Raw genomic sequence first — 264,081 nt, 5'->3', positions numbered from 1 at the left:
TCCTTTATGTAAGCACTAAACTGATCATTTTGAACAAGGCATACTAGAGCAAAATCACCTTATAAATAACATATAGATACTAACAGAAAACCTGATTTTCATTCTGTTTATATGTGTTTTGTAACATTGTCTTGAGACTCCATTCCATGAATTTATTTCAACTTCCAAACAGCATATAAACTTGGTATATAAATCTGCCAGCATACCACAAATACAACTGCTGATAATGTCATTCAGGAACTATTATAATATTTCAAGAGAGATAACTTGTTCTATAACTTTCCAATATATTCAAGAGTTGTGTCTCTTGAACAATTGCTGCTTGAACCAATATAGTATGATGAAAATAATATGTTCAGTATAAAAACTCGAAGAAATTCGTGGAATTGAAAGGTTCAGTCATAGAAAAGGTGATACATGAGGAGAAATTCATGGAATTGAAAGGTTCAGTCATAGAAAAGGTGATACATCAGGAGAAATTCGTGGAATTGAAAGGTTCAGTCATAGAAAAGGTGATACATGAGGAGAAATTCAAGGAATTGAAAGGTTCAGTCATAGAAAAGGTGATACATGAGGAGAAATTCATGGAATTGAAAGGTTCATTCATAGAAAAGGTGACACATGAGGAGAAATTCTCATCCTATAATCAGTCATATGATTATATAATAGAATATTTTTATATAGGGAGAGAAATGCCCTCTTCAAAGAACCATACATACATTAACAAGAAAGAAGTGATATGTGATAAGAAAATGCCATCAGTGATAATTGAAGCAATTATATTAAAAAAACGAAATATAAGCAATAGGAAAATGGTCTATCTTGTAACAAATGATTAAGCCAGTTAACCAATTTTCATCCACTATAAACTGAATTTCGAAAGTAAATATATGACCACCTGCCATATTTTATATTTGATAAACTCCAGGCTCTCCCACCCCAACCATCGCTGTCTAATCCTCCAAATTTTCATGGAAAAACCCTTGGCTATGTATGTGCAAAGATTTTATGAAGTAAGGAAGAGAAAAATACTGGTTTTGTGAAATTTATAAATGTACGAAAAATCCTGGGCTATTGGTGATCAAAAAAATTATCATTAATAAAACTGATCACTGATCATAAAATTTATGAATTATCCTGGGTCACTGACATTCAAAAGTCTATGAAAGAAAACCTGGGCCACTGATATTCATAAAAATGTATGTAAAATCTCTGGGCTGCTTGTATTCAAAATTGTTTGAAAAGGTAATTGGCAACTGGTCTTCAAACTTTTATTTTAAAATTTTGGGCCACTAGTCTACCATAATTGTTTGAAAAAGTCAGGGCCACTAATCTTCACAATAGTGTGAAGTAAAACAACACCTGAGTTATTAGTCTTCAAACTTTTCTGAAAACACCTGGGCCAAAGATTTTCAAAATTGAATCACCCCACCCACTGACATTCAAATTTCTATGAAAAACTACAGGGAACCCACATCTAATGTACAAAAAAAACAGTTCATATCCCCCCCCAGATATTTTTCTTCAGTTTTGTAAATCCAAACAACTTTGACAATTTTGATATTAAAGAAACTTAGAGACTTCAGATTTCAAAAATTAACAACCATGCTCTAGTCGTGCAACACAGCATAACAAATTTAATTCCACACAATTTGTATTTAATGAGATATTTAACACAGAAAATGACTATTTTGAATCCATACACAAAATTGTTTACCAGTATCTTTTAAGACTTGACAGTGATGATTCATTGAAAAAATATATAGCATGGTGTGATATGGAATTTTGTAAAATTCACTTAAAAAGTGGACAGTACGGATGTTAACATTTTAATGTGGAATACCTAATCAGATGACAGTATATCAGACAAACAACAGTGCAAAACTGTTGTTTGTCAGTTTTTATTTTATATTATTTCCCTGACCAAAATGATCTTTTTTATCCATCTCCTTTGAAAAGACTGTTATTTGTCATGTGATTTGTAACTTAGATATATATAGATATGTAACTTGGATATATATATAGATATGTTCCTACAGATACTAATTAGATATATATTAGTGCAAACATTAATGTCTTATTAACAAAGGACCTATAAAAAGTAAATCGATCCATGAAGATTTAGGAGAACCTACACCAGTTGCTGTTATGTTCTTACAAACAACATAATAAGTACGTAACTTGAATGGTTTAATAATGAAAGAAAATGACAGTTGAAGACATCAGTAAAATGCTAATAATAATGGTAACAGTCTGTAAACAATTGGATGGAATTCCTTTAGCAAAGGACATAGAAATGAATAAACAGTGAACCTAAATTGTGGAATTTTTATATCTTTTGGGTGCTCAAGTATTAATTAAAATAAAGTGTATGTAACCTCATTCTTCTGTTCAAGATTTAGGGGACAATTTATTTTAGGTGAGAAAAGGTATGACTCAGTTGAAAACATTATAACAGGATTATATTTCACATTCTAACCTGAGGTTAAATTTTGCAATTGGTGTTAATGGCATCTTTTTATAACCCAGTGACATGGTGATGAAAATAAGTAGTTGTTGTTGTTGGTATAGGGTTTGACACCATTTTTCAGCACAGGATAGATTATACACGGTGGCCAGTATAAATGGTGGTGGAGGAAGAACCAGGGAAAACCTTGGAATGAATCATCGACCCATGAGAAGCTAATGGCAAGCTTTCTCACATACCCACATTGGCCAAGCCTATGAAAATATGCAGCATAGCACATTAAAATAACAATTGTACAAAGTCACCAGATTAATTTGTACTATGAATACATTCTGCTATCAATAACAACATGGTACAAACAGCTGATAATTAAACAGTCTGAATAATACCTCAGAAAATTGATTACATAGCAGCCAGAATCAGTCAGAAAAGGGTTAGTATTAATTATACACTCACAATAAAGGAATAAAACTGTCGACATTGTGTACTTACAGTATCACCTACAGCTAATGTATTATTATTTTTTAAAGAATCTTATGCAACAAATAAACAAGCTTTAACAATTATGCCTGTGGTCACATGAAATGGTGTAACTTACTTTTTTAAATAAATGAACCAGCAAGTTTGTAGGTAGACACCAACTAATGAATTTGTTATTCTTTTTTGTTACCAAAAATAAACCATTTAGTACAATTACAAATATGGTAATCTTTTTAAGAATACTAATATGGCATTAGTTTATTACATTATCAATTAGTTTATTACATTATCAATTATGCTAACAATTTTTCTTTCTGCTTTATTCTTGGGATAACTTAAACAGTCAGAAATATGTTTCATACTGATTTAAGTTTGCCAATTAATGAAAATCATCATTGCCCCTAACTTCAACATAGATACCGCCACTGCCACTGCAATTTTCTACTGCTCAGTATTTGCTATAGGTACAGAATCTAATTGTAATAACGGTACCAATTATTACACTTTTCTTTAAGCAGGAGTTTTAACCTAATGCCAACTTTTCTTTAATGTTGAGATTTATATTATTAATAGTTTTTGTAATGTTCATTTCTATATGTGTTATTTCTCATACTATTTGTACTCTGATGACTTTACTTTTTGAAAAGGTTTTTGCAATTTAATATTTGTTCTGGATTTTTGTCTTTAGCAATATAAGTTTTATATCTGCTATCTCTTTGTCAAGGAATTGAAAGTCTATTTCAATTGATTTAAGTTTTAAAGCAACCCCTTTCACTGCATTAAATTTTATTTCCTTTTCTTCTTTTGGTTTAAATTTTCTAGAAGATTGATTGCTATCAATTCTTCCATGATATTCATCAATTACAGTTGTTGATTCTGATTGGTGCAAAAATACTTATATTTCCATATCCTCAGGAGGCTGTCTGATTGTAACTTCCTAATGTAGACGATATCTGGTTGTAATTGTCGCCTCAATAGGATGTTCTTTAGCTTCATGTATTGCTATAGGAGTATCTCTTTCTGGTAAATACCAGTTACATGTATCTCTTTTTGTTAAACCAAAAAATTTTAACAAAAGTCACTTCCTTATTTTAGTGCTGCTGTAGGTCCAGGTGCTAACATTCTTTTTGAATTGAAAATTTTAAATAAAATATTGCATATCATGTTTCCATTTTTTTTTCATGAGTGCAATGTACTGTTCAAGTTTTAACATTTATTTTATTTTTAATTAGTTGATATTGAGAATCTTTTCGTTTGGTTCATCTATGTTTGCTTTTTTCATTTATCAATAAAATCTTCTTTAACAGTAGTTGAGGTTTTAAATCCCTCATTTGATAAATTATAAACATCATCAGGTAAAAGAGTAATTAAAATGACCAGCATAATTTTCATCTTCTCCAAAATCCTCTTTGTGTGTAGAACTTTGAAACGTTTGACCAAAACCACCTGCCACCATTTGACTTTATTCAAATGACTCAAAAACAACTTGAAAAAGAATTAGGTGTTATAGAATCCGAACAAGATGTTGGAGACAGTATTATGATTGAGGACAAAATAGTTGACACATTACAAACTGGACATAGAAGAGTAGCAAGCATGGAAAGAAAAAGCTGGTAAACAGTTAATTGTTAAGGAGGTGAATACGGTGGTTTTTGAAGAAAAAAAACACAAAAAACAAGTAAGCATGAAAGTTTTGCAAATGCTAGTTCCGCTAGATAACAGAGTCATTGTTAGATGCAATAATACTTGGAATAGCATAATATTTTTCTTCCAGGTCATAACTTTAATGAACCACAGAAAAAGATGAAATAAAGAACAAATGTGGTTATGCTTACATGTGTACATAAATAAAAGTTAAACATGACTTAAATAATTAGGAAAATTATACCTTTGTTGCAACATAGATTGAAAGGTGTTTTAAAAGTGTTGCAAAGCATGAATTAAGGTGATTAAAAGGTTGATAGATCAACAGAAGATAACTTGAATATGACTTTAGTAACTGTTAAGTAAAACTTTAGTTTCGTTGTTAAATAAACCAAACTTTGGTAAAACTAAGAAGGTTACTTCACAAGGAATAAAAGATCCAAGGAAAGTTAAATTTGGAAAAACAAGTTGCAAAACTTTCGCAAGAACATAAAGTCTCAGTATGACTACTGAGAGAACCGAAGGCCTTGGTATGTAACATTTATTAATAGTGTCTTAGTTGTAGCAATATGAATAGGAGTTACGATTGGCTATATAATGCTACAAGGCAAAATAATTAAGTAAACTTATTTGGTTAATCTAATCAAAGCCTAGTTAACACCTTTGAATGGTAGATAAATTACACAAGGACCCTGGAGTTAATTTTAGGCTGATGAAAATTAATAAAATAAATAATTGTGTAGTTAAATATATTATTTAATTTAATTTTTTTTTACAGATGTGTAAGAAAAGAGAATAAAGCGAACAAGTATCAAGCAACATATAAAATTGTTCATAACTTTGTAGAGTTTTGCATGGCACGTGCTTCCAGTGGAATGGGTATTGCAGCTGTTAATTTATGAGTTACAGGTAGCATGTTATTTATTATACTTCTCCCTTTCACAGGATATGGTGCAACTTGTCCAGGTTATGTTGCTAAAGCTTTAAAAGGTAAACCTGTATGGAATACAATTTTAAATCATGGATTTATTGTATAATTTGCCACAGGCAAGTTGAATGCTATCGATAAACTGGGGAGTAAAGCAATAAACAATGATAAAATAGATCAGTATGAAATTAATGAGATTTACTGAATACAATAAATCATGGTTACAAGGACGTGAGGACTGTTTCATATGAGATAACGGTAGTAATGCCCGAGTTTGCAATTTAACTGCTTCGCACAACTATTTCATATGACGAAGCGACAAATAGTCATCCATGATATTTCTTGTAGCTTATATATCTAACTCATTTTTGAAAATACCAAATCCTAACTACATTATTGTGTAAGGACAGTCTGAGATAGAAATATGTATCTCAAATCCAGTCGATAACAGAGATGGTAAATTCTTCATTTCATTTCAAAGAATAGATATTGCGATTTTCCGAATTATCAAAATATAATACATTCTACTGTAATACAAATTGGAATGACATAAGAACAAGATAAGAATGAAAAAAATGGTTTCTATTATATTGATTTATAGTTGAAAGAGTCAACGACAAGGGTGTTCAGTTTACTTTTATCACAGTAGCCATCATTTCTAATTTCATTGATTTAATATTCATGATTTTGCTTTGGAGTACTTGTTAGATCACATGACTGACCCATAACCAATATTCCTTTTCTGATTTCTGATTCAATCATTAAAAACTAATGACAACATCACAATTCCAATTGTATATTTATACAGAGATAGTTTTTAATTTGTTTAATGCAGCGTGGTAAGTCCCTGTATGAATGTCCTCGTATAGGTCTATTAACATGTGAAGTTAGATAATTTTTCTAATTTGTTGGGTTTTTTATATATAAAACACTAAACACAACAAAAACTGCGAATTCTGGGGAAAAGGTTTGTATAAATGAAACATTTCTTCAACTTCACTTTCCGTTTTATTTTATTTTCATTATATTTTTAGCTGATGTCCCATAATGCCACTCAACATAATGATAATGATATATTACAACTTCAGCTATTTCCATTATTATGAATTGAATTCGCAAATTTAGATGATTTTTAAACAACCTAAAATCGCATTTTTCTGCCTATCAGTAAGTGTAATTCGGCTTCTCTAAAAATATTTTTATAATCATAATTTTTTTGTTGCTCCAGCTTGAAATCTAAGTTCATTGAAAAGCTTACTAGACCAGTATTGTAGTTTGTTTTGCTACAAATGTTTGTATATTGATTAAAAGAATTCTTTTGAGTTTTCTTCTAGTAGGAAGCCAAATTAAAAGAGACTTTTACTTCCTTCTTTTAGATTTTTGTATCAAGCAAGTTAGGTGCCATTCACATATCATTAATTGCATATAATTAAAACTTTTATAATATTTTTCGTCTCTTTAGAATGGTCTGTGATTTTCCATTTATAAAATTGGTGCATGATGTACCTTTTTATTCTAAAATAATGAACGTCTTTTTTTAATAACTTTTCCACATTGACAAGTAATTATTGCTTGGTTACATTCTCCGATTTTAAATACCCTTGATATTTTGTTATATTTGCACAATGTTTACATGGTGTATATTTTAAATACCCTTGATATTTTATTATATTTGCACAATGTTTACATGGTGTTTGTTTTAACTCTCCATTTCATTCATAGACTTCATTTTGTAACAAATATAGCACGTTTCTATAAAGTTATTATATATGAATGATGTAAAATAGTACCTATATTAGGGTACAGCGGCAAGCTTCCTTCAATATGATTTCCATTAAATCCCCTAATTATATTTAAATCACCTAATTACAGGGTCTCCTAAAATTACTTCTTTTAAAACACAAAGCTTTTTCGTGAAATTTGGAAGAGAGAAAAGCAAAAATAGACATATATTAAGAGATCATTGCATTATTATCTATTTATAGTTTGGCATTCCATACACATCTGTTGTAAATAGCTGAATAGGCTGGTCCATGCTTTTGGCTTTACTAGCTCAGTTTGGCGACATATTTATAGATCTTTGATAGGATACGTTGTAACCATTAAAAAGGTGATAATATGTTTACCCATTTCTGGTTCTATTTGCAGGAAAATACTTCACATTCTAGTTTTAAGAGTTCAATTACATTTTTCCACTACAGATTATATTTTTATCGGAGTGGAAAAGTATTCCACATTTCCATTCTCCGACAATTCCTTGACTTTTGCGTCATAATATCATTTCTTTCATTGAAGTGTAATGTTTTTGGTCTTCTTTCATTGAATAGTTCTATTTATTAAAAAAAAACAACCTGTTGTATCATTTTCCGTTTGTGTTTACCCCGACGTATTTTTAAAAGACACATATCACTGTCACTCTCCTCTGTCAACGTAGGTTCAAGTCAAGGGCCCGGCTAATGTGTGCATGCGTCAAAGCTGCCAGTAACTTCCCGTGGGTCAGTGGGTCATACCGGGGTTTTCCCGGGTTCTTCCTCCAACAGTTATACTGACTGCCATGTCTAGCCTATCTTACGCTGAGAAAAATGGCGTTAAACCCGAAACAACAACAAATCAATGTCACAATCTAACAGCATTTATGGTTACATTTGTTCATAAGCACTCATATCAGCAAATGTTTGCATGGAAGAGCTCGTATTAGTTACTAACATCAAACCTCGTATATCTGAATTATTTGTTTCTGTTTGTGAAATGTATAAGTAGACTGTTTAATCAGCCAATCTTTAAATTCATATTTTATACAAAGCAAAGATTGATTTGCCATATACTTCTTGTTCACTTTAATACGCCTTCATAATTGATTAATAATTTGGAAAACAACCGGATTTTTATGATAGCAATATAAGACCCTGATAAAGATTTCAGTTAATTGTTATTTATTATATAGATGTTATGATCTTATTAACATGTTTGCCGTCTAAAAATATATGGCTAATTTTGGGGTTATGTGCGATATTAAGTGTGAAGCTTTATCGATCAGTGAATTAAAGATGTGCTAATCGCTTATTACAATCAAGCATGAAAATAAAAAGAATTTTGTATACAACAGATTAAAAGTGAGAACGGTTTGAGTCACAAAATAAAAATTAAATTGTGCCAAAATTAATTCTTGATGTTACCATTTGGCCTACAAATGAATTTCACACCGAAGGAAAGTGAACGATTCTTACAAGGTTGAAATACTATACATGTATCGTCAAAATAATTGCTGCATAGCGTAGACGTTTGAATCGCCCACAACGTCAACCTTGTCGTACAGATCTCACGCCGTTTACTTGACTTGGTGCCCAGCAAGGCGTCACTGCAACGATAATTCTCTCTCTCTCTCTCTCTCATCGAAATTTATTTAGGCCTATTATCTGTGAAATTTGTTGTTTCAGTGTATATCCCAAATTTATGTAATGAGAGAATGCAGCAAGAATATCCAACTTTATGACCTATTTCAACCGTGTTAATATTTGTCCCACCCGTGGATTAAGTGCAATGATGGAACGTTTCTACTATTTTTGTGCTTTGAAGCTAAAAATGGCATTTTTCTTGTTTGTACCAAACTTTTACCTGAACTCAATGAATAAGGTGCGATGTCCGACAAAAGTTAAAATAAGCACATGTTGTGGTTGACCCGGTCAAATAAAGGTGAAATACCCTATTGTTCATTGTAGAGGTTCTCGCGATTTGAAAGATTCAGTTTGATGTTAAATTCATAAACTGGATACATACTTCTGGGGATTGCACCACACTGCTGCATATGAACCTTTCAATAGAACTATTCCCTTTCGTAAATAACCCCAGAGTTAAATGTAGCTTGAAATTATGAATTCACTGCAGAGTGAACCAACTTGGTGAATAATTACAATTTGTTCAAAGTTACTCATTTAGTGAAGATAACTGTAAAAAAATAAATAAGTGGATATTATGAACTTATGACCTATTCTCTCGAGAATCCGCTGAACTTTAACAGGGGAGAATTAACTTTAATGAGCTTTATTTTGAACTAACGCTGATAGCATCTAAATACTTTCATCAAGCATCATCTTTCTGAGTGTAAATACGCAACCTGCTGAAACCGATAGAAAACATGAAAAACGTAGACGATTAGTTATATTAGCCCAGCTGTTATTAGCATTTATTAGCCCAGCTGTTATTAGCATTTATTAGCCCAGCTGTTATTAGCATTTATTAGCCCAGCCGTTATAAGCATTTATTAGCCCAGCTATTATTAGCATTTATTAGCCCAGCTGTTATTAGCATTTATTAGCCCAGCTATTATTAGCATATTATAATCACATAAAAGTCGATAATATAGTGTCAGATAAAATATAAAAAAACGCGTTTAACTGGCACAAGATTTTCTCCCAAAAAATCGCCTATATGTTTCCGTTCATTTGACGACAGATAGGCATCGTTTTAAAAAATCACAAGTCATTCATGTTGAGCGATTTTTGAGAAATTATTTAAATGATATTCTAATTTTTTGTTGTTGTAATATTGGCAAACTGACATCATTTGTAAAAAAAAAAAAAAACGAGAAAAAAGCCCTAATGGCGTAACGTCAGAGGTGGCGTTAGGAGCACGCGGGGCCTAGGGCCGACCATGACCACGCGGGGTCACAGTATCGGTATCTCGATTGGTATGCTACTGAAAAACACTGATTATGTCTCGACTAGATCATCTTTCGCGATTTGCGTGCATTACGTGCAGCCTGTATCAGCGTTTCCAATTTACCGGAGAATATAGCTTGACAAACTCATAAGGATGACCTTAGGCCTAAAGCGCGGGGCCTCCTCAAAAGTGGGGCCTTGGGCAACGCCGGTCCTGCGTAACGTTTTCCTTCAAATATTGCTGAGCAATTTCTAAGTAGTAGTTTCAAGTTTTTCTACGTGTGACAACGTTATCCATTTCTGATGGCGGATGTGGCATCATTAGCATAAAATTTAAAGCACTCTATCCCAGGATGCTTCATATCAAATTTTGTCAAATCGGTTGACAAATTTTTGAGAAGAATTCATTAAAAATATTTTCCTGGGTGTTTTGTAGACATATCTAATGGCCGACAGCACTATTTGTATCAACCGTTAGGCTTTGTAAAATTCATTGAAATTATGTTTAAGAGGTCTTGAGAAGTTTCGTCAGCATTATCTGTTATTAATAACTGGTAATATTTGATGGTGCAACCCATCATGACATCTATGACAGAATATTAAGTATAGTTTAGTAATGACATCCATATTGGAAAACAGATTTGCCATCACTCAAGAAAATTCAAAAAGCCTTTTTATCAGAATGTTTTCTACCAAATTTGTTAAAATTTTGTTAACCTGGTTCTTTCAAGGTTGATCTATTTTCAGTAACAACGACCATATTGAGTAATGGATTGGCAAACTTGTAATTAACTTGTTCCACCATGCCTATGTCTATTTTACACAAATTCCGTTCAGCAGTATTTCAAGAAAGTTATTTTTCAATACATTTTTAGTAATATGACCAAATTTTATCACAAATCGACATCATTTGAAAACCCCAGAAACCATTTTTACCATGATGCATCTTTTCACAAACTCAGTTCAACACCTTTGTAAGTTGTTTTAACTGTTTTCTATTTTACTTAACAGTGGGGGGGGGGGGGCACGACTGGCCGAGTGGTCTAAAGCGCTCACCGTTCCGGATCACTGCCATCTCACCTGTCTGCGTGGGTTCGAGTCCAAGGCTCGGCTAGCGTGGGTACGTGGGAAAGCCTGCCAGTAGCTTCTCGTGGGTCGGTGGTTCTTCCCTGGGTTTTCCAGGTTTCTTCCTCCACCAGTTATACTGGCCGCCATGTATAGCCTATTTAGTGCTGAAAAATGGCGTTAAACCCGACAAAAACTACTTAACAGTGGCGATATTTCATAGTACATCAGCATCACGTATACAAACTCAAAAGATTTAATGATAGAATTATTAATTGACAAATTTATTCAGTGACATCTGAAAGTTTTTCAGAAGCTTTCTATTCTTAAAAATACTGCGTGATGTCTACAAATTGCCAAATGTCTTGACGCAATTAGTTAAATTATTACGTTTTGGAGCTGTAGAATAGCAATTGAAAGATTTTCTAATTTTAGTAACGGTGACTATATCTAATTTTGGATTGTATTATTTGCTCGATAATAAAATTAATTATATCAGGATAACTATCCATAGTTAGGACAAATGACCTGGATCATTTTACCCAAATTTGTAAAGGATGCCCCATCAGTATACACTTGTCACATGATTATGATAAGATCACACAACTTGCATATCCCCTCGATATTCCGCCACCAATTTCTTTTTAAATTATCTTCCGACTTATTAAAACTTTTGGTCCGTAAATGAGGGCTATACATTTTTATGTTCTATGATTTAATTCACAATACTAGAGTCTTTTGAATTTTCACTTTGTATCGTAGGCAAAAAAAATATTCATTTTTTTACACTTGTTGGTTTCGCTTTTCGTTCCATAATTTAAGATCATAAAAGTCGTGACAGATATTGAAAATCGATTCTAATTCTGAATTTTCTTTAAAATATTTCAGAAATATAAAAAATTGCTTATAAAATTAAATGACAATGTTTTGGAAGTTTCATCGTCCCTGGTAAAGATTTTAATTTCAGACGTTTGAAAAATCTTTGGTGAAACTAAGCAAGCATTCACAAAATCATATAATGTAGTGCATGTTTGAAGTCCTACCCAGGGAGGACCATGAAAAGGAGGAATTACTTGAGCTTTCCAGACATCATGATTTTTCGGAAGCGAAAGCAACTTTAACAAAACTGGAGATAAAGAATATTTTGATTCAGTATTTTGGTGTGGAATGAAATTATGGAATCGGAAATAAGAAAACCTCCTTTAGACAGAAAAAAATAATAATAGGGAAACACTTCAGTTCTGGTACGTAGTTCAAGACCAAAGAGTTCTAGCAATGCTATCATAAATTGTCGGTTTATACACATTATTCAAGAAAAAGACGTTGATACATTTTCCTATACTTTGATAAACTTGCTGAAAACTTTAAATGGCCAGGAGAGCATTTGAAAGTGATATTATTGGCACACCTCATGATATCTACCATTTCACTGTCAGTACAAAAGTGATAGTATTGGCACACATCGTGATATCTACATTTCACTGTCAGTACAATAGTGATATTATTGGCACACCACGTGATATCTACATTTCACTCTCAGTACCAAAGTGATATTATTGGCACACCTCGTGATATCTTCATTTCACTCTCAGTACCAAAGTGATATTATTGGCACACCTCGTGATATCTTCATTTCACTCTCAGTACCAAAGTGATATTATTGGCACACCTCGTGATATCTTCAGCTCACTCTCAGTACCAAAGTGATATTATTGGCACACCTCGTGATATCTTCAGTTCACTCTCAGTACAAACGTGATATTATTGGCACACCTCGTGATATCACATTTCATGGTCAGTACAAAAGAGTGCTAATTGTGATGTGGTTAAGGAATATATCTTGAATGATCATGAATTGGTACCCAATGCATGTCAAGAAAGCTTTTGCAATTCTAGAAAACAAACCAATGCCGAATTTGCAAGGGAAAAAGGAAACATTTTTATACGCGGTGCTCAGCCAATAAGGTTGAAAGATTGCGATCAGCTCATGTTAATAAACAAAATTCAAGAATTGCATCGATAGCGATGCCACGACCCATCACCTCAGTCTCACACGAGTACTTCCAAATCTCGATCTAGCAAAACTTTTAGAAATCAAACTTTCTTCCTGCATGTAATCAAGTATAAACCGCACTTCATTTCTGTTTGCTGCAGGTTGAAAAATAAGTAACAGAAGAGAGACAGTGCTATTCAAAATGTTCTTATTAAATAGGTCATGTTCATGTATTGATAGCAATACAATGATTATATCAGATAAAACCCCAGCTGATTTTATTATGGAGAATTGTGAACCATTCATGTCGGAACGTTTTACGTCACTTACTGGTGACTCTACCAATCGTATTTCTATTTTAATATTAAGGGAGAGGAAATTCTCCGGTTTTTGTTTTGTTATCAGATACTTTCCCTGTGCATGAAAAATCCTCTTCTTGTTGTTGCTGTTAGGTTTAACGCCATTTCCAGCACATTACAGACTATACATGGTGGCCAGTATAAATGGTGGAGGAAGAACCAGGGAAACCCCAGAAAGAACCACTAACCCACGAGAAGCAACCGTCAAGTTCTCACATACCCACACTGGCCAAGCCCCGAGACTCGAACCCACGCAGACAGGTGAGATGGCAGCGATCCGTAACGGCGAGCGCTTTAGACCACTCGGGGCCGCTTAGTCTTTTTCCAGGTTCTTATTCAGAAAGAAGATTGCGGCTATGTTAATGTTTCTCTCCACTGTGTCAATTTAGCGTCAGGCTGTTTCAGGATCCGTGACAGATTGAGCCCTAATTTACCTATCACGGGTATTCGTTTATTACTAGGCAATGGCCTAGCAGGAGATAATCATTCTAGCACTGGGGTATCAAGCCGTATACATTTAGAATCATGTCCCACCCAGTCACATTACCCTGACACCAGGCCAACCAGTCCTAACACCAACATCCTAATGCTGAACACATAGCGAGGCAGCTGGTAGTACTATTACAAGTCTTTAGCATGACTCCGCCAAATGTTTAACCCTCGATCTACAGCATCCGATGAGGACGCTCTAACCTCTAGGCCACTGGAGTGGCAACATTATCCTGACACCAGGTCGACCAGTCCTAACACGAACCTCTTAATGCTGAGCGTATAGCGAGGCAGCTGGTGGTACCATTTATACAAGTGTTTGGTATGACTCGGCCAAATTTCTAACCCTCGACTTCCCACTTCAGAGAAGGACGCTCTAACAACTAGGCCACTGGAGCGGCAACGGTTGGGAATATGAGTGCGTGATTTCATTTTTTAACGTAGCTTTAACAATTTTTCAGTCATATCGCTAGGATATCTGCAGTGTGGCAGTTTATAGTGCTGTCTAGCACTGGGGCATCATGCCACAGACAAGTAGCATGATGTTCCAGCCAGTCACATTATCCTAACACCAGGCCGACCAGTCCTAACACTAACCTCTTATGGTTGCACGCCAAGCGAGGCAGCTGTTATGGCTAATTTTTTCAAGTCTTTGGTACGACTCAGCCAAATTTCTAACCCTCGACCTCCCGCATCCTAAGACGACGCTCTAACCATTAGTCCACTGGAGCGGTAACGGTTGTGAATGTAACCCGTTTTTTTTTTTTTGCAGTTACCTGAGCTATGGCAAAACACAGGGGTCGTATCGTTGCTTACAATTGACTTGTCATACATGTACTACAAGGGAGGACACTTGTCGCCTTGCTCGCGCGATCTATTTAAGAATAAACGCTGATATTTCAAGCTATGCATTTCGTAGCTTAATACATTTGGTACCGATATTTAGCTCAGACATTCGACTGAGTATCCCTATCAAAAGTTTGACTTAATATCATACCTTTAACGAATGCCAAATCATTTTGCCACGCTACCGATAGACATGGCCCTGATCGTGCCCGCGTACTATGCAAGTGAGATCCGGCTGAATTGAATAATGTCCTCTCCTTAGTTAAAAGAAATCGACGTCCTGTATTTATTTATAACTTTTTTTAGTTGGCCAATGAGAAGGTAGTATTCCATTCAGCGCGTTGTTTTTGCATATTAAGCTGGCGCGATGAGGGCCATGTGTAAAACAAAGCTATATTGTATAATCTTTTTCTTTACAAAGAGAGGTCTTATATGTACCTGTATTGTGTGCTTTAGTTTGCAAGTTAGGGGTAGCATTATTGACTACCTTACGTCTGTCACGAGTCTACTGGTAAACAACACCTTTACTTAAATATTAGTTCAAAGCCAAACCTTATTCACGAACTTTGAATGAAATGGAAGCTAACTTTTCGAAATTTGATGCAATTTTTCCATTAGAAATTAATGGTTTTCCAGAATATTCAGTTGCACCCATATGTCAGGTTAGTCTGTATATAAAAGAACGTTTGGTAAACAACAATTCATTCCCGTTTTAAGATCAGTCTGTGGAATTATTTTGTGTCCAGATAAAATTTCAATTATACATTGGAATTAGCATAGTGCAGTCTGAATTCCTGAGCTGAAACACTACTTTGGGATATTGAGAATTCATTCAAAGACATTCTGGATTATATCAATGTGGTCCATTAATGATTTCTGGAAGAATATTTTTATAACCCTGCATTCCAATCTGCCTGGTGCTGTGGACGTTCAATCAACAGATTGTGTACTTGGATGCCAATTTCAATAAAATGCTGACAGTATATTGGAAAAACGCAAGGCATAACATTCAGTAAACGGAAATTGTTGCTTCATTGTGACAAATGTGAGCACAAAATAGTTTCTCGTGAGAATCACTTTAAAATCACGTATTTTCCAAATCTTTCTTGGGTATGGTGATTATAGTTCCAACATCCTGTTGCTACAAATCATGTGACAGTTACAGGTCACATAAGTCAGCTCTGGCTCCACACATGGTCTTAACCATATGTGTTATGACAACATTAGCACAAGAAACTGATGTGCACGTTTTCCTTTGGGAGAGTTGTAATCTAGCCATTAAAACATTGCGGTGTCAATTTATCTACTGGCAAAGATTTTTAGACCAAACCTTTGTTTTTTGTTAATGAGTAAAATGCAACATTCGGGTGCGTCAATTTATGTACCGACAACTATTTTTGTGCACCAAATCAGAAAATTATGTATTTGATGCATGGGTAGATAAAACTGTGTGTGTGTGTGTGTGTATATATATATATATATAATTGTACATGATAGGGCACTACACTGGAAAATACTTAAACTGGATTATTGTATAATATTATCCTAGTTAAAATCAAAGATCCTTTTGGCCGCTAGAATTTACTTTATACTGAGTAAGCCTAAGGATATGCTGGATTTTTGTTATATACAACAAATGGTGGCCATATGAGATGGTGGATTGAAATAATTTGTGCAAACATGAAAGAACTTCATTCCAAGATTCTTTTAGTTTGAAATGGTGTATGTTAATGTACACTTTGCCATGCTACTAGAGTTTGCTCTGCCTTGTGAACTGGGGGGGGGGGGGGGGGGGGGGGAGGAGGAGGAGGGAGCAGCAAATAAATATTAAATTTAACATTTATAAAACAATATTTTCACATCATCATCTTAGATTGGACTTAATTCCCATTCTTAAAAGAAAACAAGTCTCAATCTTCTTTTCTTTTAACAACTGGACTCAAAATCAAAGTATATTGCTTAACTTGGCAACAGAAACAATGGAATACATTTGTATCATGCTTATATATATATTTTTTATTGAGATTAAGTTAACAGAGGCTACCATTGCCTTGCATGATTAGTTGGATTTAGTCATGTAACCCAGCCAGGTTTCATCATGCTGAGTGGTTGTGGAGGCCCGAAGCCAACAATACTGTGGTACTAAGGTATCATGCTTTGCCTATTACCCATAATGCTTTTGCTTTGGGACAGAATTTACATCATCAAAGTAGAATGTGCATTTTGTTTTTGTAAAACGAGCTTAAATTAAACAAGGTGTTTTCCACACAAAGCTAAAAGATGATACATTTGTAAGATCGGAAATTACATTTTCTGACTAATAACAGACTCATTGCTACATGAAATAAGTATGGCAATTTACTACATACAGTATCTGCAATTTTACAGCTTAAAGGTTATCATGACAAATTTTTTCACTTCAATGTACTGGAAATAGCTGGAAAAACAAAGCTGGCTTAACAAACAAAGCTCATTTTCTCAGATGACGAGAGGATGCCTGCATCCAACTTTTTATGTACGATAACACAAAAACATTTACAGAAAAATACCCAAATTCAGTAACTACAAATTACAAGTAATTTAAAATTGTGCTTGATACGCAAGATGAACAGGTACAACCCTAAAGCCAAAGAAATCTCTTTTTAAAAAATCCATAATATCAGCAAACACTCAAGCAGGTACATTTTCTACACAAAGCAGGTACATTTTCTGATGAATGGTACAATTTCTGTATGCCAACAATTGTAAAGTGTCATTCAGTATTTGATATTGAGCTTTGATAAACTTAGGGGCTGGTAAAAAAAAAACCACAAAAAAACACACCCCTTCACTCGAAAACCTAAATGGACCTAACGTTACTAGCCATACTGACATCTGCTTAACGATCAAATGCAAAGTTGGAGATTTGGGGCACGTGGGATCCTTGATCCGTAATTCCTCAATGCTGTCAAGTGCCGGTTATAAAAACAACCAAATTAAATGTTTCTCGTTTTGAATTCTCAACCAGCATCACTTTTAAGACTTCTATGCCAAGATGTTTCCTGTTCAACTTATCTGAATTCAGCTAAACCGTTCTAAAACTGGTGAAAGTTTTCTCTACTGTCAGCAACAGCATCCATACTTGATAACAGATTGACATCATTTGTGCAAATCTGAAAGGTTTTCATGCTAGGATAATTGATTTCAGTCGAATTGCATCTTTTGGAAGTAACCAACAACTTGTTTTTGAAAGAAGACCAGCCACCATTCTGGGAAGATTGACAAATTCTGCACAACCAGACATCCCCCCTCCAAGTCATTTAAGGGAATTTTGATGACTAATATTGGCAACTATATCTGATGACAAACTGGCAACATTGGTACACATGTGGTCAGATTCCATTTACCAGTTTCAGAGCTGTTAAACTATTTATAGTAATGCTAGCCACATCTGTTGGCAGATTGGCACAATTGTAAATGCTGCTGAGCTTGGCTGAATTCTGCTCAGTGCTCTTTATTTAAATGTTGGTCTATATTTAGTAGTAGTGGCCACATTTGAAATCAGACTATCATTTGCAAAAATGCCACATGCTGGGATGATTTCTCTCTAATCTGTCAGATTTTCTTCAGTGGTTTTTGGGAAGTACTATGAAGGTTTGTCCACTGCATGTGTCTGGCTATACCCGATGGGAAATCAGCACAATTTGTACAAGGACTACAATGCCAGGATGCTTTCCCTCAAATTTGGTAAAATTTTTGTCGTCTTTCTTAAAATTCTTTTCATATTTTAACAGTGGCCAGATTTGATAGATCTAAATTTCAACCTAAATTTCAACAAAGCTGCTGAAATATCTTCATGCTAAAATGCTGTCAAGTATTAAGAAATTTTTTAAAAGTTGTTTCAATTTACCAGAGACAAACATCTAACTGAAAATCAGCAGGATATCAGTAAGGATTATCGACTTTCATGTTTTGCTTCATTTCAAAGCTGGTCACATTTTGCCAAGCAACTTTTCATTGGATGTTCAAAGGTTTTGTGATTTTTTTTGGTAACTCTAGCCAAAATGAATAAAGGACCCTACATTCATGGAACAAATCTGAAAGATGTTGATAAAAAATGATGTATGCAAATTCTTCTCAACTAGTCAAGCAGTATAAACAATGTAGATAAAAAATGTAAACGATGGCAGATGACAGGCAATACCTTAAATTCATATGACCCGATATATTTGTACCATTATTCCAAGTTTAAAAACAATTAAGATCTAAAACAATATCACAAGCTTAGCAATTTCATTCATTTTAGAAGTTTTAACCCCAGGATGACAATAATCAGATTAGTTGATAAATTCAAATCTGAAATTATAAAGATTTGTGCATTTTGTAATTTTATTTTCAAAATTGTTCATGTGCATGTACAAACTGGTAAGGGGGAGGTGTAATACTATACATGGGGTCTTTTTAACACTGAATTCATTTTCATACATATAAATTTTCAGGCTTTTGCAAAATCGGTCATTTCTGGGACATCTATTTTTGGGTTTAGAGACGAGGGATATTATTGTAAGTTTTGCAGAATCACAGATTCTTGGGATTAAATTTGAGGTTTGTATGAACCTATTATGTACTCAGAAAATTTAGAGTAAACTTTCATTTTATGTGAATGTCACTGTTCAGCTAAATTTAGAGTACACTTTCATTTTATGTGAATGTCACTGTTCAGCTAATCCACTTTTTGTAATGCATGTAATTGTTCATACCCATAATTTTTCATGCAGTGCTAAGCTATACAATTCCTTTTTTTAAATAAGTTTAAGGTGGGGGATTTAACTTTTTATGATCCAAAAAATAAAAAAATGTGTATTGAAAGTTAGCATACAAATATTGTACAAAAATGATTTTTGTTGTTCTTGTTGCAGAATGTAATGCCATTTTCCAGCACAAGATAGGCTATACATGGCGGAAAGTATCAATGGTGGAGTAAGAAAAACCCGGAAAAAAACCAATGACCCACGAGAAACTATTGGCAAGCTTTCTCATGTAAACATTTTGGCCGAGTGAGACTCGAACCCATGCAGAGGTGATAAGGCAGTAATCTGTAATGGTGAGCTCTTTAGATCGCTTGGCTACTCGGGGGCCCCAAAGATTAAGAAATAAAGCAGATGTTTAATTACTTTTTCATCTATAGATAAAACAAGATCAAGTTCATCTGGTATTGATCTTACCAACTAGATTTTTTCTTCATCAAGCTAAAGTTTGAAAAGTTATGATAAAAATTTAATCCTTGCAAATTCCAAAGCAAATCTTAATGAAATCGTTTCCATCATTATCATCGTTTTTCAGACTTCTCAATATGACAATTTTGTAATCACAAACTCCCTTACCACATGAACTACCTTGCATCATGGTTCCCACGCTTTTCTAAATATAAATTTCCAGGTTTTATCCAGGATGAAATTAATTTTTTCAAGGTTAACATATTACCATTACTGAATGGAATTAAAGAACATTTTGGATTATAAAACATGCATTTTCCAAATCTGAAGATGTTTCTCTTTCAAGACTCTCCAAAACATGTTGGAAACAACTATCTTGTACAAAACCACAAAATGAGTCACATGAAACAAATTTGACTATATTCCCATAAATTGGCATTTAAAGCCATTTCAATGCACAGAATACAAATTCTAACTTTACTTTGCTGACTTGCATTATGTTGCTACATGGAAACAACATAATGAGCATAAATTATTTTGTTTCCTTTCAAACTTTTATTTCCAATGAATTCTAGAGCATTATGTGTGCATGTAATACAAAGTAAACATTTTCTATCATAGTATGAAAAAAAAAAAACCCCCAACAAATGCTAAGTTTAGAATCTTATTGCAAAAAACATTTAACCCTAAAATTATTTGTGCCAATAAAATTTCAAACAAGATTATTTTTCAAACAACCTAAACTATTTAAGACGATTTGGTTAAAAAGTTAATCATTTAAAGACATTTACAAAAGGGTTGATTTAAATTTTTACAATAGACCTTCAAAATTATATACTGTTGTATAAACAAGGACTGAATTTTCTCCAAAATCAATTCATCTTCTTGTAGTTCAATAACCGGTCCCCAAACCTGTATTGACACATGGGCTCTTATCGTTTCCCATTTCTTCTGCGTTCTATTTAAGAGTCAAAACCAATGCTTCAAGCTACATGTCAATATGTAATAGTTCCACACCAAAGTTCAGCTCAGAGATTCAAAATTTTTCTAATCCAGGTTTCCGCAGAACATTCCAACCCATTTTAACATTTGGCAATTACATATAAAAAAATTTGGAATCTGCTGCCACCTTAAGATAGATTACCAGCAAGCCAAGCAAATTTAAACTAGGTTATATCAACTTATACCTGCATGACTGATAAGAAAATTATTTATTTTCTCAAAAATGCCAAGTATTATAATCATTATGTCTTTAATCTACTAACAGACTAGACGAAACTCAGCACAGATGAAACCAGACACCGGTACTTGCCATTTGCATTAATAGTCACATTACTTCACAAATCTCAAACGACAACATCGAAGACCAATAGTCACATATCAACAAATTCCTTTTTAATGTTGTACAAAATTTCAATTACATTAAATGAAAGTCTGATACCTTCTGTAAAAACCAGAAAGAACATAATTCTCAACATATTTATTTCAAGAACTTCTAAAAGAAACTTGGCCAGTCTTGATTCAAAAAGCATAGAAAAATCTGGTTCCTGGCTTCTTATGTTCCCTACGCACAAGAGCAGATGTCAACGTGGTAGTCAAGTGATAAAACAAAACTCAATAGTTGGTCTTGGAATAAATAGAGAATTTTGTGCTCTTTCATTTATGTATTTTTATTACAACCAGTATATGACTTTCATTTAATATTTTTTCTACAATATTTGAAAATGACAGTTGTGAAATTATGTGTGCTCGTGTGACAAGCTATCGAAATTGCTAGTACCAGCTCAAATTTCATCAATGCATTAGTTTCATCATCTTTCAGCAGATTAAAGACATAATGATATTAATACTCACACAATTTCTAAGAAAATAAATTATTTTCATATCAATTTCATGCAGGTATAACTCGATTTAACAACGTTTAAGCTTGCTAGCCCATCCGCTAAGCAGCTATGCTTTAATGCCACCATGTTGGCCTCTTGTCATGCTAGACTGGTTTTCATAACTTCCATTAAAAAAATAAATACGGATATCGAGCGGTCTGTGAAACAAAAATTCAACTAGATGAATCTAATCCACAGAGCATTTGAATTGTCTCAGCAAATATATTTATGGTAAGCACCCAAATGATCCATACTACAGCCTCATAATATTCTGGTTTGAACTTGATAAATTTAACTCATGATCAGTTCAGTTATGACTCAATTACATAATTGTTTCAGACATCACGCTGTGGAGGAAAATTCACAGGTTTTTCCAGGCTTTCATCATTATTTGCAAAATTCAAGGACTTTTCCCAGCTGGGAAAAAAGTATCATTTCTCCCGACTTTTCCTGATTGTGTGGGAACCCTGTTGCATGTTCCTTTGATCTGGCAGTTTTTTTTGGGTACAATCAGTAACACCTCTGTATTTGCAGTGTAAAATCTTGGATTACCAAATAACTATGCTCGCCATAAGAAAATGTGAGACCCAACGCTACATGCCTAATTGAGGGCTACGCATATATTTCAATTCCTCTGAAAACTATGCTTTGTTACAGTGATCTAATTTTACAACATGTATGATCCTTGTTGGCATTTCAATTTAATGAAACAAATATAGATATTTTAAAACTAAAATGTAATTTTTTAAACTAAAATTTTCATTTAATAATGTTCCTTTTTCATAGAAGCTTCAGGTAAATGAGGATATTTTAAACATACCTAGTCTTATATTCTCTGAGGCCCAAGACACCACAATGACATGTGCCCCCCACCCCTCCTAGGAGTTACTATACCATGTCAAGCTTTTTTTGTCAGCTGGAGCGCAGGTCTCAAGGCAAATTTCTTGGCTACCTTGTGATATGGATGGTCCACATTTCATGCATGGTACATCGAGAAAAATGATGTGACAAATGGCTGAAACATTTCTGTCCTCTTTACAAAAAGCATATAACATACATCCCATTTGTTTGGGAGGCAGGCATACACCCTGGAATGATTTGGCTCACAATAATGTGCATGTCAGTGTGTGAAAAATAAAATACGAACTATGGCATAAAGCTTTTATCACAATTATATTTGATGCATGCCAATTTTGAATAAAATAGCACTTCCCCAAATGGATAAAAAGTTCTGCCAATTATTTTTCAAGTCATGAAAAACTATTTTATATATATATGTTGCACGAAAAACGGTAACCTGTAACCTCATGTAACCTGGGCCAATGTGTGGATAAGTGAGAAAGCATACCTGCAGCTTCTCATGAATAAGTGGTTCTTACTGGGGCTTTTCCCCCGTTATACTGGCTGCAATGTACAGCCTATCATGTTCTGAAAAATGGCATTAAACCCACAAGATTAGCATCCATCTAGGTCACCAAGCAACAAGTACACTTTGTTCTTTGATAAAATGAATAAATCGTTTTGCTATCTTCAAATTTCACTTTTGTCAAAATGTCTCATGTACACAGTCTTTAAAAAAAAATTGTTTACCGTAAACAAATTTGAGTTCAAGTACATTTCTCTATCAGACCATAGGGAGTGTCCCAAATTCCAAAAATGTATACCACACCCACCCCCAAAATGTGCCAGGGACTTGTATCTTTTCAACTGTTTTCTGTAAGTAGCAATGGGGGTCTTGGTACCAAAATCTCAAGAAAACAAATAACATGAAGATTTCATCCCCATAGAATTGTAGCAGTCTGTATAAATGGTAATACACAAAACGGTATGGACATACCCAAAAATGAGGTTTTCCTGAAACAAAGTACTCAGCAAAGTTCACAATAGCTTCAACTTCAGTTGCATACAACAGTTAAATATTCCGTATCCAACATGGGGATAAAAAGGCTCAAATAATGCCAACCTAAAATAAAATATTACCTAATTTTGTCTCTATCACATTTTTTTTAATAAAGTGTCTTTTCAGAGTCTTCCTGTAACGAAATATACTGGACTCGATTCAAGCTCACAGACTATGACAACATAAAATAGCACTGCAATGGTATGTAGATGATACACCTAGATACCTAAGTCTAATTAATTTCATAGTTAAAAGTCACAATTTAATCACAGATTTTTTGTTTTGTTTTAGTTCATCCCACATAAACTGTCTTTATATAGTCTAAATACTGTATGCAGTCTGAAAATGGGTCAGTGATGGACTATTATTTCTTTCCTCAACACAAATTCCAATTGAATTTTCACAGTAGTCATGAATCTACATATACATGGTCACATAATCTTCCTCCATTACAAGGTGTCCAGTTACCAACAGTAATTTGCAGGAATGTTGTCTTTTTGTCAAATTTCCTCCCCACAAAAAAATATGTTGCATTAGTACACGTCATGACAACCAGATGTGTTTTTGATATGCTGTTGTGTTTCCTTTGTTTCAGTCGTGGTCATAGATTTTGGACCATATTTCCACCTCAGTGGGCATGCTATGCTCCTTTCCACATGATTAATACCATACACGCTTTCCTGATGAAATGCTGGGCTTTTCTGACTGAAATCAAACAAACTGTCACAAGACACAATGGCTAAAAGAATTTCCTCACTGCATTTGATTGGTAGAGAAATTAAAAGAATAATCAATATAAAAAAGCAGAAACTTTTTCTTCCATCTGAACTTTGCTGAATCATAAATCTCCCAAATTGATGACGAAAATGGTTCCTTCTCCTGAAGAACTTTTTGCAGAAACAGAATAGAGTACATTGGACACTTGATGGATGATGCTGTAAAACCGAACTGGCATATCGTACATAAAATCACACACTTTTTGGAACTTTTTGTTTTAACCATCCTTTAACCTATGGTGGAGTCAAGTGTTTCTAAATGCACTATTTCTAATTTTTTTAAAAAAAAAAAAAACATGCTCCATTGACTTTCTATACCTGGTCTATCATGCAATTATAGAAAATATTCCACTGCGAGATGCAACAAGTTTATATTGTTTTTAAAGGTCAATAGAAGTTCAACAATTAATTTCAACAATAAAAGTAATATATAAGGTCTGTATCACTATGCTAGAAGTCACATACACGTCTTTATCAAAGTAATTATTGGTTCTTGGATTCTAGTCAATGAAGTGAAGTAATATAGTTTGCTGAAGAAAAAAAAACACGTTGACCACTGAAATATTCTACAACAGTCAATGCATCAGTCTTCAAGTCCTAATTCTGCCGAGCTCTTCCATCCTGAAAAAAAGCAACAGAACAGTTAATAAAGAAATGTTCCCTTTGAAACATTTACGATAAGAATGTCTTTAAAATACCTGCATACACCAAACCCGAAGGTACTTCATTTGTTTTAAACAAGCAATATTCTAATATGAAATCAAAAGCACAATACCAGACCTGCCAACCCAAACAAGATGTTCTCATTAATTCTTTTCTGAAAGTTCTCACAAAATATCATCTACTACTATTATGATGAAAAATGCGCACTATTAAACATAAGCATGATTTGAAACTGATGCAACATCAGTAAACACGATGTTCAATTAAACAATTTGCAATGTACTCTTTGACCTTAATTACCTTCAGTACTGTTTCAAAACCTACAGTTCCAAAACCCCATGAACTTAATGACTTCTTGATACGGGTAAGAAAACGATTCATTATAAAGCAATTACGCTTACAGTGCAATAGCAGCATGGTTCCCTTTTTTAAATTTAAGGTGACCTCTCTCTTTAGCATCCTTAATACTTGCTCTCATAAAAGCTCATTATTTGTATCCCTAGCAGATTATATGATTAAGAGATTAGTTACAACTAATGAAATTGACATTTCAATGCCCATTTTCTATGGGGAAGTTTTTCAAAATATTTTTCAACACAATCCCACGTATATTGTGATGTTTTCTTCTGGTCCCCGGGCATGACGTTATAATGTTTTACCTGTAGCTATTAACACATGGCCATTTATCTTTTTTTTTTAAACATGACGACGGGAATCTGTTCCAACATAAGAAGGCTCAAATGAACACCTGATTGTCCTATAAACATAACAGTTGCCCTCCTGCATCCACCCAACCCTGAATCTGAATAAAGCTGTTATGATACCCTATCCAACTCCACTGAACCTAAAGTCAAACCTGGATCCAAATTAAATACAGATAAGCCAGTATCCGGATTTTACCTCAATCCTTCTGTAATTTTTTTCCTTCTTTTATTCTGCATGTCCTTATTTAAAGAGTATAAGACTTGCAGTCAAGTTGTAAGGATTGGCAGTTCTGAGATAAACATTTGCATTGAAACTGACATTTATGCAGCAATGGACAAAAGATGTGCCATTTTAGCATTGCAGTGTCAGCAAAATTTTTTTGAGGAAAAAGTGTAAATTGGCAAGCTTCACTTAAAACAGTGGACAAATGTACATATCATGGATAGAACTGACCAAACAAGGGCCCAAGCTCATTCACACAAGTGACATCTGCATACAAATGAAATGCACTAGCAACTGTCAAATATATGTTAGCCAATCGGTTATTTCCTGTTCAAATTTCTCCAGTGCTACTTATACCATGTTACAAGACCAAGGTTTTATCAAGTTTCTCTTATCAGCATTCATTTACACAGGAGCATCGTTAATCCAACACTGAATCACCATCAGTTATACAAATTTTGAAAGTTCTTCAAACCTGTATGTTTATTGTTTAATCTGAATAAATTTGAATTGTGGGCTTTGGAGACTGAGGCCATATGTTATGGAAGATAAGCATCATTGACAAATTTTAAGGAATACAATTCCTCTGAGACAAGTTGACCTGAAATTGGTCATGAGATTTTTGAGGAGTCAAAGGTGCCAATTATTGACAAATCACGTGCAGGTTTTTAAAATTAAATCTTGGCAGCCCTATCTGACAGTGGATGGTTTCCTGCCTCCATCATTCCCATGCTTTTCGAAAGATAAATTTCCAGCGTTTTTCCAGGATGAAATTCTTTTCAAGGCTCACATATGGCCATTACTGAATGGAATTAAAGAACAATTTATAAAACATACATTTTCTAAATCTAAAATGGTTCACTTTCAAGACTCTCCAAAACATCTAAGCCAGAAAAGATGATCATGTACAAATTTATCACACAAAACAAGTTTTATCATATTCCTATAAATAGGCATGCAAAGTCATTTCGATGTACAAAATAAAAATTCTAACTTTATTTTGCTGACCTGTATTACGTCAACAATTTGGACAACAAATTTGGTTTAAAACGAATAGAAATCAGTTTTCTAATCCAGGTTCCCTCCTAATATTCCAACCCCATTTTTCCCTATTTGGACATTTAGGTTGGGGTCTTTGCAAATGCATAACGAAAATTTGGAATTTGCCGGCACCATGCAGTAGCGACATATGGTAGTCGCTTATCAGCAGTCCTAGAAAATTTAAACTTATACTGACTTATACCTGCACGAAATCAGTAGGAAATTATTTATTATCTCAGAAATGACAAATTCCAGCGGTTTTCCAGACTTTCATCAATATTTGCAAATTCAAGTACTTTTCACAGTACCATTTTTTTAAAAAATAATTTCTCCAGACCCCCCCCCACCCAATTTCTTGATAGCGTGGGAACCCTGTGCCTGGAATTTGTTTTAAAGGATAAAATCTAATCTGATTTAATGTTTTCTGCACAAGTCACTATATAAAAACTTCGATATCTTAAGTAATTTTGGCCATACTTGATGGCAGGTCTCCAGCAGTATTTACTTAAAATGACATTTTTGAAGGGGCCCCGAGTGGCCGAGTGGTCTTAAGCGCTGACCATTCCGGATCACTGCCATCTCACCTCTGTCTGCGTGGGTTCGAGTCCAAGGCTCGTCTAACGTGGGTACGTGGGAAAGCCTGCCAGTAGCTTCTCATGGGTCGGTGGTTCTTAGCTGGGTTTTCCAGGTTCTTCCTCCACCAGTTATACTGGCCGCCACGTATAGCCTATCTTGTGCTGAAAAATGGCGTTAAACCCTACAACAACAACAACAACAACAACAACTTTTTTGAAGTAATACTTCATTGTCAGGTTTCTTAAAAATCTGATGGATATCATTCATTGACCATACCACAAGCTCTCTTAGAAGTGCGACTAGGCCAACTAATGACAGTGCAAATTGTCGCTATGTTAATTTATTTCATCTTTTCCTTGGACATTTCACGTAATTGTAAATTTTATCAAGTGCTCAAGTTATCTTCAAAAACATTAGAATGTCTGAATATCTGGTTAACCTGAAATTACATGCACTAAGAATTTTTTTAAGTTCTTGAACTTCTCATTTAAATTATTACATTTTATTCTCATTTTTGTTTCAATTTCCTTTTCTTTTCAAATTAAGAATTTAATGATCAAATGACAACTTGTGTATTTGCATGAACTTTTCCCCTTTCATCTTGAATTCAATTGGAAATTAACTTGATGAGAACTGCCAACCCTCCAGACTCGCAATTATGAAAAGAGGGATAAAATTAGACAATTCTGAACACAGTTTGGGACAATTATATCATGACAATAACGCCATCTACTGTAATGGTCAGTATGCATTACATGAAAATCCCAAAATAAAACTAATGCACATTATTTATTCCAATGTCATGTAAAACTTTATTTGCAGCTGAATTTACTGATACAAACTTCACGTTCATTGTCCCAATATGATGTTGATGCAGACTTGTACTTCCTCAATTGGGCTATGGTAAATTTAAAACGGTTACTCGCCTAGTTTTTGATCTTTGTGACTAAAACTCACAAAGGAAAATATTCTTTCGCTGTCACTGATTTCCAACAAAGGCAGGTCATGTCCAACAAGAAAACTCACAATGTTACAGCACTGGTAGCTTGCATGTCTTCTATCAAAGACTTATAGTATTCTAGAGCTGAAATCTCTTGGGTGCTCTAGATTTTCCCAAAATGTGTTTTTTGTTTGTAGTGTGCTTTTTCACGTCATTTGTAACATGCCCACAGGGACTTGTATTGTCGCTTACAATTTATCTGTCATACATGTAATATATAATAATATTATGTAGTACATGTATGACAATTACATTTTATGTAATAAAACAAGACCAAGCGCCCATTCCTAAATTCCTAATTCTAAAATTAGCAGACAACTGCAAAAAGCATAATGTACACTGATGTCCAATTTTTTACTGATCCAAATCTATACTACACATTTTCCTTGGAGGTGAAAACAATTCAACTGTAGCATAGCTGAATTATGAATCAGTATTAATCCAGATAATAAGACAATAAACCGATAATTAGTGGTGTCAGTGCATGACTGGAAAAATAGGAACTCTGGCATATTATATGCTCATCGTTCAATATCTCAAAAGTCATGGACATTTGCCATTTAAAGAAATATTCCAACTGGGCCCCCGTTTTATTGACAAGTATCTGTACTTCTGTTCTAAATATAGATTAACATACTTTAAAATGCTTGCTACATGGCATCTACCAATATCACAACTAGCAGTGCAGGACTGTTATTGGCATCTGTGACCACTGCTGATTATCGTGGCTAGCACTGAACAGGATAAAAGTTGTGCCTTCAGCCACATAAATGTGCTCCACTAGTGGAGAGATTTACAATGCCACAAATTTGGTAGAATTTGATCACCATGTATCAGTTTTTAAAAGGGACATCATCTGTCATCGTAGTTTTTATGCCACCTTTGGCAGCTCTGGCTAATGCGTAGCATTAAACATGGATGTAGTTGGACATGCATTATAGACAAATGGGATTATATTTCAATTTTGTTCATAATAAAAAGATGTCCAGAGTTTGTGCACAAGGGTCAAACAGGACAGCGCAGGAAACACAATCTTTTTTTTAAGGAGTAATACTGTCATATATATATATATATATATATATCATCATGAAATCATATCTCAAGTGATAACCACATCCAGATAGTCATTTACATTTGAATTGCCTCCCTTTGCATCCACAAGTATGCTATTATACTTCACCACTAGTTATGTAAAGATCATGAAGTCTCTTACTATTACTAACATTACAAACCAAGTTTGGTAAAGGGGAATGGACACTGGCTACTGGCAGGGAGTGATCAAAATCCCCATCAGTAAAAACAAAACTACAATGTTTACCTTTATAATCCTTTCCAAAATGTCATTATAAAGGATATTTACAGACAAGTACTTCACAGCTAGACTATGGTGAAAATAATATATGTGGATCTGCATTTCAACTGACCACATCCAAAGATCCTGTTGATACCAAATCTTACTATTACCTGTTCAGAGATAGGGTCTTCTAGTGTGCTCACAAAACTTAAACAATCCGACGCAAAATCACCTCAATAATTGTTGATCTGAATCATAATCAAGCTCGTCCAATACCAGGATGAAAATTCTCAAACCATTGCTGATCAAAATGGGATCAAAAATATGTTCTTGTGTTCACAAGTACATACAATCAGATAAAAATCTCAATAGGAACATATAATCACTTGGGTGAACATATCCAAGATCAAAATACATGCCCACATTGGATAAGCAAGACCTCATGATTGTTTTCAAGTTCAACCAATCAGATGCAAGATGACTTGATTAATATGTATAGATATGAATACTGATTAAAGTATACAAGATCTCAAGGACAAAAGTATTGATACAAAATATGATGGGAGCTAAGGTATTTATAGCATTAGCCATGCAGTAGCAACCACCCAAGCGGCCACCATAACTAAGTGGCAATAAGCTGTTAATCGTCTGCCAGATTACCTCTTCAATATCCATTGATTTTGCTCATTAATTAATCCCAAAAGCATGATGATATGAAAGTTTGATCAAGACAGGTTCTAAAATGTGTAATGCGAATTGCAATAATCTCGGCCAATTATATAAAAGTTCACCTCATTAATGTGAGGATCTCCTTTGCAAATTTGTATAAAAGCCTTATCAAATATAATCTAAGTCAGACTGAAATTAGATTAACAGTAATAAAATTGGCTAATCAAATGAAAGATGTTATTAATGTGTGTGTATCCTGTTCAATATTGAGAGGCATCAAGCAATTCTTCTTGAAGGTAACATGGCAGTCGATGCACAATAGTTGAAAGACAATAGCGTTAGTTATCTTGGGCTCCATCAGTTGAGATAATTGACCCCACTCCCAAAATTTCCACGATATCCCATGGAAATCATTGCAATATTAAGATAGATCTATAGCTTACTCCACTCTTGTATGCACAAAACCCACATCTTTCAATAGTAAAGTGCAATAATTTGAACATCTTGTTCGTTAAATGATTCATTTATTGACCAGAATTCAAATATAAAATCTTGAAAACAGTTTTAAACCGGTCTCCCCGTCTTTTTCTTCTTTCTTTTCATGTATGCATGTGAAACCAAAACAGTATGAAGAATAAATAAAAAAAAAAGAATAAGAAGGTCCACACTAACGTTTGTTTTTACCTTTTTGTACCTAGCTCCCGTTTCCAATGTGAAGTTACTGATTCAGTGGTGGAAAATGACACGGCCAGTTTTAGTTGTATATGCAAATGATAAAATAATATAGTGTTGGAGCCATAAAATCTATAAAAAACCAATAGTCACATATTTGGGTCGGTGGAGTGGTGGTGGGTTCTGCTTTACGAGATTCACATGTGATCTAGTTTATAAAAATTATGTCACAGAAGAAAGATTATGGACAGAAAATTAACAGCATCTGTGGTAAATATTAGAACTGGTTTGCTTCTTAGCCTTACACAACATACTCTGCCTTACGACAGGCATATACATATGTAGATAGCTGTGCCAACAACTACACTGTCAAGTGACACCTATGTCTCACCTAAGCTTTGCAAAACAAAAACAAACCAAACAAAATTTTTCAAAAAGGCTGAAGTCCTACTAGCCAAAACGAATTTCTAGGAATCCACAATACGCTCAGTGTTGAACCACCTCTGATATTCTGGACTATCTCCAATATACCAAATCTGGTAAAAACTACTTTATATCATTGAAGTTAACATGTTCACAAAGTACCTGTAAGTGCAGTACAAATTTCTGTGTCATGGTCTTTGATCTTGAACCTGAAATCATGGACAGAAGATAAGTGAACTTGCCTTGACAATGTCATGATATAACCACATGCTAAGATTTCTGTAAAAACAATAATTAACAGTTATTAAGAATAAAAATTAAAAAAAACAGGAAGTTGACTTGTTATGAACTAAGGTTATCCTTAGATACATCCATACTCCGAGTTAAAAAAAATTGACTCGAGTCATACCTGTTCATCGTTAATGTACTCACAAAGCAGCACATCTAAATATAAAATCAAGATGTTTTACCGTAATCCAATGTCAACTTGCTAACCATTGGAATGCAAACAGACACAATCTCCAGCCAAAATTCACTTGACAAGTCACTCAATTATGGGAGAAAAAAATGCCAACAATACCTTTTGACTTGACCCCAATGTTTAAAAAACAAAACTAGCTGAATTGGGTTACTGGTCTGATCTGTACCATGTGCATTGAGAACCAATTAAATACTCTAAATGTGTTGGTAAAAACACAAGCCAAGCATTACGTAAGAGGAATAATTACCAGAGGATTTTTCAGATGGACACTATGGTATCATGTTTCAGGTCAGATGAGCAGAATTGTCTTTCTCAACCAATGACTGTTATGGAACAATGGTGTTGTGAGGAAAACCCCATGCCAGTATGTCCTTTACAAGTAGCCAAATAAAGATTTTCCAGATGGCAGCCAAGGTAGCCATTTTCAAAACTATTCATACTGGAAAGAAGTGGTTCATAAACAAACAAAAAATGATCTGGTCAGCAACAGTTTTGTGCAGGACTGAACACATACCACAAGATGTCTTCAACTGCCAACACTTACTACCACTGTCCATTCAAGAGAACAACAAGATAGTCACCATGGTCGTCAAATTAATGGTCTGATCAGCACTGTTCAAATAGGTCTTGCGGCCGATTTTAATGGCACTTTGGTTGTGTTACCGACTATACTATTCTGCGGAAATGGTAAACTAAGTATCTTTTTCCAAGTACACATATCAAACCCATGACCCTCTCATTACATGTCATATGCTCTGCCAACTAAGCTACAGCAACTCGATTCAATCAGGAATACCTAGTCTTTTAAAACAACAATCCACATCTATATGGCCCAGTTAAGTAGGAATACCAATATTTTTATGAATGATACCATACCTGAGGTCTAAATGGCAGTTTTCATTAGAAGTCTGTCTTTTAGTGAAAACTCCATGTCACTATAAACAAGTGCATGAGAAGTACATCTGAGATCAGATCAGAATTTTCCTTCAGTATCCAGCCAACATCTGTTGCTAAAAACTCAATGTTGCCAGAAACATCCATTCAGAGGTAGTAACAAAATTTTCAAGATGACCATAATGGATGTCTGATCCGCACCATTTTCATTTAGGACAAAATAAGTCCTTGCGGAGAATCTCGTGTCAATTTGAGCATCAGTGACTAGATTTTCAAGATGCTGACGTGGTAGTCATGTTGGATGTCCTGTGGCACCCTTCTTTTAGCACCAACAATGAAAACACATGACCCATTCTGGAGAAGCAGGGATAAGATTATCAAAATGCTTCTTGCATATATCAGCATCATTTTCATTTATGAAAAATCTTGCCAACTATCCCAGGTGGACCTGACAGGAGTAATGACAAGATGTTCAAGATGAAGGTTTTGCAAATGCACACCATGTCATGCATAATGTGTACATGCCCTACTTGTGTATTTTATATCCCTTTCCCCATATTTACAAAAGGTCTTCCTCAAACCGGTTTCTGAAAAGTGTGAGAGTTTTTCCCTTAAATATTGAGATCTATTTTGCACTTGGAACAGAAGGGCAGTTTGGAAACCTGTAAAACAACCTGAACACTGAAACAACCTTGACACAGCAAAATGTGTCTAAACAAGGTGATATTTTTAAAATAATTGTACTCTCTATATTACCAGACCTACATATCGTGGGTACATCATAAAAGGTCCCACTCACTGCAATTTTCTACCGATGACTTTAAGTGGAGCAACTTGTGCTGGAATACCAAAGTTGATTTATAGAAATACAGAGCAGACCTGCCAACCCTGAAGAGGCCGTCTCAGTAGGGAAGTTGATCTTTTCCCTTAAGTCTGATCAGTTTTCAGTAATGTGTAAAAAAAAAAAAAAAACAACCGGCCATTATAAAGCTGCAAAACAAAATTAAAAGTTCGGTATTTGAAACATGCAGCGAAGATAACATTATGTTCAACTGAGAAGTTTGTAATGTATGACTAGACTTTATTTACCATTAGTACAGTTGCACAAACTTTAGTTCCAAACCATATTCAGCTAAATGGCTTGTTGCTATCTCTCAATTTGATATAATTCTTGCAAATTTGTTTTCCAATTCACCTATACGATGGCAATTGTAACTTCAATAGTAATACTCAAATTGGGATGTGACGTCCAATAAACGTAATCGAGTCCCTTCCAGCCTTTATTCACAAGAATCTGAATATTCCATTTTATTCTTCTGTGTTGATTAATTACACTTTTCAAGAGGGTTTTTTCCCCTTTCGTCTTAAAATTGCATTTCTTGCCTGACACAACTTTAACAAATTCTATAATCAACAGATTGATCCATCACAATTCGCGTGAACAAAAAGATGCAGCTTAATGTATCTTAGTTGCTGCTCAAAAGTTATTCTGGTTCCCTAACTAATTTCACTAATTCTAATAAGTAACCCAGATCTAAATGATACATGGATGAACAAATCAATGTTTTCCGTAGTTTTTTGTTCCATGTCGCAATTTTCGTAAGACTTGCAGCAAAATCATAAGGGTTGGCAGGTCTGACAGAAGCTCACTACACACAGCAACAGCTTCGAGCATTTATCCTAAGTACCAGCGCATATGAAATTTATCAGCTACTAGCCATAATTGTGTCCAAAAATGAAGGTCCGAGACAAGCCCAATAAATTTCACATTAAGATCTCTGAAAAAAAAATGCTATGATCATTAATGCATGAGAATATATTGCAGTTACATGCAAAGTTCCAGGCAATTACTATTAAATTTACTTCTAGAGCAAGATCTCTAACCAAATTGGAATCATTACTCATAAAACACCCATCTAGGTCTACACGCCAAATTGCATCAGGGTATACTCAATGGTTCCTGATTTATTTTGGTTTTCAAGATCTGTACAGACAATACTTGTGACAGAAAACTTCAACAATTCCAACAAAGCTGGACATGAAAAGACAATCCTTTAAAGACACTTCTCTACGTTACATACTAAAAACGGTTACCAATTACATACAAGTGTTGCAAAGTTTTTGTGGTTAAAAGAATTGCAAACAGATCAACAAATGGACTAATGTAAAATTTCTGAACTTAATAAAGACATGGATGGACAGCCAACTTACCCGTAAAGTTTTGCTTATGCTTTCATGCATTTATCAGCTACATGCAACGAACAAAGACTTCAATAATTAAGGCCATTCATCAAACAATTTCATGACTTTTATAGTAAAATGCTAATGTGAAAGCATGAAAAGAGAGACATCAGAGCACAGGAGATCAACTCCACTTCCAGCAACCATTTTTGGTACACTGTTTTGGACAAATGAGAAGGGTCCCTTTTAACTGCTGCCTAGGCATAAATCAAGAGTGTCAGCCCTTGACAAGGAAGATTTGTATATCCCTGGTTATAAATAATAATAAATTCAGATATTTGTCTAATTTCGTAAAAAAGTCAGGAGGACATTATTTTGGCACTTTTTTTTTAAAAACCCCAAGGCATGCTTAGAAATCAAAATTCATGGATGATTCTAGGTGCATTAAGTAATGCATTGTAATACAAACCCTGCCACTCCCCTGTTTGGTTTGATCTTCCTCCTGACGTTTCTCGTAGTGACCAAAGTCATCAAAGATGGAGGTCGTATGACGATAGTTGTGAATTATCTTCAGAACCTGCTTTCCTTTCTCTGGCGGAACTTCCTGAGTGTCCCGCGAGTTTGTAACTGGTTTGTTTTCATTGTTTTCCAAACGAATATGGCGCAACTGGCTGTTTGGAACGTCCTTCACGTAGATCCATTTCACTTCAAACTGACCTTTCCACTTGTCCTGGGCCCATACGCCGGGTGTGGATGAGTAATCAACACCAGTCATCATTTGGGCCATCCCACAAAAGTGGCCACTGCCATTGACGGAATACAAAAGGTAAACAGGGCCCTTTCCTTCGCGCTCCCTATAAGCAGCATCCAGTCTCTTGTTACCATGTTCAGTGCTGCACCAGATGCTATACTTAATTGAACGATGAATATCGTCCTCCGAGTAACTCTTGATGATGAAGAACCTAGCTCCTTTTGGATTAAGATTGAAATCTTTGGGATTGTACTGGTTAACAGATTGTAGTTTTTCCAACACTTGGATGGTTTCTTGAGGCTCCTTCCCAGCTGAAGGTGATGGAGGAGAACCGATCTCCGCCAGTCCAGCATTCCCATAAGAATTTGCAGGTGTACTGTTGCCATTATTAGATGCACTACCACGATCACTGTACGAAGTCATTGCACGTCGTGGAGCACTCCAGTTCCTTGGCTGTTGACCAGACCCTTGCCTGTTCCCTACATTGTTTTTGCTGTCCCATGTTCCAATGTCCAAATTCTGCTTGTTAGGATTCAAGGGAGGGCGTGGGATGGGTCTTAGCTTTGGTGGCTGAGGTCTTGCAGGTTGACTTGCAATGGCTGCCCATGATGTTTTTTTGGGGATTTGAGATGACCCTACACTTTGTACATTACCAGTTACTGACACAGGGTCCATTGCTACTGGATGTCCAACATCACTTACAACTTGGCTGTCAACTTTTTTATCCATAGATATGTTCATCCCTTTAAGTCCCTGCTCCACACTATTCATTCCAGGGTCTCTATCTAGTTCTCCATTCATAGAATATGGATCTGCAGGAATCATTCCATCTTGGCGATAATATTCTTCATAACCTCGAGCATCTTTCCTACCTTGTCCCGCAGCTTGGGCTGTGTTGCCCCAGTACTCACTTGGTTGATATTCACCCCAGAACTGTGGATATCCAAATCCAGAAAACATGCCATTGTACTCATATCCACCCACAGAGAACATTGAAGTGTCACTTCCATTAGACCATGCACCATCACCAAGTCCTTGTCCCAAATATGGGAAAGACATCGAGGGATTGTAGTAGTTAGGCATAAATGGATCCGACACTGGGCTAGACATTGGGGCTGCTCCGTATCCCTGCAAAATAGAAATCTGTTGTTCATGATTGTTATCCATATTACAAAACTGAAAGGCTCTTAACATTTAAAAAATGCTCCTTCGTCTCCAAAAACTGACAGAATTGAATGAAGATCTAATAAAACCCATACAGATATGTAAACCAAACTTAAAGTGAATTCAGTTGACCATGTTAACGGTTTTTCCATCAAGGGTGTTATCCACTTAATTTAAAAATTTGGAAGAATTTAACAAGTACCATGGATACCCCTTCCAATATAATATATTTACATGGTTGATGAGATTTGTGACCAACAGTTAACAATGATATGTATGTGGCAGACATGCCAACCCTCATGATTTTTGCGGGAGACTCCCTGAATTCAATAACAAAAAATGGGGGGAAAATTCATTTCGTTTAACAAAAAATGTTTTGGAAATTTTCCAGTGTGTAAGACCGGAAGTGTGCAGAAATTCTTTGAATAGCTTGCAAACTGTAATCCATTATGTTTGGTAATCTCTTCTACAATGTCTAAAAGAAAGTTATATGAGGTATGATAGGATTTTGATTTTTAACGTAGGTTTAACAATTTTTTAGTCATATCGCTACGAGGTCTGCAATGTGCCAGTTTATATTGAGTCTAAAAGAAAGGGAGATTTGGTTAAAGTTGGAAAGTCAAACAAATATAAAACTTCTTTCCAAGCTTCTTATAGCCTAAAATTTCCATGCCTGACTCGTGGTAGTGATAAACATATAGCGCTCTGCAATATGTCATAGACATCTCCAGTCACAAAAGTAAGTTTTAAATCGTACTGTTTATTTGTATGGCCTTAATTATATGCCGCAAATTGTAATTTGACTGCCAGCATTAAAATTATGATTATCTTTAGTGAAATTAGGATACACTAATAAATCGGTTAAATCAGGTCCAGTTCAACAAATGACAATTGAATTGATACATCTGCAGATAATACAAATACTAAGACTTCATTATTATTTAGCCATAAGGGGCAGTCCATTTAGTACATATGCGTGTGGGGAGGGGGGTAACCCAAATGCATATGTGCATGGGGGAACCTCAATAATAATGTGTAACCTGTTCGACTGGATTATTTGACATTTTAATTTTTGTGAACACTAGACAAATGCAGCTTATTTCTTTCATGCAGCCAGATATTCAATGTCAGCTGACTACTGGGAGGTGCCAAGATTCGTCAGATTTTTTCCTACATACTAAATGGATGGCACATAAACCCGAAATGTACTATATATTTTGTTGTCTTTTGTCTCAGAGTCAGGACTTTAATTCCATGTACTTTATTTCACAGGCATTTAACAAATGCACATACAAAGAGAAACACCCTGGATGTGTCGCATTTTTTTCAAACTTGTGGATTCATCCCTTGAAGCTGTTACCAAAGCTGAAGCACTTTTTACTGGGTTTCATTGTTAAGTTTTGTTCAGTTCATTATTTATATATTGTTTATTATCTAAAAATAAACCATTTTAGAACTGAACTAGTATGTTTATTTCAAAATCATTCACTTTTTGTAAACATGTTTCTCACTTGACGAAATCATCCCTGAAATAACTGAAATCTCCCATAACATTTTTCAAAATCTCCCTCATCTCTCGTTGGGGTTGGCAGGTCTCGTATGTGGTACTGAAGTAAACATTATTCTGTCATTAGAGTTGACCACAACTTCTGACCCTTAGACCCCAGAATGTAAAAGTTTATTACCAATTCGACAGTAATACGAAATTTTCCTATCTGAATCAGTAATACCAAATTTTCCTATCTGAATTGTTGTTTAATGTGTTCAAAAAAGGATTCAAATATTTATCAATTAATTCTTTACCTTCTGCAAGTACTTACTGTCCTGCCTACAAAGACTGATATGCAGCCTGCCTTCTACCTGCTGTTTGTAGGCTGAACCCAAGAGCATCATAATGGCTGCCTGAGCGAGAGCTTCTAGAGTTAGTCCCATGCAGACTATGTAATTTAATGAAAACTAAAATTTCAAACACTTACCAAAGTTTTGTGCCACTCATTTCCATCAACAAGTATATATAATCCTCAGGAATCAATGTTTATATTCACATATTAAAAAAATAAATATACAAGACCTCACTTGTGTTTATGTATATCATACCACTACTTTTTTCACCACTATTTTTTGCACAACTGGAATATTTCTTCAAAGAAAAAAACTAAAAAGAAATCTATCTCCCTTGCATTTCATCTGAAATAAATGCTGGCCCTGAATCTACTGTAAAGTCGTCTAAATGTAATGGTCCCACATGTTCCGACCAAAAAAGATCGCAACAAGTTTCATTCTCAGATTCTGATAAAACTGGATTGTAATATGAAACGTGTTTATGCATCTCTGGGGTTTCCCAACTCTTGGTCGTTCAAGCATGTATGAGCCAGCCAGGAAAGAGAGACTTATTAGCAGTTTGTATACGGGTCTCTGGGGTTACAGGGCAATACTGGCGCCATGTATGTCTCAGCAGAAGGTAAAGAGTTCATAAAGGTATCACAACCACCATCTTTTCACATACTTTGGTATTTACTGACATCCATTACCCGCAGCAAGGGCCCATGTGAACAAGGTCATTTAAATCTTGTTAGGATGACGTTATAAGGGTATAAAATAACAAGCTTTAAATGTAAATTCAAAGTGTGGATTCTATTCTCTTTGTTTAATTCAGAACACACACAATCGTGCGTTTAGTGCAGACAACAAACCGTAATGTACAAAATAGAAAAATAACCAGCTGAGTTGCATTGAAAACATTGAACCAATTCATATACTTATTACTGGGATCTTAAGCACAACTTTTTCTGGATTCAATTGAAAAATCAAATGATAGCAGGTGCTATTCTCCAGTTTCATCCTCAAACTCTGTACAAACAAAATCTTTTATTTTGTGCCAAAGATGGACCATAAAAGGCAACTAAGTACCTGTGAACTGCAAAGAACAGTCTCAAATATTTCTCTTGGAATTTGTTAACAATCAATATCACAGACAATTTTTTACATGGAGATGGGAGGTCTCCAGAATCTGGTATTAGTAAATGCACTACATTTCCACATGAACTTTTTTTTAAAACGAACTTTAAAATGACTAAATCAGATGTTGGAAATAACCATTTTACTGCAAACCACACAGAAGTATTGATATCATGTATATTGCTATAGGTGCAAAATGGTCGTGTGGCTTCTGTAAACAATATAATGTAACCTCCACCTGGGCTAAGTACAGGAGAACAAGTTCTCTCTTCAACAAAGTCTAGCAGTAGACATTTCAATTTCCTGAGTAAGGAGGAATTCCCAAACAACAATCAAGTCCAACAAGACAAGAAAGAAACTGGGAAATAATCCCTGCACACACTGCAATATATGCTCCGAACTAAGACTACATATAAAATGCAAAGCAAAAGCAGACAGAACCAGGATTCACTGCTTCAGCAAACTCCTACGACTTAAACAAGCCTGTCCCCATGTCAACTGGCCCATGGACATGATACTGGTATGACAATGATATCTATATTATTGAATTTTAAGGAAACAATGCGATTATGTCTGATTTAAAGCATAGTAGCCATTCCACACAAGTGTAATTTCTATGAAACTTGAATAGAAGACCAAACAGAACTGTAGTAAAGTCAACTCAACAAGGTACAATATTCAGTGATGTGAAAACTAAAGTTTGCAAGACTGGTAAACTCCATTTCAATTTTTCAGCATAATTTTATTACCCCCAACTGGTGGTGACTGGTTAAGGCTGAACAAATGCATGACTTGGATATGAACTCATACCTTGCTTCCCATCAACTTGCTGTATACATGGCATATTTTTTAAGAGTATAATGAAAAGAAATGGCAATGATGATGGGAATGTGACTCCTTAGAATGCACTAGTTTAGATTTCATTTGATTTAGCAGGTTTACACTAATTCTAAGTGGCAAAGGTTAAATTTCAATGGTATGTTTCTTTAACAAAATGCTGCCAATGTTGCAAGGTAAACAAATATTTTTAATTTGAACATTCACCAAAACCTTGTAATTCAAATCTCTAGATATTCTTTATGGATCTAACGGCATCTTGTGACCTAAGTGCTTGCTTCTGACAAAGTCTAGCCCAGACAATTAACGCAGAACTGTTACTGCATAGACCTCTTGGTGACCTAGTGGTTTGAGTATCTGCCTTAGACAAATGGAGGCCACTGCTTGCAACCCAGGCCAAGTCATAACAAAGACTTATAAAAATGGTACTAAAAGCTGCCTCACAAGGCACACGGCATTAAGATGTTAGCGTTAAGGATTAGCGTCAGATAATGTGAACAGGTGGTACATAATGCTACATGTCTGCGGCATGATGCCCCAGTGCTACACTGTAGACATCATCATAGTGATATGACTTGAATTTTTTTTTTAACTACAGTAAAAAGCCAAATACAACACATGCAGTTCAAGCCATCCCCTGTTCTGTAACTGTAAATGGTGGGCAACCAGCGTTAATGTGCAGAAAATAAAATAACAGGCGACTTCATAGAATATAACTGGCACAAAGTAGCTGCAAAAATAATTACTCTGAAGTTAACAAAAGTGCCTGAACTGATACAAAAATATCTTTCTTTTAAACAGGTATATGAGATTCGTTTGTGCAAACTGCCATAACGTTACCATTTATTCTGTGGCCTAGATATGCTAGCAGACATGCACCTCACCTCAACTTTAAGAACATTTCTACATCACGATATACAAGCAAACTTGTGTCTTTAACTTCATTTTAATTTTTCAGCATAATATTATTACTCCTGAATATTTTAAAGTACATTTTAATTGGTTTTATAAACTGTATTCAAACCTATGAATTCCCAATTTAAGCTCTTAACACAACAATAATATAAGAAAATGACTTTAATTAAATCCCCCCAGACCAAGAAATTTCTAAAATTTTATTAGTAAACCCTGTTACTGTGCAATATTTCTTAGCATCATTTTTCCAGCATATCCTTCTGAAAACTTCTCAAAATTTTTTTCCATGTAAAGTCTAAACAGTGTTTTGACTAGGATACCAAGTGTAGTGTGTAGTTGTTGTTGTAGGACTTAATGCCATTTTTCGGCACACAATAGGCTATACATGGCAGCCAGTATTAATGGTGGAAGAAGAATCCGGGAAATCCCCGGAAAGAACCAGCGACCCTCGAAAAGCTACTGGCAAGCTTTCTCACATACCCACATTGGCTGAATCTGAGACTCGAACACACGCAGACAGAGGTGAGATGTCAGTGATCCGTAACAGAGAGTGCTTTAGACCACTCGGGGCCCCTGATACCTAGTGTAGAGGACATTGTGCCCCATCAACCAAATATGCGAGACAGAATAGGAAGGACAGGAATACAAAGTTCTTAATACACTTGCGGTGGTTATCAAAACAAGATAATCTAGTTTGCCTTGATATTTTTGTAACTATGGCTCATGCTTATGTACTAGTTATCTTTTCCTTGGACACATTACCAGGGTTTCCTGAAGTACTCATATAACCAACAGACTGTGACCTGTTTGAATATCTGGTTCACTGGAAAAGAGCTGCATCAAGGAAATTTTCAACTATGGATCTTGCTCATTAAACATGTTCCGTCATTCATTAGCAATTAGTGTTTTCACTATAATCTCTTTAAATTAATAATTCAATGAATAAATGCCATAATTTGCATTAATGCAAATTCAACACCACAGAGAAGGAGCCCCATTTGCTATTTATTCTACCTCAAAAATGTTACAACAGCAGCTGTCAGTGATTATGAACTGCAACAAAAAGAGATATTACCATCTCCAAAGTTGGTGAATACCAGAAAGGTTTTAAAATCTAAACTGCCATTTTGAAGTACAGGCCACTGCTGAAGCCAACAAAGAAATGCCCATATATGCAGTGAAGAAACAAACTAGGCTGAGAGGCTGGGTGTGTATGTTGTGTGTTGGTTGGTTGTCAAGGTTTGGGTTATACTGAAGAAAACTAGTAGGCAGATTTTCCATTTCAAACATAGGTGGGGGATGGGGAGAGCTAGGAGAGAAGCAAACACATTAGTCAAGATGTGGACTACACTAAGAAAAAATAAATTGTTGGCAACACTGCTTCAATGCATCTTCTGGAAAGAGAAAACTTAACTGTATGCTAGTCATCGACCCACTTTATGCTGTAACATGGGGATCGAGAATTCACTGCAAGGGTTCTTAATGACATTTTTCAGCACAAGATAGGCTACATATGGCAAACAGTATAAATGTGTAGAAGAACCTTGGGAGAAAAAAAACCCCAAAACCACTGACCCATGAAAAGCTACTGGCAAGCTTTCTCACTACCCACATTGGCAGAGACCAATGATGGTGAGCACTTTAGTCCACTCTGCCACTCATGGACCCAATTTTGGGGTTTAATTATGCTCCAGAGTTTGAACTTTGAATCTGCCATAAAGGAACATCTGAAAATAACCTGCTTCAAAAAGTGCAAGTGATAAGAGTTAGGAAGCTAGAAACAGCATACATGTTAGAATTCGAAAGATGTTTGTATCTCAATAAAAAATTCACAAGTCTAGGAATGGGGGCCTGAAACCTTAATTGTTGAAATGGTCCCTGCATACACAGTTTTTATTTAAAAAAGGTGTGAGAAACAATGATATCTGCTTGTCACAGCTCAATGTTATCCAGTAGTGGCTAGTCTTTTAAAACTTTGTAACAAATAAGACAATACTGCTTGCAGCTTAGAACACAAAATGTGGTGGTTAGACACTGATGGATGAACTAAATCCTACACAGTTCAATAATACATTACCTGATGAGGTGGCTGAAGATAGGTTTCAAACTCTTCGTCCTTCACGGTTTCCTTAACAGCGCCATTGTTCACTGAAAATGCACAACAACTATCATCAACAGTCACACTTTAAGTTTTCAGCAACAAGTGTCAATCAGAACTTGTCACCTTTGTAGATTCCCAGTTTCATATATTTACTTCCGAAAACTAGTTTAAATATAAATATAATTCTCAAAACAATTGTGGACAAAATAATTGAGATGAGTAGTTTTTTCTTCTGTGGTTTTAACATCACTTGTAAAAAGTTACTTGCTAGAGTATATAGAGAAAATGGGAACCAAATGGTGCAATTATGACCACAGTAAATGAAATCGTGACTAAACACTGGGTATGCCTCTCCATTTGCATTTCAAAGCTCTCTGTGAAACAGATGGGGAAAACCCATAAAGTAAATTTATATTCAGTCAATAGGACCAAAAGTAACACTTCACTGGGAAATAGATTTCCTCCAGCTTTCCTACCTCATTTGAGACATTTTGACATTTCTGTCATCAAAATGTAGATAAAGGGATGGGAAAAGTCAGTTTACCTGACAGACTGCTCAACCTCAGCTGAAAGTTGCCTTGGGCCTCGGAGTATGCCAAGTGTCACATTTTCTTTGAAGAAAGCAGTCAGTATGCAACAGTCACGTCAGGACGTAAATAAGTTCTGGTCCCTCCAATATCATAAATAACAATCAGCTTTGTAAGGGATCAGGGAATCAGGATCTCGACAACTGAGAGGGAAATGTTTAATTTACTGCAAAAAATGTTCTTGTACAAGAACTATGCTCTTTGTTTCATGTGCTGTCAGCAAGTAGAAAAATTGAACAGAACTTTCAAAGAGGCACTTGAATGATTGGCTAACTGGGTAAGCCTTACAATTTGGAAAAACCAATGATATCTGGTCATCATACTTATCCAATCGTCTTTTTCCATAAACCTTTGAAGTCTATATACATTTATTTTTTATGATAATTTCCACTGTAAGACATTTAACATGCTTATTTATTCTCAGTCCAACAATCAGAAACCCATCACTGTCGCAACAACTTTGACAAACATTCATCAAATATAGAGCCTATGTCAAACATGTGACAACACAACCATCGTTAACATTTGCTCTATTTTTGATGACTTTTACTTTCAGAACTGCTCGGACAGCAACATTATTTTAGATTAAAGAAATATGTTGACAATTGGGTCTTTTCCTTCTTTTACAAACAAATGTTATGTTCATTTATTATGGGTTTACTGTTGATATCTTTTGACTACTGAACCTCTCGTGTGAGATTCATTTAAGTCATTCGACTAGCTGTGCAAATGGCACGCACCAGGTCAAGTTTCATTGATGCTGCAGTTTCACCGTGTCTGACAGCAGACTAAAGACAAAGCTAGAATTACCCTTACTACATTTCAGAAGCTAAATCATCTTTACATCGTAGATATGGCTCAGTGTAATGTTATTTAAGTGTGCAAGGTCCCATAGGAAGCAACTACCATATGCTTACACAGCATTGTCTGCAAATTTCAACTTTATGATGGGCAAAGGCCACTAACCCAAACATAAATGTCCCAATAAAGAGAGGGATGGGAAGGACAAGATGTGACCACTTTCAGTCAACTCTTTCAAGGAATAAAAATGCATGTTTTCTTCAATTTATAGCCATAAAAAAGATATATTAAGGGTCTGATGCTAGTGCCAAGTACATGACAAAGCAATGGCTAAGCAAACATTGGTCCTGGACCTCAAATTGCTGCAATTTTCTGGCGTGAATAGGGAAATATACCATTGAAATGAAATGGCTAGTTACTGCATTACTAATATCAATTTGCATGTTAATTTACACATACACTTTTATTAATAAACATGTAGTTAAAGCCATTCACACGTGCAAATGACACTGCCTTTTATTATTAGCTGCAGTTCTTTTTTTTGTCAAAAGCAATTACATGTATATGCATGTAGAAATATAAATAAATGGTCTTGTATTCACTTTCGCATGACAATGTACCAAGAGAGTTGCAGTCTTAAAAATCCTATTGATGTGAGATGGATTCAGGTCAGAAAGGACTGGTACAGAAAAGGCCCTGGTTAAAAGGACTGCTTTAAGGGCTTCCATAATAATAATTTTACAATTTCAAAACTGCTTGGTCCTCGTTTTAAACTTCTAATCACATTTTCTTTTCTTTTTCTGAACTGTAATATATATTTGCAATTGCTAATCAGTCATTTGCCCTATCTTCTTCCAACAATTCCATATCCCATTTTTGTAGACACAATGACAACTTTTCTGCAATACCTCTATTGAGACATTTTTTAATACATATATTGCTAAAACTTTAACAGTAAAAGATGAGCACTGGTTAGAGAGAATTAAAATGGGGAGTAAACTATCAAGTGCAAACAGCAGACCCTAATCGCTCTGGTTTGAGCATTAGTGTGGATGCAGGAGTGGTGAGGGTTTGAACTCGCCTGTGCCAGTCATACCAAAGACCTATCTTTAAAAAAATAGTACCAACAGGTGCACTGCTAGGCGCTCAGCTTTATGAAGTTAGAATTGGTTAGCCTGGTGTCAGGATAATGTGACTGGGTGGGTCATCATGCTACATGTCCAGAGTTCATACAGAATTCTGAATGATAAATTTGAAGACTTTTACCAAACTTTCAAAGACCAAAGAGGTTTCCAAGACCTATTTTGGCTAACATTTTGTATACAAGTTACGTTATATGAGAAAACAATGAATGCAGAATGCCATAATATTGTTTAATGATAAAATGAAACTGAACTGGTCATCAAAAAAAGAAAAACCAGGAAAACTCAACTACATCCGAATCTAAGAACCTTGGACAGTTTTATCTGTGATTATGGAAAGAAATTAAAATGTGTTTACGTCAATTGTCAAAGACTTTTAAGACCTCGGTCATCTGCTAAATTTTCTCAAACTTTCAAGACCTTGAAAATGCGACCTCATGTTTCCCAAACTAAGACTGTATGAACGATGTAGACATCACTATAAACTGTCACACTGCAGAGATTGTAATATGACCAAAAAAATTAGGCTTCGTTAAAAATCCAAATTTTAATCAGCAGACCGGTGCAGATTATACAGATTAGAGTATCACTATCATCAAACAATCAATCATATTCATCGCAACATTCTACTGCAAGTTAGTTTACATCTATTACTATATTACCTATTGTCGACATTGTGTGATGTGTTTTGGATTTTTTTACATAGCTTTTAACAGTTTTTCAGTCATATCGCTACAATGTCTGCAGTGTGGCAGTTTTTAGTGATGTCTAGCACTGAGGCATCATGCCGCAGACATGTGGCATAATGTCACACCCCGTCACATTATCCTGACACAGCGCCGACCAGTCCAACACTAACCTCTTAATGCTGAGCGCCAAGCATGGCAGCTGTTAGTACCATTTTTGTCAAGTCTTTGGTTTGACTCGGCCGAGGATCGAACCCATGACCTCCAGCATCCAAGGCAAACGCTCTAACCACTAGGCCACCGAAGCGGTCGAATAATACATTGTTGCACAGTATTCATAGACATTTCTAGTCGCGTAGTGCTAAATAAAGTGAGAGCAAAATAAATAAGTGAGGGAATGAAATAAAGTGTGTGAACATGCGTTATTCAGATGGTGAAACAATTGTGAGTACAAAAAAGCAAGGGAACTATAGTTCATACAATATCACACTCCTGGATATTTACAATAGAAAGGATTTTTATATCTATGTAATACTTATTTTTATTAGTATACATGATAGTAATAATTAGTGATGCATACAGAAATGGGCCTTTTTGGATCAGTCCTTTTATTTTTTTTGCGACAGTCGTTTTTTCATGGAAGTCTGCCTTTACCCTATACCATCCTAGATGAGCACAACTCTGGCCTGACAAGTCAAAATTTAACACAAAAATGCAGCAAAGTATTTACCTTGTGCAGTTCACTGCTTCTCGTGTGTCTTACTTCCATTAAAATGAAAAAGATTAATACAGTGTCACTGCAGAATGTGAGTGCATTTAAGAATCCGAAAGCAAAATGTGAAACTTCAACTTTAGAGGAACAAGCATCCTTTCCTATAATTTTACCAAAGAGGACATATTGGGTTGAAAAGCACAAACTTCTTTCCAGATGTATTATTTTTATGCCTCTTACCATTCTAATATAAAATTTGTTATCAGGTACTTGTGCACTGAAACTATACACTTCTATTTACAATGTGTGATAATAAAACAGTATCCGCTGGAATCCTGCCGACTTCCTAGTTCTCTTCTTGGAAGGCTATAGTTTTAATAAAATATATTTTCGATATCTAAATGCATGTTTGGTGGTCAAAATACTACCATCTTTTAAAGATTACTTTGTCCTTTGAATAGTCTCATGAAAGGGATAAATTTGCAAACTCGAATTAAACTGAAGCGTTTTGGCTTTTCATCCCAAGAGGCTTGATGGGACTGTAATTTTAATTGTAATCTTCGTAACCTCTGTTCAAGTGCGAAAACAGTGCCCTAATTCTCCCACGGTACGCGTGTCATTCGACGATTCGACCACTTTTGCAATTTTATACTCAGTTGTCGACTTTATAACCTTACCTTGGCTTGGCTGTCCTTTTCCTCTCTGAAGTAGCATTGCACATGAAAAAGAAAGGAAAAAAATGTTGATTAGGCCAAAATCTAACTGCCCCGGACTCGACAGATTCCAAAATATATTCACACGACCGTAACGATTCCCATGAAAAACGTTAACTCGACCAATGGCAATGGCCTACCTGATCTACACTTGCAGACATTACACCTTTTCCACGTAGTTAAGGTCCTTTAGAATGAAATTTAAAGTCCTACAAAGTCAATAAAGGTGCAATAAAACAAAATGTCGTTGTTTAGTCACAATCAGGAATGGGTTTGGGGTCGAAAAACAACAAAAAATCCAAGTACGATCCTTCCTCGTCCGAAGAACAATGGCGGTGGCCAAGCATGTGCCTCGCTCCCGCGTCCAGTCACGTGACAAGTCTGCTGACGTCATCAATCCTGTTCGTACTTAACATGATCAAGGTGTGAACATTAATGTTATTAAGAAGAAAATAATTTCTTTTCTCCGTTGAACCAATGATAAAATAATGTACTAAATATCTAAATAATAAAATTTGGAATTTTGTGTTGTTTTATTTGAATCACAGATCTCAGTTTTCGTCTCCGTTGAACCAATGATAAAATAATGTACTAAATATCTAAATAATACAATTTGGAATTTTGTGTTGTTTTATTTGAATCACAGATCTCAGTTTTCGTCGACAAAGTTATATCAGCGTGGAAGTCGAGCATATGCTTTATGACACAGGTTCGACTCACACCAAGCGAACTACCTTTCCATTTTTGTATTAAAAAAAAATACTTTTGCACACTTTTCTTAAGATGCAACCAATTTAATACTACATTTTTTATTATTATTGTTTTACTTATTTGTTGGTGTGCATCAGCGACCCACAAGGATTGTATGGTTTGGTTGGGCGTAAACCCACCAAGTTATCTTCCTTAAATACAGATTTCCTTATTTGTTGTTGTTGTTGTTTTTGTTGTAGGATTTAACGCCATTTTTCAGCACACGATAGGCTATACATGGCGGCCAGTATCCTGACACCAGGCCGGCCAGTATTTAATGGAGGAAGAACCCGGGAAAACCCAGGAAAGAACCACCGACCCACAAGAAGCTACTGGCAGGCTTTCTCACATACCCACATTGGCCGAATCCGAGACTCGAACCCACGGAGACAGAGGTGAGATGGCAGTGATTCGTAACATAGAGCGCTTTAGACCACTCGGGACCCCTCCTTGTGTGTGTGTGTGTGTGTGTGTGTGTGTGTGTGTGTGTGTGATTTAGATTTTTAACGTAGCTTTAACAATTTTTCAGTCATATGGCTACGATGTCTGCAGTGGGACAGTTTATAGTGGTCTAGCACTGGGACATCATGCCGCAGACATGTAGCATGATGTCCCACCCAGTCACATTATCCTGACACCAGGCCGACCAGTCATAACACTAACCTCTTAATGCTGAGCGCAAAGCGAGGCAGCTGTTAGTATCTGTCTGTAGGGCCTGAAAAAGACCTTTATAGTTTTGGGGACGTTTTTATATATATGATAATACCTTTTCTTTTAAAATTTCACATATACTATTTTATATATTTTACAAAATTGTAACCTCTTTATGTTTTCTATTTTTATCTTGTGGAAAGGCTTTATCGTCTGTGCAATTCACTTACCGTTTCGTTGGGACTACTTCGTCAATAATGTGCTATAAAACACACACGTTATTGTTGTAGGGTTTAACGCCATTTTTTTTTAGCACAGGATAGGCTATACATGGCGGCCAGTATTAATGGTGGAGGAAGAACTTGGGAAAGCCCCGTAAAGAACCACCGATCAACGAGAAGCTACTGGCAAGCTTTTTCACATATCCACATTGGCCGAATCCGAAACTCGAACCCAAGCCGATAGAGGCGAGATGGCAGTGATCCGTAACGGTGAGTGCTTTAGACCACTCGGCCACTCGGAGCCCCAAACACATACATACAAAGTGGGTCCCATCTCTCTCTCTCTCTCTCTCTCTCTCTGTTTGTGCATATAATATATTACAAATCGACCCCGTTTATTTCTCCTCGAGCGCGAAAAACGATTTGAGCGCGGAGCACTGTATCACTTGTAATGTGGCTGTGCCTCGTGATTCATGATCAATGTTGCCTAGTAAATGAAACTCAAGAAATGTGTATGTAAACATGGCGATGTGAGAAGACTGCTGGTTTTATAAATTAACAACAGCGTTTTATGAACAGCATATAATGATTACATGCAAATGAATACATTGATGATAGTTTTTAGATCTTAGTCGGTTCAATCATCTCTGGTGACAACGTATTAGGATAACTAATGCGAGTCTTTCTTCACTATTTTTAACGCTGGTTTTTCGCTACTGTTTGGATCAAACTTCATATGCTAGTCCACAGATTGAGGAGCAACCTTTGAATTCGTGGGGTGGGGAAATGGCGGCTTTAAATCAGGGAAAGGATTTTTTTATTAAGCCAAATCCCCCATTCCCGTCAAAACAAAAATGAAGTGCATGATCCCATAAGCTCAGGGCCGGCGCCAGACCTGGCCAGACTATCTGGCGCCCTAGGCAAGGTTAGATTCTTCCCCCCCCCCTCCGGGAAAATATCAATTTCAAAATTTATAAACAATAAAAAAATTAAAATATGCGCCCCCGAAATCAGCGCCCTAGGCGGCGGCCTAGTTTGCCTATATGGTAGCGCCGGTGTAGTGTTACATTTTCACCCTCGTTGAATTCTGACCCTCCGGGTCTGCTTTTAACGTTGAAAGTTGACCCAGGGTCAGTTCTTAACGTTGAATTTTGATTTTCACGGTCGTTGAAAGCTGATCGCAGCGTTGAATTTTGATCAGATTTCCGGGTCATTTTTTAACGGATATTGTTTTAAGTTATGCATACATGGGTTTATGAATCGTCAATAAGGAAATGCTTAGTATGTATAAAATCAACAAAGGCAATGTAATGCAGTACATGTAGCAATGAAATTATGAATATAGTTATCTTCCATATTTGAAATGGATATAATGTAATTTTGTTTGTACTTCGCCTGCTGCGTTCCATCAAACAATCAATGACCCTCTTCGAGCCTTAACGAAACAAAATCAACCATGAGAATGGAGTGAAAAACGATAAAGCGTTTGAAAATCTCAAACAGAATATAATAAAATAACGCAATAATAGCGTAATTCGATCCTAATAAGGAAACGCAATTACTTGTACATGCAATTCCTGTCGGTCTAGGCACATTATTAACTAATAATAGAATGATTATTGCCTACGCCTGTAGAACACTTTCAGATGTAGACCAACATTTAAAGAAAGACATCAGAGTAGTAGAGTGGGACGATAGTAGTGAATGGGGGCACTAGAGCCTCAATGGGAATTAGCGTTAAAAACACCCCCTGGGCAAATATAGCCTCAAGGGAAATTTAACATGGAGAAAAATCGTGGGCAAATATAGCCTCAAGGGGAATTGAACATGGAGAAAAAATGAAATTGTGATTTCCACTGTTGGAAGTCATTAGGCCATTGATGGATACTACGTTTCCTAGCTTGAGACAAAAGATAAGCATAATGGTCACAAAACCATCGATCTACTTTCACATCGTTTCTAGAAGAAGAACGAGGATCAAAATGAGTCACTAAATGTTCTAAGGAATAGCCCAGGCTGCGATGATGCAGAAAATACACACAGTACTGTCCACACACCAAGGAATCTGTGCCTTGTAATTTCACATTATTGAATCGGGTGGTCTGAGCATTTCTTCTCATAAAGTCAATGATATCGTCTTCCAAAGGGGGCAATCCGTACGAATCGAAATATTCCACACATCCTTCTTGAGGAAAGTAGACGGCTACTCAGTGGGTTCCTGGGAGATGACTGTCGTCCGTGTTGATGACATAAACTTGATGGTCTTGAGGTTTGCGATGAGGGAGTTCATCTTTAGCACAGACGACAGGATTCCAAGAAGCCGTGTACGAACTGTGGTTCAAAAGGTAATAAAGTTCCCAGGTATCCATTGTTTTGTGTGTGTTTTTTTTTCTTCTTCTTCACAGGTAATAATAAGTCATCAATTCGATCCTGACTTTTTGCTTGAAAATGTCTGACGAATAACCGTTTCTTCGTTTCGTCTCCTCACTCTGATTCAGGAGAGCTTCGATACGATGGATCTCTTGAGTGGTTAATGGTGGACAAGAATGTTCACGCAAGTCTTTATACCACTGGTGCCACACGTCTTCGTCCGAGATGAGACTCCAAGCTTCGTCCAGATACTCGTCCAATTTTTCTTCTTGACATAACATCAGGCATTTATCGTGTTGAATTTGACTGGGATGATCGTTTTGACATCCATAGCAATTTTTCTTGATCAATTCCGTCATTTTTTCGGCCAAGTGTTTGGCAAAACAGCAGACTAAATGGGCTTCTTGTTCTGGCCATCTCGACTTCATCATGATCACTTCTTCTTCTTCCACAGTCTCCTCACATTTCATGTCCAAAGTTTCTCCACTAGGTAAAGAGGGATAACAGTCTTCCATGACTTCTAATAGTCTAGAATGACTTCTCTCAAATTGTTGATTTCTATCGTATTATCGAATTCTGCATACAGGATGACGTTCACCGTTACATCAGGGTCTCGGTTTGCAAACTGAATTTCCACACGAATCTGGCCAGATTTTATAGGCTGGAAATGTCCCTCGTCGCTGCCTTGGTCTGGAGTGAAATCGAAAGCCCACAAAGCATAGCCTTTTGCATAATCGTCGTACGTAATGCCGTGACTGGTGTTGGTTCCTAACTGTCCGGTGGCTTCGTACAGGGACAAGTACGATCTCAAGTAATTCATTTTATTGGGAGAAAAGTCAGGTTCGAAAGGTCGGGTACACAAGGTCTTGCCATCGCGACTGACTTCAATCTTGGACACGCCAAAGTGTCGAAAGTAGAAAGGATTTTTAGCCAAAGCTCCGTTGAAGGCTTCATTCTCGACGATACCAACGATCAAACGTTTGGGTAGCTGTCCTTGGAACAGATGATCTTTGATCATGGATCGCTGTCCCTTGGGAATGGTGAAGGTTTTCACTTCCACGCGTCGTATGGGATACTTGGCGGTCGTTCTGCTCAACGTCTGACTGATGTCGTTTCCCACTTTAGGTAACACTTCCACGCGTCGTACGTAGAGCCTGGCTTCCTCGATGACAGTTTTGCAAGCGGCAGTACCTATCAAATGGAAAGCGGCACTGCTACGATTCAGTCTCAGGCGAACATTCACCCCGTTTAGCAAATATTTCTCTTGCAACCACATGTCCAAATGCAAACGATCCATCAGTTCTAAACTTCTTTTGGCTTCTATGATTCTGTTTCTTCGTTCTGCAAATCCGTCATTGTTTGTACTCTTTGGATTAGTTTCGACATTTTCAAACTGCTCAGCTTCGTCAGCTTCCCATAGCACGCAGGCATTGAGATGAGTGTTCTTGGCGTCTATTTCGTACGTCAAGAGATTTTCCAGGTACGCTCGATAAGGGTAAGTATCCATGCTGCTGCTGACCAGTTTGTTGTTCAAGTACAAGTCCACTCCACTGAACAAGGAATGCATGAAATTGTTGACGGGAGCTATTACCTCATCGCCATCTAGGGGCGAATTGTCCTCATCGACAACTTTGACTTTCCAGTACAAGTAACTGCTCATCAGATCGATGTAATCTTCGGGCTGTCCTTTGATTTCAAACTCGATGCGAGCTGAGGCTGTCAATGAGGAGACGGGGTGAAATTCCACCCACTGCGATTCTTGCATCGTCATCATGGTGGGCGGCATGGCAAACAGATCCAGTTCCGACTTGGAACAAGCGCATGACTCTCGGTGCATCATTTTTTTTCTGTGTTTCAATAATCGAAAACGTCTAAGTCTCGAACGGTTCTTCTTTTCTTGGCCTTTCTAGCTTGAAGTCTGGTGAAAGGGTGTTTTCTTCGTCGTCTCTTTCTGCCTTGTCCTTGCTGAATGCTTGACTCGGTAGCCTGCAGGGCATTTATAGGTGTGTCTCGTCGGCCCAAAAGGTCTTTGCCCGTTTGCAGCAAGACATTTTTGCCTGCCCTCATGAAGGCTTCTTTAGGGTTTTGTTTGTCGATGATGACATTTTGGAGAAATTCTTTACCTTGTGTCAGTGCCGCATCTTTCAAGGCGTGCAATCCGCGTGTCACCATCGGTTTCAATACTGGGGCCACCGAACGAAAGGCCGATTTTAACATGTCTCCTAAACCGTGTCCTCGCTGTCGAGCAACCCCTCGGTACACTGGATACATGACTTACTTACGAGTCGTGAGAGAACCGTTTTCGAAAATGGAGTTTCACCGTGACTTTTCCTTTGGTGAATGGAATATTTTGTCCCAAATCTCCTTTCATAGCAATGTTGACCGTGTCCAAATAAGACTTGCTGGCCGGCAAATAGTGAGGATGGACAAATTCGCGGTGGACGTGGTAAGTGTTTCCACCTTCCTGGTCACTGGTTGTGGTACTATCCACTTTGAAAGGAATGACACGCAGTAACGGCACAGAAGTGTGTCCCACCACGTTGTACTCCACCACATCGGAGTACACAAACATCAAATTCAGTCCTTGGTTCAGTTCTACCGGTTTTCCAAAAGCTTTGTAAAAATCCATATTATTGTTGATCTTGGGGCTCCAATTGTTTGCGACCATTTCTGCATGTCCACCCAAAATTTCAAACAAACTACCATTGAACCTGAAGGACAACATTTGGGAATCCTGAAATTTCATCAGTAAGCGAAGAGCCACTTTATGGTACTCCAGGGTGACACGTTTATTTACTTTGTTCAGGGCTTTGCCAAAGGCTAACTCGAACCTGTCCGCAATAGTGTCCACCAAATGTTCACCACTAAAATAAAATCCTGCCGGAAATTTCAAGGTGTAGATTTTGAAGGCTGGATTGCTGGCTTGTGTTGTGATCCCTAAAAACCCGCCGATTTCATTTATGGTCTTTTGTAATTTTTCGTTCATGATTTCAACCTCAAAAAAGTTTTGCTTTTCAGTGATGTTTTGGATTTGTGTAGGGTGAATCATTTCCACTAAAGCCACTTCCCAATGGGCTTCGTGATCTAAGGGGATGGCTTGAGGTAATTTGGCCGTGTAACAGCACAACGTGTTCTTGGGAAACATCTCCATGGAACTGTCACTGGGTAAGATTAAGTAAAATTGGTTTTGGTGACTCATAATTCCAGAGTTCTGTGGCTGTCCGAGGGGTTATTACTGGACGTCAGAGGCGTGTCTCCGCCCAAAATGGGATTCTGGTTGTGGTTGGACTGGTGACTGGCACTGACACTGGCACTGGACACAAGGTTCCCGTGGTTCCCGTTGGATGAGAATTTCAGGGAGGGATTAGGAAGCAGGTAACCGATGCAACTGCTCAATAAAATGGTCCACAATTGTTTGTCTCCTTGTTGCAAACTCAAATTGGCAATGGCTGCCCCAGTGACACTATACACCACGAAGATTTGGCAGAAAAAGACGATTTGCGTTTTAGGCACACGTTCTCCACACCACACCCACAAGGGTTGTTTTTGTAAATCTTGCACAGAAGAACTAGGTGAAGGAGGTGTGGTCGACGTAGCTGCGTCTGTTTGAAAGGGCATGATGGTCACTTCTTTTTATAGTCGATGACTTGCGAAGCGTCGATCCAAGAATCAAAACTGGGTGGATATCCTTTCCAACGTACTTTGACTTCTTTGACACGTCGTTTGCCCACTTTACGGGTTCTGCGTTCGAGAATGCTTTCGATGTCGTACACGTCGTCTTCTTTTTTGGTGACACGTTGTAACTCGGGCAAATAAAACGTTCCTTTGAGCACTTCTCCGTTCATGTCTTCCAATTTATAGACGGCAGGATGACGGCCATGCACTCGTCCAGTGACGCGAAACAATTCGGTCGTCCAGTTAGGTAAGTAACCTTTGTCGAAAGTGCGTTTGGTTTTGCCAATGCGCACCCAATCTCCTACGGCCAACTCTCCACTTTTCTTGGGGACAGCCCTCGTCGGGGACGTACCGAACAGGCGCTCAAACACCAACACTTCGTTGTCGGGAGTCACGTCTTGCGGGGCACGTCCGATGCTTCGATGGTAAGATTGGTTGTACGCTTGCACCAGGTGCGATAAGATGTCGATGTACTTCAGAGTGTGGTGATGCGTAAAATATTTCCACATGCGTTCTTTCAAAGTGCGTTGAAAACGTTCCACGATGCTGGCTTTGGTTTCGGGATTCTCGGTGGTAAAAAAATGAATGTCACGTTTCTTTAATTCTTTTTGGAAAGCTTGGTTCAGAAATTCGGTACCTTTGTCCGTTTGCCATCGAAGAGGGTGACGACCACTTTGTTTCAGCACCCGTTGCAGGGCTCGCACTAACTCGCTGCTCGATTTGGAAGTCAAGGGCACGACCCAGGCAAATTTGGAAAAGACGTCGATGACACAAAACAAATATTTGTAGCCACGATTGTAGCTGGCCAAATGAGAGACATCGGCTAAATCGGCTTGCCATTGATGATCGATGCCTTCCACTCGGGTGCGACTTCTGGCAAACTTGCGTCGAATGGGTTTGTGTAAAGTGTAGGTAGCTTGTTCTTGTAACCATCGTTGCACTTGAGGTAAACGGAGACTTTTCAGTCGAGTTTTGGCAGCACGATACAATTTTTGAACTCCTGCGTAACCTGCAGGATGTGAGGGATCGTAGTAAATGCTGGCTAAGACTTTTTCCATTTTTTATTTTTTGTGTTGGTTGGTGTGTTAATAAGGCACCCACTCTTGGAAGAGGCTACTCTTTTTCTCTTGGGGTATTTTCTTGGATTACAATGCTTTGCGTGTGCGACCGGCAATAGGTGTCGAAGAGGAGGATGTCTGAGCGGGGGATATCGGTTCTTGTTTCACTTCTGTCTTCACTTTCTTTTTCTCTTGTGATGAAGAAGGGGTGGCCATCATCTTTTTAATCCATCCAATTCTGGAGGTAGGTGTTGTTGTTAACTTGTGTACTTTTTCTGGTGGAGTTTGAAACCCTTCTTCTTCTTCTTCTTTTCCTTTTTCTGTCTTGGTCACTGGTTGTGGTGGGACTGGTACTGGTACTGGTGATGGTGCTGGACTTTTCATCAAGGTCTTAAAATCTTTCAGAGTGGGTAGAGCTGTTTCGTCTAAAGCTTTCTGGTGAAAAAGTTGCAGTCGTTGCAAAAGTTGACCGTACTTTTGCGATTTTTCTGTTTCGGACAAAAATTGGCGATCCATCAAGGACTGCAATTCGTGTTGTAACTGGGACATCTCGCTCAAATTGGGATTGGGAGGTAAATGCGGGGTGCGTTGTTCTTGCCACCGATGGTATTCCATCCATCGTTTGTAAGGCACTAAAGCTAGTTTTCGTCCTTCGATGGGGTTGTCAGTGGTCGATTCTGAGATCTTGGGACTTCCGAAGCCCTTTTTATCTTGCTCCCACCAGTCCTCCCAACATGGTTCCCAAGACTCCTTTCAGTATGGGGCCTAACAAGAGAGGCAAAATGCCTCCACGTTGGACCAACATCTTCTTTTTTTGACGAATGGGAATTTTCTTTTGAACCATTTGGCGAAGAACGTGACGATGTTTGCTTAAGCATTGTTTCTGGTGTTTGGACAAAGGGATCGTGCCTTTCAAGACGTTCAAACAACATTCGCACACGGTATCGATGACCTCTTTGGAGGCCGTTTGAATGAGTTTTTTTCGTAAAGGTGGAGAAGCTTTGGACAGGACAGATAACATGTCCCCATGTTTGACTAAACGTGGTGGTAGTCCTTTCCTTTTCTTTCCTTGGGGTTTTCTGGAGGGTGACATCTTTGAGTTTTCAGGAGCACCAAAAAAAAACCACTGATACCCCCGACTTGGTCACACACCTTTTTTATACTGGAACGCGTCGCCACTGATTGTCTTTACGTCGTATCAGTTTGAGGACAGGCATGACACGTCGTGGAGGGGTACGCAACGGACTAAATCGAGCCAGTTCTTGCTTGGACAAATCCAGTAAACTTTGTAACATGCCCGATCTTTCATGGACTTTGATTTTGGGAGAAGGTACTTTGTGAGAAGCAGCCACTGCCGCTAAATTGGAGGGTCCTGCCACTGGGGAAGTTCTTTTTGGGGTCATCAACGGAGATGTTCTTGGTGTGATCAACGTCTCCAAGTACTCTTCAGTTCTTGGTGTCATTAATGGAGAAGTGGATGAACGTGAGACTGCCGGTGACCGTGTCACTGCCGTGGCAGGTCGTGGTTTGCGACTGTAAGGTTGCGTCCTGGCCGAAGAAGAAGTACCTCTCTTGCGACTAGTTTTCTTCTGTGGACTTTTCTTTTTCTAGGGGCTTCTTTTCTTTTTCCGGGGTGGTGTCTCGTCAGAGGAGGGTCCCGCCACTGGAGAAGTTCTTCTTCTCTTTGGGGACCTGGTCTTTTTCTTTTTCTTCTTGGGGCTTCGTTGGACTTTTTTCTTGGGAATAACTTTGGGGGCATTAGGATCCCATCTTAAGAGTGAGCGAATGATGACCCCTCCTAGAGTACCGCTCCCTCCAGGTTTCAAAATGATTTGTTTTTTGGTTTGAGTGTCGATGCGGGGATCGGCCAGTTGGACCAAAGCGACTTTGTTTCGATCGAAAAAGCGTTTGGTTTGATGAGGAATCTGAATGATTCCTTGGAGTATTTGACGTGCCGTCACCGTGAACCATCGTAAGACTTCTTTGAGGCTAGCTTCTAAGACACGAGCTCGTATTTGTGGATTTTTTTCTCGACTGATGCCATACAAGGCACGAATCAATTTGACGGGAAGATGCGACTGAAGGGACGTCATGTTCACACTGTGTGTGAGACAGACGAAAAGGGTCTGAGGTTTTTATAGATTTTTTTATGTGGAGTGAAGTTAAGTCGAGGACGGAGACGTGTACAGGACAGGACCTCCGTCTTGGCACCAGTGGTGAAACAAGTGGGTACGAAATCGCAAATCCTCGGGGGTTGTCGGTTTCAAGTCGACGAGTAAATAGGCGTGTGGCGTTTGAGTGGCATCGTCGTAGGCCTGAATCAGCCAAGGCGTTCCTAACTGTTTGGCTAAGACTTGCACTTGCGATTTATCTCGAGGGCTTTTAAACAAGACCACGTAATGCGCATTGAGACTGATGGTGCGATGGGCTTTACTTTGTTGAAACAAATTTTGGGTGATGTAAACGACACTGGCATTACGGTGATGCCCTTTGCGCGTGAACCACAGTTTAATTTCTTCTTCGTCTTCTCCTAACATGTCGTCGAAAATGACCAAATGGGTTTGACGGGAGTCAGAGACGATGCCGTCGTCTTCTTTAGGAATGCCTTCCACAAACACGATGGAATCGCCTTGACTTTCTCGCAAGAGGCTGTACGCCGATTGCCACTCTTTGTAACACCACACGATCCGTTGAGGGGGTCGATCGATCAAATGATGTTTATGTTCGATCAAACGTTTGACGAATTCGGTTTTGCCTGAACCGCTAGGTCCAGCAATGAGCATGTTAAAGGGATGGCGAAGATACAAAGCCTCCCAACTGGCACGATCTAAGTGTTCGTCGATGACTTTGACAGTAGAGGAAGAGGGAGCAGAGACAGCAGAAGTAGTCATAGTGTGAGAAATGTCACTTGTGACACGAAAACAAACAAGACGAGAGTTTATATACTTTTTTCAGAACACGTTTATTGAATGTTTTAAACATGAATACGAAAGACAAAAATACATAAAAGCCAAAGGCTTAAGTACAAGAATAAAAGGCACATGATAACCATTAACGTGGAATAAACACAAGTGTCTGTACAACAACATGTTTTGGGTAATCTTCTAACCAGTTCTATAGTAGGGGGTAAGGTCACACAAGTGTCCTCCCAAAGGGTCTTTCAGGCCTGTCCACGACAGTCCCGTCCTGGGTGACGGGTTCTTCTGGCACCGTCACTAACACGGGTTGAAAAGTAACTTTTTTCCTTGAACAACTCTCGTGCATACTGGGCCACTTCTTGGGTCCAAGCCTCAAAATCCCATTCTTTCCAGGCACGGACAACTGTCCAATGGGGATGCAAGTCACAAGCTACACACACATCGTCATACACGTCTTGGGTAGCTAAAAGTTGACGAATCTTTTTTTCCTGTTGAGGTCGAGAAGTATCCAGATAAAAACGCAAGGCTTTGAGCAAAAGGAGTTTTTCGTGACCATTTAAGGCCATTGAGGTGGTAAGTACTGATCGTAAAGAGTCCACAAAGAATCGGCTGGTAAACGAAATCCCAGAAAACAAGTCACTAAGACACACACCACTTGTCGACCCAAATTGAATGGATACAGTTCTTGTAATAATCGATGGTAATGATCCACGGTTTGAATATGGTCATTGAGTTCCTTCCACGGAATCTGTTGGATTACATGCGATAAAAGTCGTGGCATGGCAGCCTGTTTTTATAGTCTCTTTGTTTCGGAAACAATACACGTACTTTCTAGCCAGACATCTTCGTTCTCCAGTGGGGAATTTAAATGTTGCATACTGTAACCGAAACGTCAGACTTCGTTTAGAAGTTTCCTCTTCCGCTAAGTAGATTCCACGTAAAATATGTCGGTAATCCTTTACCTTGTCTTCCTCAATGTGTTGTACTAGGTGAATCTCGAAGTAACCAAAATGATCAACACGTGGATCATCGGGGGCCTGGAAGTATTGAACAAGGTCTGACCACTGAAACAATTTTTGACGAATCAGTTCTCTTATACCATTCAGGTACCAGTGGTTAAAAATCTGGTGACGTAACGGATGCAATTGTTCTTTACGTTTCACTTGTATTTTCACCAGCTCTCGGTAAAACCTTTCTCTCAACTCCACAGGCAAGGCACGAATGTTCTCTAGCAAAGTATCCATGAATAGGTCATACTAAATCCTCTTTGGTCTGACACAAGACATGTACTGTTTGCACAGACATGGTTTCAATTCATTGTCGAATCTAAATCGTTTAGTTACTAATTTACACGTTACAATTCGTTCAGAAGTTTCCTCTTTCACCAAGTTGACATTGTGTTCAAGATGTTGGTAATTCGTTAACTCTTCCTCTGGAATTCGATGCAGTACGTTTACAATGTAGTAGATAGAATCGTCAATACCAAACCATTCCTTTTTAAAACCAGGGTGTCGTTGATCAATGTCTGTCCAATGGAACACTTTCAACTCAATCAGTCCTTGTATAGCATTCAGGTACCAGTGGTTCAAACACCGGTGACGTAACGGATGCAATTGTTCTTTACGTTTCACTTGTATTTTGACCAGCTCTCGGTAAATGCGTTCTCTCAACTCCACAGGCAAAGCACGAATGTTCTCTTGTAAAGTATCCATGAACAGATTATGGTAAGTTACTTCAATGTCTCGGTCCCACTAAGGGTAAGTAATGACAATTCGGTGACCATCGAGCATGTTCTACGTAGGCCGAATCTTGCGGTTCCCAGTAATGAAGTGACACACCGCAACTGAAGCACTTGACTTTATCTCCTTCGCCCAAGTAGAAAAATCCGGCTCTGGCTAATTCTTCGGGGGTCGGTCCTCCCAGATACTTAGGCCATTTTCCTTTGAACGATTGAAGACGATTTTCAAAGTCGCAGTATTCCGACAAACGTACAGGAAACGAATATTCGTCTTTCACAGGTTCGTTTCGATGAGGGTTGGGTGACATGAACAGGAGTTTGCTCAGGGCTGGATGACATCCGTAGGGGGGTAGACGTGAAGGTGAACATTCCCCTTTAAAACGAAACCCAGTAAAATGTCCAAGAGGACGAGCGGCATCACTTTCGCATCCCTCAGGTTGGACACGCACAGCATCCCTTTCCATAATAGGGGTAGTGACACTAAAGTTCCCATGATGCTTTACGGCATCGCTAAGGTCACAACGTACAGCATCGTACCCATCGCAAGGCTCACAATCGCATTCCACTTCCGAAGCCTCACACTTGAATTGTGCCTTTCTAAACAACTTGTTTTGTGTTTCTCTGAAAGTATTCATCTTGTTCGCTCGGTCTTGGTAGTCCCAATGAACTATCGATCTTGCCTAGGGTACCTTTTTTATATACAGGCCAATACCGACGTGTCCATACGGTAAGGTGAAATGATTGGGAAGTCGCACTCGCTTCTGGTACAGGACTTGATAGACTTTTTCCAGGGGTCGACTGACGATGTGGTGAGTGGGTAAACGTACAATCTTGTTCGGTTGATAGGTGGTCACTTTAAAGTGTTCATCCTCTCCCGATTGCAAGGCTTCTTTCAATACCCCAAAGTTCACCACACGACTGGTACGATAATTCAGAGTCAGTCCTTTCACTTTGCACGTCGTGTGCACTTCTCCTTGTTTGTCACGGTATTCGTAGCCGTAATTTTTGGGACCGCCACTGACGAAACTTAGAATCTTGTCGTCGGGATGCTCGTCTGTCCAGGCTCCTAAACGGTCTCCTTCGATGTTAGGGTGCTGTTGACTCGGGTGATGGATGTAAATGCAACTGTCCGTGTCAAAGTACAGGACGCGTTCCCCTAACAGTTCTAAAGCTTCGTACAATTTTAAGCGAGCATGGGCTGTCACGTAAGCCGCAATGATGACATTTCCAAAAGGGTCGTCTTGTACAAAGTCCAGATCTTCTTCGTAATTGACCAAGATCAAATCCTCGCGAACGACGTCCACGTGTTTCATGTATTTGGTTTTGTCGTGAATCATCTGGAAATAGCGGGAAGGTTCTGTCAAATATTCCGTCTTGGGTAAACACGGTCGTTGTGCCATTTTACCCCACAAGCAATTTAACATCACTTTGGCAAACGATCGCCTGCCTTCGTTTTTCTCGATGTGGTCTAAAGTGATGCCTTCTTGTTCATAGTATTTCTCTTTGAATTGTATTTGGTCTTCGGGAGTGTGACACCAGGACGGATAGCCGCTGGCTTCTTGTTTCAGTTTCAAAAAGGCATCCACGTAGTCGGCGAAAATGACTTTCTGACTGGGATCACCCTTGTGGTATTGTTGTGTCTTGGGAAAGTGGCAAATTTCGTACACTTCTAACAGTTGGTATCCCATGTCCAAAGCTTTGAACAATTCTACGCTGACCCAGGTTCCCGTCAAGGCCCGTTCTTCCTGGGTGTGCTGACAAGGTTGGTCTTGGTTGCACGTTTCGGCACAAGTACGGCACAATGGAAACATCAGTTTGCCTTGACAGTGGTGAGGTAAGACGGGATGGTATAGGTTCGTGGGAGGCAAAACTTTACACTTGATCAAGCCTTCGTATTGTCGAATGTTTTTCAGGTCGATGTGTTCCGTTAACAATTGCGGGTGCCCTACAGGAAAGTGACAGTATTTGCACACGTAGGGATACAGCGAAAACACGTCCAAGTATTTGATTTCTTCTACTTTCTCTTCGTCGGCTTGGTACAGCAAACAGGTGGCATTGGTCCTTCCTCCGTACAAACTATCCCTCGGGTTCAGCGGGTCCATGAACTGGTAACTTTCCACGAGGCGTTTAAACTCGGGATCGGTTTTTCATACGGTGATCGTACTCGTGTTCCCACATTTCCACCACTTGGTATCCTTCCTGTTCCAACTTTAGGCGTTGCTGACAAGTGTCCTGGTACAAGTCTTCCATGGTTCGTTGCAAAAACTGATTTTTAGTGCTACGGTCAGGGAAACAGACGGGACATCCGTGAAATAAGCAACCGTTAAACTCGTACACGATCTTGGGGTTTTCTAAGTCCCAGCCATCGACCGAATACGTTCCGATGGTCTTTTCACCCCCTCCGTTGCGGGCATGCTGAATCCATTTGTCTTCCTTGTCGCACAAGTAATGTAACCAACGTAGGGCTTTGACCGAGTATTGACGTTTGACAAAGTTGGTCGTTTGAGGACTCATGACAGCCACGGTGTTTTCAGGCATGAATCGTTGTCGATACACTAAGGAGCACGCTTTGGCAATGGTGCAAGCTTCTTTCAAATGATCGACCCCTCCGTGTTCCATGAACAGTTCTCGAAATTTTCCACAGCAACTCCGTAAAATGTCCACGTCGGAACGACAATACTTTAGCATTTCTTCCTGAAAGTCGAAAGGGTCCGAGGCGTGAGCCTGGTACCAAGCGTAGAAAGCTTCTCGTTGTTCGGTACGCATGTTGTCGGGGTCGTAATAGTGAGCCTCAGGTAAATGGGGTAGAACGGCGTGTTGATTGGCTTCCGTATTGAAAAAGTGTGGAAAGTACCCTTTAGCCATTTCTGTCATTCCAAACGTTTTAGGCATTCGGCTCAAAGGCATGGCCAAATAGCTCATCGAATCTTTAAACTGTACTTGTCCCACTTGCATGAAAATGATTTTGGCTCCGTTGAAAGTCACTTTAGGACGCTCGGTGCCTTGTTCCGTATAGTATCTCAAAAGAAACTGTCCATCGTATCCGGAGAAATTGTGAGCCATCACCGTGGCATGACGATGACAATCTCCGTAACGTTCGATGTCCTCTTGGCTCCACGTCTTGTCGATGGGGTCTAAGACCCATTGGGCAAAACCGGCTAACGTGTTCGGTCCCCGAAAGATTTTTTCACGCCCTCCAGGAACCTTGCTGCAGTGAGGGCAATGGCTGAAGATAGGTTCTTGAATGCACTTCTCGCACGCTCGATGAGCCACGCAGAAATTAGGAATGTGAATGCCGGTCTCTTGCATGCATTCGAAATCGAAAAAGATGAAATTGCCTTTCTTCTTGTGACCGTCCTCTTTCTCTGGTGGGGGTTGGTATTTTTGCACGTAGCATTGGTGTTCCAAGTCCACGATGTGGTGACAAATGTGACATTTTTTCTTTCCTCGACATACGTGTGCCTTGGTACTATTGGTACGTATGCCTTGTCCACACGTAGGGCACAATCTCAGCAGTTGACAAGCACATTTCTTCTGTGAACCTTGCGTCTTCAAATGTTGTTGGTAACAGGTAGGGCTGACAAACGTGCGCAGACAAGTTGAACAAGGCACTGGTCCTTCGCTCAGACAGGGTGAAGAGGCCAAACATCCTGAGCATTTCAATCCACAATGCTTGTGTTGCTCTCGATTATTATAACCACGGTCACATTTCTCACAGTAATAACTGTATCCCAGGAATCCAGTGATACTGGTAATGGTATCGAAATGGTCATCGTGATAATATACATGAATGTATTTTCCGTCCTTAAAGTCTTGGCCTCGAAACAACAGAGGTCCGCGCACTTCTTGAGGGTGCACTTTCAAGGTGTAGCGTGGAGCTAGGGCATCTTGCAATTTTTGCATCTCAGGAATGCCACAGGGTGTGTCTTTGGACAGTCCGGCTTGTTGTAACAGGAGTTCTGCTTCGTTTCGTTGTTTGGCTCGGTCCGATTGTCGAATAGTTTTCCAGGCTCTTTTCCATTCTGTCGTGTCGTTCTTGTTGGCATAGGTTCGTCCCACCACGATGGCTCGAGCTAAGCACATCTGGTCTTGAGGGTTGTGAATTTGGACGAGGCTACGCTTAATGCTACGAAGCTCGTTCACCAATAACATCTTTTTGCGTCCGGTCCCTTGAGGAGGAGAGACGTGGGTCATGTCCTGTGTGGCTTTTCCATCGGTGATGTCAAACTGGTCATTAGATTGTTGCACGTGTTGAATCTTGTCCGTGACTTTGGAAGCGGTCAATTCTGCAGGGGTGCTAAACTCGATCCAAACAGGGGATTTCAAACCGTCGTGTTGTATGGAAAGTCTCAAGCGATCGTCTTCTTTGGGTTGACATTGTCGCTTGAGCACGGTGAGCAAAGAATCCCACACCCCCGTGATGAACACTTCTGCTTTCTCTAACGGTACTTCAGCCTTGAAATCTTTAAACTTCACTGTGTATTTGTAAGCCGTGGTTCTAAATTTTCTAGAGGAGCGCTTTTCCGTCTCTCGAATGGAATAGTATTTTTCAGGGTTGACTAAGGGTGGTGAACTTGGTTTAGAGGGTTCGGATTCTGGTTCACTCATGTCCTCTTCAAAATCACTGGCATGAATTTGTGCCAAGACTTCAGCTCTGGTACGAGGGGATAGATCACGTTTCTGCCTCTTACTTTCTTCTTCTTCTTTCTTCTCGAATGAATAGGATCGTTTCATCTTGAGTGCAAAACGTCAAATGACTCAAGTTTAAACACCATAGACTAATTTATAGTCATGGCAGACCAGCGTATATAAAAGGGTGTGTGTGTCTTGTCCTTTCACTATTCATTTCACTTTCAAGCCGAGCACAACGATGGAAGAGACTAGCCAAATCGAACGTTTCGTCAGAGCTTTGCGAGGGGTCATTAGAAAATTCTCTTCAGACCAGCCCACGGACTACTCTCCTTCCTTTCGAGATAAAAGTCAAGATACTTGCTATATCTGTCAGAAGAAAGGTCATTGGTCTTCAGAGTGCCCAGACCGTCAAAAAAGAAAAAAAAACAGGGGCTAAAAAAGACAAAAGTCAAGATACCTGTTATTATTGTAAAGAAAAAGGACATTGGTCTCCAGATTGCCCAAAAAAGAAACAAGAGGAGTCAGAAGAAAAAAGGGATTCTTCAGAAGAAGAGAGGGATTCTTCAGAGGAAGAGAGGGATTTTTCAGATGAAGAAAGGAGACAGGTGAAGAAAAAGAAACAGGAGAAGAAATGAAGAAGGTAAGAAAGTGAGGAGGAAGAAGAGGAAAAGAGTGTGAGGGTGAAGAAATTTAAAAAACAGAGACACTAAACAAGGAGACAGAAGAAGTCAATGAACTTAAAATTAAAGTGTTCTGTTGTGAATTGTGAATTGGATTGTAACAATGGATAAGAGAATAAATTAATGATATAAGGTAAGTGTCTTTGAATTTTGATTTTAAAATAAGAACGTACACTCACGCACTCATTCACAGACACGTACTATAGGGGTAAAATGTTTTTTTTTTTTTTTTTTTTTGAGTTATTGGCAAATTGAAAGGCTATCTCCTTTCGAGAGACGTGGGTGGCCCTGAAAAGGGTCTTTTCTGGTGTAGGGGTGAGTTTAAGCAATCAACTTTAACTGCCTTAAGCCTTTGCCACGGCCAAGGCCTACTTCTGATGATGATGATTTGGTTGAAATCACTAAGGGTGGTACGGTAGGCTTAGTCGCAGGGTTGGCGTGTTTAGCTCGGAAAGGTCGTATTCTCTTCGGTCGTAATAAAGAAGTCTGATACATTTGTTTCAGACTTCTTAACTCCGCTAAAATGTCCAACAGTACCGTGACCGTTTGATTTTCACCCTCTTGTTTCTTTGCTGCTACTTCTTCTTGTTGTTGTTTTTTTCTTACCTCTTCTTCTTGCTGCTGTTGCTGTAGGAGAAAAGCTTGTTCCGCTTCCTTTTGTCGTTGTATAAATTTCTCCAATTCTTCTTTCTGTCTCTGTCTAAAATTCTCCATTGCGGTAATGAAGAAGGTAACGAAGGTTCCGGAACAAATTCTTGCGAGCTAAGAAAATCCACAAAATCCCAATTTACCTCTTCTGAAATTAAGTCCGGGTTCCCTTGGGTGGTCTCCACTGCTGGTGCACCCCAATGAATCGTTTTCTGAGTTTCCGTCATGTTGAATCACTGTCACATAGATTGACTACACACAGGCGCTAGCAAATCTATATAGACCAAGTGACGTCACAGACTGCTCTCTTCGGATTGGATGCGGGCTGACTGAATTTTGTCACGCGTGTTCGGATTGGTGAATGAACTCAATCCGTTTCAATCCTTCCTCTACCTATAAATAAGCGCAGTTAATTGCATTGATTCACCTGTTCTCGTCGCTTCAAGATGTGGACCACAGTCGAATCATCCACCCTTGTGTCTTCCATGATGTTTAGGACGGACATGCTCATGTATGTCCGGTCTAAGTGGACCGTTGTCGACAAGTCAGACACCAGTCTGTGGATATGAAGAGTATACGTAGAAAGACAAGGTTGCCTCAAGAGGACACTGATTTATGGCCCTCGAGTAAGACGCAGCTTGAGGACAAGAAGATACCGCAGATGCCTGGCATATTACAGGTACATCTGGAGTTCCAACAGTTTGCTACTCATTCTCCACTGATGTCTCGTCGACAATGGATAGCCAGACTGACGAGTGTTTCCGTATATACTTAACGCACGGACGTGAAGGAAAACATACCCTAAGACCCAAATCTTACATTACCTATATGATTACAAAAAAAAAAAAAAAAAAAAAAAAAAAACGCTCGGACCTAAAAGAAACACTCAGTTTTTTTTCTACTAATAATTACTTATTCAACATTCCAAAAGGAAATCAGACAGGAACCTCATAGCGGTATTCATAGACTTTGAAAAGGCATTCGACCTAGTGTGGACTAAATGCTTATTAGCGAAATTAAATCACTACGCCATAACAGGACGAATGTACAACTTCATCGAATACTTCCTAACGAACCGCAAGATAATAACCAGAGTCGGTGACACTCACTCTGATTTACAACCCTTAGAAAACGGAACTCCACAAGGGAGTGTACTCAGTCCCACTCTGTTCAACCTCATGATCAATGACCTAGATAAGAACTTGGCATCTGACCTAACTGAAATATCGCAATTTCCGGACGATAGTGGAATATGGAGAGCGGGAAACCTCTCCAACCACAATATAATTAAAGACTTACAAGATAGCTTAAACAACATAGGAAAGTGGGCTGACAAACGGGGTTTCAAACTAGCACACGAAAAAACTATAGCCGTAATATTTACCCTAAAACGTAAAATAAACAAACATCTCCCTACACTGACAATACAAAATCATGAAATTAAGTACGAAAAATCTGCACGATTCCTGGGAATGTATTACGATGAGCACTTAAGCTGGGGACACCACATCAAAGAATTAATTAAAAGATGTAATAGGGACCTCAACCTCCTCAAAAACCTTAAAGGGACCGACTGGGGATCAAATCAAGAAACACCGCTAACCCTATACAGGGCACTGATTAGATCCAAACTAGACTACGCATGCCAAATATACAACTCAGCACCTAAACAGCATCTTATAAAAACTAGACAATATACAAAGAAAAGCCCTCATTACAATCACTGGCGCGCTACCATTAACATCTCTAGCAGAACTCCTAGTACTAACCGGAGAATTCCCGCTCTGTCTCCGACGACAAGAACTGATTGTATGATACGCAGCCAGATTAACATCCCACTCAAATTCCCACCCCACTAGAATAGCGATAGAACAATGTGACAAACCATTTTTCAATAAACTGCAACACCTAACCCCTACAGGGAAATTAGTGAACGAACTTATAGAACAACTTTACATTGGAAACCTCAAACATAAAACAAACAAGCACTTCGGAACCGAACCTTGGACCAACAAAGAGCCAAAAATCAATATCTCCCTCACCAAATATGACAATAAAAAGGATTAAGAACATCAATTACACACCATCGCAACAGAAGAAATTAACACCACCTACGCAAATTTCCTTAAGATATACAATGATGGATCAAAACCTAAAGGACCAGACAAAACGGCAGCCGCATTTGTCATCCCTGAATTAAACATCAAAGTAGGACATAGACTACCCGACCACTGCTCACTATATACGGCAGAATTCTGGGCCATAAAAGAAGCACTTAAATGGGTCGAGACTAACAACACTCCGATGACAGTAATTATATGCGACTCACTTAGCGTCATCTCCTCAATACTTAACAACAATACCAAATACGGAGAAAATGTTCTGAAACAAACCAACTTAACGCTAAAAAGCTTAAACAACAATAAACAGCACATAGAATTCCTATGGATTCCAGTCCATATAAATATACCAGGCAATGACCTAGCAGATTCAATAGCTAAACAAAAACTTAACGAACCTAGCCACGTCCAATTAGACTACAGTGTTAGCGAAATATACAGCCTAATAACATCATTAACGACAAAAAAAAAATATCAGCAAAAAAATGGAATGACAGTACCCAAGGTAGGAAACTTTACAACATCATTAATGAAGTCAAAAGAAACAGGAAACCACCCGTACTCCAAAGTAAAGATCAAAAGATAGTTAATAGAATATATACAGGTCAAACCAAACTGGCTACCAGTTATGACAAGCACATAGGACCATTCCCACACAATCCTGATTGCTATTATTGCCGGGTGCCTGAGGACCTACCGCACATATTCAATGTATGCCTTAAATTTAAAAAAGAAAGGGGATATGCAAAACAGATCAAAATAAAATAGGATCCCCAGTTACCTTCCCAGAAATCCTAAACAAATCCAACCCTAACCTGAATAGTACCTATGCAAATATAATAGCCTACTTACGTAAAACAGGTTTAGATAAATAAAATATCAATATCAGTAAAATAAGGAAAACTCAATAGGGACCAACCAGATTAGATGTCCTTGAAACCTCTTAGAAGGTTCGAGTAATCGACAAGGATATCTATCTGGGACTAAAATAATTCTGATCAATTAACTTCCCATAGGGCACAATTAAACTATATATCAAAACCTATTTTTTTTAAATAAAAAAAACACAATGTTATCATACAAAAATACTATAAAAATGCTATATAAAAAAATTAATAACTATTCATATCCATTGACATAACAATACAAAATAAAATAAAGAAAACGCAATAGGGACCAACCAGATCAGATGTCCTTGATCCCTCTTAGAAGGTTCGAGTAATCGACAAGGATAACTATCTGGGACTAAAAGTAATCTGACCAATTAACCACAAACAGGGAAAACACATATTAATATCTAAAAATAAAAACATCATAATAATGAACAACATAAATAGGAATCAGGACAAATAGATAGAGGCTACCCAGATTTAAAGATAGGGAACCAACTTTTATATATATATATATATACATATATATATATATATATATATATATATATATATATATATATATATATATATATATATATATATATATATATATATATATATATATATTATCACGTTGAAAAATTACCGACCGGGTCAGAATTCAACGAGGGTCAAAATGTGATACTACATCTGGGTCGTTATTTAACAGGACATTTAAAAAAGGGTCAGATTTTAACGTGAAATTTTGATCACGGTCGTTCAAAAATGACCCGACGGGTCAGAATTCAACGAGGGTCAAAATTTAACACTACACCGATCCTGCATAAGCTGTTGACACGAGCGTAAACAACCCCCACCACCACCCACCATCCCACGCACATGTGCAATTCGATACTTGTCTCAGTGATAAATTGGACATCGAATTACGTCAAATTTGTTTATCCTATTTTCTGTATGAATCAATTCTGTGAAGCTCCTGATGATGATGATGACGACGACGATGATGATAACTAAACCCCTTTCTTTCAATTATAACAATTTCAACATAATGACAACATGTATGACTTTCCGTGTTATGCGGAATTTTCATCATGGTTGAGGATGTCCTGACTGATAATCCAGGAGTACATATTTTTTTTTTAGAGAATCGAAATTACGTCGTTATAATTACCATTTCTTCCCATATCGCGTATCTAAACAAGTTTACTGAAAACACATTTCATAATTTTGAAAATATGGCATGTTGTGGATTGAGTTACGGGGAAAATACCACGAGAGTTAATATATAATATATGAACGATCTCTTAAAACAATGTTAAACATCCTCGTACGCCAATAACATACCTAAATGAATTACAAATTTATGAAATACTCGAACGGTAAATATCCCTGTAAATCATATGTGAAAATGTTTTTTTTTAATATATATATATATATATATATATATATATATATATATATATATATATATATATATATATATATACCACACAAAAAAAAGAAAAAAAAAAAACAAGCGAGATACCATACATAAAAAATAATTTGAGGTTCAAGATTCTAATTGGCAATCTAGGCCACTGACTCATACTCTAATAATATTTACTAAGACAAAACATGTCATCAGAAGCACACCCATACCTACTGTGTTTATATTAAACAGTGTATGTATTTTCTTGTCGACCCAGCGCACGGAATATAAATAATGCAAGGCTGTGAATAACAAAGGATTTTGAATTAACATAAAGCCATACAATGCTTTTTTTAGAGATGGAATACAAAAGTTCTTCGTTTATATCTTGTCAATGTATACATATGAAAATTCCATTATATTCATCTTGTACTAAAGCAAAATTACTGTGATAAAAAATTACACAAGCGATGTGATGTAGAAACACCATCTTGTCTACCAAGCGCTATTGAAAATGTATGTCTTAAAGAGCTGAATCTCGAAAGAGCTTTACGGGCATAAATAGACGAGCCAATAGAAAGATGTTTCTCTGCATTTAAAAATGTCTTATAAATTTGATGCTGAATACATTTTGACAACTGCGCGATTTATCGTACCAGTTTGACTAGCACAATAATTAACTCTTTGAGAATACTGTTACAAATACACTAACATTTCCAACACTTTGCGATATCCATACAAGCCATACCCAGAGCTAAATAACGTCTCACCACGTGATGCCCATGTAACATGTCCATTATCATCGAATGATTTAAGCAGTTTGTAGCATTCTGCTGTATATCTGCTCCTGTACATATGTAATAATTTACAGTGATATTTAACACACCTAGAATAATATGTAACACACAACTGTATTATGCCACATTCTTCAAGGGCAACATAATGACTTACATTACACGATATACATAGATATTGTTTGAGTAGCGGCTTTGAACACTCTCAATACAGTCTAAATACATGTCCCCAAATTTAATAATCATAATATAATATAGATTTTTACCATAGTTTTAAGTATTTTAAAGCCATCTACACAATTCAAGGACCCACATTTCCTTTGGTAATAAAAGATAAGCGATTAGATACTACAAGCTACTGACGTAATTTTCTGCCGGAAGTGGTTGATGTGAAAGCGGCTTTGATGAAGATACTCGATAGATAGTGGAATATCTTTTTTTTTATATTATGGCTGGAATTTATTCGTCAGTTTTTCAAATATCGATGAGTCAGTTAAAACTTAGACACGTTTGTGCAAGGCGTGAAGTGTCACGTGTATTGACTGGGGGATCAAAAATAGATGACGATTTAAATCGCCAAGAAAAAACATGAAAAGAGGTTCCAGATACGTTTGAATGAGATTGTCACAGGAAACAAGGATTTACTTCTTGAACTCGATTCAAGTGAAAATAATAAAATTTGGATCGAAAATAGACAAGCAGAGGCCACAAATCGTTCATCTTAGTCTGTGCCTGACAAGACATCTGTATGCCTTCAAAGTGTTGTCATTGTTTGGAACACTACGGAACAACTTGTCCACGCACAGGAATCGAGGTATCATTCTAATACATGACAATGCAACGGGGCAGAGATTAACCGTGTTGACAGACTTCTTGAAGGAGCACAACTTCCAAACTTTGCCACATCCTCCATACAACCCTGAGTTAGCTACAGGTAATATTTGGCTGAATTCTGTTTTGCAAAATTTCGCTGAGGAACAAATGGTTTGAAAACCGTCATGCTGTTGTAAGTGCAGTTCTTCTGTATATGGCAAGGATCCTTGCTAGGGAAGGACGAGTGTACAGATGACACAAACATACAGCCTGTTAGAGTAATTGTCCAGATGACACAAACATACAGCCTGTTAGAGTAATTGTACAGATGACACAAACATACAGCCTGTTAGAGTAATTGTACAGATGACACAAACATACAGCCTGTTAGAGTAATTGTACAGATGACACAAATATACAGCCCGTTAGTATACTTGTAAGACAGACATATTGACATGTTGATCATATTCGCTTCGAGCGGTACCCAAAACTGCAAAGATGGAAAGTACCATTATGTTGAAATAATTTATCTGTTCAGATTGTTATCATCGCAGAAAATAGGCACAACGGATAGAAATATAGCAGGAAAAAGAATGTTGAATGTTGTCAATGCATCAGAAATATTAATAAATCTCTAAAGATTGTTACACTGTAGATATTTTAGTCGATAAGATGCATGAATATGGATCCGTAGTGAACTTGATTGATTGATTAAAGAATTCGTTTTCAGGTAGTTGTTGTTGTTGTTGTAGGGTTTAACGCCATTTTTCAGCACTCGATAGGCTATACATGGCGGCCAGTATTAACGGTGAAGGAAGAACCCGGGAAAACCCCAGAAAGAACCACCGACCCACGAGAAGCTACTGGCAAGCTTTCTCACATAGCCGAATCCGAGACTCGAACCAACTCAGACAGAGGTGAGATGGCAATGATCCGTAACGGAGAGCGCTTTAGACCACTCTGCCACTCGGGGCCCCTGTTTTCAGGTAGAACACTGACTGTAATTGCTTGACTTACAATGTATGCACACTGTTTATATATATATATATATATATATATATATATATATATATATATATATATATATATATATATATATATATATATCGTCCTTCGTTGCTATGGTTTTCATTTTATATCGTTTTCCTATTTTTTTAATCTCTTTGTATATGTTATATTCTTTGATGATCAAAATGAACTCCTGACGCTTGATATAGCTGTTACTTGATTATCATATCATAATGTCCATCTGATGGCAAGTATTTTGTTCTTAAACTATGTTTACGAATTATCTTATCAATGAAATTCTTTGAAACAGTTCCCATTACTAAAAGAACGGTAAAGGCTAGTTGAAACACTTTCCATTACTAATGTGCTAAAAAGAACGGCAAAACCTAGTTGAAACAGTTACCATTACTAATGTGCTAAAAAGACGTTCGTTAAAGGCTCGTTGAAAAAGTTACCAATACTACTGTGCTGAAAAGAACGGTAAAGGCTAGTTGAAACACTTTCCATTACTAATGTGCTAAAAAGAACGGCAAAGCCTAGTTGAAACAGTTCCCATTGCTAATGTGCACGGTCTCAAAGCTCCTCTTAAGGAATGCTTACACTGGAGTTAAATGTAAACAAACTGATGATGTTTTTTTTTTGTTTTTTTTTAAGGGAGAAATGAACTTTGTTCAGGCTCTTGAGTTGTGCTATTTCTCGTCGGTGATTTCTAAATTCATGATGTTGTACAGCAGTATATTCAAATCTGTGTCTAAATTCGTGATGTTTTACAGCAATATATTGAAATATATGTCTAAATTCGTGATGGTGTACAGCAATATATTGAAATCTATGTCTAAATTCATAATGTTGTACAGCAATATATTGAAATCTGTCTAAATTCATTATGTTGTACAGCAATGTATTGAAATCTGTCTAAATTCATGCTGTTGTACAGCAATATATTGAAATATATGTCTAAATTCGTGATGTTTACAGCAATATATTAAAATCTATGTCTAAATTCATGATGTTGTACAGCAATATATTAAAATCTATGAAGGAAATTAAATGAATATGTTGCTTAAAGAAACCACGCCACAACTTATATGTTCAATATATTCGACTTTTCAATAGTTTGGCTTTTGTGAATTGTTTGAACTCCGATCATGTTGTCAGCCATTTTTCAATTCTCTGTGGATCTTTGGAACTTGATAAAGCTACATATTCGGTTTTGTTGTATGCCTTTATTTAATTTTGAGCACAAAAAGGCTGGAAAACTAACAAAATACAAATTAAAACGTAAAAAGGCAATTGAAAACTTAAAAATGTAATTAATTAAATGAATTTTAAGACATTCAAAATGTGGCGAAGATAAACATGTAAATTAGTTTGATAAAACTTTGATATAAAGAGTACCGTGCAGAACTGGCTGATCAAGCAGATAAATCATAAAAGAGCAAGGTATGGAGTGAAGAAAATGTAGAACGCTCTCATGAATACAAGTGAAGTAGACACAACAATGAGGAAAAATATACCGCATTTAAAAATACAAGAATTATTCTAGCATTAAAGAAATGGTGAATAAGGCACGGCATTGTGCTCAGTCAGTTGAGTTTTGTCAAAGATGGTTAAACACACTAAGGATATATATATATATATATATATATATATATATATATATATATATATATACATACATACATACATACATATATATATATATATATATATATATATATATATATATATATATATATATATATATATATATATATATGGTTAATGTCATCATTTATCACGTTTTTCTCATCGTCGTACATTAGACTAATGCTATTTTGAAGAAAAGTGTTTGCTTTTTGGTTGCGTTCTCCTTTTTATGTGCAAAAGAGCCAAAGACTTTATATTATCTACTGAAAGTGGCGTCCGTTATTCAGTAGTACAAGATCAATCATGAGTATAACAATGAAGTTGGTATACTGATTTAACTAACTCTCATGAAGTGACGCGAATTAATCACACAACCCGATGCCGTCTTCTTGACAAGTTTATTAGAGTTTGATCTACTCTCATGACACGCTGCGATCCCCATCTTTTCCAAGAACCATCACTTTTACAGTTTAAAGATGGTTGACCAAACTTTGTAATGGCTTGTATGTAAAAAAAAATGCGTTTCAATAAGGCAAACTTTTCTCGTTCAATGCACATTGATTAAGATGAGTTAATGGATTAACCCGAGTGTTATGTTTTTATTGGAAGTTGTTTTTTTGTGTGTTTTTTTTGCAATCCTTTTCTTCCTTTTTTAATATTTGTTGAAACTAGATCGGTTCCTAATTCGCTCTTTAAATTAAAAACATTCCTGACACGAACAATGTTTATCATAACATCGTTTAAGAAATTGTTTATTCTCAAGAAAATATCATGACATTCACACGCATTTATCATCTCATTTTTCTATCTGTTCACTTCCTAAATTGCAATACCAAATTAATACGTGGCGTAGTTGTCATCGTTCCGTACTCTAGACCGAAAGGGTGTATGATCGATGCCGACTGGAACCAGCCTGGGTCAGCTACCGTAGTCTTTAATTGGGCAAGGCACTTTATCCCAACTGACTCGGCACTAAAGAACCTACTTGTCATCCTGTATCGTAAAGCACCAGATCTAACCAAACCAAACCAATATATTTTCTTTGTACAGTATTTGCATCACTACTAGTACTCTGTATTTCGTTTTTCCATGTCCTCTGTCAATTGTTCTCTGTAGGATTCGTAACATTCTGCAACAACGATCTTACTTTCCGACGGTAAAACAGGAAACAGCCCTCTGAGTTTGATTGTACCATTTGTTTCTGTACTTTATTTTCAATTATTTTTAGAAGATAATTATGTGAAAGCCCCCAAATCCGAAAACCCTTGGGATCCAATTTTTCGGTTTTGAGAAATTTTCAGTTTACTGATTATTTTGCAGATGGGGAAAAAAATCTTTTCTAAGCGCTTATGCGAAGAACAAACATGAGAGAGAGAGAGAGAGAGAGAGAGAGAGAGAGAGAGTAATGATGAGAGCGGCATTGTCTGTAAGTGTAATGTACACAATATTAAGAAAACCGTTAGTTTTTTAGTACATGTATATAATGCAGAATTAGCTGAACAATATACGTTCATTTCGAAAATTGCATCCAATCAAATAAATGAATACAGCTGTTCCACATAGAAATACAGACCTTGTCACAAGAAACATCAATGGAATGAGATACTATTGCACCTTTACGTTAAGTCCGTTCATGTCACAAATTTAGCAACTAAAGTATATTTAATTTTTGTTTTTAGGGTAAAATTTAATTTTAGGACCGAATATTGTCTCTGCATTTGGAGGGGTTTCGGTATTCTTAGGAAAAATGATGATATTACAGAGGGACAAATTCGGGACTAAACCAAAATTTCTAGAGGGGTATCTGGTGTTCTGGTTTAAAGTGTATGGGAATACATTATTACCGATGAGACTACTATAGCTTTCTACGGAAAGTGAAAGTATCGGGCCTATATAGCTTTACACGGAATTTCAGTACTGTGTAACTACTGTAGTTCCCAACTAGAATTTAACATTACAGATGCGGCTAAAGGTAGTACGACGTAAATTAAACATTGTAGATCGGTATGGCCTTCTGTGCGAATTTAACATTATGGGACAGATAGGGATGGACGGAAATTTTATGTGGGAATAGAACATGATGAAAAGTCAGATAAAATACACATATAATGACAGACAATGGCTTCCACTTACAATTCAACAAGCATTCTTACATACACAAATAAGTAATATCTGTTCAAACAAGAAAAAATGACGAGAGTCAAAATGGCGATATGGTTTAATTCAGGGTGCCATAACATGTTCCCATTTGCCCACTTCCCTATTGTTTGTAACAATGTATGTTTGTTCAAAAGAGTTATTTATCCACGTAGGGCCGACAAGAGGGGAGCGCAACCCTGTACATACCCCCCCCCCCCATGCCGTACAAGGGACCGGGACCGAACACATTTTAATTTTACAAAAGATTTTTTTTAATAAACAAGAACAAGGAGAGGCCCGAGTGTTTCTTACCACATCGCTCGTGATCACTCTCTACTGCCCTGTATACAAGCATAATTTGTCATATATTGTTGTAGGGTTTAACGCCATTTTTCAGCACACGATAGGCTATACATGGCGGCCAGTATTAATGGTGGGGGAAGAATCCGGTGAAAACCCCAGAAAGAACCACCGACCTACGAGAAGCTACTGACAAGCTTTCTCACATACCCACATTGGCTGAATCCGAGACTCGAACCCACGCAGTCAGAGGTGAGATGGCAGTGATCCGTAACGGAGAGCGCTTTAGACCACTCGGCCACTCGGGGTCCCAGTTTTAGTGCTGTAGTAACCCGTGGGAACGGCGTTCCCTTACTTTTTTGGGCGCGTTCCCTTAAATTTTGCGCTACGTTTGTCATTCACCCCACCCCCGCCCTCCAGCCATCTGAGTAACATGCGTTCTCTCACTTCTTTACTTAGCACTACAGCACGGCTATATACTATTTTCCCACACGAAAAAAATAGGAAGAAACCAGAGAGAAAAAAAAACAACAACAAAACAAATAGCAATCGTTGATTATTAGTTAGTATATCCTCAACAATGTCTACAACATAACTCCGTACATGTGGTCCGTCTGTGGCAGATAAGTAACAACTTAATTACACATTTACCTAGAAAATCTGTATTCCAGTATTCAGGATCGGAACGCAATTCCACCGGAAGTTTCCTGAAGAAAATTTTCTTTACAGTTAGATGATTATAAATTACGTCCTGTGCATGGTTAAAATGCATAAGCGTTCAGTCCCCATCACAAATTTTGTTTCACATACCACTCGCCTACGTTCTGCTCTTATTCCCTATTGCACCATTAATACCGGCCGCCATATATAGCCTATCTTGTGCTGAAAAATGGCGTTAAACCCCATAACAACAACAACAACAACAACAACATTCCCTATTGATTTTGTTTTATATGGATCCGTCCTTGATATCTGAACAACTCCCTCCAAAATAACAGACATAATTGATCAACATGTATTGTGCGTGTTCATAAGTAAACGTTCAGACATACAAAGTGAGTTATATTAGTAGGAACATTAATATCAAATAATGGAATAAATTCTATACACGCTTTAAAAGTACAGTATAGCGTATTAGTGTGGAGATTCTTGTACTATGACCAAAGGGAAGTAACCCAGCATTTTTTCTTAGATGATCAAAGGTAACTACTTCCATCGGCATCAGTAAAAGTTTGTAACTAAATTATTAATGTCTGCGCCAATTTTCAAGTACATTTTCCTCCATGGATTTCAAAGAACAGTTGGCTGGAATGGATAAAACATACAATCGACATTAGAAAGCAGCTTTTGAGTATGGTTTCATAAACAAACTTCTAAATATCACTTGGCTGTTGGTTGGTTGGTTGCTTCATAACGGCTCTCAACACATCATCAGTCATATCAAGCTGAGGTTCTAAGAAGTGTTAGGAATATGCGACATTCTTCTTCTGTTCGTCCGTCCGTAATTTTTGTTGGTCCTTTTAAGGTAAGCGCAAATTTAATAAAAGGCACGAAACTAGCTAACACGACCAAAATACATCACGAATAAATAATGTATTCATTAGATAAAAGGTTTTACCGGGACCAGTGATAACTGGTAGGCCACAGTTCATCGAGTCTAGCGCCACCTTTCTACTAGGGCTTAAGAATGATGAATCATGGTCCAAATATTGACGGTGACACAGCGGATGCACTGTGTATACGTGATAAACATTTTGTTTTCTCGGGTGTAACTTTCATCATTTAAATATAACCTTCGGCAACTATCGATATCATTTTATAAAAGGTTAATAACTACTTTCATCTTTCTGTTGTTTAAATGTCTGATTTATGTTTAAGTGAATACCAGCATTTCTCATCCCCTCACACTAAGTTAAAAAGAATGAATAAAAAGAGAATTGTCACTTAGTAATGCAATAAGTTACTTTAAAGTTAGTTCTTCTTATGAGTTACTATTAAGGTTTGCTTAGTAACTATCTAATCTTTCTACCCACGTATTCCAGCCACACCATGTTTAATGTTTTATAGAAAGGGATCAAGATAGATATGCTTCCTTATATACTTTGCTTCTAGGGGTATTGATATAACCGGTGTACTTCCAATACCCCTCCCCCCAAACAAAACAACAACAAACAACAACAACAACAACAACAACAACAAAACAAGCAACACCACCAGTACATACTATAATTGCGTCTCAATTAAATTGGTTGTACTAAAATTTCATGACATTCAAACCATTTTAAGGAACATGACATTATAAAGAAATTGCTCAGAAACTGTTTTACTCCGATTAGAAATTAATTACTTAAAACATATTTTAAGATCACCGTTGAGAAAGAAAGACTGAGCAGTGTAAAGCTACATAATGATTAAGTCCCATTATCCCCAAATTTACCATGAAAACACTGTATACAATAATCTGAAAATAAAAGGTAAAGTGTTTCGAAAACACTGGGGAGACCTAACTAGATCAAAATAAATATTCTTTTGAAACGTGAATTTGATTACTTATCTATCAATGGGCAACATTTGATAGTGAACACGACATATTTAAATAACAGACAGCTGAAACATTTCTGGCTTTATTACTTGAATAGATTGTAACTATCGATGTGTGTGTGTGTGTGTGTGTGTGTGTGTGTGATTTGGATTTTTAACGTAGCTTTAACAATTTTTCATTCATATCGCTACGATGTCTGCAGTGTGACAGTTTATAGTGATATCCAGCACTGAGGCTTAAGGTCTACCCAGTCACATTATCCTGACATCAGGCCGACCAGTCCTAACAATAACCTCTTAATGCTGAGCGCCAAGCGAGGCAGCTGTTAGTGTCAATTTTATCAGTCTTTGACTCGGCCGGGGATCGAATTCACAACTTCCCGCATCCGAGGCGGACGCTCTAGCCACTAGGTCACCGGAGCGGTAACTATCGAAGTATACATACATACATACATAGATACATACATACATACCACGCCCAACTTGTAAGACACGGATACCAAGACAGGATTTTTAAGTGATGTGGAATAAAAGCTGGAAAGTAGGTCACTGCCGGTTGACTGCTTTATGTTCATCCCAAAATGAACATTTTACGATTTTATCGGCAATACGTGAATAGCTGAATAGGTATAGGAATTTGGGCCCAAACACTGACTTTAAAATTAAAAAAAACCAACAACAATGTTAACTAATATAAGAAAAAGCAGATCACACACAAACACACGCACCATTGTAGCCATTGCGAGCTGAAATAAACCTCATTTGCAAATAACTGAAACACCTTATCTTCACACAGCGACACAAAAATCGGGGTATAGGTTTTCCATATTAACTTGCATTCAGTGGCCGCCATCAGCGTGTCATCGGTCTGTTTAAACCTATGAGCAATTCCCGAATGCAATGTGTGACGTCATCGCTCTATTGTGTGATAACATGTAACGGTTTGCTACCACTACGCATTTTATCACATACCCGTTTAACCTGACAAGGCTGATCAGAATTATATCACCCAGACCGGGAGGACTAAAGACTGTAAAATCGAGTCCATATACAGACAAAGTGAAGCATACATACCTCCAACTTTTAAATATGGAGGACATAATCAGATGTGTTTCCTATTTGACAAAATGTAAACGAACCGACTCAAAAACATACATGCGTATAATACATGTAAACAAATACTTATCCCGAATACATGTACGATAGATAGTACCTATCCGATCGATAACAGAAATACAACGAGAATCGTCTTTATCTTTATGACAAACATCTTTGTTTAAAATAATTCAAATGAAAGAGCTCAGCCATAAAGTAAACACCGTTTTACTGAATACTGTATGCATTGTACCCGAATAAAATAGAAATACAACACGAGCCATATTCATTATATCCAGAACAAATATTACCGTTTAACTTGGATGTGTATTTTATCAATAGAGTCATGTATTCTTTCAAAATGATGTACTCAATGAAATAAAAAGAAACCTCAAAACAGGCCCAAGTGGCTGCGACAATGTTCACCTGATTGAGTTCTGCCTAATAGCCAAATATAAGAGCAGCTTGTACAGAAATACGGGTCAAAATGTTTCTGAGTAACTCTTGTCCAGTGCTGTCCAGTGCTGTTGACTGCATGTTATGAAAACGATCGTGTCCAGTTTTACATTTGTACTAAAAATCTTAGTACGTCAACATTGAAAAGCCTTATTACAAGGTTGATCTGTCATGGTTGATCTGATGGTATAAGTGTTTTATTTTTATAAAAAAATGAAATTGTCTAAACGTTTTAAGTTCCAATTACGGACAGTCATGTCTAATGGCGGATTAGCATGATTTTTTTTAAATATCAAATCGAAGGTTCGACAAAATATGATGTTCTTTATAAAACATGGTTTTATTCTCTTCAAGTTTATGAAAATAAGATGGTCATTGTTTTTCTGTGTTTAGCAATAGAATACAATTTTTATTGCGGATAAGCACTATTTGTACAGATTCAAACGCCTTTTACGGCTAGCAACTTTCTGTCAAATTTATCCAAATTTTGTTCAGTTGTTGCTGAGAATAAGTCGTTTATAATTTATTAATAATTTTTTTTTTTGTAACAGTGGTCATATTTTATGGCAGATCAGCATGACTTGCACAAATCTGCAAGGCCTTTAACAGGGATGCATTCTGTCAATATTGCTTAAATTCTGTTGATCGTTTCTTTGGCTTCATTTTTTCAACAGGAAGCGGTCAAAGGTTCCGTATTGTAATTAACAGTGTTCATATTTGAAGGCGAATCACCATCATATACATCAGTTTCAAAGTAGTTAAAATTAAAATACTTTAGGCCAATTTGGCTAGCATTTTCTATTTAACATTTGCTCATAAGTAGTTTGAACATTTTTATGTTTTTAATAACAGCGTTCATATGCAAAGGAATCTTCTGTACAAATTCCAATTCCTTTTATGCCAGGACCCTTTCTGAAAACTTGTCAAATCCTGTTGAGCAGCTTTTGAGAATTAGCCGTTACAATGTTGTCCTATTTTCAATAACCATGACAATATTCAAGCGTCGATCGGCATTATTTGCTAAATTTTGAAAGCCCTTACGGCAAGGACGCTTCCGTTCAGTTTGGTCCGATTCTGTACAGTTTGGTCAAATTTTATACAGTGGATTGAATAATAAATCCTTTAAGGTTCGTGTCAGGTTAGCAGCACTAACCCTATTTGATGGCGGATCGGCATCAATTTGTACTAAGCATAAAGTTCATCATGTCAGGATGCTTTCTACCCCACGCCTACCCCCGGTAAAATTGAGTTAAGCAGTTTTTGCGAAGGATTCGTTTAAAGGCTATTCTATATTTCTTAGTGGCTGACGTATATTTAAAGGCGGTTCAGCATTATTTCAAAATACATTAAAGAACTTTATGAGTAGTGAATGGGGATGGTATAGGGTCTATGGGACTTATCATTAAAAATACCCTTGGGAACATATAGGGTCTATGTAAATTTAACATGGAGAAAAATCGTGGGAACATATAGGGTCTATGGGAATTAACATGGCCAAAAACCCTGGGACAATATAGGGTCTATGTAAATTTAACATGGCCAAAAAACCCCTGGGACTGTATAGGGTCTATGTAAAATTGAAATAGGGAGGGTCTCTATTTTTTTTTTTAAAAAAAATAAAAAATAAAATAAAAAAAGGGGTAGGCAATTCAAAGGCTATCTCTTTTCGAGAAATATGGGGGCCCTGAAAAGGGCCTTTGGGTTTTCTTCTTCTTCTTCTAATTTCTTCTTTTTCTCCACCAAGTTCTTATTTTATCTCCTACACTCTTCTTCCCTTTCTTTTTTTTCTTCTCCTCCTCTTCTTTCTTCTTCTCTTCCTCCTCTTCTTTATTCCTCTTTTCATTTTCTTCTTCTTTTTCAATTTTCTCGTTCCATTTGCGTATTCTTATTCTTTCCTCTTCATCCTCCTTCTCCTCCTTTATCTCTTTCATGACACCACTAATCTTGTCCTTTGCTTTTCTTAAGTTATTAATTTCCATCTGTACACGATGGGGACTATAGGAACAATGGTCTTCAACGAGTCTTATTAGCATCTGTTCCATTATTCCTAAGTTGTCTAAAACGTCTTGCAAGGTTTGTATTTTGTCCATTTGGTTTGACGCCATCTTCTTTTTATTCTTTGCAGAATGGTTTGAACAACGAACACTGTGGGTTCTTATAGTGAAAGCGCGGACGTGAAGGAAAACATCCCCCTAATAACATAAAATTGATCTTACCTAGATCATGACCTAACATCGCGCGTACGTGAAGGAAAACATCCCCCTACTTTCTCATTTCATATAACCACAACTATACTCTCTACATACGCTAAGAATCAATAAATAAACCCATAATCTACTATTCACACAAACTTACTTCACCATTTACAAACACAAACTTACTTCAACATTTACAAACACAACAAACACACACACAATCACATACACTTTCACTGTTAAAAAAGAGTTAGTGTTTATTTTCACACTACTCTACCTACACACATTGGCAAATCGATCGTTATTTCTTTTCTAGAGTATTGGGTAGCCCTGAAAAGGGCTGTTGGTTTTTTTTAAACTCCAGATGCACCTATCTAATGATTGCACCTTCCTGGCCTTGCGCCACACACGCATCTTCTTCCCCAGTCTTCTTTCACCTTTCTTCTGGGGAGCGCAGAGGGAGGATGATTCGCTTCAACACCCCAATCCTCTGTCTCGGGAATATTGAACGACATCCTCTCTTCTCTTTTCTTTTCCTCTTCTTCCCTCTCTCTTCTCTCCTCCTCTTCTTTCTTCATTCTTGCTTCTTCTACGATAGCCTCCGCTGATAGTTCGTTTACTATGCGCCTGGCATATTCCAGGTGCATCTGGAGTTCTAACAGTTTCACTATTCTGCTATTCATTCTTGTGTTGATCAATCAACAAGGGTAGCTGGACTGCCGAGCGAGTTTCAATTTATACTGAAAGCGCGGACGTGATGGAAAACATCCGCCTAAAAACATAAAATTCATCTTACCTAGATCATGACCAAAAAAAACAACAACAACGCGCGGACCTAAAAGAAACACTCACTCACTTTTTATGCTACCCATCACTATTTTAAAATTTTTTATAAATCACTTCAATAGACTATTTACATACGCAAAGCAATCCAATTTAACCCCAAATATACACCTCAAACACCAAAAAAGACATTATTTTAATCTACTATCCATACCAACTTACTTAATTACTTACAAACACAAACACACAAACACATACCCTGACATTTTTTTTAAAAAAGAGTTAGTGTTTATTTTCACACTACTCTACCTACACACATTGGCAAATGGATCGTTATTTCTTTTCTAGAGTATTGGGTAGCCCTGAAAAGGGCTGGTTTTTTTTGTTTTGCTATGGCATTCTGTTTTAGTTTCTAAGAATGCGATGTCCTCTGAGGATAGACTTTCTGGCGATAGGTCTGCTTCTTCGGAAAGAGAAGAAGAACTCTTTGGTGTCGATACGGCAATCGACAAAGCCTCTGTCAGCTTCAGGTTGCTGCTGTTGTTGCTGTTGCTGCTGTCTCTGAAGTCTGTACTTCTCTGTCCATTCTTCTTTCTCCCTGTTCATTTCTTCTCTGAAGAGCTCTTCTATCAGGTCTTCAGTGATTTTTAACATTCTCACATTCTCTATTTCTTCTGGCTTCGGTATCAGACTGTGTCTGACCCTATGCAAATTCACGTAGGCTTCGTTGAGCTTAGCTAGTTTGGAGCACATCTTCGTAGGAGGATGAGTCGACAATGGATGGTTAGACTGGGAACAAACCGGTTCTTAAAGTCAAAGCGCGGACGTGAAGGAAAACATCCCCCACACGGTTTTTCGAGCCGCAACGTTCATGAGAGGGATAGTAAGAAATGAAAGAGCATCAATCCAACATTCTTATAGCTAAACAAAAGACAAAAGCATTTTTTCAAAACACAACATTTTTTATTCAAAAATCACTTAACACTAAACAACAACTCTAACATTTTTAACAATAATCCAACACTATAACATCAAACAATTTTTTCAAATCACAAACATTTTTTTCTCATTTTACAACCTACTTTAAACAGGGCTGACAACGTTGTGAATGAAATTGTGATTTCCACTGTTGGAAATCATTAGGCCATTGATGGACACTACGTTTCCTAGCTTGAGACAAAAGATAAGCATAATGGTCACAAAACCATCGATCTACTTTCACATCGTTTCTAGCAGAAGAACGAGGATCGAAATGAGTCACTAAATGTTCTAAGGAATAGCCCAGGCTGCGATGATGCAGAAAATACACACAGTACTGTCCACACACCAAGGAATCTGTGCCTTGTAATTTCACATTATTGAATCGGGTGGTTTGAGCATTTCTTCTCATAAAGTCGATGATATCGTCTTCCAAAGGGGGCAATCCGTACGAATCGAAATATTCCACACATCCTTCTTGAGGAAAGTAGACGGCTACCCAGTGGGTTCCTGGGAGATGACTGTCGTCCGTGTTGATCACGTAAGCTTGATGGTCTTTAGGTTTGCGATGAGGGAGTTTATCTTTAGCACAGACGACAGGATTCCAAGAAGCCGTATACGAACTGTGGTTCAAAAGGTAATAAAGTTCCCAGGTATCCATTGTTTTGTGTTTTCTTCTTCACAGGTAATAATAAGTCGTCAATTCGATCCTGACTTTTTGCTTGAAAATGTCTGACGAATAAACGGTTATTCGTTCTGTTTCCTCACTCTGATTCAGGAGAGCTTCGATACGATGGATCTCTTGAGTGGTTAATGGTGGACAAGAATGTTCACGCAAGTCTTTATACCACTGGTGCAACACGTCTTTGTTCGAGATGAGACTCCAAGCTTCGTCCAGATACTCGTCCAATTTTTCTTCTTGACTTAACGTTAGGCATTTATCGTGTTGAATTTGACTGGGATGATCGTTTTGACATCCATAGCAATTTTTCTTGATCAATTCCGTCATTTTATCGACCAAGTGTTTGGCAAAACAGGAGACTAAATGGGCTTCTTGTTCTGGCCATCTCGACTTCATTATGATCACTTCTTCTTCTTCCACAGTCTCCTCACATTTCATGTCCAAAGTTTCTCCACTAGGTAAAGAGGGATAACAGTCTTCCATGACTTCTAGTAATCTAGAATGACTTCTCTCAAACTGTTGATTTCTATGGTATTGTCAAATTCTGCATACAAGATGACGTTCACTGTGTGATCTGGAGGTGGATTTGCAAACTGAAGTTCCACACGAATCTGGCCTGATTTTATAGGGTGGAAATGTCCCTCATCGCTGCCTTGGTCTGGAGTGAAATCAAAACCCCACAAAGCATAGCCTCCTGCATAATCGTCGTACGAAATACCGTGACTGGTGTTGGTTCCTAACTGTCCCGTGGCTTCGTACAGGGACAAGTACGATCTCAAATAATTCTTTGCGACACCAAAGTTGGGCTCAAAGGGTCGGGTACACAAGGTCTTGCCGTCGCGACTGACTTCGATCTTGGACACATTGTAATGTTGAAACTCAAAAGGATTTTGATCGTGGGTTCCGTTGAAGGCTGAATTCCTGACGATACCAACAATCAAACGTTTGGGTAACTGTCCTTGGAACAGATGATCTTCGATCATAGATCGCTGTCCAGCAGGAATGGTGAACGTTTTCACTTCTACGCGTCGTATCGGATACTTGGCAGTCGTTCTGCTCAACGTCTGACTGACGTCGTTTCCCACTTTAGGTAACACTTCCACACGACGCACGTAAAGTCAGGCTTCTTGAATGATAGTTTTGTATTCGTTGGCATGGGCCATCAAATGGAAAGTGGCACTGCTACGATTCAGTCTCAGACGGATATCCACCCCGTTGAGCAAATACTTTTCTTGTAACCACATGTCCAAATGCAAACGATCCATCAGTTCTAAACTTCGCCCTTGCAGAATTTTCTTACGACGGTCGTTAAACCCCACATTGTGAGGATTGTCATCTTCTGTCAGGACTGTGTCGCGAAACGTGCCTACACCTGCTGTGTCAGGTTTCCATACCACGCAAGCATCCAGATGAGTATTCTTGGCTTCTTTTCCGTACGTCAAGAGATTTTCCAAGTAGGCACGATATGGGTAAGTATCCATGCTGCTGCTGACCAGTTTGTTATTCAAGTACAAGTCCACTTCGCTAAATAAGGAATGCATGAAATTGTTGACAGGAGCTACTCTAGCATCGCCTCCTGGATTGGTGTTGTCCGTTTTGATCACTTTCACTTTCAAATACAGGTAACTGCTATTCAGATCGATGTAATCTTCGGGTTGTCCTTTGATTTCAAACTCGATGGGAGCTGATTCCGTCAAAGAGGAGACGGGATGAAATTCCACCCACTGGGATTCTTGCATGGTCATCATGGTGGGGGGCATGGCAAACAGGTCCAGTTCCGTCTTGGAACAAGCGCAAGACTCTCGGTGCATCATTTTTTTCTCTTTCTCAATAATCGAAAACGTCTAAGTCTCGAACGGTTCTTCTTTTCTTGGCCTTTCTCGCTTGAAGTCTGGTGAAAGGGTGTTTTCTTCGTCGTCTCTTTCTGCCTTGTCCTTGCTGAATGCCTGACTCGGTAGCGTGCAGGGCATTTATAGGTGTGTCTCGTCGGCCCAAAATGTCTTTACCCGTTTGCAGTAAGACATTTTTGCCTGCCCTCATGAAGGCTTCTTTAGGGTTTTGTTTGTCGATGATAACATTTTGGAGAAATTCTTTGCCTTGCGTCAGTGCCGCATCTTTCAAGGCGTGCAATCCGCGTGTCACCATCGGTTTCAACACCGGGGCCACCGAACGAAAGGCCGATTTCAGCATGTCTCCTAAACCGTGTCCTCGCTGTCGAGCAACCCCTCGGTACACTGGATACATGACTTACTTACGAATCGTGAGAGAACCGTTTTCGAAAATGGAGTTTCACCGTGACTTTTCCTTTGGTGAATGAAATATTTTGTCCCAAATCTCCTTTTATAGTAATGTTGACCGTGTCCAAATACGACTTGCTGACAGGCAAATAGTGAGGATGGACAAATTCGCGGTGGACGTGATAAGTGTTTCCACCTTCCTCGTCAGCGTTCGTGGCAGAATCCACTTTGAAAGGAATGACACGCAGTAACGGTACAGAGGTGTGTCCCACCACGTTATACTCCACCACATCGGAGTACACAAACATCAAATTCATTCCTTGGTTCAGTTCTACCGGGGCACGAAATAACTTGCTAAAAGACTCGTTGTCGTAAACGATGGGTGATTCGTTTTTCTTCATCATGGCCATTCTCATGTCCATGTCTCCGCCCAACATGTCAAACAATTCAGGACAAAATAAAATGGACAGGATTTTACTCCCGTCAAATTTCATCAAGAAGCGACGAGCTGTTTTGTGGTATTCCATGGTGACACTTTTTTGACACTTTCCAAAGCTTTCAGAAACACGACATTAAACCTGGAGGTAATGGTGCTCACCAAATGTTGACCACTAAAATAATACCCTGGGGGAATGAACAAGTGATAGGTGGTGTACTTTTGATTTTTTGTGCCAGGGTTTTCTTGTCATATTTGCCATAGGTATCCAAGTACTGTTGCAATTGTTCGTCATGAACTTCCACATCAAAAACATTTTGATTGGGAAGGACATTGAGGACTTGGGTCGGGTGAATCATTTCCACTAAAGCCACTTCCCAATGGGCTTCGTGATCTAAGGGGATGGTCTGAGGTAATTTGGCCGTGTAACAGCACAACGTGTTGTGGGGAAACACCTCCATGGAACTGTCACTGGGTAAGGTTAAGTAAAATTGGTTTTGGTGACTCATAATTCCAGAGTTCTGTGGCTGTCCGAGGGGTTATTAATGGACGTCAGAGGCGTGTCTCCGCCCAAAATGGGGTTCTGATTGTGGTTGGAGTGGTGACTGGCACTGGCACTGGACACAACGTTCCCGTTCGAGGAGAATTTCAGGGAGGGATTGGGAAGCAGGTAACCGATGCAACTGCTCAATAAAATGGTCCACAATTGTTTGTCTCCTTGTTGCAAACTCAAATTGGCAATGGCTGCCCCGATGACACAATACACCACGAAGATTTGGCAGAAAAAGACGATTTGCGTTTTAGGCACACGTTCTCCACACCACACCCACAAGGGTTGTTTTTGTAAATCTTGCACAGAAGAACTGGGTGAAGAAGGACTGGTCGACGTAGCTGCGTCTGCTGTGTGAAAGGGCATGATGGTCACTTCTTCTTTTTATAGTCGATGACTTGCGAAGCGTCGATCCAAGAATCGAAACTGGGTGGATATCCTTTCCAACGTACTTTGACTTCTTTGACACGTCGTTTGCCCACTTTACAGGTTCTGCGTTCGAGAATGCTTTCGATGTCGTACACGTCGTCTTCTTTTTTGGTCACACGTTGTAACTCGGGCAAATAAAACGTTCCTTTGAGCACTTCTCCGTTCATGTCTTCCAATTTATAGACGGCAGGATGACGGCCATGCACTCGTCCAGTGACGCGAAACAATTCGGTCGTCCAGTTAGGTAAGTAACCTTTGTCGAAAGTGCGTTTGGTTTTGCCAATGCGCACCCAATCTCCTACGGCCAACACTCCACTTTTCTTGGGGACAGCCCTCGTCGGGGACGTACCAAACAGACGCTCAAACACCAGCACTTCGTTGTCGGGAGTCACGTCTTGCGGGGCACGTCCGATGCTTCGATGGTAAGATTGGTTGTACGCTTGCACCAGGTGCGGTAAGATGTCGATGTACTTCAGAGTGTGGTGATGCGTAAAATATTTCCACATGCGTTCTTTCAAAGTGCGTTGAAAACGTTCCACGATGCTGGCTTTGGTTTCGGGATTCTCGGTGGTAAAAAAATGAATGTCACGTTTCTTTAATTCTTTTTGGAAAGCTTGGTTCAGAAATTCGGTGCCTTTGTCCGTTTGCCATCGAAAAGGGTGACGACCGCTTTGTTTCAACACCCGTTGCAGGGCTCGCACTAACTCGCTGCTCGATTTGGAAGTCAAGGGTACGACCCAGGCAAATTTGGAAAAGACGTCGATGACACAAAACAAATATTTGTAACCACGATTGTAGCTGGCCAAGTGAGAGACATCGGCTAAATCGGCTTGCCATTGATGATCGATGCCTTCCACTCGAGTGCGACTTCTGGCAAACTTGCGTCGAATGGGTTTGTGTAAAGTGTAGGTAGCTTGTTCTTGTAACCATCGTTGCACTTGAGGTAAACGGAGACTTTTCAGTCGAGTTTTGGCAGCACGATACAATTTTTGAACTCCTGCGTAACCTGCAGGATGTGAGGGATCGTAGTAAATGCTGGCTAAGACTTTTTCCATTTTTTGTGTTGGTTGGTGTGTTAATAAGACACCCACTCTTGGAGGATGCTACTCTTTTTCTCTTGGGGTACTTTCTTGGATTGCAATGCTTTGCGTGTGCGGCCGGAAATAGGTGTCGAAGAGGAGAAGGATGTTTGAGCGGGGGATATCGGTTCTTGTTTCACTTCTGTCTTCACTTCTGTCTTCACTTTCTTTTTCTCTTGTGAGGAAGAAGGGGTGGCCATCATCTTTTTAATCCATCCAATTCTGGAGGTAGGTGGTGTTGTTAACTTGCGTACTTTTTCTGGTGGAGTTTGAAACCCTTCCTCTTCTTCTCCTTTTTCTGTCTTGGTCACGGGTACTGGTGGTACTGGTGCTGGTACTGGTGATGGTGCTGGACTTTTCATCAAGGTCTTAAAATCTTTCAAAGTGAGTAGAGCTGTTTCGTCTAAAGCTTTCTGGTGAAAGAGTTGCAGTCGTTGCAAGAGTTGACCGTACTTTTGCGATTTTTCTGTTTCGGACAAATCTTGGCGATCCATCAAGGATTGCAATTCGTGTTGTAACTGGGACATCTCGCTCAAATTGGGATTGGGAGGTAAATGCGGGGTGCGTTGTTCTTACCACCGATGGTATTCCATCCATCGTTTGTAAGGCACTAAAGCTAGTTTTCGTCCTTCCATGGGGTTGTCAGCGGTCGATTCTGAGATCTTGGGACTTTCGAAGGCCTTTTTATCTTGCTCCCACCAGTCCTCCCAACATGGTTCCCAAGACTCCTTTCAGTATGGGGCCTAGCAAGAGAGGCAAAATGCCTCCACGTTGCACTAACATCTTCTTTTTTTGACGAATGGGAATTTTCTTTTGAACCATTTGGCGAAGAACGTGACGATGTTTGCTTAAGCATTGTTTCTGGTGTCTGGACAAAGGGATCGTGCCTTTCAAAACGTTCAAACAACATTCGCACACGGTATCGATGACCTCTTTGGAGGCCGTTTGAATGAGTCTTTTTTGTAGGGGTGGAGAAGCGTTGGACAGGACAGATAACAGGTCCCCATGTTTGGCTAAACGTGGTGGCAGTCCTTTCCTTTTCTTTCCTTGGGGTTTTCTGGAGGGTGACATCTTTGAGTCTTTAGGAGCACCTAAAAAACACTGATACCCTACTCGGTCACAGGCCTTTTTTATACTGGAACGCGTCGCCACTGATTGTCTTTACGGCGTATCAGTTTGAGGACAGGCATGACACGTCGTGCAGGGGTACGTAACGGACTAAATCGAGCCAGTTCTTGCTTGGACAAATCCAGTAAACTTTGTAACATGCCCGATCTTTCATGGACTTTGATTTTGGGAGAAGGTACTTTGTGAGCAGCAGCCACTGCCACTAAATTGGAGGGTCCTGCCACTGGGGAAGTTCTTTTGGGGGTCATCAACGGAGAAGTTCTTGGTGTGATCAACGTCTCCAAGTACTCTTCAGTTCCTGGTGACATCAACGGAGAAGTGGATAAACGTGAGGCTGCCGGAGACGCAGTCACCGCTGTGGCAGGTCGTGGTTTGCGAGTGTAAGGTTGCGTCCTGGCCGAAGTGCCTCTCTTGCGACTAGTTTTCTTCTGTGGACTTTTCTTTAACTGAGGACTTTTTCTCTGTTTCTTTTTCTGGGGTCTTCTTTTCTTTTTCCTGAGTGGTGGTGTCTGGTAAGAGGAGGGTCCTGCCACTGGAGAAGTTATTCTTCTTGGGGACCTGGTCTTTTTCTTTTTCTTCTTGGGGCTTCGTTGGACTTTTGTCTTGGGGATAACTTTGGGGGCATTAGGATCCCATCTTAAGAGTGAGCGAATGATGACCCCTCCTAGAGTACCGCTCCCTCCAGGTTTCAAAATGATTTGTTTTTTGGTTTGAGTGTCGATGCGGGGATCAGCCAGTTGGACCAAAGCGACTTTGTTTCGATCGAAATAGCGTTTGGTTTGATGAGGAATCTGAATGATTCCTTGGAGTAATTGACGTGCCGTCACCGTGAACCATCGTAAGACTTCTTTGAGACTAGCTTCTAAGACACGAGCTCGTGTTTGTGGATCTTTTTCTCGACTGATGCCATACAAGGCACGAATCAATTTGACGGGAAGATGCGACTGAAGGGACGTCATGTTCACACTGTGTGAGACAGACGAAAAAGGGTCTGAGGTTTTTATAGATTTTTTTATGGGGAGTGAAATGAAGTCGAGGACGGAGACGTGTACAGGACAGGCCCTCCGTCTTGGCACCAGTGGTGAAACAAGTGGGTACGAAATCGCAAATCCTCGGGGGTCGTAGGTTTCAAATCGACGAGTAAATAGGCGTGTGGTGTTTGAGTGACATCGTCGTACGCCTGAGTCAGCCAAGGCGTTCCTAACTGTTTGGCTAAGACTTGCACTTGCGATTTATCTCGAGGGCTTTTAAACAAGACCACGTAATGAGCATTGAGACTGATGGTGCGATGGGCTTTACTTTGTTGAAACAAATTTTGGGTGATGTAAACGACACTGGCATTACGGTGATGCCCTTTGCGCGTGAACCACAATTTAATTTCTTCTTCGTCTTCTCCTAACATGTCGTCGAAAATGACCAAATGGGTTTGACGGGAGTCAGAGACGATGCCGTCGTCTTCTTCAGGAATGCCTTCCACAAACACGATGGAATCGCCTTGACTTTCTCGCAAGAGGTTGTACGCCGATTGCCACTCTTTGTAACACCACACGATCCGTTGAGGTGGCCGATCGATCAAATGATGTTTATGTTCGATCAAACGTTTGACGAATTCGGTTTTGCCTGAACCGCTAGGTCCAGCAATGAGCATGTTAAAGGGATGGCGAAGATACAAAGCCTCCCAACTGGCACGATCTAAGTGTTCGTCGATGACTTTGACAGTAGAGGAAGAGGGAGCAGAGACAGCAGAGGTAGCCATGGTGTGAGAAATGTCACTTGTGACACAAAAACAAACAAGACAAGAGTTTATATACTTTTTCAGAACACGTTTATTGAATGTTTTTTTTTAAACATGAATACGAAAGACAAAAATACATAAAACCCAAAGGCTTAAGTACAACAATAAAAGGCACATGATAACTATGAACGTGGAATAAACACAAGTGTCTGTACAACATGTTTTGGGTAATGTTCTAACCAGTTCTATAGTAGGGGGTAAGGTCACACAAGTGTCCTCCCGAAAGAGTCTTTCAGGTCTGTCCACGACAGTCCTGTCCTGAGTGACGGGTTCTTCTGGCACCGTCACTAACACGGGTTGAAAAGTAACTTTTTTCCTTGAACAACTCTCGTGCATACTGGGCCACTTCTTGGGTCCAAGCCTCAAAACCCCATTCTTTCCAGGCACGGACATCTGTCCAATGGGGATGTAAGTCACAAGCTACACACACATCGTCATACACGTCTTGGGTAGCTAAAAGTTGACGAATCTTTTTTTCCTGTTGAGGTCGAGAAGTATCCAGATGAAACCGCAAGGCTTTGAGCAAAAGGAGTTTTTCGTGACCATTTAAGGCCATGGAGGTGGTAAGTACTGATCGTAAAGAGTCCACAAAGAATCGGCTGGTAAACGAAATCCCAGAAAACAAGTCACTAAGACACACACCACTTGTCGTCCCAAATTGAATGGATACAGTTCTTGTAATAATTGATGGTAATGATCCACGGTTTGAATATGGTCATTGAGTTCCTTCCACGGAATCTGTTGGATGACATGTGACATAAACCGTGGCATGGCAGCCTGTTTTTATATTCTCTTTTTTTTGGATGCAATACACGTACTTTCTAGCCAGAGATCTTCGTTCTCCAGTAGGGAATCTAAATCTTGCATACTGTAACCGAAACGTCAGAGTTCGTTTAGGTGTTTCCTCTTCCGCTAAGCAGATTCCACGTAAAATATGTTTGTAATCCTTTAACTTGTTTTCCTCAATGCGTTGCACTAGGTGAGTCTCGAAGTAACCATAATCATGAACATGTCGATCATTAGCGACCTCAAAGTTTTGAACAATGTCTGACCATTGAAAGAATTTCTGACGAATCAGTTCTCTTATACCATTCAGGTACCAGTGGTTAAAGATCTGGTGACGTATCGGATGCAATTGTTCTTTACGTTTGACTTGTATTTTGACCAGCTCTCGGTAAATGCATTCTCTCAATTCCACAGGCAAGGCACGAATGTTCTCTAGCAAAGTATCCATTAATAGGTCATACTAAATCCTCCTTGGTCTGACACAAGAAATGTACTGTTTGCACAAACATGGTTTTAATTCATTGTCGAATCTAAATCGTTTCACCACTAATTTACACATTACAATTCGTTCAGAAGTTTCCTCTTTCACCAAGTTGACATTGCGTGAAAGATGTTGGTAATTCGTTAACTCTTCCTCTGGAATTCGATGCAGTACGTTTACAATGTAGTAGATAGAATCGTCAATACCAAACCATTCCTTTTTATAACCAGGAGGTCGTTGATCAATGTCTGTCCAATGGAACACTTTCAACTCAATCAGTCCTTGTATAGCCTGAAGGTACCAGTGGTTCAAACACCGGTGACGTAACGGATGCAATTGTTCTTTACGTTTCACTTGTATTTTGACCAGCTCTCGGTAAATGCGTTCTCTCAACTCCACAGGCAAAGCACGAATGTTCTCTTGTAAAGTATCCATGAACAGATTATGGTAAGTTACTTCAATGTCTCGGTCCCACTAAGGGTAAGTAATGACAATTCGGTGACCATCGAGCATGTTCTACGTAGGCCGAATCTTGCGGTTCCCAGTAATAAAGTGACACACCGCAACTGAAGCACTTGACTTTATCTCCTTCACCCAAGTAGAAAAATCCGGCTCTGGCTAATTCTTCGGGGGTCGGTCCTCCCAGATATTTAGGCCATTTTCCTTTGAACGATTGAAGACGATTTTCAAAGTCGCAGTATTCCGACAAACGCAAAGGAAACGAATATTCGTTTTTCGCAGGTTCGTTTCGATGAGGGTTGGGTGACAGGAACAGGAGTTTGCTCAGGGCTGGATGACATCCGTAGGGGGGTAGACGTGAAGGTTAACATTCCCCTTTAAACCCGGTAAAATGTCTAAGAGGACGAGCGGCATCGCTTTCGCATCCCTCAGGTTTGACACGCACAGCATCACTTTCCATGACAGGGGTAGTGAGAACAAAGTTCCCATGATGCTTTACGGCATCGCTCAGGTCACAACGTACAGCATCGTACCCATCGCAAGGCTCACAATCGCACTCGTCTGCAAACTCCGTTACGCAATTACAATGGTAACCACATGGACAATCGCAGTTTCCTTCCGGACATTTTCCGTCGCAATGCATGGGTCTTATCCATCCAATATTAGTCACACTAGAGGAAGATACAACTTTTTTACAATCCCCAAACTGGAACGATGCCTCTTTCAAAGTATTCATCTTGTTCGCTCGGTCTTGGTAGTCACAATGAACTATCGATCTTGCCTAGGGTTCCTTTTTTATATACAGACCAATACCGACGTGACCGTACGGTAAGGTGAAATGATTGGGAAGTCGAACTCGCTTCTGGTATACAATTTGATAGACTTTTTCCAAGGGTCGACTGACGATGTGGTGAGTGGGTAAACGTACAATCTTGTTCGGTTGATAGGTGGTCACTTTAAAGTTTCCATCCTCTCCCGATTGCAAGGCTTCTTTCAATACCCCAAAGTTGACCACACGACTGGTACGATAATTCAGAGTCAGTCCTTTCACTTTGCACGTCGTGTGCACTTCTCCTTGTTTGTCACGGTATTCGTAGCCGTAATTTTTGGGACCGCCACTGACGAAACTTAGAATCTTGTCGTCGGGATGCTCGTCTGTCCAGGCTCCTAAACGGTCTCCTTCGATGTTAGGGTGATGTTGAATCGGGTGATGGATGTAAATGCAACTGTCCGTGTCAAAGTACAGGACGCGTTCCCCTAACAGTTCTAAAGCTTCGTACAATTTTAAGCGAGCATGGGCTGTCACGTAAGCCGCAATGATGACATTTCCAAAAGGGTCGTCTTGTACAAAGTCCAGATCTTCTTCGTAATTGACCAAGATCAAATTCTCTCGAACGACGTCCACGTGTTTCATGTATTTGGTTTTGTCGTGAATCATCTGGAAGTAGCGGGAAGGTTCTGTCAAATATTCCGTCTTGGGTAAACACGGTCGTTGTGCCATTTTACTCCACAAGCAATTTAACATCACTTTGGCAAACGATCGCCTGCCTTCGTTTTTCTCGATGTGGTCTAAAGTGATGCCTTCTTGTTCGTAGTATTTCTCTTTGAATTTTATTTGGTCTTCGGGAGTGTTACACCAGGAAGGATAGCCGCTGGCTTCTTGCTTCAGTTTCAAAAAGGCATCCACGTAGTCGGCGAAAATGCCTTTCTGCGTGGGGTCACCCTTGTGGTATTGTTGTGTCTTGGGAAAGTGGCAAATTTCGTACACTTCTAACAGTTGGTATCCCATGTCCAGAGCTTTGAACAATTCTACGCTGACCCAGGTTCCCGTCAAGGCACGTTCTTCCTGGCTGTGATGGCAAGGTTGGTCTTGGTTGCACGTTTCGGCACAAGTACGGCACAAGGGAAACATCAGTTTGCCTTGACAATGGTGAGGTAAGACGGGATGGTATAGGTTCGTGGGAGGCAAAACTTTACACTTGATCAAGCCTTCGTATTGTCGAATGTTTTTCAGGTCGATGTGTTCCGTCAGCAATTGCGGGTGCCCTACGGGAAAGCGACAATATTTGCACACGTAGGGATACAGCGAACACACGTCCAAGTATTTGATTTCTTCTCCTTTCTCTTCGTCGGCTTGGTACAGCAAACAGGTGGCATTGGTCCTTCCTCCGTACAAACTATCCCTCGGGTTCAGCGGGTCCATGAACTGGTAACTTTCCACGAGGCGTTTAAACTCGGGATCGGTTTTCATACGGTGATCGTACTCGTGTTCCCACATTTCCACCACTTGGTATCCTTGCTGTTCTAACTTTAGGCGCCGCTGACAAGTGTCCTGGTACAAGTCTTCCATGGTTCGTTGCAAAAACTGATTTTTAGTGCCACGGTCAGGGTAACAGACGGGACATCCGTGAAATAAGCAACCGTTAAACTCGTACACGATCTTGGGGTTTTCTAAGTCCCAACCATCGACCGAATACGTTCCGATGGTCTTTTCGCCCCCTCCGTTGCGGGCATGCTGAATCCACTTGTCTTCCTTGTCGCACAAGTAATGTAACCAACGTAGGGCTTTGACCGAGTATTGACGTTTGACAAAGTGGGTCGTTTGAGGACTGATGACAGCCACGGTGTTTTCAGGCATGAATCGTTGTCGATACACTAAGGAACACGCTTTGGCAATGGTGCAAGCTTCTTTCAAAGGATCGACCCCTCCGTGTTCCATGAACAGTTCTCGAAATTTTCCACAGCAACGTCGTAAAATGTCCACGTCGGAACGACAATACTTTAACATTTCTTCCTGAAAGTCAAAAGGGTCCGAGGCGTGAGCCTGGTACCAAGCGTAGAAAGCTTCTCGTTGTTCGGTACGCATGTTGTCGGGGTCGTAATAGTGAGGCTCGGGTAAATGGGTTAGAACGGCGTGTTGATTGGCTTCCGTATTGAAAAAGTGTGGAAAGTACCCTTTAGCCATTTCTGTCATTCCAAACGTTTTAGGCATTCGACTCAAAGGCATGGCCAAATAGCTCATCGAATCTTTAAACTGTACTTGTCCCACTTGCATGAAAATGATTTTGGCTCCGTTCAAAGTCACTTTAGGACGTTCGGTGCCTTGTTCCGTATAGTACCTCAAAAGAAACTGTCCATCGTATCCGGAGAAATTGTGAGCCATCACTGTGGCATGGCGATGACAATCTCCGTAACGTTCGATGTCCTCTTGGCTCCACGTCTTGTCGATGGGGTCTAAGACCCATTGGGCAAAATCGGCTAACGTGTTCGGTCCCCGAAAGATTTTTTCACGCCCTCCAGGAATCTTGCTGCAGTGAGGGCAATGACTGAAGATAGGTTCTTGAATGCACTTCTCGCACGCTCGATGAGCCACGCAGAAATTAGGAATGTGAATGCCAGTCTCTTGCATGCATTCGAAATCGAAAAAGATGAAATTGCCTTTCTTCTTGTGACCGTCCTCTTTCTCTGGTGGGGGTTGGTATTTTTGCACGTAACATTGGTGTTCCAAGTCCACGATGTGGTGACAAATGTGACATTTTTTCTTTCCTCGACATACGTGTGCCTTGGTACTATTGGTACGTATGACTTGTTCACACGTAGGGCACAATCTCAGGAGTTGACAAGCACATTTCTTCTGTGAACCTTGCGTTTTCAGATGTTGTTGGTAGCAGGTAGGGCTGACAAACGTGCGCAGACAAGTTGAACAAGGCACTGGTTCTTCGCTCAGATAGGGTGAAGAGGCCAAACATCCTGAGCATTTCCATCCACAATGCTTGTGTTGCTCTCGATTATTATAACCATAGTCACATTTCTCACAGTAATAACCGTATCCCAGGAATCCAGTGATATTGGTAATGGTATCGAAATGTTCATCGTGATGATAAACATGAATGTATTTTCCGTCCTTAAAGTCTTGCCCTCGAAACAACAAAGACCCGCGCACTTCTTGAGGGTGCACTTTCAAGGTGTATCGTGGAGCTAGGGCATCTTGCAATTTTTGCATCTCAGGAATGCCACAGGGTGTGTCTTTGGACAGTCCAGCTTGTCGTAACAGGAGTTCTGCTTCACTTCGTTGTTTGGCTCGGTCCGATTGTCGAATGTTCTCCCAGTCTCTTTTCCATTCTACCGTGTCGTTCTTGTTGGCATAGGTTCGTCCCACCACGATGGCACGGGCTAAACACATCTGGTCATGAGGATTGTGAATTCGGACAAGGCTACGCTTAATGCTGCGAAGGTCGTTCACCAATAACATCTTTTTGCGTCCGGTCCTTTGAGGAGGAGAGACGTGGGTCATGTCCAATGTGGCTTTTCCATCGGTGATGTCAAACTGGTCATTAGATTGTTGCACGTGTTGAATCTTGTCCATGACTTTGGAAGCGGTCAATTCTGCAGGGGTGCTAAACTCGATCCAAACAGGGGATTTCAAACCGTCGTGTTGTATGGAAAGTCTCAAGCGATCGTCTTCTTTGGGTTGACATTGTCGCTTGAGTGCAGTGAGCAGAGAATCCCACACTCCGGTGATGAACCCTTCTGCTTTCTCTAACGGTACTTCGGACTTGAAATCTTTAAACTTCACCGTGTATTTGTAAGCCGTGGTTCTAAATTTTCTAGAGGAGCGCTTTTCCGTCTCTCGAATGGAATAGTATTTTTCAGGGTTGACTAAGGGTGGTGAACTTGGTTTAGAGGTTTCAAATTCTGGTTCACTCATGTCCTCTTCAAAATCACTGGCATGAATTTGTGCCAAGATTTCAGCCCTGGTTCGAGGCGATAGATCACGTTTCTGCCTCTTACTTTTTTCTTCTTCTTTCTTCTCGAATGAATGGGATCGTTTCATCTTGAAAGCAAAAAGTCAAATGACTCAAGTTCAAACACCATGAGCTACTTTATAGTCATAGCAGACCAGCGTATATAAAAGGGTGTGTGTCTTATCCTTTCACTATTCATTTCACTCTCAAGCCGAGTACAACGATGGAAGAGACTAACCAGATGGAACGTTTCGTCAGAGCTTTGCGAGGGGTCATTAGAAAATTCTCTTCAGACCAGCCTACGGACTACTCTCCTTCCTTTCGAGATAAAAGTCAAGATACTTGCTATATCTGTCAGAAGAAAGGGCATTGGTCTTCAGAGTGTCCAGACCGTCAAAAAAGCACAAAAACAGGGACTAAAAAAGACAAAAGTCAAGATACCTGTTATTATTGTAAAGAAAAAGGACATTGGTCTCCAGATTGCCCAAAAAAGAAACAAGAGGAGTCAGAAGAAAAGAAGGATTCTTCAGAAGAAGAGAGGGATTCTTCAGAGGAAGAAGAGGAAGAAAAAAGACAATTCTATTTACAAGAGGCAAAGAAACAGGAGAAGAAGAAAAGAAGAAGGGAAGAAAATGAGGAAAAGACGGTGAAGAAATTCAAAAAACAGAGAGACTAAACAAGGAGAAAGAAGAAGTCAATGAACTTTTTATTAAAGTGTTGTGTTGTGAATTGTGAATTGGATTGTAAAAAATGGATAAAAGAATAAATTAATGATATAAGGTAAGTGTCTTTGAGTTTTGATTTTAAAATAAGAACGTACACTCACGCACTCATACACAGACACGTACTATAAGGGTAAAATGGGTGGGGTTTATTTTTGAGTTATTGGCAAATTGAAATTGTATTTCTTTTCGAGAAATGTGGGTGGCCCTGAAAAGGGCCTTTTTCTCTTTATGATGTAGGGGTGAGTTTAAGCAATCAACTTTAACTGCCTTATGCCTTTGCCACGGCCAAGGCCTACTTCTGGACTGCGTAATGTTGATGATGATGATAATGATTGGGTTGAAATCACTAAGGGTGGTACGGTAGGCTTAGTCACAGGGTTGACGTGTTTAGCTCGGGAAGGTCGTATTCTCTTCGGTCGTGATAAAGAAGTCTGATACATTTGTTTCAGACTTCTTAACTCCGCTAAAATGTCCAACAGTACCGTGACCGTTTGATTTTCACCCTCTTGTTTCTTTGCTGCTGCTACTTCTTCTTGCTGTTGCTGTTGTTGTTTTTTTCTTACCTCTTCTTCTTGCTGTTGCTGTAGGAGAAAAGCCTGTTCCGCTTCCTTTTGTCGTTGTATAAATTTCTCCAATTCTTCTTTCTGTCTCTGTCTAAAATTCTCCACTTGCGGTAATGAAGAAGGTAACGAAGGTTCCGGAACAAATTCTTGCGAGGTAAGAAAATCCACAAAATCCCAATTCACCTCTTCTGAAAGTAAGTCCGAGTTCCCTTGGGCAGTCTCCCCTGCTGGTGCACCCCAATGGATCGTTTTCTGAGTTTCCGTCATGTTGAATCACTGTTGCATAGATTGACTGCACACAAGCGCTAGCGAATCTATATAGACTACGTGACGTCACAGACTGCTATCTTCGGATTGGATGCGAGCTGACTGAATTCTGTAACGCGTGTTCGGATTGGTAAATGAACTCAATCCGTTTCAATCCTTCCTGTACCTATAAATAAGCGCCGTTCAATGCATTGATTCACCTGTTCTCGTCGCTTCAAGATGTGGACTACAGTTGAGTCATCCACCCTTGTGTCTTCCATGATGTTTCGGACAGACTTGCTCATGTATGTCCGATCGAAGTGGACCGTTGTCCACAGGACAAACACCAGCCTGTGGATACGTAGGATCTACGTCGAAAGACAAGGATGCCTGAAAAGAGTGCTGATGTACGGACCAACAGTAAGACGCAGCCTAAGGACAAGAAGAAGACCAATGCGGTGCCCTTTATGTTTATGAATACATTAACATAAACCCAAAGGCCCTTTTCAGGGCCCCCATATTTCTCGAAAAGAGATAGCCTTTGAATTGCCTACCCCTTTTTTTATTTTATTTTTTATTTTATTTTTTATTTTTTTTTTTAAAAAAAATAGAGACCCTCCATATTTCAATTTTACATAGACCCTATACAGTCCCAGGTTTTTTTTGGCCATGTTAAATTTACATAGACCCTATATTGTCCCAGGGTTTTTGGCCATGTTAATTCCCATAGACCCTATATGTTCCCACGATTTTTCTCCATGTTAAATTTACATAGACCCTATATGTTCCCAAGGGTATTTTTAATGATAAGTCCCATAGACCCTATACCATCCCCATTCACTACTTTTATGCCAGTATGTCTCCTGCTATGTTTAGCGAAAGCTGGTTTGGTGTTTTATTGAGAAGTTAAATCACGAGTCCCTCGAAGGGAATGGAGATCTACTCTCCGAAAAGAACGAATCTAAGACAAGACCATATTCTCTTTTTAACTGCTGATTGCCGAAACTATCTATGATATTCCGGAACGATAACACTATTTTCAAACTGGCCGCAAAGGCAGTCATATCTGATGTCAGATCGGCACAATTTTCATCTGCGACCAACCAGACATTATTATAAGTCTTTTGGTGAAAGCCAAAACCAATCTGTCCATCCATTCTTCCGGAGAGGTGAAACTATAAATTGTCAAACTGGCCGTAGTATCAGCTCTATTGGATGTAAGATTGACAACATTTCATTTAGGACCAAAGTAATTTCAGAAAAAGACTTGGTAAAAACAAAGTCGATAATGTCGTCGATCGAGAAGTATCAAGAATGAGATTTTCATAATGGCCAACATGGTTGCCATAGTGGATGTCAGATCGACATCATTTTCACTTAAGAACAACCAAACACCATAATAATTCTTCTGCTGGAGAAACCCTCATCTCGAAAGTACTGTCCGTTTAGAAAGATCAATGATAACACGATTTTTCAGACACTTGCTAGGAGTAAACTCGGCAGCATTCTCACTTGCAACCAATTGGACACGTTCCAGATAACGGATATGTTGGCCCTGTTTGAGATCAGATTAGCTACAGTTTCATTCAGGATCCAATATACGTCATAAGAAGTGTCCGTTTCACTATCCATCGAGAATAATCAGCGATAACAAGACGACCATGATGGTGACTACATACGAGACCAGAGCAGCAAAATTTTCATTCAATATCAATCAGAAATCTTACGAAGTCTTCTGGTTACTACACACGAGACCAGACCAGCAAAAGTTTCATTCAATACCAATCAGAAATCTTGCGAAGTCTTCTGGTGAAAACCCCATTTCGATATGACTCTATTCAAGAGGATGGCTGTTGTGGTGATCATACTGGATGTTAGCCAGCACTATTTTAATTTAGGGCCAACTAGACCGCGGATGACCATGTCCGTAAAGGTTTATGATTAGGCTAATGGCTGACGGATGACAGAAAACAAGCCATCCCATTAGCTCTTCTAGTCTATTATGAATAGACGTAAAATGCAGTTATTGCGGTCTTGAGGCGGACGATGCACAACGGACTAAAGGCTATACGCACTGACACGGGGTCATAACATAAGCCTTCAATTGCCTTATGCTGTTGTTGTTGTACAACAGGGTTAACGCCATTTTCAGCACAGGATATGCTATACATGGTGACCAATATAAATGGTGGACGAAGAACTCGGGGAAAACCCCCAGACAGAACCACCGACCCACGAGAAGCTACTGGCAAAATTTCTCGCGTACCCACATTGGCCGAGCACGATACTCCACCCCATACAGACAGAGATGAGATGGCAGTGATCCGTAATGGTGAGTGATTTAGAACACTCGGCCACTAAGCACCCCACCCCCGGGCCTTATGACCAGGTGAACTAAAAAGTAGCACAAAATGTAAGTGTAACACCATGTAATGATTCAAATACAGTGTTTGTAATGACAACGGAATGGCGAGGTATGTTTACTTATGAACACTTCTACTTCATATGTGAAATTGATTGATGTCACTCGGGTCCTAAACTGTACGTATATATATATATATATATATATATATATATATATATATATATATATATATATCCCACACCTAAATGCAAAGTAGACCCAGATGTGCCACTGTAGATTGTCCCGAATCCTATACCTAAGCACAGCGTAGATCCAGATGTGTCACTGCATAATGTGCTGGCATCTCAATGTCTATAATGTCTGCTTAGAATGAACAGTAAAGGCTCTGATCTTCCTCTGCTTTATACCACAGTACATCTTGCATCATCATATTCACAGCTGTGTGTGTGCATTATTTGCATGGAAATCAAGCTTTAACCTTACATAAGCTTTATGAAATTAGATATAATTAGCCCTTTTCTGTTCTTGTCTGGGTGTAATATGAAGGCTTGATAATAATAATAATAATAATAATATCATTATTTATTATTATTATTATTAGTAGTAGTAGTAGTATTAGTAGTAGTAGTAGTGTTAAGACTGAAACTAAAATTATACAGTCTTTGCATTTACATATTTGTGTGTGTTTAATGTAAATATATTAAATCAAGATCTACTGTGCCACAATGTACCAGCAGATCAGGCTCCAGACAGTTCATTCATATATCATATCATGGCACCAATAGTATAGACTTTGATCTGATATTGTAGTATACAAAGGCAGGTCTGGATCAATGATGTTCATTCCTGAGTTGTCAGACCAACAACATAAACTCTGGAGTGAAAGCACATGATGTAATGCTAGGTTTAGGTATGCCACACACACATTAACATGATAATACAGGTATGGCACATAGTAATGACAAACACACACACATCAGGGAAGTATGAATGTTAATATGAAACTGTACTCCACATTTTCGCTGATGTGTGACATCTTAGAACTATTCTGAAATAAATCTATGGATTCATTCAACTACACAACAATAAACTTGACTCTGTTGATAATGTCATAGATTTAACAGTGTCACATAACAAATGGATAAATACACTGATAAATACATTCTTCTAGTTATATTTGTCTCAAGCAAGACCATCCCCCACCTGCAGAAAGAAAAGAAGCATATTACAGTAAAACATGTCTTGAGAAAGCACCCCCCTCCCCCTGTAAAAACAAGTACATTAGGGTAAGTCTTGTCTTAACCAAGACCAAGCCCCCCAAAACAAACAAGAACATTACAGCAAGACCAAGCCCCCCCCAAAACAAACAAGTACATTACATCAAGACCTGCCTTGATCAAGACCAAGCCCCAAAAAGGACTGAATATTTATGCTGCAAAACAAATATGCCTTTAATGCAGGTATACAGACCAAAACAGTGAAGCCAAAAAATAAATAAAACATTTAGAAAAGTTAGAAATACTGCTATAATTGCATTTAAATTTAGTCAGTTTCTTTTACATATGCATACTAACATGCATGCTAAACTTACATTTATTTGTCTATGTTAGGCAAATTTCCGCCTTATTCTTATAACATTTTATCATTAAAAACTTCATATCCAAAAAGTACAAAACTCTATTAAAAAATGAAAAACAAATATAATGATCTGAAAATCTAATCAGGTCATCTACATGTTGAGAAAATATGCCTAACAAACTTAATTTTTTACTTAACAGTATGAGCAAGGTTTTCTACTTTACTAGCAAAATTTTTAACTTAACAGTGGAAATAACTGTGGAAAAAAATGAAATTACTGTGGGAAAAAAATAAACAAAACTACTGAGGAAAATATGAAACAATCATCAATAAAAAGGAATGAAACTGCCATGGAAAAAATGCTGATTTCAGCTAATCTGAAACATATACAGACATATACATCAAGTCAATAAATGTAAATACATACTGAAAAAAGAGGATATTGCAAACTTTCATAAAACCAATTTTAGAAAAGCCCAAGTGTGTGTAAGTCAAGATTACACAAATATAAGCATGGACCAGACATACTGGTAAATGCATATAAACTGTATGACTTTTTGATCAGACATACTGGTAATGCATATAAACTGTATGACTTTTTGATCAGACATTCTGGTAATGCATATAAACTGTATGACTTTTTGACCAGACATACTGGTAATGCATATAAACTGTATGACTTTTTGATCAGACATTCTGGTAATGCATATAAACTGTATGACTTTTTGACCAGACATACTGGTAAATGCATATAAACTGTATGACTTTTTGATCAGACATACTGGTAATGCATATAAACTGTATGACTTTTTGATCAGACATTCTGGTAATGCATATAAACTGTATGACTTTTTGATCAGACATACTGGTAATGCATATAAACTGTATGACTTTTTGATCAGACATTCTGGTAATGCATATAAACTGTATGACTTTTTGACCAGACATACTGGTAAATGCATATAAACTGTATGACATTTTGATCAGCCATACTGGTAATGCATATAAACTGTATGACTTTTTGATCAGACATTCTGGTAATGCATATAAACTGTATGACTTTTTGACCAGACATACTGGTAAATGCATATAAACTGTATGACTTTTTGATCAGACATACTGGTAATGCATATAAACTGTATGACTTTTTGACCAGACATACTGGTAATGCATATAAACTGTATGACTTTTTGATCAGACATTCTGGTAATGCATATAAACTGTATGACTTTTTGACCAGACATACTGGTAAATGCATATAAACAACTGCATGACTTTTTGATCAGACATACTGGTAAATGCATATTAACAACTGCATGACTTTTTGATCAGACACACTGGTAAATGCATATAAACAACTGTATGACTTTTTGATCAGACATACTGGTAAATGTATATAAACATTGTATGACTTTTTACCAGACATACTGGTAAATGTATATAAACATTGTATGACTTTTTACCAGACATACTGGTAAATGCATATAAACATTGTTATGACTTTTTACCAGACATACTGGTAAATGCATATAAACAATTGTATGATTTTTTTACCAGACATACTGGTAAATGCATATAAATATTGTATGACTTTTTTTACCAGACATACTGGTAAATGCATATAAACATTGTTATGACTTTTTACCAGACATACTGGTAAATGTATATAAACACTGTATGACTTTTTACCAGACATACTGGTAAATGCATATAAATATTGTATGATTTTTTTTACCAGACATACTGGTAAATGCATATAAACAATTGCATGATTTTTTTACCAGACATACTGGTAAATGCATATAAACATTGTTATGACTTTTTACCAGACATACTGGTAAATGCATATAAATATTGTATGACTTTTTTTACCAGACATACTGGTAAATGCATATAAATACTGTAGGACTTTCTGACCTGACATCATATTAAGAATAGTATATCAACAACTCAGCTAGAAATGAGTACTGTTTTATGCATGTGTAATTCCTGCCCAACAGTAATCTGTTAGATTAAATAGTGTTGTCCATTGTAAATAATGGCAGTGAATGCACCCTGTCTTCAGTGATATACACCCTGCCATCAGCGACATACACCTTACCATTAGTGATATGTACCTTGTCATCAGTGATATGCATCCTGTCCTCAGTGATACGCACCCTGTCATCAGGGATATGTACCCTGTCCTCAGTGATATGCATACTGTCATCAAGGACATACACTCTACTATTAGTGATATGCACCCTGCCCTCAGTGATATGCACCCTGCCATCAGGGATATGCACCCTGCCTTCAGGAATATGTACCTTGTCCTCAGTGATATGCACCCTGCCATCAGGGACATGTAGCCTGTCCTCAGTGATATGCACCCTGCCAACAGGGATATGCACCCTGCCATCAGTGATATGTACCCTGCCATCAGCGATATGTACCTTGTCCTCAGTGATATGCACCCTGCCATCAGAGACATACACTCTACTATTAGTGATATGCACCCTGCCATCAGGGATATGCACCCTACCATCAGGGACATACACCCTATATGCATCCTGCCCTCTTTACAGTACATATGTTGCCTTAATAATGAAAGCACTCATTTGTAAGTTAAACTAAAAGATATTGGGTTGACTTTCAATAGACACAAAACAGCATCACATTGATATCAACTGCTTTCTTACCACATCAAATGTTTCTGTTTTATGGGTGGAATTTATGAATTCATAATTGATCCATGGCCAAAAAATACTCAAGAAGAAACAACAACAGTGTTGTGCAAATACAATGTGTTAGCACATACTTATAAGTCAATTCCAGCTACAAACTGCATGGACCCAGTTCTTCCATTGCATAATGCACTAGCAGATGTGGATCTATGCAATTTGTTATGAGTAAACAGTACAACAGGCAACACAGGGTGTGATCTGGAGGCCCATTATGTGATGGCAGATCAGGGTCTATGTTCCTGGTAGGTGGACCTTACTTACAAGCGAGTATATACAGAATTCATATCAAAGTGCCCTATATGGAAGCCACATTCTGCCTTACTTGATGGTCCTACCTTAAATGATGGTCAAAGGATCAAAGCAGGGATAACACTGTTCTACACCCTACCTTATCTGATGGTGAAGGAAGAGACAACACTATTCTGCACATTGCCTTAAATGATAGTCAAGGGAGGGACAACACTGTTGTACACCCTGCCGTATTTGATGGTGAAGGGATGGACAACACTGTTCTGCATCCTACTTTAAATGATGGTCAAAGAAGGAACAACAATGCTCTTTACCCTGCTTTGATTTGCCATTGTACAATGTGACAGTAGAATGGGCATGAAAATAATGAAGTGCTTGAACATGTGTTTAGCTTGAGATTTTGTACTAACCAATCATGACAGGTTTTAGTTTTGTAAAGCAATTTTTCATTGGCTGGGAGTAAATATTTTTGTTCCAAGTTTTATGATTTACAGACCTTACAGGGATGATACAAAATCTTGAATCCATGTCTGAGCTTCAGATTTTGGTTTCAACCAATCACAAATGATGATCCTGTTGAACGTGTGATGCTGATTGAGTGAGAGTGTTTGAAATTCTAAGCAGAAGGGACAGATCTACTGGTACAATTATGTAATGATAGAATAAACCAACTGTTTACAGCTAGAAATGCATTATACATGAGCCAATACACAAACTGGAAGGACTTCTGAGATTTTTTGTAAAACAAAATGTATCTGTGAAACAAGTACATAATAGAGTAATCTGTTACCTACATATAAAGCACCTTTATAGACTTTTGAAACTGAACACTCGAAGTCAATCAGTTTGTATGTAATACATATACAAATTAAAATCATCCTAATGTATTCAATACACAATACAATAATGATATTACATTTCCAGTAGGGACTAGGGGTTAGAGTGTCTGTCTCTGGTGTGGAAGGTCACTAGTTGTAACTACAGCCGAGTCATACCAACTTACAAAAATGGTATTAACAGCTGCCTCGCTAGGTGCTCAGTATTAAGAGGTTAGTGTTAGGACTGATCAGCCTGGTGTCAGGATAATATGAATGAGTGAGACATCATGCTACATGTCTGCAGCAAGATGCCCCAGTATTAGACATCACTATAAACTGCCAATCTGCAGACATCATAGCAATGTGACTGGGAAATTATTAAAGCTATGTTAAAAATCACACACACACACACACACACACACACACACAAGTCCAGTTAGAGAATCACTAACTTTTTCAATGAATATAAAATATTAACTATCCATCATAGGTGCAAAGAGGAAACACTGTAAGGCTAAAAACAAATTTTTAGCCTGAATATCAAAATTTGACATGTAAAAACATCACACAATTAGGAAGGAAGGAATAATGTTCCAAAGAATGGAAAGCTAATGAGTTCTATAGGTTATACGGAGTAAGTGTTATTAACATTTATATTAAAGTTTAACAACAAAATCTGCAACAAGAAAAAAAGCAATGCATAAGTAAGTTTTGCTTCTTGGATATGTTAAATCAACAAAACACTCATTTCATTTCTGAAGAAACAAACTGTACTTAACTTAAACAACCTGGAAGTACATAAGTCGGAAGTACTCTATCGCTGCAAGACAGAAACTAATACACCAAGGATTGTTCACTAGTATTTTATACTGGAAAGGTGTGAATCATATGTATGTACCTGTCATTATATATTCACTATAAAAATATAATTAGATTGCCATTTTTTGGGGTGAATTGTGTTTGTTTACTAAATCTTGTACTAATTGTTATGGGAATATTAGTCACAGGATTTAAAAAAAACAACACTTAAATTTTATATCAGCTGAGATAATAATTAGGAGGTAAGATTCCTACTTATCTTGATTCAATCTGAACAGAGTGAACATGGCTGATCATTATTTTGCAATCAAATTATTCATTTAACTCCCTTTAAAAAGCGTTACTTCCTTTGATCCATCCTGAGCAGGATCAATTTGGCTGATTACTTTTTTGTGTCGAAATGTTCACACAACTCCTATTAGGAAGAGTTACTTCCCTTGATCCATTTTGAGCAGTTAAACCTGGCTCATCATTTGTTTTAAATCTGGTCATCATGATAATTTTTTTCTCCAATTAAAAATGCAGTGTTCCTTTCACAAGTTAATAACAATGTCAAAACGAAATCTCCATTTATTGTTACAAATCAGTACCATTTTATTTATCTTATCAAAATCCCATTACACAATGGCATAAAACAAACTGAAGAAATGAAAACATTTTAATTAACATGAACTGTTTAGAGAAACCATTAAAGAGTATCAAAACCCTAACATAAAAGCAAAATAATGTTTTGTACTAAAATAACATCGTATTGTACAATATACCTTAATTGCCTTGTGAATACAGAAATGACAAGTTTAGTTCATAAAAAGCATTATTGGAAATGATGGTCTCATTCCCTTGGTATTTTGTACCACTCAATTTTTTTCTATCAAATTGGCCACAAAAATGTCTGAGCACAACAATCAAACTAACAATCAAATCTCTACAATTGATAATCAGAAATATATGCAGTCCTTCAATATCACTGAATTCTGTCAGGTACATAAATCTGTGAACATCATCAAATTGCTCAAACGTATGTTTTGCTAATCTTTCTATGAGAAAACCTATGGAGCACTCATGTTACAAAATATAAACATGAGCAGTGTTTGTACTCATGCATTTTCATGACTAAAGGGAAACTCCATTTTTGCCAAGGTAACGTCATTTTTCTTTAAGGATTAATGTGAAATGACCGTACATATTTTAATGAAATTCAATTTTTTTCAAATTCTAATGATGATTTATAAGACCTTTTTGTAATAAAGAAACAATAGGAAATCCTACATTTATAATCACATAATGATTACTGATAAGTGCCTTCACATAAACCAGTGTTTACTCATTTTAATACCATTCACAGTATAACTGTACAATGTATTAGTAAAGTTTTCCTCATAATGGGGTACAATTTTTATAGTAATACTATAGCATCATGTAATTTGATCAATGACCACACCATCTAACGCAAAGGACATTATACCGAGGTGCTTTTCACTGAGTGAATAACTGGGACCTATCCTTACAACATGAGATGCACATCATTTTACTGCAGTGCTTTACAATAAGGGAGCAAATGGGATCCATGAACATAACATTTAATGAATGGGGCATTTATACAGAGGTGCTTTATAATGAAGGAACAACATCATACCCTCTAATGTAATTGACAGTGACAAACTGATGTGTTTTACAATGAGAGAGCAAATGGGATCCATGATCACATCATATAATGTAACGGGAATCAATTTACAGGGTGATTTACAATGAGGGAACTGGGATCTAGTATCATACCCTCAGATGTAAGTGACAGCATCAAAATTATGCAGTTTCCATTGAGGGAGCAAATGGGATCCATCATCATACCATGTACTGTAAGCGACAGAATATGATGTGGTTTACAAGGAGGGTACAAATGGGATCCATTATACCATATATTGCAAGGAATAGCATCATATGTACTTTACAATTAGGGAACAATTGGAATCCATGATCCCACCAATTTAATGCAATGGATAACATTATACTGAGTTGCTTTATAATGAGGTAACAATTATTATGGTTCATTGCTGTTGCATGCAAGACATTTCTAAGTAGTACACAAATCAAAATAATTTGTAATGAGAAGTAATTAGGCATTGTCAACATTACAAAAGTGTACCCCATCAATTAAATAACGGTCTCACTCCTGATTAGTTACCAAACTTAAAGACAGATCTCAACAGTCATGAATGAATATTTGATGGACACAAATAATAGCTTATGTTCTGTTGACCTTGCCTTTATTACAAATAATAACTCTTACTGATGTGAAATACAAGTTACAACGCATCATCTGATGGACTATGAAACGTAAGCAGACTGGGATTTCAAAGGTCACTAACACATTAACTTTTGTTGTTGTCCATCAGATATCCACACAGGACTTTGAAAATCTGATTTCAATCAGACTGCAGCATTAATTCTGGATTAAAACAACAGAAAAGGTCACAGTAATATGTCTGTTTATATCATGACATTCATTTCATCAAACTACCAGGCATATGAATGCTGCACAATAAAAATACCGTATCTAAAATTGGCAGAAAGTCTGGGATACTGTTTATTTTGGTAAATGTTCACTGCATGTAATGATTAATAACAGTCTGAAATCAGTCTAAGACTTAAACCGAATCCTACTGATATACTTCCCAAAGTTTACAAGAATAAAACAAGGGACTCCCCTTTTTTGGAATATACATTTTATTTAGCTAAAAATGACATACATAAAATTTAAAAACATTAACATTGTGAACAGATATATGAGCAGACATGAACATGGATGCCAAAGTGATCTAAATCATCAGTTTCCACTAAGTCAAACTTGACAATTCTATAAATGAAAATATTGTCATGCAATTTCTATTTAGAAGTCTTTAAATGTGGAGATAGAAAAATACAAAATTCACAGATATATATTTTATATTACTATATTTTTAACAGTTTAGAGCAGTAGTTCCCAAAGTGGGCAGTACTGTCCGCTGTGGGGTGGTGGGATTACAGAGGGGTGTGCTAATAGGCAATGGGGTGAAGGGGGCACATTTACTGGGTAAGGTAGGGGGCGCTGAGGATGACTTCATGGAACAAAGGGGAGGGGGGACTGAAATAGTTTGGGAACCACTGGTTTAGAGAAATGCTTAAGATCTATTCTGTGTGAAATCTAAACCATGTATACACAATTGATAAAATTCAAGGGGAAAAAATCTGAATTAATTTAAACTGATCCTTTTTTTTCTACTGACATATTGCCAACATGCAAGTAGAGCATTGTTATGATCAGGATTTTCGCTGTTTTAGTTTTTGAAAATTATAAATAGCAATCAAATACATGGTTATAATATTTTGTTCACGAACAGACAAACTTGCGTGATATAACTAGGATGAGATCAACCCTTATGTAATGTAAAATACACATTATATAAAATGTACATATCTTGTACAGTGTTATAACATTTGAAACATAAATACTTTACCAATAACAAATAAATGCTTACTTCTATGCCCCAAAAGGCATGAATGCTGCTTGTATAAACAAAGATCTTTCTTAAATATAAATATTGTATAATACCGTTACATGATAAATATGATGATGATGATGATGATGATGACAAAGATGATAATGATAAAAAGTATGACTACAATGACTACCAATATGACAAAATAATGCGGATAATGATGAAAACAATGTATGAATGTTCCAAAATGTAAGCAGGGGTGGGCCAGGGAATTGGAAATTGCTAACTTCAAACTAATGGTGATGGGACTCATTGAGATTCTTCTAAGAGTTCCATACTGACCAGACCAAAGTCCCACTGGTGGTGGAGTCTTTCAGAATGATCCCAATCCTTGGGGAAAATACTTCAATCCCACCCACTTCCCTTTTTAATTTTGGAACAGCATTAAATGCACTTGAACAGATCTTTAACAGATAAGAAAAATAAAACGTTTTGTACTATACCATGTCACTCCAATTGTATTGCACAAAACTAATGTAATGGAACACAAAGAAGGCAAGAAATTGAAAATAATAGATTATAATTAAAATCATACACCAGAAACTTATGCAAAATGCTGTTAATAACAAAATATAAAATGATATAAAACAATTAAGAGGGAAAACTTATAAAACCCTCAAATATAAATTACACAGATTACTTCCAATTAGTCCAATACAAACTAAATCAATATCAATTCAAAAATTGACAATAATATTTCTGAAAATGCATTTCTGTTGAAACTGACATTCCATTGGTTGAGATTTCATAAAGAAGCTGGTAGCAGTGACCTAATTATATGCTGATTTACAATTCATTCTTATACACAGTAGAATAAATCGCTGAGAAAATATATAATGTGGCAAACAATGAGATCTATCCTTGAGCACCAAAATTAATATTGTAGCTCAACAAAGGTGACTTAGCAACATTTCATTTGAACCCTTTACCTCATACAGCAAAGTTACCCAGTGCAGTACACTATAAATAGAACACATGTTACTTATTCGACTCTTAGCAATGTAGTGCATGTTACGTTTAACAGCAATTTTAACCATTTTACATTTTCGGTACACATCAATTTTGTGTGGAAAAATTTAAGAGTAAAGTCCGATCGCTATAGCTATGTAATTATTTTTCATGGAAGAATTTTTTATATGCTTTAAAATCTTGAGAGAACTTGTTCACCATCAAGTCAGTGAAGCCGCATGACCAACCGTAGCTGCCATTTCTTATACTCATAATTTACAAGTCTACATTCACTAAATCATCTGAATTTGATAATTTATCAAAACTAAGGTGGCGCTATGAAAACCCGCTTAAAATGGCTGCTGTTAACAGCAGGCATCAAAAGGCGCTTGCATGCGAACGGAGTAGAGGCGTCAAAAGACACTTGCATGCGAATGGAGTAGAGGCATCAAAAGGCACCTGCATGCGAATGGAGTAGAGGCATCAAAAGGAGCTTGCATGAGGTAAAGGGTTAAAAGAATTTGTGGTTTGGTATTTGCATAATTAGTGATATTTAAAGAATGAAATGCACACGCAGCTTGAGTACACATATTTTCATGTTTTAAAATTTAATTGTAACAGTATTTGGATGCAATTTATGCAGTACGGTGTTGACAATAAAATAATAACAGGGATAAACATTTGCACTCTGTATGACCCCTGTAATAAAAAAACATGCAAAAACTTGTGAATGCCCATTCTACCCATTTACTGAATTAAAGATAAAACTGCCAGATCAGTTGGATTAATCTAGACATAAGCACCTGAGCTAAAACAACATATAGCAATAAAATCGAGTATTAATATTTACTAGTATCTAGACCAGTAACCTAGTGAATTCACATTAAACTGCTTTAATCTATTGTTGAAACAGATTCTGACCATACCATATGTAAACTATTTGGTGATATGATAAAGTAAAACCTTTCTTGAAAGACCACTGCTATGAGAGACCACCTGTCTTGGGAGACCAAATTCTCAATGTCTTGATATATTCATTATATAGTGTTATGACCTGTCATGAGATACCACCTGTCTTGGGAGACTATTATCATTTGGTCTTTCAAGACAGGTTCTCCTGATCTTAAAAACAGATGGATTTCAGAGTCAAATTAATCAAGTATGCCAAACCTAGAATGCAAATGTCTTGAAAAAATCTAAAATTAACTGATTACTAAAATTACGTCAATAAAGTTATTTATTACTAATGTCAAAACGGGGGTCTATTCTATGTATGAAAATTCAGTAGTGAAATTCTCAACAACATTTGTTAATAAAGGTGATCTTTCTGAATACTGGAATAACTGAATAAAGAAATAATGGCAGGTTTGAAAATATCAAACATCTGGTTGAGTTTATGGCACGATTTTTAACAAATTGACATCAATACCACAACTACATGTCCCACTATGGACCCTGACTAAAAATGTACAAGAATATAAATCAAACGCTTCTGAATTATTTAAACTTCAAACTGTTCATAATGCGTTCACAAGCTACATATTGTGTGAGAATACATTAAGTAAAACTCAAAATCCAGTATTACCCACTTATGTCGACATAAATGCAAAAGTACCAAGTCCCAGTCCCGTGGTCTATTATTACAACCAAATATGTTATGCTTATGTCGACATAAATGCAAAAGTACCAAGTCCCAGTCCCGTGGTCTATTATTACAACCAAATACGTTATGCTTATGTTGACATCAAGACAAAAAATATACATGTTGACAGAAGCCCTCGGTCCAAACTTGAACAAAATCTTTGTTTTCTTATCGTTTATGTTAAAAAGCCAGCAGCTATCTGATTTGCCACCATACTTTAATTCTGCCATTGCTGCAGTTTGTGTTTGCACCCTTCATCGAAACAAGCCAGTTACAATCTTGTATAAAACATTGCACTCTTCATCAAAATAAGCCAGCTAAAATCTTTTATAAAAAGAATGCACCATTCAATAAATAAAGTTGTTACCAAATTTATATAAAGGTAGTGAAATCTGATCAATTGTTGCATTTTTGAAGGACATCAGAGACTGGAATAAATTAACTGTCATGCAAGTATCATTTTCTGCTGGAAACTTTATGCTTATGATGGTTAACTGTGAAAGAAATTGAAGGTGGGGCATCTCGCAAAGATGTGTGAAATTTTTTCACTGAAACACAATGCTGTTTGAATGGCTGAATGCTACCGAGTCAGCCCAAAAAAACAGACTATACTGAAGGCAACTGCTAAATTTGAAGACGCGGCAAAATGGTTTCATGAAACATGCATTGCAAATTCTACCAACCCCTTAGATTATGACATAATTTTTGAAAAAGTGGTTGGTTCCATCACTATAAAGATCGTCACAAGATTGCTTACAATAGGATTTGTGGCGAATCCAAGTCAACAGACACATCACAGCTTGGAACCTGGAAGGCCAAACTTTAAAATATCATTCAGAATTATAAATCTGAGGATATATACAATGCAGATGAAACAGCTTTCTTTTTTAAGTGCACTCCAGACAAGACTTACTGCATCAAGGTCATCCATGCACTGGTGGGAAGCAGCAAAAAGACCACATCTCCAATCTCATCACATCCAGCATGACTGGCAATGACAAAATGCTTGTTATTGTTATCGGCAAGTCTAAGATTCCTTGCTGTTTTAAAATGTACACCATCTTCTGTGAATTACAGTGCAAACACGAAAGCTTAGATGATGTCTGATACTTTTATGGAGTGGATAAGGAAACTCGACAGAAAGATGAAAGTACAAGGAAGAAAGACTGCCTCGCTTGTAATTGTTCAGCACATCCACATGTGGACGACCTCCATGTCCAGATAAATTTTCTCCCGCTTAATACCATGTCACTCATGCAACCCATGGAATCATCCATAACCTGAAACCAAACTATCGAAAACTTCTTGCCCACAAAAAGCTGTCAGCGATTGATCAGCAAGAAGAATTTAAGGAAGATTTGCTTGGGACTCTGTACAACTTAATGAAAGCTTGCGGATTATTGAAACTGTACAAAATTACTTTATGTATGCCTTCTTTCCTGAATTTCATGAATTTTCCCCATCTGATATCCTGTGTAGTTTTGATAAAGAGGATTTATATGAAGCTACTGGAACTCATAAAGATGTGTTCGTTTGGATGGCTGTTGAAACAGATGATATGGAACAGTGCAGAGCATCTCCAGCAGATGAGATTATTGCTTTGGTTGAAATGAAATTCAACAGAAGATGAGGAAGACAACATATTGGAGAGCAATGCTGTTGGTAAGTTTGAAACAATGCCTTTTCCATGTGTTTCATGCAGAGAGATGTTTTCATTGTGCAATGGTTTGACCAGATTTTTTCACAATCAAGCACATCGGCAATATTAAAAAAAAACACATGGACATTTGGAAAAGTTATAGTGTCTCATACAGAGAGAACAACTATCAAGGCTAAAAAAAACCAGAAGCTTGCATAAAATTCAGAACAATCATTATTCCCCATTTCTGCCTGTTATGCTAAAATAATCTAATTTTAAATACCCTAAATTTTAATTAAATTCCATTTTAATTGAATTTAATGAATATGCTATAATCTTAATTACATGCATTATTAATTCAAAACTTTGTGACATTTTTCTTTTCATTGCGCTCTGAGTAACCTCTTTCCTTTGGCAGCTATATTAAGTTTACCTTTGTTGTCTCAGGCAACCCAAAAATCTAAGTCAATTTATGTACATGCAACCATGTGCTGCTGGCATGTTGTTTGACAGTGGATTGATTGTACAGTATAACACAAACATAATACAAACGCAAGTTGTCAGTATACAAGTGTTTTTCAAACTGGTTTTGGCTTTTGCCTTCATTTAATTAAATTTTCAATTGTTTATTTTCACAAAGCTTAGATTTTACAAACTCATGAAAAGTTACTATGTACTAAATAATTTCACTTACATGTGCTAAATGTAAACCCCCCACCATATAACACTTATCTCAACAGCCAATTATGTCGATAGCATTACAGCAGACCCGAGGATGTCGAGATAAATGGGTAGTACTGTATAAGATTAGACACATAATCAGTGACAGAGCCATGAAATCAAATCACCGTGAAATTATATAACATTTTACAAAGTATGAAATATAAAAGCTGCAAAGATGTAACCCGACTACATATGTTACAGAATGGTATTATATGTGTATATCACTATAGCTTTGTTGTAAGTATTTTATTAACACTTAGATAGTAACAGATAGCCATGACAGGATTTTGATGTGGCCATGCCACTGACATAAACATATAGTCAACACGAGATAGATTGTCAGGTGCAAACAGTTTGAACTTTTCTAACATATTTTTGAACTTTTCTAATATCTGTTATTTAATACCATTTCTGACAAAAAATATTTTGCCAGTGAATCTGAAATACAAGAAGAAAAATAGGCTTCTTCATTTAAATGCATCTTATGGTGAAAGACATAAATTAATCAGAGGATCACTTAATTTTTAAAAAGTAACCCTGTGGAATTACATCCCATCATCAGGCAAATTCTCAAAAAAGAAAATCACACTGATCCAACTCTTACATTGTTGTAGATGGGTTCTTTCTTCAAAATCAATGGATATATTTCAAAGGAATGATTGATGCTGGAATGCTGCAAGTTGAGAATGATATGTTAAAAAGGAATCTTGTACAAAGTGTACCAAAAGTAAATCACAATAATTGTTATCCTAACTTAAACATGAACAGCCCATCAAATTTAATATAGGTCATAATGTGTAATCTTAATAGTATTTTTACCATATAGTTATTGAGATGTAAACTTTTCTCCACATTTTTTTCATTTTTTTTCTTTAGGGTTTGCACAAAATAGACCCCATTTAGTTTAAATGAAAATCAAATTTTCCCAAAAATAAATAATCATTATATGTACAAATATTTCACAAACAGAAAAAGAGATTTCAGTGACTTCTTCAAAATTATATATGATTGTACTCTACAATTTCAATTTATACTCTATGAAATCAAAATACAGTTAGCATCATGCAGTACTTGCTATGCCAGGTGATGCTGAAGTTCCCTTTGCATGTCTCTGATTGGACACTTGAAAACTCTGGGCAATTAATGCTGATAAGACATACGATGGTAAAAAATTGGAGTTGTTTGATTCTTCATATCAAGCAATGAATGCTGATAAGGCTTGTGATTGGTCAAAAATTGGCATAGTTATAATGCTTCATTACATTGTCTGAGGAACAAACGGGAAATGGTGTTGAATTGGCGCAGTCCAAGCTGTTCAAGAAGGAATCATTATCAAGGGACACCAAATCATCAACATTATCCTGAAATGAAAATATATATTTTTATAAAATTATTAAAGTTATGTAAAACATTTTTCATATCAATATATTATCACTTAATAAAATGACTTGTTGAAAGTTCCTATCATCAACCACATTACATGTTGTCATTACTGCCCACAAACCTGATAAATGGTAAAAAGACAAGAATGACTAAAACAACTACAATCTCTCACCATCATAACCCCCCCTCCCATTTCTAATGCATATTCCATCGATCCTCATTATCCCACCCAGGACAAAGACTCAGGAGTCAACATGCAAATTCTTTCCCAATGTGATGCTTCTACCTGCTATAGCTGCAAACATTATGTTTCATCATAAAATATTTGAAACTGGCATTGTCATTGGATGGGTGAATGGGCAAACAAAATATGACAATGTCACAAATGCTTTGAAGAAAAACATGGAAATAATGAATTTACCCACCTGTGATAAAGACATTCTTACAGTTCTCACTACAAAGAATAACGAATTGACCCGCCAGTGATACAGACATTCTCAGTTCTTTTTTCACTACAAAGAATAATGAATTGACCCACTAATGATAAAGACACTCTCAGTTTTCACTACAAAGAATAATGAATTAACCCACCAGTGATACAGACATTCTCACAGTATTCACTACAAATAATAATGAATTGACCCACTAGTGAGACAGACATTCTCACAGTTTTCATTACAAAGAATAATGAATTAACCCACCAGTGATAAAGACATTTTTACAGGAATCACTACAAAGAATAATGAATTGACCCACCAGTGATACAGATTTTCTCAGTTTTCACTACAAAGAATAATGAATTGACCCACCAGTGATAAAGACATTCTCGCAGTTTTCACTACAAAGAATAATGAATTGACCCATCAGTGATAAAGAGGTTCTTATAGTTTTCAGTACAAAAGTCATAGAAGTTTGTCATATGGAATATAATTTGACTTCTGTGCTCTATTTGTGACACTCTATTCACATGAAATTTGTGACACTCTTAAGTGGTTTCAATGTTAGCATCAAGTCTAAAAATAACTATCCAATTCTTTCCATAAATTTTATATGAAATATTCACCTATGTAAGCTCATGGATGAATATTCATCTTTATGTGCACAAAATTCCAATAATAAATTTGGATTTTTCTGAAGTGGATGGGAATGGAGCCAGGACCTATCATACCAGGAGCAAAATTTAAGAAGTAAATGATTCGGAAATTATGTAAGATCTCTGAGTTAGTATTTATTAGGACATGAGGTCTATATTAGGCCCTTGGGATCCCATACAAAAACTTCGGAATAAACCTTGGTGATAAGCCAATGTGAATTATGTGTGTGTGTGTGTGTGTGTGTGTGTGTGTAAACTGATGTCAATGATATGCTCTGTAGTATAGATTGTTTGATCCTGTGGATGAGAGCTTGTTTCACTACATCTAAAATATTCCAGTATGTTTTCAATCACATGATTACAAGGCAATCCAGACATATTCAGTGTCTGCCAAATGTCATTTTCATACTGAACTGCCAGAGTAGGGTCTATGTTGTTTACTCTATAGATCACTCTTAACATAACAGATCCAGATAAGGTGGCAACAACAATGGATTTGTACAGGGTGGCAACATCAGTGGATTTGTACAGGGTGGCAACATCAATGGATTTGTACAGTTTACACATGGACTCGACTTATAAACATTGTAGTACAATTTTGGAAGTTTGACAGGATTTATTTTCATGATCTCACTATGAGACTGCAAAACTGCTAACATTACCTGCTAGATGATAATATTTCTTGATCAAGTTGCCAATACACTGCACTCAGATTCAAATAGCATCGGAATGGAACCAAATTCATCAGTGACATTAGTAGCAATTTCTTAAAAAAGGCAAAATTGACTTTTCTGGGTAAACCAGTGACACTGACATTACAATCTGAATGATTGTTAAGTTTCCTTTTAAATTGGTGATGCAAAGGGAGACAACTATTGAGGCAAGAGCACAACAGAGGAAACCCCACTATAATGAAGTAGCAGAGGCCCATAACTATGATGTTATGTTCATGTACCCATATATCCAGAATAATGGAAATATTCAAAATTGTGTGTATTGGTATTGGGGGAGGGGGTAGAAACAGGGAATAAATGAGGGGTGTGTGTAGGAAGTAGGAATAAATAAAATGCCAATCAAAGCAGAGTAATACATTTTATCCCTGCCAATTTATATACATACCGATAATAAAAGGGACCCAAACTCAATGTATATCAAAATAGGATATAAAGTAAAATAAAATATAAAATAATTAAAAATCATAAAGTAAAAATATACTATAAACTGCATTCCAATCTCCATCAAGGTTCTTGATTGAGAATACACAAAAAACTTCTGTCTCAAGTTTTAAAGTTTATAACAGTACAAGAAAGTGTTTATACACACTATAAGAATGTGCTTATACATGCTACAATAATGTGTTTACACATTACAAGAATGTGTTTATACATGCTACAAGAATGTGTTTAACATACTACAAGAATGTGTTTAACATACTACAAGAATGTGTTTATACATGCTACAAGAATGTGCTTATACACGCTACAAGAATGTTTAACATACTACAAGAATGTGTTTATACATGCTACAAGAATGTGTTTAACATACTACAAGAATGTGCTTATACACGCCACAAGAATGTGTTTGTACATGCTACAAGAATGTGTTTCACTTTCAGTGGATACTAACAGCAGAGTGGTGTGCAGGAAGTATACAGGAGTCAAATATTTTCAAAATGACCACCTTGGTTGCCATATTGAGGGTCAGTTTTATATTTTGACCAGCTGGACACAGCAAGAACTCTTCAGATGAAAACCCTATGTCAAAATTACTTTTTTATTAAAGAGGATTAACAATAACAAGAATTTCAACATCCAAATATGACATCAGATCAGCCCCTTTTTAATCTAGGACCAACAAGACATCTTAAGAAATCTTCTGATGACAACCCCAGGCTGATAAGAATTTTCATTTCAGAGTAAAAATAACTAGATTTTCAAGATGGCTGCCATTTACTGCTCTGGTGGCCTAGTGGTTAGAGTGTCCATCTCCTATATGGGAGGTCATGGGTTCGATCCTCAGCCGAGTCATACCAAAGACTTATAAAAATGGTACTAACTTAGACTAACAGCTACTAGGTTAGTGTTAGGACTGGTCGGCCTGGTGTAAGGATAATGTGACTGGGTGGATCATGCTACATGTCTGTGGTATGATGCTCCAGTGCTAGACATCACTATGAACTGCCACATTGCAGATATCATAGCGATATGACTGAAGAATTGTTAAAGCTACATCAAAAATCCAAATCACAACAACAACAACAACCATTTCCATTTAGGACCAAGACATCACAAGAAGTCTTTTGCTGAAGTCATATGTCGATACAATAAGAGAAAACATTTAAAAGATCTTTAACATAGCAATTGAAATGTCCATAGTGTAAGTCATTTTTATTTATGACTGGCAAGTAGATATCATAGAAAAGTCTTTCAGTGAAAACCCCATGCTGATTTGACCATTCATTCTGAAGAAGTAGTGACACAATTTTAACAATGGCTACTATGGAGGCCATCTTAGATGTCCAAGTGGTACCATTCTTATTTAGAACCCAACTAGACATGATAAGATGTCTTTTGGTGAAAACCCCCATGTCAATATGACTTTCATTCAGGTGTGTGTGTGTGTGTGATTTGGAGTTTTTAGACAGCATTAAAAACAATTCAGTATAATCACTATGATGTCTGCAATGTGACAACTTATAGTGATGTCTAGCACTGGGACATCATGCCGCAGACATGTAACATGTTGTACCACCCAGTCACATTATCCTGACACCAGGCTGACCAGTCCTAACAATAACCTCTTAATGCTTAGCACCTTAAGTGGCAGCCATTAGAACAATTTAGTAAGTCTTTGCTACGACTCAATCAAGGTTTGAACTTGCAACCTCCTGCATATGAGACAAATCCTCTAACCACTAGGCCACCAGAGTGCTCATTCAGGATGAATAGCAATAAGAAGATTTTAATTATAGCCATTTTTGTGTCCATACTGGACATCAGACTGGTACCATTTTCATTTACACCCAACCAGACATCAAGATAAGTCATTTAGTGAAAACCCAATGTTGATATGACTATGCATTTAGGAATAGTGATAAAAAGTTAAAAATGATAAAAGGTCTTATTATGAAAACTCCATGTCGATATGACCATAAATTCATTAGAAGATTCAACAAGTGGATTTTCAAGTTGGCCACTGTGGCAAAGACAGTGAATGTCCCAGCTGCACCATTTTCATTCAAGAAACAACTAGACCATGAGATGAATGTGTGCATAAAGTTTCAAGGCAATCCTGCAAGTAGCTTACGAAGAGTAGCAGTAACAAACATGTGCTAATGGATGGAAGGACAACTGATGACGGATGCTCGATGGAAGACAAACAACAAACCATCCCAAAAGCTACCTAATCTATGACAGTTAAAATTGAGAGGATTTGTTGTGATTTCTTGAACTGTCAAAGTGAAAACATTATTATGGTGTGTGTGTGTGTGTGTGTGTGTTTGCATGCGTGTATGTGTGTGTGTGTGCGCGTGCATGTCTTAATGACCTAGGTAATGAATTTGAAAGAAAACTACAATAAAAAAAGACATTTGAAAAACTAAAACTAAATACTCAATATTTTACATTTCACAACTTCAAATTCACATTTTTTAAATTTACAGAATTCATGTCAATGCATTCTCACCTTTGTCAGATCAAAGTTGCTATCTGCAATGTAGCTTAGAGTCAAGTTATCTTCCCATGGAGCTTTCCTCTTTTGGAAACATTTCTTCCTAATGAAGAAAACTATGGCAATGACTGAAACAGAAATGGGATTATGTACATTCTAACGAATAGTATCTCATGCATGCAAATAAATTTGCATTCACTCATCTAGGGCTTCATTCATGCCATGAGCCCAGGGGCAACCAAAATGCTGGGTCGTGGATACAAAATAACTGAAACAGGTAGACCAGGGAGCTAATATGTATTAATATGGATTGAGTTTCTTTTTGTTTTGAAAACATCCTACAAAATATATGAGGATCAGAATAAGAGAGAAGGTAAAAGAAGTTCTGTAAACCTCTTTTTCATAAATGGAAAGAAATTCTGAATGTGTCCTTTATGCTGATACATGTTATCAGAAGTTAAGTGTACCGATTGGATAAAATAATCATCAAGGAATTGGCAGAATTGAGATGTGGGGGCAAAGTTTGAGTTAGCTACATGTACCTCATGTTTCTCAATTTGTAAAAGTAGGCTTTGTCAATAGGCTTTGCTCAGTGACGTAAATGAGCGCCTGTGCCTACGACATCTATCTCCGGTGAATTCTCAATTCAATGAATAAAACAGTAAACAATTACAACTGAAAAGTTTGTTTCCTTGCTCTGGAAAATTCTTGATTATTTTCCTTGCTCAGAACATAAATAATCTTAAGAGTCTGAAATTTTTGGCAATATCACACGTCCTTCATTAGTCGCTGAAAATTTCAAACTGTTTTAGATATTTATGTTCTGAGCATGGGAAATTACTAATTGTCAGAAAACAAATAAGATGTATTAATGACTGTTGAATATCAAAATGACTTGCAATAGGGTATTCTAGCTTTATACTGTTTCTCCACCTCTTGTACCATTTTATATCGATTCTCCACCTCTTGTATCATTTTATATCGATTCTCCATCTTTTGTATCTATATGTGTATTTCTAAGGTGCAAGTATGCATTGATATGTCAATGAATTATTTCACCCCAAGTTAGAATGTAAACTCAACTAAAAGCAAAGTCACCTGTACTTTCTCTGTGTATTGGGGTGAAATGACTAGAAATGGGATGTCTATCTCACCCAAATATACCATTCCCACTAGTAAAGAACCCTGGCTAAAATTAAGTAAAACTCTGTTGACAAAAACTTCAGTGGAACAGAGAATGTCAATAATTTATGGTTCTTATTGTTTTGGTTTGTTGTTTTGTTGATTTTAGGTTTAATGACAGCATATGATAGGCTATACATGGTGGTCAGCATAACTGGTGATGGAAGAACCATCAAACCATGGGAGGTTACTGACAAGCTTTTTCACATACCCAGAGGCAGTATGAGGTAAAAAGCAAGCGCTTTAGATTACTTTACCGCCTGGGACCCCCATTTTGTTTTGATTGGGTGCTTTAAACAGAAAGACAAGAAGGTAATTTAGTGCCACGGCAATTAGGGTAAAGGACACACCACAGGGGACGACGAAGGCTGGTCCAATACTAAGATTTAAACCTGCACTCTTTTGGTTACTAGTCTAGCATTTTCAGCCAATGCAGCTCTGCTTTTTTAATTAATTTATAGATTAAATGTACACATTTATTTACGGCACAGTGATGAAAGCATACATATTTCACCATCGATAAGCCTAGTTAGAAAATATCTGGAGAGTTAGAATTACATTTATAAAAAAAACAAATGATAGTTTTCTTGCTAGGATCCATTCTGGACTCAAATGTTAGGTCTCAAATGACTTCTTGACCATTTCAAAACAGGGAACAAGGAAACATGGTGGGAAAACATGAAGGGATGTGATGTAATTTTTATTTTTAATGTAGCTTTAACAATTTTTCAGTAATTTAACTATGATGTCTGCAATGTGACAGTTTATAGTGATGTCTAGCACTGGGGCATCATAACGCAGACATGTAGCATGCTGTCCCACCCAGTCACATTATCCTGACACCAGGTAGACCAGTCCTAACACTAACCTCTTAATGCTGAACGCCAAATTAGGCAGCTGTTAGTACCATTTTTTAAGTCTCTGGTATGACTCGGCCGGGGATCGAAACCATGACCTCCCGCATCATAAACATGAAGTAAGTGGTCAAAATTTATCATTTTACAATAGACACTTTAGATGGTTTTTAGACTTTTTGTAAATGCGCATATTATAAAGAAATATACAATAAATGGCACACTGTATGTATACCCTTTGTTTCAAGTTCCCTAGATAAGCAATTAACATACTAAATTTAATGTCCAAAACCCACTATGGTCTTATTATGTTTACCATGACTGTGACCTTTGATTTATTTACCCAAGAACAGTAACATTTCTTTATTGACCTAAATGCATAGCCATCCACAAATTAAAATGACGGAAATTAATGATGAACAAAAAGGTGGCTGAGAAAAGGGCCAAAAATCTTGCCTGAATGGCCTGTCATGTATTTAATTTGCTTGACCTTTGCATATGATTAGTGTTTTGTTGCATACCTCCTATGTCTTGTTAGTACACTATATATAGGATGTTTACTTGGGTTTGAGTTCAAGGCCCAGCATTAGTCATGACCTGAAGATTCTAGACACAAATTTGTATAGTTTTTGAATGAGCTTTTCAATATGCAAGCAGTTAAGTCAGACTTACAAGAACTTGAATCAGCTTTTCAATATATAAGCCTTTAAGTCAGGCTTTCAGTGTACAGGAATTTAAGTCAGACTTTCAGTATACAGGCATTTAAGTTATCCTTTCAATATACAAGCATTTAAGTCAGCATTTCAATGTACAAAAATTTGGATAGTTTAGGATTTCAAGAGTTTTTCAGAAAAGGTTACTGCAACAAACGGGTATGCATAGAAGTGTGAAAGCAATAAGATTGCTCATTCTTCTTTTTAATGTTAGTCTGGAATCATTTACTACTGTGTTCAAATTTTAATTTGAGAGGATTCATTTACATGTACTTAAATTATTCATTAAAATTGCATGCTTGGACTTAAATCCTTTTATGGGATTATTGTGAGCTCATTCAAAGACATTCTGGATTATGTCAATTTGATACATCAAGACTATTATTATATCAGCATATTAAAAACTACTGGTACATCAGTACAGTACAGTCAACTATCCGATGCTAGTGGTAGTTGAAAAGAAGCTGTGAGAAGCATTTCAGACTTGAACTGCTCATAAATATTAAATATGTGCATGCGCTACTGTGATAATAAAGACAGTTTTGACATAAAATATGTGTTATTTAACAATTAATTTCCTGTAATTCTAATCATCCCACTTTGCATGTGATACATCTGTCCGACTGGTTACGTGATGATCAATGACTTGCCCTGTCATAATACTTTCAGTAAATGAAATAGTGGAGTCATTTTATATTGCTTTTGAATTAAAATAACTTGAATACTTTAATTTATATATTCAACATTTGACAAATTTACTAATTTATAGACAAACTATCTGCCGTCCATGTTATGTGAGTAGAATGTTGGTTTCTATTTTTACTGAAAACCAAAACACAATGCTAAAAGAGTCTGATACCCCAATGCACATTGGCCCGTCTAATTTCAGATCAGATCCCTTCTGTAGTCTAAGTCAGGTGCCAATCAGTCTTGTTGTTTTATCTGAGAAGACTCAATCACACTGATGCAATGTGAAATTTATTTTCAAGATGCTGACCTGCCATAACGGCTTGCCATACTAAAAACACAATATTTACTCCCAAAACCCTTCGACACAGATGTGTTTTCAAAAACAAGCTTTTCAGTGATCTTTGAAAATAGAACCAAAAACCCCTTCCAGTATATGTACCTGTTAAAAGTAGCATGTATAATGGTAAATAGTCATGACTAGAGCTGATATAAAAACTATCCTTTGGGTAGTTTAAATACAGGCAAATTGAAAGCAAAGCAGTCAGGCATAAATCAACATTTCGTGATTTACTTAATTGTCAAGTGTTTTAAAACTGCAGTGGGTGTACCCACTAATTTGCATCGGTAAAAATATGATGAAGTGGGTCAACCCAATATTGGTAAATGAAATAGATGCTAGATGATTGTAGACAAACAAAAGTTATTACATATCAATGCCTCAAATGAGAATGTTTAAGTCATCTGTACTAAAGGTTACTGGCAGGCTAGTTGTTGTTGTTGGGTTTAACGCCATTTTTCAGCAAACAATAGGCTATACATGGCAGCCAGTATTAATGATGTAGGAAGAACCAGGGAAAACCCCGGAAAGAAACCCCAACCCACGAGAAGCTACTAGCAAGCTTTTTCACATACTCACATTGGCCAAATCTGAAACTCAAACCCATGCAGACAGAGGTGAGATGGCAGTGATCCATAACGGATTGCACTTTAGACCACTTGGGCAAGTTAGTGAACAGCAGCAATGCATCTTTGATGTTGGATTTTACCTCATATAAAACTGGATGTGTGATTACTTCATGTTATAACTGTGTTCAAGTGGTATTCATTTTTGAAGGCGATTTAGGAAGCAAAGCAAGCAAAACTAAATTTCAGAACTCTTGGTTGACAGAGTTTTACTTTGTGAAGTTTGCCAGCAAGAAATAAATTGGGGTGGGTGGGCATTTAATTATCTGCATATACGGCAACAACATATTGACATACACCATTCTCATGTGTAACACGTCTGTCGAAACAGGAACACAACATATATGTAACATATCTGACACACTGATTTGTGTGGATAAAGCGTTACCACCTGCACTGGACAGAGGTTTTTAATTGCAGTGCCTATGAAAATGATGCAACAAAATATAAATTTACATACATGTGCTAATACATTACAGACCCAACACACTAAATCATTAATACACTGTACATAACAATTTCTGCTTTTAGATTACATCAGAATTACAATTGCTGGCCAAATCTGCCAATAAAGTTAGCAAATAAATGGCCATTGAAGAAAGTGAATACAAAATATTATCAACAATAGCTACTTCCAGCACCAAACCTGTCAACTGCTGCTCCCATATATTTTATGAATTTTAAATAGAGATATAAAATTTTGTTTTTCTGTCCTTGTTACATAAGATATATTTTCCATGCTAATAAAGTAATGATACCAACTCAATGAAACATGAAACGATGCAAATTTCGTTGTCTTGAGCTAACTGCAAATGGTCACCAACATCTCAAAAATATTAAGAAACTTTTCATATGAGAATATTTGTAAGTTCCTAGTGTAATGCCTGAAGTTGTTACTGACGAATACATGATAAATGGACACATTTTATATGCATCTCAACCATGCAGATGCTGCCTGTATTCATGTTTATTACTCAGCAGAACATCCAGCAGGAATACACCTCAATTTGCCATGTTATTTATGTAATTTATATCCACATAATCCACAGACCTAATAATGTTTCCTACCTTAAATATTTTAGCATGTTTTTTATGTTTTCTAATTTCATGGTGTTTTTAAAAAAATCATATCATATGTTTTTTTTATCTTATAGGTGTTGTCTAATGTTATTAAACGCTTCGAGCTTCTAAAAATTAGGCACTATACAAAGTCCTCATTATTATTATCATTATTATTATTATTATTATTATAATAAAAGAAACAATCAGTTAAATATCTAATCTGTCCATCCTGTTACAATTTAATGACAACAATGCTCTGACAAGTGATAGTTGGAAAGAAAAACTAACAGTTATCTCCCAAAAGTTATTTTATTGAAAATGTGTGTGTGTGAGTGTGATTTGGATATGTAACGTAGCTTTAAAAAATGTTCAGTCATATCACTATGATGTCTGCACTGTAACAGTTTATAGTGATGTCTAGCACTGGGACATCATGCAGCAGACATGTAGCATCATGTCCCACCCAGTCACATTATATTGACACCGGGACGACCAGTCATAACACTAACCTCTTAATGCTGAGCGCCAAGCGAGGCAGCTGTTAGTATCATTTTCATACGTCTTTGGCATGACTCGGCTAAGGATCGAACCCATGACCTCCAGCATCCTAGGCTACAGACGATGTAATACTAGACCACTGATTACTAACAAATTTGATGGGAAAATGAAGCATTTAAAATTTTGGGCATCTGTCCCACAGGATTGGCTGAAATGCATATTGTTAGTCTGAACTGTTAGGATTATTTGGGATTTAATTCATAATACTGTAAATTTCCTTAAATTTTCACTTATATGGAAATAAACTATTTCTTGGATTTACTTAATTTGTTATTTTTCTTGCTATGTTACTTAGTTTACAATTACAGAGTCATAACAGGTCCCTATAGCATGGACTCTGTCTTACACTTTTGCAATAGGGGATATCATAAAGTATGGGCTTATAGTAGTAAATAATATTAGAAATACAGGGCAGATCCCCAAAAGGACCTAGTCTTACCTAGAATAATGATGGCAAAGCCCGAGCTAACTGCGATGGCAGCTGTTACACCAGTGCTAAGCTCTGCATTCTGTGTGAAACTGTGTTGGACTGTCCCCAAATGTGATACATTGTTAAAGGCATCTGAGGCATCCAGTATTGTTTTGTTCAGCTTTTCTAGCAGTTGGGTTGATGGGCTTGTGGCCACATCAGTATCTATGCTGATATTCTTGAAAAATGGTGCCTGTGTTCCCATGGTAACATCATGAACTTTACTTTCATTTACAAGCAAATGCTGGTCCCTCTCACTGAACTGCTGCACATTTACATGGAAACATTGGATATATCTGAAGTGAATAAACAACTTGTTATAAGAACATACAATACTCCCTCAATATAGTGCTCCATAAAACGTGCATTGCATTACTAGTGAAGTTGCTTAAAATTTGTTATTTTACACATATAAAGGAATGAAATGAAGTCCATGAACCATACCTCCCTTGACTCATTGCTAATATAAACATCACAATAATATCATGTCAGTTTCAGAATTGTAACGATATAACAATATCTTAAATTGTGCTGATATCACAATGTCATAAATTGTGCTGATATCACAATGTCATGAATGTGCTGATATCACAACATCATGTGTTGATATCACAACATCATAACATGTGCTGATATCACAACATCATAACATGTGCTGATATCACAACATCATAACATGTGCTGATATCACAACATCATAACATGTACTGATATCACTACATCATAAAATGTGCTGATATTACAATATTATCTCAACAATTTCATAAAATGTGCCAATATCAGAAAAATGTGCTGACAGCAATATTATCATGACAATATCATTAAATATTCTGATATCATATTAGGTTCATTACAATATCACTATTTTCTGATATTATAAAGAAAAACTGTTCAGTGACAAATTGAATGGTAGATGACCAGCAAACTTGAATTATCAACTTGCACCAGAGTTCAACAACCACTGGACTGATATATGCTTGATTCCGACAGGGACTACTGATAAACCATGAATTTATGTAAACATTCACATTCAGTGTAATATATCTACAAAAAAAGAATGCTGATAAAACACAAGTCTATGTAAACATTCATTGCTATATATCAACAGAATGGGAGTGCTGATAAAACACAAGTCTATGTAAACATTCAGTGTAATATATCAACAAAAAGGGAATGCTAATAAAGCACAAGTCTATAGAAACATTTACAGTTATATATCAACAGAATGGGAATGCTGGTAAAGCACAAGTCTATGTAAACATTCAGTGTTATAAATCAGCAGAAAGGGAATATTGATCAATCACAAGTCTATGTAACCATTCATTTCCAATTGTAGCTGAATAAGTAGTGCATGTGGGTTTAAAATCAAGACATGTTGAGAGTTAGAAAAATGCTCTTTGCCAATCTGGACACGGATTTTGGGGTTAAACAACAAACTGATGAAGACTGTAATAAAATTGAGAAGAGTGCTAAAGTTGCTAGAAATGATAGTTCACATGGAACACTAGCCAAATGTAAGCAAGTGAGTGATGCCTAGGTTAGTGTTTATAATAAGACCTTTCCTTGGCCTGGCAAGATTCTATCTTATGCCTAGGTTAGTGTTTATAATAAGACCTTTCCTTGGCCTGGCAAGATTCTATCTTACTCTAATGGACAAACAAGAGCTGTATGTCAGTGGGGAAAATTAGTTATAATAAATACATTAATTATTAGCGAGTGGTCCAATAATCAACTAGATCATAATGCTGATGCTCTAGCACAAACTGTACCAAGCACCATTGGTCTCTGCCACCAGCAATATCAGGAAAAAAGGGTAGATAACAATCTGTCAGTCTAGGGCCACCGAAATCCAGAGACCATTCTCCATTGAATCCAGTGCCATACAGTTTGTCTCCATCACAATCAGTAATATCATAATACATTTAAAAAACAGCATAACAAGTAGTCTACACAGTCCTCTAAATACAGGGAGGCCATTGATGGAACTCAAGTATACCAGACAGCCTCTTGCACACTTGGAAAAATGATCACGTTAATCAGGGAACAGGCCAGCTTAAAACCAGAAAGTCTGGGATAAAACTGGACAAATGGTCACTCTCTGTAAATATCAGACAACTGGGACGAGTATAATCCAGACCAATCTGAAATGAAATCATAAAATGTTGACAGTCCATCACTCCGAACTTTTCATAACGGTTTGACAGATCAGACCCCACAATAGCTCATTAAAAATACAAAATTAAAATTATCCACATTAAAATTATACTTAATTTTTACAAAAATGTTTCACTGTAACATCAATATCAGTGAGAATTAATGGGAGAAGGAAACTGCGATTTCCCCTGTATCTCGGCTGTATACCTTCTGTCTTGGTTCTTCACTCTCAAGCTAATATGTTTTGGTAATTTTAATCTATTTCAGTGTCTAGCTTGTGTACTGTATCCATCTTCCTCCGTCGTTTTTAATGAATGTATGAGCTACACAAGTGCCTTGCATCCTTAAATATCAAATATGTCCACAAAATAAAACAAGGTGTGTACAGTGCAGACCTATAACTGTAACATAGGACACGAAGTCCTGAGTAATAGCTAAAAATAGTAAAGCATTATGGTGCATTACGCTTAAAATAAAATTGCAGTGTAATTTTTATCAGCATTTACTATGCTTTTTTCAACAGATACTCGTACTAATCACCAAAGATATAATTAGCCTTTTCCCATTAACTTGCCTTATGTCAGAAGTCACGCATGTCACATATGAGGAAATTAAAAATAAGTTGTAAGGGAAATATCTGAGGATGCCGAATGTTGTTATTAATAACAGCTCGGACACAATTAGTCTGGTACCCTGTCATCCTATATCTCAATATCATTCGAAAATACTTGAATGGATTGGCCGTGCGATGATCTAATCGCCAGGCTCACTTACGATATTCCACTATCGGAACATCGTTCGACCATTTCCATCAGAACTATATTCTGAATTACTTTCGTTCACATGGAATAAGAAGACAACGCAAGAAGATAAAATCACAACCGGAAAGTTCTCGGCTTTTGCTGTTGTAATAATAATAATAATAATAATGAGGACTGTGTATAGCGCCTAATCTTTATAAGCTCTAAAGGCTTTACAACATTTGACAACACCTAAAAGATAAAAAAAAACATATATGATTACAAAAAACAAACACCACGAAATCAGAAAACATTAAAAAAAAACATGCTGTGAATATTTAAGGTAGGAAACATTATTAGTCGAAATAAGTGAGTTCTGATAGCCCTCTTGAATGTGATCACTATGTCTCTGCGTCTAAGTTCAGTGGTCAATTCATTCCACACTGCTGGGCCCTGGTATGCAAAAGAACGCAGTCCACATGACTTTGTTTTTATAGTGGGAATAATGAGTATACGATTGTCAGAAGAGGAGCGTAAGTATCTTGCTGGTGTATACACATGGGTGAATTCAGATAGGTATTTTGGATTAGAGTCCGACAGTGAAACGTGGCACAGAGAACAAATTTTGGGTTTGATTCTGGATCGAATGGATAGCAAGTGTATGGTACAGAGCAGCGGGGAGGTGTGCTCTGATCGTGGTACTCTAAGTATGATCCGAGAAGCTGTATTTTGAACAGTTTGAAGTTTCTGGAGCAGATATTGAGATGAAACAGAAGAACTGAGTTACAATAGTGCAGTCTTGAAAGTACTAATGAACAAACAAGTGTTTTAGTGGCATCAGCTGAAAGATATTTGCGAACTGAGCTGATGCGTCTCAGCTCAAGATATGCAGCCTTGCATATGTTCGTGACATGTTGGTGCAATGTGAGAGTACTATCCAGAGTAACACCTAGGTTTCGTACTGATTGTGTGAATTTAATGTTGGCGTTGCTGATATTTATTGTTTGAGATAAAGGATGTGAATGAGAAAGTCTTTATGTTGTGATCAGAATGGCCTCAGTTTTATCATTATTCATCTGCAGCTTCTTACATGTTATCCATGATTTCACATCAGAAATGCACCTCTCTACACCTTGGATGGTAGCATCAACTTCAGTTGGCTGGCTAGATTTGCATATTTGGGTGTCATCATCGTACAGTTGGTGAGCCACTGGATGATGATATATGGCACTTGAGAGCGACTGAGTGTACAGAATGAAGAGAACAGGACCAAGAACAGACCCCCGTGGAACACCACAACTGGGCTGGAGTCCATTCCATTTGCAGATACAATTTGTGTCCTGTTGACCAAGTATGACTTAAACCACATTAAGGCTGTATCATGAATGCCAAATACATGCTGGAGACGGTGAAGTAATATATCGTGGTCTATTGTGTCAAATGCTGCAGACAAACCAAGGAGGGTGAGGACTGTAATCTTTCCGCTATCCAACGCATAGAGAATGTCATTAACTACTTTTAGATCAGTAGTTTCAGTACTGTGGCAAGGGCGAAATGCAGAATGTACATTGCTAAAAAGACTGTTTGAATTTAGATGAGATACAGGCTGGGATAGAACAACATTTTCTAAGATATTTGATATGAATGGGAGATTAGAAACTGGGCGGTAGTTCTTTAAATCGTTATGGGCTAGTGTTGGTTTCTTCAGCAGAGGCTTTACAATGGCAGTTTTGAAAAATGATGGGAATTCCCCGGATGAGAGAGAGATATTAATAACATCAGTTAGTGAAGACAACACTGGACCTAAGCACTCAGGCAACAGTGATGTTGGAATTGGATCAAGTTCACATGACTTTGGTGCACTCTTAGTCACGATTGTACGTACGAAATCCATAGAGACAGGTTCAAATGCTGCTAATGTTTGCCGCTCAAATTCTTTATCCCAACTGTATGGTGACGACGTGTCAATTGAAATTGAGGTGTCAAGCTTATCTCTAATGGTTTGTACTTTGTCACGGAAGAAATCTGCAAACATGTCCGGAAGGTCGACTAGACAGAAAGTAGTTGGAAGTGGTGTAGATTTGTTCCTTGACATTAGCTTGTTAGTAATCTCGAAGAGCTCTTTGCAGCTGGAACTTTCCATGATCTTAGTAGTGTAGTGGGCTGATTTCGCTGCATGGACTATATTTGTGACATTCTTCTTAGCGGCTTCATATATTCGCTTATGAATAGTGAGTCTGGTGGAAAGCCAGAGCCTCTCAGCTTTGCGGCGGTCTCTTTTAGCAATGCGAAGCTGGTCCCTAACACTGCGATACCATGGAGAACACTTTTGAATTGATACTCTGCACTTGGTAGCTGGGGCATGTTTGTCAAGCAATGAACGCAGGCAGTTATCGAGTTGTTCTGCGGTAGGAGGTAAGGAAGTTGTTAGGTTAGCTTGGATGTCGTGCATTAGTTTGGTTCTATTTATCATACGGAGTGTTATCGTAGTAGTAGATGAAGGTGGAGAGTTAGGGACTGATACGTTACGATGGCATATAATGCAGAGGTGATCTGATGCAAGGTCATGGGATACCAGGGAGGACCGTAGAGTGTTATCATCAGGTCTATGAAGAATCCAGTCTAAAATGTAACCATGTTTATGAGTGGGTTGGTTAACTGACTGTTTGAGGTTGAAACATTAATGGAATCGATGAGTTTTGATGTATATCGAATTTTCATAGTCCAGGAGTTCGGAAACTGCTCCAAGAGAGAGAGAGAGAGAGAGAGAGAGAGAGAGAGAGAGAGTCAGCCAGATTGCTTTTTCTACTCGGAGGAGGGCGGTATAGGCAGAAAAAATGGACTGACCTTTGCTCCAGTGTGAGTGTGGTTTGGACGAGTTCAAACATTGTGTTGTCGAAATTGAATGTTGTGGTGTGGTTAAGACGTTTTATCATGGAGTTCTTTGTGATGATAGCAATTCCACCTCCGCGAGAATTACGGGGGAACGACTTGATGAAGTAACCAGTGGGTGTTAGATCCGCACTATATATAATCCACTCTCACGAAACACAGCAAATTGGTGTGTATTCCTACAACTGCTTCCGAGGTTATTTAAGGATCTGACTGAAATAGCCGAGCGATTTTCCTGTCGGATGTTGTACTGAGTAATATTCATTCGTTACAAGCGAGTAGGAGATGATTTAGTATGAAAGAGTCACGGTACTAATTCAGTTCCCATAGTAAACTTATGCAAACACCATGCTATTAAAAATTTAATAACTTAAAATTTTTGAGTGCTCATGATCAAACCTATATTTATTAGTATATAGAAAACCTGGATCTCAGCTTCTGTGTAGAGGAAAGGATATGAGCCGCGTCATTTTCTGGACCTGCGTGTGTTTGAAACACGTGCTTTCAATTCCGCACCAAAGAGTCAGGTGCTAATTTTAGCAATGAGTGTTCCAAACTCAAGACTGTTAAAGTTTGAAATTCCATCAATAAAGCAATGTCTCTAAAAACAAATCACTTACAACTAGGATAAGCTCTCAAAAATTTATTTTTCCTACAACATAACTTACATTATTAACAAGTCCTGGTCAGCCAAACCCATATATACTCTATTTTAGGTTCACTCATTTCCAGGCTGCTTCCCATTTTTCCATACTTTTAGTATTGTGTGTCCTGAAGCGAATGGCACAGTTATTGTAGTGCAACAGCCCTCACCCCCCACATACCCCCCAACAGGTTGGCAGATCGCAATGCATTGCGGAACTGGGTGGATGGGGTGGGGGTGGGTTGGGTTTAAAATTGCTCCAAGACCTCCGACCGCTTTAATCTTTTATTCCATACTCCAGGTTTTGAACTACTGAGTGAGAGTTATAAAATAAGCATAACAAGAATTATATTTTTGGGAATAACAGTCGAGAGCAACCCTATACAATAGCCAATAATCAGTAATCTTGTTACATACAGTTTTGTGTTCTTTGTTGTTATACGCACATAACTGAAGGTAAACATATAATAATAACAAGAGGAAGAAGAGAAACAGCAATAATAACAAGGACTTAGTACAGCGTCTAATCATTAAAAGCTTTGAGCGCTTTACAATATAAAGGGCACACACACACACACAATATATATATATATATATATATATATATATATATATATATATATATATATATATATATATATATATATATATAATACTAGAAAGATAAACACCGTGGTTGAGATAAGATTTTTTAAAAATATTTGTCGGCACGATTTAAAACAATTATCAAACATGACATAACATGATCTTTTTTACTGACATTACATAAAAAGCAACAAAACCCCCCCCCAAAAAAAACAAAACAACGCAATATGCAAGACATGCAATCATAAAATAATGCAAAAATACAATTCAACAAAAACATATCGCATGACATGACAAATGGAATCAAAGCATTTTTAAAAAAAAGCAGTAATAAAAAGTGAATATAATATTTAGACAACCAAAGAAAACATGGCTTAGGATAATCCAAAGATTAAGACTAAAATAATGATAAGATGCAGATTATGCCTTGCTTAAAAATAGAACAGAAGGGAGTTTGATGGTACATAAGACAAACACAGTAAAACAAAACAAGTTTTTAGTCTGTTCTTGCAGTCAAATTGGGTGAGTTTTAAGAGCACTCTTGAATTAGATCACAGTGTCATTGCATCTAAGTTCAAAATGGCGATTCGTTCCAGGTCGCTGCGCTCTTTTACGCAAAAGAACGATGGCCATACGACATGGTTTTCGTAGTAGAATAATGAGAAAAGTACGTGTTGGAAGAGGACTATAATCACCTAGCAGAGGTGTGCACATTGGTGAAATTAGATAGGTGTTTCGGACATTTAACATACAACACATATTTTTAGTTTGTTTTAGGATCAAGCAGTGGAAGGTACACAGCAGGGAGAGGGGGTACTCGTTTCTTGGTACTCTTATGATCCGATTCGTTGTGTTTTTAAATTTTTGAAGTTTCTGTTGCAGGTATGGAAATTAACTATACAGACGCCAACTACAATATTCAAGTCTAGAAACTACTAAGTGATATCCAAGCGTGGCATCAACGTAGAAAATTGCTAATGGAGCTGAAGAGGCCATGTTTGTGTAATGAGTACTGTCGAAAGTGACACCTATGTTTCGTGCTGGCTGTGTGAATTTAATGTTGGTGTTGCTGATAGTTCTTGTTTTGAGGTAAAGGATATAAAAGAGAAATTCTTTGTGTGGTGATCAGAATATCTTCAGATTTATCATCATTCATCAACAGTTCGTTACATGTTATCCATGACTTCTCACCGAGAACGCACCGCTCTTGGCATCGGATGTAAACGTCAAATTTAGTTGGATGACTAAATTTCTATACGTGGGCGCTAGCAGCGTACAGTCATTGAGACACCGGATGACGATATATGACCCTTGAGTGGGGCGCAGTGTATAAGATGTAGAGAATTGTTGTAGGGTTTAACGCCATTTTTCAGCACAAGATAGGCTATACATGGCGGCCAGTATTAATGGTGGAAGAAGAACACAGGAAATCCCCGGAAAGAACCACCGACCCTCGAGAAGCTACTGGCAAGCTTTCTCACATACCCACATTGGCCGAATGCTAGACTCGAACCTACGCAGACAGAGGTGAGATGGCAGTGATCCGTAACGGAAAGCGCTTTAGACCACTCGGGGCCGCAGATGTAGAGAACGAGCCCAAGAACAAAACCCCATGGAAAACCAAAATATATAAACTGGGCTAGAATGTTTTCCACTTATTGCAGCAATTTCTGTCCTTTCGGCTACGTATGACTTGCATTATTGTAAGGCTGAATGACAATTACATGCCGAGGTCTATTGCGTCAAATACTACAGACAAGTCAAGCAGGTTCATGACTAATATTTCCACTATTAAAAACAAAGAAAAGGACATTTACTACTCTTAGAGGGACAGTTTCAGTACCGTGGAGACGGCTATATAAAGACTCATCATTGCTAAGAAAGCTATTTAAATTCAGAAGTGATTCAATTTGGGACAAAACAACTTTTACTAATTTTTTCACATAAAATGTAAGTTAATAATAGGACAGTGGTAATAATTCGTTAGGGTAAAGCGGCTTTTCAATGGCATATTTTGAACAAATGAAGGGAATTCACCAGATGAGAGGAAAGTAATAATAAAACTAGTTAATGAAGGCAATATGTAATCTAAACACTCAGTATGCATTGAATCGGATCAAGTTCACATGCCGTTTGGGCACTTTACATTATGACTGTACACAAGAAATCCGAAGTAACTGGCTCAAATTCAGTTAAAGGTTACCTTTGAAATACTGGATCACAGATGTGTGTCGACGATGAGTCGAGTGAAAATGTGTTGCCAAGTTGATCTCGAATGGTTTTTACTTTTTCACGGAAGTTATTTGCAAACAGGCCCGGAATGTCGATCAGAGAGAAGGTCGCTTGAAGTAGAGTGCATTTCTTCCTTGACAAACACCTCGTTAGTATTATTGAAGAGCTCTAGAAAATGTTATTCGAATGTTCATTTATTTACCTGGCTAGGTTTGGCAGTATTTTGTAAAAGAAACAAACAGGATGAAATGCAAGCGTCACAAAGGGAAATTAATGCAGGAAGAACATAAAATCTGCTAAATCACCTGAAAACGAAACTTAGTTGCTAGGTAAACTATATCAAAATTCTGAATGGCCACATTGCTCGTAACACTGCCGTTTCTATCCATTATGCTATTGAAAAATAACGTCGATTATGGTAAGTTTATGAAGAACATGGTGCTGAATGAAGTCATACCAAACTACGTCACACTCATCCAGAGGTCTGATAACCTATGAACTGATGTCGAACTTTCCTTCCCTCAGGAACAGAGGTAGTCAGTTCCACAACTCATTGCTACACAGATAGTTAACTCTGCTCTCTTCCGAATTTGGTCGTTTATTTGAACTTTAAATACATTAAAGTCCAGACAGGGTACCTGGTGCCTGCCCATAGTAGAGGTTACATTATTTTGTTTTCAAAAGCTACGTGATCATTTTACAACTATTGCAATGTACATCGTACATATTTGAGATAATGTGAAAAGAAGAACTTGGGTTTCAGGTTGATTTTAAGGTCAATCCAGTTAGTGATGTCCGGCATATATTAGTAAGACATCAGTTCCAAGGACTTGCAATAAACATACCCAAATTTAATTCATTTAAATTTATAGATGTTCTTGGAATACTCATTGTCAATGAAGCAATACCCAGAAAAATCACAAAGATACTCACCGCATTTAAGTAAACATTTAATCTAGTTTTCTGCCCTTCTTTATCGTCCATTTTCTGCACTAAGGAAATGTGTCTGGTTTTTAGTCAGTTGAAGGTAACTGGTGAACATAGCACATAAATCCTTCAAGAATGGCAATCATTAGATTTTGAGATTTTAGTCCGTGGAGTATTCACAAGAATGTCACTCATTAGATGCAGAGAATTTAGTCCATGGAGTGTTCACAAGGATGTCACTCATTAGATTTAGTAGCAACAGGGGACGCCGCTAGAGGGCACTGGCGATCAAGATTAACGTTTTCTCAAAATGTCAGTCTCATTACACCTGGTACTTTCTCCGCTTTAATATGCAAAAAGCCGACATTATTGCATCAGACTGTATTCATGGTTGAAAGGTCAATTGTCTATATTTAGTGTATATGACACTGGGCCATTTTCAGCGGACCCCCCCCCCCCGAAAAAACAACAAATCTTTCAAAACGCTGAAAAACTAAATAAACGAACATATACGCTCACCTACGCCTACTTTTTAAATACTTTGGAGTTATTTTTATGAGAATAATGATAAAATGTGTGCGAAAATTTGCGGAAAACCCACGAATTAGGTCTTTTTCAAAGGTCACCCATGACAGCAAGAACGGTAACTCTTCTCGGCACATGGGTACGTACAAAATGTAAACAATGACAACAATATGGCATAATTTGGGTTCAGAAACACACGAAAACTTAACTGTGTGAAAAGGCAGACGTTTATAGCAAGGAATCGGATATTAGAGACGTACTCTCATTCATTATACCAAACTTTTGTTGTGTAATATATTTTCGAGGTAAGAGACTCGACGGGAGTATCACTCACCGACTCAGTGATACTAGACGTATTGATAATATGTATGTGATTGTGATCACTGAGATTTTATCAATGTCAGGTCATCTGTTCTAAGTACGATTCTTATCTAGAGACACTGGTATTAAAATTAAAATGTTCATATTTAGTAAGGACGGAAAAGAGGTAAAAATTCAACTATTTTTCAGATGTTTGAAGAATGAAAACATATTCATTTAAAATTATCATGCCATTGTTTGTGAATATCAATATGAATATTGTCGTCATAAGCCAAGAACCGATCTGTAGTATTTCTCCATTTAAACAAATACGTAATTATAAATATTTCCTCAGAACCAACTCAGTGCCGATTTCTTCTCTATCTTTGATACCACAGTTGTATTTAATTCATGAACTAGGTAATATTGCTCAAAACAATGGTCAGAATTATAATGAAAATATCGCAAAGTTAGGACATCCAAAATTTAATGTTGCACCATCCTAAGCTGAAACTATAGAAATCCTGACTTACTATATTGAAAACTTAATGGAAAACCTTTTGTCATTGATTTTATTTTATAGATATGAAAACTGACCAATATATCTTATGATAACTAAATTCTAAAATAGCAATTGTTATTTACTAAATTGTGATTTCAGATAAATGTGTATATGTACAAGAACACTGTAATGAATATGCACTATTGGTTTTAAGAGTAACATACAGTTTCAACTTGGTATGACTAAAAAATATACTATTTCAAGCAAAAACGTGGTGGTGGGGGGTGTGATAAAAAGGCACGGGGGGGGGGGGGGGCTCCTGAATTACCTGGAACATACAAAAGTCAATTTATTCTTAAAGCTGAATGTTCACAAAACATTTCTATATAAAATATATGTAAGAAATATGAAAATTTCAACTTGAAATAACATGAGGTCAAGAATTTTCAAAAATTGCCAAAGACCAATATTAAAAATGGTGGACGGTACATGTGTTTGAATGCTTCCTGTGAATTTATTTGAAAATATATCATAAAGATTGGTTCAGTTTTGAAATCTGTACACTCAAATTATGCAGAAAACATTCCATTTTTATATTTTCTCTAATTATGAAAAAATCATCCCCTGTTGCTAGATTTAGAGATTTTAGTCCGTGGAGTATTCACAAGAATGTCACTCATTAGATGTAGAGAATTTAGTCCGAGGAGTGTTCACAAGACTGTCAATCCTTAGATGTAGAGAATTTAGTCCGTGGAGTGTTCACAAAAGTGGCAATCATTAGATTTAGAGAATTTAGTCCGTGGAGTATTCACATGAATGGCAATCATTAGATTTAGAGAATTTAGTCCGTGGAGTATTCACAAGAATGGCAATCATTAGATTTAGAGAATTTAGTCCGTGGAGTATTCACAAGAATGGCAATCATTAGATTTAGAGAATTTAGTCCGTGGAGTATTCACAAGAATGGCAGTCATTAGATGTAGAGAATTTAGTCCGTGGAGTATTCACAAGAATGGCAATCATTAGATTTAGAGAATTTAGTCCGTGGAGTATTCACAAGAATGTCACTCATTAGATTTAGAGAATTTAGTCCGTGGAGTGTTCACAAGAATGGCAATCATTAGATATAGAGAATTTAGTCCGTGGAGTGTTCACAAGAATGTCACTCATTAGATTTAGAGAATTTAGTTCATGGAGTGTTCACAAGAATGGCACTCATTAGATTTAGAGAATTTAGTCAGTGGAGTGTTCACAAGAATGGCAATCATTAGATGTAGAGAATTTAGTTCGTGGATTATTCACAAGAATGGCAATCATTAGATTTAGAGAATTTAGTCCGTGGAGTGTTCACAAGAATGGCAATCATTAGATTTAGAGAATTTAGTCCGTGGAGTATTCACAAGAATGGCAATCATTAGATTTAGAGAATTTAGTCCGTGGAGTATTCACAAGAGTGGCAATCATTAAATTTAGAGAATTTAGTCCGTGGAGTATTCACAAGAGTGGCAATCATTACATGTAGAGAATTTAGTCCGTGGAGTATTCACAAGAATGTCACTCATTATATGTAGAGATTTTAGTCCATGGAGTATTTACAAGAATGTCACTCATTAGATGCATAGATTTTAGTCCATGGAGTGTTCACAAGAATGGCACTCATTAGATGTAGAGATTTTAGTCCATAGATGTAGAGAAGTTAGTCCGTGAAGTGTTCACAGAAGGCGTTGATAACAAGGTACCGTAACAGAGGTAGAAAATAGAATGGATTGTATACCTTTTCTAACATTGAATCCTATTCGAATATTTTCAACGAATATTTGAATAGGAAAAGTTGGCATTTCTTTGATTTCTAGTCACCAAGGGAAACAACTCTATTGAGACTACAACATAGTCCACTATACTGAGACCAATTTGCAATGCATGTGACATTCCTTTCCTTCTTGTTCTTGTTGTTGGTTTAATGCCATTTTCAGCACACTGTAATATCCTAACACGAAAGAGTAAAACTCAGGAACCACTGCAATAACCTTTATTGTATGTAAAGGTGGAAGTTATTCATTTATTCATATATATATATATATATATATATATATATATATATATATATATATATATATATATATATATCACATGAAGATTCATTTTCTCTCTTTAAAATGATACCATTCTAATACCACCTTTTGCAAGGAATATAACGTTTCAGAAAATATCAAAGTTAAAGATGGATCCATTTATGTTATCTGAAACATACGATAACAGATGAAGGCATAATTTGAACGTCGACCTTTTCCAGGTTTTCTTTTTTTCTCTCTCCATATCTTTCGTTAAATGGTGGGATGAAAAATATAACGTTGATTGATTTGAATTTATTAAAATGCAAAGAAAATGCAATAAAGAGAAAAGTATTAAATTATCTGATTTAATTACCATCTACGACAAAGCGTAGGTACAGTTGGGTGTGTTGCACTGTGGACTGTTTGCACTGAATCTGCTAAAAGATTTGAGAGAGAGAGAGAGAGAGAGAGAGAGAGAGATATTAGGATAATGCAAGTCGAAACGTAAAGTTCCTGACGGCATGTGCACACTGCATTTATTTGGAATTGCCTAGTTCAATTATGCCTGCATCGATTAATGTTTGCTCTATCCTTCATCTTTCCGACATAGTATGGCTTTAGTTACGTCTGAAGAGTCTGGCTTTTGATAACATACAAACATGTTTCCATTGTTTTCCAGAAAAGAAATACACAAAAGTAAAAGAAAGAAACTTTTTTCTTTATTGGTTAAGTAAGTACATGTTTATTGATTGTAAGAGTGATTTACTTATTAACATATTAAATACGTATATTCTTTATGACTTGCATTAAGATGAGACCATTATTAACCACAGCGCGCAGTTTTAAAGAGTTAGCTGTACCCTTATTCCCTTAAACATGCTGATATGATTTGACAGCAGGGTATGCAGTTTTGAAGGAAAAAAAACCAGACTGACCTAGTTCCTGACTGGCTTTCTGTTAAAGTACTGGGCCTTGTTTACTTGTATGAGTGCACTGGAAATCCTCTTTCTGTTTTAATAATTACGTCTTAGCTTTCTATATAAGATATGATTTACTGAAAGTGTTTTATTCCTAGTATTAACATCAGTCTTAGAAGACATTCATTTGTGCTTCTGGATATTTTAAAAATACTTAATTCAGGTATTCATTAGAATTACAAAGTGCTCAGATATATGGATTTAGTGGCTGTCCCAGAATTAATGTAAATTCATTTAAAGACATTTCGGATTATACGATTGTGATTCATTCTGTCTAGCGGCACGTCATCACTATAGTTTGAACATCATTTTGCAATACCACTGGAACTCATTTGGATTACTTGATAATTTTGGGTTTGTGATATTACATTTATGACTATTTAGCATTTCATTCACTATACCGTAAGTTTATTAGTTTATTTTCGTTCTTTATTGTTACTTAGTTTAACACCATAGAGTCGTAACATTATCGATAAATGACCAAGGAAACATAAACTAAATGTCAAATTATTCCAAAATAAAAATGTTCTCGTTTCTCAGTCATGTTCCCGGTGCGTTAAACGAGTATTTACGATAATATAATTGTTTTAGATAATGTTAGTGTATCTGATCAATTCACGCACCTGGGCAGCAAGGTCGCCACGGATGGAGATTGCACAAGGGAAGTCACCACAAGAATCAGCAAGGCCAACCAGGCCTTTGCAATGCTGAAGCCCATCTGGAGGCCAACAAACCTCAGCGCCCACACGACGATCCGCAAGCACCATCGCTGAGACCATTGCAACTCGTCGATGGAGATGGCTCGGTCATGTCTGCAGAATGCCCCCTGACACACTACCAAGGATGGCACTGAGATGGACTCCACAGGGGAAAAGAAACCGTGGCAGACCCAAAGAGACCTGGCGCCGAACCGTGGAGCGAGAACTCAAAACCTGGGGCCTCACCCTGCAGACCGCCTCCCCCCCCCATAACAGCAGCCGACAGACGAAAATGGTGCTCCCTTGCTGTCGCCTCAAGCACCAGACGGCGCAGAAAGGATTGATTGATTGATCTGATCAATGGCTATCCGTATTTTAAATGTTCAGTTTAAAATACGGACCGAAGGAAATGAAAATACACCATTTATTTGTTAGGAAATTTAGCGTATCCTACAGTGGATTTACCCAGTCATAAGAAGAGTCGTAAGAATATGTCCTCTATTGTATATTTGTTTATTTAAGCATGGGCTACTATCTTCATACATCTGTATTGATGATGATTGACTGTGATACGTACCTCGATTCATGGGCAATGAGTGACCGAATATTCTTAAACGCTCGCCTTTACCAACCACTCTGCCATCTCACTTCCGCTCGCATTGGTTCGAGTCTCAGGTCGGGCCCAGCTAATGTGGGTATGTATGTAAGAGTGCTTGCCAGTAGCTTGCCGTCGGTAGTTCTTGCTGGCATTTTCCCCAGGTGCATCTTCCATCATTTATACTTGCTGCCACGTATAACCTATCATGCGTTGAAATATGCCATTAAACCCAACAAAACAACATCCTTGATACATCATGGCTGGCGATGGCTAGTTCTAAATGTCATGTAATCTTCATATAAATAAACTGATATTTACGGAACATTTTTTACCCAAAGGCTTGTACAATGACCTCATTATTAACAAAATGAAATATTTACTCGTTCTCCATATTTGCTTTTTTCGGCTTTCATAAAAGCTCAGTGTGTCTGTGTGTGTGTGTATGCTATAGTGGTACGGGGTCCTCATGCCTTCAAAATTTTTTCGTGAACTATCTACTGCTTCGTCTTGAGAGATTTTGAAATAAGTAGTATACTTGCTAATAGTTCTGGGCCATTGTAAAGTTTTATACAACTGCGTGTTTCCACACGCCAAGTAAAAAGACACAAGAAAGCCAAATGTACAACCTAGCAACAACTATTACATGCTGCACAAGGTTTAGGTTTTGTATAATTTTAATTGTCTAAGACACCCATCACCACACATAGAATGAATATCATTGACCATGCATCATTAAACAGTTTTATTAGTTACATCTTATATATCGATACCAACATTGGTTGGCTATGGATTATTATCACCTTCTAAAATGTATATGGAACAGACATTTGATAGCCATAAATAAGGACCACATTCTAAAATAGAGATTGAAGAAACAATATTAGACCTTTGGCAATGAAGACCACGTTCTAAATTACCTAAGGACCACCTTAAAAAGGCCACATACCCAACCACTCAAGTAAATATCACCATGCATCATTGCATGAATAAAATTGTCCTTAAAGACATCAGGCATCGTGTGTTTTGTTCTAATGCCTTTTTATTTATGTGACCTTTATTGCCATAGACGTGACGATTACTGTTTCGAAAAATCTATATTATATTACATTTCATGTGGGTCTTTACTGTTTTAAAGCCTCTACTATATTGCATTTCATGTTGCACTTTACTGTTTTAAAGACTGTTCTGTATGACATTTCATGTTGCACTTTACTGTTTTGAAGTCTGTACTATATTACATTTCATGTTGCATTTTATGGTTTTAAAGACCGTTCTGTATGACATTTCATGTTGCATTTTACTGTTTTGAAGTCTGTACTATATTACATTTCATGTTGCATTTTACTGTTTTAAAGACTGTACTGTATTACATTTCATGATACATTATAGTGATGTGAGCTTTTTTTCTATTAATTTTGTGATTGTGTTTGATGCTGCCAAAAGAAACAATTGAAGTTTCGTCCATATTATTATAAAAGATGTATATTTATTTGTGCAACCTATCCAGTAAGACCATTCAAGTGAGTTCAAATAACAATCTTATCCAATGAGACCATTCAAGTGAGTTCAAATAGCAATCTTATCCAATGAGACCATTCAAGTGAGTTCACATAGCAATCCTATCCAGTAAGACCATTCAAGTGAGTTCAAATAGAAATCCTATCCAGTAAGACCATTCAGGTGAGTTCAAATAGCAATCTTATCCAATGAGACCATTCAAGTGAGTTCAAATAGCAATCATATCCAATAAGACCATTCAAGTGAGTTCAAACAGCAATCCTAACCAGTAAAACCATTTAAGTCAGTTCAAACAGCAATCCTATCCAGTAAGACCATTCAAGTTAGTTCAAATAGGAATTCTATCGAGTAAGACCGTTCAGGCGAATACAATTAGCAATTCATACCCTCAGCCAGATAAAAGTGCTCAGTGTTTTGTAATGATGAAGGTCTTTAATTATGGTTCAAAATCATTAATACCGTCATGGATATCATGGTTTTTGCCTCTGTAGAATCGGTATAATCTGTACAATTTTGTTACGATTCTATTTCAGTTATGCACATTCACTCACCACAATTCTTTTCCAGTTTGAACATGGATTATGAGGGATTGTAATTTGTTTCTTACCTGTTTGATATTGGGTTATTTAAGGTAAATTTAGTGTTTTTGATTTTAACGTAGCTTTAACAATTTTCCAGTCACATTGCTACGAGTGCTGCAGTGTGACAGTTTATAGTGATGTCTAGCACTGGGGCATCATGCTGCAGACATGTAGAATGATGTCTATCCCAGTCATATTATTCTGACCCCAGGCCAACCAGTTCTAACACTAAGCTGTTAATGCTAAGCACCAAGAAAGGCAGCTGCTAGTACCATTTTTGTAAGTCAATGGTATGACTTAGTGGGGGTTTGAACCCGTGACCTACAACCACTTAGGCCACGAGAGAGAGAGAGAGAGAGAGAGAGAGAGAGAGAGAGAGAAATAATGGATAACAGGACTGGATGATGGATTGCAAATATATTTATTGATTAGAAGTTTTCAGATGATATGTTAGGGTTAAATGATACAAAGAAAAAAAAGAAGCTGAAATACTTTTTTGTTTTTGGGATGAGGAGAAACCTGTCCATATTTAGAAACCTTACTTTTGATAAAATCATTGTTTTTGCCACTAATATATAAAGATGAAGTAAAAAGCAATTTTGAAATTACTTGCAGCTTTGATATTGTATGTATGTGTGTGTGTGTGTGTGTGTGTGTTTGTGCATGGATGTGTGTGTATATGTGTGTCTGTACATATGTGTGTACGTACGTGCATATGTATGTGTGCAGTACTGTTTCACTGCACAACAGTACAAAAGCAACCAGATGGTACCAACTAAATAAAAATGTTCCACAGATGTAAAAATAAATTGCATAAAACCTGTAGGAAGATAAACCATACTAACTAAACGTAAACATAAAATACAACAATAATAAATGGAAAAAGTAAAAAAGATTACAATTATGTGAAACGTATATAAAACAGAAGACAAATTGATAAAGGTAACATTTACATTCTGTAAAACATCTAGTCAAAACCTGTTCAATAAATCACATTCCATGAAAACGTTTAAGATTTTCTTGGGTCTTCATTTGGATTAAATAAAAAACAAAAAGGCAAAAAGAGATACAATTATAACCTCATGTTCATACTTTGATTCACTATACAAAGTTTACCTGGATTACTTGACCCTATTGCAAATGAGGAAGGAAATAGTAGAACAATAATTCTATGAAACTTTAGAAGCACACATTCGTCAAAATTACGCCAGTGGGATGAGAGGGAGGCATTTGACAATAGCAAGGGGTAAGTAATACACCATACAAATTAGTTTTATTCCCCTCCCAAAGGCTAAATATTAACAGCAGCAATAACCTACCCATTGCTATTTATGTAGATGAATTTGTCAGGCGAGAAGGCTGATGTGCCAAACTGATCAAAAAGAGACAAAAATGGAAGATACTCACCACAAGTGGGAGAGCTCTATTTATAGGTCTATGGGACACAGGTTGTTCTATAACTATGGGTCTACAGATAAAAATGCCTGTGCTTTTGCTATGTACCAAGCAGTGGTATAAAGAGAGGAAGATAGTATGGGATTGCCAAAATCCTGCATTAATGATGTCCTTAAAGGAAGAATGATGGGCCAATGAGGCATAAACAATCTGAAACCAACGGGCTTCTTGTTTCATAAAAAACAGGTCAAAATGAGTAAGGTGATGATAAACTCGTTTGATTGTGGTGCCAATCCACAATGAGATAAGAAAGGCCAAAATATCAATGGAACCCTTAAAAACAAAGTAAGAGACTTTTTAATCTTTCGATTTGTCTTTCAATGCACTGAGAGATGTTGCTTTTAACTGGACATAAAAGCATATCCTAATCATCTCCAGCAAACATTTGAAACAGGGAATCTCTATAGGTAATGGAACCACCGAAGATCAAATATTTTTGGCTAAATATCATGGTCGACAAAGGATGGAATCAGATTTGTAATTCCCATCAATCTAAAGACAGCCAGTATCAGCAGACAATGCACGAATCTTGCTGTGTCTTCTCACAAATGCCAAAGTGACACAGTCTTGAGTCTGAGGTCATTAAAGTACGTCTAACTCAAAGGTTTACATAGTTTGAGTTAAAGACCATAAAACATAAGATAGATTCCGTCTGAGAATTAAAGAATGGGCGACAGGACAGGTAGCAGCGGCTCAAAATACCTAATGAGATCTGCAAGGTACAGATCTGAACCGATTGCTGAACAGAGAATTTTAAAGTGTTGGAAATGATAACTCTACAACTTTTGTAATCTAACACTGAATATATTTTGTTCTTGAAAGAACTAAATGAAATCAGCAACGGAAGTTAGAGAGGGACAGCTAATTTCAACGTATTTCCTATTGCATCAATCATAAAAGATTCTCCACCTGGCCTCACAGACACTGGATGTTGTAGTATGATACAACTGGAAACCATCCTCAAACACGTGTTATTGTGGATAGATCACCCAAGATGAGTTAAGAAGGTGGAGAATGTGCGGAATACTGTGTAGGAGGAAGACCGCATTGTGACAGAAGATCCCTACTGTGAGCTATAGACCTCAGTTGATCTATCAAGAAGTCTATAAATAGCTGAACAATGACTGCTGAACAACGGAGATTATGTAAATGATGTTATCTGCGGACGTTCGGGCATTTTGTGAGAAATTGAGGAAGCATTCAGAACAGTGGGAATACGTATGTGAACAGATGATCCCAATGGAAGCTGAATGCATCCACTGTCCATGCTCTCTGGTTCAGGACTGGAGAAACACAGAAAGGGTAGCTGTTGTAGACACAGAAAGGGTACTTGTGACAAACATGTCCAGCAGAGGCTTTTCCCACAGTGAAAAAAGGACTCTTGCCGAGTGGTAAGCGACCAATCTGGTGGACTGTTTTGCCTATCCTGGACAGACTGTCTGCTAATAGGTTCTTCTTCCCTCAAATGCGGCTGAAAAATGAGTCCACTTATAGTGGGCGCATTAGGCCTCTGTGAGAAAAAAATCCATTTTTTCTAGTGAAATGTGTCTGCAGTAATACTTGCCTAATAATAATACTTATGGGGAAATATTACAATCTTGCAAATAAAGCTAACAGTTATCTCCCCACATTGGTGATCTCCCCTTGGTACATGGATTGGCGCCAAATCCTTGTGGTGAATACTTGTGACAAGTGCCCTAACTTAGGGAGCCGACATGCATAGCAAATTCATTTGAGGTCTAGAAGACAGCTGAACCATGATTGTTGCACCACAAAGTGCTATGAGAATGATGTGCTATGTGAGCACTAATACTTGTGGAAGCAGTCGGAATAATGGGAAGGTATATGCAAACATACAAACCCACTGGAAGCTGAATGCATCCACTGCCCATGCCCTCTGCTCTGGGACTGGAGTAACAGAATGAGAGTCTAATGTTGAGCCTGGTAGCAAAAAGGTCCAACACAGACTGGTTCCTATTGAGAAAATGACTCTTAAGAAGCGGTCAAGAGACTATTCTGTGAGGCCTTCTTTGCCTGTCCTGGACAGACTGTCTGTTAATAGCTTCAGGTCCCACTAGATCAAACTGAGCATTTTAGGAAAAAAGATCTCGTGATAAAAGCTAGAGAAGTGGACTCGGATTTCCATTCCATGGCACATGTATCATTTAAAGAAGTTTCACTCAGATACAGTACTTGTGGTGACTGCCCTAACTTAGTGAGCAGATATGTGTAGCACATTATTTGATCTGGGGTAATTTTCCTGTATGCGGAATGAATAACCCACTTTACCCAGGACAATATGCTAATATATTATCCTTTTCCTCATAAATGCAATGTGTATTTAAACGTAAAATCTGTCAATCTACCGTAACAGCTATGTCAGCAAGGGTTTCTCTGAGAATCTAATTAAGTGCCGTGTTTTGATAACTGACTTGCGGAAGTGAATGTTGTATGGTTGCACTGCACTAAAAGATGGCCTCCTTTGTATTATCACCTTAATTATGTATTTGGAATCAAAATAAAGGAAGTGGAATAATATAACTATTAAAAGGCATGCAAATCCTACATACTTAAAACCTAGCAGCCCTGGTTGTATGTCAGGTGAAGTCACTTCAGTTGATCAACTGAACAATGTTATAAAAGTTACTGTGTATGTAACATAATTAAACTACCTTAAATTAACCGACTCACATAAATGTGATCAAAGATACCAAGGCAACCAAGCGAAAACGAATATTTCATAAAATAGCTTAGTTTCACATAATTATATGGGCCATTGTGGGCAAGCAAGTTTAAAAGAATTCCTGAACTGACAGAGATATCCTCAAGGATGGTAAAAAGTTTCACTATTACTTCCAAGGAAATACTGCACTAGTTTCAATGTAGACAATTTTCTCAGGAAATAAATGTTACTAATTTTTTTTTTCAGAGGAAAAAAAGGAATCTTGTTTGGTGGTGTATCAAAAGTTAGTGTAATATCCTGCTACCTTTACTCCCAGTTTAGCATTATACTATTAAATCCCACTCTGGGATCCAGACTAATCAACAAAACAAAAAGCAGTGACGTAATACACAGATATTTTCACATACATGTGATGGTCGTTGAAACCAGCTGGAACGATCTTTCACATGCTGGACATTTTGAAAATAAATGGTATCTATACAGAAAAAGCAACAACTTCATTAAAAAGGTGAGTTATTAACAATTATTATTGATGTGATTGTAAAATGAGGATTCAGTCATTAAACAGCCCAGTCCCCTACCCCCCCACGGCTTTCTGTGCTCAAGAGGATTGTTTCAATTTTTAGAGGTCTCTCGGTAACTCGCGCCCTCGCATATAGTGCAGTCTGTGTTTGTGGACCTCGCTGTGTCCGAGTTATCAAGGGAGAGGTGTATGAGCAGGAGTAGTAACTTAATTATCGAATCTGGCAACAATCCCTGTATCAAGGAGATCACTTTACCTCACTGCAACCTAGGTGGGTAAATAACATTAGGCTGGATTTGCAAGGTAGTAATGGTTCTACTATTATGATTAGGTAATGTATTTGAAGATGAAACCTGAAAATTCAGATGATGGGGGGGGGGGGGATTAACATTTTCTCTACATGCTGAGTAGAAGTTGGCTAGATTCCAGATTACACGAGTCCTCGCTGTGGAAAAAGTAGAATTATTCTTACATTCACACCCTGAACATACAAGGCATTCCAGGTGAGTGACCTTTCTGTAGCCATACTTTCCCACAGACTGTCTCGACATCAAACTGATGTTTATCGCTTGTTCTGTTGAATGAATATGAATTCCTATTAAATTGAGGTACGACCCATGTTGTGTTATAGCTTAATACACATTACTTACCTTCAACCAATCGTATTCTAAAAATAAGAGTTTACACCAACACTAAAAGTTGGGATATGATATAGTAATGTTGAGGACCTTTACTGAACTAATTTCCTAAAAGGGACAGGGGTTACTGCTATATAAAGAGAAGATATAATGAATGAATTGTAACACGCACTAGTTATAAATATGTTGAAGGGTGAACCACTAATAAGATTTGAACTTGCAACAAGCAATACTTTCTGGTCATGTTATGTACAACATATCCATTAACATGGATTCCTTGAAAAAGACTTCTGCAAATGGGTCAGGTGCCCGAGTGAACTGTGTCTGACTGACAATTCTTCACTCAGTGACTTTAAGTTCCTGCTGTTACAAAACAATATTTTGAAATTAAAGAGATGATAATGTTATGTAGCTTTTCTATCTTCAGTTTAGAAATAATACACCATGGAATAAATGAGTTAGTGTTCTAGTAATGAAGTATTGCTGTTAGAAACGATAGACCACTCCTGGTTGTGCTCTATGACTGTAGCATTTTAGTTTTGAAATGATAGACCACTGCCGACAGTGCTCTATAATTATATCTTTTCCATTTAGAAATCATAAATCACTCCAGGATGTGTTCTCTAACTAAAGCATTTATATTTAGAAATGATAGGCTACTTCTGAATGTGTTCTATAACTGACATATATATTTAGAAATGATAGACAATTCCTGACACAGATCCGTAACTGCAGCATTTCAATTTAAAACTATAAAACACTCCGTCATTGCACTGTACCATTTCTAATTAGAAATGATATACCACTCCTGTGCATGCTATGTAACTGTAGCATTAATATTTAGGATTGATATACCACTCCTGAGTGTGCTATATAACTGTAGCATTAATATTTAGGATTGATATACCACTCCTGAGTGTGCTATATAACTGTAGCATTTCTATTTAAAACAATAAATGATAAACATTTCCTGGCAGTGCCATACATGCCAACCCGTGGCGAAGAAAAAGTGCAACCCAATTGGACAAAAAGAGTAATTCGAGCTGAAAAAGGTTGATCAACATATAACATGATGAAAATTCAATGAGCATATGTACCAAGTGATTTTTGTATCCCTCTAGACTTTTAACATCAATTACTGCTTCAAGTTTTCGTAAATAACACTTTGAGCTTTATAAAGCAAGAGACTGTCATATTGCATTTCAAAACACTTTGTACAAGCTGAGACTATGAATGTTTTGCACACCAGTAAAGTACTAAGTGATGGGTTACAGAGCCTTGATCTGCATTCAGTTGTTTTTTTTTTTTTGTAACAATGCTGAACAATCTCTCAAGTCAGCATTATAATGGTAAGGAATTAATATTTCTTTCATAACCTGACAAAGAAGCGGAAATTTAGATCTTCCAGTTACTTGTTCTTTAAGCTGGGAAATAAGATGAAAAAATTCAATTCTGTCCAAATGAAGTACATTGTCAGGTAGAGTGCCAACTTGATACTTCAGGAGTTCTCTTTTTAGTTTATCAGCAGCCTTTCCTGCAGCATGGTGCATCATGACAGAGACAAACTGATATGAACAACAATGGAGACATTTTTCAAAATATAGAATGCAACCCCTTTATGAATTCCAGTCATCACTGATGCAGTATCAGCTGAAAACCCCACACATTTCTGCCTATTTATATTTATTCAAAGAATTATCATGCAAATAAAAAATGTTTTCTCCGGTGAAATCTACTGTTAAATCTGGTAATGAAAAAGAGCACTCTGACTTTGCCCTTTTCGTTGTCAAAGTCTCTTACACAGACTGGGTACAACGATTTGTCATCATAATCACTACTCCTGTTTGTTGCAATACTAAACGGCCGAATTGTCATGGCTTATGCAATTTTAAGTGAAGTGTCGTCTGCTAACCACCTAACTCTATTAGATGAATGTTCTTGCACATGCATATTTTCTGCAATTTCGGAATCACGACACGTCCTTTTGAACAAAGGTCCAATGTAATCTCTGCCGCTTAGGGGCAGTCCATGTTCTATTAAGAACATGGTACATAATACCGCTGCATTTATAAAATTTTTGTTCACAGTTTAGTTCTGCTGTACAAAAGAAGTTATCTTAGTATTGGAGTTAGCAAAATGAGCCAATTCAAGGTTTCTTTGTTTTACCACCATGACCAATATTAAAATCCTTTCCACACAGTCTGCAAGGGGCGTGAAGCTGCCCTAAAATGGAATGCTGTATTGTGTGATTCATGTATTCATTTCTGAATTGATTGTTTGTCTTTTCATAATCCATTTGTGAAATTATTTGAAAACATTTTTGCTCTAACACACGCATAGACTAGAAGAATTCAGAATTGACTTTTAGCGCCAAATACTTACAGACTGGTTCTGTACTAGATATTAATTCAACAAAGAATCTGCGAGCAAAGATTACAAGTTAAAAAAACAGTTTGTTCTCTCCTAACTAAGCCATACAGCTGCTATAACCAGAAACTGAGGTCAGAGGTTTGAAAGCAGAACCATCACATATCTTGGAAATAGGGCAGCTGCTATAAAAAGAACATAATAATGTTAGGAAAGGCTTGCAAGCCTATGGACAAGCGTACTCGTATGTAATAGTTACATATAATCCGTGCTTTCTAGAATATGTTCTGCGAGACTAATGAGATGTTAATACAAATGACAAAACAAATTATTTTTTTTGGAGGGGGATATACTGAAAATGCATAATCCGAATACATTTATGTGTACGGAATAATTTAGTGAACAAATCGTAATGATTAAGTCAAAAGCGTAATGGTTGACATGTATGCAGTGCGCTACTACAATAAATAAGAACTAAAAATAATATACAAAATAACAAGTTTTTTAATATTTCTAAGGTATCATACCACTGCAATAAATTGTATATTTGTATAAGTTAATAAACAACTAACAATTAATTAGGAAACAACATTCAAGTTACTTTTGAATAACAGGTGCCATTGCTAAATACAGCTCCTAATATATAATATATTTAAACAAGAACCCCTTTAGGAGTAAAATAAAACTTTCCTAAAAATTACCAACTCATGAGAGATTTTGTTTACTTGGGATGGCGTGATTTACATGGAATAACTGTATTCATTTTGTGTGATGATCAGGTTAAAATTATAGAATAATTATATGTTACTTGCTAAAATCATGATCATAAAGTGTACAGCGATGCACAGTGACGTTTACTCATCATCCCATAATAAGTCCCAATACTTTACCTAGTTACCTGGTTCATGTCAGTGAGTCTTATAGATACAGGTACAGATAAAACTCTTGCTGCCCAAGGCAATCCCTGCACCAATATGCAATGGATAACCTAGATACTTGATTCCTCAACCGGTATTCTATAGGGTGATAATACTTACTTGGTCTCTTGCTTCCCTGGGTGATCCCTATATCTTTATGTTGTTGAGGAATACCTGGTTCCTTGCTTTTCAAAGAGATTCATTTACCTATATGTTGTAGGGAATACCTGGTTCCTTGTTCATCAAAGTGACCCTTCTACCTGTATGCTTTATGCTGAAGCGAAGTTACTTCGTTCATGAGATAATGAGTTAATACATAAATTTATCATTGATAAGATGTGTTGGTATTTATACTACAACTATGGAATGCATTAATTTGATTCATGGATATTTACAGCACTATTATGGAATATACAGTGAATGTGTATTTACAATACAACTATGGAATCCATTAATATGATGTATGTGTATTTACACTGCTATATAATACATTAATACAGGGCTGCCAAATTTTTAATATTCACATACCTCTTTTGGGACATTGTTCTTATTGTCATACCCATTCTTCCAGTGTCACAGTGTTTTTCTAAGTGCAAAACTAAGTGATCTGCCGCATACCCAGTGAAACCTTTGCACGTACCAAACTTTGGAAAACACTGAATTATTAGGATGCATGGGTATTTACACTGCTTATATGGAATGCATTAAAGCCCCAATGCCACTATTACATGCAAAAAGTCATATAGACCAAATCATCTGAATAATATTGAATCATGAAAGATATTGATCCTACACATAACTGGGTGCCATTATAACTTGATAATATCGATGTTTCATCACATTATGAGCTTTGTGATTTCTCCCTTGAATTGAGAAACTCTGCCATGTTTCGCATGTGGACGAATTAATCTGATGTTGATCGGCATCGTCGTTGGGTCAAATAATTTCAGCCAAAAGCTGGAACAGAAGATTTGATGATCTCAACATAGTAAACATAAGCTAACACCATGCCATGTTCAACACAGTAGGTGATCCTCATGTTATACATTATTCTCATTTCGCATCTGATATGATGCAGTACTTGACCTAGCAATTACGAGATTCTGTTCTTCAAAGGCATAACTGACATACATTATCTTTTGCAAGACTAGGTTGTATTCTTACCAATTAAAATGGAAATCCACAACAGCTGGGATTGTTTTCAGACTAAAGTTCACCCATCAAAGTATTAAAGAACCCCAGCTGATCACCAATATTCACCCTGGTCCTATTTTTATCTAATACGTGCATTTTCATCTGAAAACCACTCCAAAATGGCTGGCCTGTGTCTCTTGATTTCCTCTACAATCAATCTGTCCATCACATTCAAATGTTTTTGTATTATATTAATAATTAACATAATTTGCTGAATGTATCAAATCATTTCTTTTGGAACACTTCCAAACAATAACAGAATTACGACCTACCTTGGGGACTGAATTGAGAGGTGACACATCTTATTTCCACACTAAATATTTGAACGTGGTTTACACCTAGCATCTTGATTATTTCAAAGACCAGTTAATGTCGGATAACGTTTTGTTTTACAAATCATTTCTTCCTTCAAAGCTTAAAGTTAGATTGGAACAATGATGAAATTTATGAAACCGGCGGCATTGGGGCTTTGACGCAATGCATGGGTATTTATACTATTACTATCAGACCATGGAATGTATCGATTTACAAATCAATATTTACTTTAAAAGATCTCAGACTTTTAGACCAATTAACCATAATGTCACATTATGTTATGCCATTTTAAGGTTACGTTTCCTTTGATTTGAATTGATGTACTAATAATTTCACACACTGTAATGAACTTTTCTTTCTTTCATCCTGTTGAATCGTGTCTTCAGTATGTAATGAAGTAGGATCTGGTCTGGATGTGTTGAAATGTCCGTCAGTTGAATCAAGTTTCCACTTCAGTGAGTTACAATACGGTCAGAATCGCCGAAACGTCAGTCAGGTGAATCAAGGTTCCACTTCAGTGACGTACAATCTGGTCAAAAGTACTGAAACTAATGATGGCCGAAGTTACTTCCATATTTAAAGCAAACTCAAAAACACTGCAAGTTCCAGAATTTGGCTTAATCTGTCTAGAGCTATTATGACACAGTTATAAATGAAGCAAATTGTTTGATACATGTACTTTTATAGGTTTAAGAGCTGTAATGCATAGTCTAGTGGTCCTACAGTACAACACTCATGGACTACTGATTTCCCACTCATTTGCTTCATCCATTGTGGATTATGACGGCTCTATTTCAAAGTTTAATGTTCTACAGTACAGGCATCATCCATAACTGATTTTCCACTCAACTGTTAAATTAAGTACACATTCTGCTTTATAACAGCTGTAATGCATAAAATAATGGACCTTATGAAATGCTATTGTTCGCTACTGAGACACTCATGTCCTTATGAAATGCTATTGTTCACTACTGAGACACTCATGTCCTTATGAAATGCTATTGTTCACTACTGAGATTATAAAGTCCTTGTTAAATGCTGTTGATCACTACTGAGACACTCATGTACTTATCAAGTGATTACCACTGAAACTCATGTTCTTATCAAGTGATTGCCATATCAAGTGATTACCTCCGAGACTTTCATGTCCTTATGAAATGCTATTGGTCACTACTGAGACACCTATGTCCTTATCAAGTCATTACCACTGAAACTTTTATGTTCTTATCAAGTGATTACCTCTGAGACTCATGTCCTTATCAAATGCTATTAATCACTGTTGAGACACTTATGACCTTATCAAGTGATTAAACCTGAAACTCTCATGCTCTTATCCAATGCTATTGATCCCCACTGAGACTCGTATGTCCTTATTGAATGCTATCGATCACCAATCAAACGGTAATGTCCTTATCGAATGTTACTGATCACCACTGAGACTGTCATGCCCTTATCAAATACTATTGATCACCATCGAAATGGTCATGTCCTTATCCAATGCTATTGTGTGATATGTCATGACTTTGACCTCGAGAGACTTCAACGTTTAAGCATTTGCTGCTTCAGCAAGGGCATCCAGGTCTGACACAAGCTTTTCTTTTACAGCTGGAAAAGAAAGAAAAAAATCATGTAAACAAGAATGTGTACATACATAAAATGATTACCGAGTACAACTAAAGATATAAAAACAAATGTAATCTCAACGTCATCGTACACCACTTTCATATGCAAGAAGCATAATTGACGTGAATGACACTCCAAACCTTATAGCCACGTGTGATAAGCAAATTTCCTATCAACTTCACCTGATACCTCATAATCACGCTAGAAGCAAATTTGTTATCAGCTTCACCGCATACCTCATACTCACATGTGATAATCAAAGTTTCTATAATTCATCTTGTGCATCATACTTACAGGCAAAAAAGCGAATTTCCATTCATTTTACATACCATGTCTGATACTCGGGTATGAGAAGCAAATTTCCATTCATTTTACATACCATGTCTGATACTCAGGTATGAGAAGCAAATTTCCATTCATTTTACATACCATGTCTGATACTCAGGTATGAGAAGAAATTTCCATTCATTTTACATACCATGTCTGATACTCAGGTATGAGAAGCAAATTTCCATTCATTTCACATACCATGTCTGATACTCAGGTATGAGAAGCAAATTTCCATTCATTTTACATACCATGTCTGATACTCAGGTATGAGAAGAAATTTCCATTCATTTTACATACCATGTCTGATACTCGGGTATGAGAAGCAAATTTCCATTCATTTTACATACCATGTCTGATACTCAGGTATGAGAAGCAAATTTCCATTCATTTCACATACCATGTCTGATACTCAGGTATGAGAAGCAAATTTCCATTCATTTTACATACCATGTCTGATACTCAGGTATGAGAAGAAATTTCCATTCATTTTACATACCATGTCTGATACTCAGGTATGAGAAGCAAATTTACTTTCAACCTGAACTGACACATCATACTCATATGCATGAAAAACAAGAGTTTTGTGGAAGATCATTATCTCTTACTTTCACAAAGAAATCTCCACAGTTCCATGTCTGACTTGCCAAAATGCTAATTTAACAAAATCTGAAAACTGATGCATACATTGTTAAGCCAGCAATGATATACATAATGACAAGAAGTGCCCTTATCCCTGTAAGACATTTCTGCTTGAAGCATTTCTGATGTGTCATGCTTAAAGCAACTGAATCTAACATCAGATACCAGTATTAATATAAAACTGCCAAAACGTGATTGGAATAAGCATCTTGAAATAATAATATTGTTTTAAAATAAAATACCTGTCCAAAGTACTACACCTATAACAGAAAGAAAATGCCGAATGATAACTGAACTGGACCAATGACATAGTGTAAGCTCCGGAGACTATTTTAAGTTATGTTTCTTATCTATTGTATGTCATGGATTCCACTGTATGTCGTACATTCCACTGTATGGCATGGCCTTTTATATGTCACGGATTCTATTGTGTGTCATGAATTCTATTATCTGTCATAGAATCTATGTATCCTCATTTTGCAATGTTATACAGGATCTAACTCTTCCATGCTTCTTTTATCTATGTGTCCTTAAATTATGCACTAGATTATGATTAATTTAATTTCAGTTTTATTATTTTCCATGAAACCAATGGACAACTACAATGTATATGTCACTAATACAATACGTGCAAGGGATCTGAGACATGGACTTGCTACTGACAATGTGTAATCACATCTGCTACAGGGATCAATGAGTCCTTTGTACTACCAACTTGGCTATATCAGCTCTAAATGAGACAGGAATCAATGAGTCCAGTGAACTGCCAATTTGGGTACTACAGCTATAATTGATAGAGGAATAAACGAGTCCTGTATCCTACCAACTTGGCTACTTCATCTCTAAATGATACATGGATCAATGAGTCTCAAGCACTACCAACATTGCTAACGAAGAAACAAATTCAGGAGCACACATCAGTTTTCTCTAATGAATTCTCAACTCAAGTTACCAAAAACAAATGATTAATAATTATTCATGATTGTTGAAGATTAGGCAACTAGTAAAATTTTGTAAAATTGTGTTCGTAAATTTAAATTCTTATTTATTCATTAAGCAGAATAATGCAGTGTAGTTTCATATGCTGAAAGGTCATGCCTAGAAGGAAAAAGTGGTAAATATAAGCTATCTTACCCTTTATATATTCAATAATTTTCTTTCTTTTTTCACGGGCTTCATGTGGTGTAATAACCTGAGTCCTACGCTTCTCCAACTCTCCCTGGTAACCATGGTCACCAATTATGGTTTCGATGTCACATAGCACATTATCAATTAGATTCCAGTAATCTGCAAACTTTTGCTGATTTATCTTTCCATCGGCAGAATGGCCACTAATGCTATTCCTGTACAAACGAATTCTCTCCACGCTAGCCCCAAGAGTTGTGTCCCTTGGGTTATCGGTTGGCGGGCTTCCCCAGAATGGTGTTGGAGGAGAAACACTGCTGACATTTCTTATCAAAGTATACAGCAAAGTAATGTCATATTGATCAACTGCTCCAATATACCGACCCTTGGGATCTGGGAAGACCAGCTGACTTTGATCCTGGTTCAGTAGAGCTTTTTGCTTTTTCCCTCCCTTGGTTCCCCCTTTGGTTAAGATGGCTTGACTGGCCAGGAGTGCTTGGCAGATGTTTGTGTGTGGTGCAGGAAATTGAGTGCGTAGGATTTCCCTCAGAGCATCAGCACAAACAGTTGTCAGTGCATTACACAGGCGAAAATGGTTGATATGCTCCTGGGTAATGGGGTCATCAGGAACTACCGAACTTTCGTCTCCATCTTCTTCTTGAACCTAATCAGAAAGAAGGACAATGTCATAAAATATTTTGGCTATAACAAAGTAAAAGCCATGTTAAAAATAAAAATCATACTCGCACACAAAATACACTTAAAATTTAATTTGTATGCATGTTACATACATTACATACATGTACATATTAGAGACATATATTACACATCATAAAAATATTCTTGCTATCACAAAATACATGTAAATATTACATACATATACATATTACATACATGTGTAATGCACATGTATGTCCACCCCATATATTAAATTTATATTGTGAGGATGACTTTTGTTATTGATTGTGGGCTGCAGATTAAATCTTTTGCCTATCTGACTTTATCTATAAAGATTTTGTCTACCTGACTTTTGTCATGGTTGTAAGTTTTAAACAAAATGTGTATCAGAATTTGAGTTCAAAGCCTTGAATTGTTTATGAGGTAAAATTCCAGAACATGCTATTGTGTCATAGAACAAGTGTGGATGTGCATACATTATGGAGTTGATAAACAAATGTTTTGTTTCTGTTATTGAGTTGTCACTGGAAATCTATTAAACTTATAGTTATGTTGCTAGAGTCAAAAGCATCTGACAGGAATTATTATTTAACTCATTTATTTGAATTACTAAACTGACTTTTCAGATTAATACATTACTTTGAATTTATGTGAATTCATTTAAACACATTCTGGACTGCATCATTGTTACATCAGGATATTCACAATCATCATTGCCATTGAAGGCTATTAGTACATGATATGGATATTCACAATTATTGGTATATAATATGAATATTCAAGACTATTTAATTAATTCAAGAGATTCCAAATTTTTTATTTTATCATAGGACATTTAGGGTTATTTGGAGTTTGATTCACTATATAGTCTTTTGATGTAAATCCCACATGAATATGGCCATCCATTTGGAAAAGAAACGTACCAATAATTTCAAGATGGCTACCATAGAGGCCATATTTACCGGACAGTTTGTACTATTTTCTTTTGAGAACAACTGGACACCATAAGAATTCTTCTGGTGAAAATCCCATCACACAATGACTTTCCATTTAAAAGGTGCATCCCTATGAAGAATTTCATGGATGGCTGCCATAGGTGCCATACTGGATGCCAGATAAGCACTGTTTAAATTCAGGATCATCAAAAGTAGACTTCTGTTAAAATTGATATGATCATATGACATTTTGGTTTGGAGGAATTATGATCAAACAATTTAAAGATGGCTGACATGTTGGCCGTATTGGACAGCAGATTAGTACCATGACCATTCAGGACCAATTTGACATTTAAGAAAGAAGCACTCCAAAGAACAAACTGTTTCTTACCTCTGCTTCAAACCAGAACTTGAGGACCTCACTGGACTTTATCAAATGATCGTCACCATGGGAATCGCAGAGAACATCTACACGACTCTGAAGGTCAGCAACAGGGATCAGGTTGTTTATACTGTATCCATCAGATTTTGGGCACCGTATAAACAACTCAAATTGCAAACTCTGTTCCAGGTTTCCAATAATATCGGACAGAATCAAAGTGATGAACTCCTTCACTTCAATGCACAGTGTGGAAGATGGAGTCTTCTCAGTAGTTCCCATTCTCGTCACTCTTACAAATATGACATGTCCCCTAAAGAACATCGTCAATCTGTGATTAAGGTCAAGCTTAAAGACACAACAACCACAGTAGATCAAGGTTTTTGAATTCTTCTCGACAACTGGCCAGCGGGCCACACAGGCAGCAAGCAGGCGATGGAATATGGGAGAAGGCAGGAACTTTTCTACAAAGACGTAGCATAGTACTGATGAGCTCTCCAAGTCAGACAGTGGTTTAGGGGAGATAACCTCCTCTGGTGCTGTTTCGCTAAGCATACACGGGGCAAGGAAGTAATTTTCCTCCTAAAAATAAAAATAGAATTATTAAGTTTGTAATTGTAATTTGCAAATTCCATTATTTAATGGCTAACTGAAATAAGAACCTGATTAACGTTACCTTATGAAAAATTAATGGGGCAATTAGCAGATCTAATCCTCTGGTTCATATTATAGTACACGTCACATAGTTCATGTACACGGTCAGAGTCACTTTTTGCAGCTATAGGTGTCATTTTGGCGAATTTGATTACACATACCTTTATATGGTGTTCATTTACTTCATTTTGCACCTTGTTCATAAAAATTCCATTGAAGATTATTGCATACATTTGTTGAAATATGCTTAATGGCAAATTCATTGATAGCGCTCTTCGACGTTTTTAGGTACAGTCAAGCAAGCAGAGTGATCTTGTTTCAGCCGGTTTTGTCACAGGCTATAATGTAAGAGGGAATGTGCCTGCAGTTGGGAAGAAGTTATACTACAAACATAAATAGAGACATGGCAATGTTGTCATTTATAAACAAAGCCTGGGAAAACACTGGCAGAAAAAAAAGGCACACAAGTCCAAAAAATTGGAGGCAATTATGTAACTTCATATAATCTTCTGCACGGTATGTCATGTCTTTTATTTCTATTCATACATAATACCAATTTTCCCATATAAAATCTGTTCTTTCATATATGTAAAGACTAGAAACAATGCTGTTAATTTTGACCTTAAAGAAATGTCATATGTACTATCAAAGGATAAAACTTATTGTATGCTACGTCTTTAAACATTCTTACTAGAACATCCTTACTGGAGATGAAAAAAGATGCGCACTACTTCCTGTTCACAAGATGGTACCTTGATTTCTCCCTGCACTGATAGTAGTTCAGTCTAATATTAACTTTCCTGACCCAGTGTAATGATGAACTGCCATTGTAAAAGTTCACTGCAATCGATAATTTTCATCTGAAATTTTGGTATGACAATTAATGTGTAGATCTCTCAAACATTACGACTGAATAAACTTTGTTAACACAATATTACAACTAAATTTTAAAAATAAATTATTTTTTAATATTTATTTGAGTGAATGAGCTACATGACCCCAGGGACTTGTACCTTACCTGATGAAGAATTCATGTTGCAATTATCAAATATAATCGTCTGAGTACCTGATTAGCATTACGTGATGAAGTATTAATTGGGCAATTATCAAATCTAGTCCTCTGGGGACCTCCCAAACCAAAACTGCAAGCTTGTTTTAAAGCTTGCAGCAAGCTTGCCACAAGCTAATTTATAAAGCTTGCAGTAAGCTTGTATTTGGAACATTGCAGCAAGCTTGCACATGCTTATTTTTGCAAGCTTGCGCAAGCTTATTTAACAAGATAGTGTCATAAGAATGCACAAGCTTGTTATTTATTTACCTAGTACAATAAGTATACACAAGCTTGCGCAAGCTTGTTACTTGCTTACACAAGCTTGTTACTAGCTTGCACAAGCTTGTTACTAGCTTGTGCAAGCTTGTTGCTAGCTTGTGGCAAGCTTGCACAGATTTCTTGCTACAAGCATCTGGGCTTTCAAAAATCAGACATGATTGTGGTTCCTCTCCTTCCAAAATAAACCCCTGAAAATGTGAAAGGGGCTCTAGGAGTCCGTAAGCCCCTGTCCAAAAATGCATTTTAGACTCAACTGCTCCTGGTGGACCATATTATCATAATATATTGCAAAGTTTTACTTCATTCCAACAAAATAATCTGCATCAATCAATTTTAGTTTTGTGGTTTAGCTGAAGAAACATAACTTTCCACACAAAGGAAAGCTTAATGTTTCTGCGTCTCCTGTGTTGATAGTCGGCGAAATTCTTTTGTTTTGCGACATAAGTACAGGCCAGTTAATCATGAAAATCCTGAAACTGGCTTGTGATAAGAGGGAACTTTGACCGGTAAATATAACAGTACATTAAAATGTAACTGTCTTTTATTACTTGATATTAGTACGATTACCGTAGTTTTGTAAAACAGGGTCTTGGACAGACCTATGAACTTTTCAAAAACCAAGTAGGGAGACTGAATAAAAGAAATAGAGATTGGGACCTAAACTCGGGAGGTTTTTTGTGGCATTTTTTAAGCTTTGTTTTCACAAAATATTGATAGATCTTACTGGTCCAATATGTGTGAAATTTGCAAAAAGACTCATCATTTCTCCCTGTGATGTGTCCTATTTTTCCCCAGGATGTGCTGTGTTCTCATATTTTGGTCAGCTGTTAGTAAAACTGCACAATAGCTAAAGATTAGTCTTAAATAAACAAGCAAGAAAGCCAGCACGACTAATTAAAAGTTAATCCTTATCCATGCAATTATTTTGTGAAAATGATTGGCACTCAGCCGTAATTGAAAGAAACCATGTTCTACACTACTGTGTGTTATGCAAGCACCAGCAATTGATTGGCAAATAAAGGATTCCCAATTTTGTTGAACTAAAGGTACCAAAATAGCTTGCCTTATAGTACTGTACATGTGGCAACTCCCCCTCTTAGTTTATCCGACCATATTCCCTTATTGTCGACTCGTAAAGCATTTAGTATTGTTTATTATAAAACATGTATTCTGAATTAGTTTTTTGAAGACACATTAGCTGCATGGTGTGTATTTTCATTCCTTCTTTTAATTTAACGATGGTAATTATCTTTGGTATATATGGTATAAAAATGCCAAGTGTTCATTCGTGCAAGTTTCTTTCTTGGCAATGGCGTTATAGCAGATGGAGTTTACAGCATTCGAACTGGTAATTTATGGGATTGAAATTAAATGAGGATTTTATTGTTGTGGTTTACTTTTTTGGTTCTTTTTTATTTTTGTATTAATTGTTGAGGTAAAAAAATCATTAATTTACGTGAATAATGTTCAAACCTAACATTCTATTTAATGAAGAACTGAATTCTTTATAGTAAAGTAATTATTTCGTCACAATAATAATTTACAGGTGATACAACAGAACATGTAGGACTTTTCTTGTTTAGAAGAAACGAAAATTGAAGTCATATTGTAATAATCAGGAGTTCTCTGTAAAAATTGGAAGATATTAAAAAATTGGGATATAGGCGTGGAGCGACCCCAAAAATCAGGTTTTTTCTCCTCCCAGCATACAAATTGACAGGAATACTGTAAGTTCGCTTACATCAAAGCAAACTACAACTCAGTTTTTATGGTATTAGCATCATATTGTTCGTTCGTTGTGTTGTCATGCTGGGATTACATTTTAATGAGTTAGGTATTTACAATTTCAAACAAAGTGAAAACATAATTACCGGTGCACTGATATACAATGCCCAATGCAATAATGCATAAACTAACAATAATGAAGTCAAAAGGGAGAGGTAGTGTTACAGCAACTGGCAAATGCTAAACTCTTGTCATCGTTCGATCAAGTTATACACAAATCTAAATTAGGCAGAAACAATCAAGAAAACAGAAAATTAAAAAAATTACTTTTCAAACAAGTTTATACCATTTCTTTTTCATGCACACCAGCCTCAAGATAAGTATACACATATTTTAAAAAAGATATATGTCTTTACCTAAATAAATGCATTTAGAACTTACCTTGTGCATCTTGAGATGTCTCGGAGTTGTAGGTCACCTTATATGTGGGTCACGCACTTTTTATTGTTTATAGCTGTTCAGTTTGGGGGTTGGCTTTTATGTGAATGGGCTTATACACAAGTATATATGGTAATTTTTTCACACTAAACAATTTAAACAAATTAGTTACTTTTAGATGCATTCAATAATGCTAACTTGAACATTTGCTGCATTACAGATGACATATTTTCTAGATGAAATTAACTAAAGGTACAGAATTATCTATGAACCGACAGGAAATACAGGCAAACCTGATGATGTTGTTGTTACCATTGTTGTTATGGCTTTAAGGACGTCTTTTAGCATATGGTAAGCTGTGCATGCTGACTAATATATTTGTGAAGAATGGACCCAGATAGAACTATCAAGCCATGAGAAGCTACTGGCATGTTTTCTGAGCTGAAGACTTGAACCCCCATGGACAGAGGTGAGATATCAGTGATCTGCAAAACTGAGTGCCATAGACAACACATATATCCAGAGTTCGAAAAACTGGATGAATGAAGATCATAAATAATTAACGCATGTTCTCTAGAATAGGGTGGAGACATTACAAGAACTTTTTTAAACAGACCTTGACTTCCTTTCCATCCTGATCACATGTCCTTGACCTGGCAATAATATTTGACTTCTCCATCACAAGTATGATGTGGTCCTTGTTATCATGGAATTCCGGATTTTCCTCCTTTGACCAGATTGCATCTAGAAATCAATAGCATCCGATGATTAAATGGACAGAACTAAGAATGTCAAATAGGTATATATTTAAATCAATAACATTAGATTATGATAATAACAGTAATAATAATGTCAAGTGTATTTATAATAAACTTTATTTGATTTCCACCTGAAAATCAAATAGCTACATATTATGAGTACATATTTGCTGGCATGAGTCAAGTTAACAAAACAAGAAACATTAAAAGCATCAATGGTGTAAAAATTATTTTTTCTCTGACTCCTTACTAAAATATACTTTCACATTAACAGGAAACTGTAAGCAATTACATGTCTTTTATGTAATGAGACAGTACTGTTTACATCTTACACTGTCATAGTGTACACCATTCTAAAGGTAGATTTCTCTAACAAGAAAGTCAGTGATAATCTGTCTCGATATTCTGTGGCAATAATAAGTCAGTTATAATTTGTCTCAATTTTCTGTGTGAATGTTCAGTCAAATAAGTGTGTGTCATTTGGAATTTTAAAGAAGCTTTTTCAGTCATATTGCTAAGATGTCTGCAGTGTGGCAGTTTATAGTGACGCCTAGCACTGGGTCATCATGTCGCAGACATGTAGCATGATGTACCACCCAGTCACATTATCCTGACAACAGGCCGACCAGTCCTAACACAAACCTCTTAATGCTGAGAGCCAAGCGAGGCAGCTCTTAATACCATTTTTGTAAGTCTTTGGTATGACTCGGCCGGGGATTGAACCCACGACCTCCCGCATCTGAGTTGGACGCTCTAACCACTAGGTCACCAGAGATGTCATCAAATAAGTGTTTAGGAGTGATAATATCTGTGTGTTTATTATTGTTGACCATTAAGTGTAACATTCATCAGTAATATACAGATCTGCACAATGACTCCAGTTAACATTATATATCTGTATTAGTTTTCACTTGGTATCCAAGGTATCTATTAGCTTAGAATCAGCTTATCAATGCAGTTAATTTGCTAACAGGATTATGTTTTTGTTTAATCCTAAATGACTTGCTACTTTAGATTTATAATTAACAAATCTGACTTCACTGGCACAAGTACATATGATGAAGATTAAGCTGTGTTACATCAGGAATTCAGGTTGTATAACAGAACACAGTAGTAAGCAAACAACCCTTGAAGAGACTGGCACTCTATTGGGTGTAAAGAATCTCTACGAATTCAATAAAGGCCATTCCTTCATTTTAACAGCTGAGTGTTGAAACCATCTCTGATATTTTTTAAGTATAAACAAGATTTTCAGAGTAGCTACTTGGCACTGTTTGTTTTCATTTAGGACACAGTAAATATCATTAGAATATTGTGGTGAAAACCCCATCTTATCTGATGGTTCATTTAAGTGGAGTAGTAGCAATAATCGTTTCATATTCATATTCAGTTTGGTGCAAATCGGTACCACTAATTATTTACTGTTCGATGTTTCATCTTCTGGATTAATAACATTTCTTTATTAAGCTAAAATATACTTAATTTTCTTCATCTCCATGGAAAACGATATGCATTTCAAAATAGTGATGCAAAGATTGGAGCAAACCAAAAATTGGTCTTGCACTCAGCCATGAAACATCGATAGACGTTATGCTTTTCGCATATTAGTGTGCTGCGAATTTTAGAATTGCGAATGTGCACAGGGGATAATACCGTTGTTTACAATTTACCTGTCATACATGTACTATATAATAATAGTATTATATAGTACATATATTCCAGATAAATTGTAAGCAAAGATACATGCCTACGTGGGCATGTGGCAGAATAATAGGAAAAAGCACACCATTAGTAAAAAATCATATAGATTTTGGAAACAATAAGAGCAACCCCAGCAGATTTCAGCTCTGGGGCACTTTAAACCACCTACTCAAGTTCTGTAAGCTACAAATGCTGAATCATTGTGTGTTTTCTTGTTGACTATAACCTGTCATTCTCAGCTGGAGATCAACAACAGTGATAGTAAAAGAGTATTTCCTATTGTGAGGAAAAATAAGAAAACATAAGTGCCTCCTTAGGTGCAGAACATTTGCAACAATTTTAGTCACCAGGATTAACCAGCAGGCAAGAAGCCTGAACTATATGAAAACAAATTTACCATAGCCCAGTTGAGGAAGTTCAAAACTCCCATAGCATCATATCATGACATATTATGTGAAGTTTGTGTATATCAGTAAATCTGGCTGCAAATAAATTTGTACATATAATCAGCGTAAATAATATGTTTCATTTTTATTATGGGATTTTCATATAATGCAAGATGGATTGAGCTAGTGTCATGGTATAATTTTTCAATCATTGTGTTAAAAATTAACCAATATGTATCCCTCTTTTCACTAATTGCGAGTCTCAAGGGTTGGCAGCTCTGGATCAGCATCACTTTCGCGTAGGATTGACTAGAAATTATAATACAAGAAGTAGTCTGATGAAAACACCATGTCAATAACACTTTTGATTCAGGAGGTTTAGTGATAACAAGATTTTCTAGATGACTGCAGTGGTAGCCACATTGGATGTCATTTTTATTTAGGACCAATTAGACAACCTCACATCTGTACTATTTTCATTTAGGACCAAACAGGCACAATATGAAGTGTTTTAGTGAAAACCGCATGTCAATTTGACTTTGCGTTACAGTGATTCAAAAGTACAAACCTATCAGTTCATGAGTAAGTTTTCCACTCCCTTTGAAGTCACGCCACTTCCTAAAGATGGCAGGGTTTTTCTTGATGAATGCCGCAGCGGTAATGAGAGACTTCTGAGCATCAATCAGCCACTGCGGGTCCAGCAAAATCTTCTATCTCAGTCCTTCAATGTTGAAAATTATGCACAGAATAAGAATTTGGCAGAGATTTAACAATATTTTCCATGTTCCTTTTAAGTCAAAATCTATTGATAAATATATTTGTATTGAGTAGTACATACTTTGCAACTGTATCAAACATAGGTAGGGTGGCCGAGTGGTCTAAAGCGCTCTCCATTATGGATCACTGCCATCTCACCTCTGTCTGCGTGGGTTCGAATCTTGGATTCGCTAATGTGGGTATGTGAGAAAGCTTGCCAGTAGCTTCTCGTGGGTCGGTGGTTCTTTCCGGGGTTTTCCCGGGTTCTTCCTCCACCATTAAATACTGGGGGCCATGTATAGCCTATCGTGTGCTTAAAAAAGGCGTTAAACCCTACAATAACAACAACAACATCAAACACAGGTAAATCTTTGTACATAATTCTTAAAGAAATGTACAATTCGTTTAATGTCAAAATGCATTTCTGAGACCACAAACAACCAATTACATGATACAAATGCAAATGATGTACAAATCAATGTAGATTTGGCAGCATTACTCATTTTCAGATATGTAGCACATTGCATATAATAGTATCCTGCATTATTTGTCCCTAGTTTTCACTTGCATTGAACAGATCACCTTGCATATACAATTGGAGTGGAGAAAATGACATCTTTTTTTCAAAAGAATGATCCTATAAGAGACTTTATGTACACCTTTGGTGTGTATACAGATGACTTCTTCCTAAATCGGAAGCCACACTTAATAGACTTTAGCATACTCCACTGATGTAGATAAAATTGCACTTTTTCTTCAAGCAAGTTACCCTAGAGGAGAATTTACCATGCCCTAATAAGGTGCATAAAAATGCAATTTTTCTTAAAGGCAGTGATCACAGAAGACTTTATACATGCAAAATTAAAGTGCATAAATGCCATTGTTCTTAAAGTGAGTGACCCCAGAGAGTTTACCATAACACCATTAAAGTGCATCACAATGCATTGTTTCTTGGCGAGAGTTTCTCAGGAAGAGACTTTACCGTGCCTCACTGAAATGCATAATAATGCCCTGTTTATTGGTGAGTGTGACCCCAGAAGTGACTTTACCATGCTTAAAATGCCCTGAAAATTAACAAGCATCCTGCCTTCACCATACCAGTATTAATCTTGGTACAACAGTGAGTTATCAATTCTTATTTAAGATAGTCTTATGTGTTCATAAAATAATATCCAACTTAACAAATTGATCAAGAGTACATCAAAAAGATTGACACACTATTGGGTGAAAGATTTTTCCAGAAAATCACCAAAGACCATTTCTTCCTTTTAACTGTTGAGTACTGAAACTATCTCTGATGTTCATGAGCAATAACAAGAGGCAACATATGCTTCTAAGACAAAGTGTACACCATGCAGTAGACTTCGATGCAACAGATGAAAGGATGCCTTACTGTTTTCCACATCTACAGAGGACCCCTGATCAAAGGTTTGGCTTGCAGTTAGGAAGCTGTGCTGGCTCAATGGGTAGCATGTTAGAACTCACAAACAAATGGGTGTGGGATTGAATCCTATCATCAGACCATTCTGGTCCATATACCACAGTGTGTCTTTTGGCAAGGCACTTTACTCTAATTACATTGTCACTAAATAATCTATGTCTGTTGCCGTGCCATCAAGTACCAAACCAAATCAAACCAATTGACCTGGTCATGATATGACACAAGTGGCTCGATGGCTTCATCATATCTGATGACCACAAAACAAAACCTGCACAAAATTTGCTCAGCAACTTGCATTGACTGTATGGTGTTGAGACTGACTTGTCTTGAAAGCCAGTGTAGGTGGCTGGTGAACATCTCTTCATTGTGGTGAGAATGATTCAGTCTGAAACCCAGAGTATGTGGCTGATGAATATCTCTACATGATGGTTGAGACTGGCTCAGACAGAAATCCAGTGTATGTGGCCGATGAATATCTCTCCATCCTGGTTGAGAATGGCTTGGACATAAAGCCAGTGCAGGTGGTTGATGAATATCTTTAAATGGTGGCTGAGACTGATTCAGTCTGAACACCAGTGCAGTTAGCCCGCTAAGATGGAAATGCAGTTCTTGTGATGCCTGATTTTGCTCCACTATATTAAACCACTAAATTAAATGTCATGTCAGTGGGTACAGACCAGACAGCCAAGGATTGATGCAACTTTAGTGTGGAAGAGTTTAGACAGGTATCTCATCTTACTAGATCCAGATTTGTTGAAGGGATCAGGTGTTAGCAATCATGTGGTGTATATCCTTGTTAATAATCTTAGCAAACCATCTGTGGACATCCATGCATTTTTACTAAATGACTGAGTCAACCTGCAGTCAGTCAGCATGTGGCATGGCTCACATGAATGATAGACTCATGGACAGTCATCAACCAGTACGGCTAGATGGATCGCTGGTCTAGTGGTGTATAGACAGATGGAAAAATAGAAATGTACTAATAAAGCTGCAAGCAGTCATGGAATAATTGTGACAGATGATGGAGCACAAATTCACCCAGGCCCATATATAATAGAACTTATCGATGAGAAAGATGGACCTTCTGTCTTTTCATGAATGCTGGATTCAAGATGCAAGTGCTGCTGCTCTCCTAACATTAACTATATTGGCGAATGAACTGAAGGAAGAAATAATCCAAATCTCACCTGAAGTAGAGGATTGTTCCCATCTCATGTTGGAATCTAAGGAACAGATCCAGTTCATCTCTGTCTTCAATACTAACAGATCCCGATCTATTTATCTCTTCCACAAGACTGAGGGGCGCAACCTAATGAAAAAAAAAGAAGCAAAACAACACAGTGTAACAACAAATATTATAAATCCCAATATCATGAAAGCAGTTGATGTTACAATGAACACATCAAACTTGATACCTCCTGCTTATATTACTTGGAACTCTAATGGCAAAATACATGCATTTAATAATGAACTGGAATATATGATATTTTTACATCATTCATCATTTTGTTGGATAGAAAACAGAATATATATATATATATATATATATATATATATATATATATATATATATATATATATATATATATATATATATATATGTGTGTGTGTGTGTGTGTGTGTGTGTGTGTGTGTGTGTGCGTGGTTAGAATTTAGATTCAACAACTGTCTTTTAAACGTCTGATTTATGTGTGATGATACTTCCTGTAAAACTGTACCTTGACACCAGAAGCTTTTAGTGTCATAATTGCTTGTTCAAGAGGGAGCCAACGGGCTGGTTTTTCTTCTCCCCAATGTGGCTGCTGCTGTGCCAGTTCAAAAATCCTTAGTTTCAGCTCCTCCAGTCTGGGATCATCCTGGGTATTGTCAACTTCAATATAATCCATCAGGTGCAAGAAAATTAGCTTGTCGCACAACATTTCACGAATTTTCATGAAGTACTCATCGATGACTCTTTGCCGGCAGTTCTGTATAGCGAATGCAAAAACCAATGTCAGGATCACATGCAGTTTTTATGAGACATATTTACCTCAAGAATCATTAGTAATTGAAGGGGGTGGGGGCAATTTTCAAATTCACTTTAAACAATATTAATGCAGTACAAGAAGCTATCAATCACCACCGAGTTAAATTACAAATCTGAAAAGGGTTGTGATAAAATGTTACTATTTATAAAACACTGAGGACAATTTCATAGTGGACATAGATACAAATGTGTATCAAGCTAGTCCATGGTGCAAGCCCTGTAAAAATAAAGTTTAAATGAACAAATGATATATTTTGAGCAACCGCGTCTTGATGCCAAGCAATATTTATGATTTGCATGTGCATAATGCAAATGGATATAGAGACACAGAAAGTGATGCAATGTGATTGCTTAACAAGCTTGTCCTATTGTGTAAGCATGGGAAAAACAAAGTATATATGAACTAATCACATAGTTTGAGCAACCATGTCTTGATAAACATGTTTTTATGATCTGTATCAGTGTATGTGTATGATGTCACCAACAATCTTCAGAAATATACATCTTAATATATATACATATCTATATTCATTACAAGCACTGTGAATATTGGGTGCATGCATGCTAAATTTTACAAAGAGACATTAAATGTTTCGTACTAAATTCTGCTCAAAGTGGTCCAGTGAGTTCAAAGATGTCAAAAACTGGAATAATTGATATAAGGGCCTGAAAATGATGCAAGCAAGTCTACCAAATAATTTATGTCTATGTCAAGTGATTGTGCTTAATCATGTTACAAGTATTTGTTCTAAAATGTCAAACTCCCCAAAATTTCAATAACCATTACAAAAGTTAATAATTTTTAATACAGATCATCTACATCTAAATATAAATACGCATACCAATTCTTTTTATTTGTCTACATCAAGGAATGTATATACATTTTATTTGTCTGCATCGAGTAACCTTTGTTTAAACATGCTTGCAAGTTTTTCGTCAACCACAGATGGGAGATAGACACAAGTAGTATACAAAATCTATCACATTTAAACAATGGTATACTAACTATATTAACCATGACCATTGAACGTATGATTTCAAAATCGATAGGGTTCTTCCATAGCCCATGTGCAAGCCACCCAGAAAGCCCAGTAACCATAAATGAGAACTGAATTTATTGTGTAGAATTCATATTTCATCTTCGCTCAGTGATCTTGATGTTTGATCTTTTAAGCTCATTATTGACTGGTTTCTTCCGTACACCAAGTGCAAGCCAACCACAAAGTCTGGTAACTCAGATTATAGTGAAACCACTTTTATTTTTCTAGTCAGTTACGTTGATATTTGACCTTTATAACAAAAACTTTTGTTCAGGTATGTGATGCAGATTGACCTATCGTTTCATGCAGAAACCAAGTGTTTGTCTTTGACTAAAAGTAAACGAGACCTATGAACTTTATATCCCAAAATCAATTTGGTTTTTCCTTACCCCCAGGTGCAAGCAATATGCATAGTCAGGTTACTACAGTTGGTGGACAACTGGATGTTTCATGAGGAAATGAAGCAGGTAACAAACGGATGGATGAACAAAGAGCATCATATCATAAGACACTCCATCTGACCCGCATATAAAAACATTCTCACCGCTACCACAACATGTATAGAAATTTCTAACAAATCTGACTGGTCGTTTTGGAGTTTTAGGCTTGCATGCAAACTGACAATGCTGCTACTGCTAACATTAGCACAGACATGTCATGTATTTTGCTCCAAAATGAACGAAACAAAAATAGACAGCCAAGTTGGTCTAAATATAGACAATGGAAAAATAATCAGTTAATTGCATCAATACCTAATCTTCCATCTTTGTTTGCTACTAAGAGAAACCTCTGTATAATAAAACCGCCTTTGGTAAGCTAGTATTTTGCAGATAAAATTGTCATCTGAAGATGAGTCACGGAAGGAATCAGCAGTTTAGGTTTTCTCTAGGTAGCTTGTATTTTAGGCATGCATTTGTAAATCTTTAATACAGGAATAAAATTATGACACCAATCAAATTTAGTCTAACAAACATTCATAGCAAGCAGAAGAATAGACATGTGTAAGCATTTGCCTACCTGAGAGTATGTAGTGACAAGCATTATGATACCTATAGTAATGTGACTTATGTCATGACAAGCACTTTAAAAGTGAATGTTTAAATAAACATTGTATACAGTACTTCAACAAGTATGTTTTCATAAGCACAACTCCCAACTAATATGCAGGGGTTCCCATGCATCACTGTTCTCCAAGTGAGAAAAATCTGTACAAATTTTACACGATTCACATAATCACACACCCTGGCAGGATCTATAAGTATTTTACAGATCAATTAATGACCACTTTTGCACAAACTTTCTCTGCTGCTTTGCCGATACTGCCTGTTTGTCATGCAGGGAATAAGCAACATTAAGTTCTAATTTGTGGTTATTGTTGCATTCTTACCGTAAGAAGCAATGGCCACACCAGATTACAAAAGCACATCAGTTCGTGTTTATTTGTAGGAGGAGAGTGAGTATCAACACTCATTTTCCTTTTTTAACAACAAAAAATGTGTGCCTATGCCTGCAACTGCTGTTTCTGATGAATTCTCAATTTCAAGAATAAATAGGTAAATGACTAATAATTCCCTTAGATTGCTGAAGAAAATAATTTGTATTTGTAAATACTGTTTTGTACTGATTCTCCATTTATATGTTTATCTGTATAGCAAAAGTATTGATGCATCACTATATCAATTAAATGTTTCACCCATAGTCAAGAGGACATAATTCTGTCCACAAATGAAGATCATTGAAGTCCAGCTGATTTTTGTTTGGGCATTTATTCTTAATTAGTGTTAATTAAAATTGAAAAACGCTTAGAGCTTCTTAAAAAGATAAAGCACTATATTAAGACTTCATTACTATTATCGTATTACTGTTGTTATACAAAAAGCTTTTTCTTGTGGTATTCCATCTTGAAAGCATGAAGAAGCAGCGGTTGATTTAACTGCATAAGGATTCTTATTCTGTACTATGCATAACTTGCCAATTAAACATTTGGATTTTGAACACTTTTAGCCATTTATGCGTTTTTTAGGTGCAGCACATGAATCAAACATTTTACTCACTCATGGACCCCTATTACCTCTGTAACAAGTTCTTCAAAAGACTCCGATTGTATTAGCAAATTTATGGCCATAGTCGGTAATTAATTTAACCATTAATCAAAGCTCAAGTATCTTCACTCATTCACAAGAAAATAATTATTGCTATATGAAGTAATGAATTTGCTACACTTTCAAGACATGTCCCATCCACACATACCTCTGGAATCTTATCCACGTGTGTTCCCACCAAAATCACATGAGGAAGGCCAGGTTTAGAGGATGTTGCACAGGAATGTATAGAGTTCATCCAGATCTCAATCAGGTCTAAATACAGAAAAGAAGCCTACTTTACATATATCTGCATATGATACTCCTACTAATACTACTGATAATAACATACATGTATTGACATCAGAATATTTAGTTAACAAGGGCTCATTATACGCCAACAGAGTATTTTTAAGAGTATGAAGGCATTAGTAGGGCAAGGTTTACTGAGGAGATTAGTGACCAATCAGTCTCAGTGACAGGTTACTGACCTGTGAGTCTCAATGACACAGACTTTTCATCAAGGTATGCAGTCTTGCTCGATCTAGTTTGTTACTGAAATTATCCAAGTTGTTGAAATGTTCATCTGGGTTAAGGTCTTGGCTAGACTAATGTGGTGATGTCAAAAAAACATGCCAGTAGCTTCCCATGGGTTGACAATTCGTCGTGCAGTCTGGTTTCTTCTACCATATAACCTATCATGTGTTTAAAAATGGCATTAAAATCACACAATCACAAATCAAGTTTGATCCAAATAATATTAGAAAAATGGCTTTCTAAGTGGTAACAACCTCTGCCAATCAGATGGTAAATTGCTTCATTAACATCCTTGAAACTTGAACATCGAACCCATTCAAGTTTCAATGTTAAAATCCATATTTCAAGTCCGATTAAATCTGATCAGACACCTGTCAGAGTGGAAACAAGCTCTGTAAATTACATTAGACCACCTTAATAGTTAGCTACCTATAAATCAATGTCAAAATTATCCAAGATCTTGATGAAATAAGCATGCATACCAAATTCTATCCAAACTGGATCTGAAATATGGGCTCTATACTGGCAACAATTTCACTCAATGAAGAGTAAGTTTATTACTATATAGGGATGAAACTCATTCTTACACCCATATAAAATCTTGATGATTTAAGCCCATGTTTCAAGTTTGATCAAAATCAGACAATAACTATGACTTGCAGAGTGGTAACTTAGGACTGAACCCATAACAAATATATTCTAAGGTTGGTAAAATTCATATCAAAGAGCACATAACAAGGTTGCTAAAATTCATATAAGAAATACAGATTATGGGGCAGCACAAAGCAATTACTGATAGATATTTGGAAATGGACAATGCACAGGAACATACTTAAGCTCCCTTGGCATTATGGCTAAGCAATGAACAAAAAGTTACAAGGAGTACTTGTACACGTTAAGTACGTCTTGCGTTAGTGGATAACCAAAGAGGTACTACTTTTAATACTGTAAATTTGCATCCATTAAAAGTATTGGATTTTCGTCACTTTATAAATGTGATGCTGCAGATGACATTTGTTTTATTATTGATAGACCTCTAAGTTACGATAGTAGCACCAAAAATATAAACGGCATTTTATCTTTCGAGTCATCCTATGAACTTCAAAACCAGACCACCAAAATTTCGTGCAAGCGAGAACGTTTTTGTGGTTGATGGCAATTACAACTGCAATATAGCCTCATCCAACAAAAATAGGGTTCACACCTGTAATTCTTATCATGTTAATGGTCGATTCATGTACAATTCAGAATAACTCCTTTGAACTAATGGTACTTTTGTTATTTCATTCATTTTTAAACACTAACCTAAAATATTTTGATATTAGCTTTGTAGGTACATGTTTTTAGCCTGCCCTTTCCACCGTTCCCCTTGGTAGTTAATCAGGCTTCACTTACCATGAACTTTACAAGCTTTTATCCCCTCTGTGTCAAGAAAACAGTCATCTTTTATGGAGTCTGTGATTTGCTGACTGAGATCTATGACCAAGAGATATATAGCACGACTGGTTAAAACTGTCTGGTGAGTGGTGTAGAATACATATTGGCCTGCGAAGTCCCACAATGCCAATAATGCATATTCCACCATACTCCTCTCTAGCCTGCCTGAGTTTTCATTGACCATTTGGAGGATTTGCATCACTATATCCTTCTCATTTTCAATGGACTCTACTGCACTGCCTTCTTCTCGGACCAAACTTACAATGGGTGATTCTACTGGCTGGGAAGGTGGTGGTTTGACTTCTCTATTGATGTGTTGCTTTGCACTGATAGATTGAGCATGTTGGTGATGTCCATTGTCGTGTTTTTCTCTGCTGACCAGGTCATCTATCTCACTCTGACTCTCCTGTTCACTCTGGGTATCCTGGTTCTGAACACGCTCATTTAGAAGTTTTACAAGGCGCTGTAGTCTCGAGTATTGCTCTGCATCTAAATGGAAAAGCATAAAATACAAAATCTGCAAGCCTGACAGTAATTCCTTAAAGGGACTGATGCTAGACTGGCGGACTAAAAGTTCTAGAAATCTAAGATATAGTCATTTCTTTTGTACTTTCATTCTTTATAATAACAGAGTATACAAACTATCATCAATATATTTGAGAAACCCAAACATACCAAATTCGTTAAAAACAATATCTTGTTATTTGTCTAAGATAGCATCTGCACAAGAGAACTCAAGTGCATTACAGTTCTTTGCCATGGCAACTGAACCTGAAAGCAATTATTATGGATATAAAATCACCTTTTTGTCTCCATGTCATATATACAAAATCATTTAATTAGTACATTTTGAAGAAGAAAAAAAAAAGTGGCATCATCTAAAGCCTCCCTCCAATATACATGTATTGACAAGCCAATACAGCTACAAACTGGAGTCATGACATTTGGCAGTAAAATCAATGAGAGAGAGCTGATTATCAAACATTTCACTAACATGTAACTAAATACAAAGTCTGTTCACTATGTAAATGCAACTAAATACAAAGTCAGTTCATTATGTAAATGCAACTAAATACAAGGTCTGGTCATTACGTACATTCAGATTAGTACAAAATTGGGTCATTATGTACATGCAAATAAGTACAAAGTCTGGCCATTATATACATGCAACTAAATACAAAGTCTGGTCATTATATACATGCACCTAAATACCAAGTATGGTCATTCGATACATGCAACTAAATACCAAGTCTAGTTATTATATACATGCATCTAAATACCAAGATTGGTCATTATATACATGCAACGAAATACCAAGTCTGGTCATTGATTGATTGATTGATTTTTTAACGGCACATCAGCAGTGTTAGGCTATTTAGCGCCAAACAAAATGTTATTTGTATAATCTTTTCTAAAAATTATTAAAGGTCCTATATCGACCAGCGATATAAAAGAAGAAATGATTGAAATTAAAAACGGTAAGATGGTAACGGTGTAAAATAAAGCTTCCTGATCAACGGGAGATGTAAATGTTCTATGTTAATGAAAAAAGATGAAAAGGTATTAAAATGGGACGGTATTTATATTGCATAAAACTGCAAAAGAAGATAGCATAAAAGTCAGAGTTTAGAGTAAATATTTACGGCTTTCAGGAACTCTATAATACGAGTGTTGTTTATAGTATGAAAAAGTTCTTTCATGTCCTGCACAATGTAATAACGATCGCGCGTAGGTTGCAGGTCAAAGCACTCTATCATAAAGTGCTTGACAGTGAATGGTTCATTGCAAGAAACGCACTCTGGTGGGTCGTCACCTTTTAGTATATGGGTTTGGGTGATATAAGTATGACCAATTCGGATTCTTGCAATGACTATCTCCTCCCTACGAATGGTTCTGTAGGAAGGAGTCCATTCTCCTAGAGTTGGCTTGATTGCAGGAAGTTTGTTATTTACAGCATCATTCCATGATGCCTGCCACTTCTGCCGTAAGGACTTTCTGATACTAAGTTTAAAATCAGTATACGGTATTTTAAAATCAGATGTTTCTAGAGTAAGGGCCATTTTAGCAGCGCGATCAGCTTTTTCGTTACCTTTAATATCAATATGGCTAGGTAACCAACAGTGTATTATATCGTGGGAGACACTCATCTCGGTATTTTTGACGAGTATGTTTCTCAATAATGGATTCTCCAGTTTTCTATTGTGTAGTGACTGAAGTACTGATAGTGAGTCGGAGAAGATGATACAGTTTAAGATACGTTTGCTTGCTATATGTTGCATAGCAAGGTCTATTGCTCTGATTTAGGCTGAAAAAATTGATGTTCCATTTGGTAAGCGAACTTGCGTTGTGTGATTTCCACAAACGAAGGCTGCAGCAGCCTTTTCCTCATCCTTTGAGCCGTCGGTATAAATTCTTGTGTAGTTTTTATATTTGGTGAGAAGTTCTTGATAACAGTTGTGGAAGACGGAAGGGTTTGTCTCCGATTTTTTTCAATCGTGTAGCATAGAAAGTACTTTTGGTTGTTTAAGTAGCCAGGGTGGTGTTTCGGAGATGGACGTTTTCTGAATTGTAGAAAGGTCAATTTTTGAACTGTCAAGGCTGGATGATATTCTAATGCCAAAGGAAGGTATTGCGTTTGGTTTGTTTTCGTATAAGGTTTTGTATTTGGGTTGAAAAACAGCCGAAAAAGCAGGATTCTGTGGGTCGGATTTTAATTTGAGAGCATACTGTGCGGAAAGCATTTCTCTACGATGCGATAACGGTGGTTCATTCGCTTCAGCTAGTAGGCTTTCACAAGGGGATGTTTTAAATGCTCCCAGAGCCAGTCTCACTCCCTGATGATGAATTGGGTCAAGCATTTTCAAATATGATTTTCTGGCTGAACCATAAACAACGCAACCATAGTCCAGTTTGGACCGTATAAACGTTCTATTTAAACTGAGTATGACTTTTCTATCAGCATCCCAGTGAGTGTGCGCTACTACTTTAAGTAGGTCAAGTGCTTTTAAGCATTTAGCTTTCAAGTTCTTTAGGTGTGGAATAAAAGTCAGTTTTCTGTCAAAGATAATACCGAAATATTTTGTTTCCTCAACAACTGGAATAGGTGTTCCGTCCAGCGTGAGGTGAGGTTCTTCGTGGTGTCGTCGGAACTGACAGAAATGCATGCATACCGTTTTTGATTTTGAGAATTTGAAGCCGTTAGTATTAGCCCAATTTTGAATCTTGTTTATATTTTGCTGTAGTTGTCTTTCAATTGTATGCATGTGCTTTGATCGATAACATATGATAAAATCATCAACATATAGTGAGCAATCCACACCAGGAGTCAAACACTTGGTGATGTTATTAAGTTTGATATTGAAAAGTGTCACAGATAAAATACCGCCTGGAGCACACCCATCTCTTGCTCGTGCAAATCTGAGAGAATAGAGCCCACTCGTACCTTGAATTCTCTGTCTGAGAGGAAGTTGGATATGAAAGAGGGCAGACGGCTTTTTAGACCTAGATCGTGCAGGTCTTTTAGTATCCCGTACTTCCATGTTGTGTCATAGGCCTTTTCTAAATCAAAGAAAACCGCTACTAAATGTTCTTTCTTGATAAATGCATCGCGAATGAATGTTTCTAGTCTTACCATATGATCGTTGGTGCTTCGTCCATAACGAAAGCCACTTTGGAAAGGAGATATTAAATTGTTAGTTTCCAGGTACCAGACAAGCCGAGAATTGATCATTCGTTCCATTGTTTTGCACATGCAGCTTGTGAGTGCAATAGGTCGATAGTTGGTAGGATTTTCGCTATCTTTACCGGGTTTGGGAACTGGTATTCCTGTTGCTTCTTTCCATATCTTAGTTAAATTACCAGTAATCCATAGATCATTGAAGAGTTTCAAAAGAGATGTTAAAGATGATTCTGGGAGATGTTTTAAAAACTGGTAATGTATTTCGTCAGGCCCAGCGGAAGTAGCATGGGCCTTGTCTAAAGCCTCCATAAGTTCTGATAGTGAAAACGGTTGTAACTTTCCGAGTTGTTAGATGTGAATTTTAAACGTGACTTTTCTTTTTGAGTTTTCAGTTTTTGGAAGGCTTTGGAATAATTAGATGATGAGGAATTTTTAGAGAATGTATCAACAAGAACATTTGCTATGTCACGTGTTAAGCTAAAATTTTTATTGTTCAGTTTCTGATGTCGGAAAGAATTGTGTTTTCTCTTTCCGTTTATTTTACGGATTGTGTCCCACACTTTCTTAATTGAGGAAACATATTTCTTCCATGATACTTGTTTACTTTCTTTGATCGTGCAGCGAGCTTTGGCCCGGAGAATACGATATTTACTTAAATTCTCGGGCATCGGATGATTGTTAAATTTTTTTAATGCTTCTCGGCGTTGTCGTATGGCTTCCTTACATTCCTTAGTGAGCCAACTTTTTAGGGTTCTTTTACAGTTTGTTGAGGACTTGGGGATAGATTCTTCTGCAATGTCGGTTAAAATAGATGTAAAATGCTGAATGGGGTCGTTAACATTGAAAACTGTATCCTCATTCAACCTAGTTTTACAGAGTGTTTCAAACTTGGCCCAGTCGGCCTTCTTTAAATTCTATTGTGGAATTACTTCATCAATTGTAGAGTTAAGATTAAAGGGAGATTGGGAAGTGATCGCTGCTGTGAAGGTCATCAGCGACCTTCCATTCATAGTCCAAAAGCAGCGAAGGAGAACAAATTGTCAAATCGATGCATGTGTATGTACCCGTGCCTGGGTGTAAATATGTAGGTGTTTTGGTGTTATATAGACACAGATCGTGTCTAGAAATAAAGTCTTTAACTTTGTGACCTCTGTCACTTATATGATTTGATCCCCATAAAATGTTATGGGCATTAAAGTACCCGAGTAAAACAAATGGCGCGGGAAGCTGTTGAACAAGGTTGTCTAATTCGTTTGGTACTAGGTTAATGTCTGGTGGTACGTAAATAGAGCAAAATGTAATCACTCGATGAAGAGTGACGCTTACAGCAATGACTTGTAAATTTGTGTTTAAAAGGATGACGCTATTAGGGGCTCTGTTGTTCACAATGACAGAGACTCCTCCTGAGGCCCTGTCAACATTTTGAGAGTAGTTGTTAAACAGGGAGTAGTTTTTAAGTGTGATGTTATCTGTATTTTTCAAAAATGTTTCCTGAAGACATAGTACTGCAGGATCATGTTCGTTTAAAAGCAGAAGAATATCATGGTAGTTGGCTTTAAGTCCTCTACAGTTCCATTATAATATGGTGTTCTTCATTATAACTTGATATTGAAGATTCTGGAGCTAGGTTAGACCTTTCGCGGAGGCAATCTGTTTGGTTATTTATCTGGAAGAAGTATGGGGGTGTATTTTTTGTTGTTAGGTCTGGAGCTACCTTGAGGACATGGAGCAGATTCTTCTGCATCCATGTCCTCTAAGTCTCCAAACCTGTTGTGCAGCTTTACGGGGTCATCAGACTCCTTTTGCTGTCTATTTGTTTGTGACTTTTTCTTGCTATTTGGTGATCTTGGTTGTGGAGTATTGTTGAGTATTGTTTGAGTCAATGTTGAGTTTTTCTGGGGTTGGTAGTGCGGGATGTTCGAGTCGGAATGGGTTTCAGGTGGGTTAGTTTGAGTTTGGGCGTCTTTCGTTGCTTTTTGGCTGCTTCGCACTACAGTTGAGAAGGATGGGCCGGTGAGTAATCTAGCATGAACAAGATTCCTGGCCTCTGGATAGGGGATGTTGAACGTGTATTTAACCCTCTGGATTTCCTTCTCTTGCTTCCATGTGTCGCAATCCTTTGAACTAGCATGGTGTTCCTTTCCGCAGTTGACGCAATGCGGAGTGGCTTTGCACTATGATTCCCGATGGAAGGGGTCGCCGCATCGGCCGCATATTTAACTTCTAGAGCATCTGTCTTCATGATGACCGTATGTTTGACATTTGTAACATCAGAGGGGGTTTGGTATGTATATCTCAACCTTAACTTGTAGGAATCCAACTTTGACCACTTTAGGTACTGTTGGCTTATTGAAGGTGATTATAATAGTGTTGGTGTCCTTCAGATTGTTGTTTCGTTTGATACGAATTCTGCGGACTGCAGTGACACCTTCGTTTTTCATCCCCTCAACGATTTCTTTGTCGCTGACTCCAGCTAGGTCACGGCAACGAATGACGCCTTTTGATGTATTAAGTGTAGTGTGGGCGAAACAGGTTACTGGAATATCGTGAAAGGTTTTAATTTTAAGGATATTTTCAGTATGTGCTTTTCGCTCACACTCTACAAGGAGGCCGCCTGATTTTAGTTTTTTGACACTTTTCGGCTTGCCGACTAATCCAAGTATAGTCTTTTCAACTATAAATGGCGATAGTGCAGCAAGTGGTTTAGACTGGTCTTTCGATTGGATGACCATGAAGCGAGGAAAGGATTCCACACTACATGGCTCATCATCCGACTCTGATCCAGTTTTGGTACGTTTATGTTCTTTTTTTAATTATCCATGATGGCTTGAATAAAAATTCAGCACCCGTGCTCCCCACCCACCAAGGAGCCCAACAAGGGGACACTTTTCAAGTCACAGGGATAAACAGATGCAATACTCAGTTGATAAAATTACCTTTGATTGACCCTGAAGTCGCCAATTTCTAAGGTCGGTAAAATTACCCCCCGATTGACCCGTTAAGCCACCGACTTCTAGGAAGTCTTCTAAGACTTGGAAAAGGGAAAGTTAAAGGAATAGAATATAGGGGCAACGGTGGTATCAAGAGAGATACAAGGAGAAAGATAAAGAAGGTGAGTGAGTAAATAAAGACTTCCTAGGGCTCGGCGTGACCAGCCGATTTGTCGGAACCGGGCCCATCCCGACCACCCGTCTAAGAGAAGTAGAGGCCAAAGTAGTGTATTGCATGGAAAGCCTCAACTACCAGGATCCTTTCCTTCCCCAACACGGGACGCAACCCACGGCAAACAGGTTGCCTCTACTTAGTCGCCTTTTACGACACGTAGCGAGGCACGTCGGGCCAATTCTACAACCCCGGACCCGCAGGGGGGCCAAGTCTGGTCATAAATACCAGGTCTGGTCATTTTATATATGTAACTAAATACCATGTCTGGCAATCATATATATATAACTAAGTACCATGTTTGGTTATTATATACATGCAACTAAATACCAAGTCTGGTCATTATACATGTCACAGAATTAGGCAAAAATATAACTTCATTTTGCTATAGAACTATTTGACTATTTTTTATTGTACATACGTATAGTGTTATCTAGGGTGAATACGTGTTTTTTTCTCAGGTAAGCGACTGTACTAACATGTACCTCGCCGGAAATTACTTGCGACGAGGGACATTGAAAACATGATATGCACGGGGATTTTACCCTGACTATTGCTTGCTCTCCTATGGATTGAAGTAAGATAGATTTCTAAACCTACACAGACAAGACAGAACACTAAATTAAATACTCTTTCCTAACGGAACAACAAATTAGACCAAACAACAAGTGCTATGGCACAAAATATACCAAACCATTGATACATATAATAAACAAATAAATTATGCAAAGGTATAAAATAGACACAAGCAATATGTACTCATAAACAGAAAATCATTTTTATTTTATCATTTGGATCTAAAGGCAAAGCCTATTGCTTAGAAATTTTAAGCCTTAAATAAGGAATAAAAACTGAGATGAATTTGATCTAGATAATGCCGTCCATACACAAATATGGGGACAATATACAACATCAACACCACGAACAACACACATTGGACTTTCCTGACTCTGGCAGAGTCACTATTAGAGCAAACAAATAAGCAAATAAAGGAGAAGTAAACTACCTCAAAGTTTATGTAACTTTAGAGGGAGCTTGTACTCTCCTAAGTTCATGTGAGAAAATGGAAATCAGGCCCACTGCCAGCCAAGGCAAAGGGAAGATAGTACATTTTGTCCAAACCTCAAAGGGATACTTAAAGCAATAACATATGACGAACAAAACAAACAGTAACCCTGCTAATTTTTTAAAACTATTTTATGACACAAACACTTATAACACATTGGTGGGTGAACGGGGAAACTCACAGCATGCAACACTATTTGGAAATAACCAGGGTGCCACTTCTATGTCCTAACCAGCCATATGTGTTGGGATGGGACTAAGAGGTGTTAACACTCTCCATTGTTCTCCAGCCATAGGGTAAGTGCTAAATTTATATTTCATTTGATATGCGAAACTTATTTGGTTATGTAATGTCTTATCGTTTAATAATGAATTTATTACAACGCAGATTTGAACTTTGAATTACAAGTCCATATTACGGGTTAATGTATTAGCATATATCTAGAGATTTTACAGAAACTATTATCATGACCAGTTTGGTTTTATTGTAGTTGACTATGACTATAGCTGACTAGAGTTGACTAGGGCCGTCTAGAACTATGTGAAGCTCTTTAAAGCTGTTTGGAGTTTCCAGAGTATTTAGGGCTGCGTGCTGTCGATACGTATGGATATATGTATGTATGTCTGCACATGTGGTGAAGCCTCGGACGTGTACGTGGCTAATTAGAGAGTGATGCATGCTGTCTATACATGTGTTTACGTATGTACATGTGGTGGATCCGGGAAGGGGCGAGCGGCCGATAAAAGTGTGGGCCAACCCAAGGATGGGGTGAAGCCGTGCGGTCCATCTGAGTATTAACCCTACGACTGTATAAGGGTCTAGAAGCATACATTTGGTCCAATTATTGTTTCAATTGGGTGCATTTGTATGTTCATAAGATTATTTTAAATCTTACTTGTGTTCCAAGAGAGTATGAGAATCTCTATTACAGTTTATAACATTATTTGAAACACATTTGAATATCATAATATTATTTTGAATCTTAATCGGAGTCGACACTTGAGACTATATTAATCTCTCTTGTAGTGTATGCTATTATTTGCAACGTATCTGCAGTCCATACGGTTTTTGGATCTGTATTTCATATTGAATTCAGATTTTGTTGTTTATTGTCAATGTATGAATGTTTGTGTAGAGTGAATGGGTCAATCGTGTGTTGAGAGCGTGAGAGAATCATTGTATTTATACACCATATATTTTCTTTATCAATTCATGTCATAAATTTCCGTCTTTCACACATTGTGTTTGTCTTATTCATTTAGTCCTAAACCCACTCGGTTTCTATTCTGCGACAATATGCATGTCACTGTATTCTTTGGTCCATTTAAGTACAATATGCAAGTAATGTCTTTAGACCTAACCCATAGTTCTGGTTTACGGACAGGGTATTTGTTTTCATTGGTTATCACAGAATGGGTAATTGTGTCATTGGTTATTATACAAAATGAGTGAAGTTTTAGCACATTGGTTTTATTTTGTTCTAACCTACCTCATCACCCCTAAATGTTTTGTCGGATATTTTTTCACATGTCCCCTTTAAAGCAGATTAAAACATTATTATCACAAGGGTTTGTTGATAGTGCAAGCCAAATCAAGCTATATAATAATGTAAATGTTTTCAATGAAGATGTCTTTTGTGTAGTAGAGGTAGTACCAAAATTAGCTATAAATGTTGCCATTGTTCTAGACGTACACCTGGTAGTCGTTGGTCAGCTGTTTGATAACATGTCCTTAATATGACACTATGATGTAGTCAACAAACGTCTGTTTTTGATAAACGTAATATACATTTTGCCTTCATAATAACAACTATATGTCACTAACATGTTATTGGAATAAAAGTGTTCTATATAAATACAGACCTTTCCAGTGAAAGTCATGCTCGAATCTAAATGATATAAAACAGTTACGGAAATTTTGTTTACATCAAATTTATTCAGCTGACTGAATTAAACAACTTAGAACTCTGAACTAAAAACTACACTCCCTTTCATCAAAAACGCATGAAATAGAATGTCAGAAAAAATGATGCAGTTCACTATATATAAAGTTATCATTTAGTACTCCATGCTAATCATGACAGACAAATTTCATACCTTGTGTTCAGTGGAGTAATTTGAAGCACACAATGTGAGCACAGCTCATTACCAGTGTGCATTATCAACAGTAAGGCATTACCAGTATATATTGCCAACTATCCAAACAGTTAAGTCATTATCAGTACAGTGAGAACTACCCGTACAGTAAGTGATTACCAGTACATAGTGTCAACTAGCCATACACGAAGTCATTACCAGTACATATTCTCACCTGTCTTACAGTTAGTAAATCAAATATTCTATGTAAAGAAGGCTAATACATATCATTAAGATAACGGAGAATATTTCTGCTCACTTTTTGAGTTATTTGATGGTTGACGTGTACTGAGAGTTTCTCGCTAACAACGTGACTCAAAGCATTCCTCGGAAGACAAATTGTAATGAACTAATTCAAAGGAATACATCTAATTTGTAATAAACAAATTTAGGTGAATATAAATGCTTGTTATTCCTAAGTACATTTAAAAACCAAGGACAATCATTTTGTGTGACTAAGATGGCATCCATTAAGGAGCATGGTAAATTCGCTGGTCTGATCCAGGTTCATATCGATATAAATGGAATACGGGAATGATTTTGGAAAGCAAGATTCTCCAACGAGAGATATATCTAAATGAAAATTCAGGGGATCACAACTGAATTTATGTGGCAAGGTGGTACAATATAATATAGCAGAATCTCAGAATCATCCTTTCAGCAGTTTCCAGGTAGGGTCCAGGGGTAACCTACCTTCTCCCCCGGGGCAAACTCCATTGAGTAATTCCTAAACCCTTTAAATATATTATAGCCTTGGCCTTGAGGATGGTACACATCAACTTTCCAATCTTCACAATACTTTAAACATTGTCATTATAAAACACATAAATACACCCTCATCCCATGCAGCAATGAGAGTGAACAGACTAGAGAGCTGGAGGCCCTGCCAACAACCACCAGCATTTTCTAACGCCAACCCCTAATGACAATGATCAACATACATTTTCTTAAATGGTTGACCTCAGCTAATAGAATAGAAAAAATAGATATGCCTCAAAGAGTACTTATCTCAATGAAAAGGCAACAGTTCTGCATACCCCCTTCACCAGCTTGGGTCTCAAGAACTGCTGGACTTTTTTCATTTAGAGACATGTTCCAGCAGCATATACAGTGTACAATATGCCTTGTGGAAAACCACTTCTGCTTGGATCGCGTTAGGAAGTAAGGAGAAGTGAAACAAATCCTCCATAAATAAATGTTGTCAAATATAGAGAGTGACGTCATGGGGGTATTTTGACACCTCTCTATGTGGGGTGTAGTTTGGTGTTATCACACACTACGTGGTTTGCTGGGGATTTGACTTTATAAGCACCCTTTAGGAAAGAAAAAAAAAATTTGGTTACTGTGCAAATTCTGTAGTTTGTAGTTACTGAGATGCAGACATTTCAAAAGTTCAAAGTTTATCCACTGATATATTCAAATGGCACATGCACTATTAGCATGTGTGTTACAGGAAAAGTTTGAAAAATTGGGCAATCTGAAGCAGTTCCAGGAGCAGTTAGACTCGTTTAGAGTTTGCTTGGCTTCAGACACAAGGCATGAATTTAATCATCTCATCTATTCATCTAAAAGAGTGGTGTTTGATTTTCAAATGGTAGCATCTCAAACATTAAACATTACGAAAAGGCAAGACCCTCACATGTTAAATATCCAATGACTGATGAATATACTGTCATCCTTCTTACAGCTGTTCTGAAAGATGATACATTTCTCATTCACATCATGTTCATCATTCAGGATGAAAAGAATGATGAGTGTGCAGTAGTAAAGAAAACTACCCCAGTGAAGACAGAAGAACACAAAAACATAAGGGTTACTGAAATTACATGTGTTACAAAACCAGGACTTCTTTCTGGTATTGACAAGCCTTACTACTGATAATGCTTATCCATTGAGTGCAGTAGTATACAGCATCTACCCGATTAAAGTGTCTAATTCCGACAACCAGGTCCCTTTGATGGACTGCAACTTGAACGGAATTGTGTGGCATGTATTAGAATACTTTAAACGTAAGGACTAACAGGCCTGCTGCAAAACATTACTGATGTGGGAAATGCAAGTCCATGAGAATGTTGCAACAATCAAGAATATGTTCGATCTAGAAAATATTATCAAGAGTGCAAATTATCTTGAAAAACATTGGAGGCAGTGAAATTAACAGCACGAAACGACCACTCAAGGATGCATGTAGTTGAGCTTATAATCCCAATTGCTTCCTGCCATGAGACATGCTTACATCAACACAATGATGTCCAGTAAATGTAATTGATGCCTTTATTTTTCCCCCTGACTCTTAATATTCCATTTCATACTCATGTGCTGAGTGTTTAAATATTTTAAGAGGCTTATGGTCTTTTTCATCTGCGACATCATCTTCAATGGATGCCACTTATAGTAAAGCATTATAAGCAACAGCTTCATAATGCAGGTGTTTTGCATGAAAATGTTTCAGAAGGTTTGCTACTATTCTACAAGTCTATAATGTAACGGTCGTTTCGGTGTAATATCTGGTCAAATTGAAAGGGTTGGCAGATATGTTACTCACCAGACAGAATTTGCACATCTGTGGTTTTGGAGCTTTGCCCATGAGTATCACACAGTTATCTATACGTGGTTTGCATGTAACGTCATCAGACAGTGTTCTACTTTGGTTTATGCTCCAAATAGGATTGTGTATGCATCTTGAAATGACAGAAGCCATTTTCTTACAAGAAACAAACCTAAGTATGGCTGCCATAGGGAAGGGAATAGGTATCATAGGCAAATTTATCACTGGTGATGCAAATAGTTGCAAGTGCTGTCTAGTTACCAACAAGTGTGAACTAGACTTTACAGTGGCTTGTGTTGATTTTGGCAAGCACTTAGGGATATCATTACTGTTGTTGTTGTTGTTGTTGTTGTAGGGTTCAGCACACGATAGGCTATACATGGCGGCCAGTATTAATGGTGGAGAAAGAACCCGTGAAAACCCCGAAAAGAACCACTGACCCATGACAAGCTACTCTCAAGCTTTCTCACATACCCACATAGGCTGAATAAAGGACTCGAACCCATGCAGACAGAGGAGAGATGGCAGTGATCCTTAACGGAAAGCGCTTTAGGCCACTGGGCCACTCAGAACCCCTGTCATTACTGTACTTGCAATACAGCTCACAGCCACAGTACATGCAACTCCAAGCTTCCATGCTTGACTATGCTGTCCTTAACCGTAATAGCATGCCTCAGAGGTTTTCCACTAAGGTCATATGAATTGCTACTCTATTTTGCATCAAGTGGATGTACCTTATCCAGCTAGAAGGTTTAGCTTTACAAGTAGATGCAACTTAGAGCCCATCTGCCATAAATGCACTGCCCTTGTATTAAAACACCATGAAAAGAGGCATAAGATCATAATGGAGGAATTCTGGACCAATGATGTGTTATGGATGAGAAGCATCTGAACCACAATGACAGTGCAGGCTACATATACAAGTCCAGATACTGGATGTGCTTGAAAGGCAAAACTGAAGTATCATAGTAAACAATCGCCTGGACTAATGATCCATTGACAATGCACCACATTTCCGATCTGAATGACAGAGCATGGTTTGGCAAGAGAATGTGTTCATTTGCTGTCTTACTTATTCTTGTCACAATCCTTTAACTTCCAAATGATGCAATGTCTTTGAGTGACGATGCCCACATACTAACCCATCACAACCTCTTTAGCAGAAATGAACTCTACAAAAAGAATTATTGCCATAACGTATGGGTAAGAAGTATATTTGTGTTATTGTATGGGACAAGATTTTCAACAGAAAAGAAAATTCCTTAAAAGGATTACAGACAAAATAGCCATTTCTTATATTCATTCATATCTATTTTGCCAATATGAAGTTATGCAGGATATGGCAGCTTGCATGTACAAGTTTCTTGATTACTTTATATACATTAGGGTAAAGGACATTCAAAAATATGGATTTTCCGTACATTATATTAGACAAAAAAGCACATGAATCAAGAACTGAGTGATATCATAAGAAATAAATGGGGTGGGTGGGTGGGAACCCACAACCTAAATTCAAGTTACACTCTAGCAAGAGTAGAGCACATCAATTGTAGTGGACAAAGAGTATTTAGTAAACTGTTTATAGGGGATGGACTTGTGCGGGACTTTGCTAATGAACAATTCTCTGTGGATGACTGTTTTGATACCTTGTACTCTAATGTCCCAACTGTACAACCAAAGTTAAGCCATACAATAATTTATTTATATGTGGCCTTCATAACAAATATGAAAATATGTCCAACTATTGCTGTCCTTTTCATATCATCAGGTATGATGTTCTAAATAAAACGGTTCATTTACAGTGTAGTTATGAATGAAAAAAGCTAATTAAGATTATTTTGTTCTTAATTTCACAATATGTCTTGTAGCAGTATGGTAAGAATTTAGCATGTTTTAATTAATAATCAACAATGAAAATCATTGGCAGTGAATGCAATTAACTCTTAATTCTATAAATAACCGTATCTGTTATGTTACAGGTTCTCTTTTAATGTGATATTCACCGCTGTGCGAGTATAATTAAATACGACGATAGTTTAAATTATTTTAATTCTTAAGCGTGTTGTTTATTTACATATTAACATATGTTGTTGTTGATAATGATTAAATTCTATTTGCCAAATACAGAATAATCAAAAATCAGTTTGGCTATTCAATTAATTTTAGGTTACGTATTCACATACACACATTCATTTGTAAGCAGTACAATTACCAATAACTACATACATCCACAATGTTGACAGTCACATATACACATGCACCCAAAAAGGATTTCACAGTACTGTGTGGGCAATGATTTTAATTATCGGGTAATTAGAACTTTTAGAACACAGATGTGAAGTCAACTTCAATTTAAATATGTTGCATTAAATGAAAGAAATATAGTAAAATCTGATATGTTTATTCATTTGTAATGAAATTATGAAGTAAACAATGATAAAGCATAATGAAAAATGAACAAACATTATGCCCTTTGACCTTTGAACTCCCTGAACCTCATCTGGTCCATTCCTTTTCATATTATGCATTTTATTTCTGGCAGATCAGGAATAATTGTTCCAAATTTAATGTTCCTGTCTTTCAAAATAACGCTGTCTGCTATGCTGAGAAAATGCAATTTGCCTTTCAAAATAGGTTACTTTTCATAATGGGTGTGGGTGGTGTAGGGACAGGGTTTGTTGGGGACGTTGCTACTAATGAATACTGTCCTCTAGGGAAAATATGGTTCAACAAGATTGTTCGAACGCATGCAACTTTAACATTTCAGCTGTATAACCAAAATTCAATGATGCAATAATAACACCTATGTGGTCTTTAAAGGACGCTCTTCAGATATTATAAACCTATGAAAAGTGACAGGTGTAGCTGAAGCTGTTTTCATTTGCAGCATGCACAATGGAGAGAATGTTGGCATACCTATATTAAACTTTCGTGTACTGTCGCTGAATTTTCTTTGGATATTGTACTTGTGGAAATTATACGTAACTGAAGCACACAGCTGACCATAAACACTTAGTTGCAAGTACACTATCTTTAGCAGTTTTTAAAATAGGTAAACAATCTTTGCCAGACTTGAGAATACCAGCTTTGAAAAGGGCAATGTGCGTGTGTGCGCGTGCGTGTGATTTGGATTTTTAACGTAGATTTAAAAAAATTTCTGCCACATAGCTACGCTGTCTGCAGTGTGACAGTTGATAGTGATGTCTAGCTCTGAGGTATCATACCGCAGACATTTAGCATGATATCGCACCCAATCCCATTATCATGACACCAGGCCGACCAGTACTAACACTAACCTCTTAATGCTGAGCGCCACGTGAGGCAGCTGTTAGTACCATTTTTGTAAGTCTTTGGTATGACTCGGCAGGGGATCGAACAAATGACCTTCGCATCCTAGGCAGACGCTACAACCTCTACTCCACCGGAGCGTTGTGGAAAGGGGAGTGAATAAATTACCAAATATATAAAATGCAAAAAATGTTATCAGCATTTTTTTATAAGAAAATTGCTTGTAGTACAGGGTGTGAAAATGATGAAACGGAGCTAGCATTTGTTTTTATAGGTGCACAGTTTTAGTATGGTCAATCTGTATACTCAATAACTCAAATTACACCAAGCAATCATGTTCAAAAAAGGTAATTAAAAATTTGATTTAATAATACCTAAGCTATACAATACATTAAACAGCCAGTATAACCAGTGATAAAAACCTGGGAAATTCGTTTCTTTTAAAACATCTAACCCTAGGCAAAATCAAAGACTGTAGTTTAGAAGGAACAATCCAGTATCTGAGCAGGTCACCCGATCTGAGGAAATTTTGGGATCACTCATCATGATTTTTGTTCTTCAGGTTATTGATTATTTTAAAATATTAATCTTTCATCAGACATCTGTGCTAATGGGTTGGGAAATTTGATCTTGAACTATTGGGAGAGCTTCCTATATATTTACATGTGTCTTAGTAATGTTTATATCCGAACATTTGCTTGATTTTGGCCTAAGTATGCTAGCAGGCTTGTGTCTTCACGGTATCCAAAAAATGTATTTATACTCTTAACTGAATGATTTGAGAACACTTAATGTATTTATACTCTACTGAATTATTTGCCAACAAGTATATTCCATAATTATTATGATAACAAAACACAATAAAGATAACGTGCGTGATAAAGCTTTTGGTACGTTCATTAATCATGATTGCAACGAAATCATAATTACTGGAGGTGAAATTTATTTCCAGATAACCTGACAAAGAAATCTATATCATACTATTAAAATTTAACACCTGGTCATATTGAATTCAGCAACATGCATGAAAGCAATCTGTGAAAAACCAACTTTGAGAGTTGGCAAGCTCAGCAAATTATGAAGCCTCACAAACTACTCATGTCCACGCTAGAACTTGAAGTTAAACTTAAAATTGCATGCTCAGTAGTAGATATGTATAGCTGTAGTGTCCTACAAGGTGTCAAGCTTTTAGAAAGGGCCCACGTTTTCACAAAGGTAAACATTTGATCGTACCACATTGCTAAATATTTATTTTCTTTAATTTAATATAAAATATTGTGTTTGTAACTTTTAAGGGTAGTTGTTTTACGTACAGCATGAACTAGAATATTTGATATATTGCAAACAGTGAAGAAATAAATTACATCACCAAACCTGGCATTTCCAAGAAAGACCTAAGTTTTAAAACTTATACTATTTGATACATATTTCTTAATCCACACCAAGAGGAATTCCATAATTGTTTATATACTGTACATTCATTAAATGTATACTCAGAAATTTAAATTTCTTATTTACTAACAAATACATTTAATGTACCATTGTAATGAACTCTGCTCGTGACAAGATTTGACATTTCATCTACATTAGAACAGGATGTCCTACCAAGGTATTATGCAAGCTTGAGCTCCTAAGGTTGCTTTAAAAGAACTTAATCTTTTAACTAGTTCTTATTAGTGTTATGGGCATAGTCGGCCTCTTAGACTGCCACCCCCTCATATTACCACCATGTGAGAAACTGTTGGCACTGAGCTAAATAAAAAAATGGAAGCAAGCCAATCAAATATATTTCACTAGAGCTCTGTAACTGAATTGGGTGGGTTCTAAAATTTAAACAGAAAACACACACCATTTGCAAGGCTAAGCATCACTAAGAGTTTCAGTGTGCTGAGAATTCTGTCAGTGTATACAGATGTGCGTCCAAGCAAAGACCTCGTGTTCTCGGAAAGGAAAACGTTGTGACTGGCTGAATTCTAAAGACAGGTCACTGTGAGATTCATGTGACTAACAGTGTAAAAGGGAACTAAAATTTAAAACCTTGAAAAGGAAGCTTCCAGTGTGCAGTTGCACAAGAGTAGAAAGGAGAGAGCAGAAGTAAGAAATGAAGGAAGACGTGGGAAGCAAAAAGAGGAACAAAGGAGAAGAACCAGGTCGATTACTATATCAAGTACCGTTATTCTGAGCCAAACGTGAAAACTGTAAGCTGAATATATTTGTCAATCTGATGTTTCTTCATTTGATAAAATTTGTATCTATTTAATCAAGAGTTGTCATACGTATTTAGGTGGTGATGGTGCTTGAAATACATTAATACACACCTTCTGCAGTATTATTTATAATACCCTAAAGCATCCAGTATCTAATGTATGTACTCCTTTCGTCATTTCCATATTTATGAAAGTGTGAGAAATGGACTCTGATAGCATAACTGGAGTGTGGAAACAATGAATCAGAGAAGAGAATTTATCAAAAGACGCTGAAAGGTTCATACTTTGACCACAACTTTAATGAGGAGGTACGCATCAGAATCCAGGGTGCGATTGGACCATATGAAGATCTTCTCACCACCATAAAGAAATGCAAACTAAGATGGTACGGTGACAACTCATGCTCACATGGCCTTGTCAAAGACACTCCTACAGGGCACAGCAAGACTAAGAGGAAAGAGCAAACAAAGCGGAGAGAAGAAGAGATGGGAAGATAGCAAGCAAGAATGGACAGACATGGACTTTGCAAAGTCCCAAAGAGTAGTGTTGAACAGGCAAACTGAAATGAGGTTGCCGCAAAGTCATCATTATCACCCCTACGACCAACCAGGTTATGGTATAAATGAAACAAACAAAACAAAATGAATGAAATGAGCTGGATTGCGACATCTCCATCGATGAAAATGCTTTTTCCAAATATGTATTTCTTACAGAAATTATGTGTATCAATATGAACTGAAATGAAATTAAATAAGTACCTTTTATGCACTTCTTAGCCAAGATTAAAGATTGAATTTTGTCTTCAGTATTTTAAGCTATAGGTCACACCAATTATTTGTACCAAATCTATAAGGTTTATGTTTTAAAGTTTGACAAATCATTATGTAAAGATTTCAAATTCTTTTTTGCAAAGAAAAATATTTTTATCTTAATTTGCATTCACAAAAGTGTTTCCCTTCTCGATATGATTTTTAATATTTTTGCTAATGACCAAACACTTTGGAAATAATTGAGATGTGCAACATAAGTGTTAGTACTAAATTGTTTTTTGATAAAATGTTTCAAAACATAACAATGTTTCTTTACTATCAAAGAGATGTTTGATACACGTTATTCGAGTAATTTCCATTTTGTTATAGAAATCATAGTTATTAATTAATAAAATTGTTTTATGTGTGTTACTTTTCTTCCATTGATGATTTTGCCAAGTCATGAATTACCAGACCTGCAGACTCTGACGAGACCATTTAAATAAGACCAATGACTTTTCCCCCTAAGTTTGACCAGATGTCATTAAGGTGTAACACAATATCATAAACTGCTATTTTAAAGCTAGAAAACATGTAAAAGTTTGGTATTCGAAACATGCAGCGATAGTAAACATTACGTTCAAGAAAAGAATTGAAAAATATACGTGGATAAACTTTACGTCCAAACCCAGTGGAACTCAATGGCTTGTTATCTCTCAAGTTGACGTAATTGTTGGAATTTCTTTTCCATTTCACATGATGGAAATCACATCTAACGCAACAAGAGATGCTGAAACTGACATGTGATGTCTACTACTAAACATAAATATGTCCCTTCCTGCTATTATTCACAAGAATCTAAATACCGCTTTTTATTCTTCTTTGCTGATTATTAGAACTTTTTAAGAGGCTTAATTTCCATTTCGTCTTCAACGTGCATCACTTGCTGGAAGCCATTTCTGAAAATTCTATAAACAACATTTTGATCATACAGCGCTACATATGAAAAATATGTGCAGTTTAAAGCGTCTAAAGTACTTCTGTCAAGTTACCGGTAGTCTGGTTCCCTGACTGATTTCACCAAATTTAATATTAACCCGGATCCAAATCAAATATGGTTGAACCAATTGTCCGGATTTTTCGGCGACAATATTTTTTTCCGTATATTTTGCTTTTATTCCATAAGTCTGTATTGTAAGGGTCATTTTATTAGACTTACGGCAAAATCGTATGGGTTGTCAGGTCTAGATTATTACTAATAAAGACTTATCTCTGTTAATCTCTTTGGTTTTACCATTCACATAATCTTTGAAAATATTTTGTTCAGTTCAGTTTATTTCTATAATGGAGGATAAGGCAATGTTGAGAATAAATGAAAAACTGATTTTTCCAATAAGATATATTTCTATACTCATCCAAGAACCCAAAAGTAGTTTACTTAATTTAACTTCTTTGCATATGTTAACTGTAAAATATTATTTCATTTCAAAGAAAAATCAAATTATATGTCTGAAGAAGTAAACCAACTCATTTACATGTCTTGGCATTTTTTTCTTTTGAAAAAATGTATTCCTCCTTATACCGAGAGCTTTAGATTATGATACAATGGAGTGTAACCAAATGCAAACTCCTTGAGAGAGATCCAGTGTGTTACGTGTTTAGGCTCGAATAAACAGTAACACAAAAAAGAGTGAAAACAGCAAGGGCTGAAAAACATAACAAATAATACTGTAGAAATTAAAACAAATGGGAAATTACGGTTTTATTAAATCAAATGCAAAATAATCCAAGAATAAAATTTTTGAGGTATTAATATAGAAACGTTCTAATGATTTCAAGTTCGAGTCCGAACGAAGATGGAAGGCGATGACATATGCTGTTGCCTGTACTGTATTATGTCAAAAGTTCCTTGTAGCACCATGATAATCAATCTTTCGGTCTCGGAAAGCTAAATAAAATTTTCAAGAAATGCCCTTGTTCAAAAGTGCTGTATGAATAAGATAATATGTACAGAGAAACGAATTAATCTTCTAGAGTCTGAGTAAAATTAACATATAACTCAAAAACTAAAAATCTCAATAATGGTTCAAACAGAAGAAAACAATTTAGCATCAGGTGTTTAAAAGCCCGGAATCCCCCACCTCTCTCTCTAAACATCACTATTAATACTTAGTATTTTGCAATTTCGGAAATGAATAATTGCGAAATAGAGAATGACGTGATCATGTTTACACGTACAAGTCAAATAGCTCCTGTATGTCCTTGATAAGAACCAATTATTTTACTCCAAAAAATCTGTTTACTTGACCCTCAGTCAAGGCCAAGAACTAAGTCAAACATAGAATCAAGCGTTTATATTATTAGGTATCTAAGGAAAAACTCGGGTTAAACTGAATATTCTGGAAAATATCAAATTCCTAGTAAACAAAATTACAGTACGTTGACATTTAAAGAACATAAAAAAGATTCCCAAACCCACAAGGAATCAAATGAAACACAAATTAAGTCAAATATAAATTAAATCAAACATATGTAACAAGTGGTTGATCTGAAAGACTGGATATTCATCTGGTAGCTAAAACAGTATAATCAACATAATGATTCACTCATAATACAAAATACTGGTATTATCTCTGTTCTTCGTGCATTCAATGCAGTGAAGTTCTGTTTCTGCGATATACGAGTATGGAGCTAATGTGACTTTTTGATGGCATCATATCCTTAAATGAAGGAACCGTGACAAGCATACATTGTCGATGCTGCTGGTTTTAGACTTGTTATAAAATGTGCTGATCAAGGACAGATAGAATCTGAAAAGATTTTAGAGAATTTCCCAAACTGTCACATTTACAGATTTAGATGCTTTTAAGCTGCATCCAAATAGTACAGAGGTGATTATCATCATAACATATAACAAGTTGTACATATACTGGTGTTCTGCAAAATCATGCTTTATAGGTCAGGATTAAATCTGAAGAAAACAAAATGGAATGACACCAGTATAAACACTATTTAAAATGTTGGAGGATAATTTTAAGCAACTTTGCATTGTTTGAGACCTAATATTAAAAGTGGGAAAGAGACTACAGTTTCCGCATAAGTATTTCACAGGCTATTATTGTTATAATAATAATAATAATAATAATAATAACATTGTTCTTGCTAAACTTAAGTAGAAATTTTGTGGCAAAACAACTGATATTGCAGAGTAGTTTCTGTGTCTATTGAAGGTCAGTTTGCTAAGGTGGTTTCGAACTTGTTTGGAATAATTTTGAAAATTTGTCAATTTAAGTGAAGTTTTTGGAACTAAAATAAATTGCTTGTTTAAGTGGCAGGATATTATTTGCCTATCGTTTATGACAGTAATTACATTTATGTAAGCGAATAACATCAACTAATTACAATAATTAGTTTCTGCTGTGCTCATTTGAAGGAATTTGGCCAAAATGCAAATCATAATGACTAAAGATGGCACACAAACCTTAAGTGCTGTATTATACGTCCCATGCCAACTGTTCATTGTGAATGTGGCTTCTCTACTCAGAACAGAATCAATGCCAAATACCACACCGAACTTATTGAAAAGATTTATATTAATACAAATATCTGAGGATGACCTGAATATTAACAAATTTTACTTGACAAACGTCTTAGTGAAAGTGGAAAGAAGCATTTGGGAAATATATACTACAGTAAAACACAACTTCAAAGATCACTGCTATCAGAGACCACCTCTTGTGAGAGAGCAATTTCACAGAGAACAGATTGTTTATTTGCATTAACTTGTGACCTTTAACGAGAAACCATATGTTTCGAGATATATTTTTGGTGATTGAGTGTTCTTTCAAGACAAGTTTTGCTGCATAATAGAATTTAAAGTTATGCTGTGATAGCTTGCATATGTGATATGACAAAGTCAAATTCAATGCTACTTTTAAACCTTGTATTTCCGTGCTGAGCAAATCAATTTTATAAATGTGACCATTGTGATTTTTTTAAGGACTGTACATTATACCAATGGGCTAAAATTTTCCAGTAAATGATAAAACAAACAAAAAGCTTTCATTTGCACATATATACAAATGTTGTTTCTCTCCGTCTCTTTCTCGTTCTCATTATATAAACATTTAAAAAGACCTCAGAGTCTGCAAAACTCCTAGTAAATGGAAAACAGCTCAAAACAAAAATGTATTATTGGATCCCAAGCAGTTTTTGGGTTGGTTGTTATGTTGTTGTTATAGGGTTTAACGCCATTTTTCAGCACAAGATAGGCTATACATGGCGGCCAGTATTAATGGTGGAGGAAGAACCGGGAAAACCCCGGAAAGAACCACTGACCCACGAGAAGCTACCGGCAAGCTTTCTCACATATCCACATTTGCCGAGCGTTTTTGGGTTGGAGGGTTTTCATTATATCATACTACAACAAAGAGATGTTAAATGCAAATGTAGAAAAAGAGAAACATAGGAAATAGTAAAACAAGATAATTCAAATCACACGCCTATTCCCTTCTAATCGGAAACTCCAAGTTATCATGGACTGAGATTACCTGGTTAATGGCCTATATGGTTTTAGTACAGCTACCATTCACCATGCGATAAGTTACGTAGCAGGTTAGCATGCAACAGAGGGTGACTAAAAGCCAAAAGGTGCATAAAGGTTACAAGCAAGTAAAAGAGCAGGAATCAAGATGAATGGAAATACAAGGCAGCTATACAAAAATATTTACATTCCTTAGGTAGGACAGAAAACTAGCAAGCAAGTCTGCAATATGTGCTATATACTGTACATGTTAGATAGCATTCATAGTGATAGTAAAATCTTTGACTAATTATGGTAAAAGTCATACAGGAGACATAATCATTCAGAACAGGCTATTTCAGTAATGGGTGTCATTTGTTAGAATTTTAAAACACATACCATTTAATTGTTAAGTGGATCAGCATGCATCCATATTCCCTCAGAAGGTCCATATTGATATGTACCCCCCCCCCGAAATTCTTGTGGCAAAATCTATGCTCAATTATGTGAACATATTTTGACAAGGTTCACCTAAAGGTGTAATCCACTAAACATTTTGTGCATTGTGGTTGTCACAACGAAAGCGTCATTTTAAACATTCATACCACCCTATGATAGACCTGACATTCTCTTTTTTTTTCGGGGGGGGGGGGGAGGCACCAGACAGATTTTTTAAAAAATTATGAAAAGTATTTTATGTTTGTGTGCTTCCCCCTTAGATAGGTTGTATGTTGTATTTAAAAAGAATTTTTATATAAAAAATTTAGTTTCATATTTGTGATGGGGTATTTATTTTCCTTACTGGGGTGTTTGTCCGAGCCTGGTGTTATTCACCTTGTTCGTAGTCCCTTCCCTACAATAATTTGTTTGACCTTTGCTAGGGGTCTTCCATGTCTCCGTGTTTGCTATGTGTGTGAGTACTATATTGTGTGCATGCTATATTGTCTGCATGTTTGAGACAACAAGTTTATATCATTTTTCTTTCCCAATTGTCTTAAATCGGTCTTTTGGATATATAATCCAATATAATATATTTGAAGTTATATTTCATAATTTTATCTGCAATTTAGAATTTTGGCGATAGGAACGGTGCGGTATATTAATTTAAAAAAAAATAATCCTATTGTTTTAGTCGAGTGATTATGTGTGCCGTTCCTGGCAGTATGTGCTAAAAATAGAAATAGGTAGGATGTGCTCAATTCAAGTTCTACACTAATTTTATTTCATTGTATTTCTCCTGAATCGAGTTAGCCCCACCTTTTTTAAAATGCACATATTTTTTTCAAAAATTCCAAAATTGTTTATTTTTGAGTGAGGAGTAGACCGATCAAACATACATTACGTGAGCTGTATGTTTAGAGAAAAGATCTGTGGCGTGTATCTTATGTAAGCTCAGCGTGTTTTTGTCATCATGATCATGTGATATGTTTCTATTCTATATGGGGGTGTTTTCCAAGACTCTTTCACAGGCCTGTCCACTTCGTATTGGGCCATGTGACATAGCCCCATGACGTCATCGTCCTGTAGTTCCCTCATATAGGAACCCTGTCCTTTCCGTTCTACCTTTCTAATCTAAACAAGGAAGGAGAGTAACTTAATTATCTGTCATAAATTATGTACTCCCAAACAATTTAAAACTGAAAAAGTTTGGTAATTCGGAGTTTATGTTGAACATTTAATATGGAGTTTAAAGGTTCCTAAGGTTTGGCGGGGTGCATGTCTGGGTCGGAGGATGAGTTGGAAGCTCTGACCTGCGCCCTGGCAGTATGTCACCCCTAGTGGGTGGCCAATCAGAGCTCTCCCTCCCACCCCTCTCACGTTGATGTTCTCCCTTCCCCAGGAACATAAAGAGTTTATATGAGGGCCAATATAATTGGGTTTTTAATTAAATTATCTTAAATTTAATAAACTTTACAGAGTTTAGGCAGTTTAAAATTTTCATAGGAATTATATCTAATTTTATTTTACTGATTTCCTATTTTTATGTTCCTATTGTTATAGTATGCCCGCATGCCCTCATAGTGTCAACTATATATTCTGTTATTTTGTATAGAGTTCTCTTTGTAAATTTCTCGTCTAGGTACTTTATATTGTCTTTTCTTTTGTATTTCTCTCCCCTGCTTATTTCATTTATGACTCCTATTCTACAAGTTTTCCTATTTTCACACTGTATTATAGTATGATATTTAGTAAAAGGGGAATGTTTGCACAGTTGACACTTTGGCCATACTCTGACCATATGCCGTCTCACTGCCACCTCTCCTGTCAACCATGCTTTGTGCATGTATTTGAAGCAGAGGCTCCATATTTTGAAGGATCCTAGTTTGGCCCAGTACCGCCACGCTCTTACCCAGTTGACATGTACATTTTCTTTTTCGATTTTACATCTGATTTTTTTGGGGGGAATTTCTTCCCTTATCCAATTAATGCTAGTTACTCATTCGACTCCCATAGTTTTTTCTCATCGATATATTTTAGTAGTAAATCTTTTATATTCTTAAACTTTCAAGGGACTTCCAATTTTTTAACGCATTTATTTTGTTGATATATATCTAGTCTATTCCTTATCGTAAAACCAGACCAATAGATGTATATACCTTCTCACGGCGATTTCGGTTCTGACTGTAGCTTTTTGAATCTGTTTAAAATATTTGCGCATTTGAGTACAAGTGGGCTTGGTAAAGGTAGCCCACCCCCACCCCCTTTCCTTGGCTCTGTATATTGTTTCTTTTTTAATGTAGTGCATTTTATAGTCCCAAATGTAGTTTATTATATTATTGTCTATTTTGTGTAGTATATTATTTCCAATGTCTGTTGATTTTAAGATATAATTTAGATTTGCATACATATATGTTTTGGCGACTTGGGCTCGTTCGGTGAGGCATAGTGGCGTGAGTGCCCAGATATTCAATTTCTTTTTAATTTTCTCGTACATTTGTTTACAGTAGTTTTTCTCTTATTCTCTTCCAAAATGAATACCTAATGCTTTTACTCTTTCCTTAATTAGGTGAGGGGTAAACCTAGGTGATTTCCCCGCCAGTTTCCTAGTTTCAAAAAAATTCTGTCTTTTCATGATTAATTTTAGATCCTGATGCCTTTCGAATTTTTCGAATTCCTTTTCCAGGTGTTTGAAGGAACTTTAGCATTTTTACATCCTCTTTTATATTTGGAACTTTAATGCCATCAAGATTTTAGTCCACTTTTGAAAATTATTTCCAAAGCCGATTTTTAAAAAAATACTTTCTGTATCTAGTTGTTTTTTAATCAGTCAAAGGCTTTTCCTGGTCAAAAAATACCATAGCACCTTTTAGACCTTATTCATTTATATATTCTATTATTGTGCTGGCCCTTAGGATGTTATTTTGAATGTCCCTTCCTGTTGCCCCACATGTCTGATTGATATTTATTATTTTTTTCATTCCCTTCTTCAGTCTTTCAGCAAATACTTTGCTTAAAATTGTATAGTTTGTATTTAGGAGGGAGATGGGCCTCCAGTTTTTTAAATCCTTTGAATCTCCTTTTCCTTTACATATTAGCATTATTATACCTTCTCTCATACGTTTTGTCATAGTATTGTTTCTTAATAGTATGTTATTGAATAACCATTCAAGTATGGGCGTCAACTTGCCGCAGGAATTTATGTAGAACTCTGAGGTGAGTCCATCTCTTCCTGGGGATTTTCCATTTGTTAGTTTCCAATGCTATATATTATTTTTTCTGTCCAAATGAAATCATCACACAAGTTTTTATGTTCTGATGATGTCATCTCGCATCCAATTCCCTGTAGATATTCTTCTATTTTAATATCCTCTGTGTTTTGTGACTACTACAGGTTGCTGTAGTATTCCTTTATTTGATTTAGAATTTCAGTTTTACCTGATATCGTCTCCTTTGTTTTCAACTTTAGGCTTTTCATGCATTCCCCCCACTCCTTATTTCTTCTCTCTTGTATAGACCTTCTGGCTTTTTGTATAGTCCAGTAAGTTTCCCTGAAATAATTTCCCTACCTCTATTTTCGTCTTCTATTAATTCATTTAATTTACTTTTTAACTACTTATCTAATTCTGCTGTGTTTTCGTTTTGTAACTGTGCTTTTATTGCCTCTTTTTCCATATTTTTTTGTTTTTCCCTCCTTCTTTAGGAGTAGTTTATTTCTTTCCTTTTAATATTTAGTTTTAAATTATCCCATTCCTTGATTTTATCTTTATTCCCTTTATCTACAGATTTCTTCAGTTCTGTCTTTATTTCTCTCAAAAATCTTCATCTTCTAAAATCGTATTATTGAGTTTCCAATTCCCTTTGCCCCATTTGCTGTTACTTTTAATATTCAAGTCTATATATATTAGTTTGTGATCTGATAATTTAAACTCCATAATCACTATATTTTTACATATATTTTTGTCAAATTTTGTACAGTAAAATTTATCCAGCCTGCTACCTTTATTTATTTTGTATTCGTACTTATATTCTCTCCTTGATATATCTAAGAATCGATACACGTCGACCACTTTATGTTTTTTTTTAGGAAGTTTTCCATCTCTGGCTTAAATCGTACACCATTTGTTGTGAGTTTTCCTGTTCGGTCAATATTATCCCCCACCCAGTTAATGTCTCCCCCTTATATCAGATTTTCCATTGAGAATTTTTTAAAATATGTTTAGACAGTTTTTCTAAAAAATGATGTCTTTGATAATTGTTTGCTGGCATATATATGTTTATAAAATATAACCCCTCTATCACAACATGTTGTCATTTTCTCTTTGAAGTTTTCACCCTCCTCTTTCCTTTCCCAATTTAAGCCTTTTCTCCTTTTTATTAGCGTCGCTACTCCTCCCCTAGTATCATTCCCTTTAAAATCATTTAATATTAAAATCTCATTTAATTTCTCCTCAACTAAAGCAGTTAGATCCCTTGTAAAACCATTGTGAGTTTCCTGTATAAAAGGTACATCATAATCCAAGTCATTTCTCACGTTTAGTATTGTATCCTTGGTAATTCCATTAGCATTTGGTGACAATAAACGGAAGGTTTTTCCCTCCATTTTTGTTTTCCCACCGGGGTGCCGTACTAGTGGTAGTATTCAATTTTGTTTATTTTCTTGTATTATTTGTTTATGTTTAAGGGTTAGATTAGAATATTATAACATTTGTTCAATTTGTGGGGGTACTGGGTCCCCCCCCCCACTGTTTATTTGAGTAGTTTCTCCTGTTGTGTCTTCATTCATGTTTGTCATGTTAGTTTTGTTTTCCGTATCCTTTTCGTCACTGTCGTACTCCGTTCCCGTTTCAAAGTCTTCGTCCTTTCGTCTTCGTCGCTATCAATGTCTTTGTCTCCTAAATTGTCATAGTCCATTTGGCTGTCTACCTCGCTATTATCTTGTCTTTTCTTTTTTAGTTTTAGTTTCATAATGTTGGCCGCATTTCTTTCGTGTGCCGTTTTGGTGGTTTCGTTTCCATTTTCTGTTTCGTCTCTTTCCTGAGACGAACTTGAAACTGAGAGTGCCTTTCTTTTATTTATTTTCTTTTCCGGCAAGGGTGTTGAAGTTAGAGGTTTCAGTCCATATAGTTCAATTTCTCTCCCTCTCTATTTGGTCTTCTTTTTTTGGAGGGTTTTTCCTCTACTTCAAGGACCGCAAATCTATTTTTTAATTCCATTTGGCCTTTTTTGTGGGGTTTCATATTTCCTTGTCTTGTTCGGACTCAAGATGTTTACCCAGTCAGGTGTTATCTGGGAGAATTCCCCTATTTCCGTTTCGTCGATTTCCGGTTATGACGTCATACCCTGTAGGGATATTTGTTTTTTGTTTGCATTTTTGTCCATCTCCTTTCTGATTTCTGAGATTAAATTCCCTATTTGTACCTGTGGGTCATTGTTTGGGTAGTTCTTGTCGCCCGCAGCCTTGCTAGCATAAGTAGGTGGGGCCGATTGGTTATTGCAATTTTTGGGGTCATGTCCTATTTGGCTACATTTGGGGCACTTCCTGTCAAATTCGCTTCCCCTGTACCATGTATTTACTCTGAATCCCATTACGTAAAAAAAACTGGGATTTTCTTAGCTTCCTCCCTGGGGACAAGACTTATTCTTACCCCTGTTTTTATAGGGCCAAAGCTCCAGACAGTGGTCATTTTGTGTGTTTTAACTTTGATAAGTAGCTTGCTCTTGCTCTCTATTTTATTTATCACTTCTCTCGTATCAATGTCCAGAAAGAGGCCCGAAATATGGATTTCCGTTGTTTTTGCCCCACTCTCATATACGAAAGGTCATGTTTCACTTATTGATGCCAGTACTCCTTTAACTTCAGTGGTATTTGTGCTGAGTAGGGGAGTATCGAATTGTTCGGGGTATAGAACATACTTATTAAAACCTTCATTTTGTAGGCCGTCAATTGTTCCTATGTTTATCCCCACTGTGTGTAGAGCTATTACTTTTTTCCTTGTCTAAGTACGTTTGCAGCATTTCCAAAGTCGAGGGTTTGACACCCTGATGGATGGAAAGCTAGTAACATATTGTTCTCTACTTGTGTTCTAAAATAAGTGCTCAGCTTTGTATCACTTGGTTTAACGCTTATTGGTCCCATTTTGATTTGTCCCTGTCCTTTATCCATCATATTTTCTGAGTTTAGTTTACCTGTCTTGTGATTTTTAGATAAGGGTCTCACACCACTAATGGCTTATTGATTTACATAAAGTCCACTCAATATTCAAAATGAGGCGGTTATCCCTATCACGGTTGGTATGTAATTAACTATTTGCTCGTTGTACAATATAAAAACTTGTTACCCCAAGGCTACCAAAAGTCGCAAAGTGAAAAAAAAGCCTAACAAACACAAAAGTAATACAAAAATAATTTACTAATCCCAGCGGGGGTAAAGCAAAGAAACAAATAAAGCTAGTGCAAAAGTAATTACACTAACTTACAGATACATTGTGGTAAGTTGATCTCATTAATCCGTTTGCTTGTTACGTGTCATTGGTTTAGAGCGCACCGAAAGTGCGTCTGTTCTCCTCGATGTACGATAACATTCTATTGAACGTTCTATACACACGTGACGTTTTCAACTGCTTCTTGACCCCATTTAGTACCTGACTACAGGTGTAAAAGCCCATATCAATCAATAAATCTTGTCTGAAAATGTTTTGATCATATTTAAGGTTCACTGGATTAACATTCTGGACTGCATGGACTTTGATTAAACAATTTTAGTGTTACCGTTTAGAACAACAATTAAAATTTAATTTTATATGTGCAAATGTGATTAAATTATCTATATGACATTTACTATAGTTACGTTCATGATAGATACAAAACAACTGATGCAAGGACTGCAAGAGGTTTAACTAATGATGCTGTCTAGAATACCATGTGCCCAGCAAAGAAAAACAAGCTTTATACCAAGATTAATAATTAACATAACTTACGATTATCTTCTCTCACCGTCTTGTTTTCTCTCGGACCCCTCTTTCTTTCTTTCTTACTTTCTTTCTTTCTTTCTTTCTTTCTTTCTCTCTCTCTCTCTCTCTCTCTCTCTCAGGATTTATGTGCATTTTTATCACCATTATTCATTCATTTATGCAACACTGCATTGTGTATGAACTGTGTAATTTTTTTTTTGCATTCATCAAATCAAGTAAGTTATGCACCGTTCTATTAAATATTAAGTAATAAATAGTGTATCTAAATTCTTAGTATTCATTAACCGAATGATACAAGCAACTGAAAGGTACATGGAGTCACTCCTAATTCCAGAATTTGAGTCAGGTCTTGTGATTTGTTTAAAGTCACTAGTTCTGTTACTGTCTAGAAACATTTTCTTTAAGCACTGCACTTGCAATAGCTATGTTGACTAATTAATACAGAAAATGGAATCCTTTACCTGACTAAATAAACCTTTTGTAAACATTATTTGTGCCTGGCTTGGCCGTAGTTGATTCACTCCACGTTGGTTTGACTTTTGCTGACTAAAATTGGCTAAACTCAGAGTGCGCAAGGGCCATTTTTCGTTAACAAATATTATGGATGAAATGACTTTTCATAAGAGACCCCAATTTAAGTTGGCTAATTTATTACCTGGAAATGCCCTTAGTGAGGTAACCATGTGACCAGAAATGTCCACGTTGATAAAAAAGTACCTATTACACTGTAACAAATATTAGTGTACTTAAATTGTTTGTTGACGGATTAAGATTTTATGATACACTACCACTTACAACACTTATATAAAGCCACAAAAAGAGCATATGATAAGAAACGTACGCATGAAACATGGTTAATGATTAACAGGTGATACAAATAAAACCATGAGATGCTGAGGATTGGGTTAATTTGACATTTACAGTAGATCAACATCACTAGGTTATTTTAGTACTAATGCAACTGGAGTAAAGTGCTTGCTCTAGTACACACCACAGGAGATGACCCAGGCTGGTCCGATATTGTTTTAACACACACGTTTAGTTCATGAGCCTGACATACTAGCCTGTATGTATGTATGTATGTATGTATGTGTGTGTGTGTGTGTGTGTGTGTGTGTGTGTGTGTGTGTGTGTATGTATGTATGTATGTATGTATGTCTGTCTATGTTGGAATTTATGGCACCTTAGCACAATAGTGGTTATATTGTGTCAACTAAAAGACAAATTTGAAAACTGTCAAACTGAATTGCAAATATTGATGTAGATAAATTTCATCATGGTAGCAGAAATAAAGGATATACACAGCATGTTTGAAATGAATTATAAAATACAATATTTGGAAAGGACACGAAATGATACATAAAACAATGACTTAAACATTCTCAATGTGATGTCCAAGAAGAAAATTTGTTCCAACACCGGAGCTATGAGGTGAAAGAAACACATACAATAATATTTTTTAATAATGCAACATACACACATACAAATTTGGACATTTAGTGCATATAAATAAAAAGAATACAAAACTTTAATTTGTATAATATAATAATAATTATAGTTCCATGTTCTCCTTGCTAGATATTTGTTTGAACGGCATTTTGGAATTTATCATTCTGCAAGACTAAGGAACAATCTATTAAAGGGGGGATTTTTATACCTTTTACACAACTTTGACATCAATATTATATTTTGCAATGCAGGTGATGGAGAGAATTAGATCTTCTTATGTACAAACAAGTGCAAGTGTCATTTTTCAAACTTTTTAGCCTGTTTATAGTTGATTCATACTATATTAATTACACATCCTTCCCACCAACTGTCTAATGAATCGGCTCTTTAGGGAGAGAATGAATAAGCTTTTGGGGGATGAATTGTATTTAGAAATGTGTGCATGAAAAAAAGAATCATAAGTGACATACCTTTTTCTTGTGTTGTCCACTGTCCTGTTGCCAATGAAACTTTAGAGCATTCTACATACACATCTATCCCTTCAGTGCTATGTCTCTCAGAAATGTTTACATTGTTTCCCAAAAGGCGTTGGGTCAACGTTGTTTTGCCCACCCCATAATGCCCTACCACCATGACCCTGATGTTGTAAACCTTTTCCTTTCCCTCATTAAGGGCCTCCTTGTACATCTGAAGGGATCTTGTATCCATTTTCAGGACCTCTGCAGGGATGACTGAATCTGAAGTCAAATGATAATAACAGTTTTGATAACGAAATGCATTAATTATTATGGTTTGTTCCGCACAGGATCCCGACTTCTGTCACATATGTAAAACAGCCAATGTTCAGGTCAACGTCATTAAATGCAGCTACAAATACCTAATTCGTTTTAAATACTTCGTGTGACAAGAATTATGTTCTTGCTACTATATTCAAATTTGTTGACCTTCAAATAGTTTAAGATGGGATAAAATTCGCGATGCTGTGTGAAACTTCACGTGACATAGACGCTTCCCGTTAAGGTCACTAGGACACGAAATTCTGCCCATTTTAACTGGACGATGGGCAAAATCAAATATAGATACTAACAAATAGCTTCATTTTAATTCGGTTTATTTATGTACATTTTGGAAAAGTATCTTGAGATTCATTGAATTTATTTAGCTTCTAAACAAAATATAAAGTCAACGGTAAATGTGCCATCATACCACAAATATGGCTGCTGATGACGTCATTCAGGAACTATTTATAATATGCAATTCTTCGACCTTCGTTCGCCTCAAGCCAAAGAACCTGATGTTAAAATATTTGAGCTCCCTTTTTTTGTTGTTAGTTTTCTCGTATTTCTTGTCATATTCAAGTTTACTTTTAGCCATTTGTCTGAACTCTTTATTGAACTTTTTATCATTCGACCCAAGCTTTATTAGACAATGATCTAACTAGATGAATTGCTATGGTCTCACTGGATAGGTTCGTATTTTGACACCTGCATAATTTTTAAGGTAGAAGGCATGAGCCTAATTATCACAATTCTAGTATTTATAAATTCGCACAGAAGCTAAATTTGCAATGTGATTTAGATTTACTTTGAGCTAGGCTTGAAAATGGCTTGGCTTGTTGGTGACTGCCTGTCACAGTTAGACGAGCATTGGCGATGAAATGCGTAACTTGGGCTGCAAATGAGTAGCCGACTTGGCTTACTTATTTAGATGGGTCTGCTACAGAGGTAAATATTTAAAAATCTAGATGGTTGAGGGGTGATGAAAAGTATGCTAATTTGTTATAGTACTAGTGAACTTTATCCATGCATAAGGCACATACAGATTCGTTTAGCTACCTTGTCACAGGCAAATATTAAAATAGCTATTTCTGTCAAAAATGAAAATAAAAAACGAGGGAATGGTGGTAGTGTTAGTTTAGTATAAAAGCCACAAGTTACATAAAGAATTAATTTAATACCTCAGTCAGAATCTTGGAAGCATCCTTTTATTTGTATCTCTAATGTAATATTATTATCATTTTTCTCCAATAGGTCATCGTCTGATGAAAATATGCCAGAAACACTGTCCAGTAAGACCTTAAAAACACATGTCATTTTTTCAGTCTTGTCAAATGTGTTTAGCTGTGCCATAAATCATTTCCTTGTTACCGCCATGTCTTGAAACTGACATAGTAAGGTATGCCAAACATACACTTCCTATAGATTTGATAGTAATAAATCATAGTAGAAGAAGGGAGCTAACTTGGCACTGTCAGAGTTAACAGGTATTGTTTCTCATCCATTCGTTTAATGAACATAAAGACTTATACATTTCATACATGGTAGCTTAATTGAAGCATTTTACTTATTCAGTTTATTATTGTTTACAATACATACTTTCTATATTTTTTCTAATTTAATGCTAATTGCATTAATCGTATGCATTTACAATCCTATATGCTCATGATGTATTGTTTCTAGAAATAGGTTTCATCTTCTTTTTTATATAGACATTTTCAGTGATAATGGCCTATATATATATACACTACCCATTTAACACCTGCTGAAAAGCAGGGATTACATGAGATTATAAGTAAGAAAACTGTACAATTGGACACATGTACAGTTTGGCTTGGACCAAAAACATCAGCTGGGTATGGAATGATCCGTACACATTTCGGAGAGAAGAGAATACAACTTTTAGCACTCGTTTACTGTTTTTGTTGCACCATTCTAATATGTCCATGTCAAAATAATCTACATGTGTCACATATATGTCACAATAAAGCATGCATATCAATTTCACATTGATCTTTGGAAACCGCATCAATTAATAATAAACGACAACATGGGTGAGTGCACAGGACATTATGTCTTTCCAAAGTGCATACTGTAAGGTAATAATTACAAATTGTTTGCAGTTTTTCCATTGTACAGTTTGTTCTCTTAATTATATTAGATTTAAGCTGTACTCATGTTCATCAGCAATCTCCTGAAGTCCTTCAGTAAAAACAGAGTTTTTACATATTGTCTGATTGTTCTTTTTCTTGCGAAGAAAGTACCTATTTCTTTTGCAGTGAAAAGTCATTTGCCTCTTACTGACATATTTTGCCTTCATGTCAATTTGTTTTAATTGCTTATAAAATGGATCTTGAGGTTTAATTTTAATTCCTATATGTTTTGCCAAATGAATGGTAGACTGGCCAGACCCCAATGAAGATGAATGAGCGGTGAATTACACAGACCAGAAAAATTTCGGCTCCAAACAGATTTTTTTTGAAGCATAAGTGAAAACACAGTGATGTAGGCTCTAAGCTTTGTTAGTGGTTGACAAATTTGACATTTGCTTTAAATTTTCCTGGCTGCAACGATTATATATTTTAGACTGTAACTTGTTCATATCTGACATACTGAGTTAAAGATATTTCCCATAAGGAAGAAATTTAGTACTGTAAGATGCAAGGTGTGCAGAACGGACCATTGATCTAGATCGACACATTGTATGCTGACCATGGAAGCAATATAATATATTGTCGATAGCAGTTTTGGAATATTGAATAAATGCATAATCAGTTGTACACCAAGATCGCTGTCTGATAAGCTCTAACCGATTCCTGGTCCAAATACATGAAGCTAATTTTTTACAATAAAATATTTTATCATATGCTTTAGGGCAACTAGTTAATTTAGTATTCTTGATTTGCCTGTATATTGTTCGCAATCTATGAACAAAACATCTGCAGTGTACAATACTAATTAGGTGATTTTGTGAAGTCGAATATTGGCGTAAGACGTTTGCTATCTGAGAACTTGCATCACTTGTGACTGACCGTACCCTTGATATTTTACGAGACTGAATGTTTTCTAAAATTCTCCTTTGAAATTTTGACTCAGTTGAGGCAATTGATTCTTCACTTTTCAATTTCTTTTTGCATTTGTTGTTCTTGTGATGACACTTAAGTTTTCTGCACAGTATGCTGCCAACATGCAGGGAAATTATTAATTTCTTCCGGGTGTTTCTCCTTTTAATGGTGCAAAACTGTGTGGAAGCCTCACACCCAGCCTGTAGTCTACTTGTATAGGAGACATCATATTCTGTACCCGCTGCATTATCATCAATCCTCCCAGCAATGAGATTAATGCGGTGCACAAACTGCTGTTTTTTTTTCTCCATTTGTTCTTCATTTGGATCCACCATTTTGTCACATAGAATATTAAGTTTTCTCTATAATCCATGTGCATCTGGAATAATAATGTTCATACATGAGAGAACTAAAAGTACATCTGCTATACCAACTTATAATTTTAAAACTGGTAAAACCAGGGCTTCATTAAGCACACCAGCAGTAAGCCCACGTGACTTTTAAACAGTTTCATACAGTTCCACATCCATATATTTGTACAAGTGACAACAGCTGTAATACACAATCCCATTCGTTTCTCAGTGATGCCTTTCGGATTCGGAACATCGCACTAGTTAGTTTTTATTTGTACAAGTGACAACAGCTGTAATACACAATCCCATTCGTTTCTCAGTGATGCCTTTCGGATTCGGAACATCGCACTAGTTAGTTTTTATTTGTACAAGTGACAACAGCTGTAATACACAATCCCATTCGTTCCTCAATGATGCCTTTTGGATTCGGAACATCGCACTAGTTAGTTTTTATTTGTATCTTTAATATAGTATTATTATCATTTTTCTACAATAGGTCATAGTCGGATGAAAATATGCCTAAACACTATCCAGTGAGACCTAAGAAAATTCATCGTTTTCACTCATAAGGTTTATCGGAGTACAGTGACTGGTTCAAAACAACAGATTCCTCGGGAATCCATGTTCTCTAGCCAATGAAATTCGTTAAATGTAATAACAGATTATATCGCCCAAGCCAGTTTTGTCTGTCTGCATTGATTGTATCCATAGAAACTGCTGCCGGTTTCAGTCCAAAGGCTATAATAATAAATTAAAAAAATCGATAACCAAGTGTTTGTATGCGTCTCCAAAGTTTAGCTTAATATGATAATCGTTTTTACCTTTTTTTTTTATTCGATTACATATTTCTTTATATGGTGATTATTCAATTTATTTTATGTGCTTGTCGATAAAATTCCGTGTAAAAGTATTATAGAACGTCTCAAAGAAATACAAAATAATGCTGAAATTTCAAAACGGTGACAATCAAGAGACTAGGCTTATAAAGTCAGTATCTAAAATTACTCGACAGCTTTGCACTATACGAATACAGTGGTATGATCGTGTGTAAACCGTATTGAGAACTGTCGTGACTATGACGTCACTATGAAAGCCCCGCCTACTGGGAAAAGTGTATCACACTTCTCTAACACAAGTTTTGTAGCCAGCTGCCATTGTCGAAGTCAATAGCAAATGATAAATTTCGTGTCATTTTTTTCTGAAGACAACTGAGACGTAAATCAATTAACAATCATTAATGGATCGACCTGGGTAAAACTATATTAGTGTGAAATTTTAAAATACATTAGTATGAAATCTTAAAATAACAACAAATATTTGAGATCAATACACGACTACGACATTGATATGAAAATTACTTATTTCTTCCACTATTATTTTATTTTATTTTTGTGTTTGATTTTATTTAACAGCTTTAAAACATTTTGTCTTGATAGTAAAGTTTTAATTGAAAAGCCTTTTTTTCTTGGTTTTTACCAGTGGCTTTCTCTCGGCTGGATGATTTCCTAGGAAAGAAACCGACCAGCTAATGCTTGAGAATTATTTCCAAAGGTGAATCTAAATCATTGAGACATGTAAATAAATAAATAATCTATTTAGTTTGTGTTGTCGTGTGATGTCAAAGATGTAAAATACAATTGAATTACCCGTTTGATGTGAATATTCCAGCCTGTATACAGTAATCAATTTACTTTCCATGCTTGTGGTGTAGAGAACTCCATGCTGGTCATCATAGAATATTTCATAGGGCCTTGATGACACTGTGTGTATGGTTACTAGTTGACCGCTGTCTGTCAGCTGATGAATTCTGTTAGAGTCACACACGTAAACATAATATTTGTCAGCCATTATCGACCACGGTGTTTTTAATTCCTGGTGTTGATACAGAAACTTGTGTGTGTGTGGATTAAAAATATCATATGCATACACACCGATAATAGTGGAGTCAGAAGTCCGACACGAGATGTAAACTGTGTTGTCTTTTGTGGCCAAGTGACAATCACCAATCCCATTACAGATGTTGTGAGTTGAGTGTATACGTCCATCTGTAATCGATACAACGCCCCAACATAACATGAGGTCGTCCCATTTCCAACCGCTAACAACTAGTTTGTCTGAATTCAATTTTGCCACTGAATAACATCTAGTAAATCCTGTGCTAACATTTAATGTTTTGACCAGTTTTACGTCATATACAGATTTAAATGACAGGATTACAACCGTACCACTCAACAGACATACAGCGACTTCCGTCTTGCTAATAAGACAGACACCCGTGGGATCGGACTCCAGTCTATGTGATCTAGACAGAAGTTTGCCGTCATGCCGACTGTAAAGCTGGAGATTCCTCTCATCGTCGTCTATGACCAGCAACGTGTCTTCGATCAGCACAACGCCATTGTAGAAGGGTGCACGGCCGGCTGTAGACAAAAAATAACTTAAATCAGTATACAGAATAAAGAAAATACAGACATATATACTTGTAGTAAAAAAATGAGAAATAAACTTATACACATCTGCATATCTATTTCTGACCTAAAATAATAGTTTACAGTCGTAATTTTAGTCACCACCACCATTATCGTATTATTATTATTATTATTATTATTATTATTTTCAGCCAATATGGGTATGTGAGATAGCTTGCCAGTAGCTTCTCGTGGGTCGGTGGTTCTTTCTGGGATTTTCCCGGGTTCTTCCTCCACCATTAATACTTTGTTTTTCCTGCATCATAACTTGGACACTATTGAGACCCCATAATATAACCATATATATGCCTACTGTGTAAAGAGAGCCAAATTAATACATGCAACCAAAATAGTCCTTATCCCAGTAGATTTGGTGCCTGGATCATTGCTTCGAAATTACCAAGGTCCTCACCTTATAACTATGTACAACTGACATGTTTGTTGGGTGTGAAAAAAAGATGCACATACACAACTAATATTAGCCACTAAGGTAGTCATTATCAAAAAGATCGAGGCCCTACCCAAATTAGGCACAAACTTCAGGGTTTCAGCCCAAACGGGAAGACGTGGATAAACAAAATTCAAGCTGTTGGCTGTTGTAATATTATTCGCATACTTTCCCGTTTGTGTAGCGCAATACAGATTTATGAAAACTTACTTCATCAAGGAGATAAAACGTGATGAATGAAATGACTAAAATTGATGAACGAAATGACTTTTTTGATTTATTTGGTATATCGTTGATGCTTTTCGTTTTAAAAATCGGCAGGGGTGTAGGCAAACGGAAGAGTATGCGTAAAATTATCAAATCATGCACAAAGAATTAAAGAAAATTTAAATTATATTTTCTATTTTAAAAACCAGTGAAAAATTACGTAGAGGATAGACTTTCTGGCAAATGAAGAATTAATTCTACGCAAAAAGAGAAAAAGGTACACTTTTCCTATCAAATATAAAGCAGTTAACGTTCATATATTTAGACGAAATAAAACACACATTACAGTGGCCACACAAACCAGAGAGAAACTATTATCGCTCAGTACAGGCACTCGTGTATGTCAGTAAATATAACACTTATTGAAAACACCCACTCGCTTTTCTAAACATTAGTACAATGTTAGTGGATGTTGCCCATATTTTTCTTTTTTACTGACTGAAACAAGAAGCCCTATCGGTAGTAATAGCACTTAAAACAATATTAAAAAAATAAACGTTAAAGAGATAGACTATGTCTTCCTGTAATATTTGCGATTGATGATCAACATTACAAGTATGTATTACCCTGACTACTTGAAAGAAAACCCCTCTTTGCATTTAAACATCTACATTCTCCATTCCTATCTGTCGTCTGCTACAAAATCTGACTACACATTCCAGACAGCTTGCGCTTGGTGCATTCATACACTACCAAGTTCATTGGAACCTCCGGCCCATTCATTGGATTGGATTGATAACCATAACCCGACTACATGTAGGCTTAGTCTCGTTCCCATGTATTCAGCTACCGCCCATTTTATGTGTAAGTACAGTAGGAGACCAGTATATTTAGCTGCCGACGTTATTTAAAAAAATAAACAGACCGTTTTTGTTTATGGTTTCACTATTCTGTAACTTGAATACATAAGGAAGAGTACCAGAAAAATATGGTTGTAATTGGTACGTTCCAAGTACAGGCTTGTTGTACAGTTTCAACAAAATTAAATTCAGCTTGTTCATCTTTTTCCCTTCATATTATGAATTATGAAACCTCTGCATCGCTACCCAATGTTACCATAATGCACAGAATGCTCTCGTTGCACCTTGAGTATAAAGTGATCAGCAGTTCATGTGAACACGGTTTCATTTTCCGTCCATTTTGAATTTACTTACTGCGTAGACAGGGTTAGTTTCGTATATACTTTGCTTTGGATGTATTTGCATGTAGTCACTAGGCTGAATGCAACGATGGCAATATCTTCATAATAAGTGCAATGTTCTCATAAATATAGACGAGCTCAAGGCGTGGCTATATGGTGCCCCTTTACAACACTTACCTTTACTATAATGCAAATTCGTTCGGTTTTTATTCCAGATAAGTTATATTTATTGAATTTTACGCACATATTTATACGTTTTAAGCACGATCTCCGAATGGGCAGCATTTTATCATCGATTATCCCAACCCACCTAAACTGTACTGTCCTGTGAATTAAATTCACATTCTACCATGTCTTCCAGCTACACGTGTTCAACACACTCATGCCCAGTTGCATTTTAAGAAAGCAAACTTATCAGCTTTGTGCATACCTTTGACATTAACATTTATTTAATGTTTGTGAGTAGACTACACATCATATGACCAATGGGAACTTTGAGATCATCATGTTTTGTATTCAATCCAGTCATGCCCAACACTATTAAGTAAAACTACTGTTATTTGTCATGATGTACATGCATGCTATGAATACTTTTACTTGGTTTGTGCAAGCAGGCAGCAACATCATTAGGTAATGCAAGTCCCACTCATCCATTATTTTCTTTTAATATTTTTTGGTTTTCAACTGTAGGTTCAACCCAGTTATAGGAACATTTATTTAATAAAGTCAATTTCTTATTTTGTTTCCATTTTCATGTACAGAATGATAATCTGTGATAGCAAAGTATGTGTCGGTAACACTTTAAATGATATTAATAATTCCATTATTACATTTTAAACTTTGTATCCATTATGTGTTGTAATCAGAAATATAAGTTAACTGATGCTGTTATTATGTATCGTATTAAGCGCATTATGAAGTGCATAGCATCAAAACCATTTTGTATCCTAATTTAAAACCATCCTTTTTGTGGACCAAGTATTCGAACCTAAGCTGTTGTACCAAGGGATGGCTCCCAGGTGGCTGAGTGGTCATGATTGTACTTAATTTTAAATCATTGCCATCTCCTCTCTGTCCATATGGGTTTCAATCTCGGGTTCAACCATTGTGAGTATGTGATACAGCATGCCATTAGCTTTTTGTGGGTTGATGGTTCAAATCACAGTTTCCCATTGTTCTTTCTCTACCAGTTAAAATGGTCAAAATGTACAGTCTATTATGTGATGAAAAATATCGGTAAACACACATCTCACTGATGAAAATTTAAGCGTTTGTATCTCTTGTTTTATTTAGCCCATGGGACTAAATTTCTAGCTAGCTTAGCAACAAAAAAAGATATTTTTTTAAAAGAATCTTACCATCTCCAATCTCCAGTCCATACTATTTTAAAATTAACTTGCAGTTCCAGATAACATGTTATAAATAGAATTCCATTGCCAACCATAATAAAACATAGGAACATGCTACTTGCATACATATTTATTTTCTTCTTATTCTTGGACTATTGAATAAAATGTTTTGCCCCACTCTCCCGCAATCCAATCATAGAAATTCATTGAATATACTACAATCTATCATCACTATCTTTCCATTCCAGTAAATATGTAACAGGTTTGTTATAAGTACTATTTATGCCTATCGAACGGAGATAATCTTTTGACAATTGTGATATATTAACATTGCGGAATTGTGTGTGTGCTTTTTGATGCTAATGTCTTTATCTCCATAATATGAATAAATAATTTCAGTATGTAGTACAGCAGTACTATTCGAGTAAATCAGGTTAGCAGTTAACACTCTTGAAGACCATTTTGTCTATTAAAGGACTAATCTTACTTTATATTTTAATACTTAATTATAAAATACAAAAGTAATTCATACATCATTAAAGACATTTCACCATATATGGCATTTATTGTTTTGGTTTTTTCAAAAGTATGAATTTTTATTGTCTATTCTTGGATGTTTTGTCCAAAATTTAAATTTACATTTACTTTTACGTGAGATATCAACAGAAAACAGCAAAATAAAATTATTTAGCCAAACCAGACTTGATCGGATATTTAGTCATATTGAGTACATGTTTAGCCTCATGTGAATCTGTTCTCATTTTAATTTTGCAGACCAATTTAAAATTTAGAATGAGAGTTTAAGAAAATTGTCTTTGTTAATCAATAGTCACTTATGGGATACAAATGTAATATAGTAAGCATATTTTGATAATATATAGGTGATGTAGGTGACTTGAATAGGCTATCATGACATTGCCATTTGTACACCAGACTTTGGTTCAATTGTAATGTAATTGGTTTAATTGAGTAATTAATTAAAATTACAATATTTGTAATTGTTATTGAACATCACCGATGTCGTGAAATTATAATTGCAATTGAAGGTCTAGATTTGTGTAATTGCTCAGTTACAAGTCAATTACAGAAGTAAATATATTTTAGGTTTTTTAATTTCAAACAAATTATACAAATTAAAAAAGAATAAATATTTTTTACACTAGCTTGTGTTAGGCTAATACAGGTAATATACAGATGAATATATAATAAACAATCCAGATAAGTTTTAGATAAGAAAACTGTGTACATAAATGATTTTACTTAGTCTACAATGGGATTGAGACTTGGGTTCAATTACAAAATCAATGGTGTATTTGAGTATTTTATTACGATTACACTTTGTATGAAATTGTAATTATAATTAAAAATAACCAGTATGGTGTAATTGTAAATGAACAGTCACAACATTGAGTAACTGAAATTGTTTGTGTGTGTGTGATTTGGATTTGTAATATAGCTTTAACACTTGTTCAGTTATATTACTGCGATGTCTTTAGAGTTGCAATTTATAGTGATGTCTATCATTAGGGCGTCATGACACAGACACGTAACATCATGTACCACCCAATCACATTTTATCATGAAACCAGTTCGACCAGTCCTAATATTAACCTCTTCATGTTGATCACCAAGTGAGGTAGCTGCCAGTAACATTTTTATGTTTTTGGTATGTCTCGGCTGGGGGTTCGAACCCACCACCTCCCGCATCCGAGGCGAACGATCTAACCACTTTGGCCACCAGAGCGGGCAACTGAATTGTAAAGTGTCATCTGCAAGCACATCGTAATTGGTAATTGTAATTGAAGTTAAGTCTGTTGTACCTATTTAGTAACATTTTGAAATTTGGTTTGTTTTAAACCAAAAACTGTTTAGAAACAATTATTGTACTTGATGTAGTCAAGGCATACATGTTGATATACATGTGTAGATGACTTCTTTATATTTCATGTTATTATAGCAGTCTTTCGCATACACTACATCTGAACACAAAATGTTTCCCTCTCACCTGTAATGTCAGCGATTTGTATGTCACAATGCCAATAGCAGTCCATCTACCGTGCTCCTGTATCAAGAACCAACATAGCAGAATGACTTTATCATGGTGCGGACGGTGGAGATATGCTTTTGTCCTCTCAAGAACAAAATCCATTGAATTTGACCAGAGTGTAAGTACCATGGTATCAATGCTCTGCCAGATAAATATATTCGAAAACATCCCAAGTTATAGCTTGGTTCATTTCAAACTCATATATATATATATATATATATATATATATATATATATATATATATATATATATATATATATATATATATATATATATTCAGCTGGCCTCTACATGTGGTTACTTTTCAAAAATGCATGTGCATTCACGCAAATAAATATTTTTACAGTAGCCCCCAATTCATAAGCCTTTGGATTTGTTGAACTATTTTTGTTATAAGATTATGTTTTGAAATTGATTTGACTTTTCATGCAGATGTGACATTGCTAGGTTGACTACTGTGCTTATTTGCTGTAATGTTCTCCACCTTCCCAGGCAATACAACTGTACCAGAACTAGGGTCTACATATCATGTGTGTACCACAACTAGGGTCTACATATCATGTGTGTACCACAACTAGGGTCTACATATCATGTGCCAGGCTTCTTGTCTTTATTCAACTAGAACAATGTTTGTTTACACTCCAAGATATATATATATATATATATATATATATATATATATATATATATATATATATATATATATATATATATATATATATATATATATATATATATAAACAAGTCAATCACTTGGATCTACTTTTCCTAGTTTGTGATTATTTGTATGTACCATGTTTTGTAAGTTTAATTTTGGATTTCATTAGGATATGTTTCAGCATTCATCTTGAAGTCAACATCACACAAATTCATGCAAATTACTGTTCATAACCTGTATTATCAGAACTTTAGTTTGTAGATCTTTGAAGATTGCATATTAGGGAAACTTGATGAATAGGTGTATCTAATGGAGCATATAGCAACTTCCCTGGAATAAGTCACAGTGACATAATTTACTCGGCTGATAGGGTTATAAATGTCTGTTTTAATATCTGTCAATCAGGTTAACTATACTGACACTTAATGTATGAAACTGAAAGGAGAATGTTGTGCCTCTGGACTCAAGAGGCAAAATCATTTTTTTTCTTCTCAGTTTTCGGTTTTATTGGAAGTTAGAATTTTGTTCACCTATAGTATCAATACTTCGGGTACAGGCTTACAGGGCACAGTTAAACCTAGCAAAGGCAATAATAACATTTTCACTTGCAGATCATGCTGTAGATGAACTGTAAAAGGCCAACATAATGCATACAACAAAAAAATATGTAAAGCATCTTTTTTCCCCTGATCTTTTTGAATACACATGATTTTGAACATCACACGTGTCTTTTAGTAAAATTATTCTCTATGGACATTATTTACAGATTGAATATGGGGGTGGGTGGGTGCATAAAACAAACGAAAGTATCTGTTATGTAAATATAAATATAACAGAACTGATCTGATTTTCATCCCAATTCTACAATGTAAGATGTACCACATGGTACTTATGTCTTTGGCCAGACGCCCAAATCATAAATATCAGCGTCGAGGTCTTACATGTAGGACTACCTCAATGCCATTTCTTGTATCAAGTGTAAATATAACAGAACCGATTTAATTTTCATCCCCAATTATATTTCTACTATGTAAGATGTATCACATGGTATTTATGTCTTAATGCCAGACGCCCAAAACATAAATATTAGCGTCGAGGTCTTACATATAGGGCTAACTCAATGCCATTTCTTGTATCAAGTGGCCCTTAGTAAAACAGTGAAAAAAAATGATGCAATATTAGATCTAAAGTGTCACGTATCATTTTCTCCAATAAATTCATTTGATTTAGAGCAGGACATAGAAATCTGGAAATCATTCGCACATCGTCCATTTCGTTTATGTTAGATATAGTGACCATTAGGAAAGGTCAAAGTTGATAAATGATCGTACTTGTCCTAAGAGTATAACAGGCTCCCAGTCTACTTCTGACGTATTTAACCATTGCTGTTTTATACAGAAAGAGCAGAATAACATGTTACTTTGATTTAAAGGTGATAACCGTCCTCATTTGAATTTTGATATTGAATGGAAGTCCGTGGAAGCTCAATGAAAATTGAAGTTCCCAAAATTATCTATTTGTCTTCACCCATCACCACACTGGGTATTAAGCTAGGACTGGGAAGGAATATGTATAAAATTGGCAATCCATGCCATGTTAAGAGTTTTAAATATACGGTCTTTTTGTCGTGAGTTTTAATGCATAGGTAAATGTAAAATGCAAATAGAAATATCTAGAATTTCTCTACTCAAAATGTGCTAGAATCCACCAATGGTTTAAAAGAAAAGGTACGATTTTCTAGATAATTTGAAATTTGTAAACACTTGTAGCGCTTGTTCATCATCTATAGGTTCGAATCACTCATATTTAAAAATTTTCATACCATGTTCCCTGACGATATGACAATTTCAGATGCTCACTAATCATACTTTAAGAAAAGATGCAATCTCATTCCTAGACCCAAATAATCATCACAATCTTGCTTTTAGTAGAGCGAAGATTAAATGAAAACTCATGTACATTTTATTGTGATAAATTCAAATATTTGGTTTCGGAGAGGTTATTTTTCACTAGTTTAACATCAAAACAAGAATCTCAGTATCATGTTATCCTGTGCGCTGTTCATATGTTTGGGTGAGATATGAGTGTTCATATGTTTGGGTGGGATATGAGTGTTCATATGTTTGGGTGGGACATGAGTGTGGCCGGAAATAGATATGTTACCAAATATCATACACTCATATTTAGATATTTAAATGTCGATTTATCCGTTCTAAACAAAAACATTGTCATGCAATGTTTTGAAAACACGGAAGATTTACGTATTACATTCAGTGATGATAATAGTGAAATAAGCAGCAAGAACTCTGACAGCAAGATTGTTAGCAATAACATAATCAGTGCCAATCCTAAATGAGAGATTGTTAGCAATAACAAAATCAGTGCCAACCCTGAATGAGAGACTGTTAGCAATAACATAATCAGTGCCAAACCTGATAGCAAGATTGTTAGCAGTGTCATAATCAGTGCCAATCCTGAATGCAAGATTGTTAGCAATGACATAATCAGTGCCAACCCTGATAACAAGATTGTTAGGAATGTCATAATCAGTGCCAACCCAAAAGCAAGATTGTTAGCAATGTCATAATCGGTGAAAACCATGATATCAAGATTGTTAGCAACGTCATAATCAGTGCCAACCCTGCATGCAAGATTGTTAGCAATACCCTAATTAGTACCAACCCTGAATGCATAATTGTTAGCAATGTCATAATCAGTGCCTACCCTGAATGCAGTATTGTTAGCAATGATATAATCAGTGCCAATACTGAATGCAAGATAGTTAGCAATGTCATAATCAGTGCCAACCGTGAGAGCAAGATTGTTAGTAATGACATAATTAGTGCCAACCCTGAATGCAAGATTGTTTGCAGTGTCCCAGTTAGTGCCAACCATGAATGCATGATTGTTAGCAATACCATAATTAGTACCAACCCTGAATGCATAGCTGTTTGCAATGTCATAATCAGTGCCAATCCTGAATGAAAGATTGTTAGCAATGTCATAATCAGTTCCAATCCTGAGAGCAAGGTTGCCTGGTAATGTCATAATCAGTGCCAACCCTGATGGCAAGATTGTTAGCAATGACATAATCAGTAACAATCCTGAATGCATTATTGTTAGCAATGACATAATCAGTGCCAATCCTGAGAGCAAGGTTGCTGGTAATGTCATAATCAGTGCAAACCCTGATGGCAAGATTGTTAGCAATGACATAAGCAGTGCCAATCCTGAATGCAAGATTGTTAGCAATGACATAATTAGTACCAACACTGAAAGCAAGATTGTTAGCAGTGTCATAATCAGTGTCAACCCTGCATCCAAGATTGTTTGCAGTGTCCCAATTAGTGCCAATCATGAATGTCATAATCAGTGCCAACCTTGAATGCAAAATTGTCAACAATGACATAACCAGTGCCAACTCAGAGAATGCAAGATTGTTAGCAATCCCATAATCAGTGCCAACCTTGATAGTAAGATTGTTAGCAATGACATAATCGGTGTCAGCCTTGAATGCAAGATTGTTAGCAATGACATAATTAGTTGTTGTAGGGTTTAACGCCATTTTTCAGCACATGATAGGCTATGCATGGCGGCCAGTATTAATGGTGGAGGAAGAACCCGGGAAAACCCCAGAAAGAACCACCGAACCACGAGAAGCTACTGGCAAGCTTTCTCACATACCCACATTGGCTGAATCCGAGACTCGAACCCACGCAGAAAGAAGTGAGATGGCAGTGATCCGTAACGAAGAGCGCGTTAGACCACTCGGCCACTCGGGGCCCCCGACATAATTAGTGCCAACCATGATAGCATGATTCTTTGCAAAGTTATAATCAGTGCCAACCCTGATAGCATAATTGTTAACAATGACATAATGAGTGCCAATCCTGAATGCAAGTTTGCTAACATTGAATTAAGCAGCTTCAACCCTTAAAGCAAGAATGTTAACACATAAATAATGCTTTATCAACGCTGAGAGGAAGATTGTTAACTCTCAAATAAGTCATACTAGGCGAAATTCTGCTATGCACACATGCATAATCCTATCAAAACCTTAGCAGATTGAACATATATTTTAGTGTTCTGTCCTAGCGACATCTGTTGGATTTCACGAGTTGCCTCCCTTAGTATTTAATGCAACTAATGAATAGCGCGTAACAGCGGTGCATTGTATATTGGACGAAAATGGTGGAGACAATTGACTTAAAAAGGATACTTTGTAAATTTAACATCAAATGTATGACTATGTAGCTGAGGGAAACCATTAGAGGCGTATTTAAGTGAAAGTTTTTGTACAAACATGGACCGATAGTGGGAAATTGCTTATTTATCAGTCCTTTCGAATAGCGATCTCCTCTTCTCTCGATCATGAGGAAACAGTGTTCAAATTTAAAAACGTATTTTTGATTTGATGCTTTGGCTTGCTGCAGCATCGACTGAATTTCACAGCCCCGAAGCACATAAATATTTGCTCGATACGTCAAGGTGTAGATAGGGTTATACTATCGGAACCTTGGCGCACTCGTTGCCAGTGAAAACATGTTCAGCAGTCAATAGACCTTTATCATCTAGCGTCACGCCAACAAACCCAATTGGAACGTTGTCTGATTGGATAGAAAATTGTATGTGTGTGTGAGTTTGTGTGTGTGTGTGTGTGTGTGTGTGGGTGTGTGTGTAAATTTAGCCACTATTTTGTAAAATTAGGAAACAATAACACAGTCACATTTTGGAGTTAAATTATGGTAGCTTCGTATGTTATCGCGGCTTGTTTGGTCTCGCGGTATTCTAGGTTATCAGTGATTGTCTGCATATCGTCTGCTTATCATATATACACTGGATAAGTTACTATTTCACCATCTCCTATTTATTTGGGGAAAATATCGGAACTGCTGGCGAGTTCACTATTTAAAAAATGTGCCCTTGAATTTCACTTTTTCAAAACATGGTCATACCCCATTTTCTCAAATAAGCAACATCTTCTTAAAAGATAATCACTGTAACAAATCGCTGAACCTGTTTGTCGTCTGATAATGTCCATTAATGTTATGCTAAGGTCATATCACATGAATACTATATATGCCAAAAATCAATATATATCGCATCTATGTTAGCAAACAAAAGTCAAAATACTAAGCATATTCATGTTGTTGTTTTCTGTTCGCTTTCGCAAATGATTTGTTTGACTTAAAACCTTTTTGTACTCCATTTACTACGTTTCATTGTAATATCTTGTTTTGTTTAAACAGTCTGGGATAGACATGCATTTTTATGCTCATATTTGTGTGTAATTCTCAACTATAATCCTGGCGCGCAACGGAAAAGTGTACACGTGTACACGCGCGTTGATAATATCCCGGGTAATAAAATAAACAACAGGGTAACCCTTTAAAAATGTTTCCAGATTCAGATAGAGACATAAAATAACGATTACTGTTCGAAGCTCGTGTAATGAGCGCATTAATTCATCGTCACGGGCTCGTATTGTTGTTTACAGTTTTTCTGTCATACATGTACTATATAATAATGCAAGGAAGGACACTTCTCTCCTTTCTCGCGCGACCTATTTAAGAATCAACGATGATATTTCACGTTAGATTTGGAGTTTCACTTAGCGCTTGTCTTGTTATATTTCTGGCAGCGTCTATTTGGCATCATGTTGCGTTGTGACATTCCTGGGGGGGGGGGAGGAGTTGTGCAGCTTATACATCATGATCCTAACATTAGGACAAGTATATGGCATCCTGAAAAATTATTTTTCGATTATACTCCGATATTACAGTAACGCCCCTTGCATAACAAGGAATCTACATGGCGTCTGTTTATCGACCGTTTCCCACAGTCACCTGATTTAAACTGGAAATTAAATGTATGGTAATACAGAGCTAAGAATACTAAAAAGAAGTATAATAGCTTGAAGGACATTAATTTCATTTATTTATTTGCGGGTCTCTAACTTTAAGACTCTTCGATACCATAACACTCCAGTGTACGCGTGGCACGTTTTAATACTGATATTTAATATAAGACATCTAAAACAATAATCAAGATATGTACTGGAATTATGCTGAATATAATTATAACTGTACATCCATCCGCACAGGCGAATCAGTTTTGGGAACGGCCTTTGCAGTCGGTCAACCTCCCACGCACCCTATAGATTTACATCAGATACGTCAGTATGCATTATTTATACATTTGTATGGGAAAATATGAATGAGTTTTTGTTTCGGATTAATACTGCACGACCTTGGGAGTGCCATAATTCATCCGAGAAAAATGAGTTCATATTTCCCCATACAAATGCAGTAACCTTTGTATTATATGCGCATTTATTTTATTGCACATAAGACTTAATTATACAAATCTTCTACAAGAAACAAAGTAATTGAAATCAGGCTGCATTACAAAATAAACACACAACCGTAGGTTCTTCAGTACACAATAGCAATATTTTTGCGCACATAACACCACCCAGAGACATCTGAACTTAGTCACACGCTTGACATCAGTTTCAAAAGAGAATTGTCGTTTTGAGCAGGGAGGTACTGTTCTATCATTTAATATTTGGAATCATGATTTGGGATTAATATAAACTCCTTCAATTGTAATTATCTAAGAGACACTATGGAATAAATATTAACTCTGTCAATTGTAATTATCAAAGAGACACTATGGAATAAATATGAACTCTGTCAATTGTAATTTTCAAAGAGACACTATAGAATATCACGTTGCGCTCTACAGTTGCATATGGTTAGAATTTTAAAGAAAAAGAATTTCCTCAGGTGTCCTCAATGATTATACTGGCTATTAAAAAAGGACCTTATATATCATAGATATTGTTCAAAGAACCTCCATTTCCCTTTATTTTGGTGTATGATTAATTGGTGTAATATGGATTATTTAGTATACAGATTGGCCTTACTCCAGATGTGCACCTTTAAAAAAAGGGCTAGCTCTATTTGGTCATTTTCACTTCATGAACTTCAGAGGTAAATTGTATAAAAAAGAGCCGATAACCTTTTTCTTTTACATTTTATACAGCTGGTAATTCATTCATTGCACTTTCAGAAGCTGGTATTGTCTAGTCTGGCAAAATTCATTTTCCATATTGTAATAGCTGCTACGGATAGTGTACTTTAAGCTAATTCGGACTGATTTTTGAACACAAGGGAGCAGTTATTTTAGTTAGGAGTGTGCTTAGATCATATACAATTTCCAGAAGTGCAATATCCGAAGATATGTCAGTCACATTACATTAAAGCAGCATAGAGGTGTGCCAACATTCTCTCCACTGTTCACGTTTTAAATGCAAAGAACCTCATGTTACATACGTCACAGTCTGAAAAGTAAATAATAACTGGTGAGCGCCCCATAATTATCAATGAGACACTATGGAATATCACGCTCATTTAATTTTGAGTGCAGTAAGGAAACTTTTATTGCAGGTGGAAATGTAGTCGAAATTACAGTACAATTTTGCACTGTGTAATCAAGTTTTAGAACCGAAGACATAGCTCATGTAATTCGGATTTGCAGAACTAAGAAGGACATTTTGAGGAAATTGAGGATGTAAAACAACAAGTATAATTTTGCCATTCTTATTACCAGCTAAAATACGCGTTTTTACCTTGTCACTTGCGTGCTGCTTGCAATGACCCCAGCAATATTATGACCTGTATAACGTCTATTGCCTGTCTTAATCCGAATCATTGTATCAGAAAAGGTAACGCGGAATATTTCAAAGCAGCTGGTGTGTGTCAGCCCAAGATCAGCTGCTACAGTTCATTCAGAAACAAATTTAATCAACAAGAATCTAAAAAGCCTAATACATAAGTGTCCATGATTTGTTTACAAGGCAGTCCCTAATACGCTATACTAATATTGGGCACACGTGTCGCACACGCGTCTGCACCATGAAGTTGTTTAATATCGTAACATACTGCACGATTCTGACAAGTTAAAGTTTACGGAGACGAAAATGAGCATATAATACTATTACGTATAGCATTTTCGGTACACGGTACGTATAATTTGTACAGTTTCATATGTTGTTCGTTCAATATATATAACACATACCTTCCGTCTCTAGTTCTAGAGTCCCATCCTCGACCAGACTGCAAATATATCCTTGCGACACTGCTGTAGCCATACTGTCGTTTTAATTGATTGTGGATCGAAACCTATTAACTCTAGTTGAAGTGAACCGTGAAACTAGCAGTTTAAATTTTAGGCATAGGCTGCAAAAGATAGAAAAGAATCTTTCAGCCAAAATCCATACACATAACTGCTTTTCAATTAACAATTATTGTAAAGATTTTAGCTTGATACTACATGTTTTCCCAAGAAAATAATTCTGCGGGTGCATGAATATGTATGAATCTAAACTAGACCATGATATAAATGTGTGTCTAGTCTAAACTCAACCATTCTATGAATCTATATGAATCTAAACTAAACCATGATATCAATGTGTGTCCACTTTAAACTCAACCATTCTATGAATCTGTAACATGTAAATGCCTTCGACAGTAATGCCATTCCAATAGCACTGCATACACTGACTATATGCAAATTCCAGTAATTGTGAAAACAGTTGATATGACTGTATCTGTAGACGGATAGCTGCAAAATGCACTGGCTATGTAGTAGTCCCCCACCCTAGTTTTGAACACAGGTAACATGAACGTGTATTCATACATTTTGTTAATCCTATAAAGAAGATTGATACTTGCGAAATCTCAATAAATCCTTTAAAATCTAATCTTCTTGAATTTACACTAAGTATATCTTCTTCGTTCCCTGGGCAAAGTCATGTTGCTATAAGCAAACTAGTCAAACACTGCATATAATTTCATTAGCATATAGCTAAGATCTAGGTTATGAATACATTACCGTACCTGGAAGTTGAGCCAGCTAGGTCAAGAATATGATACCTTACCTGGGTGATATATGTTATTGCAAATAATTACTTCAGGGATCTTACGGGGATCGAATGACTTCTGTTGAGATATTTATACGTCATTCATGTGGTTTGTTCAAGCAAATGCAGGAATGAAGAATGAATAAAGGACCAGTTATCAATGCAAAACACCTACTTTTTCAAGCATGTATTTAAGTTATGTTTTGACATCAATAACCTAATTGCGCCTATTCTTTCTCTCTCTCTCTCTCTCTCTCCAATTTAACAAAAACAACTAACATGGGTTGAACTCATCTTGCTCCCCTTCGTCCAACTACTAGTTCTGCTGTTGCTATAACTACAATCAAATCAACTCTCTGCATATCATCATACAATACTATCAGCACTATTAATGTGAGGGTTCCGTTGTCAACGTGCCATATCAATGTTGTCGACTAATATCTTTACTAACGGTGGTGGTAGTAGTTACGTATAGTGATGATACTAACGGCTATGATTATGACAATGACTAACTAGTAAAGGTATTACAACTCCGCTATTTGTACGTATGTATCTATGGAGCATACAATCTACTGACGACTAATATTTTGAAAATTGAAATAAAGCATAGAGGAATACACAAACCTGTCCGTTATATACTTTATTCACAATTAGACCTCGCCAATTCCCATGTATGATGGCTTTGTTCGTTGAGAATTTGGCGTTGATCTACATGCATTTGCATCTTATCGTCTTTATAAATCAATTCCTTCGCATCAACCCAAAATGCACAATTGGTACTTACCACTGTTATAACAAACTGAAAACAGCCCACTACCTGATACAAAGTGTAAGAAACATAATATTTAGTGCGTCAAGTGTAACGGTAAGTGGACGTCTTAGAAGGAATGGATCTTTTGCCTTTACACATGGTCAACATAATCAAATATAGTGATTGATTAGGATGAGAGTCGTTTCAAAGGTATCGGTTAAAAGTATTTTTTTGGCTGATTAACATCGTTATTCAAACTGAGTCTCAGTAATCGTTTTGAAAACAGAGATGAAGACATAAAACTGATCTTCTCTTCAAGATTACCAATACATCAAAACCCGTATAATGTCCTCTCATAATTATAATTCCTTTGATTTTATTTTGCATTGTACTGTTATCCGAAAATATAAATTCCATTATCATCAGGGCATCTGTATCGCCTCTTTCGAATCTGACCTTACATGCCCTTCGTGTTAGGTTGTATAGTGATGAGATGAGAAATGGGTTTCCAACCTAATCCAAACTAGTCCTATATCTTGATATTTCTTGATGTTGCTCTTTCTAACCCAGCCATACACGTTTATTTTATTGTCCACATTTTCAAGTTATACCACGGCTAGTTTTGAAAGATAACAGAATGTGACAATATATTTTCATCGACTTTCAGAGTGGTGCAGCGTGGTTAATAACAGTTTTAAGGTATTCGTCTTTTAAATTCAAAGCCGTGGATGATATTTTATGGCTTCTATTTAGAGGTGATTATGACATATATTTTGGAATTTAACTTTAATAGTTTGAGCCACAGACTGATTTATATCATAATTTTGTCTGCGCAATCGACATATTAGCCACAGAGAAGCCGTTGAATTTTTTAAACTCTGCAGAATGGTACGATTTTTATGAAAATCGTCATATGTTGACCTTTTTGACAGCTTTATTTGTAAAAGGTACATTGATAAGGATAGAACAAATTCACCACCATTGTAATCAAATCTACCCACCCAGTGACAAAGAACATTTCACCTGCTGTCAACAGCACAACGGAAAAACCTATAGGGGCTATAGACTGTTCAGGTATGCCAACTTACTCTAGTATTATAGCACATGCAAACAATGTATTTCCTGAAAAAAAGTTCATTATTTTACAATATCCCTTCCTACAAAAATTTCAATTTCAGTACATGTTTAATTTCAGAAATATTCATGATATATTTTCTTAACTGAACTTAATTCAGTCCTTTGATTAAAAGCGATACGCATCTAGATAGCACAAGATAACATCATTTGCAAACATAATGTATGCTAAAAGTATATATATATATATAGCATTGCATACTATATATATATATATATATATATATATATATATATATATATATATATATATATATTCAAAACTAATTTCCCAACATTTTATTTTTTATAAATATTCCTGAAACACTAAATTCAAACACAATGTAAAATAATGTTCATGGTTCATGTGGACAAAGCGAAAATGGTTACTATAGTGACGAAAATTCGGAAAGATCGATACTCTCTCATTGCATTTCATATGAACTTTCATTTTATCCAGAACATGAATAAATTGTATAGATATTCCTGCCGTATGACTCTAAACATTTCCTTGAAAAATTGAATCCAAGACTGAAAATGTATGTGTGTTTACGGCTGTAAGTTTTCCTTAAATAGTTGAATTATAGACGGAAAAGAAGACTGAATGGAAAATGTATGTGTGCATACAGACGTAAGATTTCCTTAAATAGTTGAATATTAAAGACAAAAGAATCGTAAATGGAAACGTGTGTGTGTGTATGTGTGCGTGTGTGTGTATGTGTGTGTGTGTGTGTAAACAGATGTAAGATTTCTTTAAACAGTTGAATCCTGGACGGAAAATGGATGTGTTTATACAGCTGTAAGCATTCATTAAATGGTTGAATCCTAGAGGAAAATTATGTTTTTATACGGATGTAAGATTTCCTTAAATAGTTAAATCCTGGACGGAAACAGTTATGCATGTTTATAATGTAAAACAATAACTACATTGGATATTTCTAAAGTATCTAATGTTGTTTCGTACGAATTTTTGGCTAATCCACACACCACGAAATTGTGACTCTGCTGCCAGCTTTCATTAATTGTATATGTACATACAGAATGGGATCAATGATTAATGTCCATGTTGCACGATGACGGTTGTTGCTGTAAATGAGATTGTGTGTATACAATGTAATCACTGATCACGTGATTCTCACATATCTTATATCGGATTTGTGTTTAACAACCTACCTGTGTTTTTATCTTATTGATTAATCCAGCTGAAGGCTCACACAAACATAATACATGTTTATATACCGAACACATACAAGAGTTTGTTTAACCTAATGCATGATTGCCCCTGCTGAGAATATCACAACACAACCTACTGCATGATTGGCTCTACTATGAATATCGCAACATAACTTGCTGCATAAATGTCCCTGCTGGGAATATCACAACACAACCTTCTGCATCCCCCCCCAGGAATATCACAACGCAACATGCTGACAGATAGACACTGCCAGAAATATAACAAGACAACCTACTGCCTGATTGCCCCATCTAGGGATATTACAAGACAACATTCGGCCAGATACACGCTACCACAAATATAAGCCATACTGATAGACCCTAATTAGACTATTACAAGATAACTTATTGATTGTCGCTACTAGGAATATTACACGACAACCTACTGCATGATTGACGTTAAAATGAAGTGATTTGGATTTTTAACGTAGCTTTAACAATTTTTCAGTCATATCGCTATGATGTCTGCAATGTGGCAGTTTATAGTGATGTCTAGCACTGGGGCATCATGCCGCAGACATGTAGCATGATGTCCCACCCAGTCACATTATCCTGACACCGGGCCGACCAGTCCTAACACTAACCTCGTAATGCTGAGCGCCAAGCTAGGCAGCTGTTAGTACCGTTTTTGTAAGTCTTTGGTATGACTCGGCCGGGGATCGAACCCACGACCTCCCGCGGACGCTCTAACCACTAGGCCACCGGAGCGGTCCGTTAAAATGAATATCACAAGACAACTTACTTATTGCTCCTACTAGTAATATCACAAGACAACATACTACATGAATGCCCCTATTGAGAATATCACAAACTTCTTGATCTAACATAATGTTAGAACCGTCAGAGAATGCCTGTGCTAAATGTATAAATGACAAGTCAACAAACAAGTGATTTGGTTGTATTCACACTGTCGTTCACAATATTATCAAAGATCCGGACACCATTTCTACTAATAATGAAAGCAACACATCGTATATATTTAGTTGCATCCAGTCGCCAGTAGTCGTACATGATAGTCACTAGAAACTGTGTCAGGTTGCTACCGTTGAAATGTCATACTTGAGAATTTTAACTTACTTCGTTTATTAGAAAAAAACAAACTGTATAATTCAAGGAAACACTCGAGTAATACATCTAAAGGATGAACCTTTTTTGTATTTATTTATGCATTTTTAACTAACGGAATTTTCTTAATAACCAATTTTAGGTATCTCTGTAACCAATTATAGGTATGTATAAAACCAGTTAAAGATATCTCTATAACCAATTATAGGTATCTTTATAACCATTTAGAGGTATCTCTATAACCAATTAGATGTATCTATATAACCAATTAGAGATCTCTCTATAACCAGTTAGAGGTATCTCTATAACCAAATATAGATATCTCTTTAACCAATTCTAGGTATCTCTATAACCAATTATATGTATCTCTATAACTAATTATAGGTATATCTATAATCAATTGGAGATATCTCTATAACCAATTAGAGATATGTCTATAACCAATTATAGGTATCTATATAACCAGTTAAAGGTATCTCTATAACCAATTATAGGTATCTTTATAACCAATTACAGGTATCTCTATAACCAATTAGATGTATCTATATAACCAATTAGAGATATCTCTATAACCATTTAGAGGTATCTCTATAACCAAATATAGATATCTATATAACCAATTCTAGGTATCTCTATAACCAATTGTATGTATCTCTATAACTAATTATAGGTATATCTATAACCAATTGGACATATCTCTATAACCAATTAGAGGTATCTCTATAACCAATTATAGGGATCTCTATAACCAGTTAGAGGTATTTAAATATACATCTTCGGTCTATCATATTCAAGCTAATGTGATTTCAAACTAGTAGAAACATACAAAACTTCCTTTCCATGCTCTGTTTCTCATATTTGTCTACAGAATATTAAAGCTATCAAAATATATGACATTTCGGTAATTGTAAGCAAGTAGCTGATTTTGGGTGGGGGAGTGGGCGGACCTTCCAAAGATTGTTATTTGCGTCAATCAAGGTTTGTCTTCAAGATGGCTAGATATATATGTTACAACACCTGAACAAATAGACCGTGCGCGAAATAATCAGACAAAAGCGTCACACACTGAGAGAAACAAAATTATATCCACCCGAGCGAGAGAAAAAAGTTACACACGGGCACCAAAAATCATAATCACACCCAAAAATTCAAACGAAAAACGGTTAGCCTAGTATGCATAATTTGGTCCTTACTGTTGTGTACAGGAATATTTACATGGGCATACGAACGTATATGGTAGACAAAAAAGAAAAAAAAAAACCCACAAAAAACCCCAACAAACAAACGAGTGCTGTTAATAAATTATCAATTGCAACCAAGCTGGTCCCCATGCGTGCAGTTGTGTATAGTCACTGTTTCGACGACAGTGAAACGTAATACCGCCAGCATGAAAATAAATCTTACTAGAGGCGAGACTGACAGTAATACTATGGGATTCTCTTTCTGCTGGCACATGGCGCGGTTTACATTTATGCAAACCTTTGCGTTTCCTTTCATGAAGCTTTTAGTGTGTAAGTACGTAGTGGCTTACTTGGTTAGTGGTATGTTATATTGATTCCGGTATTTCATCCTCGAATCAAAGTGCATGTTTATGTTGATGCTGTGTTTGAGTTGATTGTACCCATATGAAAGTCATATTGACGTTGTTCATCGGCCTCAATCATCAGCGTGTATAATAGCAAAGAAATATTGTTTTTTTTTGCGGCACAACTTTGACGACATTATCTCTCCCGTTTGTGTAAAACTATCAACGTCATTTTAAAGATTCATAAAACGGATAACTCTAACCTGGTTAGCATCGAGTTGATTATTTTTGAAATCGAAGATTGAAGTTCAGTGGTCATAAACTTAACACCAAACTGCACATTAATTTCATCTGAGAGGAGTTTGATGAAACTCAACAACTAAGTGAGGATGGTAATTACATTTCGACGTCCGAATAATGATTTGACAAACAAAAGCAGCAATACATGGTCGAATCTAATGAGGACGTGAAAACGCAGCAGCAATTTTCAAAAGCTATTAAACGTGCCTATCAGTCCTATCGATTGAGTATGAATAGGAATTCATTAGGACAGCAGGTCCAGCAGATGGGAAATCTTAAGAGGAAAGGGTCGAATCTGCGTTTATGATGCATGATCATCACAAGAAACGCGTCAGTGAACATTTGACTCAGCAACGTACGCATATCCTAGTCATATCAGAGGGCGACTGAACGAGGACGAAATATAAATATCGCCAAACACATGTGCATCCTATTATTGTGGTCACTAGTGACAGCCTTGGTGACATTATATTTTGCTTGTTTTTGTTGCTTTTTGTCGGCGGCTAGTTGCCGGGCAATTCCTTGTCCGATGCATTATCAGATATTTGGATGTTATACTTGCTTGCTTTGAAAAGTTCCTTTTAGGGGAGCGCGGCATTGAATTCCGCGGAGGTAATAGCTTAATCGTCGATGGCTTCAAAACATGGCTTTGTGACGCATCTAACACTGTCTTGTGCAGCTGTAACACCTAACCATTTATCTTGAGTTCATTCAACGCAATATTGAGGAATATGAGAAAGCTGAGATTCAGATTATTACTTCTGTTTCTTTATTACGTTAGTCTCATCTGATATAAATATAATCCACTTGTTGCTCAATCCTGGACTCCATGTGCCGGGTGCCATCTTTAAATCGTACAAAGATGATGTACTTTAGTATCTGGCTTGCAACAAAAATACCCATATGTTGTGTTTTGAGACTGAGCAGAAACATTTGTTTGGTGAAATGGTTAAAACAGAGAAACATAAGTAATTATAACCCCATTAAAATTATTCTCATGAAGATTGGGAAAATGTAGAGTGGGAAAATCGTTCATGAAATGTCTACATTGTTTCACGAGATTTGTTACAATTACAAATATAAAAATACAGAAGTATATATATATATATATATATATATATATATATATATATATATATATATAGATAGATAGATAGATAGATAGATAGATAGATAGATAGATAGATACATCGACGAATTTCTTAGCATGAATGTTTAAATTTCGTATCCAATACTAGAACTATGACTACTCTCTCTCTCTCTCTCTCTCTCTCTCTCAAACGTTTAGGACAGTGAGGTAGAGAGGGTGCTTCAAGTGGGTATGACCTTTGTAAATAAGAATCCAAACACGCAATGATGTTGCATTTTTAGTTACGTTCAAACAGAATACAGGTTGCCTTTTTTAAAACGTAAACAATTAATCACATCATAAATTCGTTTCCTTGTATTGTACATGATGAGTAATGTGAAGCTTCCTAAGAACGTGATCTACAAAAAAGCATATATAACAACATACGGGTAGGTCTAAACATGAATGCATTTTGAAGAAACTCGGCGAGGTCACGTTCGGCAAAGATATCTAACAAAAATATACTCTGACTGTGATTTTATGGAAGCAATATTTTCATGTGGGTGTCGGTTTGTCGTTCATAATCTACACGTCTACACTATAAATTATTTATGTGTATCAATTATGTAAAAATAGATTTAGTTAATTGTCCTTCTTTCCCGTCAACTGATGTATTCTTCCCAAATGTCGTCTGCAAACTTGTACCATATATATATATATATATATATATATATATATATATATATATATATATATATATATATATATATATATGTGCACCGAACAATATAGTAATATAATACGTTTAGGCAATAAATCAAGTAAAATGTGACATAAAGGGGTAAAAGGAACATATTTCACTCTTTCATATAGCTTACAACTGCCTGACAGCAGTATAGTAAATCGAACTTTGCATCAATTCATGTAGACAGCCTATTGTCTCTGAACAGGGCTTGCATGTATTAAATATCGATTTATATAACTTGCTACTCATTTTGCTTTTATCAATGTCAATTATCTAATGGATGTTTGGCTTACATAACTCATACAACTGAATCGAATCTGTCTATGCATCTCTAAGGGATCTTACTAGCTAGCTACTCATACCACTTGCTATAATATGATTGGACAATTTTGTATTTTTATGCTAGGATAAAACAACAATATGGTGCCATTCATAATAATAAGGTAAACCTGTTTTAATAGCTTGATTATGAGTTCAAATATCATTCATTGTTCTTGTCATAGTTGTAGCTGGGCGCGCACTAAGTAGTGAATGAAAACTTCCTGGTAACCAGCAAGGATAAATAAAACAATTAATACAAAAGTATTTAATAAAATATTTGTGGGTACTATTAAACACGTGTCCTCGCTTCGGCATCGATCTATAGAGAGTAGATCTTTGCCAAAAAAGTTAAATTGGAGAACAAAGTATCTCTCGCTTTTAAATGCTTATACATTGCTATAACATGAAACAAAATATTACATTTGTGGACTGGTTTCAGAACCCGAGGATACGATTTGCCTTGTACACAGTGTATCACGTTTTCTAGCAAATTTCATTATTTAACTTTATTTGTTCATTGCAATAAATTTAAAATGCCACTGGTTCTATACAAATATAGATTGGTGTAATGTTTGATAAATGTTCTCAGCTTTAAATATGGGAACAAAAAAGAAAACATTGCAACCGCCTATTCTTAAAACCAACCAAAACTGCGATAAATCACCATGGAATAAAGGGCTTTTAAACATTTGTACACATGATGCAGATCAATCATAACATTTGGAGGACGAGCCTAAATAAAGACGCTCCAAATCATCATTTAACATAAATTGACGACATTTGACAGAAAGCACTCTTGCAATTTACGATATTCGTATTTATACAAATAGTGCCATTATTCTGTAAAATATCCTGATGTAGCTAGCTCTTGAGGTGAATTCAGCCAAATTAGTCATAAATTATTACAGCATGAATTGCTTTCATTTCTCATTAATATAAATAACAAAATCGGAGGAGATCGGACCCCCAGACACGCAGCTGTCGGGGCAACCAGCGAGTAGTTACACACTGGTGTTCGTGAACTAGATCTCCTGCTAATGGACAAATAGTCCAACTGCCACGTGAGCATCTCGGTGGAAACAAAGGTTAGGGGAGTAAAACCAGTATAAAACATCGGGAGTGGAGCCCCATAATCAGTCATATACCAGAAAATATCAACTTCTCGGAGCTCCTGTAGGTGAAATGATTCCAGTTGTATTAGAATTTCTTTCCTTTGGATTCTGCTGAGGCCAAGAGGAGGCTCGTGACGTACGGGCGACTCAGGGTCTCCACAAAACCTGCCCATGCATGTGCCCTGGAGAGAACACTCCAGCTTTGAGATATGGTTTCGACACAACACGGGAAGCTGTAGTTACCGATCATAAGTCTAAGCACTGTATTGGCGTAATGTTGGGCGCCAGCAAGAGATTCTGTAATCTCACTGGACAGATATCGCCAGCCACAAACGGGACAGACTCAAGTCAATAAGGGTCTGTCCGGCCACGATCTGCCTGTCTCACAGTGAGAGCGAATCTTGGTGTATATACTTAACTATTGGATCTAAATCCCTGCGCCAGGAATAACAAGACAGAGAAGAAACTTTGAGCGTGACGCCAGGTCTCTCAGATAATCGACAAGACAGAAACGAGGCTAGGAAGACAGTCGTGATCAACAATGAACTGTTAGTCTTCATATGGACATGCTCGCCCTCCAAGAGACAAGACTTTCTGCATTGACACACTCAAGGAGAAAAAGACGAGACTATTCATTATTTTGGCAGAGAAATCCTCCTGATCAGCCAAGAGAGTATGACGTTGGCTTCGCTGTCAAGAACAATCTACTTATCTCTATTGTACCTCCCTTATATGGAACTGACAGGATCCTGAAACGTCAGCTTCAAACATCAACTTGATTGATCAGCTTGATCAGCGACTACACAGCAACATTGACATCCTCCCCGAAACTGAAGACCGGTTTTACGACAATCTCAATAATTATATTGGAAAAGTCCCACTGCAGTTGACTTCAGTGCTAGAATCAGTAGCAATCACAGCTCCTGCCCAACCTGCTTGGGCCATTTCGTGAGGGGGAAAGATATATGAGTCCAGCGCCGCCTTGAACTCTGCTGCCATCAGTCATGCCATCACCACATCCTGATTTAATCCTCACAATGCTTTGTAAACAAACACGCAATTATCATAGCACAGAATGTGACACTAATCATTATCATGTGTGTAGCAGCGTGAAACTCCAGCCGACGAGACTGAATTACTCCAAGAAAAAAGAAAGACAACTAATTAAGTAAGTAGCGCCTACACGAGAAGGCGGTTGATTTTGTCAGAGTTTTAGAGATCCCTTGCCATCGCAGCCAAAAACAAATACAGCTGCAGACGGGAACATCTCGGGGGCTATAGCCACACCGCCGCAATAGCGTCATTAGGCAAAAAACACGGAGAGTCAAATATGACTGGTGTGAATCTACCTCAGAAGAAATGCTCCCTGCCGTCGAAAGGAAACAACAGGGTTTTCCTGCCTAAAAAAACTTACCAAATGTGAAGAACATGCAAGCCATCAGGGCAGCCTGTAACAAAGTCCAGCAAATTGTACATCGTTGTGCGAATACTTTCTGGCTTCAACTCTGGTCACGGATTCAGACACAATGAGTATGCATGATGGTTTAAAAGTAGCTATTGGACACACAGAAAAGATTGTCAGTCGGGATTTACCAAAAGGTAAGGAACGCTTACTAATCATGGACGAGTTGGATAGTGTACCAACACTCGAATACCCCAATCAAGCGCGAAACGCACTTGCTCCTGGAAAGGTACCTGGGAAAGAGGCATACCAGCTGAAGTCATCAAAAGGAAACCGTCGGAATAAAACTTCACGAACTTCTCTGCCAAAGCTGAAAAGAAGGCTTTGTATTACAAGCCATGAAAGATGCCATTATTCTCACCCTCTACATGAATAAAGGTGACAGGAACGACTGTCGTAATTACCGTTTCAGTATCCTTCTGATCAACTTTGCTAAGGTTGCGTTGAAGGTGCTCCAAGTGATTGTTGACAGAGTTCATCTAGAGTCACAATTCAGGTTTAGAGCTAAGAGGTCCACCACTGATATGGTAACTTCTGTCAGGCAGCTGCATGAAAAGTGTAGAGAGAAGTGGGAACAACTATATGATCTCACCAAGGCCATCGACATTGTTAACAGGGATGGATTGTTCAAGATGTTAGCAAAAATTGTTTGTCCACCCACTCTACTCAATATTGTGAAGTCCTTTCACGAAGACATGAATGGAACCATTATGTACTTTGGAGCCAATTCGGAAGAGTTCAGCTTCAGAAGTAACGTGAAGCAGGGCTGTGTCTTTGCCCAAACGTTGTCTGGTATCTTATTCTCAACCCTGTGAAATAACGCTTATGGAACAGGTAGAAAAGTTATATACCTTCCTACTCTATCAGGAGGGAAGCTTTTCAAGCTTTCCAGCCTTAGGGAGAAGACAAAAGTTCAAGTGAAATTCATTAGGGACATCCGATTTGCTGACGACGCAGCAGTCATAACCAAATCAAATGAGGATCTCATGGGTCGTTTTGTATGGCACTTCGGGCCTACCATAAGCGTACCCAAGACGTAGGTGATGGTACAGGGTGTAGATCCTCTACAAATCAGCATTCAGGACTTTAAACTGCACGTTGTTTAAAAACTCGTGTACTTAGGGTCAGTAATCACAATATTTCCCTTGAGAGCGAAGTTAATAGGGGCAGTAGTAAGGCTGCCACCTCACTCACCAGAGTGACAAAACTAGTATGTCCCAATATCAAACTGACGGAAGACACCAAAGTCCAAGAATTAGGATACAATGTGTGTGTGTGGTGAGTACACTCCTATATGGGACTGAATCTTGGACTTTCTTTACACACCATAAATAATGCTTAATTATTTCACTTGCGCCTTCTCGGGTGCATTCGTAACATTACTTGGGAGACAGAGTTCTAAACAGCACATTGCTTGATAGAGCAGAGACCACAAATATGTGCACCCGTCGTAGACAAAGACACTTGCGTTGGTTGGGCCACGTGTCCAAAATGGCAGACGGCTACATTCCAAAGGACCTTCTATTTGGGTAGTCGTTAACAGGGAAAATAACGATTGGAAGACCTCATCTACGCTATAAAGATACACGCAGGCGTGCTTTTAAGACACGTAGGATCAGAACAGACATTTGGGAAACGGTTGCATCAGATATCGTGCCTGGTAACATGTTGTTATAATAGGTACTCACAAAGTACAAGAGCGATCTTAGGCAGAAATCAGAAGAAAAGAGGATGCACAGAAAGGGACTGCACTGCACTGCACTTCACTGCACCAAGAAAATAAACAAACTACAGATTACAGGTGTAACAAGTGTGACAGAGTCTATCACTCTCGCATCGGACTTAGTAGACACAATATATACTGCTAAATAGATGTCAAAATCGATCGACGCAGATCCATGGCATAGTCAGACTGACAGAAACCTACGTTCTAAAATAGAAAAACATATAAGTTCCTTCTCTACCCTGCTGATCAGAATTATGTCCATTTTGACAGAGGGCATTCTAGTATCAGAGGCTTTTGAATTGTGCAGGTCATGCTAAAACTTGGCCGCCATTGCTAACAGTATAAAGTTAGTTAAATGAGTTCCTCTAAAAAATCAAAGAACATTTACCAAAATTTCATAGAGAACAATGGGGCCCTGAAATGTACACAAATAATGCTCGCTTGTCATTAAAAACACAGCTATTTGTAACAATAGTCAGCAATGCAGTCAGATTCTTTCTTGTAAATGAAGGCTGATATCAGAAGTTGACTTCATTTCGCAGAAAGTGCCTTGTGAAGAAGATATTTAAAGTTTGTATGAGTAATGCTGATCGGCCATCCAAAATGGACAATGTCTCCAAAAGTATAAAACGTTTAATAGACTTTTCTTTTCGACTTCGTTCAACAGAATTTGACCTAATATATTCTAAGGCATCCTGGGAGACGAGTCTGGATGGTGTATATTTATATGCATGTATTTATATGTATGTTAGGATATATATGTAGATATATATTTATATGTATTTTAGTGTATATACGTATGTATAAGTGTATGTGTATGCATGTTTGTATGTTTCTCCAAGCTTCTTCAGAATCTCAACCTCAGGAAGTACGTCGGCTCAGTATACTGGCAGTGTGGATATATGAATAGTTGGTGTTTCAACTTGATATGCATTCTTACGTGCATTGACGTTATATCAAGAAAGAGAAGAATGTTAATTATTGTAAACGATCTTTAACTTTCAGTAGCAAATGAAAGATGTTAAACTAGAGAAAGTGAAATGCATGTCGACTAATAGACTCCCTATCTACCATATTTTCTTGCGAAATTTGTTTTCGTGGTTTGGTAAAGGTTAAACTCCAGCCTGTCTAGATTGCATATCATATATCAGTTGCCTTTCATAGCATTCATGACGTTTTCTTTATGATGATAATCGTTTTACCAATAAGCATAAGACTTTGTTATTGAAATGATGCAAATCTAAAGACTTTTTAGGAACATTGCCAACTTATGTGATGTCTATGCCATCAGCGAAGTGTTCTTTTATGCAGAACCTTTTTTAAATTATATTTTAAAAATGTCTGTATATTTACCCACAGTCCGGTATGTTGAAAACATAATATTTAGGAGTGTGTGTGTTTTTCCAACTCCAACAAAAGGATTCAAATCGCAGCATTGAAATAGAAACTATTTAATATAATTACATACTTACATCCTTGTGTTTGGGATTTGCTGGCTGTTTATTCTCGGTGTCCAAAGTTAATGTGATTTGTCTTGAAAACTGTTATGTGCCTTTTTGTGAATGCCTAGAAGCAGCTGCTTGACACGTGACATTTTCTTTAGGCCACGGTGTAATATTTACTTTCACCAGAACACGTGTACCATTTTAGGTATTTTCTTTAAGCAACGGTGTAATATTTACTTTCACCAGAACACGTGTACCATTTTAGGCAGTTTCTTTAAGCCACGGTATAATATTTACTTTCACCAGAACACGTGTACCATTTATGTGTACTATTTACTTTCACCAGAACACGTGTACCATTTATGTGTACTATTTACTTTCACCAGAACACGTGTACCATTTATGTGTACTATTTACTTTCACCAGAACACGTGTACCATTTATGTGTACTATTTACTTTCACCAGAACACGTGTACCATTTATGTGTACTATTTACTTTCACCAGAACACGTGTACCATTTTAGGTAGTTTCTTGACTGGGACAATTACATTTCGCATCAAATGAATTAAAACGTGAATTAAAGTCTTTTTGACAGATATGAGAAGGTCCATATTGCAGACAATCTTCTTGATTTCTTATTATATTAGACTAGATTGATAGGGTGGTAACATGCGTTCTTTTCACTCCTGAGGCCACTGTTGTATCTCTGTGCTAGCAAATATGATTTTTGTTTAGTCCAGATCATGTTTTGTTTTCTTCTACGTTTCTCCAGTGTTCTTTAATTGTATTGCACTTATCTTCGTAACTCATGTATTAGGTTATCTTTATAATCGGGATCCATTAGTTTCATATGCTTCGTTACTCAGCGTAATGGAATACCTCTTAAAAGGAGGTAATACTTGGATTTTTGTAACTGCGTAAAAGCATGGACCAGAATAATAAATGTGACAGTATGTTCACGTTGCGCCGTAGTGTCTACTATTACCGGAACACGAGTACTATTTTACACCACAATTTTCCGACTGATATATATATATATATATATATATATATATATATATATATATATATATATATATATATATATATATATATATGCAAATGTAAACAAGTCTTTTAAAGGGATATCAGAAGGTCGATATTACGGTCAGTCCTCCCGTTTTCTTATTTTATCAGACACGAATGGTACTATTTGTAACGTACTTGGTTTTCGCTCCTAAGGTAACATCTATGATCCAGGTGTCATTACGTGCCAGGGATTGTTATGGCCTGGTCAAGGTCAGTTGTTTCTCCAAGCCTTTTCATTTTTCTGTACTACTATATTAACCGTCGGGAGATGTTCATATCTGGTGTTGAACATATTTTTACAAGAAACCCCAGCCCCTCCCGCTTGCATGCAAACTTTAATATGTCTTTCAGTGGAATCGTTTATGCTTTATAGCATCGGACCTAATTATCTAATATTTCAATCAGTACGTTTCTTTCTGACAATGATAATCTTTATGCTTTTATCCCATCATCCCTGTTTACTCTTTTTAGGTAAAGTTTTAATTATACTTGAACTGATGGTATAAAGAGTTTTATTCAAGGCTATATTGAAACTATTTCGCATTTTAGTAACAACTATGTATTTTTTGTCTTGTATTTAGATTATCTTTTGTAAAAAATTTCAAAACGACGACTATTGTCATCGCATGGGGAAGCAGCAAACGGTTGAATATAATTTTAAGACTTATGCTGGATATCATTACTATAGTATTCTTGGTTTCGTCAAGTAATGTGGGTTGTCTTACTAACGGGTACGTCTGTAGTTGTGTGGCTGCGTACAAGTAACTACTTGGATAACATACATATAATTCTCTTTCTTTTGTGCGGCAGTGTTTGCTATACCAGAAAAATATGTACTATTTTACTCCGTTTCTATACTGAGCAGTTCACATTTTAAACAGAAAGTTAACGATTTTTAGTATTTTGGAGGAACACGAGAAGGCCTACTTTCAGATAAGTCCTCGTGTTTCTTTTTGCATATCTGGTGGGTTTTTTTCTCTGTGATAATGTGCTTATTTCAGTAACAAATATAATTTGTTTCCAAAGTCCGGCATTATAGAAAATAAAAGGTTATCTTTTAAACGAAGCATATCCTTGTGTCACAGATCACATAATTCACGTTTCATCATTTACTGTTGTCAACCTTAAAAAAACACAGTTCATTGGTGTCGTATTGTTTAATGAGTAGGAGCAACTGTCCAGATCATAGCTGTGACATTCCTTTTATACTGCAGTGTCTAACCTGACAAGTATATGTGTACTGTATTACAGTTTCACCAATGAAATACTTACATTTGTAAAAGAAATAAACACATAATGCAACTTCTTGTACGTAGGGATATATCTAGCATGAAGGTGAATTAAGAAATAAATTCACAGCTTCGAAAATAAAAAGTTTTATTTTTGTCAGTGGTACATGTACACAATCTGAAACTAGTAATGGATTGCTTGCGTTGCAATGTATAAGGCGGTATAGTTTCTTGTCATTTTTGGCTCCTCAACACATTTATGTTACATCGTTCCGAACCATGGATAGCCATATCCCTTGCCCTGACCACACCTCTGCATGATTCTTCGACTGGTCCGATATCATTTCTTTCACCGTCAGTCCGTGTTTGGTCATTAATGCGATATGCCGACGACTACTGAGTCTTCATGCAAATATTGAAGGTGAGCTACTGTCATGGAATGGATAAAGAAGAAGTTTTACGCAAGCAGCTATGCTACCATCTTTTCTTAGAAATAAATAAATAAATAAATAAATAAATGTAAGCATGGGTGTTAGTTGGGTAGCGCCTGTACCTACCAAATGTAAGTATGTGTGCTTTTACGGAGGGCCTGTACCTTGTACCTGTATGCATGAGTGTCGATTGGCCTGGGCCTGTAACCAGAACTTGTAAGTATGTGTGTCTGTTTCCTAGGGTCTGTACCTAGTACATATAAATATGGGTGTTTGTTGGGTAAGGCCTGTACCTACAACCGGTAAGTATGCGTCCCTTTGGGTTAGGGGATGGACCTACTACCTGTAGGCATGTGTATCTGTGGGTTAGGGGCTGTGCCTAATACTTGTAAGCATATGTGCCTGTGGGTTAGGGCTTAAAGCTACTACCTATAAGTAAGTGTACCTGTGGTTTATTGCCTGTACCTAGTACCTGTAAAGTATGGATGTTTACTGGGTAGGACCTGTACCTAGTACCTGTAAAGTACGGATGTTTACTGGGTAGGACTTGTACCTAGTACCTGTAAAGTATGGACGTTTACTGGGTAGGACCTGTACCTATTACCTGTAAAGTATGGATGTTTACTGGGTAGGACCTGTACCTAGTACCTGTAAAGTATGGATGTTTACTGGGTAGGACTTGTACCTAGTACCTGTAAAGTATGGATGTTTACTGGGTAGGACTTGTACCTAGTACCTGTAAAGTATGGATGTTTACTGGGTAGGACTTGTACCTAGTACCTGTAAAGTATGGATGTTTACTGGGTAGGACCTGTACCTAGTACCTGTAAAGTATGGATGTTTACTGGGTAGGACTTGTACCTAGTACCTGTAAAGTATGGATGTTTACTGGGTAGGACTTGTACCTAGTACCTGTAAAGTATGGATGTTTACTGGGTAGGACTTGTACCTAGTACCCGTAAAGTATGGATGTTTACTGGGTAGGACTCGTACCTAGTACCTGTAAAGTATGGATGTTTACTGGGTAGGACCTGTACCTAGTACCTGTAAAGTATGGATGTTTACTGGGTAGGACTTGTACCTAGTACCTGTAAAGTATGGATGTTTACTGGGTAGGACTTGTACCTAGTACCTGTAAAGTATGGATGTTTACTGGGTAGGACCTGTACCTAGTACCTGTAAAGTATGGATGGATGTTTACTGGGTAGGACTTGTACCTAGTACCTGTAAAGTAACGAGGTTTAGTGGGTTAGGCCTGTACATAGTGCCGGAAAGCACGTGTGCTTGTTATTTGTGACTTTTACCTAGTACCTGTAAGTATGTGTACCTGTTGGAGAGGGCATGTGTCTAGTACATTTACGTGTTTTTGCTTCAACGGTTTAGCATTGTCTTAGTATCTTTATGTGCGCGTACTTGTTGGCTAGTTTCTACACCTAGTACGTGTATAAAAGTGTTTGTTGTCTTGGGCCTACAACTACTACCTTTATAAATATGTGTTTGTTGTCTAGGGCCTACACCTAGTACCTTTACAAATGTGTGCTTGTTGACTAGGGCCTACACCTAGTACCTTTATAAATATGTGCTTGTCCACTAGAGCCTACACCTAGTACCTTTATAAATGTGTGTTTGTTGTCTAGGGCCTACACCTAGTACGTTTATAAAAGTGTTTGTTGTCTAGGGCCTACACCTAGTACCTTTATAAATGTGTGTTTGTTGTCTAGGGCCTACACCTAGTACCTTTATAAATGTGTGTTTGTTGTTTAGGGCCTACACCTAGTACCTTTATAAATGTGTGCTTGTTGTCTAGGGCCTACACCTAGTACCTTTATAAATGTGTGCTTGTTGTCTAGGGCCTACACCTAGTACGTTTATAAAAGTGTTTGTTGTCTAGGGCCTACACCTAGTACCTTTATAAATGTGTGGTTGTTGTCTAGGGCCTACACCTAGTACGCTTATAAATGTGTGCTTGTTGACTAGGGCCTATACCTAGTACCTTTATAAATGTGTGCTTGTTGACAAGGGCCTACACCTAGTACCTTTATAAATTTTTCTTGTTGAGTAGGGCCTACACCTAGTACCTTTATAAATGTGTGCTTGTTGACTAGGGCCTACACCTAGTACCTTTATACATTTTTCTTGTTGACTAGGGCCTACACCTAGTACCTTTATAAATGTGTGCTTGTTGACTAGGGCCTACACCTAGTACCTTTATACATTTTTCTTGTTGACTAGGGCCTACACCTAGTATCTTTATAAATGTGTGCTTGTTGACTAGGGCCTACATCTAGTACCTTTATAAATGTGTGCTTGTTGGCTAGGGCCTACACCTAGTACCTTTATAAATGTGTGCTTGTTGGCTAGGGCCAACACCTATCATCTTTATAAATATGTGCTTGTTGGCTAGGGCCAACACCTATTATCTTTATAAATGTGTGCTTGTTGGGTTAGCCCTGCTCCTAGTATATTTAAGTACGTGTGCCTATGAGCCATTTAGATATAGCCTTGGTTGACGGGAGAAGAACTTCTCGTCTACAATTCTCCAGCAATATAATATTTTGAATAATTCGATATATGTTTATTTATAATTTTGTTTGTCCTGTTGTGGGTTAACGCCATCTCTCAGCACATGTTATATACATTGCGGCTAGTACATTTGGTGGGGAAAAAACCCTGGAAGAACTACCAACCCACGGAGAGGTAGTTACAAGCTTTCTCACATACCCACAGTGGTCGAGCAAGAGACTCGGACACAAGAAGGCAGAGATGGGATTGAAAAGATTCGTAAAGGCGAGAGCTTTAGAGCACTCGGTGACCCGGGGCCCTGTTAATGTTGTAGCCTAAATCTAGAAAAAAGCATATTCCTATTCACCCACCTGAATTAAACAGATAGTCTTGCATAATACTTGAACGATTATTGGAGCCTAGTGTTTATTCCTCTATGCATTAGCAATAACAACACAAAATACAAATACATACAATTTAAAATAGTGGAATTAAAATTACTATGGTTATACTTCATACATTTACTATACAAATAAGTGAGAGACATTGTCCAACAAACTTGGTATCAATAAATCTATGGTTGAAAACCTTTACGAAAAAAATAACAATAATGCACGCAAAGCAGATTATTGTATTGAACAATATGACTTAAAAAAAGTCTGTTAAATAAGATAGTAGGCTATCAAATTTATAATTTTACATGTGTATCAGTGTAATCATTTGCGAATATGTTAGAACTTTCAAATATACTTCCATGTTCATCTTTACGTTCACCTTTGGGAAAGCATATAGTATACCTATTCAAAGCACGACAATGCAAATACATTCATATTTTTCTAAATATAGATACATATTTCACGTCTTATGTATGTGAAAGGTGTTCTTATACTCATAATATGGACTTTTCTCCGAGTCTGGTTCAAGGACACCTACGTGTGCTTATTAATAGACACGCTGAGACAGAGGTTTCGTTAAAGCAACTGGATTTGTTCTACCTATCTATTTTACATTAGGATTTAATACCTTACTAGTATAACTATGCAACGATACAATAACTCTCCATTCCAGCACACAGATCTCTTATTAATATCTTACTAGTATTAGTACCAGATGAGGCACCAACTGTTCCCTCCAATACACTGATCTCGTTTTAATATTGTAATATTGTCAGTACCAAACGATTCACTAAAATTTCACTCCAGTATATATATATATATATATATATATATATATATATATATATATATATATATATATATATATATATATATATTACATTGTTTAAATATCTTATCAGTATCAGTATGAAACGAAGATCTTTCCACTCTACTGATCTCATTTGAATGTCTAACTTGTACAAGTAGCAACATATTGTAAGGCCCTTTTTGGTCCTTAAGGGTGTTACGTATTTTTGTACATAGGAACTGATAATGTTATGTAAGAAAAGATAAAAGCTTCGGGTTGGGGCAATGGAAGATGGGTTATATCATCAACATAAAATCGAGAACAATTTGACTATGTTTAATAAATTGTGAAAATAAATAAATAATAAATAAGAGCTATAGTTACTGTGTACAACCAGATTATGTAATTTTAATATAACAAACTGGAAGGGGGGGGGGGGCTGTCAGGTGTGGTGGGAGACAAATGTTACAATCTATTTTTGTTGGAATAAATATATTATTCTTGTTTATTCGATATTGTAAAACGTGCTATTTATAAAGATTCAAAATGTACTAACTTGACACTTTGCTGTTTCTTTTTGTCACTTTGTATTTTGGCGCCGACTGTACTCGTCAGTTGTCTGACCAACAATGACAGCACTCCCCTATTTATATCCTTCCCCCATACACCACATGACACAATTCAACCAATCGATGAATGCACGGCAACCCATGCAACCAGTCAGTGTCTTGTATGGTGTGCCGTGTATTGCATTGTAAACAATACAGTTTTGCATGGTATACCATGTCAACATTACAAATACATAAATTACATAACAAGAATTATTACAAATACATAAATTACATAACAAGAATTATTTCAATACTGTATGACTTGCCTATGAAATGAATAAGAACATTTTATGAGATAAAGCTTATGTGAAATTAAACTTTATGATGATAACTTAAGTCTTCAATACACACACACACACACACACACACACACTTCATGCAATGGATTCTTTACTTTAAAAAGCAGTTTGAATGTCACGTGTTGGCTTTCAATCATAATCAGCGGACTGATCTGGACAATATACTTTATATCATTTTTGACCTAGACACATTCTTTTTTCCATTAAGATTTAGTTTCATCTTGTTGTTTTGAAGCATGACTAGAGACGTAACATGATGTACACAAGTTAGACCTATATAATGTGATCCAAGAACACCCATTATTCACGCATTTTTCGTAAACACATATGATACACACGTGTCACTATTTTTTTCTTCTTCTAGTTTTCTTTGTAATTGTGGCAAGTTACCTGGATATAAAGGAAATTCTGTTCGTCTAGACTATCTAATTATTGTTATCGTAGGGCATGATAGGAAAGACTATTTTAGTCGACTAGAGTATCTAATTACTCAAGACATTCCAACACATGAATACAAAGTCTCCTCTCACATAAACAATATCAACTTGGTGTCGTCAACTTCTAATCCAGCTAAATGTATGCAAGTATGTAATGCAAGTATGTATGTATGTATGTGTGCGTGCGTGCGTGCGTGCGCGTGCGTGCGTGCGTGCGTGTACATATGCATGCATGTATGTATGTATGCATGTATGTATGTATGCATGCATGTATATGTGTGCATGTTTGGTGCCTGCGTGTGTGCATATTTATGTATGTATGTGTGTGTATATGTATGTATTTATGTGTGTATGCATGTATGTATTTATGAATGTATGTATCTTTCTCTTATCAACATATGAGCGGGGCCCCGAGTGGCCGAGTGGTCTAAAGCGCTCACCGTTCCGGATCACTGCCATCTCACCTCTGTCTGCGTGGGTTCGAGTCCAAGGCTCGGCTAGCGTGGGTACGTGGGAAAGCCTGCCAGTAGCTTCTCGTGGGTCGGTGGTTCTTCCCTGGGTTTTCCAGGGTTCTTCCTCCACCAGTTATACTGGCCGCCATGTATAGCATATCTTGTGCTGAAACATGGCGTTAAACCTTCGAACAACAACAACATATGAGCTGATGTCAATTCATGTCGAGACCTTATTTTGGGTAACTCTTACATAGATTTAGTTCCAGCAGAGTTATCTCTCTTATGTGCAATGGAGTGCCGGGTTTCATGCATTTCAGGTAGACAATCTAACATTGCTCCCTATGATTGTGTGATACATATTATCAAGTGTGATAGACAGTATATTTAGTTCACAAAACATTAGCTACCATGATACTAGAAAGCGACCTCAGTCACTCCCGCACAACCCCATCCTTTCAAGGAAGCGCTACATCAGCGAAAGATGTAGTGAGATCAGTTGGTAACATTATTATTACCTGAAAAAGTTTAACAAAGAGGACAGGAAGAGACTCATATCGAGTATATTATTAAAAATCGATCCATATATAGTCCCAGGACTAATGCTCATGTCCAGAAACAAATTTATCATGTGACATAGGCCATATATGCGTTTTAACCTGTCCTGTCTAACCTAGCTGACAGTGTCAACGCAATGCAAAGTACGGGCAAATACTATATTTGTACAACATTTCTATTTTATTTCACGATTCTCCTTACTGTCTTCATACATAGAAAACTTAAAACTATATCGAATTTCAGATGAATTATCCTCTTTTGGAGACTAAATAATATTAAGTATCCATTTCAAGACAAACATATTTCTCACGAATAAGATCGTTTAAAAGTATACATTAGATCATCCTTTGCGTGACTCTTCAGCAAACGTACCATATCATCTCACTGGAACACATACAATATAACAAAAATACACCCTTATGTTTGGGATTCTTTAGTTTATTATGGTACACTTTGCTAGATATCGTGCTTTATCTTGAAAACAGATCTCCTATTGCGTGTTGTTCCCGCGTAAAAGTCGACGTCATGACACTGTTTCAAAATGTCTGTTTTCACCTGTATACGTCTACTCTTTTACGCATGAGACGTTCTGGTGTCGAATTTCCTATTTGACGGGGACAAGATTGCTAATACCAAATGATAGCTCCTGAAATGAAGTAAATAAGTAAACCACGTGCATGAACAACTCGTTCATGTGGTTGGAAACGTTATGTTCAGACGGAAAATACTACTATGATTAATACTACTGCTACTACTACTACTACTACTACTACTACCAGTAATAGTAATAATAATAATAATAATATTCAGGGTTACATTATTAGCAACTTGCTAGTTAAGTGCAGTTAGTAAAAGCATACAAAATTAATGTATACTGCATAAAAGAAAACAAACAGAATACAAATTATAAATGGTTAACTTACTGAATTTCTTTGTAAATACAAATATAGCCAAATGGTCTAATAGTTAAGCTCCGTCTATGAGAATCAGAGATGTAAAGTGTTTTCAACCCGAAAACGAATGTCGTCAAAAGTATGGAGGGCCATCTGTATGGATGCACCCTCACACTGGTTTATCACTGCTAAGGTCTCATTTGACAGTTTATCTGGTAAATTTTCGTCCTATTGCAGAAAATTGAGAATAATTTTTCACTGAATATACAAATACAAACAAACTAATGATTTTTGTAGAAAAGATACATACCAGATTTTGACTGTGGCAAATAGGTTAATTCCTGATGCAATTGGTGGCTTTTAAAATGAACCAACACTGCCACCAACCCTTAAATTTTACATTAATTTTTGACAGCAAAGAGCTATTTTGAATATTTTCCTGTGACAAAGCAGCTAAAAGAATCAGTATGTGCCTTATGCATGAATAAATTTCACTAGTACTCTAACAAATTATCATACTTTTCATCACCCCTTAACCATCTAGATATTTAGATATTTAAGCCAAGTCGGCTGCTTATTTGCAGCCCAAGTTACGCATTTGATCTCCAATGCTCGTCTAACTGTGACAATCAGTCACCAACAAGCCAACCCATTGTCAAGCCTAACTCAAAGTAAATCATGCAAAGTAGGTTCATGCCTTCTAGCTTAAAAATTAGGGAGGTGTCAAAATACGAAACTATCCAGCGAGACTTAAATCCACACCTCTGCTAGATAGCGGTTCACTATGCAACTTTGTATCATATCTCTGCTCCGACCAGCTTGGCTGACACATGTTTATGTTAAGAATAGGACAAAATAGTTATACTCACTTGACCCCTTCATGTTTTCTGTGATGACTTGCTAAAGTAAACTCAATACATATTTTAACTGTAGTGCGAACAAAGTAAGTACACTTTTGGCTTTCATTTTTAGGCATTTTGACGACGCTTTCTCTTCTGATTACATAAATACATACTAGAGAGTCAATAGTCTTGACACATTTTATCATCTAATCATCGTGAGGGAAAGAAGGGAGGGAGAAAAGATGAGACAAATGAAAAGTCTTAAATGTGGAGATATAGATCTGAATATTGTGCATAAAAAGGCCGATATGATTCCTAAACGGAAAAAGAAAGTAGTTCCAAAAGTGGCTGAAATTGTTAAAGTTCCGTTATCCCTACCAAAACAGATGAGGCACTGATTGTATGAAAATATAACACGATGAGCTTGGTAAAATGGCTATATACGAATACATTACAGAGTCCACAATCAACTATCTTTACTGGAAGTGATTTAATTCAAAGAGTTATTGAGACGAGAAGATGATCATGCTGTAACAATGACACTCAGCAATGACCAGGAATATATATATATATATATATATATATATATATATATATATATATATATATATATATATATATATATATATATATATATATATATATATATATATATATAATTTCATCATGGACAGACAAAACTCAAAATAAAACATTCTGAAATCAAATCAGAATGAATGCAAGTCATATATTAACTGAGATACTTGAGGGATAAGTCGTTAGAGCTTCCGCATCGGATGCGGGAGGTGGCGGGTTGAAACCTCGGCCGAGTCATGCCTAAGATTTATAAAATGGTACTAGCAGCTGTCTCTCTTGGCACACATCATTAAGAGGTTAGTGTCAGATCTGGTCGGCCTGATGTCAGGATAATGTAACTGGGTGGGATATAGTGCCACATGTCTGCGGCATGATGGCCCAATGTTATGCAACACCATGAAATGCACAGTGCAGACATCGTAGTGATATGACTAAAATTGTTAAAGCAAAGTTACCCCCCCCCCCCGCTCTGATTTATTGAAATATTGGAGGATGAGCTTGGTAAAATGGCAAACTTGTATACGGGTATTGATTTTATTGAAATGTTATATGATGAGCATGTTGTAATGGCAAATTTGTATAAGAATAAATTACAAAATAAAAAATCAATTATCTTTACTGAAAGCAAGTTAATTCAGTTCAGTTAGGCAAATATCTGCCTTGTCTTTGAAACATGATAACTGAGAGCAAAGAGACTGTGTCTGATTCATAATGATTGTAATTTAAATTTCAAGTATTGAAAATTCATGCTACGTTTTGTGCATGACTTGACCGTTTATGACATCCACCTATTGGTCAAGGAGTCTGTCCGACGTGAACCTGATCATGAAGTAATAATCATACCGAACAACCTCTCGAAATTGATTTCATTTAGCAGAACAACGTCAAGAAATTGATTTCATTTAGCAGAAAGTTGGTAGTTAATAGGTTCGCGCGCGAGAGAGAGAGAGATAGGGAGAGAAAAACAGGTAAAAAGAACAGAAAAAGTTGTAGACAGCTAAACAAATATAGGCCAAGGACTGAAACAGATAGCAAAGGAAATTAAATGATGCCAATGTTCTTTTAAAGACAATTAAAGAATTAAAAATATTCAACCCAATAATCTGAGTACATTAAGAGTACATTTATTGTTCCACAGATTTAATGAGACAATTATTCCACCTATTGTAATTTAGTTCGTTTTGATTTCTTCTATTTTTTATAGGAAATATAAGAAAATAAATTCAGCTGGAACAATTAGAACTGTACTAGTTTAGATCTCGATTTCAAATTTGACATGGAAGGCGAATCATGGATGGTATCACTTTTCCAAAAGCCATAATAAAAACAGGTCCTACATATATATAATTTACAAGATTTTATCTTTTCTTCCTCCTTTTACTTTATCCTTTCAAAAGATGATAGTTGAAATTGCAATGGAAACAACCATTGTTTCTCTTTAAAATATCACGAAAAGTTATTAGAACCTGATACGTGTACTTCAGGAATTGTTTAATCCCGGAATATAATAATAATAATAATAATAATAATAATGACAACAACAACATTCTGTGCCTTCGTCTTGTCATTCACCATTTTCTCGTCCTCCCCTTACTTTCTTTCCGTCAACCTATACTTTCATTATCCCATCCTAGTCTCTCTTACTACTCTCTCCAACTCTCTTTTTCTTTCTGCGCTTCTTTCTCCAACTCCCTTTTTATACCTGCTCTATCTCTCCCTCTGTATTCTCTCTCTCCCTCCCCATACTCCCCCTATTGTTATCCCTACTGTCTCTCTCTCTCTCTTCCTGCTCTCTCCCTACTCTATCTACTGTCTACCTATCACTCCTTGTCTCTCCTTACATTCTCTCCATCTAATTAGCTCTTTCTGTCTACTCTCATTCTATGTCTCTCTATCTCGCTCCCCCTGCTCTCCTCCCCTCACACTTGCTTTCTCTCTCATCATACTTAATCCCGAATCTACTACTCTCTCTCACATCCGTGCCTTAATCTCGCTCATCCTCTGTCTCTCCCT

General features: G+C 36.8%; 5 protein-coding genes across 7 annotated transcripts; 1 reads left to right on the top strand and 4 right to left on the bottom strand.

Annotated features, from left to right (window-relative positions):
• Positions 1–16,918: 16,918 nt before the first annotated feature.
• On the bottom strand, positions 16,919–49,238 carry LOC149784623 (YTH domain-containing family protein 2-like). 2 transcript variants are annotated; one of them, XM_089932687.1, is made up of 6 exons: positions 49,012–49,238; positions 48,836–48,860; positions 44,207–44,277; positions 35,974–37,383; positions 32,111–32,157; positions 16,919–25,304 (listed from the first exon to the last, which is right to left on the bottom strand). In XM_089932687.1, exons 1-5 carry the CDS (start codon positions 49,030–49,032, stop codon positions 32,137–32,139), a joined length of 1,548 nt encoding a protein of 515 aa, XP_089788813.1. In that variant the 5' UTR covers positions 49,033–49,238; the 3' UTR covers positions 16,919–25,304; positions 32,111–32,136. The 2 variants fall into 2 exon arrangements, with proteins under 2 accessions (XP_089788813.1, XP_089788812.1); XM_089932686.1 differs by lacking the exon at positions 32,111–32,157.
• Positions 49,239–114,807: 65,569 nt separating this feature from the next.
• LOC149784622 (uncharacterized) lies at positions 114,808–139,358 on the bottom strand. Its single transcript, XM_089932685.1, has 4 exons — positions 139,102–139,358; positions 133,331–133,656; positions 126,885–126,997; positions 114,808–122,085 (listed from the first exon to the last, which is right to left on the bottom strand). Exons 1-4 carry the CDS (start codon positions 139,188–139,190, stop codon positions 121,954–121,956), a joined length of 660 nt encoding a protein of 219 aa, XP_089788811.1. The 5' UTR covers positions 139,191–139,358; the 3' UTR covers positions 114,808–121,953.
• Positions 139,359–151,691: 12,333 nt separating this feature from the next.
• On the bottom strand, positions 151,692–174,780 carry LOC149784621 (uncharacterized). The gene is made up of 5 exons (XM_089932684.1): positions 174,648–174,780; positions 171,851–171,978; positions 167,100–167,669; positions 165,105–165,759; positions 151,692–162,983 (listed from the first exon to the last, which is right to left on the bottom strand). The coding sequence occupies exons 2-5, from the start codon at positions 171,911–171,913 to the stop codon at positions 162,925–162,927; spliced, it is 1,347 nt and encodes a 448-aa protein (XP_089788810.1). The 5' UTR covers positions 171,914–171,978; positions 174,648–174,780; the 3' UTR covers positions 151,692–162,924.
• Positions 174,675–237,034, bottom strand: LOC149784620 (uncharacterized). Of its 2 annotated transcripts, XM_089932683.1 has the most exons (9): positions 236,929–237,034; positions 236,273–236,433; positions 221,458–222,231; positions 216,088–216,354; positions 183,359–183,889; positions 181,596–181,702; positions 177,998–178,246; positions 177,467–177,588; positions 174,675–174,808 (listed from the first exon to the last, which is right to left on the bottom strand). In XM_089932683.1, exons 2-9 carry the CDS (start codon positions 236,343–236,345, stop codon positions 174,790–174,792), a joined length of 2,142 nt encoding a protein of 713 aa, XP_089788809.1. In that variant the 5' UTR covers positions 236,346–236,433; positions 236,929–237,034; the 3' UTR covers positions 174,675–174,789. The 2 variants fall into 2 exon arrangements, 1 of the variants encoding a protein (XP_089788809.1); XR_016413903.1 differs by lacking the exons at positions 174,675–174,808; positions 177,467–177,588; positions 177,998–178,246 and adding an exon at positions 181,918–182,121.
• An 11,116-nt stretch (positions 237,035–248,150) lies between these two features.
• On the top strand, positions 248,151–248,627 carry LOC149784619 (uncharacterized). The gene has a single exon (XM_089933017.1). It carries the CDS (start codon positions 248,151–248,153, stop codon positions 248,625–248,627), a length of 477 nt encoding a protein of 158 aa, XP_089789143.1.
• Positions 248,628–264,081: the final 15,454 nt, after the last annotated feature.

The sequence above is a fragment of the Sinohyriopsis cumingii genome, chromosome 14, assembly GCF_028554795.1.
Source record: "Sinohyriopsis cumingii isolate HCF-2022 chromosome 14, ASM2855479v2, whole genome shotgun sequence".
NCBI classification, from domain to species: domain Eukaryota; kingdom Metazoa; phylum Mollusca; class Bivalvia; order Unionida; family Unionidae; genus Sinohyriopsis; species Sinohyriopsis cumingii.
This window is presented reverse-complemented; position numbering and strand designations above follow the sequence as displayed.

What these genes read in the sequence shown, in the direction of transcription:
- LOC149784620 (XM_089932683.1), bottom strand. Translation starts at nt 236,345, where the DNA reads ATGGCTACAGCAGTGTCGCAAGGATATATTTGCAGTCTGGTCGAGGAT. An exon ending in GGAATATTCACATCAAACGG is followed by an intron (nt 216,355 to 221,457) that starts GTAATTCAATTG and finishes ATTTGACTTCAG; the next exon opens with ATTCAGTCATCCCTGCAGAG. An exon ending in ACGTGGATAAGATTCCAGAG is followed by an intron (nt 178,247 to 181,595) that starts GTATGTGTGGAT and finishes TTCGCTATACAG; the next exon opens with AACTGCCGGCAAAGAGTCAT.
- LOC149784622 (XM_089932685.1), bottom strand. Translation starts at nt 139,190, where the DNA reads ATGATAAAACGTCTTAACCACACCACAACATTCAATTTCGACAACACA. An exon ending in CTTTGCCATCATTATTCTAG is followed by an intron (nt 126,998 to 133,330) that starts GTAAGACTAGGT and finishes TTTCTGTTTCAG; the next exon opens with TCATTGCCATAGTTTTCTTC. An exon ending in GCAACTTTGATCTGACAAAG is followed by an intron (nt 122,086 to 126,884) that starts GTGAGAATGCAT and finishes TTTTCATTTCAG; the next exon opens with GATAATGTTGATGATTTGGT.
- LOC149784623 (XM_089932686.1), bottom strand. Translation starts at nt 49,032, where the DNA reads ATGTCTGCAAGTGTAGATCAG. An exon ending in TGTCTGCAAGTGTAGATCAG is followed by an intron (nt 48,861 to 49,011) that starts GTAGGCCATTGC and finishes ATGCTACTTCAG; the next exon opens with AGAGGAAAAGGACAGCCAAG. An exon ending in ATCTTCAGCCACCTCATCAG is followed by an intron (nt 37,384 to 44,206) that starts GTAATGTATTAT and finishes TCTATTTTGCAG; the next exon opens with GGATACGGAGCAGCCCCAAT.
- LOC149784621 (XM_089932684.1), bottom strand. Translation starts at nt 171,913, where the DNA reads ATGGAGAAGTCAAATATTATTGCCAGGTCAAGGACATGTGATCAGGAT. An exon ending in AGGATGGAAAGGAAGTCAAG is followed by an intron (nt 167,670 to 171,850) that starts GTCTGTTTAAAA and finishes TTTTATTTTTAG; the next exon opens with GAGGAAAATTACTTCCTTGC. An exon ending in AATTATTGAATATATAAAGG is followed by an intron (nt 162,984 to 165,104) that starts GTAAGATAGCTT and finishes TTTCTTTTCCAG; the next exon opens with CTGTAAAAGAAAAGCTTGTG.
- LOC149784619 (XM_089933017.1), top strand. Translation starts at nt 248,151, where the DNA reads ATGAAAGATGCCATTATTCTCACCCTCTACATGAATAAAGGTGACAGG.